This window comes from Culex quinquefasciatus, chromosome 3 (assembly GCF_015732765.1).
Source record: "Culex quinquefasciatus strain JHB chromosome 3, VPISU_Cqui_1.0_pri_paternal, whole genome shotgun sequence".
Lineage (NCBI taxonomy): Eukaryota > Metazoa > Arthropoda > Insecta > Diptera > Culicidae > Culex > Culex quinquefasciatus.
This window is the reverse complement of record NC_051863.1, coordinates 23,428,177-23,716,534: the sequence shown is the minus strand read 5'-3', so window position 1 is coordinate 23,716,534 and position 288,358 is coordinate 23,428,177. Positions and strand designations below refer to the sequence as shown.

At 36.0% G+C, this 288,358-nt stretch overlaps 5 protein-coding genes across 6 annotated transcripts; 3 read left to right on the top strand and 2 right to left on the bottom strand.

Moving 5' to 3' along the window:
* Positions 1 to 61,605: 61,605 nt before the first annotated feature.
* LOC6039333 lies at positions 61,606 to 234,099 on the top strand. Its single transcript, XM_038264862.1, has 6 exons — positions 61,606 to 62,256; positions 80,557 to 81,778; positions 206,164 to 206,244; positions 210,033 to 210,094; positions 229,568 to 229,797; positions 232,022 to 234,099. The coding sequence occupies exons 2-6, from the start codon at positions 80,861 to 80,863 to the stop codon at positions 232,249 to 232,251; spliced, it is 1,521 nt and encodes a 506-aa protein (XP_038120790.1). The 5' UTR covers positions 61,606 to 62,256; positions 80,557 to 80,860; the 3' UTR covers positions 232,252 to 234,099.
* LOC119770280 lies at positions 227,615 to 228,352 on the top strand. Of its 2 annotated transcripts, XM_038264864.1 has the most exons (3): positions 227,615 to 227,697; positions 227,752 to 228,063; positions 228,184 to 228,352. In XM_038264864.1, exons 1-3 carry the CDS (start codon positions 227,634 to 227,636, stop codon positions 228,294 to 228,296), a joined length of 489 nt encoding a protein of 162 aa, XP_038120792.1. In that variant the 5' UTR covers positions 227,615 to 227,633; the 3' UTR covers positions 228,297 to 228,352. The 2 variants fall into 2 exon arrangements, with proteins under 2 accessions (XP_038120792.1, XP_038120791.1); XM_038264863.1 differs by having other exon boundaries at positions 227,752 to 228,352.
* Positions 234,100 to 241,775: 7,676 nt separating the features above from the next.
* On the top strand, positions 241,776 to 244,742 carry LOC6039331 (pre-rRNA 2'-O-ribose RNA methyltransferase FTSJ3). The gene is made up of 3 exons (XM_001848905.2): positions 241,776 to 241,992; positions 242,057 to 244,268; positions 244,331 to 244,742. The coding sequence occupies exons 1-3, from the start codon at positions 241,926 to 241,928 to the stop codon at positions 244,611 to 244,613; spliced, it is 2,562 nt and encodes an 853-aa protein (XP_001848957.2). The 5' UTR covers positions 241,776 to 241,925; the 3' UTR covers positions 244,614 to 244,742.
* Positions 244,743 to 257,181: 12,439 nt separating this feature from the next.
* On the bottom strand, positions 257,182 to 263,838 carry LOC6039326 (elongation factor-like GTPase 1). Its single transcript, XM_001848902.2, has 2 exons — positions 262,276 to 263,838; positions 257,182 to 258,743 (listed from the first exon to the last, which is right to left on the bottom strand). Exons 1-2 carry the CDS (start codon positions 263,713 to 263,715, stop codon positions 257,235 to 257,237), a joined length of 2,949 nt encoding a protein of 982 aa, XP_001848954.2. The 5' UTR covers positions 263,716 to 263,838; the 3' UTR covers positions 257,182 to 257,234.
* A 6,839-nt stretch (positions 263,839 to 270,677) lies between these two features.
* On the bottom strand, positions 270,678 to 278,190 carry LOC6039325. The gene is made up of 8 exons (XM_038260689.1): positions 277,995 to 278,190; positions 277,742 to 277,934; positions 276,671 to 277,274; positions 276,506 to 276,562; positions 276,197 to 276,304; positions 271,653 to 271,815; positions 271,022 to 271,589; positions 270,678 to 270,959 (listed from the first exon to the last, which is right to left on the bottom strand). Exons 1-8 carry the CDS (start codon positions 278,164 to 278,166, stop codon positions 270,761 to 270,763), a joined length of 2,064 nt encoding a protein of 687 aa, XP_038116617.1. The 5' UTR covers positions 278,167 to 278,190; the 3' UTR covers positions 270,678 to 270,760.
* Positions 278,191 to 288,358: the final 10,168 nt, after the last annotated feature.

Here is a 288,358-nt window from a genome sequence, read left to right as displayed (position 1 = left end):
GTGTGAACGTTGGTCAAAATACAATATTTTGCTTATATTAAAAAAAAAACTCATGTTATTTCGAGAGTAAAACTATTTAACTAACAACACTCATATCTGAGCATTTAAAAATTTGCTTCTAGCAGTTTTTTTTAAATAGTAGTTAATGCAATAAGGTGCAAAAAGTGGATTCACGAGTCGCAGCATTTTTTGCAATTCCGAAAACTACATTTGAATAGGTTATTAAGAGAAAGAAACGTACTTTTACTAACTAAACGTACTCGGCAGAGCCTCGTTGGATAAATGAACGACTCGTGCAGAATAAATCTACTTTTTGCACCTAATTGCATTAACTACTATTTTCTGTCACAAGTTTTTGATGCGTCTTGATTTCAGCTCTCATAAAACGTTTGAAAAGTAAGGCGTTGGTTTTTACGTTGTAAAAACAAAACTGAAAAACCAACGCACATTTAGAGAACTTTTGCGCACTCTAGCTTTTTTGTTTTGAAAAGCAGGCCCTGTTGTCGTTCGAGAATGACAGAAAAAGTAAGTAGTTTCACGATGGATTAGCAAAAAGGCCTTCTTTTCCCTACCAAAAATAACAGAATGGAAAATTAATACCTTTCACTACCAGTACTGAAAAGTTCTACTTTTCAACATTTGTTTTGAAAAGTAACACTTTTCATTTTTTTTTGAATTTTATGTCAAACATTCATGTGTTAAGTAAATTCACCGTTCAAGAATTTACTTAACACATGAATGTTTGACATAAAATTCCATTCAAGCACTAGCGTGCACAGAGAACAACATGGGGCAACTGCCCACCATCCTCAGAAATTTGTTCTAAATTTGGTATTGGGATGTAATTTTCAAAACGTCCATATTATTGTACCACCTTCCTCAAAGAGCTCGGCACGCTAGTGGTTGTTAGCAATTCGTTGCAAAACTTGATTTTTATTAGCACTCGTCGTATTTATCCAACTCGGAAAACCTCGTTGGATAAATGTACGACTCGTGCTGAAAAAATCTTGTTTTTGCAACTTGTTACATTTATGAACTACAACTAGGTTTATAAACTACTATTTTATTTTTTACGTATTTTTTTTTATTTATTATATAGTCACATTTTTTCAGCTGGAACTTCAATATTTTGCAAATTCTTGCTTGATAAAAATAAATGCTTTGAAAGCAGGGTGTTCATATGAAAAATGCTATAAATGGTTTGAACTTATTAGATATAAAGTTGTGAAAAACAGTTTTCAAGATTTATTAACACTTGAATGTTATACCAGGTCTTCTAATTTTTAAATGACACAAAACTGTTACAAAAATGAATAATTAGAATAATTTAACTTTTTTTCATATTAAAATTGCTAAAAATACCAAAATTATGTGAGTTTAAAAATATAAAAAACCCATCGAAAACAAGGAGGGGGGGGGGGGCAAAATATAACGTACTTGTTGAGGGGGGGTTCAACCTTGTGTGACAAAGTGTGACATAGGGGGGAGGGGGTTAATTTTGGCCGATTTTTGCGTGACATACTTTATGGATGACGCCTTAAGCATGTTTTTTCTTCTGCTTTTTTGAATGAATTCACTGGGCTTTTGCAAATTAGAGAAAAAAATATTCTAATATTTTGGATTAGTGAACTTTCACGATTTCGCAGCTAGTTTAAAATTCGTGAAATTTCGTGAAATCCCAAATCAATACTAAAAATAACAACATTTAACAAATTTTTCATCCTTCCATGAAAATTGAACTTGTTTTCAATTGTAGAACAAAAGGATACTTCAGATATTTATTAGAAGGATTGAAAGCAAAACAACCATTATGACATAACTGAGTGATAACTGTTATTTTTGTAGCAAAAATACTTCCAATTTTTTTTTGTTTAATTTTTATGTTTTTATTGTAATTTTAAAGGCTTTAGAAGTTTATTTTTTTTAAAAGAAGATACTTTCGTACACTCTAAAATTTTGCTTTAGTTATATTGTTTTGATAATGTTGTATTAACAACAATCTTACTCGGATCAATCTTATCGGAAAGATTTTCTATTAAAACGCATCAGACTCGATTATCCGAATGCCTTGGAAATCGAATCTTTTATAACCAAATCACGAAAAAAATATTATTCTCGTTGTCTTAGTTTTTTTGACTAGCTTTAGCACGACCGCTTAATTACTCTAAAGTGATTTCGAATTTTTAAATTCAAGATGGTACCAAAAATGGCGTTGATGAAATAGTGAAAAATAATCTTCTAAATTAATGAGCATCTATTCAAATAGAACTCAAATAGGGTGGCTAAACTCAAACTTAATGTTAAGCGTAAGAAAATAAAATAAAAATCCCTTTTTTTAGTTCATGATTCGTTTATTCGGATAATCTAATTTTTCTGCATGAACAAGCATATTTTTTCATTTTTTTATAAATTCAACAATATTTTCAAATTATAATAAGGCACTTTGTGATTTTTTTGTTTCGATATCTTGAGAACCTTTTTTTTTGCTTGTTCATTTATTTTCCGTGGATTGCTTGTTTTGCCCCTTGATTTTTCGAGCTCATATTGGAGAGGAGAGGGTGGTGTGACATAAATAACGAAAAAAATGTAGCGGCCTGTCAAATACGTAATTTTGTTTATTTTTTTAGTATTTTCTATAAAAACAAACTCCTGTTACACTCGAAATGTATGAAAATATTTCAATCAGTTGAAACCCATATGATTCAAAAATTCAAAAATTCAAAACATTAAAAATTAAAAAAATTAAAAAAATAAAATTCATACAGTCAAAAATTCGAAAATTTTAAAATTCAAAGATACAAGAATTCAAAAATGTGTTTAAATATCATATTTTTTCAAAAATTAAAAAAATTAAAAATGTAAAATTTCGAAAATTTCAAAATTTTAATTTTTAATACAAAAATTCAAAAATAAAAAAAAATCAAAAATGCGATTAAATAGCTTAATTCTTGTTTTTTTTTTTAAATTTAAATAGCTATTTTTTGATATTTTTTGATTTTTTCAATTTCTGTTTGTTTTTTTTATCATTTTTTTTTTTCAATCTTCTTATTTTTTTTTATTTTTTTCAATTTTTAAAATATTTTTTTCCATTTTTTGGGAATTTTAATTTTTTTTTTTTTTTGAATATCCTTTAATTTGTTATTTTTTTTAATTTTAAAATTTTAAATTTTTTCTTGAATTTAAAAAAAAAAAGTTTTTTTTAAATGAAATGTTTTGTTTAATTTTTACTTTTTTATGTTTTTAATTTTTTAATTTTTTTAATTTTTTTAATATTTTTTTAAATCTTTTTATTTTTTTTTTATTTTATTTAAAAATTTTTAATCTTTTTTTTTGATTTTTTTGAATTCTATTGAATATTTAATTTTTTTAATTTTATTTTTTTCTAATTTTGTCATTTTTAATTTTTTTGTTTTTTTTTTAATTTTTTTTTATTTTCCTTTTTTTATTTTTTAATATTTTTATAAATTTTTTAAAAGTTTTTTTTATTTTTTTTTTATTTTTATGGTTTTTTTACTGTCTTTAATTTTTTTTTTAAATTTCGCCATTTTTTTATTTTTTTATACATAAAAATGATTCAGTTTTCCGTGCATCATTCCTTTTGCCGCAGTAGCAAACCAGCAGAATAGTGGGTAGCAAAGTGAAATCCCGAAGAACTGAGAGCAAATTTGCTACCGCGACAGGTACCGCGGTGGGGTTGACGTCGGGTGCAAATTTGATTTGCTTCGATGTTTGCTATCCGCGCTTAAAAAAAAAAAAAAAATGCTTTGCTATTTTTCCTACATCAGTAGTTTCCCTACCAATGACATACACCTATTACAAAGTATGATTTAACTTTTGGTTATTTTGTTGAGAGCTTTTAAAAAATCTTATTCAGGTGGGGCAAGTGTACCATGGGGATTTTTAGTACGGGAAAAAAAAAGAATTGCTGCATCAACATATTTTATGGCAAATAAATACATTAAAGTACTTAAAAATTGATAAACAGTTGTTTGAAAAAAAAATTGTCCATACATAATATAGTGATATTTTGAAAATTTACTATTTATCATCTGAGTAATATTTTTTTTCGAAAAAACGATCAATTTTGTAGTAAAATATTATCATTATTTCAAAAATAAAAGAAACGTTTCAAATACATTCTAATCTGATGTATCTAAGTGATAACAATTCAATTGTTAACAAATTAACATGCATTGTTCCTTTTGCCCCAACGGGTTGTTCGTCTTGCCCCACTAGTTGAGTAGAACGTACGGAAAATTAAAAATTTTAAAATCATTTTTTTACATTAAAAACCCACTTTCCCCTACAGCGGAAACTTGGAATTTGAGTAAAGTGAAGTTAGTCATACAAACATTTTCTATCAAATTTTATTCCAAACTCATTTGATTCCATATGGCAGAAACTTCAAATTTTAGTAGTTAACCAAAAATACGTAGTTTTTAAAAATCTTAGTTTGCTTTGAGTTGCTAGTTGCTATCGAAATTTATAAGGAATTTCAGATTGTTTGATTATGCAAAAACATGAAATCATGAACAGGATGATTAAAAAAAAATGTTAAAATATAAAAAAAAAACATTAAAACCCAATTAGTTCATTCACGATCTCATGACTACAGTTGATGAGAATTTGATTAGAAAAGAAGTTTAAGAAAATTAATAAACAAATAGTAAAGTACATTTTTTATACTCATTCATAAATCATCAAAAAATATGACATCACTGCCGATTTAATTGTCTTGGTTTTGTGTTGTAGCTCAAAAGATGACATTTTTGGTCACCTCACATTAAAACTAGTCAAAAATTAAATTACTTACAAAAAATAAGTTTTTACCGTAAACCTTTTCCAGAATTGATCAACGAGCTAAGAATCCGATTATTCCCTAGAATTTCACATTTTTTATCGAGATTTTTAACTTGGTGTCTTTTTTATCGGTTTGGATGAACTTAGTTCATACTTTTCATTTGTCAAAATAAGACATTCGAAATCATTTGTTTTCCCATATAAGGCTCCAAGCAAATTTGCGAATTTTTCATAAAATATGGCCATGTAAATATTTTAAAATAAAAAAAAGCTTCATGATGGCAAAACACCAGTACGAAAAATAATTCCGAAGGGGTTTGCAACGACTTTTTTGGTCGGACTGGTAATTAGAACAATAAGAAATAGCTTCTCAAAGTCTAAAGTGTGAAAAATTAGGTTTTCCTAAATAGCTCTCATTTTTCTACTCGCGATATTGATTCGATTTAAATTGTTAAAAAATAAATCTATGTGAATGTTTCTGCTCTTTTTAATAAACACTATTTTGGAAATAAAACGTTTTTTTTTTGTGTGTATCTATTCTTTCTGTAAAGTCCTTACCATAATCTCCAACTTTGCCGAAGACATCAAATCAAATCAAATTAAAAATTATTTATAAAAAAAGTTTATTTGCGGAAAAGTAGAAAATTACTCTGGTAGCATTTTTGTTTGGAAAGAAAACTCAGATTTTAAAATTTTAAATACACTAAATCCCCCATGTGCGCTCTTTTTGGGGGGGCGCACACCGGGGGAGAGCGCAATTCGGGGGAGCGTTATTGCGGGGTTTTGGCGTAAAATGGGGTTTTCTTTTTAAATGTACTTTATTTACATATAAATGAAATATGTGTATAAGGGGTCATCCACAAAACACGGATAAGGGGCCATCCACAAATCTTGGTATCCAAGAACTCCCGGAAGTCATGCCCTAGATATCTACTTGATCAACGGGGGTCTAAATGGGTTATTAACCATCGGTATAGCTTCCGGTAGCTTCAGTGAACCACGATGGATATTCTGGGTTACGTTAAATTGTTATGGGTCCTCCAGGAACTCCCGGGAGTTATGACCTGATGATCTACCTGATCAAAGCGGGTCTATATGGGTGTATTAATCATCGGTATAGCTTAAGGTAGCTTCACTGAACCACGATGGATGCTCTGGAGTTCGTTGGGTTGTTATGGGTCCTCCAGGAACTCCAGGGAGTTATGACCTGATCATCTACCTGATCAACGGGGGTCTATATGAGTGTATTAACCATCGGTATAGCTTCAGGTAGCTTCAGTGAACCACCAACCGTAACCCAGAATATCCATCGTGGTTCACTGAAGCTACCTGAAGCTATACCGATGATTAATATACCCATATAGAACCCCGTTGATCAGGCAGATCGTCAGGTCATAACTTCTGGGAGTTCCTGGAGGACCTATAACAATCCAACATGGCTAAGGGTATCCATTGTGGTTTACTAAAGCTACCTGAAGCTATACCGATGGTTAATACACCCATATAGACCCCCGTTGATCAGGTAGATCATCAAGTCATAACTTCCGGGAGTTCCTGTAGGGCCCATAACAATCCAACTTAACCCAGAATATCCATCGTGGTTCACTGAAGCTACCTGAAGCTATACCGATGGTTAATACACCCATATAGACCCCCGTTGATCAAGTAGATATCTAGGGCATGACGTCCGGGAGTTCTTGGATACCCAGATTTGTGGATGGCCCCTTATCCGTGTTTTGTGGATGACCCCTTATACAAATAATTCATTTATATGTAAATAAAGTACATTTAAAAGAAAACCCATTTTATAAAACCCCGCAATAACGCTCCCCCGATTTGCGCCACTTAGAGCGTTATTTGGGGGGAGCGTTATTTCGGGGTTTGAGCGCAATTCGGGGGGCGCAAAACGGGGGAGGCGCAATCGGGGGGAGCGTATTTAGGGGATTTAGTGTAAAGAACATTCAAACAAATTGGTAAGCAGAATTGTAACAGTAATGATGAAATGTAACTCCAATGAATTTGTCATTACTAATTCTAGCCTCTGACTCGCTCACTTTGCACAGACATGCAGTCCAAAATTGCGTCCGACCACGGTCACGGCCAGGGTCGTTGCCCGATAGTGGCCACGTCCGCGGCATCCTCGGCACGCGTCTTAACTCGGTGATCTTGAAAGGAAAAGTAATTAACAGATAGAAGAGATCGCCGGCCAAGGTATTCGCTTTTTATTGTTGTTTTATTATTTGTTCCGAAGACCAGCCTCAATTTCCATTCATCGGGGGCCCATCATTGTTTAGCTGCTTGCTTCTTTTAACTTCATTTTTACTTGACTTGTAATTTTGCTTTACACGCATCGCATCGGCGCTACCGTTTGTTTTAGCGTTTTTTTCGCGAGAAATTTGCTGTTTTAATTAGTTCGAATTAATTTTGGAAGCCAACGCCGGTGGACGGATCGGACGTAACACTTTTGTAGCTCTGGTACGCTCTGCGGAAAGGTTACGAAACCGTTTGAGTGAGCAGGTGAGCCTTTTCGGGATCGAACGAATTAATTTGGGTAATTGACCGTTTGACAAACGCCGTTGGAACACAAAAAGATGGGTTTCTAGTTTTTGAACTACCATTTGATTTTAACATTTTAACAACTTTCAAATCGCTTAAACGTTACCAGATTTTGGGACATTTTCGCCCATTGACTTAAAGTTATGAAAGCAATTAACTAACCAGTGGGCAATTAACCCACCCCGCCGTCAAACCCAGCGATCCGTCCAGCCAGGAGTCAGTCGGTCAGTGGTGGCGGTGCTCAGTCAGCCACGGCAGCTTGGCCAGCCGTCCATAAGAGGTGGCCCCCGTGCTGTGTCTTCCGTTAGGAATGCCCCGGTAGCGGACTGGCCCAACCGTTCAGCACGGCCAACCTGCGGACAGCTGTGGCCCGGCGCGAACACAAGAATATGTTATGTAATTTGTTCAACGAGGAAAAAGCACCTCCTCCTCTTCTGCTTCTTCTACGCTGTTCACGTATGCAATCGCGGATCCAGCCAGCCCCCGAAAAAGTTCTGATCGCCTCTTCGCGAGACTTTGATCGGTATCGCTGGTGCGATCCACATCTGATGGTGGCGCACAGATAAAGAGCGGTGATGCTGCAGAACTTGATGCCGGTACCGTAACGGCTTGAGATCTAGAGGGAGTGGCAGGCTCGACACCCGGAAGGCCATCTACCGACGTGATCGCGTAACGCAGGGATGCCACGGAAATGTTTTGAATCTTGGCAAATCACGATTCTAACCAAATTTTAAACATGTGAATTTTTTAAAAGTCTTTAGGCAAGGTAAATTAGAAAAATCAAACAATTATCCAGTTTTTGAAGGAATATTTTTTCGTCATCTAGAAAGTTGTTGTGCTTGCCAATCCAAAATTTTATCTCGCCATCTACGCCTTCTTCGTCCAAATTTAGAGGAAATTAGTTTTTTGAACGGAGCAATTCTCCACCAAACCCGGAAATGGATTTTATTTGTATTTTTTTATTTGGCTCAAACTTTGTGGGGGCCTTCCCTATGACCAAATAAACAATTTTGAGTGATTGGTTCACCCATACAAGTCTCCATACAATTTTGGCTGCTGTCCATACAAAAATGGTATGTAAATATTCAAACAGCTGTTACTTTTGAGTGAATTTTCTGATCAATTTGGTGTCTTCGGTAAAGTTGTAGGTATTGTTGAGGACTTTTGAGAAAATATAGGTAAACGTAAAAAAAATTGCAGATTTTTTATCAACTTTTTTTTCACTAAAATTCAATTTCCCAAAATAAGTATTTTTTTTATTTTCGGGATTTTTTGATATGTTTTAGGGGACCAAAATCCGCAACTTTTGAGCCATAGAGAAACATGGTCAAAAAATCTGCCGCCGAGTTATGAATTTTTGAAAAAAATAGTGATTTTTGGAAAAAATCGAAGTTTCTTGCAAAATTGAATTTGCAATCGAAAAGTACTTGACAGATTTTTTGATAAAGGGCTCCGTTTTCAAGATATAGCACCCAAAAATTTGATTTTAGCGAAATATTTGCAGTTTTTCAATTTTTTAAAATATTGACCATGAATGACCATTTCTATTATTTTTTTTAAATTAAGAAAATTTGCTATAAAATTGTCTAAAAGACATTGAAGATTGGACCTCGGGTTGCTGAGATAGAGCTGCTTTAAGAAAAAGAAACACGAAAATTGAAGTTTTCTTAATCTCACCAAAACAACCCACCATTTTCTAATGACCATATCTCAGCAAATAATGGTTCGGTTTTCAATGTTAATGCATGAAAAATTCGTAAAATTTTCCGATCTTTTCGAAAAAATATTTTTTTTTTTAATCAAGACTTGCAATATAAATGGGCGTAATATTTAACGTTTGACCCCAAATCAAAAAATCCAAAAAATCCAAAAATCACACTTCAAAAATTAACTCAACGGCAGATTTTTTGACCATGTTTCTCTATGGCTCAAAAGTTGCGGATTTTTGTCCCCTAAAACATAACAAAAAATCTCGAAAATAAAAAAATACGTAATTTGGGAAATTGAGTTTCAGTGAAAAAAAAATTGATAAAAAAAATCTGCAATTTTTTTCTGTGTACCTATTTTTGTCTCAAAAGTCCTCAACAATACCTAAAACTTTGCCAAAAACATCAAATTGATCAGAAAATTTACTCAAAAGTTACAGCTGTTTGAATATTTACATACCATTTTTGTATGGACAGCAGCCAAAATTGTATGGAGACTAGTATGAGTGAACCAATAACACAAAATAGCTTCTTCGGTCATTTTCGAAGCCAAATAAAAAAATACAAATAAAATCCATTTCCGGTTTTGGTAGAGAATTGCTCACTTAAAGAACAAAACACGCCACTTTTATGACATTTTTTTGATCCCACGATTTTCTTCTTTCAATTTTTTTGTGAAAAAAGCCTTAGAAGTTACAAAAAGACCCACGAAAAATGCAGGATGGAGCAACTCACCTGAAAAAGTATAAGAATCATTTACTGAAACTATTTTTTTTTAAGTTCTCTAAACGTCAAAATATTCAAAAAACGAATAAGGATACGATTTTCCAGATAATTTTACATTAAAGTCTCTATGAGTTTTTTGATCGTTTTTGACAATTTCAATGCGACAGACTTGGTTTTTCAGTCTCGAAATTTTTTTACTGCAAAGCTCGTCCAATTTCCCATAAGATTGTATCTGACCACTTTTCAAAATACCTCGTTTTTTGATGATTTAAGCTAATTTACTATCCAGGTTACTATACTACCATCCACTGAACTACACTGAAAAAAATATTCAGCTTTCAGCTATGAGCAATGCATATGCTTTTCGGTGAGCCCATATTTCAAATTGAAATGTGGTTAAAGACAAACTTATGGGAAATTGAACGAGCTTTCCGGTAAAAATAAATACGAGACTGAAAACTCAAGTCTGTCATATATAAATTGTCAAAAACCATCAAAAAACTTTTTTTTTCAACATTTTTATTTTTTAAACCGCTGTAAGTTCACGAGGATTGGACTTAAGGCAGTAGTCAATAAGGAAACTTTTATGTAAAATTGTCTGGAGAATAGATTCTCGTTTTCGGTTTTGAAAATTTTGACGTTGAGAGAACTTAAAAAAACGATTTCGAGCCTAAGATGAAGATGAAAATGATTTTTTTTCATCTTCATCTTAGGCTTAGGCTATCTTAGGCTATTTTCACAAAAAAATTAAACACAAAAAAAAATGATTTTTAAACTTAAAAATCAAAAACTTTCATTCAGTGTATTTTTTCGGAAAGCCTGTCAAATTTCCTACAAGTTTGCCTTTGACCTCTTTTTGATAAGATGCAACGGCTTCGAGATACAGAAATATTTAAATTACGAAATACAAAAATATTTAAAACTTTTTCGCCCATCTCAAATGTCATTATCGAAGAAAAACTGGCTCCATATACACAAAAATGGCTTACGTAAGCGAAGGATAACACGTCTACAAAGTTTCATTGAAATCGAATCAAAGGACTTTAAAAAATCCCCTCCACCCTCTTCTCCCCCAGGGGGAGGGGGCAAATTTTTTTTTTCTAAAAATTAAAAAAAAAATTAAAGAAATAGAAATCTAACCAACTGAAAACAATTAGAAATGCATTTTCCTGCGTTTAAAATCATTATTAGCATGTCTGGGATTGATCAAAAATATTTTCAATTTTCGTGAAGTCCAATGTACAGCACCGCAAAAAGTTTTTTTTTTTCGACGAAAAAAAAATCTCTTCAATACTTTGATATTTTGAAAACTAATGATTGCATAACAACTGGCCAGATGAAAAATTCACTTTAAATCACTTTTTCATTCAAATGTTGAGACCATGGCTTGTTATTTCAATTTTTATATTTTTTTTTATTTTTTTTGCCCCAAAAAAAAGGTCGACTTTTATAAAACAGTCGACTCTCTGGCTGTCGATCTTCTCGATATCAATATTGCTCCATCTATCGATGAATATTTCAGTCTTTTCAAACTGCATACATCGATTGGCTTTATTCCTCGATATTTTCCCTTGCTTGAAGGATCTCTTCCTCGACAGTCCCTTGGATTCTGTTTGCTTTTTTTTTTTTTTTTTTTTTAATTTATATTTATTCAAATTTCTTTTCCATGTACATTCATTCAGTTAAAATATTATTGAGTGTCCAATCACAAACGATGACTTTTCACCTCAATTTTAAATACTAGCAACTTTCATTTATTCATGAAATATTGTAGCTTTCGCTATTCAGTGATTTCAAATGTAGGAGGTCCTACATGTACAAAAGGAAAAGGGATACCTTAAAACTAACTTATAAACTATATAAAGAGCGGATCAATGCAGCTGAAGACTGCAATGATTTTTGTCGAAATGCATCAATTATCTTATTGGACATAACATCCAAAGTGTCAACTTCGGCTAATTGATGAAGTTCACTGGTGCTGAACCAGGGAGGAAGTTTCAGAATCATTTTCAGAATTTTGTTCTGAATCCTCTGAAGTTTTTTCTTCCTGGTTAAGCAACAGCTTGTCCAGATCGGCACAGCATAAAGCATGGCAGGTCTGAAAATTTGTTTATAAATTAACAGTTTATTCTTGAGACAAAGTCTAGAATTCCTGTTTATAAGTGGATACAAACATTTAATATATTTGTTAGATTCTGTTTGCTTTAAAAATCTCTTCCGGCAGTCAATATTGTCACTATCTCATGGCTTGCATAGACATTTTTCTTTGCGAAACGAAGCTTTGAAGGGTGTTTGACATTCGTTTGTTTTTGTTTGCTGGACGTTGCCATGATTCTCTCCCATAGCTGGGTACCAAGAAAAACATATTTTCAATCGAGTCTTCATTTTGCATCGTTCTGTAAACTGATGATTCTCTTCCTCGACGATCCCTTGGATATTGACAACCAGAGAGTAGACTGTATTTCTTAAGTTCTGAACCTTTTCTTGACTGTGACTGATCATTACGATTTTGTGATTCTTTCAAAAATTTGCGGTTCTTTTTTTAAATACTACTTCTTAAATATTTTGTAAGATTTCATTTTATTTATAAAAATCGTTGGAATATTTTAGAAAAATTAACATTCTTTCAAATTAAAACTTAAATACCTTCGAAAAATTCAAAAGTCTTGCGTTTTAAAAATTGTTTTCTATCCTTTTTCAATCTATCTTTCATGGTCACAACAGATCCTAAGAAAAATCTGACATGAAAAACATAGCAGTATATATAAAAAAACGCTTGTATTTATTTAAACCCCCTCTAACCCACCTCCCATCCTTTCAAAAAGTCTCCGACAATCCGGGAGCAAGTTTTTATCCGGAAGACTAGAGGTCTTCTTTTTAAAAATATAGATGTGAAATTAAAGAAAAACGCTCAGATCACCTTTTCATAGCTAATTATCAATATTTGTGTAGAGGCATCGATACAATTAAGTGAGATCTGGCTTCAAAAAAGTACAACAATGTCATCTAAGTGGTCATAACATGAGACAGAGTTGCCAGATCATCAATTTGTTGGACTCGTTGGAAAGGTCATTCGAATTGTGTGAATTTTGTTCTGAATCGTAATGAATTTTTCAATTGCCAAAATTTCTTTCTTTTTCCATTAGACAAGCGTTACTATATTTTTTTTTCAATAGAAAATTTAAAGTTATAAATTTCAAAAATCATTCGTAAAGTATGGAAAGTATGAAAATTGACAACTATGTGAATAATTTTAAAATACAATTTTTAAAATTAAAAATAACATTAAAATTTTATTCAAATTTAGGGAATAGAAATTGTAGTTTATCAGTCTTTCCAGAAATAAACGAAATTTCACACTATTTTTAAAGTTTGTTAAAATACATAATTTTAACTAATCAAAAATAAGTTATCAACATTTTTCAAAAGTGCTTTTCAAATATATAATCATTTTTTTTACAGCACAGCGCAGCGTAAAGATTAATTTTAAACATGGGCCGATGCAAATATTTTTAAGGACTTCATCTTTTAAAACAAACTTATATATTAAAGTTACTTTTTAATGTTTTTCAAGCAGTTCAAAAAACTACCTCTTAATGACCATGGCTAACTTGATTCCATAGGTTTTATACCAAAAATTACAATTTTATTTATTTGCAGAGAATTCACTAAATATCATTTCTGTTGATTGAAGCGTGTTCAGGGAGCTTAAATCCATCATACCTTGACGAAACTGAAGCGTTTACTGACATCAACTTCAAAAATATCGAGTTGTGTTATTACTGATGTTGGAGAAGTGATAAAAGTTCAATATTTTCAGTTTTAATTTGTCCTTGAATGAAAATTATTCAAACCAATTGGAATCCCCTAACCCTCTATCGACGACTGTTACCCATTACCGTGAGAATATGCCAAAAAAATGCAGCTAGGGGAACTATACCCTTTCTCAGCCTATTTCTATTATCGGCCTATCAGCACTTTGATCATGAATTACAGCTTAAATAAAGTGTTTTTGACTGTTACAAAGCGATAAATAGCCCAAAATAAAGTGAGCAAACAGCTTTTCATTGTTGATACATCTGAAAATGTTGATTTAATAGCGGAAAACGGCAAAAGTGATGAGAATTGGTCGAACGGCTTAGTGTGATTAAAATGGGTATATTTCCCCTATCTACTGAATCCACAACAATTTATTAAACAGAATCATTGTCTGCTATCGTAATGTAAAAAGTGCAAATAAAAAAATCAGTGGACTTTAGTTATTGTTTGCGTAATTTTAAATAAAGACAAACAAAGTTTCAGCCACATTAAAAGAAGGAGAAAACGTATTTTTATAGGAAAATACTTGACACAGAAATTTGTAACATACCTCAATATTGCTTTTCCGTTCATTTTCACACAAATAAAAAAAATCAAACAAAACAAGTGACGAGGGGCGGTAACAACAACCTTGGTGGTGGTGGTGGTTGTGGCAATGACGGCCGGGGAGGGGGGGGGGGGGGCTTCTATTCTTGGCCTCGCCTTCAGGTTCGGGCAGATTCTCCCGGCTGGAGTGTGTTCCGTTCTAATTTGCCTTGCGCCAACACCTCACACGCCCCTTTCGCCGAAAGACCCCGTTGTCCGCGCGTGTGGTGGTCCAGAACAAACCATCAGCCAGTCAATGTTTGGCGAAACGGTACCGGTTTTGAGCAACATTTGGCAGCAGCAGGTTGCTTTTCCCGCCTAATTTTGTGACTCATTGTGCTCCGCTGACAGATGAACATCAATCAACGGGTTTGGTTCGGCGCAGTTCAGTTCGATTCAGTATGGTTCGGGAACCTGGGTCGAAACTCAACGCCGATCGATTATTATCGGTAAAAAAATCGATTAAGTGATTTCTTCATTGGCAAAGTGGAAAAGAAACACAACACCTGATATTGCAAAATGGGCAAAACGTGTTGGGGAGTCGGCAAAAAAAAGAGTTGAACAAAAAAGCGTTTTACTTCATAATGGATGCACATATGCACGAGGAAATTGCTATTTTTCCATTGAAAGATCAATAAACTGAACCATTACCAGATTGGCACATTTGGGATGCCGGTTCGTTTCGAATGAGGGGCAATGTCTTTGTTCTTTGATTGTCTTAAGGACTTTGATAATTGAGTAGTTCCCTCCGTTTTTGCAAATCGACTTTTGATTGTATTTTTTATAATACTTCGTCCTTGAAATTCCCTTTGGCAAAAGAAGTATTTTTTATTTTTTTTCAGTTGAGCAATTCTCTGAGATTTCGGACATTAGAATTTTTTGTATTATTTAAATCCGGCTGAAACTTTGTTGTTGCCTTCAGTAAGCTCAAAGAAGCAATTTGGTATCATTAGTTTGTCCATTTAATTTTCCATACAAAAATGATAGTTGGAAATTAAAAAATTGCTAAAAAAACATCTTCATTTTTCGATGCAAAATCAAATTTGTAATCATAAAGTAAATTAGTAAATTTTTGATAATGTGCACAGTTTACAAGTTATAGCCATTTTTAGGGAACTTTTTTGAAAAAAAGTTGCAGTTGCCCACTCTTGAAAAAATATTTTAGAAAAAGCAGAGAAATTTTCCATATTTTGCTTTTTTGAACTTTGTTGATACAAACCTTAATTGCTGAGATATTGTCATGTAAAGATTTTAAAACAGGAAGATTGATGTTTTAAATCTCACTCAAACAACCCATCATTTTTTCTATTTGTCAATATCTCAGCAACTAATGGTCCGATTTCCAATGTTAAAATATGAAACATTCTTGAAAATTTTTGATCTTTTTGAAAAAAATGTTTCCAATTTTTTTCAATCAAGGCCATAATTTCAAAAGACCCAAACATTTAATACAACGCCCTTTTGAAATGTTTGTATTGATTTAAAAAAGGTATTTTTTGGAAAAGATCGGAAAATTTCACGAATGTTTCATATTTTAACATTGAAACCCGGACCATTAGTTGCTGAGATATTGACATTAGAAAATAGTGGGTTGTTTGGGTGACACTTAGAAAACATAAATTTACCTGTTTGTTAATCTTTACATGGCAATATCCTACCAACTAAGGATTGTCTAATCTAATCTAATCTAAACGAACACAAGCGCAGCCAGTCCGAAGAAACCATCGTGGAAGAGCTTGCGGTTAGATTACACCTCAAGCCCTCTCTTGTCTATATTAATAATTGCAGTACATCCGAGTAACCCCAAAAATGTACAGCAAAAATTAAAGCGGCCAGGTCTACTGCGTTGCATTAAACGCAGAGACAGATTCGGTGAACGGATCACATTTCACGGAATCAACGGGGTAGGAAGGATGCGTGGACATACCGTACCAAACGCTCCGAATCAATTAGGTGCGGTGTGTATGTGTAAATTGGACAATAATTATATTTTAAGGAGGGAAGTGGAATTGGGCAATTCAAGTTGGGGAAAATGGGAATTGGGAAAGGGATAATGGGGAAGGGATAGAAGGGTTATTTAATTTATAATATCATAATATAGGGGTGATTTAACAACTTATGGTGGAAAGCTCTCACCAAGAAACAGCAAATCTTTAACATAAAGCTCAAATCTTCAAAAGACGCCGCGAGCGCACGATCGTCGGATTCCAGGTTCTTCTCAGGAGACAGGCCGATCGTTTGACGTGAACACTTTCACTTTTGCACTAAGTATGTCCGCTCTCAACCAATATTTCCCCATGTTTCGGTGGTTCTAACAAAGAAGTTGCATTTAAAACTGTAGAAAATCTTATAACAAGAAAATGTGAAACGACAACTTTTAAATTCTCTAGAAGCATTTCGAGCCGTCAAAAATCGTGCTGCAATTTTTTACCCAACGGTTCGCGCGCGCGGCTTACTGCGATCCATTTAATATCCTCCCAACTAAGGATTGTATCAACAAAGTTCACAAACGCAGAATATGGAAAATTTTCTCAGCTTTTCAAAAATATATTTTCAAGAGTGGGCAAACATGGGCACTAATTTATAAAAAAAAAAACTGCGACTATTTTCAAATAAGTTACCTGAAAATGGTAATAAATTGAAAACGATGCACTTTTTCAAAATTTCACTGATGTACTTTTTGATTGCAAATTCGATATAACATCGTAAAATGAAGTTTAAAAAATTTTGCGACTCATACTTCCAATTTTTCAAAAATCCTGTACTGATTAAAAAATTCATATTGCTAGATTCAATTTTTAAAAGCTCCTATCTGCATAGAAAACCCATGACAGATAGGCTGTTTTGAAAATTTTATCTAGATTGATCCTTGCACTGTAACTTGGATTTGGCCCGCACTTTTCTCTCGCACTTTTGACAACAAAATTTCCAAAAACTAGGCAATAAGCAGTTGTTTATTTACATTTCCAGTCGCAGTTTCCGCCAAACTGGACAATCGCACTTTAAAATTGCGATTGACAGGTGAGCAACATCGGCTCGCTTTGATCATTTTTGGAGAAAATTAAAATTTCCCAAGCCAGTTTGCAAGTCGCAATAGTACGATCGATAGCCATAATTTAGTGCAAAGTCCAAGTTAGTGAGAATTGCGCAATAACTCGGTCAAAGATTTTTTGAACAACCTAGAGATTTCTAAAAGGTTGGCATTTGAGCAAAAGTGAAATAAAAATCACCAATTTTTTTTACCGTGTATCGTTTTTTCAGTGAAGTCCTTATCCATACCTCTTACTTAGCCGAAGACACCAAATCGATAAAAAAATCTTTCAAAAGATTCAGATTTTTGAATTTTCATGTATCATTTTTGTATGGACAGCTGCCAAATTTGTATGGAAAATTATATAGACAAACGAATGATGCAAAATGGCTTCTGTTGGCATACTGAAGACACCAAAAAAGTTTCAGCAGGATTAAAAAATGGAAAAAAAAACAAATGATCGCAGTCTGAGAGAATTGCTCCTATTGTTAAAACAACTCAAAGAGTAGAGAGAATGCACACAGAACACTGAGCAGAAATTTATTTCGGTAACATTTAGTAGTTCTACAGAATACATATTATCTGATTGATTTAGGACAAGTGAGATGAACATTTCAACATCTTTTTACATTAAAGGCTCTTGCTACTAATATGTATTACTATTTATTGCGATAACGATTACACAATTCAAACTCTCTTCCTACTCATCTTCGATAGAGTTGTTCAGCACCAACAAACCAACAACAATTGAAATCCCTAGAAATCCCACAGCAACAAGTGCCCAAAATGTAGTATCACAAACTGACTCGATCTCACCGTTATTTCCATGTAACTTTCTTATAACTGCGCATTTCTTCGTTAAATTCTGAGCTGCAGCCAAAATGTATCCTCGCAAAACCGATCCGTTTGCAAACGCCTGACAGCTTCCCAGCATAAAGATCCGTGGCTCCAAACCCAACGACCAGCTGGTATTGCCAAAATCTCGCTCCCACGCTGGCCTACCACTTCCGGATTTGCAGCAGTTGAGCTCTTCGATCCGCACCGTAGTCGCTGAACAGCGCACCCGAATCTTGGTGCATCGCCCGGCATAGTTATCAGGAGTTCCAACCACGTTCGTTCCCGGGTTACAGGCTCTGGCCAGAGTTTCATTGCTATCAAACTCACACGGTAAATTCTGGTCCTTTGCGCGATGCCAGTAGTCCGGATAGGTGAAAACTATGACCGCGGACAACAGTAAAATAGAAGAAATCGTCAGGGCTGCCATTGCAGCAGTAGGCGGTGCGATTAATGTGAAGAAATCCAAGTAGTTTTAATGTATAGCATCTTGAATAGTACAACAAGCAAATTACTTTCCATCTTGCAAAACATTTACGATGCAATTGTACAGCACAACCAAACCAACACCAATAACTACAATACCAGCCCAAAAGTATCTGCTACCTAAATTGTCCACTTTTGCTGACGTGTCCTGAGATTTTCGAGATATTCCACTCACTACTCCTATACCTTTGATAGAAGCTACCTGCTCAATATCCGTCTCCAGCGTGTTATTGGAATAAACCCTAGTCAAACTAGCTAATTCAAACACCGCACAACTTTCACTCTTTGGTTCAGCGGTTTTCGTTGCCACCGTTATCTTTCCATGCACCGGCGTTCCATTCGGCAGCGTGTGACAGCTTCTGAGGAAGAACGTCTCCAACCTCTGCTCAAGCTCCCAGGTTGCATTGATAAGGGAATAGTCCAATTCGTCAGATTGGGATCGGCTGTGGCAGCAGTTTAACTTTTGCAGCAATACTGTAGTCTGAGAACACTGCAACCGAATCCAGATACAGTTTCGACCGCCAAGTTCGGGAATCGCTGGCAAACGACTAACCGGAGTGATCTGGGGAGCACCGTAAAGATCCGTTCCTGGTTCACAACTCCATTCAAGGGTCCAGGGTTCCAGATTTCTACAGGATTCATTTACATTATCTAGTCTAGTCCAGTAATCCGGGTAGGCGACGACGAAGGCCGTCAGGGGCAGTAGTAGCGAAGTCACGATGTAGGCAGCCATTAACGTAGAAGGCGCTGGTGAATGTTGCCACTCTTTTTGTAGTGTAGTAAAGAATGAGGTTTGTCCTAATGGTTGATAACAGTTTCATTTAACTCCATTAAGATTACATTAGTATGGATGCTATTTTCAATCAAATTGTTAGGCCTGTTAACAACAGTCTTTCTACGAATTTTTAGAACGCATTCAACATTGAAAATGTTGAGCAACCCATACTCTTTGCAACGGCACAGCAAAATAACAATCGTAATTAAACCAATCAACCTTGTCAAAAAAAGCCTCTCTCCAATTCGCATCACTGGCCTCGAGAAACATATCTGGAGCAACACGAGAAAAGGGTGGATAAGCATCATGACAGTTTGAACTATTTTGCAAATTCTCAGGCTAGTTGTAACTTTTTCACAAAACTGAACGTGGTAATCAATAGCTGGCCTGCACAGCTACCTTTTGATATTTCGGGTTTTGTTAAATAGTTACCTATAGTCTAGTAATTTGCATAATAGTTCCAGCTGTCAAAATGCTTATGCGCCCTTTTCAAATGTTACTCCAGATATCATATTAATCCACCTACACTTACGCAAGAACTCCACGGAAACCAAATCATTCGAAGCTCAAGATAAAGCAGCCATCCGTTCAACTTGGTACAAATTGGTCACATAGTTTAAGGATGGCCACCCAGCAAATTTGTCGAAGACTTTAAAATTTGATCCGCGCCTTGTACGAGCAAATCTAACAAAAGCTGTAGACCCGACCATGGGTAAATAAGAAGGGAAATAATACCTTTCTCTGATGTCAATACCAAATGTTGGTATTGATTTTGCAAAATTGCAGAATTTGTGAATGATCGAACAACACATTTTGGTATTCAAACCTTCACACACACTTTTTTTATCGCAGCAATTTTAGGGGTAAGCGTGGTTGCCTCTCACCCAGTCGGCCTGGGTTCGAACCCAGACGGTCCCGGTGGCATTTTTCGAGGCGAGATTTGTCTGACCACGCCTTCCGTCGGACGGGGACATAAATGTTGGCCCCGGTCTAACCTAGAGGGTTAGGTCGATAGCTCAGTCCAGGTGTAGGCGTCGTCTCCCTGGGCCCTGCCTCGGTGGAGTCGCTGGTTGGCAGTTGGACTAACAATCCAAAGGTCATCAGTTCGAATCCCGGGGTGGATGGAAGCTAAGGTGTTAAAAGTGGTTTGCAGTTGCCTCAACAATCAAGCCTTCGGACACCTAGTTTTCGAGTAGGAATCTCGAAATCGAGAACGCCAAGGCAATGCTGTAGAGCAAATAATTTGATTTGATTTTTTGAATAAGTAAAATAATTTAAAGTTAGGGAATGTTCCCCTGTAAGGCGAAACGCTTTTTTTTTTGCAAATTTGTAAATGAAGCAGATACTTTAAGCTTAATCTCCCTATCTCAACTTTCGTAACATTTCGTAACAGATTCATATTTGTCTTCCAGAAAGTTGTTGGTCTTTTCAATCCAAGCAACTTTGTCGAAGACACCAACATTTTATCTCGCAATCTACGCCTTCATTCTCCCTTTTTAAGTTAGCGCTTCGGTGTCTTCAGAAAAATTGTAGGGAGTACCATGTTGAGCAACTTTGCTCAAAAGCACAAAGCTCTATCTTCAAACGGGAAGTTTTTAGAGCCATTTTTGTGATTAAGGTAAAGGTGTTGTGATAAAATTAGTTTTTTTTTTAATTCATCAACTCAGGCTTATGTCGCAGCGAGTTGATGTCTTCTAGACATTTGTAGAGCTTATCAAAACACACATTTATCTTGCAAGAGAGCGAAAATCGGACCTTTTAAACGAAAGTTATAGTCAAAATACAATGAAAAAGACGCCATTTTGAAATGTGACCTCGCACCACTCGAAAAGGTGGTAAAGTTTGACCTCGCTCTTGGAAGCATCTGAAAGTACACATTTTAGAGTATATTTTCTGAAAATAGCTCGGAGGTTTTTTTTGTTAAACTTATTTAATCTCAATTTGAAAATGAGCATTTTTAGATCGTTTTCTGCCCATAACTTTTGAATTGGCCAAAATTCGTTTTTCAAGCATAACAATGTTAATTTTGACAAGCTCTACAATTGTCTAGAATGGCTCAAAGATGAACAAAATTATCTAGTGGTTGTTGCTGGTAGATGGAATGTTTCAGCTAAAACTTGATTCTTCTTTTACAACTACTAGCTCATTTTGTACATGCTCTTCTATAACTTTCGTTTAAAAGGTCCACATCAAATCGCTACGACATAAGCCTGAGTTGATAAATTCAAGAAACCATTTTTTCATAAACACCTTAACTTAAATCACAAAAATGGCTCTTAAAACTTCCCGTTTGAAGATAGAGCTTTGTGCTCTTCAGCAAAGTTGCTCAAAATGGTGCTCACGCTAGATTTCGGTTTCGGTCCACTTTGGATGATGTGAAGAAATCTAGAGTTTTTTTTAATAGTTCCTATACTGTCCATGTCCGCATAAATGTCCCATATGAAAACAGCAAGCTGAGAAAAACGCATTTGAAGTTTGTCCCATACATAAGGCTACGTGTTAAGTTTTCGCGAAAAAACTGGATTTCCTCCTGATTTCTAGAACAAAGTACTGGATGTTATATGCTATTTTGAAAGAGCACACGATTTTGAACCAAACTGCATCAAAAACTCGAAATTGCTGAAAATGCATATGGGACATTTATGCGATCAGGGGCAGTATGAGCATATGAAAGACAGTAGCTTATAGGACCTTTTAAAAAAACTCTAGAAATCCAAGTAGTTTTAAATGCTATACATTACAATATACAACAAGAATACAACAAGCTAATTACTTTCAATCTTGCAAAACGTTTACGATGCAATTGTACAGCACAACCAAACCAACACCAATAACTACAATACCAGCCCAAATGTATCTACCACCAAAATTTTCCACTTTTTCTGGCTTGTCCTGAGATTTTTGAGATTTTCCACTCACTATTCCTATACCTTTAACAATGGCATCCCTAAAACCATTTTTTGAATAAACCCTGGTTAACCTGACTAATTCGAACACCCCACAACTTTCAATCTTTGGTTCAGCGGTTTTCGTTGCCACCGTTATCTTTCCGTGCACCAGCGATCCATTTGGCAGCGTTTGACAGCTTCTGAGGAAGAATGTTTCCAACTGCTGCTCAAGCTCCCAGGTTGCATTGATAAGGGCATAGTCCAATTCGTCAGGTTCGTTCCGGTTGTGGCAGCAGTTTAACTCTTGCAGCAGTACTGCAGTCTGAGAACACTGCAACCTAATCCGGATACAGTTTCGACCGCCAAGTTCGGGAATCGCTGGCCAATTCTTATCCGGATTGATCTGGGGATCACCGTAAAGATCCGTTCCTGGCTCACACCTCCGTTTCAGGATCTCGTATCTACAGGGATCACTCACATTATCTAGTCTAGTCCAGTAATCCGGATAGGCGACGACGAGGGCCGTCAGGAGCAGCAGTAGCGAAGTCACGATGTAGGTAGCCATGGTGAATGTTGTCACTCTTTTTGTAGTGTAGTAAAGAATGAAGTTTGCCCTAATGGTTGGTAACAGTTTTACTTTACTCCATTAGGATTACATTAGAATAAGAATTAGAATTAGAATAACCATTAGGCAGAAGGCTTGGCCGAATGGTCAAGCTGTCCGCTTAGTAAGCAGAAGTTCATGGGTTCAATTTCCATCTGCTCCAACCTTGCATTGGATGGGGAAGTAAATCGTCGGTCCCGGCCTTGGATGTTGTCAGGCCGTTAAGTCATTCCAGGTGTGGGAGTCGTATCCCTGCTATAAATACAAACAACACAACAAACCAAGCCTGCTCCGGTCGAATCGCTGGCGGCGGTTGGACTCGCAATCCAAAGGTCGTCAATTTGAACCCTGGGTGGAAGGTTCCATGGATTAGAAAGAAATTTGGGTGCTCTCCCCATTCAAGCCTTCGGACTCCTAGGCTCGAGTAGAAACTTGCAATAGAGACCACAAAAGAACTGGGGGTCGTTAATGTGGTTTGATTTTTTTTTTAAGATTACATTAGTATCGATGTTATTTTCAACCAAATTGTTAGGATTGTTAACAAAAGTCTTTCTACGAATTAATAGAACGCATTTAACATTGAAAACGTTGAGCCATTACTCAGCTGCCGGCGTTCCATGCAACCCATACTCTACGCAACGGCACAAGATAAAAGCAATCGTAATTAAACCATTCAGCCCTGTCAAAAAGAACCACCCATTATCTTTCCTCTGTCCAATTTGAATCACTGGCCTCGTGACATTTATCATACTAATCCACCTATACCTCCGTGACAAACTCACTCGATCAAAGCTTGGGTTATTAGTAGAATTGTGCAGCAAAGATTCGAACAATCGTGTCCCTCGGTTGACAGCTTCGCTCGGACGAGAATCGATCACAGGAGGCTGGTTTTTGCATTTGGTTCCTGTGGCCCCAGGAGGCGCAGTTTTCCGAGAAAAGTAAGCAGACGGTTGCAACTGTCATCGCGACTGTTGTCATTTTGGAACTAGCTTATAGTGCAAACAATAGCTTTCTGTACAAGTAAATGATGTGAAATTAGTAGAACGACTGATGGATTCGCAACATGAGAAAATAATTTTATTAATGCTTGTCTAGACATGTTTAAAAGCTCGGGTATTATGAAAAATAAAGAAATTAAAGAAAAAAGCGTTAAAGTTTTCGAAATGAAATATAAAAAGGTCCTATAAACATATGAAAAACAATAGCATATAGGAATTTAAAAAAATATGGTTATGTTTTTTCACGGTTATAATTAATATCGAAAAGTTATGTAAAAATTTAATTTTCCGAAAAAGAAATGTGCAGTAAAAATCCTTCAAATTAACCTTTATTTAATTTTAAAAAAAATGACGAGCTTACAATTTACCGAAAAAAAAACCTTTTAAAGTTCATTTTTACGATTAAGCTTTCTAGTCGTTCAAAGTTGTTATTGTGATTGAATCATTAGAAAGAAATCTGATCTTCTACAATGGAAAGAAAGCAAATTAGTGACTTGGTTTAGAAATTTTCAAAAAGTTTACACTACAAAAATACAAAAATACAAAAATACAAAAATACAAAAATACAAAAATACAAAAATACAAAAATACAAAAATACAAAAATACAAAAATACAAAAATACAAAAATACAAAAATACAAAAATACAAAAATACAAAAATACAAAAATACAAAAATACAAAAATACAAAAATACAAAAATACAAAAATACAAAAATACAAAATACAAAATACAAAATACAAAAATACAAAAATACAAAAATACAAAAATACAAAAATACAAAAATACAAAAATACAAAAATACAAAAATACAAAATACAAAAATACAAAAATACAAAAATACAAAAATACAAAAATACAAAATACAAAAATACAAAATACAAAATACAAAATACAAAAATACAAAAATACAAAATACAAAAATACAAAATACAAAATACAAAAATACAAAAATACAAAATACAAAATACAAAAATACAAAAATACAAAATACAAAAAAAATACAAAATACAAAATACAAAAATACAAAAATACAAAAATACAAAATACAAAAATACAAAAATACAAAATACAAAAATACAAAAATACAAAATACAAAAATACAAAAATACAAAAATACAAAAATACAAAAATACAAAAATACAAAAATACAAAAATACAAAAATACAAAAATACAAAAATACAAAAATACAAAAATACAAAAATACAAAATACAAAAATACAAAAATACAAAATACAAAAATACAAAAATACAAAATACAAAAATACAAAATACAAAATACAAAAATACAAAAATACAAAAATACAAAAATACAAAATACAAAAATACAAAAATACAAAATACAAAAATACAAAAATATAAAAATACAAAATACAAAAATACAAAATACAAAAATACAAAAATACAAAAATACAAAAATACAAAAATACAAAAATACAAAATACAAAAATACAAAAATACAAAAATACAAAATACAAAATACAAAAATACAAAAATACAAAAATACAAAAATAAAAATACAAAATACAAAAATACAAAAATACAAAAATACAAAAATACAAAAATACAAAAATACAAAAATACAAAAATACAAAAATACAAAAATACAAAAATACAAAAATACAAAAATACAAAAATACAAAAATACAAAAATACAAAAATACAAAAATACAAAAATACAAAAATACAAAAATACAAAAATACAAAAATACAAAAATACAAAAAATATATATATATATATAATATAACTTTTAATTTTCTTTAAGTCATGAAATTTCTCATAAAACCTGTACGTTTGTGCTCTACATATAACAAGTTTAGTATGTAAATAATTAAAAACTTAAAATATTCTTTCTTAGATCAAAATTGAGCATGTTTACAAAAGCTGGTAATTCATGTTTGCAAAACATTTGAAAAACTGTTCAAAATGCAGTAAGTTATGTACAACTATACCTCAAGGAACTATGAACGAAAACCCAGCCCAATTAATAAATTTTAAGGTTGATTCCAGTTACCGTAAACTGAGGTGACTTTGATAGGTATTTCAAATGCTCGTCAAATTAATATAAAAACATTTTTGAGAATTTTGAGTATGTAAGCATTAAGGGATAGCTTATTATCGAACATATATGCAAAATGAGACCGTTACATTGGTTGTATCAAAATTAGTAGCCAAATCAAATTTCTATCAATGTCACCCCGGGCTATCAAAGTCACCCCAGTTTACGGTACTTTTAAAATGCAGGGATCAAGTCTCTCCAAACGCACTTTTTTAAACAATTGATTGTAAAAATAGTATGACGATAAATTTAACGTCAAATGCGTAAGAGGTTTGGAGCTGATAAGTTTATCAAACAATTCATGTACTTTTGCCTTCCTCACTGAGGTAAGGCTATAATCCTGCTCTAAAAATGAACTTTTTATTAAAAGCTCGAAGACCCACCTTCATATATACATATCGACTCAGAATCGAAAACTGAACAAATGTCTGTGTGTGTGTATGTGTGTGTGTGTGTATGTATGTATGTGTTCAAAAATCTTGCCAAGTTTTCTCAGCACTGGCTGAACCGATTTTGATCGAACCAGTTGCATTCGACTTGGTTTAGGGTCCCATACATCGCTATTGAATTGTTTGAAGTTTCGATAACTAGTTCAAAAGTTATGTATAAAAATGTGTTTTCACAAATACCCGGATCTCAATTATATGCATGTAAACGATGTCCGGATCCATCATCCAACCCATCGTTGGTTAGGTAATCAAGAGACCTTTCCAACCAGTCCACAACATCGAAGATCTGGTAACCCTGTCTTGAGTTATGACCACTTAAGTGATATTTATGTACTTTTTTGAAGCCGGATCTCACTTAAATGCATGTAAACGATGTCCGAATCCATCATCCGACCCATTGTTGGTTAGGTAATCAAGATACCTTTCCAACGAGTCCACAACATCGAAGATCTGGCAACCCTGTCTCGAGTTATGGCCACTTAAGTGATATTTATGTACTTTTTTGAAGCCGGATCTCACTTAAATGTATGTAAACGATGTCCGGATCCATCATCCGACCCATCGTTGGTTAGGTAATCAAGAGACCTTTCCAACGAGTCCACAATATTGAAGATCTGGCAACCCTGTATCGAGTTATGACCACTCAAGTGATATTTATGTACTTTTTTGAAGCCGAATCTCACTTAAATGCATGTAAACGATGTCCGGATCCATCATCCAACCCATCGTTGGTTAGGTAATCAAGAGACCTTTCCAACGAGTCCACAACATCGAAGATCTGGTAACCCTGTCTTGAGTTATGACCACTTAAGTGATATTTATGTACTTTTTTGAAGCCGGATCTCACTTAAATGCATGTAAACGATGTCCGAATCCATCATCCGACCCATTGTTGGTTAGGTAATCAAGATACCTTTCCAACGAGTCCACAACATCGAAGATCTGGCAACCCTGTCTCGAGTTATGGCCACTTAAGTGATATTTATGTACTTTTTTGAAGCCGGATCTCACTTAAATGTATGTAAACGATGTCCGGAACCATCATCCAACCCATCGTTGGTTAGGTAATCAAGAGACCTTTCCAACGAGTCCACATAATTGAAAATCTGGCAACCCTGTCTCAAGTTATGACAACTTAAGTTATATCTGTGTACTTATTTTTCTGGACCTAAAAAAATAGCTGAAATATGTGTCCAAACCACTCATATTACCCATTGTTGGTAAAAAGTGAGGAAGGCATCAACTACATAGGTGGATTAAGTTAGTTTTTTGAGTTATTTTTGAGTGTTTCCTATATTCAACCTAATCATTTTTTTTATTTTTTTCTCCGTTTTCTACTACGAGTTTTGTTCCATTTCGCACAACAATTTCTAGGACAAAGCTAATTGTTTCACCCACATGCTGACGAGATACAGGCTTGAGATCAAGTGTCACGGGGATCAAGTCTCCCCACTGTCCCCTATACCTAATTGGTCCAAAATGCATGTACGTCAAGATATATGTCGTATTACGAAATGTCACGGGGTCAGTGATATGAATTAGATAGAGTATGGGTGGATCTTTTTGACTAAGTTAATTGATTTATTTACGATTGACATTTTGCTCAACGTTTACAGTGTTAAAAGAGTTCTATTAATTCGTAAAAAGACATTTGTTAACAATCCTAACAATATGATAGAAAATAACATCCATACTAATGTAATCCTAATGGAGTTCAATGAAACTGTTACCAATCATTAGGACAAACTTCATTCTTTACTACAGTATGATAAGAGTGACAACATTCACTTGGTAATGGCAGCCTACATCGTGACTTCGCTACTGCTGCTCCTGACGGCCTTCGTCGTCGCCTACCCGGACTACTGGACAAGAATAGATACTGTGGATACCGCCTGTAGCTACGAGATCCTGCAACGGAGTTGTGAGCCAGGAACGGATCTTTACGGTGATCCCCAGATCAATCCGGATAAGAATTTGCAAGCGGTTCCCGAACTTGGCGGTCGAAACTGTATCCGGATTCGGTTGCAGTGTTCTCAGACTACAGTATTGCTGCAAGAGTTAAACTGCTGCCACAGCCGACCCCTCCCTGACGAATTGGACTATGCCCTTATCAATGCAACCTGGGAGCTTGAGCAGCAGTTGGAGACATTCTTCCTTAGAAGCTGTCAAACGCTGCCAAATGGATCGCTGGTGCACGGAAAGATAACGGTGGCAACGAAAACCGCTGAACCAACGAGTGAAAGTTGTGGGGTGTTCGAATTAGTCAGTTTGACTAGGATGCCGGGAGATATTTGGGATGTAAGCACCTGTATGAAAGGTTTAGGAACAGCGCATGAAAAATCTCTCAAATCTCAGGACAGGTCAGCAAAAGTGGACAATCTTGGTGGCAGATACATTTGGGCTGGTATTGTAGTTATTGGTGTTGGTTTGATTGTGCTGTACAATTGCATCGTAAACGTTTTGCAAGATTGAAAGTAATTTGCTTGTTGTACCTTCTTTTCAAGATGCTATACATTAAAACTACATGGATTTGCTGCAATGGACTGCTGCAATGACAGCCCTGACGATTTCTTCTATTTTACTGTTGTCCGCGGCCATAGTTTTCACCTATCCGGACTACTAGCATCGTGCAAAGGACCAGGATTTGCCGTGTGAATTTGATAGCAATGAAACTCTGGCCATGAACACTAGGGTGGAATCTTGTTATATGGAAAAAAATAAAATGACAAAAATCCAATCAGCAACACATTTTTTGAGTCCCTCTGAGGATCCCAAACAACCTCCCAAAATTTGGGAGCGATTGGTTAAGCCCACGATTGGCGCAAAGCGAATGAAATTTGTATGGAAATTACTATGGGGAAACTTGAATTTTCACATTTTTGAATTTACAAAAATCATGTTTTATTATTTTATGAAAATAATACCGTAGAAGTATAGCCCTGGATGTCCTGAACAACTCTCCCGAAGACAGTATGGTGCTAAAGTGCGTCACAAAAAAGATACAGAGTTTTCAAAAGTAGCGTATTGAAATAATCAGTGAAACTCACATCTTCTGCCAACATTGCCGAAGGAACCATGACATACAAAATAAATACGATTGTTCTTATATTGATGAGCCTTACGTTAAATCGATATGAAGATATGTTCAGAAGACATTATTTAGTAAAAATTCACCCCAATTCCTCAAATATATTATAGTTTACGAAAGTTTCCACTTGACTTGGCAGTGTTGGCAAAAAGTATGATTTTTACCGAGTATTCCGAAATGACTCTCTTGAACGCTCTGTAACTTTTGTTAGAAGCAAGTTAGCACAATACTGTCTTCGAGAGAGTTGTTAAGGACATTGAGGGGTTTACTTCTACGGTGTTAGTTTCATAAAATAATAAAACATGAATTTTGTAATTTCAAAAATGTGAAAATGCAAGTTTCCCCATGGTAATTTCCATACAAATTTCAATCGCTTTGCGCCAATCGTGGGCTTAACCAATCGCTCCCAAATTTTGAGAGGTTGTTTGGGACCCTAAGAGGGACCCAGAAAATGTGTTGCTGAGGAAACCAATTTTCGATTCCACCCTATTGGAACACCCGATAACTATGCCGGGCGATGCACCAAGATTCGAGTGCGCTGTTCAGCGACTACGGTGCGGATCGAAGAGCTCAACTGCTGCAAAACCGGAAGTGGTAGGCCAGCGTGGGAGCGAGATTTTGGCAATACCAGCTGGTCGTTGGGTTTGGAGCCACGGATCTTTGTGCTGGGAAGCTGTCAGGTGTTTCCTAACGGATCGATCTTGCGAGGATACATTTTGGCTGCAGCTCAGAATTTAACGAAGAAATGCGCAGTTATAAGAAAGTTACATGGACATAACGGTGAGATCGAGTCAGTTTGTGATACTACATTTTGGGCACTTGTTGCTGTGGGATTTCTAGGGATTTCAATTGTTGTTGGTATGTTGGTGATGAACAACTCTATCGAAGATGAGTAGGAAGAGAGTTTGTGTAATCGTTATCACAATAATAAGTAATATTAGAAGTAAGAGCCTTTGATATATAATAACCCGATTTAATCCCACCAGGGGTGAGATAGAGCCTTTCTTACTAAAAAAAAACTTCTTTCAATTTATAACATCGGCTTTGTTTATTTATAACGGCAGCACAAAAGAAAGTGATATGATACATAAAATCGTATGATGAAAGCAAGGTATTATAAATTATGTATTTTCCAAATGAAATTGAAAACGCATTTTTTTTTAGAATCGATGCAGTGTGATTTTCAGAATATTTTTAATAGTACAAATTCTTAATCAAACAAGCGTTTATGACAAACGCGAGTATAGCAAGCTTCCCATGCGCCAGTGACGACGCTCACCACGGTTTTGGTGTTCTAGTTTTGGTACGAGCCCATAAACCGAACAAAGTAAGCGCAAAGCAAAACCGAGCTAACCGCACAGTGGGAAGCTTGCCATTCAGCATCTACGAAAGTGAGAGAGTCAGAGATAGCTATTTTTACAACCGCACCACTACACACTCAATCGCGATACCTTAGGTAGATAGCCATTGGCGTCGCGGGCATTGAAAACTTTGAAAACGATAAAAAGTTTAGAAGCCTATTGGAATCCAATGAACTCTGTTAAATAAACTTACGTAATCACGACAAAACTAAGCCTACTTAAAGGCGATTTTAAGAGCAAACGGGGAAAAAATTGTTTGTAGCCGGATGAATGTCCTATGTCACAAAGTTTTTGCATAAATATTGGACAGTTATGCAAAAATGGACAGGGCAAAAGAAACCGAAATGCTACGATATCTTACATGTTGTAGGAAACATCGGTAAACAAGCAACTACAAACGAGTATATCTCGAGCCATAAACTATATGCGCCAGCATTCTACTTGACAACTTGTCGACTTGCCGACGAAGCGTCGAAAATCGATGCAGTGTGATTTTTTAGCGATTTTTTCGATTGAAATTCATGCTGAATCGTCTGATGTCCAGCCATAAAGCAAAACCCTTACCTTTCTTTAGTAAGAAAGTAAAAAAGTAAATCGTTCTAAAAATTGATCGGGATTGCCGATAGATGTCAAATTTGTTTCAGATGCTTACTCATGGTCTGTATTATGAACGTAGAATGAAATTTCGTATAAAATTAGAAACGAAATATGCTGGCGAAGGTCACCAGGTGGACTTTCACCTTTTTTTAGGGATTTTTTTTCTTATGATAGGTTAATCAAACGGCTCTAACTCCAGAACCATATTATGAATCTTGATGAAAATTTGGGAGGTTGTAGAGCTCAACTAAAATTAATAAATTACCATACTTTCATTTGGAAACTTTGTAATTCGTTGGAACATCTTATCACATCCGAAAACAGATGGATATTTCGAAATTTGAGTGGCAACTCGACCAGGTTCAGCACACTAGCTTTCATCTGCATTCAGAAGAATCAAGATCGGATTCAGGGGAGCTGAGAACGATGTGACACAAAATTTGGCAAAATTTTACCACACACGAACATCACTCGATCTCCACGGAATTTATTTTCTCAAAATTCGAGGGTTGGAGATAGACGAGTTCTGTCAAGATGAATCGATAAAGCGTCGAAAATCAATGCCGTGTGATTTTTTGGCGATTTTTCCGATTAATATTCCTGCTGTATCGTCTTATTTATGAAGATGAAAATGACGTCCAGCCATAAAGTAAAACCTATATACCTATTGTTATCCGAGCATTCGTTGGTGAAGGTTGTCTGAATCAACATGACTCGTCGCGTCCCGGCGCAAAACGCCGGCAATATTGCCCTACCTGCGGCTCAAGCAGGCAAAAAAGTGGGAATTTCCAAAAGGAAGGTTGAGGCCTCAACTGATGGCCAAAACCGGGATTTCCAAAAGGAAGGTGCTTTTGGAAGTGACATCGAACAGCAAAAAGACGAAAAAGAGCGACGGTACTGTACCGATGGATGAGGAGGAGGAGAACTCTTCGTCGCACGAGGAGCAGCTATTGAAGAACAACAAGTTCGCTGGACTGCCTGACGAGGACCAGGTAGCGGAAGCAAAGGAGAATGAAGTGAAACAGCGAAAGGAGAAACTGCCTCCTTTTATGTGCGGCAATCAGCAGCAACGATCGACTTTCGAGCGGGGCTGGTTGAACTCATCAAGTCTGGGAAAGTCCTAGGCAACATTCGTCTGTGTCAGGACGGATTTAAGGTGCTGGTGCAATCCAGGCAGCACTATCAACTGGTCAAGGATTACTTGACCGAAAACGAGGCGGAGTACTTTACCCATGATGTCGCCATGGATAAGCCGTACAAAATCGTCGTCAGAGGTCTGTACGACATGCCAGTGGAGGAATTAGCTGCCGAGCTAAAAGTTTTGAAACTGGATGTGTTGGCCGTGCACAAAATGAGCCGACGCAACAAAGACATCAAGTACCGTGACCAGCTCTACCTGCTGCATTTGGCTAAGGGATCGACGACGCTTCCTGAGCTGAAGGCAATTCGAGCGGTTTTCAACATTATCGTGTCGTGGGAGCGATACCGACCAGTGCATCGTGACGTCACACAATGCTTCAACTGCCTGGGTTTCGGGCACGGAGGTAAGAACTGCCACCTGAAGCGTCGTTGCGCCAAATGTGGTACCGATGCGCACATCACATCCCAGTGCATCCAAGATTCGCTGGTGAAGTGCCTCAACTGCAACGGTGAGCACTCGTCAACCGACCGAAAGTGCCCCAAGAGAGCTGAGTTCGTGAAAATTCGGCAGCAAGCATCGACGAAGAATCAGCCTCAGCGTCGTAGAACTCCTCCAGCCCTGGTGGAGGAAAATTTTCCACCTCTTCAACCGCGACGCCAGGTCCCAAACTTGGCACCGTTGCCGTTGGATCCCAGGAAGAGAGCTGAGATGAATCATCCACGGCCGGGTTCCAGCCAGGAGCCGAGACCGCCACCACCGGGCTTCAGCCAGGAGCCAAGACCAACCCAAGAACCAGCAGTTGAGGAAAATGGTAATGATCTTTACACCTCAACCGAACTCCTCAATATTTTCAAACAGATGTCCGCTGCACTGCGTGGATGCAAAACCAAGACCCAGCAGATTGAAGTGCTGACCTCGTTCGTCATCCAGTATGGATCGTAGGTCCCTCAAGCTGCTGAATTGGAACGCTTGCTCCATTAGGAGGAAGAACTTAGAGCTGGTGGATTTTCTTCGCGAGAAGGAGATCGACGTAGCTGCCATCACGGAAACTCATCTGAAGCCCGGTGAAAAAGTTTATCTGCAAAACTACAAGATCGCGACGCAGCTCGACAGGACCACCTCTGGAGGAGGAGGTGTGCTTGTCGCTGTTCATCGTGATCTCAAGCCACGCCGGCTGCCACACTTTAAGCTGGACATCATCGAGGCCGTTGGAGTGGAAATTCCCACTTCGGTTGGCCCAGTACTCTTCATTGCTGCATACTGCCCACGTCAGGTGAATTCCAGAGATGGTTCAGCAGCAAAACTGAAGGGCGATATCCAGAAGCTGACACGGCGGAGCGCAAAGTACATCATCGCTGGTGACCTCAACGCGAAGCATGAAGTTTGGGGCAACAGCAGGAGGAATCGGAACGGAGTGATTCTGCACAACGATCTGCAAAACGGATACTACAACGTTGTGAGTCCGGATCGTCCAACGAGGGTGGCTCGGTCTGGGAATCACTCAATCATCGACTTCTTCATTACCAATATGGCTGAGAACGTGGCTCATCCTGAGGTGTTTGAAGAGTTGAGTTCTGATCACTATCCGGTGGTTGTGGAGGTTGGAGCTTCCGTTACTCCGCAGCGGCAACCAACCCGGAAAGATTACCACAACGTTGACTGGCAGCAGTTTCAGCAAGTGGTCGACAGCAACATCGACTATGATCAACACCCGGAAACTTCTGCCGATATTGATCGTTCGCTGGAGGTGATCCAGCAGGCTATCAACCAAGCAGAGGCTGCCAACGTTCGGGAGGTTCCTGTTAATTTTAAGGTAACTGATATTGACGTAGATACTAAACACTTGATTAGACTTAGGAATGTTTATAGGAGACAATATCAACGGACTGGGGACTATGACAAAAGATTTCAGTGAACAATTTGAACAAAATCATACAAGACCGACTTGACAATATCAGAAATCAAGAATTTTCAAAACATGTAAGCCAGCTTGGGAATTATTCAAAACCATTTTGGAAACTTTCAAAAGTTCTTAAAAACAAACCAAAGCCTATTCCTCCTCTTATTGTTGAGGATTCTCCTTTGATTACATCCGAGGAAAAGGCAAATGCACTTGGGCTTCATTTTGTTAGTTCACATAATCTTGGCGCTTCCATGACCAGCCGTAAAGAAACATCAGTTGCCAATAGTATTTCAACAATCAATGACTCTACCTTTGAATTTCCTGCAGATTCCCATGTTTCTGGTGAGGAAGTCAAAGTTGCAGTTAAACAAATGAAAAATATGAAAGCTCCAGGCTTTGATAACATTTTAATCTGGTGTTGAAAAAACAGAGTGATCAGTTCTTTCAACATCTAGCCAATATTTTCAATAAATGTTTGCAACTTGGTTACTTCCCCACCAATTGGAAGCTGGGCAAAGTCATACCAATTTTGAAGCCTCAAAAGATCCAACATCGCCAACAAGTTATCGTCCCATTAGTCTTTTGAGTAGTCTGTCCAAACTCTTTGAGAAGGTCATCTATTCAAGGCTTTTGGATTTTACCAACGATAATAATATAATTTTGAACGAGCAGTTTGGCTTCCGAAAGGGACATAATACTGCTCATCAGCTTACGAGAGTAACTAAAATCATCAAGCAGAACAAGCTTGAGTCTAAATCAACTGCTATGGCTTTGTTGGATGTTGAGAAGGCTTTTGACAATGTTTGGCATGATGGTTTGATACATAAACTGTATTTATACGGTTTTCCAATGTATCTTATCAAAATTATCCAGCACTATCTTTCGGAGAGATCGTTCAAGGTTTTTCTGAATGGGATTGCTTCTGGATTATTCAACATTGATGCTGGGGTTCCCCAAGGAAGTATTCTTGGCCCACTTCTGTACAATATTTTTACATCTGATTTGCCTACTCTTCCTGGTAATGGTGTGTTGTCACTTTTGCTGATGACACTGCCGTTATTTATAAGGGTAAAATAACCAGATATTTAGTTGGCCGTCTTCAGAAGGGTCTTGACGTTCTTTCCGAATACTTTGGCGACTGGAAAATTCGCATAAATGCAGCCAAAACTCAAACCATCATTTTTCCACTTTCCAAATCGGCCAGATTTGTCCCAAAGGATGATGTTTTGATTAAAATGAATGATGTTTCGATACCCTGGTCAAAGGAAGTTGTCTATTTAGGTCTCATACTTGACTCGAAACTTTTGTTTCGGCAGCATGTAGATAAAATATTGAACAAGTGCAGCATTCTCATCAGGTGTTTGTATCCTTTAATTAACAGAAAATCAAAGCTATCTTTGAAAAATAAGTTAGCAGTTTACAAACAAATAATTTACCCCGTTATTGAGTATGCAGTACCTGTTTGGGAGTGTTGCGCTAGAACTCATAAATTGAAGCTCCAGCGTGTCCAAAACAAGGTACTCAAAATGGTTTTGAATGTTCCTGGCTGGACAAGATCAAGTGAGGTTCATGAATTAGCAGAAGTTAAAATGTTGGATCAGAAGATTCAAGAAAAATGTTTGAAATTCAGGGAAAAATGTGCTATTTCTGAATACCCCTTGATTCAAGGATTGGTTTAGTTTATGGTAAGATTAAGTTAGTTTTAGGTTAGGTTATGTTTTCTTAACATTTTTTTTTTCCTCATTGTACCTAGTGTTACAAAAATGATAAATCATATACTTTTAAAGTTATAAAAATGAACAGTGTTTAAATCACGAAAAGCAAACTAAAGCTGAAGAGCCACAGCTGACCACTTATTATGTAAACCAAATGTAAGAAAGATTCAATAAAGTATATTTAATTCAAAAAAAAAAAAAAAAAAAACCTATATACCTTTCTTTAGAGAGAAAGGCAAAATGTTCAAATGTTCACCCCATTTGTCCTAAATCAATCAGATCATATGTTTACTGTAAAACTACCTTAAGTAAATGTAATCTAATGATATTGATTCGACAAATACATTGTTCAATACAATTCAATAGTGTTTTTATTAGAATTTAACTGTTCTGCTCCAGGATGTTACATTTGCAATTCAGAGATTTGGAGAACCTTTAAACTGAGATCAATTCATAAGCCTTTGCAGGGAGGATACATATTTCTACGTTTAGATTTTGCTAACTGGGTGTTCTTTTAGGGAAAATAATTTTTGAGAAAAAACCCTAGACAAATACATTAAATTGTCCATGAAATGAAAAATCTATAAATCTTTTTCAGTGCAGTAACGAAAATCAGCAAAGTGCGTATTCCCCGTATGAACGCACTTTGCGCTTAAACGGCACTTTTTGCGTTGTTTGGACTGTGCGCTCGCACCCCAAAGTGTCCATCGGCATGGAATAAAAAAAAGCACTGCTGGCAAGCTTTCATTATTTGCGCGCGCACTTTTCCTCTTGCGGGCGCGGGAAAGTCATCTTATTGGTTAAGGGGAGGAAGTTGCGAGGGGAGGTTTTGGGCAAATTGAGAACAAGTGGATTTTTTTTTACCATTTCTGTTTGGTGTTCGATTTGAAGTTGGCAAAAATTAATCCACTTTAAGCCAGGCACTCATAAATGGATCCATTTGAAGAGGGAGGGGGGGGGGGGTTCCCGATTATGGTGTGCAGGTTCATCTTTAGGTGCCAATTGGCGGGAATTGCGATCCTGTGATTGTGGATTTTTTTTGGGGCGGCAATTGATGAGTGTTAAAGAGGAAATTTGGAGTGAACGACTGTTAGCTGTGCATGGAAGTAATGCTGCCACTTTTGATTGCGTAAAAAATAACGAAAAAAATGATGTCATGTTCAAACTGTTTTGGTTTGAGATTTCGTACAAAAAAACAGTTAATTTGTAATGAATTTTACTCGAAATAGATCGTTCCTAACCTGTGCGAGCTTTCAGTTAGCAGGGGGCAGCAAACGAAACTTGTTAACGATTTTAAACCAGCAACAGTTTCACTTCCTGCGGTTTACGAGGTCTCTTCCCCCCCCCCCCCCCTTGCGGAAAGCGTTAAGGTTAATCGGTTGAGGCACGAAATCTGGAGCCCACGATGGTGGTGTCTTGTGGGTGCTCGCAAGCTCATTTTCTCACGCGCCCCTAATCGGGTGGAAAAACAAGCGAAATTTTCAACACGCCCGGCCTTCCGGTCCAACCCCGGCCCATACCTGTATTAGCTCTACAACCTTCCTGCAATGGATCCACCTTCTCGGAATACGCCCACCCATTTCCCGAACCAGTTGATTGAAATTGGTTCGATCATTTTTTTTTTTTTTTTTTTGCGTTTTATGATTATTTTCGAAAGTCAACCAAACTTTTCGTTTTCCCAGCCCAAAACTAGCCATTCTCCCCCTGAAGTGAGAGGGGTCACAATGCGCCGCGAAACGGTATCACCCGGCTGGCGAGTGCGCGGTCCAATCAAACCGGCCATCCTCCCTCGCGGGGGGAAAAATCGTGATTCGCGCACAACATATCAGTCATCATGACCCGCGTTCCCGGGGCCGGGATATCAACGGCGTGGAGACCGTACTTATCGCACTCTCACTTTCCGTTCCGCTTTTGTTTTCATAAATGTTGCTGGTGCAGCTTGAAGTCCCATTTTCCAACCCTTGTGACAAATTGTGGCGTTGCTGAGCTCAAACTAATGTGCACCTTCAGTAGGTAGTTCTAAGGAACTGGTTCCCATGACCGGTCAGGGAGAGATTTGCCAAAAAAAAACTGTTATTAAAGGAAATGTCATAAAACATGAAACATCCACGGTTACGACACGACTGTCATCCACGTACAAAGCGCGAGAAGTCAAAATCGAACCAAGATCGAACCAAGTTTTTAGCGCGTGGCATTTGAAAAGGTCGTATGCGCATCGGACATAAATTACAAAAATAAAAACTATTTTTAGTTTCTTTTTTCCTTCAGAAAGATTTATGTTTAATCTCAAATTTGAACTAGGGGAACAGCATCTAATTCCATCGATAACCTAATGTTGGCATACCAGCACTTTGAAATTCAGTTACAGCTACTTTGAAGCATTTTCGACAGAAATTTAGTTAGTATTCTGAAAGCGTAATTCATTTTAATACAACTGATAGGAAATATCAAACAAATTTTATTTTGTTTCAAGGAAACTGAAGCTATTCAGTTTTTAGTTCAGTTCAGTTCAGTTCAGTTCTTGAATGGCCAAGTAGAACTTTGTTTAATTGAAGTTACAGAATCATTTTCAGAATTTTGTTCTGCATCCTTTGAAGTTTTTTCTTCCTGGTTAAGCAACAGCTTGTCCAGATCGGCACAGCATAAAGCAGGGGTGCCCAACCTTTTGGCCCTGCGGGCCATATTTGATTTTTCTGAAGCAGTGGCGGGCCAGAACTAACATTTGATAAAAGTTTAAAAAAAGTAAAACTTGATTTTAAGAATAAAGCACAAAGATAACTGTGTTTATCTGACATATTTTAATTTTTGTTTGTTTAAAATTTCAAATTCAACCTCGATATAATTTAAAAAAAAAACACATTCAAATTTCAATGGTCGTTGCCATTTTTTAAGTTTTATTTCCTCAACACTACAATATAAAAAATCAGTGAGACATGATAAAATTTATTCCAAAGAAATTTGGATTCGAATATCTTTTACAAAAAAAACCTTGTTGTACACCTTTATTCAAATATTTCGAAAAAAATATTTTATGATTATTTCAATCACAGAAAATTTAAAAAAGTAAAAAATATATATTTAATCATTTTCAATTGATTTGCTCTCTAATTTCCTGACTCATTGTCTCAATGTTTCAATCATTTTTTTTTATATTTTTAAAATATTTGCAGCGATCAGTACGAATAATTTGCTTTTTGAAGCTTTTTTCAAAAAAACTTTATAACAGAAATGTTGGAAAAATACATTAATTTTGCTAAGTTATTTATAAAAAAATGAAGGTAGAAAAAACTTCAATGTGTTAAAACTGAATGAAATCTAAATTCAGAGTCATTTTGTACATTTTTTTTTGGCAGTGCGTGGCCGAATGGTTACGCTGTCCGCTTTGTAAGCGGATGATTCTGGGTTCGATTCCCATCTGCTGCAACCTTCCATCGGATGAGGAAGTAAAATGTCGGTCCCGGCCTTGGTTGTTAGGCCGTTAAGTCATTCCAGGTGTAGGAGTCGTCTCCATGCCATAAGTACAACCAGCACACCAAACCAAGCCTACTCCGGTGGAATCGCTGGCGGCGGTTGGACTCGCAATCCAAAGGTCGTCAGTTCAAACACTGGGGTGGAAGGTTCCTTGGAGTAGAAAGAGGTTTGGGTGCTCTCCCCATTCAAGCCTTTGGACTCCTAGGATCGAGCAGAAACTTGCAATAGAGACCACAAAAGACCCGGGGGTCGTTAATGTGGATGGGTTTTTTTTTTTTGATTTGTACATTTTTAAACAACAATTCATTTTTTTTCATAAATTTCACAATTTTACTAAATGGATAATTTTGTTTCCATGCACCATTTTTCAGTTTAAAAATATCAATATAGAAATTAGAAGAATTAAATTCAAGCATGAAGAATGTTGTTATATTATGTTAAAATTTAATCTCAAGCTTACTTTTTTAACTCAGACAATCAATTTTTTTATTTAATATTTCAAGAACAGCCTTAAGAACTATTTTGAAAATCCGTCGTGGGCCGGATAAAATGGCTTCACGGGCTGGATCCAGCCCGCGGGCCGGACGTTGGGCAAGCCTGGCATAAAGCATGACAGGTCTGAGGTGTTTTTCAATAGAGCAGTTCTCTATGGAATCGGTCTTTTTTCTTTAATTATAATTTTTGTATTTTTTTAATCCGGCTGGTGCCTTGGTATGCCCAAAGAAGCCATTTTGCATCATTAGTTCGTTAATATAATTTTCCATACAAATTTGGCAGCTGTCCATACAAAAAAGATATGTGAAAATTCAAAAATCTGTATCATTAAAAAAAAAGTTTCCATCGATTTGGTGTCTTCGGCAAAATGGTAGGTATGAATATGGACTACACTGAAAAAAATGATGCAAGGTAAAAAAAAATGTGATTTCTAATTTAACTTTTTGTCACTAAAATTTGTTTTTTAAAAAAAATACTATTTTTATTTTTTATATGTTTTAGCACTGGCGTGCACAGGGTAGGGCAATATGGGGCAACTGCCACACCATCCTTAGAATTTTTTCTAAATTTGGATAGGGGGTGTCCATTGATGACGTAATTTTCAAAATGCCCATATAATTGCCCCACCTTCCCCTTTGGGGCAAGGTAGCACGCTAGTTTGTTTTAGAGGACATTAAATGCCAACTTTTCAGAAATTTCCAGGTTGTGCAAAAAATCTTTGACCGAGTTATGAATTTTTTAATCAATACTGATATTTTCCGAAATTCTAAATATTGGTCGCAAATTTTTTCAACTTCATTTCACTTTAAAAAGTAAAAAACGAAACTATTGGCACTACGCCCCCCGGGGCATGGCCTTCCTCTAACGTGGGATTTCTGCTCCAGCGCCTCTGACGAGACAGGAGAAACCGGGACCGACGTTTTACTTCACCATCCGATAGAAGCTCAGTGGATAAGGCGGGAATCGAACCCGCGTCTCATAGCATCATCGGGATCGGCAGCCGAAGCCGCTACCCCTGCGCCACGAGACCCACTTTAAAAAGTACAGTAGTGAAATTTCGATGAAGTGCACCGTTGTCAAGTTATAGTCATTTTTAAGTGACTTTTTTGAAAATAGTCGCAGTTTTTCATATTTTTGAATTAGTGCACATGTTTGCCGACTTTAGAAAAAAATTTTTTTTTGAAAGGCTGAGAAAATTCTATATATTTTGATTTTTTGAACTTTGTTGAACCGATCCTTAGTTGCTGAGATATTGCCATGCAAGTGTTTCAAACAGGAAAATTGATGTTTTCTAAATCTCATCCAAACAACCCACCGTCTTCTAATGTCGATAACTCAGCAACTAATGGTCCGATTTACAATGTTAAAATATGAAACATTCGTGAAGTTTTTCGATCCTTTCGAAAAAAATATGTTCAAAATTTTTAAACAAAGACGAATATTTTAAAAGGGCGTTATGTTGAATATTTTGCTCTTAAAAAATGTTAGTCTTGATCTAAATTTTGAAAATATTTTTTTCGAAAAGATAGGAAAATTTCACGAATGTTTCATAGTTTAACATTGTAAATCGGACCATTAGTTGCTGAGATATCGACGTAAGAAAATGGTGAGTTTTTTGGGTGAGACTTAGAAAACATCAATTTTCATGTTTTTAAACCTTTCAGCAACTAAGGGCCGTATCAACAAAGTTCTAAAAAGCAAAATATAGAGAAATTTCTCAGCTTTTCAAAAAATTTATTTCAAAAGTGGTCAAACATGTGCACTAATTATAAAGAATTAAATACTGCGACTATTTTCAAAAAAGTTACCTAAAAATGGCCTTAACTTGAAAACGGTGCTCTCTTATCAAAATTTTACTATAGTACTTTTTGATTGCAAATTTGATTTTACGTCAAAAATTGAAGTTGACGAATTTTTGCGACCAATATTTCAATTTTTTTTTATATCTGTATTGATTAAAAAAAATCAATACACGGTCAAAGATTTTTTGCACAACATGGACATTTCTGAAAAGTTTAAATGCCAACTTTATCATCTAAAACATATCCAAAAATATTTTATTCAGATAAAACATTAAAAGAAATTTAGCCTTCATGATCGAATTTACACATAAATTCAATTTGTAGACTTTTAGGCTGAAACCGGGATGGTTGTGAAACAGACAATTTTCAACGTAGCTATTTTTTAAACTCTGTTGAATGTATTTTAAAATACGTATGTACGTAGACATTGTTAGATCAAGCCCCGTACATGTTTTAAAAATATAAATCAAGTAAAAATTCTTACCGGTTTAATAATATTTGAGACATAAATTGAAATTCTATCAATGTTAATCCCGATTTATTTATTTATTTTTTTATTTGTTCAACAATACTTTTTAAGGATCAACACTAGCCTGTCCCATTTTGAGGTCATGTCGAGAAATTTCAGGTGCTCACTTCTTAAATGATAGATTATGATGTTAGGAACAATGTTTTCTTAGACAAGAAAAAAATAATAAAATATTTTCTCGCACCCCCTACTAGGGAAAAAAACTTCAAACTTCAATGTCCGTTTTACCCCACTTCTCTTTGTCGTAGAGGGCTCATATTTGGCATGAGTTCATCTCATGTATAGACAAACAAACGCTGAAAGTTTCATCCAAATCGGAGCACCTCAATACGACCTCTAGAACAAACCGGGCAATATTTACAAAAACTGCCTCTTAAACACGCAAATAACATTCCAAAAGGGTGTAGCTCCACAACATCACTGTTTACACGAAATTTGATTTCAGATTCGGATTCAGCGGCCAAAATTACTGTATTAAAGCATACCCTGACCTTAGCCAAGCTCCTGTGGTCTAATGGTACAGGTTTCGCTTTATGAGCGGAAGGTCGTGGTTTCAAACCCACATGGCTCGGCACATCCTTTCCCCTGTACTCTTCACATGTATAAGGACCAACTGTTCTCTGTATAATGGCCCTGCAGAGCTCCACGGCCCGATCGCAAAAAGTGCTTTGAAGGGACGAGTTTTTCAGAAACCAGAATTTAAGGGCTAGCTGGGTATAAGTAAACGTAAAATGTGCACTTCGGTTCTAGCGATACATTTGGACAGTACAGAGTGGAAAGGCAGAGCCAAAGAGGATCGAAAAACATTCAAACCTCTTCGGCGGCGAAGTTACGGCAGTGGATCGCTCGACACACTCGCTCAACAATAGCGTGTGTGCGTGTCCCATCTGCCTAATAACAGAAGAAGCCTTTGTGATTCTATAAATAGAATTGCAAGTCCGCAATAGATCTAATTCCTGGTCGCAGTGGATAGTGGCATCGAACAAAAAAAAAAAAAAATACCCTGACCTTTGAGACATATGCTTGCTATATCGTGTAATTAGTAGGCCTTGCTTCTGAATTCTGAGAAATTTTGAAAATTGGCATTTTTTTCCTCACTAAAACTCAAATATCTCGGCTCTTGAGTGTCAAAATTGGATTTTCTCAGAAGGAAAAATATTCGCCATGAAATTTCCTACACGCTGCAAGCATTGGTTTTACTGGGAAAAATAGGCTACCCTAAATTAAATGAACATTTCTGAAAAAAGTTTCTAAAAAAAGCGATTTTTCGACACAGTCCGCCTGGGAGAGTCCAAAAACTTTAATTTTGGTTCAATATTGATAGTGCATCTTAATCTATGGACAAAAACCTATCGTTTGAAGATAATACACACCTGATCGAAACAGTTTTTGTATTGATTCCAAGCGATTTTAGAAAATTTGTTCAAAAAAGTAACTTTTTTCAGTAAATCGACTAGGGGGTGCGAGAAAGTATTTTATTATTTTTTTGTCTAAGAAAACATTGTTCCTAACATCATAATCTATCATTTAAGAAGTGAGCACCTAAAATTCCTCGACATGACCTCAAAATGGGACAGGCTAATCAACACATTCAGATATGTGTAGAGCAATTTGAGGTAATTTAGCTAATTGATTCATCCTATGCATTCAATGATTATTTCTAAATTAGTTATTTTTGATGTTTTTTTTTGTCAGTTTCAAATGTTGCAAATATTTTTCAAAGTTTATGTCAAAAAATATTTGCAACGGCCTAATAGATTGATATAAAAGTTGATAATTTGCGGGAAAGAGTTATACCGTTAATTTTACTTTTAATTTGGAAAATAAATGATCTACTTAAAACTTCCAAGACATTCGCCATCTTGCAAAGAGATGGCAAAAAGATTTTAATAAAATTTGATCAGATTAAAATTTAAAGAATACATATATGCAGGCCAAAAGAAGCAGTCATGAATCAATTGATTATTTTTAAATTTGTTGACTGCACAATTATTAAATATTTTATGCGTTATGACACTACAAACATCGATAAGAAACGATTATTAGATTTTCATTCGGTTATCCTTGTGAAATAAAACAATAAGAACTTTTCAACACAATAAAAATTCTTCAAAAACATAATGGCGTCTGATAAATATCTTAAACCACAAATTACTTTAAATGAAATTATGTAAACGCGAAAACGAAAAAATCGAAGTTTCATGCAAAAACAAGTTTGACATTATTTTTTAACGCAAAATTGTATTTGCAATCGAAAAGTACTTTACATTTTTTTTAAAAAAGGGCTCCGTTTTCAAGAAAAAACGAAACTATTGGCACTACGCCCCCCGGGGCATGGCCTTCCTCTAACGTGGGATTTCTGCTCCAGCGCCTCTGACGAGACAGGAGAAATCGGGACCGACGTTTTACTTCACCATCCGATAGAAGCTCAGTGGATAAGGCGGGAATCGAACCCGCGTCTCATAGCATCATCGGGATCGGCAGCCGAAGCCGCTACCCCTGCGCCACGAGACCCACACATGTAAATGTAAACGCAGTGCACGCGATTCAAAAAGTAAATTAAAAATATGTGAAAGTATTGGAAATTAACCTGCATTATAACAAACACAGAACAATAAATAAGTTCATAAATTGTGTTAAATTTTGGATGACTCCGACTCCAGCTTATAAAATTTAGCCGACTCCAACTCCGACTCCGACTCCAGCCATTCGATTTTTGACGACTCCGACTCCAGATCCCCAAAAAGACCCGTCTCCGCCGACTCCGACTCCACAGCCCTGGTGATGAGATGGAAATCTGGTGTCAAAGAGACTTTTATGTAAAATTGGACGATCGATTTGATGGCATGCTCAAAATTCTGAAAAGAAAACGAATTTTCATCAAAAAACACAAAAGTTAGTATCAAAATCTCATTTTTTGCAATTCCGTCTTGAAACTTCCTACTTTTCCTGTCATTCTCGCGTGACGAAACAGCCTAGGGGAACATCATCTAATTCCAGCGTGCCTCTAATGTTGGCAGGTCAGAACTTTGACATTCAATTAAAGCTAATTAAAAGCGTTTTCATCTGAAATCCAGTGATAAATAGCTCAATAAGAAGTGAGCAAGCAAGTTTCTATCAAAAGTTTTGCAAAATTATTTGTTTAAATAGTGAAAATCAGCAAATTGGATGGAGTTAGGAGCGAGTGCTTAACCTGCCAAACATACGAAAATTTCCCCTACTTTTATCTATTAAAAATAACAGAATCGAATAGAAACACATTTCAAAACAAATGCTGAAAAGTTCTACTTTTCAGCACTGAAATGGATGCTGAAAAGTTAAACTTTTCAACACTTGTTTTGCTTTTCTTATAATTTCACTCAAAGGGTTTTTTTCAGAAATGCAAAAAATGTTGTATGGAACTCGTTGCAAGCCTTGATTTTTTCAGCACTTGTCGTATTTATCCAATTCGGTGAACCTCGTTGGATAAATGTACGACACATGCTGAAAAAATCTTCTCTTTGCAAATTGTTGCATAAACTACTACTTTATTTCATTTTTTTTAGTAAAATGAAAGTTTTTTTTGGAACACGTCATTTTAGATGAATTTTTTATGTACTTTTCGGATCTACATTAACCCAGAAGTTTTTTTTTATTTTGACTATGTCCAGGCGCAGGCATCCGCGGCTGAGGGTTAAGGGTTAACGGATGAAGCGTAACTCTTCACCGGCCTCTGACCGTCAAGCTGTTGGTCAAGTTGCGTTTTTGTTGATGTTTTTTTGAGCTCCATCTGCCACGGTGCAGCCCGAAAAGTGCGAACGGTTCCGTTGCGAAATGAGGAGAAAAAAAAAGCTGCTGATGCTGCCGAGTAAAAATTTCAATTAGCTGGCGTGGGAGACCGGAAGTGAAGTCACTTTGGCGGGAAGAGCACCTTTGGCATTTAAAAAGCTCGGCCGCTGAAGATTTGGCGGATAAGTTCGGACTTCTTGCGAGACCTTTAACGCGAAAAGACACAAGAGGGTAAACCTCGCTTTTTCAAGTGTTGGCAAATATTTTTTGTGAAAATTAGAGTCTTTTTGGACAGCTGGGTGATTTTGACACCTTTTCCCGAAAATCTTGAAATTTGACACATTTGCATAAATTTTCCTAGAAAATAGGCTCTCTGATAACGGAGTGCCCAAATGGAGTCAATCGAACTCTCGAGAAAAAAAGTGGAGTTCGGAAGATCACTTCAAGGCCACCATCATCACACTATCGATTGCGCAGCAATTAGCATATTTCAATTGCGCACATTTTTTTTTCCTGGCACTTCATCATTACTCCACCTTTGATGCTGCGTAAATTGTAGGCCTTTGGCGTGCGGCTTGAGAGAAAGGAATCATCGGTGAGGGTACTTGCGCGAAATGAGTTAAAAATAAATCGGCAGCTTACGCAAATATTGATACTGGGCTGTTGACCCATTTTTGGCTCGCGCGATCGGATTTTTTAAGCCATTGCAATGCCATTGTAAGCCGCTCTATTAAACGCTAATTGATTGGAGAAATAATAAAAACAGCACAATTATGGTTTTGGTGCGATTGGGGTAGGTCTTTTTCTGTTTACAGGTATTCTATTATTAGCCAAGTTATAAGATTTCAAAACATCTCTGTAGGAAAAACACCATGAGGTTGCAAAAAAATCCTTCAATCCATTCAAAAGAAAACGCTGTTTGCTTTCAAGTAAGGCCATTGCAAAGTAAAGCTAGTAAATCACTCAACATATGAAATGTTTCTTCAAACATATGTAGTTTTCATTATTTTCCAGCAATGTATGCAAATTTCCAGAAAGAAAAAATCGAAGTTTGAAACAACATAAAAAACGATATTTTGTGATTTGAAAAAACTAATAAAGTGAAAAAGCATACGAAATTTCTCTTCATTTGACACCCATATCGCAAATTTTGAAAATTTGAGTATTTTATAAAAAATACGGTATTTTGTGCAAAATATATTATCTTCAAAACAAATTTAACAAGGTAAGAAAGCATACAGCATTTCGTTTCGTTTGATACCCATGTAGCAAATTTTGAAAATTTTAGTATTTTCTAAAAATTTGGGATTATGTGAAAAAAATATTATCTTCAATAAAATCTAATGAGGATAAAAAGCATACAACATTTCATTTCATTTTATACCCATACTGCAAATTTTGAAAATTTTAGTATTTTCGAAAAAAATACGATATTATGTGAAAATTGTATTATTTTACAAAAAAACTGTAATAAATCGAAAAAAGCATACCAAATTTCGCTTGTTTTGACGCCCATTTTGTAAACTTTGAAAATTTGAGTATGTTCGAAAAAAACGGTATTGTGTGAAAATTTTAGTATTATCCAATAATTCAATTCAATTCAATTAGTTTTTATTAGTAAATAATCAATTCACAATTTCGTAATTCTTATAACCTAATAGAGTTTTGGAGTACCTTTCAACTATGATTTGTACTATAGTTCATTTTGATGTAATTGGATATTCTAACAATGGATTTGCCAACAGAAGGAAAAATTATTTTAAAAAAACCTTCTAAATTTGCTAAGGAAAAGGATAGAGATAGAAAAGCTTAAAACTAGATCACAGTTTGTTTTGTCTTTTGACGTCGAAAAACTTCGCTGCACAAGACAGCTTATCCGTTGTAGATATACTTCATCATAAGCTCACTCAGAGCTTGGAATTGTTCTGCCTTGTTCCGGCAGGCACGAAAACGCGTGAGCATCTCTCCAGCAAGAGCGAAAAACTCGGGAAGCGTGAAGAGATCATCTCCGGTAACGTCTGCTTGTCCCGGTGAAGTACCGCTCCCAGAAGCGGCTACTCTAGCGTACGAACCTCCCCAACCGGGAGGGAACGCTGGGTTGGTCGATGGAACCACTCCGCCGCCAGCTGCTGCAGCGTTCGTGCTCGAAGTCTTTGGAGGTTGGCGGGACGCTGGCGCTTTCTTCTTCTTGTCCTGCTCCTCGAGGTACTTTTTCCGCGCGGCACAGCCACGGAAATTCGCCGTATGGTTTCCACCACAGTTCGCGCACTTGACGCGCGCTTTGTGCTGCTGGGCGTTTTCCCCCAGCTGGTCTTTCCGCGGAAGATTGCACCTTTCGGTGAAGTGGGTCTCACCGCACTTAACGCACCGGGGCGGAAGATTACAGTTTCTTGAACCGTGTCCGAATTTTTGACAGCGGTGGCATTGCGCTGCGTCGGTCGGATTCTTCGTGTAGAATCGCCACGTCACGAAGAAGCCGTCCAGTGCTTTGATCTGCCGTAGGTCCTGGATTTTGACCGACCCACGATCGAAGTACAGGAGGTACAATGTGTACGTACCTGTCACCGTTGTCAATTTCGAGAGCACCTTAACCTCTCGAGGCTTAACCTTGACGCCCGACAGGTGTTCTTCCAGGTCGGAGATCGGGCGGTCCGGATATCCCTGAAGGACGATCTTCACTGGGACCTTCTCTGCTGGGTCAAATGTGAAGAATTTGAAGTTTCGCAACTTCAACTTCTTCACTACCAAGTCGAAATTCTGTTTTTTTATGCGTAATCACTTGCACAGAAGTTTTGCTAATTTTGAGACAATATTGGAGTCCCTCAAGCAACTCGTCAACATCGTCCGCCAACGTATCCAAAACAAAAATTGGAGGTGGTCGTCGTTCCTTCGGAGAGTTACACTTTTTCTGCTTTCCTTGCTTGCGCGCAAGTTCATCATCGTCATCGTCGTCGCCAGCACTGCTGCTGTCACTGGCGGTGTTGTTTTCTTCTCCACTCAGCATCTCAAATTCGTTGCTGGTGGGAACGTTGGAAGTGGTTGCTGTCGTAGTGCTGGTGGACTGCTGCTGCTGGTCGGAGGTACTTCCGGATGCCCGGGTCGATTGTCTCGTCCGTACTGGGGACTCACGTGGACGGTATGACACGTGTAAAAAAGAAGGATCGGTGACGTCACCGGGCACGCTCCCGTGCGCGATGGCGGTCGATGCGGCGTTGGTATGTTTACCTTTCTGCACTCTGCCGGTAGATGAACTTCGCGGGTTTTTCGAGGCCGCACTCGAACTGCCACGGCCACGGCCGGCCCTTGGCATGCTGGAGCAGCAAACTCGCGGGTAAACACTGTTAATTACGGCGAAAAAATCGAAAAGTTTGAGGAGCTCCGAACAGTTGACTGTTGCTGGCTGGTGTTGCCAGTCCCGATGATTATCCAATAAAAAACCTTAAATAAAGGTAAAAAGCATAAAAAAAAATATTGTTTTGTTTGATGCCTATTATGCAAACATTGAAAACTACATATGTTTGAAGAAACAACATTTTGTAATTTCCTTCAATCCATTCAAAATAAAACGTTGTTTGCTTTCCCTCGCTAAAGTAAAGCTAGTAAATCACTCAACATATAATTTTTTTCTTCAAACATATGTAGTTTTCATTATTTTCCAGCAATGTATGCAAATTTTCAGAAAGAAAAAATCGAATTTTGAAACAACTCAGAAAACGATATTTTGTAATTTGAAAAAAAACTAATAAAGTGAAAAAGCATACAAAATTTCCCTTCATTTGACACTCATATCGCAAATTTTGAAAATTTGAGTATTTTCAAAAAATATGGTATTTTGTGAAAAATTTATTATCTTCATAAAAAATCTAATGAGGTTAAAAAACATACAACATTTCGTTTCGTTTGATACCCATATTGCAAATTTTGAAAATTTTAGTATTTTCTGAAAATTTGGTATTATGTGAAAAAAATATTATCTTCAAAAAATCCAATGAGGATAAAAAGCATACAACATTTCATTTCATTTTATACCCATACTGCAAATTTTGAAAATTTAAGTATTTTTGAAAAAATACGATATTATGTGAATTTTTTTTTATTTTGCAAAAAAAACTCTAATAAATCGAAAAAAAGCATACCAAATTTCGCTTGCTTTGGCGCCCATATTGTAAACTTTGAAAATTTGAGTATGTTCGAAAAAAACGGTTTTTTGTGAAAATTTTAGTATTACCCGGGCAGACGGTAATAACAAAATTAATAATATTTGAATAACAAATCCTGTTAAAATAACAAAAAGTGTTATTATTTTATCCTGAAGTTCAACTTCAAGAAGAAAAAATAATAACAGTTTCTGATAAAATAACAAAATTTGGTATTGAAGTGATATTATATTGAAAATGTTTAATAACACGCTAATAAGAGGAAATGTTATACATTTCAAAAACTCTCCTAATAACAAAATTTGTTATTCGTTCGGTATACTGACTTAAAAATAAAATTACCATAAATCGCACAAATGGAAAAGTTTCTAAGTGTCCATAACACAATCTGTTATTATTATTTCTTTTGTTAAATATGTTTAGATCTTTGGGATAATTTTGTCTTATTTCGTCGGGGTCATTATTTTGGCCATGAAATGGGGTCCTTAAGCTAAAATTATTCTAAAAAGTTGAAATTTTGAAAGTTGATTTTTTTTAATTATTTGATATACCTCCTAAAGGACTTTGTTCAAAATGGTTAGAACTATGGGATAATTTTGACCAATTTCGTCAGGGTCATTATTTTGGCCATGAAATGGGGTCCTTAAGCTAAAATTATTCTAAAAAGTTGAAATTTTGAAAGTTGATTTTTTAATTATTTGATATACCCCCTAAGGGACTTTGCTAAAATTGGCTAGAACTATGGGATAATTTTGACCAATTTCGTCGCGATCATTATTTTGGCCATGAAATGGGGTCCTTAAGCTAAAATTATTCTAAAAAGTTGAAATTTTGAAAGATGATTTTTTAAATTATTTGATATACCCCCTAAGGGACTTTGCTAAAATTGGCTAGAACTATGGGTTAATTTTGACCAATTTCGTCAGGGTCATTATTTTGGCTATGAAATGGGGTCCTTAAGCTAAAACTATTCTAGAAAGTTGAAATTTTGAAAGTTGATTTTTTTAATTATTTGATATACCGCCTAAGGGACTTTGCTAAAATTGGCTAGAACTATGGGATAATTTTGACCAATTTTGTCGGGATCATTATTTTGGCCATGAAATGGGGTCCTTAAGCTTAAATTATTCTAAAAAGTTGAAATTTTGAAAGTTGATTTTTTTAATTATTTGATATACCCCCTAAGGGACTTTGCTAAAATTGGCTAGAACTATGAAATAATTTTGACCAATTTCATCGGGGTCATTTATTTCACCATGAAATGGGTTTTCAAGCTAAAATTAATCCGATAAAATTAACTTTTGAGAGTTCTTTTTTTTAATTTTGTTATATTCCCTAACGGAATTGATTTATTTGAGAATTTTTGAAGTGTGAATAACAAAAACTGCTATTATTTTCACAGAGCCAGGAAGTCGGAGCTGACGTTGAAGTTCGAGCTGGAGTGAGACCTCGGAGACTGCATCGGATTCATCTAATTTTCAGCAACTTTTACTTAGAGTCGGAATCTGTGAAGTCGGGTATTTTTGGAGAGCTGAAGTCGTCGTTGACGTCATATCCTGCATCCAGAGTCGGAGTTGTCTTCAAAGTATGGATTCAAAGTCGCTTGGAGGTACCCGACTCTGCAGCCCTGACTAGTACAGAGGAGTTATGGCAAATGCAGGTTTATTTGCAAATTACAAGTAAACCAAAACAATAACTTTTTTTGTTATGGAGACATACCAGTTCAATAACATTTTTTGTTATTATACTGCTCCACCTCTCCGCACAAAATAACAAATCTTGTTATTCCTTCATGATTCCTTCTGTGTTATTGGTTTGTTATTGCAATAACAACATAATAACAGTTTAAGTTATTATTCGAACAAATCTTTGTTATTGATTTTTGTTATTTTAACAACTAATCCGATCATCCCAATAACATATTTCGATCTTCTCACAATATCAAAAACTGACCTTCCCAAGTTATTTCCGTCTGCTCGGGTATCCAATAAAAAAACATTAAATAAAGGAAAAAAGCATACAAATTTCGCTTTGTTCAATATCCACTATGCAAATATTGAAAATTTTGTATTTTCGAAAAAATAAGGTATTTTGTTAAAAATTTTGTAATTAAAAAAAAAAAATCTAATAGAGTGCGACAAATTAAGCAAATTATGATAATTTTAAGCAATATTGAAAAGATAATTTTTTTTTAGTATTTATATTTTGAAACATACTACATTTTCAAAATTCTTTTTCTTAGAGAAAGCATTGAAAGTTTAACAGGATAGATTATCGTTATCGTCCCGACAATAACGATAACCATTATCGTTGTCTTAAAACGATAATTTTATCGATTGACAACCTTGATAAATAGTTTTTCATTTTTCATGAAAAAAAAACAATTTAAATTGTCACCAAAACCACACATTTGGTATGAATAACAGAAAAAAACATATTTGCCTATAATCTGAAAATCTGCAGATAGTTTTGAATTCAATTTCAATATCAGTTTAATTAAAACGGGTAACTTTAAAACTATTTCAAACAATTGCTAGAGTAATTAGTGTCAACAGAATATGATAATGCAGTCCGTTTTCCAATTTATACTCATTTTCATCGAGAAAACATGATACTTTGAGAGTGTTCAAATAATGCCATTTATCAATGTTTACCAAAGCATAGTGTAGTTATCCAACCTTTTTTAAACTTTTTCAAAATTTGTTGAAATCTTTTTGGTACTTTAAACGCTTCTCTAAAAATGAGAAAAATATTTTGCAACTCTGGAAGACTCGTTAAACGTTAAATGTTAAACTTTAAACAAGGAGGAAAATAATCGTATACAGTCCAGAATCGAGTATCCCTAGTTTCAATCATCCGAAGTTCAATTATTCGTAGGTTTCTCAGGAACTTTGGATAATCAAAATCACGGGAAAAAAATATTTTTGTATTTTTTTTATGTTGATTATATTTGAAGGTAGATTGAATGTTACATAACCAAATGTATTTTCTCAACATTTCATCATTGCCATTTTGTCCGCCATCTTGGATTTATAATTTCGCAATCAGCTCAACGACTCAAATTAAGAATAATAGAAAAAGTAGTAGTTTGAAGTTTTAATTTACCACAACTGTAAAGATGGCATTTCGTGACGGGCTTGCTTTTTCGTTAATTTGAAATAAATATTGAAAATTTAAAATTTATTTTCTTACTTGTTTTGATTGTACTGTTACAGTAGAGGGTTAAAACTGATATCGCGGACTTCAAAATATTCAAGCAGTTCCGCAAGAACAAAGTCACAACTCAGTCTAGAATAACGGAGTACATCAGTTCTTGTAGTAGTAATCCATCAGCAAGAAAGGTGCATGGGGCACTTTGGTAACCGGTTTATTGGGCTAAGTGGCCTGTGAAATGTGTCAGTCAGATCAAGACGACACGGCGAGAGAGAGACAGGTGTGACGTCCACGCGAAGTGTTGGGCAATTAAAGTGGGAATTAAGAAGTGCTCTTTGACGCTACAATGTTTCTAGATTGAGGTGCTGTAGAAGAAAAGGCAAGAAAATGCAAAGTTCTCATTTCAAATAGGATAACAAAGTTTTAACTAATTCACTGATGATCAATTTTTTATGAGATTTTACATTTAAAAATTAAAAACTTATTATTGACGTCGTAACTTTTTTTTAGTATGTTGAATTCTGATTTGTCTATTCCAATAAAAAAAATGAACTCAAAATATTATCCTATTCCGTTTAACTCCCCTTTCCAAACCCCCCTTCAAAGCCACTTCTGCGCGTTGCGCTTCATTCTACCTTCACGGTTGTTAGTTATAATTGTCCATACTTGATCTAATCACAACAAAACACATACGCTCATTGAGAGGCACAAGAAGAGAGCATAAAAATAGCATAGATTCCGTTGAGCGGCAGCTGAGAATCAGCAACATAGCTCAAGGCACTTGGCACACTCGCCACAATGATGGTAACGATGACGATGATGTTCGTCATCAACTTACCTCTTGCTCTTTGGCAGCATAGATCATCGTCATTAGTGTTGCGATGATCGTGGCGGATGGTGAACATCAATGAACTTGCTGCTGCTGGGCTCTCTTTCCAGACTTGGTAGTGCTTTTACCATTTCTCCGCAGCTGTGCAGTGCTCCTCAACTTGGCAAAGCTTTTCAGGCAAAATTATCAATCAGCAGTAAATTTCTATTGGTCAAATTTGTTTGAAGTTTCTTATTGAAAACTGGAATTTTCACTAATTATTTCCACAAAAATTTCACCTTAATGCTGTATTAAATTACTAAACAACACTTTTCTAACCGTAAAATAGCATTTTTTTGTTACAATAAGAGCATTTCAGAAAAAAATGGTTAGGTACAATCTTTAAAACACTAACCACCAGTTCGCGAGGACTTCTTAAAGCCATTTATAGCCGTTTTTCAAATCTTGACTGTCAAAAGTGCATGAGTCAAATACTTGTTTACATTTGAAAATTAGCCTTAAGAACCGTTCAAAACTGGTACAGGTCTCGGTATAAGACTAATTTCTCAATTTACTTATTTTGTCTGAAAATACTAGATGAATAAACGTTTATTGTTTATTCGAAATCTTAGTTTCATGTTCCATTTCAAGTATTTTATTTTGCATTTCTCTTGTTTAGTTAATATTTGTTTTTGATAGCATTGGGCTTTTTCTACCTCCTCCTATCATTCCCTTTTGCCTTTTTTTGTATTTTTTCAGTCACTTTTTGAATATTTTTTTACACATTTTATTTGCGTATGGTCTTAGTCCAGTACAAAACAAAGATTACTATATACTTATTTCCACATATAGGAATTGTTGACAAAAGTTAACCAAAGAAAACAAACAAACAAACAGCAAGATTCGGACTTTTGAACAAAAATAGTTTGAAATCAAAAATAAAATTGCTGATTCGCAGGAGTGGTAAGTAAAATTGATGTATCACAATAATAGCACACTTTTTTCTAAAGTTAAGTATTAGTATTTTACAAATCAAAATTTTGAAACTAAAATTTGGTTTATAAATAGTATAAATAACACCTTTAAAAAAATAATTAAGTGTCATTTTTTTATTTTTCAATGATTTTGTTTTTCAAATTTGGAAAATTTAAAATATGGTTTTTGTGAATTAAATTTTATCAAATAAAAAAGGCAAGTTAAAGGTTGGGAGATCTGAAAGCCTTGAAGTTTTTTTTTAATTTATTGGAATGTTTTTGGTTTGGCTAAAACTTTTAAAATTTTTAATCCCCTTTATTTGAGAAGATCCAACTATTCAGTATTTTAGAAAAAGTGGCGGCAAAAAACATGTTTGATAAAATAAAAAAAATCAAATGTTAATAAATTAGATATGCAAATATTTTGATTAAAACAAAGAAAGATCAGTAAATCCTTCAAAAATGTGTCAGGATGATTTATTGTAATTTTGGATTGTTTAATAGTAGTTTATGCAACAAGTTGCAAAAAGAGGATTTTTTCAGCACGAGTCGTACATATATCCAACGAGGTTCACCGAGTTGGATAAATACGAAGAGTGCTGAAAAAATCAAGTTTTGCAACGAGTTCCATACAACATTTTTTGCAATTTCGAAAAACACCCATTGAGTGAAATTTTAAGTCGAATTTTCATGTATGTTGTCAATACATCGTTTAAATCAAAAAAATGTTGAAAAGTGTTACTATTCAAAATAAGTGCTGAAAAGTTCAACTTTTCAGCACCCATTTCAGTGCTGAAAAGTAGAACTTTTCAGCATTTATTTTGAAAAGGGTTGCTATTCGATTCTGTTATTTTTGGTACAGAAAAGTAGGCTATTTCATCGTTTAAGAATGACAGGAAAAGTAAGTAGTTTCACGACGGAATTGCAAAAAAATGATTTTTAAGTGTTTCTGTTAAAAGCATTGAAATTCCCTGCGAAACAGGTTAAATATTACCTCTTTTATGATGTAATTTTACCTCAATTTAGACTGCCATTACACCAGAAAAGAGGTAAAATTACACATTTCCAGAGGTAAAATTACACCTTTTTTCTGACATAAAAGATGAGCAATTCTCTACGAAATCGAACTTTTTTTTAGAATTGTAATTTTTGTATTTTTTAATCAGGCTGAAATTTTTTTTTGGTGCCATTTTGCATCATTACTTTGTCCATATAATTTTCCATACAAATTTGGCAGCTGTCCATACAAAAACGATTTATGAAAATTCAAAAAATCTATCTTTTGAAGGAATTTTTTGATCGATTTGGTGTCTTCGGTAGTAAAGTTGTAGGTATGGATATGGACTACACTGAAAAAAATGATACACGGGCATTTTTTTTTTTTTTTTTTTTGATTTTTATTTAACTATATGTCACTAAAACTTGATTTGCAAAAAAACACTATTTTTATTTATTTTTTTCATAAGTTTTAGGAGACATAAAATGCATACATTTCAGAAATTTCCAGGTTGTGCAAAAAATCTTTGACTGAGTTATGAATTTTCGAAAAAACACTATTTTTTTCAAAAAATCGAAATATTGGTCGCAAAAAATTTTCAACTGCATTTTTCGATGTAAAATCAAATTTGCAATCAAAAAGTACTCTAGTGAAATTTTCATAAAGTGCATCGTTTTCAAGTTATAGCTATTTTTAGGTAACTTTTTTGAAAATAGTCGCAGTTTTCATTTTTTTTAAATTAGTGCACATGTTTACCCACTTTTGAAAAAAAGATGTTTGAAAAGCTGAGAAAATTTTCTATATTTCGCTTTTTTGAACTTTGTTGATACGACCTTTAGTTGCAGAGATATTGCCATGTAAAGGTTTAAAAAGCAGGAAAATCCACCATTTTCTAATGTCAATAGCTCAGCAACTAATTGTCCGATTTTCCATGTTAAAATATGACACATTCGTGAAATTTTCCAATTGTAATATTGAGTGTTTGGCCCTTTTGAAATTTTAGTCTTGATTTAAAAAATTTAAAAGTATTGTTTTCGGAAAGATCGGAAAATTTCACGAATTTTTCATAAATTAACATTTAGAATCGGACCATTAGTTGCTGAGATATCGACGTTAGAAAATGGTGGGTTGTTTGGGTGAGACTTAGAAAACATCATTTTTTTCTGCTTTTTAAACCTTTGCATGGCAGTATCTCAGCAACTAAAAGTTGTATTAACAATGTTCACAAAAGCAAAATATAGAGAATTTTGTCAGCTTTTAAAAAATATTTTTTTCAAAAGTGGGCAAATATGTGCACTTATTTAAAAAAAATTGAAAACTGCGAATATTTTCAAAAAAGTTATCTTAAAATGGATATAACTTGAAAACGATGCACTTTATGAAAATTTCACTAGAGTACTTTTTGATTGCAAATTTGATTTTACATCAAAAAAAGAAGTTGAAAAATTTTTGCGACCAATATTTCGATTTTTTGAAAAAAATAGTGTTTTTTCGAAAATTCATAACTCGGTCAAAGATTTTTTGCATAACATGGAAATTTCTGAAAAGTTAGCATTTTATGTCCCCTAAAACATTTTTTAGTGACAAAAAGTTAAATTAAAAATCAAAAACAAAATTTACCATGTTTCATTTTTTCAGTGTAGTCCTTATCCATACCTACAACTTCCACGAAGACACCAAATCGATCAAAAAATTCCTTCAAAAGATACAGATTTTTGAATTTTCATACATCATTTTTGAATGGACAGCTGCTAAATTTGTATGGAAAATTATATGGACAAACTAATGATGCAAAATGGCTTCTTTGGGCATACCGACGGTACCAAAAAAGTTTCAGCCGGATTAAAAAATACAAAAATTAAATTTCAAAAAAAAAGATCGCTTTCGTTGCTCATTGCAGAGAACAGTTATCTTAAAAATTTCAATTAAAAAGTTGCAATTTTGGTTCAATATAAGCAGAGATATAAACAAAAAAAAAAAAAAAATAAAAAGTGACTTTCTCTAAAATTTCTAGACTTAATTCCTAAGTTTTATGATTCTAACAAAATAATTTCAATAAATTTCATCAAAATTTATAGAAGTTTTATGTTTCAGCAAAATTATTTCATCCTTAAAAATAACATAGTAGGCAGTGTTCATCGTTTGAATGGGAATTAAACCCAGAAATTTTGGAGAAAGTCACTTTTTATTTTACGAAATTGGGTATATCTCTGCTTATATTGATCCAAAATTGAAACTTTTTTAGGGAAATTGTTCTGAAAATTGTTCTCTACAATGTGATTGATTCGAAATGTATTAAATCACTTTATGTATTGTATGGCAGAGGATTGAAAAAATATTTTTGGGAACCTTTTGGGTAATAAATAGCTTTTAAATAAAATACTCAAAGTTTAGCAATGGTTTAAGCTCGAATTTGTATCCGGTCAATCTGTTGCTGTATTTTTATGACAAATTGTATAAAAAAAAATTATTTGGTCGTATTGAGGTTTCCAGCTTGGATGTTGGGGTTATTTCAAAGAAAACTAGAAATCTGGAAAATTTGGGTTGGATACTTTTGATTTGAGGTCAAATTTGTAATTTAGAGTCTCTTGAGGCACATTCATAAGAAATTTTATGGATATAAACATGGACCCATCGATTTCTATCGACTTTTCTGAAGAAAAATCCTATAAAATCGAAAAAAAATCTTCAACAAAAAAATGTTGCTCTAGACCCCGCGACGAAATATTTCACCGGACCCCGCAAAATGTCGGGAAAGAGCCCTTCTTTTATGGTGCCAAATATCAGACATGCCAAATTTTTTATCTTAAGTTTGTTCTAGGAAACACACCGTGAAATACCTTCAAACGAACCAATGCACGGTGTGTTTTCTGGGCAACCTTAAGGAGAAACAATAGTCATCGCTACTATCAAGTGTGTCTTATAGGAAATTTTCTCAGCTTTCCAATGCTTCTAAGAGCGAAATGTTTCATCCCGAAATTTCTGAGATAACTATATTTTAAGTTTTTTGTTTTAAAATCCTTGATCATTTATTGGAAACTTTTAAATAACAGTTCAGGAAACTTGTCAAATGATGTGTTTCATGAGTCATTTACTCATTAAGATGTGCAAAATTAGACAAGATACATCTTTGTAGAAGGATGCAATTCGCTAAACATTTAAAAAATGATTTTTTGAAGATATGGGATTTATTCAGAAATTAAAATCATAAAACCTTTTTTAAAAACGATTTTACACGATTACGATTTTGTTGTGTACAAATAACACCGGTCTGCTCTGATTCCGCTTGGAATTAGTTGATACTACCGATTTTTTGCAGGTTTGAGATTGATAGGGTATTACTAGATTTTTATGAATAAGTCTAATATTTACATAACCAAACATTAACCAGTTGCAAGGATACAAAACATTATTAATACTCGAAATTGAACTGCAAACTACTGTTGAAAGTTTTAGAAGAAAATCTTTTCATTAGTATGAAATTATTGTTTTAGTTTTTTTGAATTAAATTATCAAGGAAGTTTAGAAGTCTTATAAAACTCATATTTTTTTTTAAATATATACCTTGATTTTTGTTCAAATAGTTTCGAATGAAAGTTCTTATTTGATTTTTTTTAAATATTTAATTTTTGATCAAACAAAATAAGTACTTTGTGACAATGTTTTCATTTTTCCTAGTTGAAAGACTCGAGTTTTATTGCTTCTTTTATGTGCATTTTCAACAGTATAAACAGAAAAAAAAATTATGGTAATATTACATCTGGGAAGGAGTACATCTTTTATGTCAGAGAAAAGGTGTAATTTTACCTCTGGAAATGTGCAATTTTACCACATTTCTGGTGTAATGACGTCTGCCTGTGTGGATCAATCGGACCGCGCGCTGGACTCACAATCCAGAGGTCGCTGGTTCGAATCCCGAGGTGGACGCAAAAAAATTCTAAGTGTAAAATATAGGTATTCGGTGCCCTCTCCCCGTGCCATACCTTCACACTTAGGAGACCCGGGAGGCGGAGTCTTGTCGCAAAAAGAACGATGCACACCTGTGGATCCGTTGACGAAACCGCAAGGTTTAAGAGGGCCACATTATAAGGTGTTACGTCGATTCCGTTTTCCGTTTGGTGTAATGTCACTTTTTTAGTCTAAATTGCGGTAAAATTACATCATAAAAGAGGTAATATTCAACCTTCAAAAATTAAAGCTTCCAAATTTACATTATTTTTTCCTGAGTACATTTTATAAATTTTTATCTTTAATTTATACTCATGAAAATAAGACTTTTGAAGTTTGCAACTGTAATATACAGCACATTTTCGATTTTTAAATCATATTTTTTTAATGTTTTTGGTTAATGTTTGCTTAAGAAAATATCAAATTTATTCATTAAAATTTCAATAATACAATTAACAATCACAAACCTGCCAAAGTTTCGGTTGAACAAGCTAAATCAGAACAGACACATGATATTTGTACACAAAAAATATGTAATAATCTAATAATTCTTGTAAAAATTGATTTTCAGACTGTTTCATGATTTTAAATTCTGAATACATCCCATATCTTCAAAAACTCATGCAAAACATATTTTTCAAAATGTTTAGCGGTTTGCAACCTTCTAAAAAATTGTTTTTGTCTTATTTTACACATTTTAATGAGTAAATAACACATGAAACAAATCGTTTGATACGTTTTCTGAACTGTTAGTATTAAGTTTCATTTTTTGTTTCATTATTTTTAAGAAACATTTTGCTCTTAGAAGCATTGGAAAGCTGAGAAAATTTCCTATAAGACACATTTGGAAGTAGCGATGACTATTTTTTCCTGAAAAGTTTGTTCCAGAAAACACGCCGTGAATGATTTCAAAACTTTTTGAAACGTGAGCAAGTTTCCAAAATTGATGCATTCTAATTAAATATATTTATACGATACGAATAAGAAATCCATAAATTATATTTTTCCCTGCAAGAGAAACAAATTTTGACTTCAAAAGGTTTGCCAAATCTGATCACCACTGACAGCCACCAGAGAATCAACCTCCCGTTCAATTTGCTCTTTCACCGCTCCATGGCTACCGCGATGAAGCTCATTTCCCGCAGCTCGTGTACTTTCTTTCCCTCTTTCTCCATTTCCCAATCGCGAGAGAGAGAGAGTTCATTTCTCCCATCAGTTCGTCGTCGTCGGCGGCGGTTCACTCTTCCTAAGCCTACTACTGCTTGCTACTGTTAGACCCGCTTTACTTCTCCTGCTCTATGATCATCCGCGAGCGCGCACACAAATCCGCTAGATTCGAGGTTCGTTTTGCAGATCTTCTGTAGCGTTCAACCGTTTGTCGGTGCAGCGGCCGTGATCAGTTTTCCGCCTGTTGTCGACCTGTGAGCATGCGCGTTTGACCAGCCCACACCCTCGGGGGAAACATTATTGCGTACGGAACTACCTTGTGTGCCCAGTGTGTTGTGCGAGTCGTCGGGAAAAGCTTGCGGTGCTGGAAGTTTGGTGATTTTTATTTTTTTGAGGAAAAATTTTAAATCGAGTTTTTTGCAAGGAAAAAAATTGAAAAGTGACACAACCAAAAAGGCTACAATGAGCTAACGGCGTCTGGCGTAGATTCCCGGTGAAAAGTTCAGAAGAAATTACGGAAAAGTGTACGAAAAAAACGTTCGCGAATCACGTCCCGTCCGAACAATCGGTGTGTTCTATGCTAATTGGGATTTCTGCTAAAACATAGCGCATAAAAAAAAACAGAACAACTCACTGTTCTGCTAGTACAAGCCATTACAACGAGTGCACGTTGAAGTTGAGCCGCAATTAGTTCCCACCTCCCACTACCCTCTCCACCAGAGAAGAAACCAACAATAGGGTGAAAAAATAACAATTTTCTACGGACCTGCAAGCTTCTTGAAGCAGAAGGAAAAACCAGTTGGCAACATTCTGGAAGAGGAGGACACCGGCAACAGCAGCAGCATCAGAACCAGAGTTGGAAAATGTGAGTCTTCGTCTTCTTGGGCTCTTGAACACTTGAAGATCATCGGTTTAATTGGAAACCTGTTGTAGAACAATTCTTCGGTGGGTTGGCGCCGCCAACGGCTTGGTGGTTCATGACGTTCTTGAGAACAGACCCCCCCTCCCGGGCAGTACGTGCGAAAGTGCGAAGAAAACGGTTCTAAGGGGGAGGGGGGAAGAAATGGGAACAGGATTGTTGGTGGTAATTATCCGCATCAGGCTGGTGTGGAACTGATTGAAAATGGCAAAGGTCGGCGAGCATCACAGCGCTGCGCGATTGGAACTGTATCGGAGAAATTGAAAAAAGCGGGTTGTCTTTGGGTTGGAGGAAAATTGTTATTTTTTATATTGTTGCAAGTTGAATGTCATAATATTGCTATCGAGAAAATGGGTCCACAACTTATTTCTTGTTGTACTATTGCTGTGTAATTAAGTTTTTGCAACATATTTTTTTTAGTTACCAAAATTGGCTATCATGTCAAAATGAGATCCAGAAAATATTACATCTTTGATGATCTTTCATTTTTATTCTTCTTTATTCTTCTTTATTTTCCTTTTTGGGTATGCCAAAATTTAAATATGCTAAAAACAGAACCGTACTGACTTGAGAAATTTTAATCATCTCTTCATCCCAAACTCATAAAAAATAGATAGTATTATTGTTTGAAATACTTTTTACATTGTTTTTAGGCACACTTGATCATATAATAATAAAAATTCTTTTATTCCATCATTTAATTTTTTTTATTTCAATCATATGTCAATAAAACTGAACAGACTAATATTTTCTTTACACTTTAGTGTCAAATTTAACTCAAAATTTCAGTGAAGTTTGTCCAAACATAAGTTTGAAATTCCCTAAAATTATTAAGATGGAAATTTAGAAAACTTGTTTTCCAATGGGTTTACCTAAATTTATCATCAAATTGAACTAAAACAACTCTTTTCATTAGCATAAAATTATATTTTAAATGGTGCAATGCAATGTAGGAAGCATTAGATAATCATCAAAAAAATTTTTTTTTGATTGTTATACAATTTTTGAATATCAGAGGCTTGAATTTTAAAATTTCTGTAGATCTTCTTTTTTAATCTGATCTGAAACAAAAAAAGACAAGACCAAGACATTTTTGATTTTGTCAGCGTTGTAATTTCAGTGGAAATATTTTGTTTTTACTAAATAGAAATTGTTTGGTTTTTTGACAATTGCAAAATGTATTTCAAGTTTTAGTTGAAAATATTTTGTTTTGTTTTGGAATAAAAACATTTTTTTAACAAAGCTTCGATTTTTATGCAGCATTTGATTTTTTCTGGTAATTTAAATTTCCATTAGTACTTTGCTACATATTTTTTACAACTAAAAAAAAATCTAACATGCCTTTTTCTGCATTGATGATCATATTTAGCACGTTTGGGGTGGTTTTAAAATATTTTGAAATTTTAGGAACTTCCGATATACAGAACCGCAATTTTCTTTTTCCGCAAAAAAATAAAATTTTCGACAATACTTAGATATTTTGGAAACTTTGAAAAAAAAATGCATCGGCCTTATTAAGAATACATTGCACATTTTTTTGTATATCTGCATTTTAAATCATATGAAAACTTAAAATCATTTTTACAAATTTAGAATGTAACGACCAAAAAATTTAGTTTTTTTAATGAGGTTTGAAATTCGAATTTTTTACCTCGATCAGAGCTCAGGAACGAAAACTCAAAGAAAAAAGTTGTACTGGCCATACTCCAACAAGAAAAACTCTTCAGTTTAGAATGATGCACCGGCATCAAAACCTGTAACAAGTTGAATTCTTCTTTAAATTTTTGGTAATCATAAATTTTCACACCTTTTTAATAATGTTTTCTAAAAGCAACTGATTTACAAGGAAACTCAACTCAAACAAATCATTTCTAGTCATTGGAGCTAATGATGACTCGTATTTTAGCAGAATTGTTGTTCAATATTTTTAATAGTTTTTGAATTGCCCAACCCAAAACTGCAAAATTATGTATCTTCAATAATAAAAACATGAAAATCTAAGTAGCAGTCGATAATTCGAAGTCGATGCTCTCTTATGCTAACTGGATAGGAATCCCAGCAAGCTCAGTACAAGAGAGCAAAAGGCATTGAAGTCCTGCCAATTGCAACATAATTGAAAAAAATATCTTTATGACAAATTTAGTCCGATTTGCAAAAACTTTATCAAAGATTCAACAATTACCTGAATGATTTTTTTATTTCTATTTTTTTTCTTCTTCAATGCAGCTGCAGCGTATCATTTATAATGCAACGTATCTCCAAAAGATTGATATAATTTTACGTACATAAATCTAAATAGATCTTGCATGGCAATGAAATTTACTAAGCAACATTCAATGCAAAATGTCATGGTAAAAATGAAACAAAATTTATTCTTAAATATGGGCAACTTGCAATTATTTCGGATCCACCATAATGAAGATAATTGCTGAAATAATTTCGAATCAATTGTAGACGAAAACCATCAAATTTGAGCAATATTTGACTGAGATATACACAGAAAAAAATAATGTAAATTTGGAAGCTTTAATTTTGGAAGGTTGAATATTACCTCTTTTATGATGTAATTTTACCTCAATTTAGACTGAAAAAGTGACATTACACCAGAAAAGTGGTAAAATTACACATTTCCAGAGGTAAAATTACACCTTTTTTCTGACATAAAAGATGTACCCCTTCCCAGATGTAATATTACCATGATTTTTTTTTCTGTGTAGATGATAAAAGTTAACATCGAGTGTTTACAAAAATTCGATATAATCATTTCATTATTTTTTTTAAGTTCGTACACGGAGAAAAAAGAGTTCCTAAAATCGTGAACAAGCGTTCATGAAAATGGGAACCTCGAGCAAAATGTTCAAATCCCATGGTACGATTTTGAAAAACGTGGATACGTGGTTCCCATTTTCATGAGCGCTAGTTCACGATTTTAGGAACTCTTTTTTCTCCTTGTATGAAACGTGAGCAAATTAACATCTTGAACTCATCCAAAAGTACAACAAAATGAGATACCTCAGCTGTTGATGAAACTCGAGAAAAATCACTTCTTCCGACGGATTTCCTCTTAGATCTCCAAGGGTTCACTTGTAACTCGCGTACGGTAGTGCAGGAAAATTGCCTCATTTTTTGATGCCAATTATCGATTGAGGATTTAAAAACACTCTATGAATGCTGATTGCTAAGAGATTTTTCTTAGTCGAAGAAATGTGCCAACTCAATCTGTTCGTTTGGGTTAGCAAAAAAAAGCGGGAATTTTCGTACGCCGCACGACGGGGGTCGTAAAAAAGTTGCGTCAAAGACGGAGCGCCGCCGTCCAACAACAGGTTGAAGACATCAGCTTTTTGCTACTAGGTGTTGTTAACGATTTGCATAATCCTTGCCATCAACCATCGCCCCGAGCGAGAGGTTATTTGGTGCGAAATATGGAATAATTTTTGACAAATGGCAAGGCCATAAATTACTTTCACTTGCCAAAAATTATCATTTTTCGGGGTGATTTGGTTTGAATGATGAGAGAAATTTGAATTTCATTATGGACTTGATAATTCATAATATATTTGGTATTTTATAGTTTTTTGAACAACAGTGAAAGATGCCTACCCATCAATTCAAGATAAATTGTAATAGTTCAGAAGAACTCACGCTCCCAGAAAAAAAAACCATCACGTCGGTGCAACTTTTAAAACGAAGAAATTATGCCCAAAAGCGGCACACAAAAGCTTTTAACGGGAAGAAAGCTCTCCCGCGCTCACCGCGGTTCAATTTTCCACCAAATTAAGTCACTCGCGCGAGCGCGCGCTGCGGTTGTCGGAAGCGATTTCACGATCAGTGTTTTACCATATTAGTTCTTGTGTCCTACGTAGAGAGTACTTGGGGTACTTTCTGTGAACTAGCGTAGGTGGTGGATCGAAGGGGGGGGGGGGGTTCGAAAGGTGCAGCAGCGAGAAATAGAAGCAAAAACAAAACAAATAGCTTAAGTAAAAAGTACGAACGACTTAAGTGACTTGAAAGCTCAAGATCAAAGCCACAGAAGAGAAAATCGAACCCCCCTCCCTTTTTGTGGGTTTTGTGTGGCCTTTTGCTCGAGTTGCGAGAGATCTCTCGGAAAAGGGTCTTTTGTTCAACATAACCTACAACCGGGGGTCCGAAAGGGCTCCTCCGACGGCGAGATCGCGCGCAGATCGCCAGAGTTGAAGTTATTCACGGTTGGTTCAAGTTCAGCATATTTTTTTTTTGCTTTCTGAAGGGCTTGGTCGAAGCTGGTTGGTGTAGGAGGGCGGCGACAAGCGAGACACGCTGCGATATTCAGCCGGATTGTGCTGTTTGTAAAGCTATTTGAACCTTGACATTGGCAAGTCGCGGGACGAAGCAGGGATTGTCTCGATTTTGATCGGGTGGATCAGGTCATCCGGGATCATGTAAATTATGGGTTTGAGATGGAAGGCAGACAGTTTAAGACACGATTTGGACGTTTTTATTGAATGGAGTTTTACAATCAAATATTTGCTCAGATTTTATTCGAGACAGAAATCCATTGGGCACTTCCGGTAACTCTATAGCCTCACCTCGTATTAGGCTTAAGTTTCCCATAATACTGTATGCCAATGTTGATTAATTTCAACATTTTAAAAAATTCAATATTCTCTCTTCACAAAAACTTGAAAATCTCAGCTCAGAGCTGATGAAACTTCAAAGTCCCTTAGACGAAAATCTTCGGCGGAAAAAACACCCTAATGTTGACGGTTGTCCCGGGCAGACGGTAATAACAAAATTCATGCCATTTCAATAACAAATACCGTTAAAATAACAAAAAGTGTTATGGAATATTCTTGCAAAATCCATTTTTGCATACGATTTTAATAACAGTTTATGTTATCATAACAAAATTTGTTATTGGTCTGATATTGTTTGAAATCCAAAACAACTTTGGAATAACATTTTTTGTCATGGAAGAATACCTCAAACTGTTATTAGAATGATCGAATAGTTGTTAAAATAACGAAAAATAATACCAAAGATTTGTTCGGAAAAAAACTAAAAATGTTATTAGTCTGTTATTACAATAACAATCCAATAACAAAAAAATCATAACGACGAATAATAAATGTTGTTATAAATAACATAAAATGTTATTGGCCTAGCATTTTCAAATATCAAAAAACGTTATTCTCAAGTTATTTCCGTCTGCTCGGGGTGGAACATTGCAATGTTTATTGTTAACGAATTTTCTTACAAGATTTCTATCCATGTTTTACATTTATTTATCAGTTTTTGTCATTTTCGATTTGTGGTCTTAATTTTGAAATTTATTTAAACCTCAAAGCCTTATTCGATTATGAATACTTAAAACAGGCTATGCAATGTACTTTAAATTATATTTTCAACCAAAATTTCAAGCGAACGAAATTTTTGAAGGAGCAATAACTTTTTGCATTTTTTTGATGGATCATGTGAGATTTATACAAATAGACTAAAGTAATAATAACTGAGGCAATTTAACAAACAATTATCAAATTCCTGCCTTATTCCTGCTGATAACTTTCGGAGATTAGTGACGCGAGTTTTTGTTCTCTACAACCTGGCAATCATTTTCTACAAAGTGTTCAAGAATAGTACAGTCCCTTTAACAGTCAACCGTTCAAATATGACTTAATTGGGCTCGCAAAACTCAAATTTGATGTTAAAAGAAGAAAATAAATAAAAAATAAGATTTTCTTACCGATTTTCATGATTTCGACCCGTACAACTCTACACAGCTCTGAAGTAGTGATCCGGCTGCGTGTAAATCCCGAGCAGACGGTAATAACTTTGGAATAACATTTTTTGATATTTGAAAATACTAGGCCAATAACATTTTTTGTTATTCGCCGTTATGATTTTTTTGTTATTGGAATGTTATTGTAATAACAGACTTATAACAGTTTAAGTTATTCTTCGAACAAATCTTTGTTATGAATTTTTGTTATTTTAACAACTAATCCGATCATCCCAATAACATTTGGAGTTATTCTTCAATAACAAAAAATGTTATTCCCAAGTTGTTTTTGCTTTCAATCAATATCAGATCAATAACAAATTTTGTTATGATAACATGAACTGTTATCCAACTCTTATGCAAAAATGATTTTTTCAAGAAGAATCCATAACACTTTTTGTTATTTTAACAGAATTTGTTATTGAAATGGCATGAATTTTGTTATTACCGTCTGCCCGGGAAAGGCTTGAGTGTAAAAAAAATTGCATTATTTTATGAAATTCTGTGTATTATTACACCCTGAAATATGTAGCCCATTAGTATGGAAAACCTACTTGACCGAAATGTAAACCCGATCAGACGGTAATAACAAAATTCATGCCATTTCAATAACAAATACTGTTAAAATAACAGAAATTGTTATGGATTCTTCTTGAACAATCCATTTTTGCATAAGGGTTAAATAACAGATTATGTTATCATAACAAAATTTGTTATTGGTCTGATGTTGGTTGAAAGCCAAAACAACATTGGAATAACATATTTTGTTATGGAAGAATACCGCCAACTGATATTGGGATGATTGGATTAGTTGTTAAAATAACAAAAAATAATAACAAAGATTTGTTCGAAGAATAACTTAAAATGTTATTAGTCTGTTATTACAATAACAATCCAATAACAAAAAAATCATAACGACGAATAACAAATCTTGTTATTAATATCATAAAATGTTATTGACTTAATATTTTTAAATATCAAAAAATGTTATTCCCAAGTTATTACCGTCTGCACGGGAAGCTCACATATACGTTTATCCTTTCCATTTCTAATCGTTCTGATGACCGAGCGGGCTAAGGCGTCAGTCCTTTCTGTAGGTGCTGGGTTTGAGTCCCGTCGGTTGCATCTTTTTTTTGTTTTTACAAAAATGGTGCATGCAGCAAGTAATAAATTAGCAACAAAGGCGATTTTTTATGGAGCGTGGACAATCGCCACAACCGATTCCCCTTCTTGATTTCTAGAACAAAGTACAGCCATCCCTCATATTCGGAACAGTTTACAGATCGGCCAATGTTCAAAAAATCATAGAAAATCTATAATTGAACTTAATAATTCGCTTTTACCTTCATTTGAAAGCTTTTCTTGCGATCTTTCGAATGCTGTATCAAACAACTGCAAATTTTAACTTTTATATCAAGTTTTTGAAGAAAAACTTTGACCCTTGAAATCCACAAATTTGGAACTCTTTTTTTCTTACGGATGTAAACAAACTTTGATCCTCTCCAGGAGTACATGTTTTCTACAAAATAATGACTTCACACACTGGAAACAATGAAACCAAAGCTTAATAATGTTTTATAAATGGTCTGATAATTTTTGTGTGAAAATATCTGTTTAATTCAGGTGTTCCACAATTGTGGGAGGCACAATAACATCCCACAGTTATGGAACAGGCAATTTGGAGTGTTTTGCAGCTTTGAACTAAACAGTCTGAAATGCAGTTTTTTATTCAAAAAGAACTCCTTTTGCTAGTAAAATAGCAAGAGAATGTTCAAATAAAGGTCCTAAAAATAGAAGGGTCGCCAGAAAAGATTCATTGGGCATGCTTTTGAGAAATTATCACAAAAGTGTTCCGAATTTGTGGGTGTTCCGAATATGTGGGATGATTGTACTAGATGTTATAGGCTTTTCGGAAAGAGCACACGATGTTGAACCAAACTGCATCAATAACTCAAAAACGATGAAAATGCATATGGGACATTTATGCGGTCAGGGGCAGCAAAGTCATTCAAGTTTAAGGTTGAAAAACTAGTAGTTTTTCTTTGGTGTTGTCACTTTTCTTGTACCGAACAAGCACAAACATAACAAAAACTACCAGATTATTATCAACAACAGTTTCACAATACTTGTTATTGTTTTAAGTCTCGTTTTTTGCCAACATTAATTTAAATTGATTCCAACCTTGTTCTTGCATGATCTTGTTGCTCGATTTCAACCCCGATTTGACAGTTCGATTGGAACCCTCAGAGTGACATTTCGCCTCTCCGTATAGGCTCTCTTATTTTGATTTCTTTTAGAATTATTTGCTTATATTGGCAATTTGCGGCGAGAAATATTAGACTAACCTAGGACAGAAAGAGGAGAGACAGAATTGAAGATCGCGACAACAGTTTTTGATTTCTTTTAGAAAAACTCATTCAGCGATTACTTTTCAGAATTGTAAAAAAATGTTGTATGGAACTCGTTGCAAAACTTGTTTTTTCAACACTCGTCGTATTTGTTCTACTCGGTAAACCTCGTTGGATAAATGTACGACTCGTGCTGAAAAAAATCTTTTTGCTGTTAGTTGCATAAACTACTATTATTGAATATTTACTATTATTTGTGATTATTTCTGAATTATTATAATTATAAATCAAACCACCAAAAACACATTCGAATTGCATGTTTACAAGATTTTCATAGCAGGCTCGACCACCAGGGGGAGTCCACCAAAATTACGGTTCATAATTGGTTCAAATTGCACCGTAAAATCTCACAACATACCACAGTCTGGCTTCTGGGTGATGGTACCATACCACACGTGAAGCACCAGCAGCAGACAGAACACGTTTGCTCTGAATCATTCAGCAAATTGCCTTTTTAGCACCTGTCTGAAATTTTTCGCCGGTACGGAATTCGATGGCCCACAAGCAGAAGAAAAACCGTTGCACTCCAACAGGTTAGAAGCAAGCGGAACTTCGACCACACCTGGTCAAACCGAGGGGCCACCCGGCAAAACCCTTTCCAGATTAGCCCCCCCCCCCCCCCCAACTTTTGCTCGGTTGCTTACCTACCATAGATTGGCGTAAAACGATTCGATTTAATTCTGGAGCAGTTTTCCCCCTCCTCTGAAAAGAAAGAAAGAGACAGGGGGGTCGAACCTTTAAATCGCAAAAGATTATCATTACTTCCACTTTCGGTTTACTCGCTTGATTAAGCTGCGCGCCAGCGTTTTGTTTCTAGCTTGGAAATTGGCCCACTTTTGGGAGTAGAAACTCTACGATGAAGGTGAAAATACTTAAGGCGCATTAAACCGTGTTAATATGTCAGGTTGAAAAGTTCATACATCACTCCTCATCATCATCAGCATCAACGCCGCTGATTGAGAGGTTCGGGAAAATGATATGATCGATTTACACCTTTTTTCCCCGACACACCGACAAACTCTGACCGAGTGAAATCTATGGCGTTTGAGATAAAAAAATAGCTTTACTACCTCATTAACCTGCTTCGAAATTGAGCCAAACTGTGGGAAATTGAGATCCCATATGGGTGAGTAATGCACTCAAGCAGCCAAACTCCGGGTAGGGTTCGTCACTTGTTAGCCCGTAGTGCACTCGTTTAAGTCTCCCGTTCCTCTCTTTGCGCCGCACGGTGAAATGAACCTGCAGCAGCTTTCTGGCGAACGGTCCAAGTTCAAGTGGCAAGTCTGGACTGCTAATGAGGTTGGGAACTCGAGGTTTTAGGGGGGAAAACGAAAGTCAAAGGTTTTTGTAAGTGGTTATTAAAAGCTCAGTGTCCGCATGTCGGAAATCAAAGAGTTTTAAAGGAATATTACTACTTAATTTTCCAGTCACAGAATAGTTGTCCCTCCACCCTGAAAAAGAAAGAGATTGAGCAGTCAACGGCCAATCGGTCACGCCCAGAACACCCAATCGGGCTTCTGGAACCTCCCACCCACAGTCCTTAACGTCCCATGAAATCGAGTGTAGGAGAGTACCGTATACGGAGTTCGCCAACCGATTTCGGTAGCCCCCAAAAATTGGTCACACCCAATTATCCGTGTACCGTCAAGCGTCGCCGGAATGTCTCACCGCGGAGGTTGTAAAAATCGTACACGTACTTTGCCACACACGTGACGAATTGCTCCATACGTCAACTTGAAAAGACGGACTTTTTAACGGTTACCTTTCTGACGTTTACATACATTATTTAGCACTCGCGACTGAGTGATTGCAAGTTTTCCAACGAACGAGTGTCGTTAAACTTTCATCCTCGGTGAACGGCGCGGAATGTGTTCCTTGTCTTGGGTTTTTATTGGCAATAAGATATGGTTTAGTTACAAAAAAAAAACTGCTTGCTCGTGAAATTCCGATACGGTTTAACACGCCCCTGCACTGGTATGCAAAATCGGACAAGGTTATGGCCGTGTTAAGCGGAAAATAATACTTTTATTTTTTTTTTTTGCTGATTTGTTTACCAAACCATTCTTGTTATCTTGTTGCTCGGTTTATATATTTATACAGCAATTCCCCACGAAAACAGCATGGAAAAAAACAAAAGTGCTCGGATCGGGATCAAAATTTTTTTGGGGGTTCCCTGGCCGAAATAATTAGACCCGTATTTTTTTGTTTGGCCATTAGGGTGATCTATGCCGTGTTAGGGTGGTCTGAAAAATGGCAATTTTCGTCGATTTTCGCAAAAACCACTCTTTTCGAAAAATCATAACTCCTCGCCATTTCAACCGATTTCAACTGTCTTACACGCAAATGAAAGGTGATAAGTTGGCCTTTCAATGAAAAATAGTAAAAAGTTTGGAAATCTAGCCTAACATATGAAAAGTGCGTATGAAACTTTAAAATGCCGTTTTGACGGTGTCTGGACCAAAGAGCCTATGTCTGGAAATATTTTTATCGGATTCTCCGGACATTTTTACATAACATTCTAAAAAATGGGAGGAGTTCATTAACAGGATTCCGAGATATGATTTTTTGAAAACAAAATCCGTGTTTTTCGACGCGCCACGCGCAAAAACCGGAAAATGACGAAATCGGCAAAATATCAACTTTTTTTATATATATTTAACACTGGAACGCCCAACGCATGTCCAACTTACACGGACGCCCAAGCCTCCCAAAAAAGGTGGAACGGTAAGTTCAACTCGCTGGTTCTCGGGCATTACTCAACCAATCGGGACGATTTTTGTTTCCAGTGATTTGTATGAATGTCTAGATGATCCTAAAATTTTGCAGAACTTGATTTGAACAAATCTGTAATTTGTGCGACCGAAAACATCGTTCCACCTTTTTTTAAAACGACTGCCTCCGCGGCATTTTTGGCGAAATTTTTTTACACGCGAAAAAAAAGTTGGAACGATGTTTTTGATTGCAAAAATTACAGATTTGATGAAATTAAATTCTGCAAAGTTCCAGAATCATCTAGACATCCTAACAAATCACTGGAAAGAAGAATCTTCTTGATTGGTTGAGTTATGCTCAAGAACCACTGAGTTGAAGTTACCGTTCCAACTTTTTTGGAGCCTTGGGCGTTGGAATGTTAAATTAGCAAGCTGTCATAGTTTCGAATACAAAATCCTGATTAAGTAGTAAATTGTGAATGATTGATTTAGGTTTAGAAGATACAATTATTATGAAAAATCTAGCATTGAAACGGAGATATGAAGAGTGATTTAAGAGGCAGTATTTGTAAATTCTGCTCGGTTTGTTCTAGAGGTCGTATCGAGGTGCTCCGATTTGGATGAAACTTTCAGCGTTTGTTTGTTTGTGCTCGCATTTCAGTAAAACTTCAGCATTTCCAAATCTCTTAAATGCATTCGAAAGGTCTTTTGAAGCACTTCAAAATGAGCCATAGACCTCCAGGATTGGTTTGACTTTTTCTCATAGCTTTTGCAAATTACTGTTAAAAATGGATATTTTTAAAACCTTAATATCTTTTTGCAACAGCCTCCAACACTCATACTTTTATAGGTCAAAAATTAAGGAATTTCATGGACTATAAGCCTATGGTATTACCTTTTTGCCCAATCTCAGTTTTCCTCATAGTTTTTCGATTTTTCTATAGCAAACATTTTACAACGTTAGGTTTTGCCCTGTAGGGTCCCATAGTGGAACTTTTTGGTCTCAATTTTGTCATATTCGGAATCCTCGGAAAGTTTCACGATAGTTAGAAGTATTGAAGTTGTAAATTTGATTTAAAAAATAATTAAGTAAAAATTTTTTGAAAAAACAAATAGATCTTATTTACCCTGTGGTCAATACGTCAAATGCTGTATCAAGTAGGCGAAAATCTGTTCAACCCCTAATCCAACAAATTGTAAAAAAATATTTTAATTCATTCTAAATGGCAATTTTTCCAATCAAATTGACCACTCCTATACTTCTGACTAACGTGAAATTTTCCGAGGATTTCGAATATGACAAAATTGAGACCAAAAAGTGCCGCTATGGACGCCTACAGGGCAAAAACTAAAGTTGTAAAATGTTTGTTGTAGAAAAATCGAATAACTATGAGAAAAACTGCGATTGGCCAAAAAGTTAATACCGTAGGCTTATAGTCCATGAAATTACCTATCTTTTGATCTATGGAAGTATGGGTGTTGGAGGCTGTTGCAAAAAGATATTACGGTTTAAAAAAATCAATTTTTAACAGTAATTTGCAAAAGCTATGTGAAAAAGTCAAACCAATCCTGGATGTCTATAGCACATTTTGAAGGGCTTCAAAAGACCTTTCGAATGCATCTAAGAGAGTTGGAATTGATGAAGTTTTACGGAAATGCGAGCAATTTTAAGATTTTTTAGGTTTTTTGGACCTCAAACTTCGAATCCCGTTTTACCCCACTTCCCTTTGTCGTAGAGGGCTCATATTTGGCATGAGTTCATCTCATGCATAGACAAACAAACGCTGAAAGTTTCATCCAAATCGGAGCACCTCGATACGACCTGTTACACATTGGTGAAAAACTCGCTCTTAAGAGAATATAGGGTATTTTAACCATTAGTGGACCCCCTAGTAGAGCCGAAGAACATTTTTCTCAAATTTTCAATATTTTAAGCACTTTTTTATAACCCTTTGTATTAACAAAACAATGAAATTTGAAGTCTTTTGAACAATTTTGACTATTTGTTTCATCAGTTATTTGTTTTTGAGCAGAAAAATATCCATTTGAAAAAAAGTTTTTTTTTGCCCGTTATGGACCCCCTTTTCCTATAGTGGACCCGAGTCCATAATCCGATTGTGGACCCGGGTCCACTATAGGCAAACTGTTATTTTTGTACCAAATTTAACCGATTTTTTGATGTTTTGATGCATGGCGTAAGTCTAATGATAGATGGGTAATTCTCTACCAACTCACACAGCAGTTGCCCCGACCCCTCTTCGATTTGCGTGAAACTTTGTCCTAAGGGGTAACTTTTGTCCCTGATCACGAATCCGAGGTCCGTTTTTTGATATCTCGTGACGGAGGGGCGGTACGACCCCTTCCATTTTTGAACATGTGAAAAAAGAGGTGTTTTTCAATAATTTGCAGCCTGAAACGGTGATGAGATAGAAATTTGGTGTCAAAGGGACTTTTGTGTAAAATTAGACGCCCGATTTGATGGCGTACTCAGAATTCCAAATAAACGTATTTTTCATCGAAAAAAACACTAAAAAAGTTTTAAAAATTCTCCCATTTTCCGTTACTCGACTGTAAAAATTTTTGGAACATGTCATTTTATGGGAAATTTAATGTACTTTTCGAATCTACATTGTCCCAGAAGGGTCATTTTTTCATTTAGAACAAAATTTTTCATTTTAAAATTTCGTGTTTTTTCTAACTTTGCAGGGTTATTTTTTAGAGTGTAACAATGTTCTACAAAGTTGTAGAGCAGACAATTACAAAAATTTTGATATATAGACATAAGGGGTTTGCTTATAAACATCACGAGTTATCGCGATTTTACGAAAAAAAGTTTTGAAAAAGTTGGTCGTCATCGATCATGGCCATTCATGGTCACCCGCGACAGACACGGACGACGAAACAAAGAGAAACGCAAAAAGTAACTTTTTCAAAACTTTTTTTCGTAAAATCGCGATAACTCGTGATGTTTATAAGCAAACCCCTTATGTCTATATATCAAAATTTTTGTAATTGTCTGCTCTACAACTTTGTAGAACATTGTTACACTCTAAAAAATAACCCTGCAAAGTTAGAAAAAACACGAAATTTTAAAATGAAAAATTTTGTTCTAAATGAAAAAATGACCCTTCTGGGACAATGTAGATTCGAAAAGTACATTAAATTTTCCATAAAATGACATGTTCCAAAAATTTTTACAGTCGAGTAACGGAAAATGGGAGAATTTTTAAAACTTTTTTAGTGTTTTTTTCGATGAAAAATACGTTTATTCGGAATTCTGAGTACGCCATCAAATCGGGCGTCTAATTTTACATAAAAGTCCCTTTGACACCAAATTTCTATCTCATCACCGTTTCAGGCTGCAAATTGTTGAAAAACACCTCTTTTTTCGCATGTTCAAAAATGGAAGGGGTCGTACCGCCCCTCCGTCACGAGATATCAAAAAACGGACCTCGGATTCGTGATCAGGGACAAAAGTTACCCCTTAAGACAAAGTTTCACGCAAATCGAAGAGGGGTCGGGGCAACTTTTCCCGATTTCGTGTGAGTTGGTAGAGAATTACCCAGATATAATGAATAAAAGATGGATTTTGCTCACTTTTCATCATATGCAAACCTGTTTTGTTAACAAATTTGGCTATGAACAACGAAAACACCTAACAGACATTTAAACACATTTATTTCCGAAAAAGATCAGAGAAAACGTTTCAAAAACTACTGAAAAATAAAAATAATTAAAAAAAGTAATTTTGATGCAATTTTTCCATATTAATTACATAAATGGTTGACCGAAACTAAACAATAGATTTGTTTACAGTTGCTGATAAAACCACGCACGTGTATTAAAAAAAATGTTTTGTTATTGATTTATTATTATAAAATATCATTTCAAACTGAAATTCTGATTCTTCAGTTAAGTACAATTAAATATAGTTTTGATTAATTTTAAATTCTTACGGCTTCAGCATTTTTCGTACTTTTAACATGAAACAGCTATATTTATACTCATAATTGAAAAAAATATGCGTTAAGGTTGATAACAACAAGCATTTATTGTATGTTTAAGAGAAACTTTTGCTTAAATACACAGTTTTCTTCATTTTTGAAGGTTTAATTAACAGGGGTACACTTTTGGAAAAGTTTGGATTTTCGTTGTCCTATATTGGACCCCCCTAATTTTGCTCGAAAATAGGCAGTTCTTCACTTTATTTAAGGAAAGTTCCATGAACTTACATTATTTCGACTTGCTGAAGTTAAATAATCAGTCAAAAAATGATTGGATATAGTTAATTCAATCATAAAATATAAATGCTGTTTTGTTGTGAAAATGCTAGAGGCCATGGCTGATTTCAGATGTCGAACTCAAAACACTTATTTTGGTGAAAAGGACGATTCAATGTCAGTCAAAATTGTTTTAAATGATGCTGAACATGCCAAATAAAAGATTTGTAGACAACAACACGCTTGTAATTGTGATTTTATTGAATTTTTCATCAAAAACCCTTCAGAGGATCCACTATAGGAAAGGGATTCACTAATGGATAACGTACCCTACTTGTTTTTATTTAGATGAATCTTTCGGCAAAACCCTCCGATTAAAGCTAGTCCAACGTCTTCCCCGTCAAGCTGCAACAAAATCAAGCTCATCACAATTGCTCGCTCCAAATTCAGCATAATTTCCCCGTTAGCTTAGCTTTTCTCTTTTTACCCTGCCGTACTCTCCATGTTTGTTGTCTTTTCGGGCAACAACTGACTCGAACGAGAGAAAAAAATCGCAACCCTGAAAAATAAAATAATCACCGAACGAAGTCTACAATACTTGCGCTTTTACCTCCGAGATCAGGCAGCAGCAGCGGCAGCTGCTGCCGTAGCTTCCAGGTTGAAAATGTTCAAGTATTTTAATGGCTTGGCACTTGGCTGGGATGGATGGATCATTAAAATTTTAACACACTCTCTACTCTACACCGACGACGACCGGGGTTTGGCGCAAAACGAGATGATGAGCATTATGGAATTTTTTTAAACTTCTTTTCGAGAGAAAAAAAAAAGTGGGGAAGTGGAGGAAATTGTCGGAAATTTATGACATGACGATAGGACGGTTTCGAGATAATGAGTTTTGGTCTATCTTTTCGTAACTACACCGTGACGACGAGGTTCTGGCGGAAAGTTGAAGGCCGAGGTTTATGGGATCACCCGAGGGTGACCCAGATTCTCGGCCAAAGTGTTGTCGTCTGGGAGGAAGAAGAGACCATACGTACTGCATTTTGTGCAGTTCTGAGAGTTACCGTGTCCAAGCGATGGTCACGGTCACACACATGGTCTTTGTGGGGTCTTCCAAAGGGGGGGGGGAGGTTAATGCAACACCGTTAAACCCGGATTTTATGGTTCAATGGAAAAGACAACACAAACAGTTTATTTTTCGTTCTAGCTGTTCGTTTTGCAATGTCATGGGAAGTTACTGCCCTGAGAAGGAGGGTTGAACGGAGGGAATATCTTTGAGGAATGCTACATTTTGTGGGGTCATGGGAAATTAAAGAGAACTGGAAATGTATTGTAGGCTACACAATATGTTGGAATAGAATCGAAACTTTAATAATTCAAAACAAAGTTATTTGAAAAATATATAAACCAAGATCAATGCATGCAAGTGTAATGTTACGATAGTATGTACAAAAATTTATCTAAAATTGTAACTTACAACTATTTTATAAATATTCACAAAACAAAGTTAGATCAACTAAAATGTTGCCAAGGTTTAAACAGAATTCAGTGAGTAAAAAATTATATTTTTCAGTTATTCGAATTGTTGGTTATAATTAGGAGTTTTCAGAAAAATATACACGAAAAAAACCCGATATTTTATTTGACGTTTTATTACTGAGGATTGATTTTCCAAAAATAGAAATTTCCTTTTTTGACTTAAATGTGTGGGCTGTAATATGCTGAGGTATAGTTTTGTCAACTTAAATTGTTCTCGGCGACAACATCTTGAGGGCAGTGTTGTTAAAATATCAAAATGTGAGTTCTAAACGACTACAACCACCATGTCCGAAATTTCATCTCCCAAATTTCTCTGTCATCGCGAGATTCTTAGCACCAAGAATGACCGCGGGTTTTCACAATCCCTTGTGACGCATTCTTTTTCTCTCTCTTCCACACATCCACAATCATTACCCCCTCAACAACACGTAGCCACAAAAGCTGCCACGGTCGGTTCCCAATCTCGCGTTCTTTCATTGCTGTGTTCTGAGAAAACAAAAGAATATTCGGCGAGAGTGCGTAAACCAGGAACAGAGAAGAAGCACGAGTTAAAAGAAGAGAACTCACTACCTACAGTGAGGGTCGCTAAAGCTTCGATTTTTTGGTGCAGGAATCATCAAATGATAGTTTTTTTTCTATCACTCATTTACAACACTGCTTGTGTAATCAGACGTTTTTTTTTGCATTCATTGTACTGGCAGTATGCTTTGGAATGTTCCCTTAAATGTTATTAACTTTGTTGAGGTCCTGTAAACAAATGTAAACAATGAATGAGCGGGATACACTCGATGTTTACATTTGTTAATAGAACCTAATAAAATAGTATAGAATTGTTTTTGATGCACTTAAAAAAATTGTTTTTAGACTACCTCCATAAAGTTTTATCACTTTCATAAAAAAAAACTAACAGAACAATCATCTTAAGAAACCATTCTGCCCCCAGTGCATTTTTATTAAACAGTTCCAAAGCATTCAATGATTGTAACGTTCCGTATTTATTTGTTAGCTACCGGATTATTTCAAAGCATCGAACGATTTTTTAAAATCTTGTTTTGACAATCAAAATAAACATCATTTGCATGGTTATGTCAATAAATTTCCAATTTTGTAAACATTTTGAAGAATACAAAGGGCACATAAGCATTTTGATAGTTAGAACTATTTTGCAAATTCTGAGCCAACAGGTAACTATTTGACAAACCCCGCAGTATTAAAAGGTGGCTGGGAAGGCCAGCTATTGATTTACATTTCGGAACTATGAAATATTATCGTTGGCTCAATCACAAAACCTTGTAAACCTATCAAAAATACCCTAAAAAACAATGATTCATGCCTTCCCCGTTACCCGGGAACCATTTAAGACCGTTTCACACCCATCCGTTCCAAGTCGCACCACAAACAGTAATTACCATTCGTCGACTTTTCACTGTCCAAAACTCATCCCCAAACAATCCCCGAAAAAAAAAACAATAATCTTCGCACTTGCCCATCAACACGGGGCGCCCAGCTAATTAATTCCGTGGGAACCTGTTAAAAGAACCACCACCCTCCTCCTCCTCACCATTCCATCACCCAATTCATTAATTGTTGTTTCACTTTCTTCTCACTTTCAGAGTACCGTTGACGGCTGCGAAAATGATCTGACCAACAGGGTTTTATCTGTGACCTTCCCGGCCCCCTCCGTAACCAAATCTAACCGACCACCAAGTCTTTCATTTTTAAAAGCTCTATTTTTAAAATCTCCAAGACTTTAAGACTTTTCTTCCCCACCTTCGGACGGAGGAGTTTCTGTTGAAAAAGAAAACACAAGACAAAGCCAATTGTTCTGCAAGCGCAGCTGGACAGCCGGGAAACAAAAGTGAGTGAAAGAGTTTGCAATTTGCAATTCCAACGAGGCGCAGTCCGGAACTGGCGGCGATGACCAGCAGCAGAATGCGGTTTTTAGCGCTTTTAGCGTTGCTCTGCGCACAGCAGGCGTTTGCCCATCCGGACGCAGAAGGGCAGAAGCCGGAAGAGGACGGCGACCGGGAGCTGAAAACGAACGAAGAAGGCTACGACTTCTTTTCGATCGATCAGCTGTTCATGAACAACCCGCAGTACGCGAAACTGCTGAGCGATCTGCAGGCCCACTCGTTCGGCAGCAACTGGCGGCGGAAGCGAGACGCCGACGAGGACGTGGTGGACGTTCAGGAGCTGCGCGAGGAGCAGCCGAACCGGGAGGACGACATTGAAGAGACGGCGCCGGAAGTGGCGGCGGAATCGCGCGAGGAAACCGCCACGACTGCTGCGATCGCCGAGATCACCGAGGTGATGCGCGATACGAAGGAGCAATCGCAGGAAACTCAGGAGTCGGAAGGTCGCACGACACCGCTCAAGACCGCCAGCCCGTCGTCCACGACGGCAGCCGTCGCGTCGTCCAGTTCGCTTCCGTCCAGCACCACCGCGTCCGCGTCGTTCGGCTTCTCCGGCTCGACGGAAGCGACCCGTGGCCGGCCCGAGGAACCCACCACCAGTGCGTCACCCATCCGGAGCAGTACCCCGCGCCGGCTCCTCCACAAGGGGGGCAACAAAAACAAGAACAAGCAAGGCGGCGGCGGCAACAAGAACAAACAGGACAGCGTGACCGCCCAGAACGTCAACAAGTTCACCGTGACCAACACGCCGACCATTAGCGCGGCGTCGACCCCGTCGCAAGTGACCGCGTCCGTCAGCCCAAACTCGCAGGCCACCAGCAGCAGCAGCAATGTCAGCACCAGTTCCAACATGGCGGACGCAGCCGCTGCCGTCGCAGCCAGTACGGCCGGTAACGCGACAGCCGCTGGTAACAAAGATAAGGTAAGTAGGCTGTGGGTGTGCGTTTGGGAGGGTTACTAGATCGGACAAAGAACCCGCCTGCGGCGGCCGCTCTCCTGACTGCGAGAAAGTGTGGCCAGCAGCAGGCCATGACAAGACGGTGGGTCGGTGGGATTAAACTGACTTGGGGATTATTTTTTTGGGTAGCATAGTTGAAACCAACGCGAGCAATGAGCAAATTTCACTTTGGCTCGTGGCTCGTAAAAGTTAATTAATTTGGGAAAAAGGTTACGGGTTTCACAAAGACGGACCTGTTGCGTTTCTTTCTGTACGAGCGTGCAAAGTTTGTAGGGAAATTGGTTGAGGTACTGCTCAATTACCAACCAGCAGACTTACTGCTTCCAATGTAATACCCGCTAGCCGGCAGTGAAATTATGTGGAAGTATAGTTTGAAAAAGTATTAGTTTGTTATTGTCATTTAGGTCCAGAATACATCCAAAAAACTACGATATCAACGCAGATTATAAACAGTTTACAGTTACTTTGTGACCTAGCGTTTAATGAACTTTTCTTTATAAACACTCGAAATAAGTGAGAAGAACAAAATTAGGTAAATCTGCTGCCATTTGAAAACTGTTTTAGAGCTACTTTCGCACTGATTGATGCATAACATAATCAACCTTTAACGAATCCCGGAAGCTCCGCGTTGCCACCGGGACACCTTTGACCCTTGGGCAGTAACAGTACCGCATAATGCCACCACACACAATCCAGCGAACGATCTAATCAGGCTCTTGGCCGCGATAACCGGCCACAGACCGTACGGTAATTTTCGCCAACCAACTCTATCAGCGGTGCCTAATCTTAACCAGCAGCGGTGGGCACCCCAGTTGGTCGTGGTCGCTGGAGAACACCGTTACGCCGCGACCTTTGTGAAGTCGATCAAATTATCACTTCTTCGTGGGTACAGTCTCCCAGCTTGGACGAGAGTTGCGAGCGGGGCAAACTAAGAAATGAAAATTTCTCGCTACAAATTATAGATATTAGGAAGGAAGGGTGTCGATGGGCCAGGTCGCCAGCGCACTGATTGGGGGTCCTCCCAGCCCTTGAACCAAATTCCATAAGGTATTGGACTCTACGCAAGTGCCCACCGGATTCCGTCGAGGGGGTCCAGAGCGCGCGCGGTCGCGCAGGACAGGTGAAACCCCCATTGAAAAGTCATTCTCGACTCGGGAAGAGAGATATAAATGGGTTTGCCGGGACCCTTTAAAAGGAGGCTATTAGTGTGACCCAGATATGGTCGGGAGGGGAGTGTGCCCTTCATTGAACTTCGGCTTTCAATGGAATCCCGCGCGAGAATGGTCGTCGGGATTGTGCGCTGGAATGTGCACCACGCGCTCGAGTGGACAATTTTTCCTCCCTGTTCATTAGCTGACTTCTGAATGATGAAGAATGTATTTGCAAGCGATCTTGCGGATTTAGTGCAATCTTCAGGAATGTGCTCGCGATGATACCGTCAATGTCAGCTGAGTTCTGCAACTTTTGCCTACAAACACTGGATTGGCGAAACGCTCAACTTTTCTTCGCCAAATAAACACTATTTAAAAGTACTTTTTGCTAATGGCCTATCTACAATCACTTAGCTTAGAACATCTAAGTAAAGTAGTTACTTACACGGAGAAAAAAGAGAGGCCAAAATCGTGAACAAGCGTTCATGAAAATAGGAACCACGAACAAAGTGTTCAAATTTCATGGTACGTTTTTCAAAATCGTACCATGGGATTTGAACACTTTGTTCTAGGTTCCCATTTTCATGAACGCTTGTTCACGATTTTGGGAACTCTTTTTTCTCCGTGTAGGAAAGTCTGCAACTTACGTTCGTCATCCACAATCAACTTAGAAAACTTGCTGGGCTGATATACGTTGCTATGCAGTTGTTTGTTTACCTTTGATATGGAAACGTCAACTTACCGTAGATTTTGAAATTTTCCAAACCAAACGTCAGTTTCTAATTTGATTACTTTTCCATTGTAGAAACTCAGATTCATTTCCATTGATTCAAATTCCTAAGCTAAGTGAAATTTTCTAAGCTAAGTGATTGTAGATAGGCCATAATCCGTCGTGAAACTACTTACTTTTCCTGTCATTCTTGAACGACGAAACAGCCTACTTTGCTGTACCAAAAATAACAGAATCGAATAGTAACCCTTTTCAAAACAAACTCAATGCATGGACATTTGTCCTATAATTCTGTCTTACTGGTGTTTTTCGGAATTGCAAAAAAACGTTGTATGGAATTCGTTGCAAAACTTGATTTTTCATCACTCGTCGTATTTATCTAACTTGGTGAACCTCGTTGTGGGTCTCGTGGCGCAGGGGTAGCGGCTTCGGCTGCCGATCCCGATGATGCTATGAGACGCGGGTTCGATTCCCGCCTTATCCACTGAGCTTCTATCGGATGGTGAAGTAAAACGTCGGTCCCGGTTTCTCCTGTCTCGTCAGAGGCGCTGGAGCAGAAATCCCACGTTAGAGGAAGGCCATGCCCCGGGGGGCGTAGTGCCAATAGTTTCGTTTCGTTTTTCGTGAACCTCGTTAGATAAATGTACGACTCGTGCTGAAAAAATCCTCTTTTTGCAACTTGTTGCATAAACTACTATTTCAGCACCCATTTGAGTGCAGAAAAGTTTAAGTTTTCAGCATTTTTGGTACTTTTGGGGAAACAAACGTTTCAATGGATAAATCCAATTAAAAGGTCGTTTTTCAGAGTTGCAAAATATGTTGAATTTAACTCGTTGCAAGACATGATTTTTGTTTTTTCAGTCGTCGTTTTTATCCAACTCGACAAACCTGGGTGAATTGAACTTGTGTTAATATTATGTTCACAGCAAAAAATCCGATGTTAAAATCGCATGCAAATGCATGCACATCACCTTTGTGAGAAAAGGCATGTAATATTGTATGAGAAAACGAGATAGTCGAGAGGGTTGGGGCGCGGACTTGGTAATCTGGAAACGACTTTCGCCAGATGGATGTTATTTTTGGGGAGTGCGAAATCTTTTTTTTTTTTCTTCCGTACACGTTTTCTCATACAATATTACATGATTTTTCTCACAAAGGTGATGTGCATGATTTTGCTTGCGATTTTACACGGATTTTGTTTACTTTGTTCTGTCAGAACGACATGGAATAGGTCCAATGAACCCCGTGAATGTTGGAATATTATTTTGAATTAAATATTCGAATTATTGGTAGAGAACTGTTCAAAATACCAAATGAAGAAGATTTCAATTTAAAAATGTTTAAGAAAAAAGTTTGTCATAACAACGGACATTAAAATAACAAGCAATTTTGAAATTTTCTCATTTTCTGTCATTGCTATCTCAAGCAACATAAGCTCAAATTTCTGTTTAAAAAACAGATTTCAAGCTGATAAATGCGTTTATCCTTTCCATTCTTCATCGGTCTGATGGTCGAGCGGGCTTAGATGCCAGTCCTAACTGTTGGTGCTGTGTTTGAATCCCATCGGTTGCAATTTTTTTTGTGTTTACAAAAATTGAACATGCAATGTGTACATGCTATTGCATGCGATTTTACCATAAGATTTTTCGCTGCAAATATTTACAATTTATGATAATTTTCAGAAAAATCATTTATGTATCATTTTTTAAAAGATATTTTTTTTTAAGATAAAACATTTTTTTTACAAAATGGATTATTTTTTAACACTGAAATTTGGATCATTAGTTGTTGAAATTTTTGCATAAAAATTGAGGGGCTCTATAAATTTCCGGATTTTTTGTCCAAAAATCATGTAAAAAATTACAAAAATAAAAAAAATTATTTAAATGTAAAATTTAATTTTTCTAATAACAAATAATTCAAAAACCTAATCATGTTTCTGTGTGCTTATTTTTTCAGAATAATGCCCATCAATACCTACAACTTTGATCAGAAAATTCCATCAAAAAATTGTAGAATTTTTACGTATAGAGACTTGTGTGGATAAACCAATGACTAAAAAGTCAACCAATGACAAAGTTTGAGCCAAATAAAAAAATACAAAAAAGAAATTGGTCGAAATCGGCCAATTTCGTTGAGAAGTTAAGTTTAGAAGCATTTTGTTCACTTCACCTCATATATTTATGCGGATTTTATTAAAAGTTAATCCGCTTTTTGTTGAATAAACATTCGATAAAACTATTTTATTCAAAAAATAATGGCAACCTTTCTAAAAATCTTCTTGACGTAATTTATTACATTTGCAGATTTCAATTGAAAAATTGTAAGACCCTCACACACAAATATTTTTCGAAAAGATCAAAGATTTTTTAAAATTGGAGCATTAGTTGTTGAGATATTTGCATAAGAAAATGCGGTGTTTTTTGGCTCAAAAAATTAAAAAAACATGTTTAAAAAATTAAAAATTAAAAATTTCTTAATCCGTGATTTTTTATTGTAATAAAATATAAAAAAAGTCAGCCCAATTTTGTTTCTGTGTACTTATTTTTCCCAGAATAGTGCTCATTAAAACCGACAACTTTGTCGAAGACACCAATACGGATTTTATATTGAGATTCTCTAAACCGTGAAAATTTGTACATTTACAGGGAAAATTCACCTAATTTTGATGGGTACTAGGAAAACCTTCCGGATGAGTTATCATTTTTTTTTATTATCTGATAACGTCTGATGATTCGTAATCCGGACACTTAGTAGCATATCATTTTTGTTTTAGCTGGCAAAAAATCATGTAATAAGTTGGAAATGTAGAAATTTCATCAGAATGTAGTACAAACAGCAAATTTTAGGAGAATGCATGCAAAATGTATGTTTTCTAACCATTTTTCATCCGAATTTCTAAATTAAAATGACTTGTTATGCTTCGAATCCCGGACACTGATGAAAGCTGATTCGAAATCCGGACACTTTTGATTCGAATTCCGGACATTTGATTTTACTAATGAATCGCACTAATTTGTACTGAAACTTAATTGAATGGAATTCTTTAGGTCATAAATAAGCTGTTAACTTCAAAACAATCGATAATTTGTATTAAAAAAATTGCTAGAGTTTAAGGAAATCAGAACCATAAATTTCTACTTTGCCTCCTCGGTGCATCGAACGCTGAATTTGAAATTGTCTTATTTTCATGGGACCACTCTAACCAATTCAATTATTCAAATAAATGTTGCATTATAAAAAAGTATAGACAATTCAACATTTTTTTCAATAATTTAACGATGATTATCACCGTTAAACGGCCAACTTCTTAATTTTCAGAATTTCTAAAGAACTGATTAATCCACCATTTCCACCAACCGTACAAAGCACCTGCCTGTACAAAAAACTTGACCCAATTATATTACGACTCACCCCATTGAATTACATTCTATATTTCTTCCGCTCGACGAAGCCAGAAATTAACTGCTTACTGCACACCATACCACACCGCTCACACTCACATACCTCTACCCATCCTCACACATGTTAAAATCAAATCAAACAATTAAAGATCTACAATCTCTGCTGGAGACTGCCGGCTCTGCCTGCTCTGCTGCTCGCCGAAAAAAAAGAGCTTATCATACATTATGGCTCTTATTATTGCCCGTTTCTCCCCATTTCCCACCACATCGCCTTCTCCTTTTACCCCTCCCCCCCTACCCCGGAAAACCCTACCTGGTCAAAAGTGGGTCAGTCGATCTTCGCCGGCCGTCCGTTCATTCTTCGCCGCAACGTAACTTCTTCACCGATTTTCAGCCCGAAATAAAAAATCATCATCATCATCAAGATCAAGAGTACACCCTACAATGAAACCCGTTATCGCGATATCATCGTTTATGGTTTCAGGAAGAGGAAGCAAGGTGTTGTGTTTAAAGTGAGCTAAACTACACTAATAAACAGCACTATCGCATACACGTACAATACGAGGCTTGATGTATGGCAAATTCTTGATTATTTTGATGCAGTGGGATCTGGATTTGAGCTGCTATTTGTAGAAAACCGTGTGAAATTTAGCAACTTCTTTTCGACTGGCTGAGAAGGTTGAAACGATCGATGAATCGTCCTAAAAAGGTAGACACAACTTAAGTGATATTTCGTCAATAGCATTAAATCTATATGAACTCGTGAACGACAAGTGATTTTAAATGGAGAAAATCCAAACTCAGTTAAAATGCATCTAAAGCTGCATTGTTATGAAATAAATGTTTATGCACCATGTTGCAAAAAGAAGATTTTTTCAGCACCGAGTCGTACATTTATCCAACGAGTTTCACCGAGTTGAATTCTCTTCCTCGACGGTCCCTTGGATTCTGTTTGCTTTAAAAATCTCTTCCGGTCGTCAATATTGTCACTATCTCATGGCATGCAAAGACATTTTTCTTTGCGAAACGAAGCTTTGAAGGGTGTTTGACATTAGTTTGTTTTTGTTTGCTGGACGTTGCCATGATTCTCTCCCATAGCTGGGTACCAAGAAAAACATATTTTTGCAATTCCGTCGTGAAACTGCTTACTTTTCCTGTCATTCTTGAACGACGAAATAGCCTACTTTTCTGTACCAAAAATAACAGAATCGAATAGCAACACTTTTCAAAATAAATGCTGAAAAGTTCTACTTTTCAGCACTCAAATGGGTGCTGAAAAGTTGAACTTTTCAGCACTTGTTTCGAAAAGTAACACTTTTCAACATTTTTTTGATTTAAACGATTTATTGACAAAATACATGAAAATTTGACATAAAATTTCACTCCGTGTGTGTTTTTTGGAATTGCAAAAAATGTTGTATGTAGAGGGTGACGACTCTCGAAATTTTCAATTTCCCGGGAATCGAGAGTTGAGTTTTGCTATTTCCCGGGAATTCCCGGGACCCGGGATTTTTTTTAACTAGCCAATAGTGTCAATAACTTAAAAAGAAAAGTAAAAAAACGTTTCTTTTAATGAATTCAGATACAATTAATTCATATTAATCCAATGAAATGTAAATTTAAGTAACCATTGTTTTAAGGAACTTTTTCTTCATTTAAATTTTTTACCTCAATCTACAAACACAAAATCGTTTCTTGAGCCTTTTTGGGACTCGAAAATGTAGTTTAAAATGTTTACGAATCTTCATTTGCACTGAGTGATTTTTCAAAAGTTGGACAAACTTATTATTAGAGTTTTTGAAAGTAAACATATAACTAATACATAATTTTCCATTTATGCAATATGGCATTTTTGCAATATGATAAATAACGACACAAAGTAAAAACTTTAAGTTGATTTTTTCCTTCTTAAGATCAACTGTAAATGTTCACAATTAGCGGACACTAACTTTACAAATTATGCCTGATTTTGATTCCCAACATAAATATAATTTAATATGCAAAACACAAAATTACTTATTGACATAAAAAAAGGAAATTACCTCGATACAGCGAGAATAAAAAAAACAAGATTATGAGTTTGTCTATGCTTGATAGAGGATATAGAAATCAAACTTATCTTGAAAAGGTTTTCCTTCTTAAAAATAATAAATATTTCATTACTGGTGTGTTACTGCTTTTACGGTAAATTTTGGGGTCCACATTTTTTGGTTACTCTCAATTATAGTTATTGGAATTTTTTAAACGTTTAAATTTACACTTTTAGAATAAGAAGATTAGAGAAGCATTGGTTTATTCAAATTTGAGAATCGAACATTGAACATCCAATATTCTAAACAATTTTGAATTTTTCAAATGTTTTTCTGATTAAATTTTTAATTTTGGGTCGATATTTGTAAGTATAAAATTTCCCGGGAGTCTCGACCAAATTTCCCGGGAATCGAGAGGTCCAAAATTGGTCGATTTCCCGGGAAATTTTTCCCGGGAATTCCCGCTCGTCACCCTCTAGTTGTATGGAACTCGTTGCAAAACTTGATTTTTTCAGCACTCTTCGTATTTATCCAACTCGGTGAACCTCGTTGGATAAATGTACGACTCGTGCTGAAAAAATCCTCTTTTTGCAACTTGTTGCTTAAACTACTATTTCAATCGAGTCTTCATTTTGCATCGTTCTGTAAACTGATGATTCTCTTCCTCGACGGTCCCTTGGATATTGACAACCAGAGAGTCGACTATGTATGTCAAATGTCCACTTTTCAAAAAATGTATTATTTTTCAAAACAAGTGCTGAAAAGTTCAACTTTTCAGGATCCATTTCCAAGTAGATCTTTTCAGCATTTATTTTGAAAAGTGTTGCCATTTCATTCTGTTATTTTTGGTGCAGAAAAGTAGGCTTTTTCATCGTTCAAGAATGACAGGAAAAGTAATAAGTTTCACGACGGATTTGCAAAAAAAAATTCGATTTAATTTTTTTTAATGATTTAAAATCACAGTAAAGCTTCTCGAACCACTTTGTTTTTGCATTTTAATTTAGTTGAGGCTTTTGGAGTACTTTTTCTATCACCAATGGGGAAATTTCGTTCGTTCATACTAAGCTTCACACATTGTTGACAGCTGGACTGGACTGTTCAGGAACATTTTTTTTAGCTTTGGTGTGTTCGACTAAGTTGTAGAGCATTAAAATTTTAAGGAAAATTTCACTTTGGGATGCTGCTGAAAAATCCATAAGAAAATTGGGTTTTTAATACATTTTTTTTTGTTTTTCCCATACAAACATCACCTTCGAGTATCAACAGGTAAATATTGACGGATTTTGGTAATATTTGGCCCAGAGTCCTAAAATAGCCTTGAAAAAGTGCTTTACACTCATTAAAAAATGCTATCAAAATAAATATTCAAAAATCGGTATCTTTTGTACTGTTTTCCTGATAGATAACTCGACATCAAACCAATTGAAAATATTTTACAAAATAAAGCGGCCAGCCCTACTGCGTTGGGTTTACCGCAGAAAGGTTTCTGTGAATGGATCATATTTAACAGAGTTTAAAAGAGAGGAAAGATGCGAGGGAATATCGTTTTCTATTTTAACCCACTGAAAAGTGATTTTTTTTTTTGCATAAAAAAATTCTGCTGTAGTCATGACCAAGCCAACCATATCTTGAAATTTGTGTTTCAAAAAATTGTCGTCAACACCTTTTCAATACTTCCAATATTTGGATGAAGATTTCTCACGAAAAGTTGGTCCGAATTCCAATGTTAAAAAAAATGTGTTGGACAGATAAAAATGTATATGAAGTTCAAAATTTCTCTAAACAGATCGAAGGGAATAAATAAGTATTACTTAAAAAATAAATTTCCAATGCTAAAACTTTTTTGCTAAAAACATACTAGCCACAATAGACATGAGAACAATCCAGGTCATATTAATTATAACTACTTTATGTGGTAACATTTCTTAGTTTAATAAATGTATTGTTCCAATTTTCAGCAAATAAAAATATTTAAAAATTATATATTGAATTTTTCGATAATTTCTAACACTCGATTTGTATTTTTTTTTTCGAATTTTTAACATTCAGCAATTCTTTCAACAGTATTTATACTTTTGCTCATATGATAGAAGTAAGGCCTGCAAGACTCAGCCAAATTCAATTTCCAGCATCTATCCACAATATATACAACGATTTTTCTTCAATTATTGGTTAAAAACCAACTCATTACTGCGATTAACATTCTGTAATTAGGTACATTGCGCCAAAGGTCATTTTGCCGGACGGGAAGCTTCGATGAATAGATATTTCAATGAAAGTTTTTTTTATATAATAAATAAACGAAAATTATTCTTATTTAATGTAGATGCGACCTTTTCCAAATAATGCAGAAAACAAACATTTTCAGAAAAAATAACTTCTAACATGTTTTTCAAGATCTGGTCATGTTTTATAGAACTGAACAAAAAAATATTTTAACCCTCTACTGCCCAAACTTTTTTTTCGAAAATATTTATTTTTCCCGTGTTTAGGAGGTCATTTTGAGCAACTTTTGTTCTACGAAAAACTTTACTTCTCTTGTTTTATGTTTTTCTTGTTTCATTTTTAGTATTTTAATTTGCATTTATCTTGTTTAGTTTATGTTTGTTTTTGGTGTTATTTGGCCTACTCTACCACATAATATAGTTACATTTCGCCTATCTAATTTTTTCATGTTTTTACAGTCACCTTTTCAATTTTTTGCATGTTTTTCACATTTTCTGCTATAAAATCGCACCATCATCATTTAAATTGCAAAAAAATGCGTAGAGACATAGTCTGGGACACTACAAAAATTACTGCATACTTCTTTTTACTGAAAATATTGGAAATGTTAGTGAAAAACACAGCCTAAGTTGACCCCTAAAAAAATGACATTTTTAAAAACATTGGCAAAGTCACATAAAACAAGTTAAGAGGCAGTATTTGTAGATTCTGCTCGGTTTGTTCTAGAGGTCGTATCGAGTTGCTCCGATTTGGATGAAACTTTCAGCGTTTGTTTGTCTATGCATGAGATGAACTCATGCCAAATATGAGCCCTCTACGACAAAGGGAAGTGGGGTAAAACGGGCATTGAAGTTTGAGGTCCAAAACACATGAAAAATCTTAAAATTGCTCGCATTTCCGTAAAACTTCATCAATTCCAACTCTCTTAGATGCATTCGAAAGGTCTTTTGAAGCCCTTCAAAATGTGCTATAGACATCCAGGATTGGTTTGACTTTTTCACATAGCTTTTGCAAATTACTGTTAAAAATTGATTTTTTTAAAACCTTAATAACTTTTGGCAACAGCCTCCAACACCCATACTCCCATAGGTCAAAAGTAAGGGAATTTCATGGACTATAAGCCTACGGTATTAACTTTTAGGCCAATCGCAGTTTTTCTCATAGTTTTTCGATTTTTCTAGAACAAACATTTTACAACGTTAGTTTTTGCTCTGTAGGCCTCCATAGCGGCATTTTTTGGTCTCAATTTTGACATATTCGGAATCCTCAGAAAATTTTACATTAGATTGAGGTGTTGGAATTTTGAATTTGATTGAAAAAAATGCCATTTAGAAATAATTAAAATATTATTTAGAATTTTGTCGGATTAGGGGTAAACAAGTTTTCGCCTACTTGATACAGCATTTGACGTATTGATCATAGGGTAAATAAGATCTATTTCTTTTTTCGAAAATGTTTTATTTAATTATTTTTTAAATCAAAATTACAACTCCTATACTTCTAACTTACGTGAAATTGACCGAGGATTCCGAATATGACAAAATTGAGACCAAAAAGTGCCGTCTTCTTGGCCTACAGGGCAAAAATTAACGTTGTAAAATGTTTGTTCTAGAAAAATCAAAAAACTATGAGAAAAACTGCGATTGGCCAAAAAGTTAATACCGCAGGCTTATAGTCCATGAAATTCCCTAACTTTTGACCTATGGGAGTATGGGTGTTGGAGGCTGTTGCCAAAAGTTATTAAGGTTTTAAAAAAATCAATTTTTAACAGTAATTTGCAAAAGCTAAAAAGTCAAACCAATCCTGGATGTCTATAGCACATTTTGAAGGGCTTCAAAAGACCTTTCGAATGCATCTAAGAGAGTTGGAATTGATGAAGTTTTACGGAAATGCGAGCAATTTTAAGATTTTTCATGTGTTTTGGACCTCAAACTTCAATGCCCGTTTTACCCCACTTCCTTTGTCGTAGAGGGCTCATATTTGGCATGAGTTCATCTCATGCATAGACAAACAAACGCTGAAAGTTTCATCCAAATCGGAGCACCTCGATACGACCTGTTTCCCTGAAATTTTCTAAAATTTTAAGAGATCTTCTTTCCAGTGCTTTTTAAAGATCAAAAATTGGTTGAAAAATTGATTTTTGGCGATTTTTCAAATCGAAGCCCGTCTAGAGGCGGGGTTAGGTTGTAGAGGGTTAATAACTCATGGATTTGTTTAACAGTTAGTTTTCTAAACCTGGCTCATGTTTGAAAGAAGTTAAAACTCATAGAAATATTCTTTCCAACACATTTTTTTTAAATGCTGATCATGTTCGAAAAAAAATAAAAAAAACTGACAGAAATATTTTGAAAGATGTGATTTTTTTTATACACTTTCAGAATTGAAAAAAAAATCAATCCACACTACAAAATAAAGTGGAATGTTCTAATGTTGAAAATTTGGTAGATTGAATATTACCTCTTTTTTTGAGGAATATAGCTGGATCTTGAAGACCGTGTTGGTTGTATTAAAAAGAATGCAAAAAAATCCTAGAAATGAATAAAATCATCTTTTGAATCGTCCAATGGTTTCGTAATATTTAAATAAGAGCAAAAATCAAGTTATAATTTTTTTAACTAAATTATTTTCAAGGAACTGATTAGGTTAGGTTGAAAAGACAACAAAAACTCAAAAAAATGAATAATATTATCTAGTCTGGTAATGTTTGAAAAAATGTTAAAATTCACTCAAGTGACTTTTTTAATTTGATGATTATAGGAAATACACTGCACCACGTTCTGTGTAATTTCAGTATTTTTTGCATGTGGAGTATATTTTTTTTCATTTTCATTGATATCAAAGTAGTAATTTGATTTGCAATTTGCGAAAATAATTGCCATTTTGGCATGATTTTTATTCAACACATAAATGATTGTCATGTTTAAAAAGGATAAAATCACTAACATTTTGTTAGTATGAGCAATTCTCTACGAAATCGGTCTTTTTTCTTCAATTTTAATTTTTGTATTTTTTAATCCGGCTGAAACTTTTTTGGTGCCTTCGGTATGCCCAAAGAAGCCATTTTGCATCATTAGTTTGTCCATATAATTTTCCATACAAATTCGGCAGCTGTCCATACAAAAATGATGTATGAAAATTCAAAAATCTGTATCTTTTGAAGGAATTTTTGATCGATTTGGTGTCTTCGGCAAAGTTGTAGGTATGGATACGGACTACACTGGAAAAATAATACACGGTAAAAAAATTTGGTGATTTTTTATTTAACTTTTATCACTAAAACTTGATTTACAAAAACACTATTTTTATTTTTTTATTTTTGATATGTTTTAGAAGACATAAAATGCCAACTTTTCAGAAATTTCCAGGTTGTGCAAAAATCACTGACCGAGTTATGAATTTTTAATCAATACTGATTTTTTCAAAAATCGAAATTTTGGTCGTAAATTTTTCAACTTCATTTTTCGATGTAAAATCAAATTTGCAATCAAAAAGTACTTTACTAAAATTTTGATAAAGTGCACCGTTTTCAAGTTATAGCCATATTTAAGTGACTTTTTGAAAATAGTCGCAGTTTTCATTTTTAAATTAGTGCACATGTTTGCCCAGTTTTGAAAAAATATTTTTGAAAAGCTGAGAAAATTCTCTATATTTTGCTTATTCGGACTATGTTGATACGACCTTTAGTTGCTGAGATATTGCAATGCAAAGGTTTAAAAACAGGAAAATTGATGTTTTCTAAGTTTCACCCAAACAACCCACCATTTTCTATCGTCAATATCTCAGCAACTAATGGTCCGATTTTCAATGTTAATATATGAAACAATTGTGAAATTTTCCGATCTTTTCGAAAAAATATTTTGGAATTTTCAAATCAAGACAAACATTTTAAAAGGGCGTAATATTGAATGTTTGGCCTTTGTGAAATGTTAGTCTTGATTTGAAAATTCCAAAAATATTTTTTCGAAGAGATCGGAAAATTTCACAAATGTTTCATATATTAACATTGAAAATCGGACCATTAGTTGCTGAGATATTGACGATAGAAAATGGTGGGTTGTTTGGGTGAAACTTAGAAAACAAATTTTCCTGTTTTTAAACCTTTGCATTGCAATATCTCAGCAACTAAAGGTCGTATCAACAAAGTCCAACAAAAAAGAGTCATCAAAAAATTTTTTCTGGGCAAACATGTGCACTAATTAAAAAATGAAAACTGCGACTATTTTCAAAAAAGTCACTTAAATATGGCTATAACTTGAAAACGGTGCACTTTATCAAAATTTCAGTAAAGTACTTTTTGATTGCAAATTTGATTTTACATCGAAAAATGAAGTTGAAAATTTTTTAAAAAAATCAGTATTGATTAAAAAAATCATAACTCGGTCAGTGATTTTTTGCACAACCTGGAAATTTCTGAAAAGTTGGCATTTTATGCCTTCTAAAACATATCAAAAAATAAAAAAATTAAAATAGTGTTTTTTGTAAATCAAGTTTTAGTGATAAAAGTTAAATAAAAATCACCAAATTTTTTTTGTATTATTTTTTCCAGTGTAGTCCGTATCCATACCTACAACTTTGCCGAAGACACCAAATCGATCAAAAATTCCTTCAAAAGATACAGATTTTTGAATTTTCATACATCATTTTTGTATGGACAGCTGCCGAATTTGTATGGAAAATTATATGGACAAACTAATGATGCAAAATGGCTTCTTTGGGCATACCGAAGGCACCAAAAAAGTTTCAGTCGGATTAAAAAATACAAAAAAAATCGAATGACCGAAATCCTAGAGAACTGCTCAGTATTGAATTTGAAAACATTATGGTATTCAATTTGAAAATGATTATTGTTTTTAGATCAATACAGACAAATTTTTACTCGAATTTGCTTCAACGAAAAAAAAAACATTTTATTAGAAAAGTTAACCCAAAACTTTTCAAATAGAATGAATTTTAGTCGAAATAAAAGTTGTAAAATTGAGACAGGAACGCCAACTGTGAAACAGACCTTAAAATTTTTAACTGAAGAGAAACTGCAATCATAGACAAATAGATTATTTATTATTAGATTTGAAATATTTATATTCTTTTAACATATGGGTAATTCTCTACCAACTCACACGAAATCGGGAAAAGTTGCCCTGACCCCTCTTTGATTTGCGTGAAACTTTGTCCTAAGGGGTAACTTTTGTCCATGATCACAAATCCGAGGTCCGTTTTTTGATATCTCGTGACGGAGGGGCGGTACGACCCCTTCAATTTTTGAACATGCGAAAAAAGAGGTGTTTTTCAATAATTTGCAGCCTGAAACGGTGATGAGATAGAAATTTGGTGTCAAAGGGACTTTTATTTTAAATTAGACGCCCAACTTGATGGCGTACTCAGAATTCCGAAAAAAACGTATTTTTCATCGAAAAAAACACTAAAAACGTTTTAAAAATTTTCCCATTTTCCGTTTCTCGACTGTAAAATTTTTTGGAACATGTCATTTTATGGGAAATTTAATGTACTTTTCGAATCTACATTGATCCAGAAGGGTCATTTTTTCATTTAGAACAAAATTTTTCATTTTAAAGTTTCGTGTTTTTTCTAACTTTGCAGGGTTATTTTTTAGATATATAGACATAAGGGGTTTGCTTATAAGCATCACGAGTTATCGCGATTTTACGAAAAAAAGTTTTGAAAAAGTTGGTCGTCATCGATCATGGCCGTTCATGGTCACCCGCGACAGTCACGGACGACGAAACAAAAAGAAACGCAAAAAGTAACTTTTTCAAAACTTTTTTTTCGTAAAATCGCAATAACTCGTGATGTTTATAAGCAAACCCCTTATGTCTATATATCAAAATTTTTGTAATTGTCTGCTCTACAACTTTGTAGAACATTGTTACACTCTAAAAAATAACCCTGCAAAGTTAGAAAAAACACGAAATTTTAAAATGAAAAATTTTGTTCTAAATGAAAAAATTACCCTTCTGGGTCAATGTAGATTCAAAAAGACATGTTCCAAAAAATTTTACAGTCGAGTAACGGAAATTGGGAGAATTTTTAAAACTTTTTTAGTGTTTTTTTCGATGAAAAATACGTTTTTTTGGAATTCTGAGTACGCCATCAAATCGGGCGTCTAATTTTACATAAAAGTCCCTTTGACACCAAATTTCTATCTCATCACCGTTTCAGGCTGCAAATTATTGAAAAACACCTCTTTTTTCGCATGTTCAAAAATGGAAGGGGTCGTACCGCCCCTCCACCACAAGATATCAAAAAACGGACCTCGGATTCGTGATCAGGGACAAAAGTTACCCCTTAGGACAAAATTTCACGCAAATCAAAGAGGGGTCGGGGCAACTTTTCCCGATTTTGTGTGAGTTGGTTGAGAATTACCCAAATAGATTATTTATTATTAGATTTGAAATATTTATATTCTTTTAACATATATAATACCCATGACCGGAAAACATTGTATAAAAGCCCACGCCGACACATAATTTTTAACCGTTTCAAATGACCATCATTTCCGGTTCCTGCCCGTCAAAGAGACACAAACACTCTAGCTCTGCTACACCAGCTTCCCCGTTCCTCCCTGCCCTTTGCACACGAAACCGATATTCAATTAGCATAAATTAATAAACTGATTGGAACGTAATTACTCAATGCCACGCCACTGACTGTGCAGTGTCCAGGTCCCCCACAAACGAACGACCTTCCCTGTGCCAAAGTCCCTCGCGCCTCCCCCTTGTGTTACACAACAACTTTCGCAACATCGCTACTGGACGTCGTCGTCGTCGTCGTTCTGGCCATTCATCATCATCTGGGTGCCAGCCCCAGCCAAGCGTAACGTAACGGGTAAAGACGACTCGTAAACAACTTCTGGGCAGGTCGAGTTCTCAAGACTTGAAGATTTCTTTTTTTCTTGGAACTTCTCCAAGAACAACCGGGAACTTCCTAGCACGCGTCGTCTTCCTCAACCTCAAGTTGAGGGAAAGTCTACCTTCTCCGAGACCTATAATAAACGGTTCGTAATTAGCGATTCTCCATTACTCGGGAAGAACAACTATAGAATGTGGGTAGTGGCCCCTGTAATGAATGTGTATGTTTAGACTGAGACAGCTTATAAGCTTTAAGGTAGCATTACAAATGGATATTGAGCTGTAAAACTTAAAACATCTTATCAATGCACATGCTCAGTGCTAAATTTAGGAGGATTATGAAATTTCAGCACTAAATTGGCTCTTTATGCGTATATAGTACTGAGCTCAAGATGAATTAGTGCCAAGTTATTGCTACAACCCGTTTGAGGTCTGCTAACTGGATGGCTTCTGTTTTCCCAAGTAGGCTGATTATTCCAGCGCACAATTACGCTGTCCAGATGGATTAGTTCTGCACTGGTTAATTTCTTTGCCAAGGCAGAGATCTGTAACTGTCTTGTCACTTTGTAGGATTAGCCGTTTATGATTAGTGAACGCGCCCCGATAACTGGCAATGATTGATTGTACTTGTTAACGTTTTACTAATTTTGTTAAAGCTGATTAATTTCAGCTTTTGTAACAAGTTTATTTTTTTTAAAACGAAGCCATTTCCTTTCTAAATAACTCATATAATTTAATGACGTATTATTACGTAGGCTTCTAGATCTTATAACGGTCTTCCATTAGTTTCCAAACTACGTAATGGAAACACTTCAAATTACTATAATTTAACTTCATATTGAAATATTATAAATCCATCGACAATCACCCTCCTCCCTTTAGAATCCACTTCTCGGAACAGCGTCATCGTCACACACGTATCTGTCTTTAATCGGGCTGGCATATCTGGTCCCGATCCCGTTGAACGTTCTGGAGTTCCGAGCCCTATATCTGCACTGCACTCTGCTGCGGTTACATGCTCTGGAATGCAAACAAGCTCCGCTTCTTCCTCGCAGCTACGAGAGGTGGCTCGCGAAAATTGTCACGGGCTGAACCAATAAATTTGTTGCTACCGGTGAAGGGTTAACCTTCACTGCACCTTGAAAAAAATCATTTTTTCAATTTATCGTGTTTTAAAACTTTAGTAAACTTTATTAGAAATTCAACTTGAAGACTTTGAAGTTTCAAGTCACTCGAGGGTTAACCCTAACCAACCGCAGAACCGTACGTACGACATGTCGAATGTGGCTGGGCGCGCGAAAAGATTGATGTCGCGGTCGCGGCGATAATGATTATGCGCCCTCCTCATGAGTCCTCCCAGGAAGATGACCACGACGACGATGATGGGTGGGATGATGTGTCGTCCCGTGACTAAAATGGATTTATGATGGGTCGGTGTTCTGCATCTTCTTAAGTGAAAAGGGCCGTCCTGTGTGTCCCGAGGGGAATTGGAAATGTAGATCATTGGGGTTTTAAGAGTGTGACCACCTGAAAACATTAAATTTCCCGTTGATATTATTTTTTTCAATGTAAAAATTACTTGAAACAATAAAAAACAAAATTTTTCATAAAATTGTACAATATTGTCGTTTCCTCACACTCAGATCATTTTAGCACTCTTGAGCAATTTTCCCCGAATTCTGGACATGGATTAAATTTGTATTATTTTTTAATTGGCTCAAGCTAAGAGGGTGCCTTCCCAAAGATCAAAGAAGCACTTGTTTGTCATTGGTACGCAAGTATTTGGAATTCTGAAGGAATTTTCTAATCGATTTGGTGTCTACGGTAAAGTTGTACATATTAAATTTTATTTTTTTCATATTATTTTTCTATTAAAAAAAACTATTATTTATATTTTTTTTCAAACTTGTCGATAATGCGTACAAAAATGTTGCGTCAAGTTTACAATTTAAAAAAATATATTGAAAAATAGAAATAACAGGCAAGAAAAAATATTCAGTATTTGTAGTAAAGTCGCATCTGCAAATAAAAAAAAACTTAAAATTGTTTGCCTTATTTTAAAGGTTGTTAGCGATAAAATTATCGAGGTTTGATAACGATAACGATAGTACTATCGTTATCGTCGGGACGATAACGATAATCTTTCTATATATTTAATATATTTCCTAAATTGACTGAAACCAACCAAATTATGTTGAATTTTCAAGCTTCCTCTTGGGAAATATTTTTTTGATAATATGTTAAATTTCAACGTATAAATACTAAAAAAAATCATAAAATACGGTTTTTTCAGTACTCATTTTTTTATAATTCGAACGATTCGAAATTTCGCATGCATTTTTACTGTTTAAGAGTTTTTTTTAAGAAATACTAAAAATTTCACAAAATACCGTATTTTCTCGAAAATATTTAATTATTCTTATTCGCAATATGGGTATCAAACCATTTGAAATTTTGCATGCATTTACTGTTTTAGAGATCTTTTGATGAAATACTAAAATTTTCTCAAAATACCGTATTTTCTCGAAAATACTCGGATTTTTATAGTTCGAAATATTGGTATCAAACGATTCGAAATTTTGCATGCATTTTCACTGTTTTAGAGTTTTTTGAATAAAATACTAAAAATTTCACAAAATACCGTATTTTCTCGAAAATATTTAAATTTTTAAGATTCGGTATTAAACGTTTCGAAATTTTATATGTTTTTAAACTCTTTTAGAGATTTTTGTATTAAATACTCAAATTATCACAAAATTCCTGTTGTTTCGAAAAAACTCCAATTTTTATTAATCGCAAAATAGTTTTCAAACGATTCGAAATTTTGCGTGTATTTTAACTGTTTTAGAAATTTTTTGATAGAAAAAGCAGGTAAAATGTCGTTTTGCAGTACTTTCAAAAAAAAAACGGTATTTTGTGAACATTTGAGTATTGCATTTAAAAAACTCTAAAACTGTGAATATACATGCAAAATTTTTAATCGATAAACCCATATTGCGAATATTTAAAAAAATGAGTATTTTCGAGAAAATACGGTATTTTGTGAAAATTTTAGTATTTCATTCAAAAAACTCTAAAACAGTGAAAATGCATGCAAAATTTCGAATCGTTTGATACCCATATTGCGAACTATAAAAATATCGAGAAAATACCGTATTTTGTGAAAATCTTAGAATTTCATTCAAAAAAATATATATTGCACATTATTAAAAACTAAGTATTTTCAATAAAATACTGTATATTGTGATTTTTTTGTATTTCTAAGTTGAACCTTACCATATTTTCAAAAAATATTTTTAGGAGGAAGCTTGAAAATTCAACATAATTTGGCTGTTTTAAGTCGATTTAGAAATATATTAATTATAAGTTATTGTCCGTTATCGTTGCTACAATTATCGCCGATAGAATTATCGGAAAACGATAACGATAGATTATCGTTATCGTCCCGACGATAACGATAACCATTATCGTTATTGTTAGACGATAATATTATCGACGATAATTCTATCCATTAACAACCTTGATTATTCCCAAGTTATAGCCAATATAAGCCTAATTTTTGACAAAAAATTTTTTTTGAATTTGTTTTTGATAATCGAACAAATTTTCAATACTTCCGAAAAAATATATTTTTTAAATTTTGCCTAATATTTAAATAAGTTGACTGTAAAAAGAAAGTTAAATTAAAAAATTCAGAAGTTAGTTTTTCAGAATTATTGTAGAATTTTAACAAATAATTCGTTTTTATTTATTGAAGTGTTTTAAAATTACTAGAAGAACCTTTTAACTGAGATCAAATCATAAAACATTTTCAGGGAACGTTCATGAAATACAAAATAAAAAAGTAAAACACTAGGATGAAGTTGAAAGTTGTAAGGTATAAATGTAGCTTTTTTGAAATTTTGTATGATTTTTTGTGTAAAAAAAAGTAAATGACAGAAGCATATTAAAAATTTACCTCACTTCTGTAGTTTCACCCAAGTTCTGATGTAAAATCACATACTTTTTCTAGCTTGAAATCTTTCTGTAATAAAATATGATAAAAAACTAACTCAATCCACCTACATGGGTGATGCCTTCCTCACTATTTTCCAACAATTAGTAATGTGATGGCTTTGGACACAAATTTATCTATAAAAAAAAAACACAAAAATCACTTAAGTGGTCAGAACATGGGACAGGGTTGCCAGATCTTCAATGTTTTGATAACACATTTTTATACATAACTTTTGAACTACTTATCGATACTTCAAACAGTTCAATGGGGGACCACACACTAAGTCGAACGAGACCGGTTTGATCAAAATCGGTACACACAGACAGACATTTGTTCAGTTTTCGAGTTCTGAGCAGGGTTGCCACAAATACAGTGTGTGATCATTTCTTTTGACCGTCCTGGAGTCATTTGGATGACACACAGGGATGATTTGTCTGTGTACACTTACTGAGGTTGCGACTCAGAACTTGTACACAGCCAAATTAGAAGGTTTAAAGACTTGATCACACACGTACGCTTTCTCATATGGCCCTTTCGCTGACTTAGTTTCCGTCCTTTTCACTCTTCTTCTAAGACACTAGTCACCTATCCACCTATCAGTTTCATTCCTTTCTTCTAATTTTGAGAGTTTAATTTCACCGTAAAATACCGACAAAAGCCCGTAATTCCAAATACAGATTTATCTGTATTTTACAGATTTTTGAGGTGATTAGGTCATACAGAATCTGTATATAAAGAAATACAGATTTTAAGAAAAACATACAGATGTACAGATTTTCCCGGGTTTTAAATAAATAATTTAAATAATTTTAATTCTTTAAATATATTTTTTAATTGCTGAATGAACCCAAACATAAAATTTTAGATTGTATGGCATTTTAATGCATTAAAAAACTAATTATTTTTGAAAAATTGTTTAAAAATGTCAATACAGATGCCAAATACAGATTTTCGTCCCCCTGATACAGATATACAGATTTTTGACCCTCAAAAATACAGAATCAAATGTGGCAACCCTGGTTCTGAGTCGATATGTACACATAAATGTGGGTCTCCGAGCTTTTTATTAAAAGTTCATTTTCCGAGCAGGATTATAGGCTTACCTCAGTGAGGAAGGCAAAAATCAAGGTTGTTAACGATAAAATTATCGAGGTTCGATAACGATAGTTCTATTGTTATCGTCGGGACGATAACGATAATCTATCATTATCGTTATTACGATGATTGTATCGGCGATAATTTTATCGACGATGAAGTACTCATTTTTTTTGATAATTCGCAATATGGGTATCAAACGATTCAAAATTTTGCATGTATTTTCACTGTTTTAGAGTTTTTTGAATGAAATGCTCAAATTTTCACAAAATACCGTATTTTCTCGAAAAAAAATAAATTTTAATAATTCGCAATATGGGTATCAAATGATACGAAATTTTGCATGTATTTGAGCTGTGATAGAGTTTATTGAATGAAATACTTAAATTCTCACAAAATACCGTATTTTCTCTAAAATACTATTTTTAATAATTTGCAATATAAGTATCTAACGATTCGAAATTTTAAATGTATTTTAAATGTTTTAGAGATTTTTGAATGAAATACTATTTTTTTACAAAATACTGTAATGGCTCAAAAAAAAACTAAAAAATTTATAATTCGCAACATAGTAAACGATTCGAAATTTTGCATGTAAAGAAATTTTGCATGAAAAAGCAGTTAAAATTTCGCTTTGTTTGACACCCATATTGCAAACTATACAAAAAAAACTCTAAAACAGTGAAAATGCATGCAAAATTTCGAACCGTTTGATACCCATATTGCAAATTGTTAAAATTGGAGTATTTTTTGAAAAATATGGTATTTCGTGATTTTTTTTTTTTGTATTTAAACTTTGAAGCTAACAAATATATTGATTATACGTTATTGTCCATTATCGTCGAAAAAATTATCGCCGATAGAATTATCGGAATAACGACATCGATAACGATAGACTATAGTTGTCGTCCCGACGATAACGATAACCATTATCGTTATCGTTAGACGATAATATTATCGACGATAATTCTATCGATAAGCAACCTTGGCAAAAATGTTTAAAACTTCAAAAGCGAGGTGAAATTTTCTCCTTTTTCTGTATGATTTTATTGTTTACACATTGATTTAGGTATTATTACATAAAAGAGTTAAATTATGAACTGGACCCATCAGGGCTGAAAGGGTTAAATTATCAAGAAAGCTTTGCATATTTCATACAAATTCTGGCTCTGTCTGGCAGTTTTCGTGTTTCGATTGGTACTTTTGGTTTGAGATGGCCGTTCTCTAATAAGCTCCAGGTTCTCTAGGAAACAGTATCTGAACAAAAACATAACTCCCATGTTGCACTTTCAAAATCCCGATTGTTCTCCTTTCCAGCCACTTGAACTTCATTTGACATTTATTTTTATTTGGTTCAATCTACTTTCCCCAGAAGAACTGCTTAACAATAACAATAACAACCACAATAACTCCAGCTAGAATAAGAATGGCAATTTTTAAAACTGGGAATCTGTTTCCCCTTTTCAAGACAATTTTGTTAATCACATAGCAGTGTGCCGGTTTGGAACGTGCGACAGTATTAATGATCATTGAGCCAACATTTCTCCAACCATGGCCACGATCAACAACTCCCACAATGATGGTCTCCATTTCATCCTGTCTGTACAGAAAATTATCAATACTCCACGTAGTGTTTGATTCCACAATCTCACTTGATCCAAACTGATGGTTGATGCAGCAATTACTAACTTCAACGCTGATATCTTCCGTCATGCAAACCAACTCAAAATAGCGACACGTAAAAAAGTCTATTTCTAATAATTCCAAGTGTTCAATATTAAACGGATTGTGGCCGCTGTTGTCCGGTGTCCAGTGGTTTATTGTGCCTCGGATGACGGTGTCTGGACGGCAGGTGGACAGTTTCTGGAACGTTCTCTTTTCTGTGAATACTTCCAGGGAGTCGTTGGTTAATATTGTCCACACCGCTGGCGGCAAAAGTAGTGGCCAAATGATTTGAATCAGACGAGCCATGGCGAATGTCGGCGCTAGAGACTGACTGTGGTCGAATATTCAATGGATGTCTAATTTGTAGGGATATCTTCATTATGTGTAGGTGTTATGATCACTTTTCTGGTCATTAACATTGATTGATGCATAAACCTGTAAAGTGAAATCGCTTGTTTTGTGTTCATTCCATTATTTTTGATAGTTTGTGTCGCTGTTTAGATTCGATTGCGAGTAATGGGACCTCGTACATACATTAAAGGAAATTATTGAAGTTTCAAAATTGGGTCGTAAAATCAGGGACCTAAAAAACCATACTTTCAAAAAAATACTTCAAAATTTCCATGGAAATACATATATTGTACTGTACCGTTTTTTCTTAATTTGTGAAATCATGCGAAAAAATCTGTCAAAACTAAACTGTAACCATTAGAATCAGCTTCGAACCACATTTCTTGGTGTCGCGGATGACTTCCTGTACCACCACAGTATCCAACATCCAACAAAGCAGGCCGGTAACGGTAGATAATTTGATAAGACTGAGGTGAGAACGAATTCTACACCGTATAATAGTGATGTCTACTCTCAGCTGTGGTAGAGCGACGAGAGAGAAAGTCACTATCGGAGAAATGATCACATTTGAGAAACTGGTTCATCTCGCATGAGACTTATTGAACAGAGCACCAGCATTAGCGACCATTTGTTCGCTCTTATCGCGATAACTTGCTCTCGGTAGGAAATGACAGTTTGCGACGGGGGATTATCGTACAATTTCCAGTTCATTTGATGATTTTGGTTGGAGCTAGTTGTTGTCCTATTGAGATTTATTTATGACACATGGATTCTGTTAAAAGCTTTTTTGATTTTTTTTACAATCTAACAAAAATCTCATAAAACAATTGAAAATGCTTGTTCGGCCAGGGGGTGACTCAGAGAAGACCGGATCCACCGGCGACCAACCAACAACGATGCGGACGAGCGGCCCAGAGTTCGGAGGGAGTAAAAGCAACTGAGTTTTGGTGACTCCTCCAGACGACTTGTCTGGACGGAGGCTGGATGTAAAACAGGTCGTTTTGTTGGTCTTAACTTAACACGTAACATTTCACAATATTCAAACAACACTCTAACTATCACAGATCGAAAGGTAAATAATAACAAAGACTCCTACGTTGTGTTCTAAATTGACGTCAGGTGACGTTTTCCTATATTCACCACACCGCTGTCGGGGGGCATTTGTTTACGCTAATTTACACCATGGAACACTAGAGATGTTAGGGTTCCAAAAAACGATAAAAACGATAACAAAAACTAACACATAAATGCCCTCCACTTAAAATTATCGCTATCAGCAAAATACATCATTAAAATTTCCTCCAGTCTAGCTCTCCAAACCGGTAGTTAGCAAATTGCCCCACCCCGGCAAATCTTATCTTTGCCACCTTTTTTATTCCAATTCTTTGTTGTTGTTATTTAATTAAGCATAAGCATAAGCATAAGCATAGGTGCCCACCCGCAGTTGCTACTCCGTTATTGACCAGGACCTCCAGAAGTTACATCCACGAGCCGTGGAAGATAAGTGGGTGCTATCTTTCCTCGCTTCGCAACTTCTCAAAGGCCCCTATCATGCTGATCAATACCGGCGCCGGCCACGACCAGTGGTAGGGTCACGGGGAAGTGGATGGGAATGTTAGTCCGATACTTGAGTGATAGAGACCGCCCAATCGACTGCTTCTCCGACAAAGTATCACATGAGTTTTGAGGGGTTAGTAGATGGGTATGAGGTCAGGATTCACGAGTGGCAGTGATGTGACCATGAGCATTTTGTTTATCGGTTGAAATTTTAAATCTTAGGCAGCCGGCTGCGGAAAGATAAATAATTGATTATTTAAAAAGTTTGTTTTAATCGAACGCGTGCCAACCGAGCGGTAGTGCTATGGGCTGGACTTATCAGTATATTTTTACTGTTGGTACAATTAAGATAACGCGAGCAAATGTCAAAAATAGTAAATGAGTTAATACTAAAACTGCCAGTTGGAATAAATTATTACGATCAACGAATATAAACGAAAAGAAAACAGGACACCACGTAACCGATTGTAATGAAATTAAAACAATAACTTAAACGAACTCAACCGGCGGCGTGCCTTCCTATCAACGATGATAAAAGAAGGACTTATAAATTTAAAATATAAAAAGACTCCAAAAAACACGTTGCATAGTAACCGCGAAGTCCCGCTTCTCACAATCGAATCCGAAAGATAGCTATCTAGAATTTTAAATATAGTATTAATTCGACCGCGATCCTCCAGAAATTCTTCGTCGGCGTGCCTTCCGATCAACGGTGATGTAAGAAGGGCTTTATTCATTAAAATGATTTTATATCATAAGCCTTAAAACATATTCGATCATCGATGATATAGAAAGGACTTAATCCAGCAATACGACTTGCTTGTCTCGAAAAAAAAAAAAATTCGGATCGTTTCTATCGAAAACTATGTAAAGAGGACAAAAATAAACTCATTGGCCAACGAACGCGCGAACTAAAAATAAAAAAAAGAAGAAGAAGAAGACCAATCACCCCATGCACACAAACAACGACACAAAAGAGATGAAAACAACACGAATCAGAAGAAATCCAATCACCCCATGTACACAAATAGTGACACAAAAGAGATGGAAAATAACACGAAAAAACAGGACTGCACGTCCACACAGGCACCGCACTACTGATGCCATTATTTAATTATAATGACCAATCACCCCATGCACTCGAACAGCGCCACAAAAGAGACGGAAAATAACACGAAAAAAACAGGACTGAGCGTCCACACAGGCACCGCACTACTGATGCCATTATTTAATTATAATGACCAATCACCCCATGCACTCGAACAGCGACATAAAAGAGACGGAAAATAACACGAAAAAACAGGACTGAGCGTCCACACAGGCAACGCACTACTGATCTCTTTGTTGTTGTTATTTAATTTCACGCAAACCAAACAACAACACAACAGAACGCAATAATTAAAAATTATTTGTTCTTTTCACCCACCCCGCCAACGCGTTTAGAACGTGGTGCTAATTACTGTAATTGCACGTGTAATTTTAATTTCTCCTTTCCTTTTTTTACACATTTCGTTTTGCATTCAAACCCGTCCCCCGTTAATGTTCCTCTCCTTTTTTATGTTTCGAACAAAAAAAAACAACGAGCCCGATGAATAGTGAACAAAAATCGCCAAATGAATCTAACAGTAGGCGGTCACCCGCTCAGATCCATCTGCCCCACAGCCTGGACGGAAATCCGTTGCATGACGGTAACGTGCACCGGTTGTTCTTTTTTTCATTTTTTCGAAGCTGTTAGGTTTCAATTTCATAAATATGGAAGATTTTCGCGATTGGAAAAACAACGCCATGTCCCAGCAATTTGCCACCGAATAGAAAAAAAACTTTTTTGCACTGGCACCTTAACGTTAAGGTGCCACTGTAGTGGACACCGCGCAAATGACTGAGAGAGATCAATGTCGACTGATTGTGTGGCGCTGTCAAAACAGTAGTTTGTACCTGGTGCGGTCCGAGTAACCGGGTGGTGAACGCGGCTTGAGCAATGTTTTGGGTCGAGCGATTAGCGGAATTGTTGAGAGTTGTTTTTTATCTTCTTTTTGATTGCTGATGAGGTCTCCTCCGCTAGGTTATGTTGATCGTCACCTCTGGGACAGGTGATCAGCGATCAGCAGTGGGACAGAAATAAGAAAACTGTTGAAAAATGTGAAAAATCTATTTTTTAATTGAGACATTCTTTAGATTTATGAATAATTTAAAAAATATAAATTATGCTTAAAACGACAGAAATCTTACACAGTATAACATTGTGTAAATTTGGAAGGTGCAATTCTGAAAGGTTGAATATTACCTCTTTTATTTGAAAAAAAAGTGAATTTCCATTAGAAATTTGGTTTAAAATACACATTATCAAAGGTAATACATTTTTTCTAACATAAAAGATGTACCCAATCCATATGTAATATTACCTTGTTTTTATACTGTGGTACCAAAGTAAGTAAAGTTACACAAAGAGGTAATTTCCAACCAATCAAATTTTCACCTGAGCAATTCTCTGAGATTTCGGTCATTCGATCGGCACCAAAAAAGTTTCAGCTTGATTAAAAAATACAAAAAATAAAATCAATAAAAAAAAGACCGACCTCGTAAAGAACTATTCACCTACCAAAATTCAACTTTTTTTTTGCGAAATTTTATGAAATCTTTGATTATTTTAAGAACTTTTTTAACAAATACTATGCTATGGAATTAAAGCTAAAGACAAAAACGCATTTTAAAAGAAAAAAAAAATCATATTCGCCTTAATTTAAAAAAAAAATCGTTCAAATACGAAGATTGCTTTCAAATGTTTTCAAAATTCAGACTAAAAAGTACACAGTAAAAAATTATTGTGATATTACATCTGAGAATGGGTCCATCTTTTATGCCAGAAAGTTTTTTCTCCTTTTTAAGTTCAAATTGAGATAATATATTTTTTTTTTTAGTGTGTCACAAAATGCTCAACACATTATTACAGTTGAGCTTTTGTCAATTGATTGTAATATGAGACTAGAACAAATTTTTTTTTTTGTTTTTTTTTCTCGACCCTAGTTATGGTTGAGAGGGTGTACATTTTTTCATATTTCAAGAATTATCTTATTTAAAATAACGAAACTATCTCATAAATTAGGCTTAGTGATTTTTCACGCAAGAAAATTGCAAATTTCACGGGAACTTCAATTTCAAAACACCAAATTTCACGCAAATTTCGCGGAACTTTGAAAATGTTTAAATGACTCTGAAAATCCTATGTTTAAATCACAGAAACTACTTTTTATGCTTCAATAAACTAAAAAAATCTTCACTTAATTTTTATGCGACACAAAATAAATCTTCTAATTAAAAAAAAATCCTCCTGGTTTCTGAATGGGCTCTATACATATTTTGAAAATAAAATAAATAAATTAAGTTTTCTGCGACATTCAGCTCTTTATACAATTTTTTAAGGGTTTTAGCTCACTTTTCAAAAACTAAATTAAACAATTTGCAAAAATATTATAATTTTTAATAAAATTGAAATTTTTATTCTGAATGAGAAAAGAAAACAAAAAGAGTAATATTGTTTGACTTTCACTGAAATAATCATCTCAAATAAACAAATATTGTTAAAATTAAACAGGCCCAAAATGAAAATTTGATATGGTTTCAAAATATGATTCCAAAGATAAAAAAAATACTCCTAATTTTATTTTCAATAAAACAAAGCTTATTTTTTTAAATTTCTTCCAAAACTAAAATAGCAAATAAAATAGCAGTAAAATTTTTAATACAGCGAATGACAATATTACTGAATTAAGTTAGTTTCTAAAAAAACTCAATTACTAAACATTTCTTCAAATGGTTCGTATAAACTTGACATGCATATATATTCAAGCTTTTTAATTGAAAACAAATAATATTTAATGAAATTGTCCTTTTGAATGAAATATTTATTCAGTTATTCTTGTTAATTAAAAAAAATGATTTCACGCCGTCCACGAAATCGTCAAAAATCACTGACGACGGGTCTTCACTCGCTTAATTCTACAGTAGTTCATAGAGTTTTTTTTATTCCTTTTTGAATTTGATAAAATATTTTAAGAAAAATCGTTACATTTTCACACAAACACAAAACTTGACGGGATTTCGCAGAAAAAGCCAAATTTCACGGATTTCACGCTGTCCGCGAAATCGTGAAATTTCACTAACCCTGCTCATAATGCTATCCAGGTTTTTAAACGAAGATGGTGTTCGAATGGTGAACGTCCGAAATGTCAAAATCGCGTAGCAACAACACTTTTTTCGTAATGTTGGTATCACTGTGTGATTTTGACCTTTCGGGCGTTCATCATTCGAACGCCATTTTCGTTTAAAAATCTGGATATGCATTATAAAATATAATGCTTCTACCAAAGATTTGCAAAATTTCTTTGATTTTTTGAAAATATTCTCCTTTCTAAAATTTAAAAAAAGTTATATATTTTAAAAATTGTTGATGAGAAGTTTTACTAGTGTTTTCCACGAGAAAATTTCAGTTTCAGGAAAAAAATGTGTTGCCCTTTCAATGTTAGTGGAAAAATCTTCAATAAAAAATGCACTGGCCTAATTAACAATTGAGAATGAATGTTTTGTGCTTGTTTTTTTAAGCCAATGAAATAAAAAAGATATGAACTGCCAACTCAACTTGATTACTTATTATTAAAATATATGTTTTATATAAACCAATTTATTTGATCCTTAGTTCACTATTGAAAAAAAAAAACAAGTCAGAGATTTGAGATTTTTTAATAGAAAGCGGGGAAAACAAGTTTTAACAGGTCATTGTACTCAAATCCTAGTTAGATACATTTATTTCATTATCTATTCATATGCATTGAAATCCGTACAGTAGAATCACGAATATAAGGAGATTCAAATCTACACCTTATTTCAACACGCAGAAAAATAAGGCATATTTGAATCAACAAAACGTTTTGTTGATTTGAAAATCAAATTTTTTGTTGAATCAACGCTAAACGTCAAAGCAAATCTCTGTTCCTGTGGAGTATAAACAATTTTTTTTTTCGAAAAAATGGAAATCTAAGTGAATCAAATTTTCTTAACTTTTTCAAATCTTTGTTTAGTTTGCAGTCGCTTTTTTAGTACTAGAATCCGATGGTAAAATCGCATGCAAAAACATGCGCATCATCATTGTGAGAAAAGTTACCTAATATTACTCAATGCAAGTACAGTTTTGCCGCACACACAAAAAAAGAACACGATCGACGGGATTCAAACACACCATCTACAGGAAGGATTGGCGCCTTATCCCGCTCGACTATCAGGACGATTAAATGATGTAATGAGCCTGACAATTCGGTCAAGCCAAATCGTTTTTTTTTTACTTTTTTATGACATATTTGTCCAATTACTGATCAAATTTTCGAAAAAAAATCAATTTGAATTAAAATTTAAGAGGATGTTGAGCTCAAAGTATGCGTTCTTTTGCAAGTTAATATGATTTGAAAATATGAATTTTTCAAGAGATTATCATCAGATTTATAAATTGAAAATTCTGAAATTGTTCTGTCAAAAAAACTACAAAAATGTCATTCAACCAATATCTGAAATACATTTCAATAAATGCCAGCCATTTTACATAAAAATCTCGAAAAACTCTGACGTTATTACAAACATTTGTAATATAACTAATTCTGATTCTCTTTCTTTGTTGCAGGTATGTCTCACGAACCTTTCATCAAGACTGTAAGTTTATTACTTCCAACATTTCCTCAAATCCTTAGGCTAATGCTCTTAAGAAAAAAAAGCCCTTTCCCGGATACCTTTCCCATTTGGGATATCCCCCGAACAACCCTTTCAGGAACCGATAGCAATCTTCCCACCAACCCACATGCGCCACTGACACCTCCGGTGACAGTTCCCCTGCAACGGTGGTGTCATTTTCCCCCTTCAACTTTGGTGGTTGTCTTCGGTGTAATCGATTTCCCATGGTTTTTGTATCCATCTCTAACCTAACCCCCTTGACAACAAGGGGGGAAACCTTAAACGCAGCCCTAATGAGCTTTTCACGCAGCAAAGGGTCCCATCCAAGTGAGCCGTCAATTAAACGGTTCATATAATCTCCACACGGCGGTGGTGGTGTGTGCGTCAGTCAAGGCCTACTTGATGCGCAAGCTGGGAACCGAGGGAAATTGAAGCCGTCATTATGCAACGCCAACCCCTTCGGGTTCATCGATGGTTGGGGACAATGCAAAAAAAAAAAAGACAAGAAACGGGAGGGCGCCACCCGTAAGGTGATGTCATCAGCCTTATTTGACGTTTATTATTCGCCGTTTGCGACGTCAATTTCGCTCGCAATATCCAGACGATTTCCTGCGAAGAATAGAACAAAATCATCAACCATTGTGGTATATCCATTAGGCACAATAGGGTAATGACAGCTGCAGAGCCTCGGGGTTCAACGAAGTACGGAACTTATATGGCACTCCAAAGGTGACGACGGTACACCGGTAATTGATTTGTCACTCGTTGAGCAGAACACCGCCCGACGAAATAACTGTGTCGAGGGAAAAGCGCGGTTCATCTTCATTCTCGGCGGCAATTTCTGAGTGCGGTTCTGTGCGGTTTCTTTTGAGTCAGCTTTGCGCGATCTGTGGTGGATCAAATTGTGATGCTGGCAGATTGCAGCGGAGTTACAGTCGGGATATGTCAGTAATTGTGATTGTGGTTATGAGTGCGGAAATGAGAATTTGGTACCCCGGGAGGAATTAACTGCACTGATCAAGCAAAGTTGACCCCATCAGACCATGACATTTCTGACATGAGTTCCAACCACTCCTGAAAGCTTCATAGAGCAATTCCAGCTCAAATCGAGAATTTTTCTGGTACTTTTGTACCCGACCCCCTCCGATTTCAATGAAACTTTTTAGACATGTTATCCAAGGCCTAAATAAGCAATTTTTGTGTGTATAAAGCAATTGTACTCAAAAATGACATTTAAGAATGGCGTAAGTTATTTAAATATTTTTGTATTTTGTAATTTAAAAATTACTGTATCTCGAAGCCGTTGCATCGTATCAAAAAGTGATCAAACTGGGCTTTCTGAAAAAAATACACTGAAACAAAAATACACGCCAATTTGATGAGAATTTTCAATTTTTATGTTTAAAAGTTAAATTTTAAAGTGATATCACAATTTTTTTTCGTTCAATTTTTTGTGAAAATAGCCTAAAATGTGACAAAAAGACTCACAAAAAATGCAGGATGGTAACGTCATGATTCGAATTCCCGGACGCTCCGAAACCCGGACACCTCATCTTGTCTTATCAATTATTTGGATATAAGTTCGCATTATAAATGTCAAAAATAGGTTATTTGATGAATTCTAACATCAACTTTCATTTAAAGTTTGCTTGAACGCTGTAGTTAATGTCATAACAATTAAATAAAATAAAATTATAAGATTACCAAAAATGCGAAACATTTCACGTGAAATATTTCATAGGCGTCCGAAGCACCGGGAAGGCAAAGCAGAAATTCATGGTTTTGATTTCCTTGAATTCAAGCAAATTTTTATATTAAATATCGATTGTTTTGATGTTAACAGCTTATTTGAGACCTAAAGAATGCCATTCACTAACATTTCAGTCCAAATTTGTGCGATTCATTAGCAAAAACGAGTGTCCGGAATTCGAAGCAAAAGTGTCCGGATTTCGAATCAGCTTTTATCAGTGTCCGGGATTCAAAGCACAACAAGTCATTTTAATTTTCAAATTCTGATGAAAAATTGTTAGAAAAGACATATTTTGCATGCATTCTCTTAAAACTGACTGTTAATACTACATCCTGATGATATTTCTTCATTTCCAACTTATTACATGATTTTTTGTCAACTATAACAAAAAAGGTATGCTACTAAGTGTCCGGATTTCGAATCATGACGTTATGTCTCTCCTAAAAACATACAAAAATCATTTACTAAAACTGTTTTTTTTTTTAAAGTGGTCAAAACGTCAAAATTTTCAAAAACTGGTGGTGAGAATCGATTCCCCAGACAATTTTACATAAAATTATTAAAATATTTTTTTGTGTGGTTTTTGACGATTTCTATATGACAGACTTAATTTTTCAGTCTCGTGAATATTTTTACCAGAAAGCTCGTCCAATTTCCCAGAAGTTTACCTTTGACAGCTTTTCAATTTGACTCGTTTTAATTTTTTTATAAGCTTATTTACTATCAAGATTTTTACCACACTGAAAAAAATATTCTATTTTCAGTAATGAGCAATGTAATAAAGCTTATATCTGTAAGCCCATACATCCAATAGAAAAGCTGTTAAAGGCAAACTTATGGAAAATTGGACGAGCTTTCTGGTAAAAATATTCACGAGAAGTCTGTCACATAGAAATCGCCAAAAACCACCAAAAAACCTATTTTTTCAACCGAAAAAAATGGTTCAGCCGTTCCGGAGACATGATTTTTTTGAAAAATGTGCTTTTTGCGAAAATCAACGAAAAATGCCCTTTTTTGGACCACCCTATTTCGGAGAGGAGCACCCTAATCCCCAAACAAAAATATACGGGTCTAATTATTTGGGTAAAAAAACCCCCACTCCAAATTTGAGCCAAATCGGATTTGGATTAGGATTTGCTGGCATCTTTTCACTGGAGCAAACACTGATTTCGACGCCAACATTTCAAAAGGCGTTATGTACATTTTGACACTTTCTGGATTTTTACATCCTGTGAAAGTACTTATTATAAGCTTAAAAAAATAGTAAAAACTACTTCAGTAAAGTTTAGAAAATAATTCTTAAGGTAGATGGTAATTTTGTAAAATGTCGCACATTTTTTCGAGATTTTTAAGTTCGCATTTTTTGTTTTATTTGATGAACTTTTTCCAATAATTGCTCCAATAAAAGCCATTTTGTATCATTAGTTTCTTCTGCTAATAATAAATAGGCATGTGGATATTCGAAAAAAAAATATCTAGAAGGGGATTTTCTGATCGTTTTGGTGTCTTCGGCAAACTTGTCGGAAATGATAACGACTTTTCAGATGAAAAAAGTACACTGAAAAAATAACGACTGATCGATCTGTCAATTTTTCAGTCAAGCTAATTTTCAAAAATCATTTTAAGATGCAAAATTTGCAATCGAAAATTAGTCGTCTTCAAGTGATAGGCAATTTTAAGCATTTTTTTGAAAAATGTTAATTTTTCTGTGGTTTCTAAAATATCATGATGAAAATGCACCATTACATTATATATTTTTTAAACGCTGAGAAAAATTCCTGACATTTAACCCTCTACTGCCCAAATTTTTGTTCAAATTTTCACATCAGCTTGAACTGTCCAAATTCTACCAGAGCAACTCTCTACGAAATCGGCCGATTTCGACCATTTTTATTTTTTGTATTTTTTGATTTGGCTCAAACTTTGTGGGGGCCTTCCCTATGACCAAATAAGCTATTTTGTGTCATTGGTTCACCCATACAAGTCTCCAAACATGAAACGGTCGTGAAATTTTCCGATCTTTTCGAAAAAAATATTTTGAAATTTTTTAAATCAAGACTAACATTTTAAAAGGGCCAAACATTGAATATTACGCACATTTAAAATGCTAGTCTTGATTTAATTTTTTACAAAATATTTTTTTCGAAAAGATCGGAAAATTTCACAAATGTTTCATGTATTAACATTGAAAATCGGACCATTAGTTAATGAGATATCGACATTACAAAATGGTGGGTTGTTTTGGTGAGACTAAGAAAACTTCAATTTTCGTGTTTCTTTTTCTTGAAGCGGCTGTGTCTCAGCAACCCGAGGTCCTATCTTCAATGTCTCTTAGACAGTTTTATAGCAAATTTTCTGAACTTTTCAAAAAAAATATTTTTAGAAATGGTCGCTCATGGTCACTATTTTTAAAATTCAAAAAACTGCAAATATTTTGCTAAAATCAAACTTTTGGTGACTATATCTTGAAAACGGAGCTCTTTATTAAAAAAATTGTAAAATAGTTTTCGATTGCAAATTCAATTTTGCATTAAAAAATAACTTCAGATTTGTTTTTGCATGAAATTTCGATTTTTTCCAAAAATCACTATTTTTTCAAAAATTCATAACTCGGCGGCAGATTTTTTGACCATTTTTTTCTATAGCTCAAAAGTTGCGGATTTTCGTCCCCTAAAACATATAAAAAAAATCTCGAAAATCAAAAAACACGTATTTTGGGAAATTGAGTTTTAGTGAAAAAAAAGTTTAATTTTTTTTTCCGTGTACCTATTTTTTTCTCAATTGTCCTCAACAATACCTACAACTTTGCTGAAGACACCAAATTGATCAGAAAATTCACTCAAAAGTTACAGCTGTTTGAATATTTACATACCATTTTTGTATGGACAGCAGCCAAAATTGTATGGAGACTTGTATGGGTAAACCAATGACACAAAATAGCTAATTTGGTCATAGGGAAGGCCCCCACAAAGTTTGAGCCAAATCAAAAAATACAAATAAAATCCATTTCCGGTTTTGGTAGTGAATTGCTCACCAGTGTTTCAAGGCTCTAGTAACTCTTGATATGCCAGATTATTGAAAATAAAATTGTAAAGATTTCAGACATCGAAAAATGCATTTTTAAATAAATAAATTGATAAAAATATCAATTTGTCCACATTTATGAAGTAATTTCAAACTAATAATGTAATAAAACATTAGAAATGTAGCATTCCAGAATTTTCTAAGAACCTTGACAGATTTCAAAACAAAACTGATGAGTTTTTTCTCAATATCTAATTAGCGCTCATTTTTCAACTAGTCATATATCAGAACAATTGGTTCGATTTTAAATATTTACAATAAAGCTTTGTTATATTTTTTTTAGTTTAAATTTTTTTAAATTAAAAACTCAAGCCCAACATTTCAAAGTGTCCAAAATAAGTGTTTTTAGCCCTTTTCACAAAACTCTTCTTGAGCCTAAAATTTCATATTTTTTTGTCTTTAATTTAACCAGAGTTTGAATTTTTATCATTGTAAAACGAATCAATAGTTTCCGAGATATCGCGATTTAAAAATAAAAAAATGCTTTAATATGACTACATGATGATGTAAATTTCAAAAGAATTATGTTTATTTTCCCAAATAAAATGATGTAAAAAAAATTTTATCGTATACGAACGATAAAAGAGATTTTATTATGAAAAGATCAATTTTTTAATTTTAGTTTATGTTTGTTTTTAAATAGCCATAAGAAAGAGGTTTTTCAAAAATTCCCAAAAAAAAACCCACCCAAAAAATTGATTATTGGATCTCTTGAAAAAAATACAACATGGATTAAAATACCATTTGTTATCAAAAATGATTGTTTGAAAAAACAGTTGAAAAAAAGCTTCGTCAACAAAGCTCCATCTGGATGAGCTCATTAGACCCTCCAACTGTTCAGAGGGTATTAGACTATGACAAACTCGCACTTTGTCGTGTTTGACAGTTTGGCAGCAATGGACGACGGAGCTTCTGTCAGAAGTTGTTTATGGGTGTACGAAAGTTATCAGAGAACGATCAGACATGGAAGCCCTTTTGGAAAAAAAAATATTGCTGAAATGCCCAATAAAAACAAACTTCCGTCGGAAGTCTCCCAGCACATTTAATCTCCAAATCCCCATCGGACAGGGTGAGATGAAAAATTCATACCAATTATGGAGAAGTGCAGGGTTGGAATGACTTCCCACAGCATCTGTCAGACGGGCGACAGGCCCGGCTGGAATTTCGGTCCGAGTGGAAATGGAAATGTTATCGAAATTAATTGGCCTGCTTAAGATTCCGCCGCAGGGCCACACCATAAATTATTTCTGCGCGTCCGGATAGGGGTTACCTCACGGTGGTGAGGTTAGGTTTAAGGGCTGTGAAATGTTTGTTTATTTTTGCATAGAATCGAGTCATTCGTACAATTTGAATTTTATTTGTCAGCAAGTTGTTTCGACCTCCTGCAACGTCAGACCCCAATTTGTACCCCCATAAATCTTGCTGATACCATCGATTTTCGGTCATTTCCCCCTTGTAGGCTCACTTCGCAGCCAACTCATTGAACCCAATTTCCTACCCGTGTGGATAACGGAATTGAGGCTGAGTCGAGTTGCGGTCAAGATTTATTTCAGACGCAATCGCTCTGCTCGCTGAAAAACAAACCCCACAGAAAAGGAGGAATGCTCGAAAAAGAAAACAAACAGCTTGAGAGACTTGCCGAAAAGCCTTCGAAACTGGTTTCAAGGTCGTCCAAATTTACGAGACTCGGCCCGGACGTAGTACGAGAAACCGATCTTATCGTAGTCCCATGAATGGGCATTTTTTTATGGGCGTCCAATCGACGGCGTTGGCGTTGTCATCGGGGGGGATGAAAGTGATCATCTCGCGGGGACACGGTGGGTTTGATTGTGAAATTTTGTATTGGTTGAGTGAGTCGATGAGTGAGTTTGTGAATGAGAGAAAGAGTGAGTGAATGAGTGAGTAAATGAGTGAGTAAGTGAGTGAGTAAGTGAAAGAGTGAGTGAGTGAGTGAGTGAGTGAGTGAGTGAGTGAGTGAATGAGTCAGTGGGTCAGGGAGTGTGTGTGTGTGTGTGAGTGAGTGAATTGATGAGTCAATGAGTGAGTTAGTGAGTGGATGAGTGAATGACTGGGTGGGTGAGTGATTGAGCAAGTGAATTTTGTAAACTGACAAAAAATGATGTCGCACAAACCCACCGTGAGAACCTCCCGCAGCGTCCAACCATCAAAATGGTCATATTGGGCTCAGTTTGCCGCGACAAAGGCCACTCTGAATGGGATAAAGACCGCTTGGAAGCCGTTTTCGTCGGTGAACGTTTTAATCAACAGATCGTTTTGGGCAAGGTTTTTGGGGATACCTCATTTGGGATTACGATCTCTAACCAAACGGTTCTTCTGGGTTTTAACGATGCTCATTTCGCATTTCGAGTGACGATTAGTGGCGGAAGCTGGAGATTGGTAATTTGTAGATTTAAAACGATTTCTTACTTCCGAAGTTAACCGTCTTTGATTAGCTCGTGAAAACAAAGTATCTCGCCAAACAAACCATATGATTCCACCAACTGAAACCATTTAAACTCACTTAAACTCAATTAATAGCATTCCACTGCTTGAAATCGTCGTTGGAGTGTGCCAAACTACCGCACGAGACCGTCCACCCTACACTGTTAGCCCCTCTTAATTGGAATCTGATGACAGGGCGACCGTAAAATTAATTTTATTTGCCTTGCTAAACGCGATCGTTATCACCATGACCAGCCACAGAAGACGCACCTCAAGTTTGAGCGCGTGTGCCGGCCATAAACTTGAAGTGAAACCTGGCCACTTTCAACCAACTTGTTGCATGTAAATTTCGCACTAGAGTTGTGGCACCTCTTTTTTTGCCTTCCTCACTGAGGTAAGGCTATAATCCTGCTCTAAAAATGAACTTCGTATAAAAACGTCGTAGACCCACCTTCATGTATACATATCGACTCAGAATCGAAAACTGAACAAATGTCTGTGTGTATGTGTGTGTGTATGTATGTATGTGACCAACAAACTAGCTCATGTTTCTCGGCACTGGCTGAACCGATTTGACCCGAACTTGTTGCATTCAACTTGGTTTTGGGTCCCATAGATCGAGTTTTATACAGATTGAAGATTCGATAAGTAGTTCAAAAGTTATGTATAAAAATGTTTTTTCACATATATTTGGATCTCATTTAACTGTATTTAAACTATGTCCGGGTCCATCATCCAACCCATCGTTGGTTAGGTTATCAAAAGACCTTTCCAACGAGTCCAAAACATTGAAGATCTGGCAACCCTGTCTCGAGATATGGCCCCTTAAGTGATTTTGATGTACTTTTTTGAAGCCGGAGCTCACTTAAATGTATGTAAACTATGTCCGGATCCACCATCCGACCTATTGTTGGTTAACATATCAAAAGACCTTTCCAATAAGTCCAAAACATTGAAGATCTGGCAACCCTGTCTCGAGATATGGCCACTTAAGTGATATTGATGTACTTTTTTGAAGCCGGATCTCACTTAAATGTATGTAAACTTTGTACGGATCCATCATCCGACCCAACGTTGATTAGGTTATCAAAAGACCTTTCCAACGAGTCCATACATTGAAGATTTGGCAACCCTGTCTCGAGATATGGCCACTTAAGTGACATTTATGTACTTTTCTGAAGCCGGATCTCGCTTAAATGTATGTAAACTATGTCCGGGTCCATCATCTGACCCAACGTTGGTTAGGTTATCAAAAGACCTTTCCAACGAGTCCAAAACATTGAAGATCTGGCAACCCTGTCTCGAGATATGGCCACTTAAGTGATATTGATGTACTTTTTTGAAGCCGGAGCTCACTTAAATGTATGTAAACTATGTCCGGATCCACCATCCGACCTATTGTTGGTTAGGTTATCAAAAAACCTTTCCAACGAGTCTAAAACATTGAAGATCTGGCAACCCTGTCTCGAGATATGGCCTCTTAAGTGATATTGATGTACTTTTTTGAAGCCGGATCTCACTTAAATGTATGTAAACTTTGTACGGATCCATCATCCGACCCAACGTTGGTTAGGTTATCAAAAGACCTTTCCAACGAGTCCATACATTGAAGATCTGGCAACCCTGTCTCGAGATATGGCCACTTAAGTGACATTTATGTACTTTTCTGAAGCCGGATCTCACTTAAATGTATGTAAACTATGTCCGGGTCCATCATCTGACCCAACGTTGGTTAGGTTATCAAAAGACCTTTCCAACGAGTCCAAAACATTGAAGATCTGGCAACCCTGTCTCGAGATATGGCCACTTAAGTGATATTGATGTACTTTTTTGAAGCCGGATCTCACTTAAATGTATGTAAACTATGTCCGGATCCACCATCCGACCTATTGTTGGTTATGTTATCAAAAGACCTTTCCAACGAGTGCAAAACATCGAAGATCTGGCAACCCTGTCTCGAGATATGGCCTCTTAAGTGATATTGATGTACTTTTTTGAAGCCGGATCTCACTTAAAAGTATGTAAACTTTGTACGGATCCATCATCCGACCCAACGTTGGTTAGGTTATCAAAAGACCTTTCCAACGAGTCCATACATTGAAGATCTGGCAACCCTGTCTCGAGATATGGCCACTTAAGTGACATTTATGTACTTTTCTGAAGCCGGATCTCACTTAAATGTATGTAAACTATGTCCGGGTCCATCATCTGACCCAACGTTGGTTAGGTTATCAAAAGACCTTTCCAACGAGTCCAAAACATTGAAGATCTGGCAACCCTGTCTCGAGATATGGCCTCTTAAGTGATATTGATGTACTTTTTTGAAGCCGGATCTCATTTAAATGTATGTAAACTTTGTACGGATCCATCATCCGACCCAACGTTGGTTAGGTTATCAAAAGACCTTTCCAACGAGTTCAAAACATTGAAGACCCTGTCTCGAGATATGGCCTCTTAAGTGATATCGATGTACTTTTTGGAAGCCGGATCTAAAAAATAGATGAAACTTATGTTCAGCCATTGTTGTGAGGAAGGCTCCAACCACATAGGTGGATTAAGTTAGTTTTTCATTTTTATTTCGAGATGTTCACAAGTTGATGGAGTCGCCGCGCGAAGGGGAAAGGTGACCTGGTGGAACCAGATCTTGATCTGGTCGCGTGACCAGCAACCCGTCGGTCTGGAGGCGATTTGGGTAACCTGGATATTCTTCAATTTTCAAACGGCCTCAGGTATGCCCTTATTACACCAGAACATCTCATTTTGTTCAAGAATCTTGTTGATTCTCGAAATTCCCAGAACGCGACCATTCCAGCTCGTTCACCGTGTAATCAAGGTGTCGTCCTGTCATCAGCTACACCGTGAAGAAATGCGACTGTAGGATTCAGAAGTGTTGAAGTCGCTGTACATTGGCGCGTTGACGTGAGGATCAGCCCGACAAACTGATCGTTTTCATTACCCGTTGATGATTTTGATTTCTCCGCGTTGATAAGAGAGAAACGGGCGTCTTCTTCGCCAGCTGTGCGTTGAGAAGCGTAATTGTGGTGTTTTACAGCGAGCTCTGATATATACGACAGGTGTCGTTTAATAAGCAGCTATTTTGTACGGGGTATGGGCAAGGTCGTTTGCGCGGTGATGATGTAGTATTTCGTAGTTTGAGTGCATCTTCACCATGGTTCTTTTTTCTATAAAGGAGGGTTTTTAGCAAAAAAAATCTCTTTTAGAAAATTGCATTTGTCCACATAAGGGGAGAGGGGGAGGTCTAGAATCCCAAAAAAAAACCGTTCAATTGATAATTTAACAACACACGAAATCTTGAAGCCACAATTGCGGATCGAAGCAATCTGTGCCCGTGGTCGGACGCGTTTTTTTATTGCTGGCATTTTCTACCCTTTAATTGTCTTTAAAAGGGCAATGTTTCTTAAAATATGGAGATCTTATTCCTTTTTCGGTTCCGGTTCCGGTTTGTAGTAAAAGTGGTGGAAGTGACAGCAAGATTTTTTTGGAATTTTTGAAACACGACTTCCACGGCAGGGTTGTTTCACTAAGAGGAGATGTCAGCAGCAACAAAAACAGGAGTTGATTAACTTTCGTTTCGTGGTTTTGGAATTAGCAGTGGCGTCGCTGATGTAGTGGATTGTTGATTCAAGAATTGTCGAAGCAGATGTGGGTGACGATCACCATCCAGCCTCTTTGGGTCGCTTGCAGCCAATCGTGCTGTACCAGGACTGCTGCCGGAGGTTCTGCTGACCAAGGCAAGAATTCAAGAATTGTGATTATTTGTGGATTGCCTGCTTCTCTTCTGATGGTTTGGCTAAGGGGACATGCTAATTAATTTCTTGTCGCTCTATACCTTTAGTGACGTGATGGGAGCAATGGCGTCTATACGAAGTGTTCCGTTAACTCAGGAATCATAGGTACAGTAGGGTGCCCAGAATATGGAACTTTTTTCAAAACCTCGCTCCACAAGCTGAATATTGTTCCTTGACCTATTTTAGGACGCTGGGCCAAATATGAGCAAAATCGGTCATCATTTACCCATTGACACTCGGCGGTGAAGTTTGTATGGGAAAAATCGAAAAAAATGGATGGAAAACCCAAGTATCTTACGGTTTGGTCTGCACGGTGCGCTACTTCCATCCAAACATTCCCAAAAGTGAGATTCTTATTGAAAATTTAATGCTCTACAACTTTGTAGAACATACCAAAGCTGTATAACTCGATCCTGAAAAGTTATTAGCGATTTAAAAAAGTCATTTTTGTATGAAAAATATTTTTTTCGCCAACTTTAGGCTCGGGTATCAATGGGTTAATCCAGGGGTGACCAAAGTATGGCCCGCGGGCCAAACGTGGCCCGCTAGACGATTTTCTGTGGCCCCACGGATCCATTTTGAAAGATCATGTAAAATGGCTCTTTGATCCATCTGTAAATTGAGTTTATAATTCTTATAAATTAGGTTTAGTTTAAGCTTTTTACATGCATTGACCCAAAAGTTTGAATGTGATTGAAAATTGTTATTTCGTTAAAAAATTCAGCAAAGATTTTCAGAAATGAGTTACAAAACATTCAAATTTGACCAAAGTACGAAAATGTAAAAATATTAGGAACAGGTATTCCATAACAATTTTAAACTTTAAACGCACCAATCTCTTAGGGGCTGGGCCTCAAAATTATTTTGCGCTTAGAACATTTTCGCCTCAGGATTCAAACTTTTTAAATTTTGATTATGAATCTAATTGACTAAAATCTTATTCAGGCATACAAAAATTAATTAATATTTTATTGAAATCAGAAGAATACCTGTTGATTTCTTTTTGCAGTGATTCATCGTAATAGTTGCAGTAAAATAATAAATTTTTACAAAGTTAGTGTCACCCTTTCATAAAATATTTTTTTATTGAACATTATAATTTCATGGAAAATATAAGTGCATTAAGTTAAACACCTTTTTAAAGTTCATTTTATTTGTGAAATTACGTCATCAGCCACAATATGTTCATCCATCAACATTAACCGTGTTAGTTAAACTTCTTACACAATTCTTACAAAAATATTTGCAGTTGTTTCAGATTTTTAATAAATTTGAACCAATTGATTCGAAGCTTTTTTGAACAAACCTGCCTAAACAATATAATTTTTTGCTTTCAAAAATATTGAAAATACATGTACTTTAGCTGATGAATCTCGGGTTAGTTTTCAAAAGGTCCTAAACGCCAAGTGTAAACAAAGCCTTTTTTCGATCGATTCTCGATCTATTAAGAAATTTTCAAATTCAAAAATGTTTTGAATTGTTCATCTGCACGTCCTTTTTGTGCTCTTTACAGAGAAATGGGAAATTTTGATTTGTTTCAGACAAAAAAAGCAATTAAGTGTCGTAGGCCACGATAGTTGTTAAGACGTATAGCAAACAAACTAGAGAAATGTAATTTTCAGTGTCATAGATTGTAAAAACGTAATTTAATTATTCAAAGAATCAATTTTTCAAATAAACATTTTTCACATTTGGCCCGCTCGATCATGTGAGTTCTAAATTTGGCCCGCTATTCAAAAACTTTGAGCACCCCTGGGTTAATCTCATCCAATTTCGCTCAAAATTTACACAGATGCTTAAAATAACCCAAAAAACCGTTTTCCGCTTGTGGAGCAGGGGGTTATTTTTTCTGGGCACCCTAAGGTACAGCTTTCAAACTTATTAATGCAATAGAATTTAATTATTTTCAACCTTTTCGAACCAAAATGTCTAAGAAATTATCAAGAATGTTCAAATCTCTTCAGCAGCACAAGTCGTACATTTATCCAACGATGCTTGTCGAGTCTGAACGATTTGGTGTCTTCGGAAAAGTAGATGAATTTCAGAAGTCTCGACAATTTGACATAAGTTTTACTTTCTAGTCCTGAAAATCTAGTCAATAGTTTCCAAAATCCAAGATAAAATTGAGGGTCAAATTAAAAACTCATTTTTGGTCATTTTCATTCTTTTCAAAGGTCGGATCAACAATGTCCAAAAAGCAAATTGTAGAGAATTTTCACAGTCTTCATTTTTTTTTTTTTTTTTTTTTCAAAGATGGATACCGACAGACGACCGACAAAATAGGGGGGCATAAAAATGTCAAAACCTCTCCCCCTCACTTCGTCTCGCAAACGATCTGCAGCTTTGTTGACAAACAAACGAAGTACGCGGTTGCATGATGGCGGCATCGCGCCAGAATGAGGGGTGATTATATAATTAAAAATTAAACTTTTTTCAAGAAAAATAATATTTTTCCGACAGAATAACAAAAAAGCAAACTTGTTTTAACAATTATTGCTGATGTCGTAGAAGTGATTTTAAATCAAAATTTTAATTCATAATTTTTCCATAAATTTATTTTTTTCACACCTATTGGGAACCCCTAGTGTCCACGACCGTTTCCAATCACCGTGAGAAAATGCCAGAAAAACAAGCTACCAACAAATCCACAATAATTAGGCCATTTTGTCGTTCAAGAACAATGCTTGAAAAGGGATCTATCACTGAATGGGACTGCTCGATATTCGATAAAACATTCTGTCAGCGATCATTTCCCAAAACGATATTTGATCGCTGACACACAACGCCTATCATGACCTTCGTTGCTTGGCGACGGTCAGTGAACGTAAACACGAAGACGAAACGAACGAAAAATGCCTCAAGCTCAAGCAGCCGCCCGAACGAGACAACGTGCTCTTTCTCTTTCTCTCGTTTTTGTCTCTCACTTCCTAATGTATGCTGCGTTTTGACAGGAGTCATATGATTGCTATCATTGGAGAAATGATCGGAATCTCGGTAGAATGTCAAACGAACGCTCTCCAAGCGATTTTTCTCCTGGAGGGAAGTCAATGATTGTGTGAGTGACTTTGCGTAGCACTCATTCCATTGTGTGTGAAACGAACGAAAGTAGAATGTAAAAATCAGGTTGTCGTGGTGAAGACGATTGGAGTGTTCTGTCAGCTATCACCAAAAAAGTCGAAATTTCGCAAGCCCTGTTCAAGAATGACAGATAAAGTAGGGGAAATATACCCTTCCTTGGCCCATTTCTATTATCAGCCTATCAGCAACTTGGATCAAGAAATACAGCTCTCATAAAGTAATAAATAGCTCTAATAAAAGTGAGCAAGCAACTCTCTATTTTTCATGTATCCCAACATGTCTAATGAATAGCGGAAAAACTTCAAAAGTGAAAATGGGTATATTTCCCCTTAGAAGTTTCACGAGGAAATTGCAAAAATATATTTTACTTTTTTCTCATAAATTTGACGTGATTCCATGTTGATATCGTTAACTTGATCAATGTTTTATAAATTTTGAAATACTCAGGATAAGTTCGCAACAATTCCGAACCACCACTGGCAAAAAACCTCAAACACAATCGAAACGAGCAAGGCAGTTTGCTACCACGATACCTTGACTAGATGATGGACCAAGTTTACGCAAAATCACTCAAGATTTGTGGGATGAGAAACAAATCAGAAACTGATAGACCACACACAAAAAAAACCCGACTCCAAATTGGAGCAGATGGACTAATTTTGGGCCTAAACAATCGCAGGCATTAAGTTTTTTTTCAGTTGCACGGAAGAAAGTCTACCAAACTGGAAAATGAAAACAAGATGAGAAAAAAAAAACACAGGAAATACCAATTTGAACTAGCTAATTGATTCACGCCTGCGTATCAATGGTGAGGCCAACAGCTTTGTGTTGCTTCGAAAAGCCAACAACCTAACCTATAAATCTAATCTAGAAGAAGAATGCAAAGGCGGCAGCACAAAAAAAAACAGAAAAGTATCAATTCTACCCTGATTGATCGGATTAGCCGACGATGATACTCCTCTCCTCAGTTTTCTTTCTGCTTCTTGGATTTAGAACTGGGCGGTTTTTCTTCACGGGGTTTTCCATTACTGCCGTTGAACTTTTCCGCGGCTAATCGGTTCGTAGAACGTGCAAGGGTTGGGAAGATAAAAAGCTTAAATAGATTAAATCAACAGTGGTAAATCGATTAATACTTGTGTCTGGAAGTGGTCCTTTGATGTTTTTCCGAGGGGGTTCACTTCAAGTGATGGACAAAGCGATAACAATGTGGTAACATCTGTAGGAAAAATGAGAATAGACGGTTTGAAGTCAGTGTCTGGTAATTCAGAGGATAACGCCCTCTTGAACTCAACATAAAGTGTGTGACAAACTTAACCCTCTCACGCCCATGGTTACTCCAGAGCACCACTAATTTTTGTCTTCAAAATTAAATTTATCTACAACCATGCATTTTTTCAACCTGGTTCAACCGGTATTAGTTTGTACAGAATGTTAACTTATCACCATTAAAATTTCATCCAATTTGGCCCAATCAGTTACGAGTAATGAAGAAAAACGTAATAAATCTCGATTATGCTCTGGGCGGGAAGGGGTTAAGGGTTAAGGGTTCAGAGTAGATTTTATTTGAAAACCACACTTAAAAAACTAAATACCTTGGGTGAATCTGAAGAAGTTGCTAATTACGAAACCCAAAATTAATCTGATGTGCTCATAACAACTGACAAATGATCGATTCCATCCGTGATTGGAAATTAGTTCCCAATCGACCTGGTTCATCTCTCGACAATTATTACCCAATTCAAGCCCGCAACGGCCCACAGTGGCACAGATTCCAATCACTCCCAACTCCAAGGGACGACAAAATTGGCCACTTTGTCGTCGCGTCAGTCCAATTAAAAAGTCCCATTCAGGGAACGAATAAAATCTGACGAGCCCATCATCATCTCGTGCAGAAGGGTTCGAGGCCTGGGAACACACGGTTAGGTCCAATTTTGTGGTGGTGGCCCCGAAAAAAAAAATGACAACTCGATTTCGGGGACAGTCTCGCTCGCGTGGAATCCGCTACTTTGCATACAGCCAACACGAGCCAAGTCAGACAATTTCGCATTAATTCAGCAATGTATGAAAATCAGTTTTCCCAGACTGACAGGGTGGTGGGCTTCGTTAGCTCTTCTGACACACTTCACACGGCGATGCGCCGAGCGTGAAATTTGTTGTTATTTTAATTTCTGACGATCGTCGTTTTTTTAAAGGCTCACCCGCCTGGTTATAATTGTAACCCGTTTTTTTTATTTTTCTTATTCATATCGCTCAATTACACGTGTGCGAAAACGAGACCTCGATGTAAGCTGTAATTGTCGTTTTGAGCCGCAGGGTTATTAGCTGGGTTTAACCTTATTTAGCTTGCAACATTTATTTTTGGTTTGGTTCCCCAGCCCAGACACGATTATACGGAAAAAAATCACTACGGATAATCGAATCACGAAAAAAGTAAAGATAATAATTTAGAATTTATAAACTCATGATGGCGTTCAAAATGGCGGTGATGAATTATTGAAAAAAATCATTTGTTGATTTAATAGGCAATAAACTATTAAAATTTGACCAAAATGGGTCGCAGAACTCAAATTTTGTGTTAAAAACAAGAAAATAAATTGAAAGATTTTTTTTTGTTCATGACTCCATTTTCCGAATTCCCATACAAGAAATCGAAAATTTTCACCTTAAAATGGTTACCCGGGCATACGGTAATAACAAAATTCATGCCATTTCAATAACAAATACTGTTAAAATAACAGAAAGTGTTATGGAATCTTCTTGAAAAATCTATTTTTGCATAAGGATTTAATAACAGTTTATGTTATCATACTAAAATTTGTTATTGGTCTGATATAGGTTGAACGCCAAAACAACTCGGGAATAACATTTTTTGTTATGGAAGAATAACTCAAACTGTTATTGGAATGATCGGATTAGTTGTTAAAATGACAAAAAATAATAACAAAGATTTGTTCGTAGAATCACTAAAAATGTTATAAGTCTGTTATTACAATAACAATCCAATAACAAAAAAAAACTTAACAACGAATAACAAATCTTATTATAAATAACGTAATATGTTATTGGCCTAGTATTTTCAAATATCAAAACATGTTAATCCCAAGTTATTTCCGTCTGCTCGGGTAAGCCCCTACCAAAATAATATGAAAAGTAATTTTCAAATGTTTTCCAAAAATCATTTTTTTCTTTTCAACAATGCAAGACTTCGATAACAGATTTTGCACCATTAAACAAACAAAACAAATAAAGTGCTCAAAAGTTGAATGAAAATCGGGAGCTTTTCCCGTGAAATGCAAATGAATGATAGAAAAAACTATCATTTGATGATTACTGCACCAAAAAAATCAGAAAGTAGCGTGACCGCCACGATAGCTTGAGAGATCTCTTGCTGTGTCCCGGTGTTTCTCAGCGAAAGCATTCCCTTCCGACCATTCCTCCCCTTTCTTCGACTACGCGCTCTCACCGCTGAGTTTTTCGTTCTCTCCGAAAATCTCCAGAATGGTTTTGTGATGGCTTTTAAGGGTGAACTCTGTTTAGCGGGGATTATTGTAAAATGGGAATAGGCGAGGAAAGGAAAATGTCAAAAAAATGTTAAAATATCCTTGAAAATGTTATATTTAAATTACCGAAAACACTATTTTTGCTTCATTTTATATTATTTTTCAAAAAAAACTTGAAATTGTTGTCCAATTTTGTAAGTGACACTTAAAGAATTTTTTTTAAAATTCTTTACTCTTTTTAGAATTAACCTAATGATTTAGAGTGAACTATGTTAAAACTGGGCATTGCAAATCAAATTTGATATTATTTATAGATAATGATAACATATTTAAGAAGGCAATGTAAGGAAAAGGCATGTTGAATTGTTGCTTTCTTATTTTATTTTATTGTTTTAGACTAATAAAGCTCAATATTTGGCCCTAATCTGCTTCAATCTAATCTATTTTACATATTTTTTGTAATTTCACATCAAAACTCGATAAAACGGTCTTATCTAGACAAAACTTGAATCTCCTCTACGAAATCGGTCTTTTTTTAATTTTAATTTTTGTCTCTTTTAATCCAGCTTAAACTTTTTTCGGTATGCTCAAAGAAGCCATTTTGCATCATTAGTTTGTCCATATAATTTCCCATACAAATTTGGCAGATGTCCATACAAAAATGATATGTGAAAATTCAAAAATCTGTATCTTTTGAAGGAATTTTTTGATCGATTTGGTGTCTTCGGCAAAGTTGTAGGTATGGATACGGACTACACTGAAAAAAATGATAAACAGTAAAAAAAAATTTGTGATTTTTTATTTAACTTTTTATAACTACAACTTGATTTGCAAAAAAACACTATTTTTGATTTTTTTTATTTTTTGATATGTTTTAGAGGACATAAAATGCCAACTTTTCAGAAATTTCTAGGTTGTGCAAAAAATCTTTGAGCGAGTTATGAATTTTTGAATCAATACGGATTTTTTCAAAAAATCGAAATATTGGTAGCAAAAATGTTTCAACTTCATTTTTTGATGAAAAATCAAATTTGCAATCAAAAAGTACTCTAGTGAAATTTTGATAAACTGCACCGTTTTCAAGTTAAATCCATATTTAGGTGACTTTTTTGAAAAAAGTCGCAGTTTTTAATTTTTTTAAATTAGTGCACATGTTTTCTAAGTCTCACCCAAACAACTCACAATTTTTTAATGTCAATATCTCAGCAACTAATGGTCCGATTTTCAATATTAAAAAATGAAACATCCGTGAAATTTTGCAATCTATACGAAATAATGTTTTTAGAATTTTCAAGTCTAGACTAACATTTAAATAGGGCCAAAAAATCAATATTACGCCCTTTTAAATTGTTAGTCTTGGTTTAAAAATTCTGAAAATATTTTTTTCGAAAAGATTGGAAAATTTCACAAATGTTTCATATTTTAACATTGAAAATCTTGGGCAAAATTTTAGGTATGGATAAGGACTTCACTGAAAAAAATTATACACCTTAAAAAAATTTAGTGATTTTTTATTTAACTTTTTGTGACTAAAACATGATTTGCAAAAAAAAAACATTTTTTTTTATTTGTTTAAGTGGACATAAAATTTTCAGAAATTTCCAGGTTGTGCAAAAATCATTGTCCGAGTTATGAATTTTTGAATCAATACAGATTTTTTTCAAAAAATCGAAATATGAGTCGCAAATTTTTTTCAAAAATTTTTCGATGTAAAATCAAATTTGCAATCAAAAAGTACTTAAGTTAAATTTTGAGAAGGTGCACCGTTTTCAAGTTATAGCTATTTTAGGCAACTCTTTTGGAAATAGTAGCAGTTTTTCATTTTTTTAAATAAGTGCACATGTATTCCCACTTAAAAAATTTCTCTACATTTTGCTTTTTTGAACTTTGTTGATACGACCCCCAAATACTAAAATATTGCCATGAAAAGGTTGAAAAACAGGAAAAATCAGGAAATCTTAAACATGCTAAAGCGGTCTGATTTCAAAGATAAAAAATATTATAAGTATACAGAAAAGAAAGATTCATTTTGGAAGGTTGAAATTTTGGTAGGTTGAATATAACCTCTTTTTGAGTAATTTTACCTAAAAAAATGTTTAAAAATATGAACCTTATGAAAATTCATCAGAACCTGATAAATATTCCTAAAAATCCTGATGTAACATTTTTTGACACAAAATCTGTCACCATTTCCTGATGAATATTACCATTTTTTCTATATAAGAATATTTCAATCTTCAATAAACCAAGTATAATTCTTATGAAATGTTTTGAAATTATATCTCTAAAAAATATGGTAGGCAAATTTTACGTACAGGTAACGAAAATATGGTTTAGTTGTCTATTCAATTAAAGCTAATTAAAATCGTTTTCAACTTAAATCGAATGATAAATAGCTCAATAAGAAAAGAGCCTGCAAGTTTCTATCAAAAGTTTTGCAAAATTTGTTGTTTAAATGGTGAAAAGCCGCAAATTGGATGAAGTTAGGAGCGAGTGCTTAACCTGCCAAACATACGATAATTTTCCCTACGTCTTCTGAAATAAATTCAAAAAAGTTTAAAAAGTAGTTACTTTGAAAATTGTTTATTTCAAAACAAGGGTATCTTTGATAGTTACTGCACACCAATTTCTCATTAATGAATTCAGTTAAATTTACTGAAATCTGCACTAATAAAATTTTCAAAAAAAAACCTGCATAAAAAAATAATTGAAAATTAGTGTAGCTAGCTTATTTACTAAAAAAAATGAATGTGAATTAAAAGTTGTTAAATAAAATGTTCCAATTTTTCAAACAACAAAATTCAAATTAACTCAGAAAATTGCTATGCTGAAAATGCGTTTTTTTATGTTTAAAATACAGATTAGGTGTAGGTGTCGGAGTCGGAGCCGGAGTCAACAAATTTAGGAAAGCTGGAGTCGGAGGCGGAGTCGGAGTCGGAGTCGGAGTCGGAGTCGGAGTCGGAGTCGGAGTCGGAGTCGGCTAGAGTTGGTAGACCGGAGTCGGTGTTGGGGCCGGAGTTAAAAATTTGTGGAAAGCCGGAGCCGGAGTCGTAGTCGGCTTAACTCAGAAAGCCGGAGTCGGAGTAGGAGTCGGAGTCGCATGAAATATGACCTGACTCCGCAGCCCTGATTCTAATAATCTGCTTAACATTGTTATCTTGAAACATTGATTTAAAAAATTGCAGAATTTCATGGGATTTAAAAAAATACAAATTGGATGAATTTCTCATGAAAACCAAGGTATGACGTTTGAGTTTAGTTAAACATCAAATTTGAGATTATAAATTTTTTTTTTTAATTTAGCAAAAATGTGCTTCTACGAAAACACGGAATTTCATTCCGGAAAATTATCATATCTCCGGGGAAAGGAATATTGAAAAAAAAAAACTTGTTTTGGTTTTATTTTGGATCGTGAAGCTCGATTATAACTAGAAATAATGTTTTAAGGTGAGGTGGCGGAAGTAAAATTTATTAGAAAAATGGTTTCGGAATGTTGAAGGCATTGTACCTCTTGAATTTAACTGGCGTTGCTGGACTCAAATTGATCCAAGATTTACACATTTTTAATCACCTTTTTGATATTGTAAAAAAAATCCTGTTTTTAGACTGAAAAAAGTCAACCATAATAAAAGTTTATGCAAAGAATACGACGAATGTTGAAATAAAAACAAATTTCGTACTAGTTCAAGAAAATGTCATTTTTTTTTTTACTTAAATGTTTTTGTCAAACTGCAACTTGAACTTTTCCGCACTCAAATAAATGCCCGCACCGACACATCAATCAATCGAATCCCCCATGTTTACTCCCACACCCGAACGCACGCTCTACCTTTTCCCCCAGGTTTCACTTTCAATTTCTGCGCCAAGTCACGCAACAACAAGTCGTCGTACTTGCTGCAGAACCCCAAACCCATCGATCGCAGCACCCTATGGGAGCTACCAATGCGTCGATGTTGTGTCTTCCAAGGTGCAGAGAAAGCCTACTGCGATGGTGCCCGACGACGATGATGGGGGTGTATTTAATTTCCAGCCAGTTTCGTGTTCCCAGGCCTGGAGGAGGAAGGAAGCTCGTCGTTGTAATAGGCGCCACTCTCACCCAGGTGAGAACTCGATGCCACTGTGGATTCGACGTCGTCGTGAACTAGATCATTTCACGCACGATCAGCGAAAGTGCGTTGTCGATTGGAGGGGGCACTTTTTGTACGTCGTGTTGAATTGAAAGGGGAAGTTACGGTACAGCCTGGGTTGATGAACGTTATCGATGCGGATCATGCTACGTGTGTGTGTGTGTATTTGAATCAGCTGCAGCCTGCAGCCGATGCAACTGAACTCTGCATTGCGGTTGAGCGAGGCTTGCTGTTCCGGACTGGCCAGTTTGGCTGGTGGTCGATCTTTCGAGGTTGGTTGAACTAAGGCGCATGGGCGTAACGTAGATTCAAAAACGATAAAAACTAAAGCTATACTAGACCTATCAACCTCATATTCGGACAGAAGATGCGTAGGAATATTGGCTGCAAGATGTCATGTCGGTTTTCCGAGAAAATGTACCGTTGTTGAGAATTTTCAATTTTACTGAACAAACTCAAATTCTTTCCCTTAGCCCTTAATGTTATATGCCAATGACTTTCCAAGAGCCACGCCGTGGCTCGTCGAACCGCCCCGATAGTTAGTTATTGTAGTTGTTACTATTTCTATATTCATGTTTTTCCCATTGTCGGGGGAGGGGCGCTTGCAATTGTGCCTCTTTATTTTTCCATCATCGCGCCCCCCGGAACAAACCAACTAGTCAGAGATAAAAAAAAATATAAATAACACGAGTTATCCGTGGCTGGTTTTCTCTTCGAGAAATGGCTCGATTTGTATCTTCGCGGCGGCAACGATCTTTTCTAATGAAGACGATCGAACAAAACACAACACAACTCGGAGTTTGAAATTGATGCCTATAATTCAACTAGGAAGGGGGGTTGAGGAAGGGTTCAGTCATAAACAACTGTTCCGATTGTTGGGCGGCGGCAGGCGTTGTGGCTCATTGGATTTTACTGCTGCTCGAGCCGTACAATGTAAGAACATGTGCTCTACATTAGACCTGCTTCTTCTCGTTTTGCCCCTCTCGGGGCATACCGGAATATTAATGGAAACAAATGTATTTATGGGAAGAACGGGACCATTTCGCACTTGGCGAAAGTTTATGCGATTGTTGGGATTTTTTAGCGAAAAAGTTTCTTTTGCATGGTTTTGAAAAAACTGATATAACAATTTAAACAGTACCGTCATCACGAGTCCAATTTCCCGGGAAACGGAATTTTTTTAACCAATTTCTCGGGAAATCCTTGGAATTCCCAGGAAATTTTAAATTTATTGTGAATTCTTGTGATGTTGATTCTGATACACATTTTGCAACAAATTCGTACAAGGCAGCGTTTTCATTGGTCAAAGTGTTAGGATTAATTAATAACTTGACTGCATGTAAAAAAAACTTACAACTTCAAGAAAATATTTTTTTTTTAATTTTGATGATAAGTTTTTTTTATCAAAGTATTTGAACAGTGTACGACCCAATCTCACTCGCCAGACCCGGTGACGTGATGACAGTTTTTTTTCTTGCGTGCATGCTTCCTTTAGCATTACATATTTGGTTTGAAATGATGAACAATTAAGGTATACTAGGGAAAATATAACACAAAAAAGTTACTTAATCCACCTTTAGGTGATTGGTGCCTTCCTCACATTCAGATAGTAAATACATTCAGTCAGAATTGCATCATTTCCCCCCAAAATCAAATTTGTATTTGAAAATATTTTTTTTAATTTAAATGCTATGTTTCACATATTTTCGATGTTTTTATAATTTCGCAATTCAATAGTATTTCCTACACAATTTTCTTTGTTTTTATTTTGTTGGTGGGACAGCTGGTTGTTGAGATACAGACTCTAAAAAATTAAATTTGGTGAAAAAAAAGCTTTTCTCTAGGAAACATTCTTAGCATATATTTTTAATTAATTTGTGTAATAGTACAAATTATTTTTCCTCAATGAAGTATTTTTAAAATTATTTTTCCTCAATGAAGTATTTAAAATTGCAAATAAAAAACCTTTTTTCAGACAAAAAATCCTCGAATGGAAAACAAGATGGAAATCTTAATTGTACAAATTGACTTCTTTTGACACAGGGAATGCATGGACAAAAATGCATCCCGATCAAAAACTTAAAATCTCGAAAAAAATTAATTCAACATTATTCAAATCTTTTATTCACTATAGGAATGTGAAAATAATAATTCCTTGAAAAATGTATGCTGTGATTAACCTAAATTTAAATATTTAATTTTTAATTTGAATAAAAGTTTGATCATTTCTTTGAGATTACGACAAATTCAACAGATCAAACATTCCTTGATAATACAGATTTTTGTTTTAATAAATTAACAACAAAGCTTAAGTTTCAAAGTTATTTTTTTTATCAGTTCTTTATTGATTTATTTGTCCAAATTTGTTAATTTATTGTCTATTTATCCTGTCATTAAAAAATGTCATGAGCTGAAGTTGCTAAAACCTTAAAAATATTTAAAAAAAATGCTTAGCTTAAACCAGTTTTTGATATATGTCTAGGGTGTTTCCGATCTTTCGTTAACTTATTCTTATTTAACCGAATCTGAAAACTTTTAAAATAATTTAATCAGTCTCTTTCATTATTGTTACGGGGTAACATACATTTGAATATATCATTTTTTTTATAATGTAGTTTTTCACAAGATTATGTCCCTCGACATAGATCAAAAAATGCGATAAGCAAATCATCACGGGTCTGTACAACGCTGTTTGAAAAATGCGCTTGGCTTTTTGCAAAAAAAAAAAAGTTTACAAAATAAGTCATTTGGGGGTAAGACGACCACCCGTAATTTGTAAATTTAATTTGATATACCTAGGTTATGTTTTTGAAGATTTTTGACTGATTATTTGTAGCTAAATAATAGCTAAATAATGGCACTCTCAATAAAACTATCCAATTTTATTCAAAGTGCGGTTAACTATTGGTTCGATAATATTCCTTATTGTGATATAGCAAAAATCATTGAATAGTATGAAAACCTTTCAACTTTTCATAAAAATCGCTGATTTAATATTTTTTTACTTAATTTTGATTTACTGTTTCTAATCGAAATACACAAATTAGTTAATTTGCATCAAATTGTGTTTGTTTTGTTGTTGAAAGTCACAGATTTTCATGAAATATGGTCGCAATAATATGAAAATATTTGCAGCCAAAATAAGACATTTGAGCAACTCTCTACAAAATCGGCCGATTCCAACCATTTTTAATTTTTTTGATTTGGCTCAAACTTTGTGAGAGACTTCCCTATGACCAAAGAAGCTATTTTGTGTTATTGGTTCACCCATACAAGTTTCCATAAAATTTTGGCAGCTGTCCATACAAAAATGCTACGTAAATATTGTAATATCTGTAACTTTTGAATGAATTTTCTAATCAATTTGGTGCCTTGGGCAAAGTTGTAGGTATTGTTGAGGACTATTGAGAAAAAAATAGGTACACGGAAAAAAAATGCCGATTTTTTAATAAACATTTTTTTCACAAAAACTCAATTTCCCAAAATATGTATTTTTTTGATTTTCGAGATTTTTTGATATGTTTTAGAGGACAAAAACCCGCAACTTTTGAGCCATAGAGAAACATGGTCAAAAAATCTGCTGCCGAGTTATGAATTTTTGAAAAAATAGTGATTTTTTGAAAAAATCGAAGTTTCATGCAAAAACAAGTTTGACATTATTTTTTAATGTAAAATGCAATTGAAAAGTACTTTACAGATTTTTTGATAAAGGGCTCCGTTTTCAAGATATAGCCTCCGAAAGTTTGATTTTAGCGAAATATTTGCAGTTTTTCAATTTTAAAAAATAGTGACCTTTTCTAAAAATATTTTTTTTGAAAAGTTCAGGAAATTTGCTATAAAATTTTCTAAGAGACATTGAAGATTGGACCTCGGGTTGCTGAGATAGAGCCGCTTTAAGAAAAAGAAACACGAAAATTGACGTTTTCTAAATCTCACCAATTTTCTAATGGCCATATCTCAGCAAATAATGGTCAGATTTTCAATGTTTCGTGAAATTTTCCGATCTTTTCGAAAAAAATATTTTGAAATTTTTTAAATCAAGACTATTCATTCATGTTTGGCCCTTTTAAAATGTTAGTCTTGATTTCAAAAATTTCAAAATATTTTTTTCAAAAAGATCGGAAAATTTCACGAATGTTTCATGTATTAACATTGAAAATCGGACCATTTCTTTTTCTTGAAGCGGCTCTCTCTCAGCAACCCGAGGTCCAATCTTCAGTGTCTATTAGACAATTTTATAGCAAATTTTCGGAACTTTTAATTTTTTTTTTAAATGGTCACTTATGGTCACTATTATTAAAAATTGAAAAGCTGCAAATATTTCGCTAAAATCAAACTTTCGGTGGCAATATCTTGAAAACGGAGCCCTTTATCAAAAAATCTGTAAAGAACTTTTCGATTGCAAATCCAATTTTGCATTAAAAAATAATGTCAAACTTGTTTTTGCATGAAACATGAAACTCGGTGGTAGATTTTTTGACCATGTTTCTCTATGGCTCAAAAGTTGCGGATTTTTGTCCCCTAAAACATATCAAAAAATCTCGAAAATCAAAAAATACATATATTTGGGAAATTGAGTTTTAGTGGAAAAAAAGTTGATTAAAAAATCTGCAATTTTTTTCCGTGTACCTATTTTTTCTCAAAAGTCCTCAACAATACCTACAACTTTGTCGAAGACACCAAATTGATCAGAAAATTCCCTCAAAAGTTACAGCTATTTGAATATTTACATACCATTTTTGTATGGACAGCAGCCAAAATTGTATGGAGACTTGTATGGGTGAACCAATGATGCAAAATAGCTTATTTGGTTATAGGGAAGGACCCCACAAAGTTTAAGTCAAATCAAAAAATACAAAAATAAAAATGGTCGAAATCGGCCGATTTCGTAGAGAGTTGCTCATTTGTTAAACATTATTGTTGAAAATTATTGAAAATTGTTTCCAAGACCAAAAATTTAAGACCACAATTTATGAATGAACGATTTATGGCCGTCTTACCCCATCCAATCCCAATCCAAAATCTTGCCGATGATGCCAAGAAAATTAAATTTTGAGTAGTTGAAAATGTATATTTCAGCAGTTTAGGAGATTTAAAAATTATTAAAATGTAAGCTCATACCAACATTTAGCAATTTTACTGAATTACATGTAAGTCAGCCCTTGAGGTAGTTACGAATATTTGTAGTAATTTTCATAAAAAACCCGCATTTTAAGATGCTAGTTTTAACGGTCAGTCTATACATCAATCGATAGAACACAAGAAACGCTTCAACATGTAGATGAAAGCAAATAATTATGTTTGACTATTGATTTTCTATGATTTTTTGAACATTGGCCGATGTGTCAACGGTTTCATTAATCAAACAAAATTCAACGGACATTTTTTTTTATGATTCGGTGTCATTCTTTAGACCTTTTAACGCAAGCAAGCCTCGAAGGTCTGTCAATTGTTTCTAATCCCGTTGGCAAACTTAGAAAGTCGACACACTAATGACATCGCACCGTGCCCTTCACGATGCAGCCCCAACGTCCGCAACCCGTTCAACTGCAATAAAATATCGCGGCTCGCGAATATGCACATTCAATTATGACAATCATTTGCGAAAACCAAATCCCAACCCAAGCCCTCGCCAGCTCGTAATTCACAGCTCATTACAAATCGACCTCACGATCGACCCCCCTCGCCCCGGCACTTATTTCCGACTTCCCTTGGCCCTTTCGGCAATAAAAAGGGCCCTCCTTCTCATTTTATTTTTTTTTTTTTGTTAATGCTGCTGCCACTTTCATCAATTGAATGATCCGGCGGCGATTCGATCGATATGGGCGAAATCTCAGCGGGAGATGATCGCCGGAAAAAGCTCACTTTTCTTCGTCGTCGTCTTCTTCTGCTTACGAAGTCGCCAACGCAAATTGATGCATGCAAAAGTGAGAGTCGAGGATGAACCTCGTCCGTCCGACAAAGTGGTCCAACGACCCACAACCTGACGCGGTTGGTTGCAAATGTGGCAAAAAGTATGTTCGCGGGGAGGGGGAGTTGATGTCGATTTGCTGTGTTGCGGCACGATGATCATGATCGGTGCACGAGGAAAAGCTGATGACCGGCGGCGGCGTTGGCCGGTGCCCCATCGGAAGGAGGTTGTTGGCTTCGATTCGGTGATAGTGGCCGAAAAAACGGTATCAGCTAGAGGAGGGGGGAGGGGGCGATATGTTGTGTTTCCCGGTACTAGACTTGTGGATGAAAAAATTCAATTGTAAATTTCACTTCAAGTCGTAAAACTCATGTTCGATATTCAAAAGCATTCAATTCAATTTTGTGTGAAATCTCGAGATTTTTTTTTAAGCAACAACACTTAACAATTATCTCATCCACAAAGCATTTAAATAAAAATAATAGAATATGTGTTTCAATTCAAAAGCTTGATTTAAGCTTTTTGAAGAATTGAAAAAAAATCAAATTTAAATATAGAATTGGTACAAAAAAATATCTAATCAAATAGTTCGCTAATCAGCATTGCCTTGGCCTTCTCGATTGCGAGATTCCAACTCGAAACTAGGTGTGCGAAGGTTTGATTGTTGAGGCAATTGCAAACCTCTTTTCCGAAGTAACCTTTTTTCAACCAAATAACCAGTATAGTTTTATTGAGGTTTTATGGTAGCATCTTGATTGCTATATAGTTTTATTTGGGCATTCACCGCAATCAATAAGCAATTGTAAGTTCTAACAAGGTTTTATGCCTCGTACATAAAAAAAGTTTTAAGAGAGTTTTGAAAACCAATTAGGCATGCAAAAAGCCTTTCTTAAAACCATAAGCTCCTGAAAAGGCTAATATTAGCAAATAATGTGATTAACCGCCATCTTGGTTGAAAAAATAGATCCAAATCGACCTTCACCGATTTGGACCAAACTTGGAGGGAACGTTTATAAATCGAAAGACAACAGAAATTACAATTTTGGTGCCAAATAGACCATCCCTCTATTTTTGGCATCGCCTTCTTTTTTGACGATTTTCTATAAAACTTTTTTTTAATCATAGCTTTGCAAATATTTGAGTAAAAGATTTACTACAGGTTACATTTTATAGAAAATTGTCCATGGAATTCCATAAAAATAAAATTTTAACCCTTAAATGCCCCCTAATATTAAAATTTAACATTTTTAGTGTTAAAATTCAGTTTTGACCAATTTCTTATATTTTTATTTGTTTTATTATATCACCATCGTGTTCCCCAGAGAAGTTTACATAATAATCAATGTAAACCTCAAACTAAAATGAACTATTGGCGAGAAACAGCGATTTTACAGCACTCTGTCTTGGGAATTCCAATTAGAAACAAGTTTCTCACATGGGTAATTCTCCGCCAACTCACACAGCAGTTGCCCCGATCCCTCTTTGATTTTCGTGAAACTTTGTCCTGAGGGGTAACTTTTGTCCCTGATCACGAATCCAAGGTCCGTTTTTTAATATCTCGTGGCGGAGGGGCGGTACGACCCCTTCCATTTTTGAACATGCGAAAAAAGAGGTGTTTTTCAATAATTTGCAGCCTGAAACGGTGATGAGATAGAAATTTGGTGTCAAAGGGACTTTTACACGCCCGATTTGATGGCGTACTCAGAATTCCGAAAAAACGTATTTTTCATCGAAAAAAAACACTAAAAAAGTTTTAAAAATTCTCCCATTTTCCGTTACACGACTGTAAATTTTTTTGGGACATGTCATTTTATGGGAAATTCAATGTACTTTTCGAATCTAAATTGACCCAGAAGGGTAATTTTTCCATTTAGAGCAAAATTTTTAATTTTAAAATTTCGTGTTTTTTCTAACTTTGCAGGGTAATTTTTTAGAGTGTAACAGTGTTCTACAAAGTTGTTGAGCAGACAATAAAAAAAAAATAATACATAGACATAAGGGGTATGCTTATGAACATCACGAGTTATCGCGATTTTACAAAAAAAAAGTTTTGAAAAAGTTGGTCGTCATCGATCATGACACGGACGACGAAACAAAGAAAAACGCAAAAAGTAACTTTTTCAAAACTTTTTTTCGTAAAATCGCGATAACTCGTGATGTTTATAAGCAAACCCCTTATGTCTATATATCAAAATTTTTGTAATTGTCTGCTCTACAACTTTGTAGAACATTGTTACACTCTAAAAAACCCTGCAAAATTCAAAAAAACACGAAACTTAAAAATAAAAAAAATTGCTCTAAATGAAAAAATGACCCTTCTGGGTCAATAACGATTCGAAAAGTACATTAAATTTCCCATAAAATGATATGTTCCAAAAAAATTTAAAGTTCGATTCGTGATCAGGGACAAAAGTTACCCCGAAAGTAACTTAGTTTGAGGTTTACATTGATTATTATGTGAAATTGTCCGGGGAACACGATGATGATAAAATAAAACAAATGAAAATATAAGGTATAAATAAAAACTGAATTTTTTATACTTAAGGGTGCACAGCAACCAACGAAATTGTTGTCTTCTTATTCCAAATTTGACCAACTTAAAAGCCCAATTCAGAAATAATCTGATTGTAAAAATAGTCAAACTTTGTTGTAAATAACTTTGAAGATATTACTTAAGGGGATGAATAAAAAATTATATCGATAGTTCCCGTAGTTTTGAAAATACTAAACTGTCTGTAACAAAAATCTTGGCAAAAGATCTAGTTAATTTTAAAACGTTTAAATGTAATATTAGGATCGATTTGAAATTTTATTTTCATCAAATTCCTTGAATAATTTTCTCTGAAATGCAACCTGTAGAAAGTCTTTTGCTCAAATATTTGCAAAGTTATAATTAAAAGACAAAAAGTAGGGCGTCCAATTTTCCCGGGTTTAAAATTTCCCGGGAAACGGAAAAAATATTTTTCAAATCCCGGGAATTCCCGGGATCCCGGGAAATTTTTTAAACAAGCTTACAATCATAGCATTAGCTCAGAGCAATTCTCTACGAAATCGGTCTTTTTTCTTCAATTTTAATTTTTGTATTTTTTAATCCGACTGAAACTTTTTTGGTGCCTTCGGTATGCCCAAAGAAGCCATTTTGCATCATTAGTTTATCCATATAATTTTCCATACAAATTTGGCAGATGTCCATACAAAAAAGATGTATGAAAATTCAAAAATCTGTATCTTTTGAATGAATTTTTTGATCGATTTGGTGTCTTCGGCAAAGTTGTAGGCATGGATACGGACTACACTGGAAAAAATGTTAACTTTTTATCACTAAAACTTGATTTACAAAAAAACACTATTTTAATTTTTTTTATTTTTTGATATGTTTTAGAGGACATAAAATGCCAACTTTTCAGAAATTTCCAGGTTGTGCAAAAAATCATTGACCGAGTTATGAATTTTTTAAACTTCATTTTTCGATGTAAAATCAAATTTGCAATCAAAAAGTACTTTACTGAAATTTTGATAAAGTGCACCGTTTTCAAGTTATAGCCATATTTAAGTGACTTTTTTGAAAATAGTCGCAGTTTTTCATTTTTTTAAATTAGTGCACATGTTTGCCCAGTTTTGAAAAAAGTATTTTTGAAAAGCTGAGAAAATTCTCTATATTTTGCTTCTTCGGATTTTGTTGATACGACCTTTAGTTGCTGAGATATTGCAATGCAAAGGTTTAAAAACAGGTAAATTAATGTTTTCTAAGTCTCACCCAAACAACCCACCATTTTCTATCGTCAATATCTCAGCAATTAATGATCTGATTTTCAATGTTAATATATGAAACATTTGTGAAATTTTCCGATCTTTTCGAAAAAAACATTTTCAAAATTTTCAAATCAAGACTAACATTTCAAAAAGACCAAACATTCAATATTATGCCCTTTTGATTTGTTAGTCTTGATTTAAAAATTTTGAAACATTTTTTTCGAAAAGATCGGAAAATTTCACGAATGTTTCATATTTTAACATTGTAAATCGGACCATTAGTTGCTGAGATATCGACATTAGAAAATGGTGGTTTGTTTGGGTGAGACTTAGAAATCATTAATTTTCCTGTTTTTAAACCTTTGCATGGCAATATCACAGCAACTAAGGGTCGTATCAACAAAGTCCGAAGAAGCAAAATATAGAGAATTTTCTCAGCTTTTCAAAAATACTTTTTTCAAAACTGGGCAAACATGTGCACTAATTTTAAAAAATGAAAAACTGCGACTATTTTCAAAAAAGTCACTTAAATATGGCTATAACTTGAAAACGGTGCGCTTTATCAAAATTTCAGTACTGTACTTTTTGATTGCAAATTTGATTTTACATCGAAAAATGAAGTTTAAAAATTTTAACGACCAAAATTTCGATTTTTTGAAAAAATCAGTATTGATTAAAAAATTCATAACTCGGTCAATGATTTTTTGCACAACCTGGAAATTTCTGAAAAGTTGGCATTTTATGTCCTCTAAAACATATCAAAAAATAAAAAAAATTAAAAATAGTGTTTTTTTGTAAATCAAGTTTTAGTGATAAAAAGTTAAATAAAAAAATCACCTAATTTTTTCTACCGTGTAACATTTTTTTCCAGTGTAGTCCGTATCCATACCTACAACTTTGCCGTAGACACCAAATCGATCAAAAAATTCATTCAAAAGATACAGATTTTTGAATTTTCATATATCATTTTTGTATGGACAGCTGCCAAATTTGTATGGAAAATGATATGGACAAACTAATGATGCAAAATGGCTTCTTTGGGCATACCGAAGGCACCAAAAAAGTTTCAGTCGGATTAAAAATTACAAAAAAAATCGAATGACCGAAATCCTAGAGAACTGCTCCTCAATACTGTTCATTGATAATAATCTTTACTTCAATCTGAACAAGAACAGCAACTTTTAGTGAGTTAAAAAAAATTAAAAATTGTTGTTTTTTGTTCTTTGTTATGCTTTGGATTTTTAATGAATCTTAATTTCAAATCCAATGTGATTCAAAATATTTCATGTTAATAATCGTACAATTATTATAAATATCTTCTTTTATATTTTTTTATGAAATGAATACAAAAGCTAAAATATTTCATTGAAACTGTAAAAAAAAACAAAAAACGAAAACAGATAGAATGAAACAATTAAATGTAAAAATTTTGAAAAGTTTAGAATTTCATGTTTTATATAAAACATATTTTACAAACTATCTTCAAGTCACTACCGCCAACTGGGGGCAATCGGGACTGCAGTCTGTTAGGTACAGGATAGTTTTGAGCAATAAATTTGAAAATTGGTGCACTAATTGTTTTGTTAATTAGGAAAATATCAGAACATTTTTCTGTCTTAATTCGTTACTATTGTCCCAATTTGCCCCAGATGCCGATGTCTGATGAAAAATAATTGAATATGTTTTTTTTCAAGTTTAAAATCATCATTAAACTTAAATTTAAAAAAAAATAATGGAAAATATTCAAAGCGCTAGGCATTTTGCGGATCCGTAAACTAATTTTTTTTTCAGCTTTTCATCTATTTCCACAACCAAATCTGAGTTTTCAGACCAAAAAATGTTTTTTTTCAATTTCGGAAATTCCCGGGACAAAATCCCGGGATTCGGGAATTCCCGGTTTAGGGAAAATCCCTGGATTTTTTCCCGGGAGGTCGCACTAACAAAAAAAATTTTTTTTTTAAATCTTCAAAAAAGAGGGCGGTGCCAAAAATAGGTCCAATCAGCACCAAACTTGGGATTTCTGTTAACTATCGATAGATGAACGTCCCCTCCAAGTTTGGTCCAAATCGGTGAAGGTCGAGTCCAAAAGTGTACCCAGTTGGCCTGGAATGACCCACATTTGATATAATTAATAAAGCGATAAATAATTGTTTTAAAATAATTTGAACATTTTTTCAAAAATTGCAATAAGTCATTTTTTAGTATAAAAACTATGATTACAAAAAAAAAGATTATTATAAATGCGACCCTATATTAATAAAGTTTCAACCGCAGCTGAATTTGAACCACCAATTGCGAGAAATAAGCTTTCAAATTATTTTGATTAGCTCCAATATCTATTATTTATCATCGCCGTTTTTGCAAACCATCTCCGTTTTACCATTTGGCAAGACAAAGACTTATTTTTTGCCAAAATAAAATCTATTTGGCATAAGACGTTTGAAGACGTATGACTTCCATAACTCTTGACAAGGTTTCAACAAAGATTTTATCAAGGCTTTGAGGATGTTGTTAGGATTCAGTTGTAAAGCCCTGAACTACCATGTAGGTTTTATTAATAAGCCGTGGCAACCTTCTGCGGAGGTCCTTTTGAGTTTAAGGAGAGGTTTACCAGGGTTCTGGAGAGGCTGTAACGACTGAGTGGTTTTAATGTTGGTTTTGGCTGATAGGTTGACAGCTTTGGTAAAGCCTTAAATGTTACTTGGGTTACACCCAAGCTTCCATCCACCCCGGGATTCGAACGGACGACCTTTTTAAAGTTGCAAATCGAAATTCGAATCGAATCGATTTTTTTTCAATGAAAATAGGGTTATTCGCCTCGGGATTTGCGTTCGGACAAAACCGTCGAAATTTTTTATATACAGTCGACTCTCTGGCTGTCGATCTTCTCGATATCAATAATTCTCCATCTATCGATGAATTCTTCAGTCCCTTCAATCTGCATACTTGAATTATCTTCATTCTTCGATATTTTCCCTTGCTTGAAGGATCTCTTCCTCGACGGTTCCTTGGATATTGACAATCAGAGAGTCGACTGTACATAGATTAACATAAGGTTAAGGTTAAAGGTCGTAACACATTTACAAAGCAAATTTAGTGACTTTCTACTTAGCTAATGTCATCTGTTAATAAGGATTAATAGTCTATGCATCAATCAATGTTCATATCCATCAATAATGACATGAAACCTCTATCTAAAACGACAACTACCCTATAAACGAGCCAACAATGGAATACCAGATGCCAGTCAGTCATTAGAATCGGAACCCACCATGACTCTTCTAGTCCTACTCATTTGGCCAATACTCTGCTCGCCTGTATTGACAATATTTACGAACGAGTCTTTTGAAAACATTCCGGATCCTCTCTATCGCAAACTATCGACATGCCGCCCAGGAACGATCGTTAGTGGCCATATTAACCGCTTGATGGAGGACGACAGCGGCCACAATCCGTTTAACCTTAGGAACTCAAAATGTTCAGTGCAGCCTGCATGCAAATGTCGATTTTTGGAAATGTACTGCAAGCTGGATGTTATAACTTTTAAAGTTAGAGAATGCTGTCCCGAGAAAATGCTGAAATCGAATGATACAGCATTTAACGAAACTGGTGTTTCGAAAACTACGTGGAGAATTGATGATTTCTTGTACTATCAGGATGTGATTTGTACAATAATTTGGGGTGCTATCGATCGCGGAAATGGATGGAAACATGTTGGATTTATGACCGTTCTTCATGATATGGATAGTCGCTATGAGGGAATGGAAAACTGTAGTGCTTATAACCGATTTGACGTGAAAAGATTTTCTAACCCAATAATTTCTACTAGTGTGATAATTGATTGGTGGTTAGGTGGTTTTATGGCATTGTTGATTGCAGGTATGATTTTCGTTAAATTTTTCTGGCTGGTGTGTAACGATATTGATCTCACCTCATAAAAAATATGTTACTGTAACAAGTACTATTATTGAAGTTCCAAGTCCACCCGAGCAGAACTTAGAAACAGATTAACAACAGTATAAAGTGACGATAAATGCAAAACAGAAATAATGCAGAAGAAACGAAAAAAATATACACCAGATTTGCAGCAGAACAAATAGCAACTTAAAAACATGTATAAAACTGACATTTTCAAACATGATTAATAAATTGCTGCTGCCTCTTTTTCGTGATTTCAAAAGTCACAGCTGAATTTCAATCTGAAAACTTAGAAATTTAAACAAAGTGTATGGTATCGTCTACGGATCCACAGGCGTGTATCGTCATTGTTATATAAAAGTTCTGATATTTTTTTGTGAAAATATCAGTCAAATTCAGGTGTTCCACAATTGTGGGAGGTACAAAAATAACCCACCATTTTTGAATTGCCTCGTGTTTGGCTGCTTTGGATTAAATAGTTTTGAAATGCAGTTTTTTGTCCAAAAACTAACCTAATTCTCCTATGTGGTTGATGCCTTCCTTACTCTTTACCAACAATGGGTAATATGATGAACTTGGGCTCAAATTTCATAACTTTTATTTGATCCGGAATAACAAAGTACATAAATAACACTTAAGTGGTCATAACTCGAGACAGAGTTGCCAGATTTTCAATGTTTTGGACTCTTTGGAAAGGTCTTTTGACTATCTAATCAACGATGGGTCGAATGATGGATCCAGACATCGTTTACATATATTTAAGTGAGATCTGGCTACAAAAAAGTACATGAATGTCACTTAACTGTGCACATCAACTAGAACTTTTGCACCAAGATTTTTGTTACATACATTTTAGCATCTTCTAAGCTTAGAGAACTATCGTCATGAATTGTTATTCATCCCCTTAAGTACAGTCAGGTTTTTGCCTCGGTTAAGCACGGCCCAGTGTTTAACTGAAGCACAGAGCTTATGGGATTTTGGCTATATGGGAGACATTGGCTATAATCGTATAAAAATCATACTAACATAAAAAAATTATAGTGTTTTAAAATCGGGATGATGTCAGCTATCGATTGCACTTATAACTACATGAAAATTTTCACAAAAATACGTATTTTTCCTGTATTGTGAAAATGCAATGTTTCTCGAAAAAAAATTTGTTATTGCAATATGGGTATCAAATGATCGGTATTTTTCATACATTTTGAATGTAATAGGTATTTATTTTTTCGAATGTACAATAAAATTTTACAAAACTGCGTATTTTTTAAAACAAATAACCCAAATTTCAGTGTTTTTACAATACGGAATTTTTTCAAACAATTCGATAATTAAACACATTTTTTGAAAATACTCAAATCTTCCACAAAACTAAATATTTTTGAAAAAATACTAATTTTTTATCCAAAATGGGTATTGAATAATCGGATTTTTTTTATACATTTCGAATGTAATTACATTTTGTTTTAAATACTACAACAATAAACAAAACAACGTATTTTTGAAAAAAAAAATCTCAAAGTTTCAGTTTTTTATCAATATGGGTATCAAATGGTTGAGATTTTTTCAAACATCTCGAATGAAGTTTCATTTTATTGAAAATACTCTAATTTTTCACAAAATTACGTAATTTCGAAAAATTCTCAAAATTTTACGACAGGGATTTTTTCATGCATTTCGAAAATTGTAGTACAGCTTTTTGAAAATACTCAAATTTTTCAAATGATCCAGATATTGTAATAAATTTCGAAAGCTATAACATTTTTTTAATTACTCGAAATTTTCACAATGCTTCCTTTTTTAAATACTCAAAATTTTAAAGTTTCAAAATTTATTGCATTCGAAATTTACGAAAAAAAATCCGGCCATTTGTAACCCAACTGAAATTTTGAATGATTTTTTCGAAAATACGTAGTTTTGTGAAAATTTTCAGTATTTTCAACAAAATGTATGGCATTCAAAATGTATGGCATTCAAAATGTATGACAAAAACACGATCATTTAATATCCATATTGCAATAACAAATATTTTGTGGTAGCTGCCATCATCCCGATTCCAAAACACTAAAATTATTTTGATGTTTGCTTGATTTTCATTCGATTATAGCTAAAGCTTGTGACTTTTCGCGGAAGCCGCGTTGTGTGTGTGTGTGTGTGTGCAACCAAACAAACGGGACCACGGGATCGCTTCTTACAAATTGAGTTGTTTCCATGTATTTTTTTTAGATCTGCATTCTATACATGCAAATAACTCGCATAGGCATTTGGAAGGTGTTAGCTCTGCCGAGCTTCGGTGACCCATTTCTACGCTGGCTAGCCGAGCGCGAGGTACTTCAGCTTTATCGACAAGCCCCGCCCTGAAGAACGTTTGGACCAATCGGATTCAAACGTTATTTAGAATTTCTGAACCCTTGTCAAATGGACAAGGACCCAGCGCGTATATAGAGTTGATAGTAACAGTATTCCTAATTCCAGTCATAGCTCACCAAGTCGCGATGGCCAATTGGTTAGCATTTTTGCTTACCAATCCAAAGGACGGGGGATCGAACCCCGACTCGAGCGACTTTGATTTTTCGTTCATGTTCAGAGTTTCAAGATTTATATTTCCTATACTTTCTATGTGGGAACAGATGGGAATCGAACCCAGAACCATTCGCTTACAAAGCGAACACCGTAACCAGTCAGCCACGGCCGCTCCCATTTTTCGCGAAAGCCGCGTTATCCGTGAAATTTGCCCTTGGCCGTGAAATTCAGTAAATACCGTGAAATGCCGCGAAATTTGAAATAGTTATTAAAAAAATTACTATTCAGACCAATAAAGCATTGATTTTTTTATTCGTAGGCTTTACAAGTTCCCAAATTAAACAAAAATGTGAGGCAAATTTAGAGTTTTTTTGAAAATATTGTTTGTTACAATATTTTTCGATGTACACATAATTAAAAGAATGTAAAATAACGTTATTGAAAACTACAGTAGAAGATAAAAATAAAAAAGCTATAATTGGTTTTAAATGAAGTTTTTTATTCAATTGGTATAAAATACAAAACAGATTGAACTAAAATTTACTTTGCATTTTGTATGGTATCATATTTTTTTGGAATTATCAATAAATGTAAATGAATGCTACAATTGAATTAACTTCATTGATTTATTTTACATTTATTTTGCTGACTCTACTTTTAGGTTTTGCTAAGTGGTCATAAATCGAGGCAGGGTTGCCAGATTTTTTGGACTCGTTGGAGATCGGGTCATACAAATTTCAGCATTTTTGTATGCCTCTATCTCACCCCTGATTACGTTACTACAAATTGTAGGGTCGACAGAAAAATGCATTTGGCATATTATTGTTAAATTATCAGAAAAGTGTTCTGAGTTTGTGGGTGTTACGAATAAGTGGGTTGACTGTACCAACCGAGTATTTACGTCATTTTTTCTTTCAACATTGTTTCATTCTCGAATCAGTAACTTATACACCCAAAACTGGCAGCGCTAGTCCGAGAGAATGATTGTTTCGAGTCGAGAGAATAGTGGTACCATTAACGGACGCAGAGAACACAGCTCGAGATGAGCAATAGAACTATTCTCTCGAGGTTCATTTGCAAAAAAAGTTCATCCGTCAAACAAAAAACCAAAAGTGTCGACATCGGGAATCGAACCAGAGACCTTTGACAAACCAATCCAATGACTTAGCTGCCTCGGCCACCACAGTTTGGTGACCAAGGAGAAGTCAGAAGTCGATGTATGACACTTGTTGGAGATTTATTGATTCAACTAACGAATGAACTTATTTGTTATGATGGTGTGAGTTGGTACCATTATTCTATCGATTTTGGCACTGAGCCCTCAATAAATTTTGAGAGAACGATTATCTCGACTCTGAATTTTGGGTGTAAGGTTAAAGGTCGTAACACATTTACAAAGCAAATTTAGTGACTTTCTACTTAGCTAATGTCATCTTTTAATAAGGTGCATCCTTCAATAATGACATGAAACCATTATCTAAAACGACAACTACCCTATAAATAAGCCATCAGTGGATTACCCGATGCCAGTCAGTCATTAAAATCGGAAACCACCATGACTCTTCTAGTCCTACTCATTTGGCCAATACTCTGCTCGCCTGTATTGACAATATTTACGAACGAGTCTTTTGGAAACATTCCGGACTCGTCGTATAGCAAACTATCGACATGCCGCCCAGGAACGATCATTCAGGGCCGTATTTACCGCTGGACACCGGACGACAGTAGCCACAATCCGTTTAACCTGAGGAACTTAAAATTGCTAGAGCAGCCTGCATACACATGTCGATTTTTGGAAATGTACTGCAAGCTGGATGTTATAACTTTTAAGGTTAGAGAATGCTGTCTCGAGAGTGTTCTGAAATCTTATGTTGCACAATATAATGCAAGTGACGATTGGAAAACTACGTGGGGAATTGATAATTTCTTGTACTATCAGGACCCATATTATACAATAATTTGGGGGGCTATCGATCGCGGAAATGGATGGAAACATATTGGATTTATGATCGTTCTTAATGATATTGAAAAGCACTTTGAGAAAATGCAAAACTGTACAGCTTTTAACAGATTTGTCGTGAAAAGATTTGTTAATTCTATGAGTTTTATTAGTGTGATAATTATGCTAAGTGGATTTATGGCATTGGTGATTGCAGGTATGATTTTCGGTAGATTTTTCTTGCTAGTAAGCAACGATATTAATGACATCGCAAAAACAAAATATGTTACTGTGACAAGTACTGTAATTGAAGTTTCACCTCTAAGTCTACCCGAGCAGAACTTAGAAACAGATAAACAACAGAATTATTTGACGATAAATGTAATACAAAATTATCCAGAAGAAACGAAATAAATTACACCAGATTTGCAGCAGAACGATAAAATACCAAAACATGTATTAAACTGTCGTTATAAAAATCTGTACTTTTAAAGATAATTAATAAATTGCTGCTGCCTGTTTTTCTGTCTCTGACGACCTCAACATCGTGCTGTCAAAAGCTATTATCAACGTTTCCCATACTGATGGGCTGCACCTAAATTAAATAACTGTCTTTCTGTCCGGACTTTCCGCAAACTAGGTCATGCATTAAAAAGCCCCAAATAGCATTGCGAAATTGTTTTACGACCCGAAGAGACCATTTAAGTGCGTTCGCGAAAAGTGCCATAAAAGTCAACTCCGCCGCGTTGAAGTCCACCAGCGTCTTCGCCCGGTAGCACTTACCCCTAGCTCAAATGTATGACCACTAAAACGGTTTAGAGCCTCGTCTCCTCACATTTTTATTCTCCTTCAAATTTCAACAAATCAGTTCCGGAGGCAGCTCCCTTTCGGTTTCAGCTAAATTCCATTATTAATTTATTTCCATTTTGCTTTATTTTTTTTTGCTCCTCTCTCTCCCCCACTAACTGCCGTTTTGTTGTCTTTCCGCTCTTCTCTCTTGGGCTTTTAAACAGCCAGTCAGTCAGTCAGTCAACCGTTCAACCCAGCGCGAGTGAGTTATGAATGTGCTTAACCTAATTTTAACGCCTTCCTGAGCCGGGACCCTCTCATCCACCTGTTGCTGCTGCTGTTTTCCCATGGCTCTTCGCCGTGATGTTTGTTCTAAGCCGGTAGACCGGTTTTTGATCACGAGAGGGAGGCCCCGTTAAAAGGTGAGAAAAGCTCCCACTCGCCGTCATCAGCACACGTTAAGTGAGTGAACCTTAACTGGTGCCGACATTTTTTTTTTAAAGGCTTGAGCACGCATGTGAGGTTTCGTCTGCAGAATTTCAATTAGGGAAAAGCAAAACAAACTACAAATCATTTGTTGAGTCAACATTCTTGGAAGCGTGAGTGTGGGGAAAGAAGATTTTTTACTCACGAATAATACGATTTCGATTAAAATTATCAACTACTCTTTTTGAGTTTCCAAATTTTTTTTCATGATTTTATGTTTTCCAAACATAGTTCAAAAAAAATTTACCTAAAAAAATCATAAGATGATCACAATTCCTCACTTCATATGCAAATTAGACTTGTTAAACACCCAAGTACCTGCTTCAACTTTTATACTCCTTCTTTACTCATCCAAACAGTTCGAATGAAGAACGAGAGGAGCTTCTCTCAAGTGAATATGAAAGTCTTGGCCACTCGATTGATTGACCGTCCGTTTTCGTGTTATTACAGTAATAATAATCAACAGCGCCTCTCTCAACTGAGCAGGCAGAGCAGAGCCAACAACAATTGTTCGATAGGCAAATTGCGTGACGAACAGCTGTCAAGAGTGATGGTAAAAGTGGTCAAAGTTATTGACCATTTTATTTATATTTTTTTCTAGATTTTTTTTCGATTCTTTCTGATCTGCAAATTTTAAAATATTTCGAATAAGGGCCAATGTTTTTTTTCGTGAGAAATATTTGTCTAAAAAATACACTTTTTAAAAATGAATTATGAGAAAGCAATAATTATCTTCTAAATTAAAATGTAAAACAATGGTTTCAAATTTTAGTTTAAATTGCTAAAAAGAGAGCAATAAAAAATTTCCTTATTGTTTCAAAGCTATAGATCAGGTTTCCTTATCAGATATATTCAAAATAAATCAAAATATTTTTGAAAAAAATTAGGCAAATAAATCTTAAAATATTTACCAACCTTTTGAGCAACTCTACCAGAAATCAGCCATTATTATGCAATTTTATTTATTAGGTAAAATATTTGGCAGTGCTGCCAGTTTACTAAAAATATCAAATATTTTTAAATACAGTCCAGACTTCAACTATTCGAATTTTCGATTAACCGAAGTTCGATTATCCGCAAGGTTTGTATTGGACTTCGGATAACCGAATAAAAATTAATCTTTTTTTATTTTTTTACTATGTAGGGGGAGAGAGGGTATTATGCACCCCGAAGCAAAATGCACCCACAGTATTTATCGGTATTGAGGTTTTGCAGCGCGACTGTGTTTCAAATGAAGGTGGCGCCAAAATGAGGTTACTTGCCTAAAATCGTATGCCTTTCTACCGGATAGAAGAACAAAATCGATTATTTCTCATGATTCCATTTTTGGGCCCGCAAAAATTTGTGAACTTTTTCTTAAAAAAAAATATTTTGGAACACGAAAAAATGAGTTTCCCCATTTATATCAATGAAATAACCAGTTATATAGTTGATAACAGATGTGTTAAAGTATAACCATTTTTATTGATTTTTGACAGACTTTCTTGCCAAATAGTCCAAATTACTATCTTTTTCTAAATTTACAGGGGAAAAAACATAGAAATTGGAAGCTTAACATTGTAAATTATGCTGGAAAAGTTTGAGTATAGTAGGATAAAAACAGCCAAAGTTATTTGCAAAAATGTTGTGTTTTGATCTAATTTTTATTGAACTTTTTGAATATGATTTTTGGACAATATAAAAATCATTTATTGATATTGCAAGTGTTGATTTATATAGTTTTTGCCATTATCTTCATTATTCTATAGATAGATGAGTCCAAAATCATTAAAAATGTATTTTTTAATGAATTTTATGTAATAAGCGTGGTCGGGGCAAAATGCACCGCTGTGATGCTCCTTTGTGAAAACAGCGGTGTCATCTAGTGGTGACTAGTGAAAACTGCTTTTATCCGGTGCATTTTGCCCCATTGTTGTGGTGCATTTCGCCCCCTTGTTGTAGTGCATTTAAACTCAATGTTGTGGTGCATATTGCCCCGCATTATAGTATGGAATGGATCATTTTTTTTTTTAGAAATTTCCATTTTAAACAATTTTGAGTTTTGTAAAGACTTTTTTCACATGGATGACGAAGAATAATAGTTGTTTTAAAACATCTAACAAAATTCTTCCACAGAATTGATGTTATGGTTGAGAAATCACAGTTTTTATACATTGCTCATTCCAAATGTTTGTCTTGAATTTTAAATTTAGATTTCTTTTTTTTCACATGGTTTAAAAACTTTACTTTTGTTTCATTTTTTACATTGGACATCGCAGAAATAGTTGCTGCGATATATTTCCATACATGAGCAACCATAAGCCTCTTTAAAAAAGAAAAAAATGCTCAAGTTTCTCAAAAATCAAAGTTTATGTGGCTTTACCTCAAAAACTGTGCACTTTATCAAATGTTCTGTACTTTTTGATATTAAAATAATTAAATGATTTTTTCCGACCGTTTTTGTAAAGCTATCCAAAATAAATGTTTTTTTTTTTTTTTTCAAAAAAATTACAACGCTTTCTAATATTTTGTCCTTGCCGGATTATAACTCAAAAAAATCATTTTTTTTTTATTCTTCAATATTCATCATAGAGAAGGCCCCTGCAAAGGTTAAGGAAAATATAAAAAAATGCAAACAGTCGACGGCCGAAATTTTAAGAAATTCTCTTGAAAAAAAATAGCTAGAAAACTCAAATCTAATGATATTTTTTTCAATTTTTTTTAACGAAACATATGAGATTGATAAGAAAAAATAGATGTACAGTTTTTATAATATGTAAAAAATGTCTAATTTTACATCAGAACCGGATGAAACTTTCATCATTAAATTACTCAAATAAGAAATAGGGGAAGGTGAGGCAAGTGTATCAAGCTAAGGAAAAGCTCTATCAAATCCATTAAAAACTTAAAAATCTGTTGGATTTTTTGATAATCATTCCATCCCAGGTCTTGACTATGAATTTGTTATAATTTTTTTTAAAAAGATCCAGTTTTGCCACAATTCAATCTTGTGTCCCGTAGTGAAACATCGTTTTGTCGATTATTTAAGGAAAAAATCCTCATTTTGGAAAGTTTAAATTGAAAGAATAATGGTCGTCCGAGCGATTGTTCTTCTTGCCCGCTACGGTCGTCTTGCCCCACTTTTCCATACAATGTTTTTTAACATTCCAACATAAAACTTATTTTTCTTTATATTAATAATTCAGTAATAAAAGAACTGGAAAACGGATGATGAAATAAAACCATAAAATTTTGAATTTCAGTTTAAAAAACAAATTATGCAATAAATCAAAACAGTTTGCAAATCCAGCTTCAAAAAAAAGATCATAAATATCACTCAGGTCATAACATGAGACAGGGTCGCCAGACCATCAAACTTGTATACTTAAAGTAAACCATTTATTTAAAACAAAAATTGCACCATTTTTTTATAATTCCCCATAAATAATAACTCTCATTATTTATTGATTTTTTTCAAGAATCAGAGCATAATTTTCATTCAAATAATTCAATAAAGTGTGTTTGCGCAGGTTTAAATATAATGGAACCATTGTTTATGCAGCAACATCAACTGCATGAAAATTCTTTTAGTTTTTTACAAAGAAAAATACAAAAATAGTTAAACTTGTTTGAAAGAAGAGCGATTTTCTGAGATTTCGGTCACTTGTTTTTTTTTTCTTTTTTATCCGTCTTAAACTTTTTTGATGCCTTTGGTATGCCTAAAGACCCCATCTTGCATCATTATTTTGCCCATATAATTTTCCATACAATGTTCAAAAAAAAGCAAAATATAGAGAATTGTCTCAGCTTTTCAAAAATGTGTTTTTCAAAAGTGGGCAAACATGTGCGCTAATTTTTAAAAATGAATAACTGCGACTATTTTCAAAAACTTAACCTTAAAATTGCTGAAATTTGAAAACGGTGCACTTTATCAAAAGTACTTTTTTCTTGCAAATTCGATTTTCCATGGATGAATAAGGATGAAAAATTTTTGCAACCAGTATTTCGATTTCAAAAACTCATAACTCAGTCAAAGTTTTTTTTTTTTTTGCACAATACGAAAATTTCTGAAAAGTTGGCATTTGATAAAAATATAAAAACATATAAAAAATAAAATAGTATTTTTTTTTTTGACAAATCAAGTTTTAGTAACAAAAAGTAAAATTAAAAATCACCATTTTTTTCGTGTATCATTTTTTTTCACTGTTGTCCTTATCCATATTTACAACTTTGTCGAAGTCAACAAATCGATCAAAAAATTCCTTCAAAGGTACAGATTTTTGAATTTTTCATAAATCAAATTTGTATGGAAAATTATTTGGACAAACTAATTATGGATTCTTTGGGCATACCGAAGGCACCAAAAAAGTTTCAGCCGGATTAAATTTACAAAAATTAAATTAAAAAAAAGACTTATTTCGTTGAGAACTGCTCGGAAGCAATATTTGAAAACGTTCATCTAAACTTAATCAAATGCAATTGGGCTTATTTCAATAAAATTTTAACAATAATTTGAAAATACGCAATCTCCCACTGTAATCGTCGAAAACCTCAGGCAAAAATCTTCGTCTTTTAAACTACCCAAACGAGTACTTCACGGCAACACTTCTCCGGCGTGCCTCCGTTTCGACCACTTGAGCGAGTGAGCGTCAATGGTGAAGCTGAAGCTGAATACTGTTAGAGGCTTCATTGTTGCTGGATTTCCCGGTCTGGCCACTTGGCCAGCCGAGCCTCCGCCATAAATATCGGTGGGCGGTTTCGATTCCGAACTGGAGGCGGAGGAGGCCTCATTGAAATTCGAACTATTAGCAGGTTGTAATTCTGTAACGAGATCTTCATTAAATCCGAAGCTGATTTCCATTTTACTTCAGCTCGCGCGCCGATAATGACTATGCGCACACAAACTATGCGAGTTAATACAGGCTTTTTTTCGGAAACCGCAGACTGACTTTCAGGCTGGAGTTTGGAGGCTTTATTTTAGCTCATGCTCGAACTTTTTTTTTTGCTCTGAAATTTCCAAGCTCTCTGATGATGATGGTCGGCAATTTGGAGCGGCCGGCTTTTCCTCGCGCGCCAAGACGAATCGACCTCCATTGACGGGATGATCCACTCGTGCCAAATTCCACCCCAAGAGAGGTCATTTTTCGGAACGGGTCGGCTCGGCACCTTTCTCTTTCATTGTGTAAGGTGCACAGAAAAAAAGGATGCCGGAAGAATACCTGCAATTATGTTGAAATTCCCCGAGCGTTACCCGCCATCTGTCGTTCAAGACTTTCCACGTCGTTATTTTTAAAGCAAAAAATTAAACATGAAATCACCACTCAATACCTTAACAAAAACAGGCTGATGGCCTTGGGTAATGAGGGGTTAAACGTTGCCCATCACTTGCACGGGGAAATCGGGGTTAATTTGAGAGCGTGATCCAGCCATCACTTGCTAATGTTCGAGTTCAAGCCGATTCTTTGCAGAAAAAGGGAAGTCACGATTTGCGCGATAAAAGTTGTCAAACGATTTAATCTGACACTTTGGCGATGGGCTATACCCAGCCACGATGAAAAAGTTTATATGACGTTTTTTTTAATAAACTAATATCCCTTGACAGTGTTCCCAGATTTCCAGAATGTCTTTAAAAATACAATCTTCTCATAGATTTGTAACTCTTGCTGTAATTTCTATAAAATATCATTTTTTTCTGGTCGTATTTAAATTTAATAAAATGAGCTAATGTGAAGATATCTTACGGCAGGACTGCCATATCTTCAATTTATGGAAATCATTTATTACGTTTTTCAAACCTGTATAAAACAAAACAAATACAAATGTTTCAAACGTTACCTCTATCAAAAAAAAATGACTTTTCTACAGGATTTTTCAAGCAAGGTTGCCAGATTCTACAAGTTTATGAATCATTGATTAAATCTTCCAAAATACCTTTCAATCGATGATCAGTTTAGTGAACTCTGGAGTAATGTGCAACATAGATTTTTTCAGTGATGGAACATTTATGTAATTTTCATTTGAGTATTTTTAACATTACACAGGGTTGCCAAATCATCAAAAAACCATGATTTAAATAGATTAAAATCCAAAGTAATGACAAAAATGGCACACGCACACCTTTGTTTCTTATTTTTTATCTTGAATCAATATGACAACGAGAAGAAAAATCAATGAGGACTAATAAAAACATCAAATGAGTCATGGCCATTTTCAGCTAGAGATGGTTTTTTTTTTCGATAAATGCAATTGTTTTCCAGATTTACCCAAAAAATAATTAGCAAAAATTTTAAATATTGATAAAAATTAAACGAAATTATTCATCCACTTTAACCATAGACTGGAACCAACTCACATACATTGTGAAACTTTTTATTTTGCATTTTTCAATAAGTTGGGCACTTTTCAGCTTTTAACGAATATTACATTTTTGAATGGGCTCGTACTCTAGCCGATTCGACTCGATTTTTCTCACAATGAGAAATAAAAATATGAAAAATGGAAAATTTTAAAATTATAAAATGTTTTAATACATTTATTGACATTTGAACTGAAACAATGCATAAAACTTTTTTTTCTTATTTTTTTCTAATAGGCTTAAAATTTGAAGCCAAAAATCATTAACCCTCTACCGTCCAATTTTTTTTCGAAAATTTTTATTTTTTCCGTGTTCAGAAAGTCATATTGAGCAACTTTTGTTCGACGAAAAACTTTACTACTCTTGGGAGTCTGAGAGTGTACGTTGAGCTGTGCGGTTCGTTTTGTTCGGTGGGCTTGTTTCGGTTTCGTTTTTATAGTTTTTTGGACGTTCTGGTTCGGAAATTTCCCTAAAAGTGTCCGCGTAGTGGCAGCAATGTTTAGTTTGTCGTTCGCATTGGAAATTTTCGCGGTGATTTCGATGCTTTTCGAAAGTTTTCGCGTTTGTAATTGAAATGAAAGACTGGCTTCGCCATGTTTTTTCACATTTCGGGCCAAGACATGCCGCAGCGAGACTTATCACACTAATACCAAAGCATTGGTACTGTACTGTGAGAGAGTTTCTGAAAAGGAAGAGAATGGAACAAGGAGAGAGAAGAAAATAAGAGGGACTTTGCAAGCAAGCCACGTTTTGCTCTTGGTTAGCTTCTGAGGTGTGCGTGGTGTGTGTGAAAGCTGCTCGTGTTGAAGTGAGCGAGTGTGTATCGAGCGAGAGGCAGTCTACGCTGATGACAACGGTCATCATCACTGCTCCGCCATCATCGATGACGCTCTCTTTGAATACGCTCTCATGTGCTGATTAGAGAGCGAGAAGATTGATTGTCGAACGGTGGCGCATGCTGTGGGGTGGGAGTGATGGTTTCGGGGGGTTTGTCATCATCGGAAGTTGGCTGCTTTGATCGGAGGTGTGTGCCTGTCAGCTGACTGTTGCACCAACGTTGCCAGGTGTGAGAGCGACGGAAGTTTCTGTTGCTGCGTTCGCGATTCGCTCGCGGACTAAACAGTTGGTGCTTTCTGGGACTGCAGAGGGGTTGGATAGCCCGTCCCTTTTACATCGGAAACTGGAACGGTAGGGGAACTAGAGAGTGGTGTTGCACCTCAGGTATGCTTCTCTTTTTCAGATGTTAAAAGTCTGCAATGTTAAAGGTGAGTCTGCATTTTATTTTATTTTATTTTTTTTTGCATTGTATAATTACTACATGTGCACACATGTAAAAAACATATAAAAATAAATAGTTATTTTTAAAATTTCATTAAATTTTTGAAATCATCAGAATTGGTGATCTATGTTATTACTATTTAATAAATTTCACTTTCTCTACCAACAGAGAGCGAGTTGTGGCGCTATAACCACGGCAAATAGTGTCCAGGGCATTTGTGGAAATACGATGTCCCATCCTCGAGGGTCCCGGAGCACCAAAACTTCTTAGCATGGTGGCTCCCAACGATTAATTGCCTAAATAAACAGGAACGTGAGCGGGGATCCCCACGTTTCTTCCTCCCTGTAGATTCAGAAATGTATTGCTGTTTGAACATTCGTGTTCAAACTCAATCCAATTCAACGAATCATCTTTGCGGTTAACTTTACGCAGTTGGCCTGGCCGTTTCGACGTTTGTGATGTTTCAATGCATGTTAATGCAATGGCGCACTGCAAATGTTGATAATGACAAGAAGATGCTAGGCGTCAATCAACCTAAGGCATTCTCCAGGATGCCCTCGAAAGACTGGCTGCGCTAGAGTTAGATTAGATTAGATTAGATTAGAAAAACTTTACTACTCTTGTTTTATGTTTTTCTTGTTTCGTTTTTTGTATTTTAATTTGCATTTTTCTTGTTTAGTTTATTTTTGTTTTTGGTAGTATTTGGCCTATTCTACCACCTCCTATCATTATATTTTGCCTATCTAATTTTTTCATGTTTTTACAGTCACTTTTTCAATTTTTTGCTTGATTTTCACATTTTTGCTGTAAAATGGCACCATTATCATTTCAATTATTCAAAAATTCGTAGAGACATAATCTGGGATACTAGAAAAATTACTGCATACTTCTTTTTACTGAAAATATAGGAAATGTTAGTAAAAAAACACAACCAAAGTTGACCCTTAAATAAATGACATTTTTTAAACATTGGCAAAGTCACATAAAACAAGAAAAACTTCCAACCTATACATTTTCTTAAATTTTAAGAGTTCTTCTTTCCAATGCTGTTGATAGATAAAAAATTGGTTGAAAAATGGATTTTTGGACAAAGTTCAAATTAAATAAATTTAAAAAAATATTAAAAAGCGATATCTGAGCCTTGGTCCATTGACCAATTGAAAATTGAAAATGAAAAAAAAAAACAAATAGAAAAAAAACAAATTGACACATTGATAAATTGACAAATTGACAAATTGACAAATTGACAAATTGACAAATTGACAAATTGACAAATTGACAAATTGACAAATTGACAAATTGACAAATTGACAAATTGACAAATTGACAAATTGACAAATTGACAAATTGACAAATTGACAAATTGACAAATTGACAAATTGACAAATTAACAAATTGACAAATTGACAAATTGACAAATTGACAAATTGACAAATTGACAAATTGACAAATTGACAAATTGACAAATTGACAAATTGACAAATTGACAAATTGACAAATTGACAAATTGACAAATTGACAAATTGACAAATTGACAAATTGACAAATTGACAAATTGACAAATTGACAAATTGACAAATTGACAAATTGACAAATTGACAAATTGACAAATTGAAAAATTGACAAATTGACAAATTGACAAATTGACAAATTGACAAATTGACAAATTGACAAATTGACAAATTGACAAATTGACAAATTGACAAATTGACAAATTGACAAATTGACAAATTGACAAATTGACAAATTGACAAATTGACAAATTGACAAATTGACAAATTGACAAATTGACAAAATAACTAATTGACCATTTGACAAATTGGCAAATTGGCAAATTGACAAATTGGCAAATTGACAAATCGACAAATTGACTAATTGACAAATTGACTAATTGACAAATTGACAAATTGACAAATTGACAAATTGACAAATTGACAAATTGACAAATTGACAAATTGACAAATTGACAAATTGACAAATTGACAAATTGACAAATTGACAAATTGACAAATTGACAAATTGACAAATTGACAAATTGACAAATTGACAAATTGACAAATTGACAAATTGACAAATTGACAAATTGACAAATTGACAAATTGACAAATTGACAAATTGACAAATTGACAAATTGACAAATTGACAAATTGACAAATTGACAAATTGACAAATTGACAAATTGACAAATTGACAAAATGAGAAGTTGAAAAGTTGAAAAGTTGAAAAGTTGAAAAGTTGAAAGGTTGAAAAGTTGAGAGGTTGAGAGGTTGAAAATATGAAAAGTTGAAAAGTTGAAAAGTTGAAAAGTTGAAAAGTTGAAAAGTTTAAAATTTGAAAAGTTGAAAATTTGAAAAGTTGAAAAGTTGAAAAGTTGAGAGGTTGAAAAGTTGAAAAGTTGAAAAGTTGAAAAGTTGAAAAGTTGAAAAGTTGAAAAGTTGAAAAGTTGAAAAGTTGAAAAGTTGAAAAGTTGAAAAGTTGAAAAGTTGAAAAGTTGAAAAGTTGAAAAGTTTAAAATTTGAAAAGTTGAAAATTTGAAAAGTTGAAAAGTTGAAAAGTTGAGAGGTTGAAAAGTTGAAAAGTTGAAAAGTTGAAAAGTTGAAAAGTTGAAAAGTTGAAAAGTTGAAAAGTTGAAAAGTTGAAAAGTTGAAAAGTTGAAAAGTTGAAAAGTTGAAAAGTTGAAAAGTTGAAAAGTTGAAAAGTTGAAAAGTTGAAAAGTTGAAAAGTTGAAAAGTTGAAAAGTTGAAAAGTTGAAAAGTTGAAAAGTTGAAAAGTTGAAAAGTTGAAAAGTTGAAAAGTTGAAAAGTTGAAAAGTTGAAAAGTTGAAGAGTTGAAAAGTTGAAAAGTTGAAAAGTTGAAAAGTTAAAAAGTTGAAAAGTTGAAAAGTTGAAAAGTTGAAAAGTTGAAAAATGGACAAATTGACAGTTTGTCAAATTCACTTTTTTTCTCTTTTTTTTAATTTTTCTAAAACACAACAAAGCTTGCTCTTGTTTACACAGCCCCCGAGATTCGCTCCGAAACGCACTAAATCCGCACTTTGCTTTCTCTTTCATTTCAGGTAATGATCTCCAGCCACAACAGATTGACCTGGAACCGGTATAATGCGCCGAGTAAGCCTCCTTTCAATTTCTTCCTTCCTTCCGTGTACTCCCGGTGGCCAGCCAGGCAAATTAGGCGCCACAGGTGAAACGAAAACCGAAATTAAACTCCTATTAAAATCGTATTAACTAAAACACTCGCAATTACCGAGCTAAGAGTGCGCGCGCGCGGTCTGAATCGAAAGCCATCATCCCACCAATTAAGGGCACTCGGTGTTTAAGGAATCTATGCAAAGCACACTCACACACTTGCGACTGTAACTGTAGTAGGGCATTGAAACCACTACACACAGCCAAAAATTTCGCGCGCACGAGCACTCCAGCGGTCAACGCCTACTACGTCTCCTCCTCCGGCCGAAAAAAGGGCCCTTCTCCAGTGTATAATTGTCATAAAGCGGCCTTAAACGTGCACTTCCGCCATTGTTGCATTCGACACAAAAGAAAAAGAAAAACAAAAGTAAAACTAACACACTTAAGGAGCGCTCTCTTTATTTCTGTGCCAACTTTCGTTCAGAGCTCCGCTCGGACTCGGTTGACCGTAATTATACAATAAAAATAATTAAAACCCAGCCGGCAGACAAGTTGGGCACACTTTTCGATTGTGTCTGTGCGAGGAATGTTAAGTACTTGTGCACGCGTTCTTTTTTTTATTGCATTAAATACCTAACTTTCTTTTCTCGTAAATTACACCGACCGCGAGACGCAAGAGTGCGAAAGAGACATTCCGCAGGGCGCATAATTCATCAAAAGGGTGCCCAAAATCGGGATTTAACCTAAAAAAAAGGGTGGCCACTTTGACAGTTGGCGCGCCGCACTGTCAGAGCGCGGGATTAATGGGGAGATCGCGCGCACCAGGGGGGTGACCAGGGTCATAAATTGTGGTTGGCGTGTAAAACAGCCGGAGTTTGACACCCGCCGCGCGCAAGATGAATGTGGACGGCGGGCATGAATCGCATTCAATTGCAACGAGCGATGAATATGCATTAGAGGGTTGGGAAGAGGTGGGGACAATTTTCAATTCAATTTGCTGCACAGATTGCGGTCGAATGGGGAACAGTGTTGCAAATGAGAGATGGCAGAAGGAATCAGGGAACATGTACCTATTTTGGGCCTATTTTCGACCTAAGCAGCAGAATTACGCTGATAACGTCAATTTTCAAACTTGTTTAGTTTAGGAACCATTCACCTTTAATCAAATAGGAAACTTCATGCTCTTAAAAAAAACTAAGACACACGTATCGGAATAATGTATGTCTTCTTCTCATTTGTGATCCAAAAATTCTTTTTTTTTTTAGATTAAAATTGACCAAATTGATTTTATATGTGAAATTGAAGCTGAAATCCAAAAAACCTTAACATTTTTTTAACTATCAATGTATTCATGTTAAATCAACCTATTGTTCGATTTGTTATTAAAAAAAAGTGAGATTTTTCAACATTCCGTTTTTTCCTATCATTCTTGAGCGAAGAAATGGCCTACTTTTCTCTGGCAAAAATAACAGAATGGAAAATTAATACCTTTCAAATCAAGTGTTGAACTTTTCAGGGCTGAGCAAGGTGCTGAAAAGTTGAACTATTCAGCACTAGTATCGAGAAGTAAAATTGTTCAATATTTCTAGTTTTGAACAGTGAATTAATGGATGTTTGACAAAAAATTTCATATAAAAAGCATTTTTCGTTGCAAAACATTATCATTTCAGCACTCGTCGAACGACTGCGACTCGTACAAAAAAATCTTCTTTTTGCAACTTGTTGCAATAACTACTTTATTCAAAAGGTTCAGTCAATTTTCTGAAATTTGCTTAAGATTTGTGTAAAAAAGTGCAATATTGCATCAGGTGAATTTTCATCAGTTTTTGGTATTTTTTCATCAGGTTAACATTTTCACAAATTTTGTATGTTATATTACTCAAAAAAGGGGTAATTTTCAACCAACCAAATTTTCATCCTTCCAAAATTCAACTTTTTTCTGTAAACTTTGAAAATTGGAAAAATATCGGTTTCATAAGGTAAAAAAAACAAAGTGTCTAAAATGGATAAAATATTTTATTGTAATATTCTTGTAAGTTCTTTTCAACCCTGACCCGTTTTTTTTTCTTCAATGTTTTAAGTTGAAATAGTATGCTTTTAAGATTTTCCATTCTTAAAACAATGCTTAAAAAGTGATGAAATTTGTTCAACCTTTTAAAAAACATATTTACAGAAATGGGCTCATGTGGGCACTATTTTCAAAAATAGAAAATTTGATTTTTATTTTTTTTTCGGAAAACCGATCTTAATTTAATTATAACTCTAATCTAAAAAATAAAATAACCTTTCATGAAAAAAGTTGATGTTTCTTCAAAAAAAGTTACAGAAAAAAATGCTATTTAAAAAAATATCTATATTTACAAATTTTTGAATCTGGTCCCCCAACATAAAAAATAAATTCCGAAACAAAAATTTTAGGTAATGGACTTTCAGTAATAGAAAAGGCATTAACAAAATTGGAAAATTAGGCACGCGATAAAAGATATACCCGTTTTTCAGTTTACATTTTAGTTCTAAAATCTTATTATCAAAAAGCATTATTTTGAATTTATTTCCAAATTTTTTTGATATTTTTCGTGGATAAAAAATTACAGTTTTTGCACCTGAGTTTAGTATGGTCCACAATCCAGTACTGGTGACGCGTTTTTTTTTTTTTTGAAAAAGTAGATTTTTAGGAAAAAGAATAAAAAAGTGATTTTTAAATTTAATTTTTGTGGCAAGATCAAATTTGCAATAAAAAAAAAGAAATTGATTTTTGATTTTGTGTACCGTTTACAAATTGCAAAAATGATAAATTTTTTGAGCTTAAAAAATATTTAATGAAGGAAAAATTCAGCCTTGCTAAATATATTCAACATTTGACAGGTCCAATTTTTTCAACTTGCAATTTCTCGGAATCTTTTGCTTCGATTTTAAGGGTTCCAAAATTATGCTTTTGTACAATTTTTAGCTCTTTAATGGATAGAAGATTCATCATTAAAAGAAATTCTTTCGACCCTCATCAAGAGAAAAAAAATCGAAAGAGATCGTGGCTCTCCTCTCTCGCTCACGAAAGATCGGCAATAAGAATCTCACCAAATCATCATCTTGATTATTCGGTGGAACATCTATTTCACGACTACACTTGCAGGTGTAACGTCACACGCTGAAAAACGGCCTCTCGTTTTTTTGTAGATGGGCAATATGTGTGAACAAAATGAAATAAATTAATATAAGTGATGCTTTCAATGAAAATTACCAAAAATCTTCAACTGATTGATTTTCTTCGAGAAGTTTGAGAACGTTTTTCTTTTGCGAGTTTCGCCTCCTCTCTCTTATGCGGGTGAAGAAAGTTCGCATTTTTTTTTTCATGATTGTTTCATCCCTGGTACAAGGGAAACCTTTTAAAAGAACTGTAAATACTCATTTCGGACATTTTACATATTCAGAAATGTTTGTCTTTATGAAAAACATAAAGTTTTAATTAAGTTTCATTTTAAACATGGAAAATCAAATCAAAAGTTTCCAAAAATCAGTACATGATTACGCATTCAGCGGACTTATAATTGGTTGAGAATTTGCATTGAAGAAAACAAAATGAAAAACGTCTGACAATTCCATCCTGATGCTGGATACTCCTCATTTCCAACGATCCCCTCACGATTACTCTCGCATCGTAATCATCATAAACATACGATTCGCACCGGCTGCCTAATGGGCACCGCGAGAAAACGCAGCCTTTTTATGACCCTAAGGGATCGTTCTATTCATAGGGCCCTTCCATCACAAGTCACAAATTACGACTTTATGTCTTTATAATCTTGACTTTGCGCTCGGGGAGGAAAGTTTTGTTTGCACTCTCAATAGCGCAACCAACGGGTAATGGGGTAATTTGCCGTTTATTGTCGTGGCAAATGTTGCACACGCATTTTGCGCGCAAAATAAGTGTGTTTGGGTTGAGCCCTCCGGGCCTTCAAGCGCTACAAATTGCAAATGTCAAAACAGGGAAACCTCAATAGTTTGACGTTTCAATTTTTGTTTTCATTTTATGAAATCAGTTCAAAGTGACAGTTGCGATTTGTTTTGATTTGGTTCAAAGTGACGTTTCAATTTCTGTCAAACTAACAGGATGTTTCTGTATTAAAAAAAAACCGTGATCGGGATCGTTACCGGCCTCCTTCAATCGGAACCAATTGTCCCGTTCCGTATCGACACCCACGCCGCCAGGCGGCGCGTTCGGGTACTTGATTTATCTGTTTACATTATGCATGCGCAGTTAATCGAGAAACATTAACATAAACAACGTAGCCGACGCCACATGCCGACACGATGTTGGCGGTACCTGCAGCAGTTACCAATAGGGTACTAATTTTCGTACCAAATCGCGCACACCAACCCGGAAGATTTATCGTCGCAGACGATTCCCACCTTTTCTTGCGGAACCTTGTCGCGCCATTTAAGGTCGTTGCACCCCCCCTGCGGGACTCAATCGAGCGCAACTTTCGCGCACCTTTTGAATGTTAGGTCCACCTCCGCAATCGAGCGGTCTCGCAAGGCCTCCCCCCCTGCGGTGATAACCTCAAACTGAAAGCGAAATGTCGCCGAGAAAAACGGGAAATTCCCATCCGCGCTGTTCCCACCTTTTTGCCGACGATGGCATTCGCTAATTAGAATCAACTTGACTTTCGCTTTTCGCCAAGACGACGTCAGCGACATCTCAGTAGGCCACAGAGGCGAAGAAGCCAGCATTGAGTTGTCACTCGGTGCGTGCGTGTGCGGGGGAGATCTTCCGGAACCCGGCCACTAATTTATGCGGAAGACATGGCCGCCGAGACGTCACGTGCTCATGTGAAGTCGCTTAGTTTAACCCTTTGGAGATAACGAGCATGGAAAAGCATGTCATGATTTCGCTTGACTTTGTGCTTGACACGGTGGCATTAGGGGAGGGAGGGGGGGGGGGGGTTTGACACTTGCATTAATGTGATCTTCATCTCTACCGCCGTGTCGAGACATTGTAATGATGAGTACATTGCTTGAAATTACCTGGAGAAATTTCATTTTCATTTGTCATGTAAATAATTCGTTTCTTTAAAGCTTGATTAAATTGCACAAGGTTGTGCTACAAATGATATATTTACAAATTGTCAAATTGACAGATTGAAAGATTGACAGATTGACAGATTGACAGATTGACAGATTGACAGATTGACAGATTGACAGATTGACAGATTGACAGATTGACAGATTGACAGTTTGACAGATTGACAGATTGACAGATTGACAGATTGACAGATTGACAGATTGACAGATTGACAGATTGACAGATTGACAGATTGACAGATTGACAAGTTGACAAATTGGCAGACTGACAGATTGACAAATTTTCAAATTGACAGATTGACAAATACACATTTCCAAATTATCTCTCGGTTATTGTTCTGTTTAGTTCAAACCGATCCGATACAGATCTCTTTCCACAGCAGCTTGGTCATGCACTAGAAAGTCATTAAAACCGAATAAAAATGCAAAACAGCCCGAAATAATCGCTCACATCAACCCACTTTACGACCACACCTGTCACTCGCTCGGCCTACTGCCTGACCATCTTTTGTCACAATCTCATTTTTAATTAAATTAGCAACAAATTGTCATCGCTCACTCGCGCCTCCTTCGCGCCACCATGACACTTATCAGATTCGATACAAAGCCACAAAAGCCGACGATAAAAAAAAATAATAATAACACGAAAAACGCTAATAACCGAAACCGTAACTTAAATAACTGTGTTTTTGTCTTGTTTTGAGAGCATTTTGCACTCATTTGCGTCTGCCACAGATATGCCAATCAGCAAAACAATACACGCGCAAAAAAGAGAAGCAAACACAATGGTCACGCCTGCCGAAAGTTTTTTTAAGAGCAGTGTGACTGTGAATTTGAATGGCCGAAAAAGGTCTGTCTGACAGTAGTGACGAATAGAAGAACGGAAGAAGAGATAAAACGCAGCTTGCTGTGACGTTTTGGAGCGCGGTTTCCTCCTCCTCCTCATTCTGTCAGATCTCCATAGAGTTATTTACGTGCGCATGTATTGCGTGTACGTACACGAAAAAAAGTGAGGTTAAATTTTGTCCGGCCAGCAAAATCAAATGGTGCGCTAGTGTGTGTACGCGAAACGTCATAAAGCTCTATGGCAATTAAGGTGACAGCTGGGGCCATTCTGCGATTGCTTTTATTTTTTTTCGACTGATGATCAGTATGGAATCACTGTAATTAGAACAAACATTCAAATTATTGCAGGGGTAATTGTTGTTGTTATTGGGGCTGGACTGACAGGTGTCAGTTAGGTTTTGTTTTTGTATGTTCACTAATTCAAGCAAAACAATAAGGCTATCTAAGCGCGGGTCTAGCTCATTTCCCCGAATGACATTTCCCCGAATGCCATTTTCCCGAAAATCATTTCCCCTAATTGGCCACATCCCCGAATACCACTTCCCCTCATCGGCCACATCCCCGAATGCCATTTCCCCGAATATCATTTCCCCTAATCGGCTTTATCCCCGAATGCCATTTCCCCGAATGCCATTTCCCCGATGTGACACTTACGCTAATTGCCGTTTATTTAAATTTAAATTTTCCCGAATTTCATATTCCCTAATCTTTATTTTCGCTAAAGCCTTTTTCCATGACTAACAGTTATTTTCTCTCTCAATTTTACCGAACAAACAGCTTTTTCGGGTATTCTGTTGATTAAATGTTGTAAATTGGGTAGTAAAGCCCTTTGTAAATATTTTTGAGCAACGGTAAGAAACACGATTAAAAACCATTTCTGATGACGTTTTTTTATTTATGCAAAAAAAAAGTTATTAACAAGACAGCATTTTTTCGATGGATCAACTATGGTCCCCTTGAAACGATCTGTCAAGTAGGAGCTTTTCTGCCAAGAAGGGCCGGGAAGTGAATTTTTAAAAATTGAATTAAAAATCCATGTTAAATCTTTTGTGGTCGTTAAAAGGGTCATTGTACTTTAAAATAAGCTTTATCATTGTGAACACTAATATCAGCTTAATTTTAGGACCCAATTACAGTCCAGACTCGATTATCCGAAGCCTCGATTATCCGAAGTTTCGATTATCCGAAGTTCGATTATCCGAAGTGAAATTTTTCCGAGGCCTTCGGATAATCGAGTTGTTGTGTGTTCAAGAACCCAAAAATCGAACAAATAGGTTCAGGCTGGTACAAATTTTATTTAAAGTTTTTGTTGATTATACTTTTCGCCAAATCCAAAACTAGCAATGTGAATAAAATGATCAGTGTGAACGGGGTTCTGTACTACGAAAATCGCACGTTATGTTTTCTGAATCATAAAAAATAACAAAACTTCTATTGCATTATTATTATCATGTCTAAGGCTACCAACTCTTGCTGAGCAAAAATCCGTACACTTTGCCGATATGACACCATGGTGTAACAAAAACTGTCAATGAAATTATTTAGATAAATTAATTTTAATAAATTTGAGAATTAAAAATATAAAACTGTGTCGTTTTTAAAGCTAACAAATTTCACAAAATGCTATCAGAATGCTTATGACTTGCAAGTTTAAAAGTATTCATAAAATAAACCGTGATTTGAATCAAATCATTATGTTCTTAATTTTTTTTTTGTTAAACGTTTAAAAGTTTACGAAATGTCAAATTTGCTTTTACGAATTATATCGTTCATAGTGTTTTCACGAACACTTTTCCAGAGTTTTTTTTTTATTGAAAAGGTCCTATAACATGTGAAACACAACAGTTTATAGGACCTTAAAAAAACACTAGATTTGTTAATTCAAATGCTCAAATGTTTTCACAAGTTTTAGAAAGCCTTTGGAAATGGATAAATATATTTAGTGAGGAATTTCTAGAAAAACAATTCTTAAGTTTTTTTTTCAAAAGGTCCTATCAACATATGAAAGACAATAGTTAAAAAACTCTAGAATTATTGATAATCAAGTTTGAATTGAGAAAACCCCGGAAAACTCTCCCTTTTTAAATCAAACCCACTGTAAAATAGAAATTTATAGTTAACAAAAGCTTAGACCAAATCAAAGCTTGATTAAAAAGTTGTTAAAATTCCGTACAAATCCGTATTATGCGTAAAATTCCCTACCAAAATTCCGGCCTGTTCAAAATCCGCTAAGAGGTTCGAAAATCCGTGTGGTAAGGAAAAAATCCTTACAGTTGGTAGCCTTAATCATGTCTATAAGTAAAAAGTATCTGGTTTGAGAATATATAACAAAAAGTCTGTAACAATATTCATTGTATATAAATGAATAGTACCAATCCTTTCAACAATCTTTCCCCCCTAAAATGCTACGTCTGTTCTGAGTGCATTCAAAAAGAAAGTTGATCATTCAAGGCCAATACGAACCTTTCAAGAAATATTGTATGTGGTTTGATGTGATAAAAATTGCCATCATTTTTTTTTTCTTATAATATGCTATTTCCCCGAACGCGGTCAAGCGGAAATGCCCGGTGCCCAGGAGCGCGCGCGCTCCGGGGCACCGGGCATTTCCGCTTGACCGCGTTCGGGGAAATGGCATTCAGGGAAATGACTATTCAGGGATATGACTAATCGGGTAAGTGGCATTCGAGATTGTGGCCTATTCGGGAAAATGACTTTCGGGGATGTGGACGATTAGGGGAAATGGGAAATTCGGGTAAATGGAATTCGGGGAAATGACTATTAGGGGAAGTGTCTTTTCGGGGAAGTGGCATTCGGGGAAATGTCCCTTCGGTAATATGGGTTTCGGGGAAATGTCATAGATTCCTAAGCGCGGTGAAAAAATATAATTTAACCCAAAAATTACGAACTTCTCGTCACAGTGTCCTGATGCAAACAATGAGCAACGAGCTCGAGCTGTCACAGCCCTGCGAAATATGTTGGCAGACATATCGGGCGGTCAGTAAAAAACAGCTGGAAGCCGCCTGACCAAAAAAATCGCTCGAAAGAGATAACAGATCTGATGCAGACAAACCCCCAGCTGCCATGTAAACAAACTTTGAATGTTTTGGTAAAGGAGCTATTAGACTATGGAAAACAAACAAACTCGTACTTTTTCTGTTTGCAAACTTGTTGGTGGCAAACCCGCAAACAAAGCCAAATGTATGTAGGCTGACGTTTCTGCAAACAAGCTGTCAAACTGTCAAAAAGTTCGTTTGTTTGTCGTAGTCTAATACTTCCTTTATTGTACACTTTCAAACGTTAGTTTTAATAGTGTGAGTGAAGTCCGTGTAAAAAATGACAGTTTAGGTGACAGTAATCTATTTGTTTACATCTAATATTAGGTCCTTATGAAATTATAGTTTTGAACTAGTATGAACCGGAAACACGCTTAATTTACAAAACCACTACAGCCCTTCTGCATTGTTTTGCTCGAATTAATAAACATTTTCACAGGAGAAATCACAATGAAGAAAGACGTAACCTCAACATTTGTTCGTTTGTAACTTTTCACGCAAACAAGCAACAATACGTTCAAAACAATGCAACGCTTGCTTGTATAAACAAACCAGACAAGTCTTCGGGCAATGTTTACATGGGCATCTTTAATTACCGCTTCCCGGTTTGCATTCTTCTCCGGACCTCACATCCAGGAGAAGGTACTGTATCATTATGCGTCATAAAAAATCGTGCAAAAAAAACGGCAACAAACCTCCCGGTAGATTAATGAATACTAAACATAGACCCGCGTGACTTCCCCCTTTTGAGATGTTGTTGCTTCCAGCAGAGTAAATCACCCAGTTTTGCTCCTTTTAATTAGGCGTGCACGCGTGTGTGAGTGCCAACTTGTGTTCATATATTTAAATTTGTAGGTAATGAGATCATGCAATTATTGTTTTTTTCCTGATTTGTTTTGTTGTTGTAATTCTGAATGAGAAATTATGATTGCTTTGAGGTTTCTCCCAATGACTTTCTCCGCACAGATGTCATCACTTTTTGTGGCGCTCACTCAAAAGATTTATCATTTTGACAGTTGGTCACCTTCAGCGCAAAACCACCTTGCCTTGCTAACGTCAAACTGACACTAACGCACCAAGGTCAACAAACGCTAAAGGTAAGCTTCTTAAACTTGCTGGTCCAGCCAGATTTTTAAGCGTCAAATTCACTTTCATTCGACAACCGTCGTCACCGAGAGCTTGTTTTGAAAAATGCTGTGAAATGAGATTAAGACTAGGCGGTTCGGAAAGAAACCTGAACAAACCGGAGAGGAAACGCTAAATAAGCTATCTCGAGCGCGCGTCAATGGAAAAGTAAGCCAAAGACAAGAAGGCAGTAGGAAAAAAAACTTGACTTAATACAAGCACTTTAACTCGAGGTGCACTTGGTCGCCGATGTTTTGCTGTCATTTCTTGGCCCCGGCGGTATGAAAGCGAAACTTAATAGAGCATGTTAATTTCACTATTCTGTGGCGGCTTTTGCCGAGTGGTTGTAGGAAGAAAAAGTAAAAACTCACTTGGGACTCGGTGGCTTGTTGACATAATTTCTATGCCCCTTTGGTGGAAAATCTATTGAGTTGTGACGATATGGAGCCGGGGTGAGCAAACATTTCTCGACAAAAGGTTGAAGAGGGAGAAATGGGTTTGTTGCCACAGTTTGGCAACACTGTTGTAAGGTTTTGATGGAATCTTCAATGAGACTTGGAAGGAATTAAGAGACGAACTTGAATAATTTCTCTTTTAAAACGAGTCAATCAGAAGATGCATCAAATGATTTTCACTGAGCACTCACTGAGAGATAATTCGAAGGAGGCCGAGTTTTCTTTCGCTTTTGAAAAAATATCAATAAAAAGGAAGTTCAATGGTTGAATTTTGTGGTTATTAGGAGTACTTTAGATCTCACCTATACAAGCACAAGTTAAACGTCGGGCGTGACAAATTATTAATATTTCCGAGCACTTTGACAGCTGTCATACATTTTTATTATCGAATTTGAATGCAAAAATCAAAATTTGCCACGGACTATGTTTACGTTTTAAATTTTTCTGGCACAGTTCATTGCTCTTTTGTTATTGTTTTGGTTTTGATTGCACTCTCTAAAGGAAATTACTACACAAATATTGTTTACTCTTTATTTTTGACAGTTCAAGAGTGATTTTTTCAGTGTACTACTAAAAGTTACCGCAGAACGTAATCAAACTTTTCGAAAGCCTCAGCAAACGTCAAATCAATACAAGTTGCTGCCGGATCTTTTTCCAGATCTCTCCCAGAAAAGATCCGGAAGCAATTTTGTATGGATTGACGTTTGCGGAGGGTACTAAAAAGGTAAACAAATCACTTCGTGCACCAGCCAATACTGTCACTTTTCAAATGATCAATGTTTGTAAACAATGTAGGAGAAAACAACCAGCCTGGGGGTACTAACGAAAATAACTTACAGATTTATATTGTTTATTCATGAAAGATCTTATGATATTTCCTTAAAATTTACGTGAACCATTCAAGCTGCCTGATTTATTTGAATTTTCAAACTAAGATAATGATTTTTTTTTCACGGAAATTTCAATCTGGTGCTGATTTCTTTTATTTAAGAGAAGAATAAATGTTGGATGGACGAACCAACTTCGTGACTCGTCAATTTCACCGGAACATTGTTACACTGACACAATTTCACATGTGAAAACTCTTAGCAAGTGTTTCCAGCAGCCAAATCAGAACATGTAGGAGTGTCCACAAAAAACACGGGGTCCTAACCCTGAAAAAGAATCGCTTTAAAATACAATAACCACGACGCCCATTAAAATCCGAAACTAGTTTTCTAGGTCATCAAAGTTTTTACCCTCCTTTTCGAGGACCGGAATCTGGATGCACTCACGACTTGTTGCATAACACACACCCTGAACCGGCTCCAAGCATCGCGGTTCCCTTGTTAGCGCAGACAACTCCTCTTCTTTACCCGCTTTTATCTCGCATGCAAGATCAGTGTCATCTGCCATTATTTCCAGCCCGGCGAGCCCCCCTCGGCTCATCTTGACGTTTAAAAGCTTTTAGGTTAGGGTTTTGCGAAATGGGACCATCTTCACCACCACCGGCGGCTTCGCCGCGGCCCATTCCCACGAGCTTCAGAGTGTGACTCTTCGTTACCTAATTGAATTGATTGGACATGACCAACATTGCACGGGAAGTGCTGCCAGAGCGAACCAGTTTTAACAAGCCTGCTGCGATCATCATTTTGGCCTTCTTTTCACACTTTCCCTTGGAGCGAGGCGCCATCAGCGCCACCGCCGACTTCGACCACTAATGGGCTGTCAAAATTTGTTCCAAAGTGGACCCTTAAACCTGACCAATCATCAAGATCGTTGCGTGCGTCTTAATCATGACTGACGGACCCGCCAGTGATGGCAGCGCTAATCGTACCGCCGTCATCATCATCTGGACGACGACGACGACGAGCTGACAGGTCCATTCCTCATGCGGTTTATAGGAGTGTGGCCATAAACTGGCGGTTGTCTGACCAAGACGGCGTGCGCCTAATAATAACTGACCAATAAACAAACATGGCTTTTGACAGGCGCGATGGCAACACCCGATTGGGGCGCTTGGTGAATGGGCAGTTCTTGGGGACCACCTTAACGGTTTATGGCGGCACCGGGAAATCCATAAAATTGTGTAATTGAGCGTCGTAGCGGACATCCTTGCAGGAAACTGAGATTTGTTACGCAAGTTGATTGGCTATTGTCATGTTTGAATGTCATTTTTGAAGTATTGATTAGCGTGCAACACTTGCGACTTGAACTGTCAAAATTTGTGTTTTTCAAACAAGCAGCCCAAATCTCATCACAACTTTCGCTAGAACAAGTAGGATTTACTATTTGTTTACATTCAAAATTAAGCCCTTTTTGAATGGTATCACGGCATTAAAATTGGAATGTTTTGTTTACATCTGGAGTTACGTCCTTTTGCTATTTTTTAATTTGAAGTGTTCCACTTACAATCTGGACTGTCAAAATGTTGTGATAACAACCACAATTGAAAACTAAAAGTTTGTTTACATCTGAAGTTACGCCCTTTTGCAATCAAAACAAAGCATTCCTCGCCGCAATTCCACCCCAATACAAAAAAAGCCGGGATTTCCGCAAATGCCGTGCCAAAATGACGGACCCTCCGGGTTTGAGGCCACACCGAGTGAGTTATGACCACCGCCAAATGGGTCCGTCCGTCGGGCCGCGAGGGGTCCCCTAATTAATTTTGCCGACGCGCAGGTGTCCGCGGATTCGATAATTAGCACCGTTTTTGTCTTGGCGGACCCCGCGGGATAGCCGCCGGGACGAAGATCGCTATGATAAATGGCGGATAATAAGGCAAAATGAGTGACAGTCATAGCAGGCCGCCGCCGAGGGGCCTTTTTTGCATATATTTTCCGCGGCGTGAAAGGGCCTAAGTTATTGGAAATGCATTGGCGGCTTGTCGGTTTAGAAAAAGGTGGAAGGATCCCCGGAGAAATTGCCCCAGGGTCGAACGGGGTTAATTGTAAGGTGACCGAGCGGTTCAGCGATCGATAGCAATATTGTGGCAAGTTGTAGAAGGTGAAGATTTGACAATGTGTTCACAAAGAAGTGTTTAGTTAACACTTAGTTATTCATTGTTGCTGGCAGCACTGCCAACTTTGAAGACATTTTTAGTTCAAATCATAGTTTCTTGTAATTTCGTAGCCGGCCTCAAAAAGATTCATGGACTCTAATAGAAAAATTTATTAGGATGCGCCCTAGACAAGTGCAATGACCATTTTTCCATTACCAATATTTCAACTCTTTTTCATCAATCAATTAATGCACAATTACCGTCACTTTTCCCTCTTCCCATCCCAAACTATTCATCACAGTTTTGTGTTGCCATCTTTCAATCGATCGATCAATCTCGGCCTGGCTTGAATTGGTGACGCTTGAGTGATACCCTCTCCTCGCCCCCACCTGGCATTTGCTGGAAAGACTTCCGATGTCTTCTACTGTTTCACAAAACCTTTTTCAAAGCAAAACACCAGCACAATTATGCTATTATTTGCCTTCCGTGGAACGTTTTTTTCTTTTTTTTCTTTTTGGAGTGCGGGGGTGAAAGACGAGTAGTGGAAAAAAACCGGGCCTTTTCAGACTTTCTTTCATTCATGTTTTCCCCGTGAATCGCTGTCGGCGTAGTCGTCGACGGTGCGATCGATTGTTGATGACAATATTGAACGGATCGAGCGATCGATGTGGAACCCTCTAGAGAGGTCTCGGCAGAAGCGTGATGCGATTGATTTATTGATGCTGTTATGGGAATAAGTGGACAACGAAAAAAGTGGCTAAGGGTTTTTTTTCTAGAAAGAAGGTGAAATTTTTTTTCTGCACGCTTTCAGAATGTTAATTGGTATTGTGTGGTATGAATGAATGCCTGGGCAAATTTTGTAAACGAAGTTTCAAATATGCTAATTTTTTACATTTTAGAATATTGGGCTAGATTTTAATTTCTTACTAATTCTAACTTCAAAATAATTTTAGCTTTAGTCAATATGGAGAATTTTATGTAAAATTGTCTGGGAAATCTATTCCCAATATCGATTCTGAAAAATTCTGACGTTACGACCACTTAAAAAAAAATAGTTGTAGTTAATGATTTTTGTATTTTTTTTTAGAAAAGACATACCATCCTGCATTTTTCGTGAGTCTTTTTGTAACATTTTAGGCTAAAAAAAAAACGAAACTATTGGCACTACGCCCCCCGGGGCATGGCCTTCCTCTAACGTGGGATTTCTGCTCCAGCGCCTCTGACGAGACAGGAGAAACCGGGACCGACGTTTTACTTCACCATCCGATAGAAGCTCAGTGGATAAGGCGGGAATCGAACCCGCGTCTCATAGCATCATCGGGATCGGCAGCCGAAGCCGCTACCCCTGCGCCACGAGACCCACAACATTTTAGGCTATTTCCTCAAAAATTTTGATCGAAAAAAAATCGTGACATCACCATCAAATTTAACTTTTATCTAATCTAATCTAATCTAATCTAATCAGACCCTAGCGCAGCCAATCTTTCGAAGGGATCCTGGAGAGTGCCTTAGGTTAGATGACGCCTAGCACTCTTCTTGTCATTTATTAACATTTGTAGTGCGCCATTGCATCGGAATGCATTGAAACATCACAAGCGTTAAAGCGGCCAGGCCTACTGCGTAAAGCCGTATCGCAGAGAGGACTCGTAATTGGGTTGAGTTTGAGCACGGAGTGTTCGAACAACAACACAATTCTGAATCGACAGGAGGAAGAAGCGTGGGGACACACCACCATACGCTCCGAGATTTTGGTTGTATTCGTTGGGAGCACCATGCTAAGAAGGTTTGGTACTCCGGGACCCTCTGGGATGGGACATTGTATTTCCACGAATGCCCTGGACACTATTTGCCGTGGTTAAAGCGCCACAACTCGCTCTCTGTAACAGTATTCCTAATTCCAGTCCAAGTTCACCAAGTCGTCATGGCCTAGTGGTTAACATTTTTGCTTACCAATTCAAAGGACGGGGGATCGAACCCCGCCTCGAACGACTTTGATTTTTCGTTTATATTTATCATTTCTAATTTCTGTGTTCTAATCTTTCTCGTTGGGAGCAGATGGGCATCGAACCCAGAACCATTCGCTTATAAAGCGAACACCGTAACCAGTCAGCCACGGCCGCTCCTCATCACCATCAAATTTAACTTTTAAGCTTAAAAACTGAAAAATCTCATAGAAGTGGCGTGTATTTGTGTTTAAGTGTATTTTCTTCAAGAAGTCCGTCCAAGTTCCTACAAGTTTGTTTTTGACCACTTTTTGATACGATGCAACGGCTTCGAGATATAGTAATTTTCAAATTGCAAAATACAAGAATATGTAAATAACTTACGCCCTTCTCAAATGTTATTTTCGAGTACTGATGGCTCCATATACACCAAAATGGCTTATATAGGCAAAGGATAACATGTCTAAAAAGTTTCATTGAAATCGGAGAGGATCGGGTACAAAAATACCAGAAAAATTACTGATTTGAGCTGGAATTGCTCAATAAAGTACAGTCATGCCCCGGTTTTGTACGCCTCGGTTTTGCACTGCCCCGGTTTTGCACCGTTCAGCTGCCTCGGTTAAGCACGGCCCAGTGCTTAACTGAAGCACAGAGCTTATGGGTTTTTGGCTTTATGGGAGACATTGGCTTTAATCGTATGAAAAATCATGCAAACTTAAAAAAATTATAGTGTTTTGGAATCGGGATGATGTCAGCTATCCATTAAAATTATAATTTCATAAAAAAAATTCACAAAAAACGTATTTTCCCTGTATTTTGAAAATGCAATGTTTCTCGAAAAAATACTCAAAATTATTGTTATTGCAGTATGGATATCAAAAGATTGGAATCTTTTCATACATTTCGAATGTAAAATCATTTTTTGAAAACACTCAAAATTTTCACAAAAATACATATTTTCGAAAAAAAAACTCAAAATTTAAGTTTTTACAATATGGGTATCAAACGATCGGGATTTTTTTCATACATTTCGAATGTTATAACAACATATTTGAAAAACACTCAAAATTTTCACAAAACTACGTATTTTCGAAAAAAATACTCAAAATTTCAGACAATTCGTATTTTTCTTAAATACGTTGTTTTGTGAAAATTTTGAGTATTTTCAAAAACTGTTGTTATTACATTCGAAATGTATGAAAAAAATTCTGATCGTTTGATACCCATATTGTAAAAAACGGAAATTAGGAGTCTTTTTCGAAAATACGTTGTTTTGTGAAAATTTTGAGTATTTCCAAAAAAAAATGTTATTGCATTCGAAATGTTTGAAAACATTCTGATCGTTTGATACCCATATTGTAATTACTGAAATTTTTAATTTTTTTTTTCAAAAATACGTTGTTTTGTGAAAATTTTGAGTACTATCAAAAAATGTTGTTATTATATTCGAAATGTATAAAAAAAATCCCAATCGTCCCAACCCATATTGTAAAAACTGAAATTTTGAGTATTTTTTTTCAAAAACACGTAGTTTTGTGAAAATTTTGAGCATGTTAAAAAAAATGATTTAACATTCGATTTGTATGAAGAAAATCTGATCATTTGATACCCATAATGTAATAACAATATACTTTTTTTTTGTTGCTTTAGAGAAGAAAATGCTTTTTCAAAATACAGGAAAAATACGTACTTTTGTGAAAATTTTCATGAAATTTTAATTTTAATGGATAGCTGACATCATCCCGATTCCAAAACACTAGAATTTTTTTAATGTTTGCATGATTTTTCATACGATATTAACCAATGTCTCCCATATAGCCAAAATCCCATAAGCTCTGTGCTTCAGTTATGCACGCCTCGGTTTTGCATCCCCCATATGCGGTGCTAAACCAAGGCACGACTGTATTTGTAATTATACTAATTTTTAAACGCAAGTTGTACGAAAAACAAAAAAATGCATATCATCAAGTTATCAACTCAAGTTGTACGAAAAACAAAAAAAATGCATATCAATTATGTAACCAATCAAACATGTGCTTAAAAATGATTATTTATTCTTTAAAAAAGGCTTTAAATAAGTCCGTATGAAGTTTAATTGGATTCATAAACACCTTGGTCTTTTGATCAGACCATTTTGTATAAAATTTCCTCAAATTAAAATGTCAAAAATGTATTAATTAAAAGTTAAACAAATACTAAAACGAATCTAAATATTTCGGCCAAACCAGTTTTTTGTCAAATCAGAGGTTTTTGGGTGGAATTATTTTTGGTTGCCGTGAATCATTTGCGTTTATTTGATAATTGATATTAAAAAAAACCCTATACACTTTCATTCTCTCAAGTAGTTTTTTAGAATTTTGCCAGGTTTTTTGAGATGCTATTTTTTTTATTATTTTGATGTTATTTCATCCATGTAACTATGTCAATTATGATGGGGACTGTTAAAAAAATGTAACGCAAAACAAACCAGATTTTTGTTTTATTTTTATATTATTTAAGATGCAAAATAAAATCAGCTATAGAAAAAATGTCACATATTGTGTCATAAAGTGCCTTGCCTATCCTATCCAGCCCTAATTTTTCAAATAATGATGAAGTCTTTGCAAAAATTTAAAGTTAAAAAAAAATAAACATTTATATTTAAAATTTAAAACTCTTTTTATTCAAAATATAATATTTTTAGAACTTTTAAATCACGTTTAACACTTAAAATGGTTTAAAACACTCAATTTATTATTTCTCAAAACACAGTCTCGCGCTTTGGTTGCCATGTTGGTCCCCTGAAACATATTAATTTATCACGGAACGTTTATCCATAAAAATCAAATAAGAAACGAGATTTTTGTTTCCGTGTTTTTATTTATATTTAAACAGTTAAAATCATAACCTAAAATTTTACCGAAGATACCAAAATCGTTCAGCAAATCCTACATAAGATACATATTTTCGAATATTCACATACCGATTTTGTATGACAAGACCGCAAATTTGAATGGAGACTTGTATGAAAAATTTATACAAAATGGGTTCTACTGACATAGTCCTTATGTCAAATTGTATCCAAATAAAAAAAAGTCAATTTGCGAAATGGTGAGAAATTACTGTCGGGTACTCCAAATGAGATTAAACATCCACACTTACATTCAAAGTGGCTTACTATCTGATTTTCTGATGAATCGTATGAAATGAAAACTGGTCCAAGTCATGTGCTGAACCCCTTAGAATAGGAAAAAAATTATATTACATTTATTATTTCAAGTTAACCCAACAAACTTCCTTAGCACAAATTGATCAAATGCAACTGACAATGTTTATTAGATCATGCGATTTCCCAGCCGTAAAATCTGGTCAATTCCAGAACTGGCCAACTTTATTCCCCACCGCCGGAACACATCAAAGCTCAAACCCCTCGTGATGTGTCTGGATATTAGTTCATAAAATGTGTATCTGCTGCTGCTGCCACTGATGTTCCATCAGATACAAACCCACGGGGCAATTCAGTCCACAACAAAACGGACTTCAACTGCAACTGCAGAGATCCCAATCTCTCCTCGTGCCATAAATCGCCTTCGTCAAATTGAGCAATTATTCACCGTGTGTGTGTACCACAGACACTTGGATCTGCCAATCCACAGTGCTCTGTTTTTTTTTCTAAGTTGCAAAGATAAAGCCTTAATCTTAATCTACCATGAGCTCGAATGGGCGGGAAGGCCGCGGCGGCGGATCTTTAAAAGCCCAAGCCATAAAGCTTTCCGTTATCGCGTAACTACATCTCGTCCGAGGCCGCGGAAGCGCAATAACCACTTATGCTAATTCGCGTCCAACTATTCAGAGAAAACAAGATCATATCGCGAGTGAGAAGCGAGTTGCCGTGGCATTACCCTGTGAGTATTCACTTGCATACAGTTAGTGTAGTAAATTTTAAACATTTGAAAGCGTTTTGCTTTATTAACCCTGATCTGAGATCTGCTGATGAGGAATTGCACTTTTGTAAAAAATAACAAACTACTTTTATCCAAAAGAAAAAACAATCTTAAATATGACAACTAAAGGGTTCACCCCAAAACTGAATGACGCGAACTTGAGAGAAATCTCTTCAAAGAGAAAGAGAGTAAAGCGAATGAATGAAACATAAAATGTCTACAAAAAATAAAAATAAAACTCGGCGCGTAGAAGTGCATTGACTTGGTTGCATACATATTTATGCTGATGAGGTACGTCGTTCAAATTTGCATTTCGAGGTTGTGGTTGGTCCGCAGTCCAGCCGTCGGTCATGTACGGAAAGCGAAAATCGCGATGCGATGCCATCTCCGGACCTATCACTTGCATCTAATGGCATCGCTGAAGGGCTTCAAATATATGAGCATCAGATTACTAATGGTGGCGCGTAGTTTTTGATGGATGTTTGGAGTTATTGCAATAAATTATAAGTTTGTTATGCATACAATTGTACAGAAGTAGAAACAAAGCAACTTTCCATAAGATTTAAAATTTATTAAATAAATCAGTACAGTCCAGACTCGAGTATCCGAAGGCCTCGGAAAAATTTCACTTGGGAGAAACAAAACTTCGGATAATCGAATCACGAAAAAAAAATAGTTTCGCTGTCTTATTTTTGACCGTTGAGTTTATGTATGACCCCTAAACTACGCTAAAGTGATTTAGAATTTGTAAATCGCAAAACTCGAAACTCATAAAAAAAAACAAAAAATGTAAAAAACGAAAAAGGATTATTGAAAGTTCTGATAATCGAGGCTTCAATATTACGCCTTTTTCAAATGTAAGTCCTGGTTTGAAAATTTTGAAAATATTTTTTTTCGAAAAGATTGGAAAATTTCACGAATGTTTCATATTTTAACATTGAAAATCGGACCATTAGTTGCTGAGATAACGACATTAGAAAATGGTGTGTTGTTTGGGTGGGACTTAGAAAACATCAATTTTCCTGTTTTTAAACCTTTGAGATCTAGGGTTTTTTCTCAAAAATTATTTTCCCTAAAAGAACACCCAGTTAGCAAAATCTAAACGTAGAAATATGTATCCTCCCTGCAAAGGCTTATGAATTGATCTCAGTTGAAAGGTTCTCCAAATCTCTGAATTGCAAATGTAACATCCTGGAGCAGAACAGTTAAATTCTAATAAAAACACTATTGAATTGAATTGAATTAAACCTTTGCATGGCAATATCACAGCAACTAAGGGTCGTATCAACAAAGTTCAAAAATGCAAAATATAGAGAGTTTTCTCAGCGTTTCAAAAATATTTTTTTCAAAGGTGGGCAAACATGTGCACTAATTTTAAAAAATGAAAAACTTCGACTATTTTCAAAAAAGTCACCTAAAAATAGATTTAACTTGAAAACGGTGAAGTTTATCAAAATTTCACCTAAGTACTTTTTGATTGCAAATTTGATTTTACATCGAAAAATGAAGTTGATAAATTTTTGCGACCGATTTTTCGATTTTTTGAAAAAAAATCAGTATTGATTCAAAAATTCATAACTTGCTCAAAGATTTTTTGCACAACCTGGAAGTTCCTGGCAAGTTGGCATTTGATGTCCCCTAAAACATATCAAAAAATAAAAAAAATTAAAAATAGTGTTTTTTTGCAAATCAACTTTTAGAAACAAAAAGTTAAATAAAAAATCACCAATTTTTTTTTACCGTGTATCATTTTTTTTCAGTGTAGTCCATATCAATACCTACAACTTTGCCGAAGACACCAAATCGATGAAAAAATTCCTTCATAAGGTACAGATTTTTGAATTTTCATACATCATTTTTGTATGGCCAGCTGCCAAATTTGTATGGAAAATTATATGGACAAACTAATGATGCAAAATGGCTTCTTTGGGCATACCGAAGGCACCAAAAAAGTTTCAGACGGATTAAAAAATACAAAAAAAAATCGAATGACCGAAATCTGAGAGAACTGCTCGTATGAAAAATCATGCAAACATCAAACAATTATAGTGTTTTGAAATCGGGATGATGTCAGCTATCCATTAAAATTATTATTTCATGAAAAATTTTACAAAAATACGTATTTTTCCTGTATTTTAAAAATGCATTTTTTTCTCTAAAGTAACTAAAACTATATTGTTTTTGCAATATGGGTATCAAATGATCAGGTTTTTTCATGCATTTTGGATGTAATAACAACATTTTAAAAAAATACTCAAAATTTTTACAAAACTACGTCTTTTCGAAAAAAATATTCAAAATTTCCATTTTTAAAATATGGGTGTCAAACGATCGGGATTTTTCAATACATTTCGAATGTAATAACAACATTTTTAGAAAATACTCATTTTTTTCACAAAACTACGGCTTTTCGAAAAAAAATACTCAAAATTTAAATTTTTACAATATGGGTATCAAACGATCGGAGTCTTTTCATACATTTCAAATGTAATAACAACTTTTTTGGAAAATACTAAAAAAATCACAAAACTACGTATTTTCGAATAAAATACTCAAAATTTTCGTTTTTACAAAGTGGGTATCGAACGATCGGGATTTTTTCATACATTTCGAATGTTATAACAATATTTTTTGAAAATACTCAAAATTTTCACAAAACTACGTATTTCCGAAAAAATACTCAAAATTTCCGTTTTAACAATGTTGGTATCAAACGATTAGGATTTTTTCATACATTTCGAATGTGATAACAACATTTTTTGAAATTACTCCGAATTTTCACAAAAATACATATATTTTTGAATAAAATTACTCAAAATTTCCGTTTTTACAATGTGGGTATCAAACGATCGGGATTTTTTCATACATTTCGAATGTAATAACAACATTTTTAGAAAATACTCAAAATTTTCACAAAACTACGTATTTTTGAAAACAATTGATTTGATTATTTGATACCCATATTGTAAAAACTAAAATTTTGAAAAGTTTTACGAAAATACGAAAATAGATTTGTGAAAATTTTGAGTATTTTCAAAAAAAATATTGTTATTACATTCGAAATGTATGAAAAAATCCCGATCGTTTGATACCCACATTGTTAAAACTGAAATTTTGAGAAGTTTTTCAAAAATACGTAGTTTTGTAACAAAAATTGAGTATTTTCAAAAAATGTTGTTATTACATTCGAAATGTATGAAAAAATCCCGATCGTTTGATACCCACATTGTAAACACGGAAATTTTGAGTATTTTATTCGAAAATACAAAGTTTTGTGAAAATTTGGAGTATTTTCTTAAAATGTTGTTATTTTATACGAAATGTATGAAAAAACCTGATCATTTGATACCCATATTGCAATAAATATATTTTTGGTTTCTTTAGAGAAAAAAATGCATTTCCGAAATACAGGAAAAATACGTATTTTTGTGAAGATTTTCATGAAATAATAATTTTAATAGATAACTGACATCATCCCGATTCCAAAACACTACAATTTTTTGATGTTTGCATGATTTTTCATACGATTAAAGCCAATGTCTCCCATAAAGCCAAAAACCCATAAGCTCTGTGCTTCAGTTAAGCACTGGGCCGTGCTTAACCGAGGCAGCTGAACGGTGCAAAACCGGGGCAGTGCAAAACCGAGGCGTGCAAAACCGAGGCATGACTGTATTACCATCGAATAATTGCCAAAATATTAGCACTTGGACATTGGATGGTCAGCAAACCTATATATTACCCTGTTTTTTTCTAACTAATGCTTTTCTCTGAATTTTCATCTGAAAATGAAGGAATTCTGAGTACATTTCAAATATTTGAGGATTTTTTTTAATTAAAAACACTGCTAAATAAACATTGGTCGTCTTATTTGATAGCACATCAAATCACAATTTCATTAATATCATCGGAAACATATTTAAAAAAAAAAACTTTTATAATTTCTGGAATAAGGTGCTTAAAAAAATAATATTTCTAGTCACAATGATACTCAAAAATATCGCAATCTGAAGTCTCAAAAAAGCTCGAAATGTTTTTTTTTCCATGGTTTTTATTTAATTTATTGTAAAATTTAAAGATCAACCTGAAATCTTATCAAAATATTATAGAAATGATTTCATACGAAGCGTTATGGTAAAAAATAGAATTGAAATCTAGCTTACTGTTTCAAATTGTGATAACTAAAGTAATCTAGAAACACAAAATGGTCACTGCAAACATTTCTAACCAGTATTTTGTTTATTTTCCTTTTCAGGTGCGTACAAATAAAATTCCCCGTTGACTCTTCTGTCCTCGATTCCCTTCATGAAAAAGGTAGTTGATGCAAAATATTCTTCATTAAAAAAACAAACACAAACTGCATGCCAATCCCGGCGCATCCACAAATTAGCATTAAAATAGCTAATAAATATAAGTGTTTAAAAAACCCCTTCCCGTTGCATCGCCTTTCTAGAGGCAATAATAATTAGTGTTCTGGATAAAACAAACAGTCGAAGTGCCATAACTAGACAGCAATTCCGCACACTCACATCCTCAATCGCAGCCACAACAACCAGGTGAATGAAGCGGCAGCAGAGATGCCACTTGAGCAGCGCCAATTAAATCATTCATTAAATACCACCTCGAGGCGGCAACGGCGTCGGCGCACTTCGGAAAGGGCAATAAACTGATTTTTTTCCTCCTCCTCCTCCTCCTCCTGACCACGGTCCAACTGTCAGAACTCGTTTACTGGGGCGATGACGACTGCAGTCGAACGCTGGTTGAGCAATAATGCACGATTAATTATGAGTCACTTTTGCGCGTGAGTTGACGTTGGGAGGAGGGCGGGACAAACCTGATCAATCGATCTTCCGCCACAACCTTGGCAAAGAAAGGTTCAGAGCAGGTTTGACTGCTTTTTTTTCTAATGCAGAAAAGACTAAGAAGAAATAGTTGATGGCAACATACCGGTCATTTTCCGATCGCTAATCGCATTAGTTTTCAATTTATGTATAACAAACTAATAATAACTCACTCTTTGCTACGGACTCTTTGGACTCGAGTTGAGTGGAGTGGAGTGGAAAAACTGGTCCAAAGAAGATACGAGGGAAGGCTTTGAGCATAAATCATAACGTTCATTGACTGGTGGCGATAGCTCATGCTCGCTGACCGGAAATTGGATTAATACTAATAACGCGCGCGATGAAAGATGATACTCGGCGCCCCTGGAAAAAAAGAGGAGAAATGTTGGGACAAGTGGGTGATCAAAACTTGTTTGAAATTATTGGGTTATCTTATCTCTGTAAATGTAAGAGAAGTTAAATTTCAAGTAGGTACCTAACAAATTTTTAGCTAAGACTTTTGATGTTGATTTGTTTATGCAGATTTTTACTGTTTATTTAATATTTTTATTTTTGGATAAAAAATCTGCTTTACCCAATTCTTACTTATTTGTAACATTAAAAAAATATCTGTGAAGTTCGATTTTTTAAATGGGTAATTCTTCGCCAACTCATACAGCTGTTGCTCCGACCCCTCTTCGATTTGCATGAAACTTTGTCCTAGGGGATTACCTTTGTCCCTGATCACGAATCCAAGGTCCATTTTTTAATATTTCTTGACGGAGGGCCAGTACGACCCCTTTCATTTTTGAACATGCGTTTTTTGATGATTTACAGCCTGAAACGGCGATAAGATGGAAATTTGGTGTCTAAAGAACTTTTATGTAAAATCGGACGCCTGATTTAATGGTGTACTCAGAATTTCGAAAAAACGTATTTTTCATCAAAAAAACACTAAACAAGTTATGAAAACTCTGCCATTTTCCGTAACTTAAATGTAAAAGATTTGGAACATTGCATTTTGAGGGAAATTTAATGTTCTTTTTGAATATACATTAACCCAGAAGGGTAATTTTTGATTAAGAACAAAGTTTTCTCATTAAAATTTCGTGTTTTTTTCTAACTTTGCAGGGTTATTTTTTAGAGTGAAACAATGTTCTACAAAGTTGTAGAGCAAACAATTACAAAAATGTTGATACATAAACATAAGGAGTTTTCTTGTATCGTGATTTTACAAAAAAAAAGTTTTGAAATAGTTGGTCGTCGTTGATCATGACCGTCACCCGCGACAATTACCCAAATATATCTTCCAATCTCTTTTTTATTCATTTTTAGTATCTTTCTTATTTTATGCTTTAATTTTCAATAAAGTGCGTTTAGACAATGTCTGGGACATTTGAAAACTGCCTTCTTAGTTTTTTGTTGTTGGGTACAACAAAATGAAAATGAGATTTTAACCAGAAATTTATGCTTTACAATTATTATATTTTAACTTAAGAAACTGCACTAAAAATTAAATGTTTAGATGTTAAAAATTAAATGATTATACTATAATCAATTTATTTTCCATTTTTCAAAATACAGGTCATGATTTTTTCTAAGAGATTCAGGTTTTTTTTTCATTTTTTAACATAATAAATACATTAATAAAAATTCCCAAGATATCATTAATTGGAATCCCGCGGCGGGCGCTCTAAAATTCTTTGTGTAAATATGGCGCCGTTACTCCGTGCCATACTCTCATACACTTAAGAGCCCAGGGCGGTGAAGTCCTTGTAGCTAAAAGGAAGACACTAGTGGTTGGTACTAGTAATAGTGGCCTACAGCTATAAAGTCAACTTCGTTTTTGTAAATTGGAAATAGCACTAGAAAAAAGTAAATTTTCGATTTTTTTTTTCAAGGCCAAACCTGAATCTAGCGAGAATTGTAAAGAATTTTATCTGCGGGTTTTAAGAGATGGACGAGGGCACTACTTAATAGAAATTAAAATAAAGACAGCTGCTGAAGAGTATAGTGCGAGCAGCAGTGCCGGGATGATGGATTTTTGTGGTGTTCTTTTTGTGCTGTAATTGGCAAAGGGAGCGCGTGCTCATGCTCATGCTCATGCTCATGCTCATGCTCATGCTCATGCTCATAAAAATTAAGAGCTGCTGAAAATGTTTGCCAAAATATCTTTGCTAAAATTTTAAATCGCACAATATCTCACACCATGAATATGTTTATTGCGATATTTGAAATGTTAGCGACGAAAAAGGTTTTACTTGAAAACGGTGCATTTCATTAGAAAATCTCAAAGGTGCTTTTTGATTCAAATTAAATTTTAAATACACAACTGATTTTTTATCCTTTTTCGGGTATAAAAATAATTACTTGCTTGTAAAATCAGATTTGGCATCAAAACTACATTACAGAAATTTTGATTAAGTGAACCATTTTTGAGATAAATCTATCTTTAGTGAGATTTTCGAGAAGAATTTATTTTTTCGTTTTTTTCAACATCGTCTGGAATGTTTTTTTTTTCAGGAGGACCAGAAAATTTCATATAAATTTTCCTAAGAACTTTGACGATTGAACCTCTTTTGCAACCCAAAAGGAAAAGAAACCTTTTTTTTTTTTTTGAAAATCACTCAAAGCAAAGTCGATATCTCTGCAACTTATTATCCAATTTTAAATGTCAGAAAATGTAACAAACGTAAAATTTTCTGATATTTCAGGACTGACATTCATGAAAAGGTTGCTTTTGTCCGGTCGGACTCATATTCGGAGTTAAACCTCTAACGGAAAAATATTTTTTCGGAGGTTTTTATTTTTCCCATTTCGAGCTACTTTTGTTCTCTAACAAAATGATTATGTTTTTCTTGATTCATTTCTGGTATATTAATTTGCATTTATCTTGTTTAGTTAATGTTTGTTTCTGAATGTATTTGCCACCTCTTATCTTTTTTTCCTTCCTTTTTCGTGTTTTCATATTTCAACAGTCACAATCGTTAAAAATGCGTAAAGATTTAGTCTTGGACTCTGCCAAAATTACTACATACTTATTTTTAACTTAAAATTAGGGTTAGTGATTTTTCACGATTTCGCGGACAGCGTGAAATTTGAAAATTTCCGTGAAATCCCGTGAAATTTATCAATTTTCTCAAATCAATTCATTGAAATAACAACATGATAAATATTTCATCCACTAAGACATTTTACGAAAATTTTATTAGATTTAATTAAATAACTTTAAATTGTTACAATAATTATTGAGAAGTGAATGCTGGGAATACTTAAATGATGTTAACAAAAATCAGTTAAATTAAAACACATATTTTTGGAAGCATCAAGTTATTACAAAGATAGTTTTTTTAGTTTTTAGTTTTTTTTTTTTTTTTTCAAGGAAATAACTAAATTTAGACCCGAGCAGGGGTAAATAACACGGGAATACCAAATTTTGGTATTACTTGGGCAAATAACAGGGACCAAAATGTGCCCTTGGTTGCCCAGTAATAGATGGTAAAATACCATGAAATCATACCAAAATCTTGTATGTGTAAGGGCACAACAATACCAAACCATGTTATTCCAAGGGTAAAATAATACCTCAAAATAAAACCATTTCAATACCAAGTTGAGGTCTTCTGGATTTTTGAACATTGCTTGAATACCAAAACTTGGTATTGCCATGATTTTATTTTTAGGTATTCCCGCGCCCTTGGAAAATCATATTTTTGTATTTCTGTGGTCTTTCACATACATGATTTTGGTATAATTTCATGGTATTTTACCATCTATTACTGGGCAACCAAGGGCACATTTTGGTCGCTGGTATTTGCACAAGTAATACCAAAATTTGGTATTTTCATACCATTTTTAGTGCAGCAGTTGCAGTTAGTGAAAAAACGGAAATTATTCATATGCAACAGCCAAATCTACTCACCTGATGATTCCATGTTGTCATTAGTGATATTCTTCACCACACCGAATGCATTTGTCATTGATGAACGGCCTGTGCTTGAAGTTCTTGAAGCTTCTGAAAAATAACAAGATTGAAAAATAAGTATTATTAAAATGAAACTGAATTGAAATTCACCAAAATTCATTAATCTGTCGATTGACTCGTTTTTCAAAGTATTTGGTTATCCCAACTTAGAGATATTTCAACGTTTTTGAAAAAAATATTAGTGGGTATATCACACTAATTTTTAAAATCATCTTTAACATTTTTGGGTTTCAAGTCATTTTAGCGCAAATTTAATTAACTCGTAAAATTTTTTTAACAAATTTACCATAGTTTCAGAGAAAATTGATGAAACCTTTCAATATTCAAATAATACCAAAATGTGCCATCCTGACTTAGAAAATTTTTCACAATTTCAAGTCATTTCTGTAGGGGGTATATCAAAAATGTTTAAAATCAAGTTTGAAATTTCCGGTTTTGAATGAAAGCATTCGCTTTGAGACATGATTTTAGCGCAAAATTAATTATTTTGTCAAAATTGGTCAAAATTTTCCCATAGTTTCAGAGGAATTTGATAAAACACTTAAATACCAAAATATTACCAAAATGTGTCATCCTGACTTAGAAAATTTTCCACAATTTCAAGTCATTTCTATAGGGGGTATATCAAAAATGTTTCAAATCAAGTTTGAAATTTCCGGATTTGAATGAAAGCATTCGCTTTGAGACATAATTTTAGCGCAAAATTAATTATTTTGTCAAAATTAGTCAAAATTTTCCCATAGTTGCAGAGGAATTTGATAAAATACTGTAATACCAAAAGAATACCAAAATGTGGTGTTCGATCATTGACAAATTCTGCAATTTTGCAATATCAAAACAATACCTTAAATTGGTATGATAGCACATTTTGCTCTTGCATAATCCTTAAGACAATTTTTAAAGGGTCCAGGAATCCCAAAATTTGGTATTGATACCAGAGAAAGGTATTATTACGCATTTCCCTTGTTATTTACCAATGCTCGGGGAAAGATTTTTATTCGCATAACAATTTTATACCTTTTTTATCTGAAAGGAATATTTTAAAGAAAATTAAAAAAAATCAAGCTTGATTTATTCAAGATTTAATAAAAAGTTTTTTTGATCTTTAACACCTGAAACTCCCAAGCTCGAGAATAAGGGTGAATTTCCATATAAATTCCCTCTTTTTCTCAAGCTTGGTAGTTTAGGTGTTGGCAGTGCGTCCATCCCGGGAATTCCCGGGACAAAATTCCAGGGATTTTCCAAAAACCGGGAATTCCCGAATCCCGGGATTTTTCATAATTTGTCCCGGAAATCTCGAAATTGGAATCAAACTTAGGTCTGGAAATTGAGACTTGGTTGTGGAAATAGATGTACAGAAATCGATAAGAATTTTTAAGAATTAAGATTTGTATTCGGCACATTTGGCTTTAATTTGACTTATTAGGGAAAATTGTTAAAATTTAGGGAACAGATGCGCAAAATGCCTAGCGCTTTAAATATTTTTAATTTTATTTTATATATATTTGAAAAAAGACTGGATAATACATTAACATATATTCATGATTTTAAATTTGGAAAAAAATATCATTTTAAATTATTTTTAATCAAGCAACGGCAACTGGGGCAAATCAGGACAAATGTAACGAATTAAGACAGCTATTTAAGCAAAAAAAAATATATTTTTTTCAATGACTTTGTTTAAAACAGTAGCAGAACAAAACAATTAGTATACCGATTTCCAAATGTATTATGTACTCCAAAATTTCTTGTATCTATTTAGACTGTAGTCCTGATCCTCCCCAGTTGAGTAACTTAAAGATAATTTGTAAAATATGATTTATATAAAACATGGAATTCAAAACATACCTTAAATTTCACATTAACAGTTCTCATTTTATTTGTTGTCGCTTCTGTTTTTCAGACATTTTCAAAGAAATTTTTGAAGGTTTTCTAGTCATGTCATTAAGAGCAATTCCAGCTCAAATCAAGAATTTTTCTGGTACTTTTGTACCCGACCCTCTCCGATTTCAATGAAACTTTTTAGACATGTTATCCTAGACCATTGTCCTATGTCCAATCCTTGGGAAGATACAGCGGTTTTAAAAATAAAAATGATGAAAAATGGGTTTTTTATGGTTTTTTGGCAATTTCTATATGACAGACTTGGGTTTTCAGTCTCGTAAATATTTTTACCGGAAAGCTCGTCCAATTTCCCATAAGTTTGCATCTGACAGCATTTCGATTGGATGTAAGGGCTTACAGATATAAGCTAAATTACATTGTTTGTAACTGAAAAGGGAATATTTTTTCCAGTGTGGTAGAAGCTTACGTAAATATCAAAACGAGTCAAATCAAAAAGCTGTCACAGGCAAACTAATGGACGAGCTTTCCGGTAAAAATATTTACGAGACTGAAAAACCAAGTCTGTCATATAGAAATCGCCAAAAACCATCAAAAAACCCATTTTTCAACATTTTTATTTTCAAAACCGCTGTATCTTCCCAAGGATTGGACATAGGACAATGGTCAATATAGAGACTTTTATGTAAAATTGTCTGGGAAATCGATTCCCAATATGGGTTTTTGAAAATTTTGACGTTTAGATTACTTTTCAAAAAAACCAGTTTTAGTAAATGATTTTTGTATTTTTTTAGGAGGGACATACCATCCTGCATTTTTCGTCAGACTTTTGACAACATCTTAGGATATTTCCTCAAAAATTTTGAACGAAAAAAAATCGTGACAACACCTTTAAAATTAAGTTTTAGACTTTAAAATCGAAAAATCTCATAGAAGTGGCGTGTATTTTTGTTTCAGTGTTTTTTTTTTTTCAGAAAGCCCGTCCAATTTCCTACAAGTTTGTGTTTGACCACTTTTTTATACGACGCAACGGCTTCGAGATACAGTAATTTTTAAATTGCAAAATACAAAAAAAAATAAATACCTTACGCCCTTCTCAAATGTTATTTTCGAGTACTATTGGCTCCATATACACGAAAATGGCTTATATAGGCCTAGGATAACATGTCTAAAAAGTTTCATTGAAATCGGAGAGGGTCGGGTACAAAAGTACCAGGAAAATTCCTGATTTGAGCTGGAATTGCTCTTAAACAAACAAAAAATATATTTTTATATAACTTTGGAATTAGAAATTGTCGTACATTTAAAATCCAAAGCACAACTAAGAACAAAAAAAAATCCGTGTTTAATTTTTTTAAGCTATTCAAAAACTGTCTTTTTTGTTCAGATTGATGTGTAGATTATCAGAAATGAATATTATTGGGCCAATCTATGATGTAAAGCTTGAAAACATATCAAATATAATGAAAACATTTATTTTAAAAATTTCCCGGGATCCCGGGATCTTCAATTTTTACAGAATTTTGTAGAAAAAGTTATTTTTGACGAATTTTTAAATCAGGCCCGCCAGTTGGGTTGTAGAGGGTTAAGGCTGTTTTTCTAAAAAAAAAAATACAATCCCAAATTTTTATGTTAGCATTTCACCAAATAATTGTATTGAGAAACCCTGGCCATTAAAATTTACCAAATTTCTTTCAAATCGAAAATCTATCCTTAACGAACGTCCATTGAACATATTTTTTTTACTAGCTAATTTTAATTGAAAAATTAAAAAAAACACCATTTTTCTTTTCTTAAAAAAAGCTTTAAGAAAAAATGGAGAAAGGTAAAAAACATAATTTCGCTTTTCCGAAAGAATATTTACGATTTTTATGCAGATTTTATGGCTTTTTTCAAACAAAAATAATAATGCACATTCACATAAACTAACACTTCTTTAACCTTTATTGAAATATTTTTTATTTAAGAAAGAGTTATACTTGAAAAACGAAACTAATAAAAATGCAATAAAAACATATGCAAATAGAACACTAAATCTAAGCCATAACATGGTTTTACGAATTCTCGTCATGTTCCCGCGAGAGTTGCGTTCTATTCTCCTGGCGGCGTCCCGCGGTCAACAATTAAAACCCATAATTTCTCCCTAATTAGCCAGTGGCAGGGGGCGCTCCACGTAATACGTCGTACAATTGCGCCCTCTCAATGGAATTACAGTTTGTTCTTCCCATTCTGAAGCAGGTCCATCCTCGAGGCTCGTCGTGTGTGTGTGTGTTTGAGTGCACCTTGTAGCTACACCATGTCCGGGGGGGGGGTGTGTTGAAATTAGAATTACAAATTGCACTTTTTCCCATAATAGAGTGCAACGAGATGGTGGTGTAACTGTGTGCGACGTCGAAAGAAGAAAGCACAAGTGAAAAAAAAAAACAAAAGGTTGAAGATCAACAAGTGCCATCACTGTATGTGTGTGTGTGTGGTTCGTTGAAAAGAAAGCACTTTTTCCTCACCCAGCGCTAAGAAGAGATGCTGTGCGGTAAGGTCGTCATGTCATGTCATGTGTGTGCTTCCTCCTTCCTCTCTTGAACCTTGCCGCGAAAAACATGCACATTAGTTTCATTGCCGCGGCGTCGTTCTTCGGGTGCTCGATGGATCGTTAGTTCAGGTTCGCGTTCACACATCGTTAAGAGGAGAGATGTCTTCGAGGTTTTGTCAGCGGTTGGCACTACAGCAGACATGAAGCATGCACTATGGAAGTGACCCTAATTTTGCATATATAGGAAAAAGAAAGATGCTAATTAGCAGCGACTGATTTTTCATATTATAAGTACAATTAATGCAAAACAGAGAAAAGCTTGATGAAACCGTGAGAAAAAATTGGTGCAACAGGGTGCAGACGCGAGCTATCATTAGCAATTTGTCTCGTTACATTTTATTGTGTCTCAATTAACTGTTTCCCTATGTCGGACAACTTAATTGAGGAAGTATCATTTAAACGATTATTTCTGGTACAGTTTTGAGAAAATTGGTCTCTTTTAGGCTCACTACTCCGAAATACAACCTTCAAAGGTCTTAAAATCCTTGAATTCTGCATTTTTTGGGCAGAGACTTAAACGATGGTTAAGTGACGAACCTTCAAATTTCAATCAAAGCTTGACCTTAAGCGCTGCGATTGCTACCAATTCATGATTTTATGTTAGAGACTTAAACGGTGAAGAAGTGACGAACCTTCAAATTTCACTGAAATCTCAACAGTTCAATTTCGGCGAACTCAATCGGTTACGTGACCTCTCCGGTCAGATCCGTTACGAGAAAGCAACCACTTCGCAGGCCGGTCCCATCTAGTGCGTGTTCTCACATTTCATTTTCAATTACCCTTAGCCCGGTACTCTAATGGTGCATTTCCCATGACCGTTTTCCTGAGTGGGCTCGAATGACCACAAAGTACCTACTCGATCCCGCGCTTCACCCATAAAGGTGCGTAGAGACTTTCTTCCAGAGGGTCTCGGGAAGACTGAACTGACCACGGTCGCGGCCGCAGTGAGAGAGTTCACATAAGATGTGTGGTGCGGTGTGTTCTCTGCGGCTAAATCGTTTCACCTTAACGAGACACGTCCTCACATAATCCGTCCGATAATTCGTTTCACTTTCCATTTTGTTGCTCTTGTCCCTTTTTTTTGTCGACGACGTTTGTTTGGGTCGTGTTTTTTTGCCACTTTTTACCTTATTTGACTGAGACTTTCGACGTTTTTATTTTTTTTAATTACAAAGGTTCACTTTACCTAAACCTGTTGCGTTAAAAAAAGCAATTCTCTTAAGTATTTTCTCACTTTGTTTACACAATTATAAAATTCCACAATAGTGCCACCACTAACAAGCCAACATAACTCGAATCAATAAATCTCAACCACTTATCTCATTCCTTGGCGCTGAGTCTCTGAAATAACAGCCGCGACTGCTACAGCATCCCTTCCCAGGCATCAAAACACGTGTTCGTGCACTATGGCCCCGTGACCCACACAAACACCGCGCAAAAGTCAAATTCTCCCAGCAAATTACAGATAAGAGAGAAGAAAAATGTAAAATCATGCTCATAAAAGCCGTTTCCCTTTCCTGCGACGTCTTCTGTTTTTTTTCCCAACCTGCGTGCCTGCGAGGGGTCCGACCGTAAATTACTGACTGAACAGACCTAGCTATTTTCTTTACCGTAGATGCAAGATAAAGTTGCACATTTTATCGCACATGTGCATCTCCACTGGGGATGGGGGAAAACCCTCCTCGAAGAAAGTGAAACAGAGGGAAAACAAACGCATGGGGAAAAGCTCGTCTTTATGGGGAGTCTTTCGTGGGTCGACCTCGGAATTTTTTATCTCAGCTTTGTGAAATGTCGATAATTGTGGACCCTTTTTGACAGAGGAGCTAACAAGAATGATTGTGAAATTTAACATTTTGGTCATTTCATCCTTTTTATTATTTAAGCTAAACAAATCTTAATTTAAATTTTTAGGCTTTTTCTCTAAAATTTAAATTTAGAATGAAGTAATTTCGAAACGATGCCTACCTTTTAACGTTCATAACTTATTTTATTTTTTTTTTAAATGTATATATAAAAAGTTAAATTTAATTTTAAAAAATATAACAATCGTCGGAGAACTTACTTGAAAAGGTTTACAAAAGATTGACCATATTTTTGCAATAATATGGTTAAGTTAATAATTTTGCTCCTGATTTGTTTTGAAAAAAGGGCACATGGAGAGACAAACTAAAAGAAAAATGAGTCAAACTGACAAAAGGTCAATTGAAAACAAAATCGAAAGACTAAACAGTTTGATAAACTAATTGAAACAAGAGTAGTTCTTATATTTAATAATAAAAAATAATTTGGTGAAACCTTTTTTTTTTTTTTCATCAAACTTGCTCAATCCTTGAAAAAAAGAAACAAAAAAAATATCAGAAGTATCTGGTGCATTTTTTTTATTTTTGTTATTTTTACGTGTTTTGTTTTTCATTTCTTTTTTTTCTTGAAATTTTATTTTTATGATGTTTCGAAATTTTAAATTTATCAAAAAATTGAATGGTCAATTCGATATCTGTCATTTAAGATCTCTTTCAACCCATATCGGATTCACAAATATTTTTGTTAAGTTCTGGAAAATAAAATTCAGTGATTTAAAATAACTGACGATAACCGACAAAAATATAGTTCGTTAAAAAGTACTCAAAAAAATTTCACAAAAACCATATTTTTAACATACTAAAAGATTTATACTATTTATATTTATACTTTTATATTGCAAACATTTGAAACCCAAAAAAATATTGAAGCCAAAATATTTTATAATTTTTCATTAAATTAGAGTTTCCTATCTAAAAGACTCATATTTTCAAAAAAAATACCAGATATTATAATACCCAAATTTGAGAAAAAAAAATTTGTTTGGATTTTTTAAAAACTAATGTTTTTAGTGTAAAATATTCAGATTATCACAATACATTTCATAACATACTCAGATATTCGAATGTAAAAAATTTACTATAACAGATTTTTTAACATAAAATTCTCAAATTTTCATAAAATACCGCACTATATTTTACAACAAAAAAAGTACTAAGGTTTTTTTAAACTACCGGTCTTTGAAATACCCAAATTTTCGAAATTAAATTTTGTTTAGATTTTTATTAAATAAGTGTTTTAGTGTAAACTGCTCAAATTATCACAGAATACATTTATTAAAATACTCAGATTTTTATTATTTACATAAACGTACCAAATTTTGTTAAAAAAAAAATCACTATAACAGATTTCTGTAACATAAATTCTGATATTTTCACAAAACAGCAATAAAAGTACTAAAGCTGTCTCAAAATACGTTTGTTAAATTAGTTTAATTTTACTGATTTGAAATATGCGTCGTTTTCAGCCCATATTTCAAACAATGAAAATTTTAAAACTTTCTAAAAATACGGTATTTTAAGAAAATTTGAAAACTTTAGACTAAAATTCTGTTATAGTGAAAATCATTACAGAACTTTGCATCGTTTGATACCCATGTGGTAAAATATGAAAATTTGAGTATTTTTATGAATACGTTTTTTTTTATTTATTTTTTTTTATTTTTTTTTAATCTGTTCATTTGTACCACGATTGAAAATTATTTAAAAATGTAATTAAAATAATTCTATTAAAATTTAAGAATATTTAATCTCAAATTCTGATTTATTAAAATCTGAACAAAAATTTGCGTCGTTTGATACCCATTTTTTTACCCGTAATGCAAATTGTAAAAAACTGAGTAATTTAATAATTACAGTATATTGTAATAATTTGAGAATCTGTGCACACATAGATTTTTGTACCGAATTCGTTAAATTTAACAGTTCGGTAAATCGCAATTCAGCAAATTCGGTAAAAAATTACCGAAATTCGACAATGAAATTCATTATTGTTCATCGTACAACCATAATTCGGTAAAATTTTGTTCATTTTGAAAGATGGTTTACCGATCTAAAGTATACCGATTTCGAAAATTTCATTTCATAACTATCGAATTCGGTAAAAAAAATCTAAGTGTGTAGTAAAACTCTAAATTCGTTAAAATCGTAAGAAAAAAAACCATTTGACGTTGTATCGAAAACAATAGTTTTTTTTTAAATATTTTCAAAAATACGATATTTTGTGAAAATTAAAAAAAGCACCAGAAATCTTGCCTAAATAAAATCTATTTAAAAAGTTGCGCCGTTTGAGGATTCAAAATAAGATTGCAAAGTTCTAACGTTTTAAAAAAAATACGTATTTTTTAAATTTGTTTGAGTACGCACACTGTTTTAACATACTACATTTCAAAAAAAAATGTTTTTGGTGAAAGGCTGAGAAGATTTTTTTTTACATTAAATTAGTTATTATCGGATAGAATAATCAAATTTTGATAAAGATTATAATAGTTCTTTCGTCATTATTTTTGGATTTTGAAAAGGTCAAATTTCAATATTTCTTGTTTAAATATTGAGGTTGAATGTATTTCAAAATAGTTCAACGTGTCTGTTGAATCCTCGTATTTAATTTCAAAAATTGTATTTCTAGTGGGTTTTCTTCCGATTGCTTTTGTTTTTTAATGTTTAGTTTTAATTACATTAATTTTATTGGTCCCAATCTCTTGTGAAAATTTTATAGGTTTTTAAATGTTTTAAAATCGAATATAATTGAATTTATTTGAAAGGCTCCAAGCAAGACTTTCAAAAACAATCAACTGTTTTCAGAATTTAATAAAAGTTAAGTAAAGAATTTCCCTGCCGAAGTTCTTTCTATTTGAAGCATTTTTCTTAATAAGTTTGAATCTATTCCACTGTTCTGAGCTAATAACCTTTTCCAAAGCATGCAAATCGCTCCAGGCCAGAAGGCCAAGGGTCAACGCACACACGTGTGGCGATTGGCCACGAAGATCTGGCAGTATTTATTGTTTTCCGGTCATTTTGTGCATGTGCTGTGTTGGATCTTGGCGTCGACCACCAGTTACCATCATCACCATCGATTATTCGCGCCGTGATTAAAATTCGCAACGGCTCTGGCAAACTCGCAGGAAGTGAAAACTTTTCAATTATAGAGCCCTCTGGGCTCAAAACGCGCTGGATATGAAGACAGCAGTGCGTGGAGTAGGATTTATTTCTCGCGCCGTAATCGTTTGACCCTGGAACTTGGCCGTTACACAGAAATCAACCACTAATTGCCGATTATTAATTGTTCAGGAAGTAGTATCTATAATCAAAAACTAGGACAAAGAGTTCACTTTGCAGCAAAGAAATAAACAAGTACAAGCTCGAAATTGGCATCTTCCAAGCTTCATGCAAAACAGTTTACCCACAACATGCACAAACCCCCGTACTTGACTCTTTCCTTTATTTTCGCAAGCTCACCGAACACTCGACTATTAGCAAAACAAAAACCAACCCATCCCAGTAACCCATTTCCCGCGCCAGGAACCGCCAGCCCGCCTACTTGTCGGTACTTGCGACCAGCACGCCATCTGTCATTCCGCGTGTTTTGTACAAAGTGATGATCCGCGTGGTGTAACTAACGCTGGCCGCGCAACACGCGAAACTTGCACGCAAACACGCTAACGCTCGGCGCCCGTCTTTGATGCGAACTAATGAAACGGTCCGAGCGATCAATCGCTCCAGCGCTGGTAGATAAGCGCAAGCCATGCCAAAGTCCCGAAGGGCAACCCAGTTCTCCAGAACTCTGACATTCAAAAGACGGGCAAAAAGGGGGCGTGGCTGTTTCTTTTTTGCAGCCAACCTTTCAAAGTGTTTGCGGAACGCTTTTCACTTTTCATACACTCAATAATCAATAGCCTACTCCTCTGGCAGTAGGTGGTCATGGTGGTCAAAAGATGTGAATCATCTCCGGCACCGTCGTATTGGACCCGCCGGGGACCGGGTTGATTGATTCTGCGTTGACCACCGTTGAAGATCTGTGCAAGTGGTCGGGGTGGTGCTCGCTTGTCGCAGTTGAGGCTTGTGGACATATTTTTGGTTATGAAAACGTTTAAGTACAAACCCAACGGATGGCTCTGCCTCTTAAAGAGTTGGCCATCTTGATATCTTGTAATCTTTGAATCAAATACGCCAAGAGAGCACGAACCTGCGACCAAGTGTCGGCGCCATCGTAGGAGGCGACGACCGACTGGACATAATTGAAGGTCTTCCGCGCCAGAAGACACGTCGGTGGGGATCGATCGAAGGTTGATGACTTTGACACGTTCTTATTGTCGATCCGGTCCGGACCAAGACGATACTACCTCGGGTGAAAGGAGGTTACTGGGTAAGCCGCGAGGTCGCCGCTTTCCATCTGTGCGGGTGATCCGGATCGGATAATTGCGGGTGTACAGCGATGTGGGTGGACCACGGTAGCCCGGTTATGTCGATCTTGCGTGACCTGATCCGCAATCTCTCTCTCTCTGCAAGGTCAACCACGTGCCGCGGTTATTGAGTAATCTGCGGGGTAATTGTTGGTGATCACCCGCGAAGTAGGCCACGATGATTGCAGTCATCCTTTTTCGCACATTTGCATGATTGAGGCAAAACACGGTGTAACCACGTGGTCATTAGCCGCCTCCTGGCGGAGCCCGGTGAAAGCATAAAACTGACACGTGCGCGACTAATTGCTCATTAGCGATCGATGTTCATGATGATTAGCGGTATCATGCTAATGCGATTATACCGTACCATAGGATCTTCGAAGGTTTTCCAAGTCTTTTTCATCGCACAAAAAGTGCAAAGTGGTGAAAAAATGTTTCATGGTTTTGCCTCTATTCTGTACATAAATATGCTTTGCCGACTACGACTTCAGCTCTACAAAAAGATTCGACTCCTCCAATTCCCACTCCAACTTTGGATCTCCAAAAGTTTTGACATCATCGACTACGACTCCTTAGCCCTTCACGGAAGCGAATCTTCTTCGTTAAAATTAAAAAATTAAACATCTCCAGCAACATCAAATACACAAAAATACAAAAATACAAAAATACAAAAATACAAAAATACAAAAATACAAAAATCAAAAATACAAAAATACAAAAATACAAAAATACAAAAATACAAAAATACAAAAATACAAAAATACAAAAATACAAAAATACAAAAATACAAAAATACAAAAATACAAAAACACAAAAATACAAAAATACAAAAATACAAAAATACAAAAATACAAAAATACAAAAATACAAAAATACAAAAATACAAAAATACAAAAATACAAAAATACAAAATACAAAAATACAAAATACAAAAATACAAAAATACAAAAATACAAAAATACAAAATACAAAATACAAAATACAAAAATACAAAAATACAAAATACAAAAATACAAAATACAAAAATACAAAAATACAAAAATACAAAATACAAAATACAAAATACAAAAATACAAAAATACAAAAATACAAAAATACAAAAATACAAAAATACAAAATACAAAAATACAAAATACAAAATACAAAAATACAAAAATACAAAAATACAAAAATACAAAAATACAAAAATACAAAAATACAAAATACAAAAATACAAAAATACAAAAATACAAAATACAAAATACAAAAATACAAAATACAAAATACAAAATACAAAATACAAAAATACAAAAATACAAAAATACAAAATACAAAATACAAAATACAAAAATACAAAAATACAAAATACAAAAATACAAAATACAAAAATACAAAATACAAAAATACAAAAATACAAAAATACAAAATACAAAAATACAAAATACAAAATACAAAAATACAAAATACAAAATACAAAATACAAAAATACAAAATACAAAAATACAAAAATACAAAAATACAAAAATACAAAAATACAAAAATACAAAAATACAAAAATACAAAAATACAAAAATACAAAAATACAAAAATACAAAAATACAAAAATACAAAAATACAAAAATACAAAAATACAAAAATACAAAATACAAAAATACACCATCTTGGATTCAAAAATTCTAAATCACTTAAGCGTAGTCCATTTTTTGTGATTCGATTATTCGAACTGAAATTTTTCCGATGCCTTCGTATAATCGAGTCTAGACTGTAACTGTCAAATCATTCAAATACTGATCCAGCTAGTCTTTCAGTAAAAAAAAAAAAAAACAAAAAACAAAAAATCAGTTGAAATATTTTGTTGCCAGTACTTATTGCTGTCATTTTGATTTGGGCTGTCAGTTTCGGTTGGCATATAAGCATTGGTAAATTAAACTTAAATGTTAGTAAATTTAACCAAAGAATACTCGTTTCTCCAACATTCTGGGTTTGAAAATCCTAGATGAAACTCTTTTCCATATAAAATCACTGGCAAAGTCGATCAAGTTGGGTCATTTTGAAGAGCAGAAGTCGAAGTCTTACGCCGCTCTACGGTAGCCTAGCACGCGCCCCTCCTAACAGGTTATCATCACGCACCAGGTGAAAACCAAAACACCCCCTTCTGATCTGCTTCTACCCCGTCTAATATCTATGTTTACCATCACTCATTAATTAATTATCTCGCTGAACTGCCCCCCGTGTTAAGCCCCCTCACGCGAGAAATCAGCTCGGGCTCCTTGGATCATCCGGCCAGTTCCATCAATCAACCAGCGCAGCTGTCAATCGCCGCGCCGGGTTGCTTTGTTTCGCTGATATTCGCAACCCTTCTTCGTCATTGGTGGTCGGACCGCTCCCCGCGGGGTCAACACAGATTAGTGTCGGCGTTGTAGTTTTTGTTGATGATCGCGCCCGGCTTCCGGAACTCAAAGTGACAGCTTGGGCGCCTAACCCGACCTCACCTCCTAGCGTAGTTCGATGAACTCATAATGCGAATTTCGTAACTGTTTTCGACTAACGTATCTAATGGCTTGAGCAGACCGGTGCTTCCGAATTTTTAAGTCATGTAATTTTTCTGTTAAGCCAAGCAAATATTTCGCACCTTTTGCAGCTAGACGGTCGGGAGTACAATGACCACCGGGGAAGAATCGAAATGTAAATAAACACTGCGGGCAACAAAATTACGATATTTAAACTCCCATTGGCGGTTTCGCCCCGTAATTTTCACAGAAAAAATAGATTATACCTAAAACATAGTTTAACCAACAAAATCTAACCTTTGCGTGTTTTTTTTTTTCTTTTTCCACAGGTCGGCCTGGCTCCCACCAAGTACCACTACTATCCCCACAATCAGCACATCTACTTCCTGCCGGAGTGCGCGATTCAGCAGGTGAGTCCGAAAATTCCGCCACATTTGCGAGTGGTTTTAACTAGCGGTGCGCGATAGAGTGTGAAGAACGAAGGTGCCCATTACCCGGGGATCTGCTAATAACTGGTTCACGAAGCCGCGCGCCAAGGTTGCAATTTCGGAACCGCGCGAAAAAAATTAGCCACAGTGGCTTACTGGCGTAGATCCCCCAGCCGCCAGCACGTGTTTGAAATTGGCCCCAACACGCCAAACCGCAGCCTACTATTACAGCTCCGACGGATTTTAAGACGCTGCTGTAATTAAGGGTTCATTGACATACACCATCTTGCGGCGGATCTTCGCGCGATAAGCGGAAGATTTTCAGAAAAAAAAACCATTCCGAATCAAAACACGATCACCAGAGTTTGTGCGAAATTAGTTCGAAAAAAGTAGGCTATTGCGGTGGCGGCGGAGGCCGATCTGACCTACGCCAAAGTTTTTGCCCGGCCATGGCTTGCTGCGCAAGCGATCGCGGAAAATTGCCGGCTTTAAAAGTAGGTTAGAAGTGATCCCGAAAACATTGGCCGCCAACGCGGGCGAGGCAGGCAAGAAATGGGAGGAAATGATTTGTTTGAATTTTTGCTTCAACTCGGGATCGAGCGCGTAATTGCATGCAATTGGAACCGAGCCAACATGCCAAATTGAACAGGAAGACGGGGAAGATGGAGAAATGCCGGGGAGGAGGGTTTGCTTTGGGGGGTAACTAGAGGGTGACGAGCGGGAATTCCCGGGAAAAATTTCCCGGGAAATCGACCATTTTGGATCTCTCGATTCCCGGGAAATTCGGTCGAGACTCCCGGGAATTTTTTAACTAATAAATATTGAAGCATACATAGATAAACTAATAAGAAAAACATTTTGAAAAAAATGTTTTGAACATTTAATGTTCAATGTTCGATGTTCGATGTTCAATTTCGAAAAAACCAATGCTTCTCTAATCTTCTTATCCAGAAAGTTTAAACTTTAACTTGTCAAAAATTCCAAACGCTAGAATTGAGAAAAATTTGGACCCCAAAATTGACCTTTAAAAATATTTACCAGTTACACCCCAGACATGAAATCAAATGTTTTATTTTCAAATATTTTTTTTTTAATTATTTCTAAGAGGGAAAAGATTTTTCAAGTTAAGTTTATTTCCATAATCTTCTCTTGAGCATAGCAATCCTCATAATCTAGTTTTTTGTGAACATATGAATTTTCCTGATAACTCTAATATTTCTTCAATTAAACTTTAGAGTTGACCTCAAAAATAACAAAAAAAAAGTTGAATTTGTTGTTTTCAGTCGATGTTTATCATATTGCAAAATTCCCGATACTGGAAAATTATATATTAGTTATATTAGTTATTTTTTTTACAAAAATCTAATAACAACTTTGTGAAACTTTTGAAAAATGACTCAGTGCGAATTAAGATTCGTAAACATTTTAAACTATAATTTTGAGTCTTAAAAAACTCAGGAAACGATTTTGTATTTCAGAAAAAAATCAAAAAGTTTCATATAGTTCCTTAAAATTATGAGGCTGCTTAAGTTATCGTCTCATAGAATTAGTATGAATCAATTGTAACTGAATTTATTAAAAAAACAAAAACAAATTTATTACTTTTCATTTTATTAAATTTTAGCACTATTGGCATAGTAAAAAACCTCCCGGGTCCCGGGAATTCCCGGGAAATGGCCAAATTCAACTCTCGATTCCCGGGAAATTGAAAATCTCGAGAATCGTCACCCTCTAGGGGTAACCCTCGGCTGGCGAATTATAAATTCAATCAATTCGTGTAAAAAAAGGAAATTAAAATCTTTTAATTATATGGCGGTATTACAAATATTTAAAAATTTCCAAATCCGGATTCCAAAAACCTGTCCACGTGGTTGATGGATTGTCCTTTAGGCTATTCGCGATAAAAAGCTCAAAATTCCAACAGATGGCGCAAAGCATCGAAGAATGACGATTCAAATTTTCGCTGTTCGGTTACATAGGGATGCAAACTTAAAATTGAATTTACAGCTCTTTGAACAACTTTTGAGAAAAAATGCAAGTAGTACGAGTGTAAACTTTTTGCCCTCTATAAATTAACGCAATAAAAAAAAATCAAAAAAAAAACGATCATTTGATATCCATATTACAAAATCGTAAAATTTCAGTTTTTTTAGTAAACCAGCAAATTTTAGTTTTTTTTAAAATAAAAAGCTTAGCACAATTTTTGAGTATTTTCAAAAATAAATGAACTGACTATCAAAATCTTTCAGAAATTCCCGATCATGGATCTCGATCAAATATTGCAAAAACATTAAATAAAAGTATTTTTTTTCATAAAAACGTAGATCTAAAATCTTTTCAGAAATATTGCTTTTACTATCTATATCTGAAATCAATTATTTAATTATACCCATATTACAAACACATCATTTTTTTAAGTAAACAGTTTTGTGAATCCTTAAGGTATTTCAAAAAATGCTCTAGCTATCGATATCTATCAGGAATTTCCAATCCGAAAATGCGTAGTTAATTGAATATTTGGAATATTAAAAAAAGACAGTTTCTGTTGATATCTATGAGATATTTCTGATATTTTTTTAACCATAATTGAAAAAAAGGAGTAGGAGTTGTTTTTTCAGAAACGCAATTTTGTGAAAAATCATGTTTTTTTATTATTTTAATTGCAGAGAACAACTGAGTCATTTAATAGTCATAATGCTCAGGGAATGTTTAGGTTTAAGCAATTTAAATGCTAATAATTCCATTTAAAATGAAAAAAATAAATCACTCAAAAGTCGAGAAAGTGGCTTGAAAAATTTTAAAAAAATCAAATAGACAAAAAATAATGATTGATTGTGGTAGAACAGGCCTTTTACATCCAATAAACAAAACTAAGCATAATACATTTATTTAAAAATATGTAAAATTAATGAAAAAAATCATATACCAAGAGAATAAAGTTTTCGCTGAACAAACGTTAATCGAAATGATCCTCTGAACAAGGGAAATCGGGCTCAAAATTCTGGGGGTTCCTTGGCCGAAATAATTAGACCCGTATTTTTTTTGTTTGGCCATTAGGGTGACCTACACCGTGTTAAGGTGGCCCAAAAAATGGTAATTATCGTCGATTTTTGCAAAAAACATATCAAACAATGGTGAAGTTATGTCTTTAATATTCTTAAATACGATTTTTGAAAATAAAAAGAGGGTTTTTCGACGCGCTGCGCGCAAACACGGAAGAATGACGAAAACGGCAAAAATCGACTTTTTTCACTAAAACTGCGATAACTTGAAAATTTCAGCGACCTATACATGTTAGGATACCAAAAGTTGCATATTGCAATTACGAAAATTTTGATACCCTAACGATTTTTTCCCGTTTTCGTTTTCGTGATTTTTGCGAAAATCTACGAAAATTGCCATTTTTCGGACCACCCTAACATGGCGTAGGTCACCCTAATGGCAAAAAAAAAATATGGGTCTAATTATTTCGGCTGTTTTCGTGGGGAATTGCTGAATATAAGCTCCAGAGGAAGAGAAGGGTTAGACAGCAAAAATAAATTCACCAAGATTACTCCGAATGCTAATGAGTCAATTTTCGACCCGCGGTCGCAAAATCCATCCAAAACCGTTACTGAACCAACTCTCGTCCGGGGGGGCACCCGACCAAATTGTCCAGAATTTCCGCGTTTCTTGATCTCCAAACCCGGACGCACGTGTCGATCGTAGAACCTAACCTCAAAAACCGATTAACTTTTTGTGTGCATCGCTTTCTTTTTTCTCTCTCGCAGGTCTGCAACGCTGTCTACGTCCGGCTCAACTACACCCAACCCCTGTGCGCCTGCCCTCCACGGTAAGTTTTGTGAACTTGATTTTCCTGTACGATTTTTGTCAGAACTTGTGAAAACTGACCGCGAATCAATGAGCCCAAATAATAAGAACAAAGCGTTTTTTCCCTTACCAAACCAAACCCAATCATCGATCGTGACTTGCGCGAGTTGATCGTGGTCGTATAACCTCGAACAAAAAATTATCAGCGGACCGTTCCCTGGCTCGGTCCGTCACGGGGCCGCCGGGAAATGTTCTAAGTTCTAACGGCTGTTGCGATACAGTTTGTGAAAAGATTTGTTTAAAAATTAAAACTCAATTTAAACACCCGCCAGACCGTGTACGGTGGGAAAGAAAGAACCATGCGGCGAGGTCTGTCCAAGTGGTTCCGTTACGTCATCACGTCATGCAGCGCATCTGTCCGGTTCAGCTTGGCTCGGGGGAGGTCACGGTGGTCATTTTAGTGGGGTCGCGGCCGGTACAGGTCGTAAGGTTGGGAATACCGCTAGATTAGCCGGAGAGTGCAACCACGACGAGGTGTGAATTGGGCATTGCTACAAATTTAAATAATTCTGGAGTAAATTTTCAAAACAACATATCAGTCATAGGTTTCCTTTTGAAAATTTAATATAGAATTCTGCATATTATAATACAGTCCAGACCGGAGTATCAGAAGTTCTGGATAATCTAATCACTAATAAAAATTATCTCTGTCTAATTTTGAGTAGTTTAACTGAAATATGGCCCAAAAATTCTCTCACATCACTAGGAATATGTAATCCAAGATGGCGACTAAAATGGCGTTTCGACTAATTTTGACTATTAATGGGCCAAATTTTCTTTATAAATTATTGCACTGCTCTTTTTTGTTCATATTGTCGTTATAAAAATAATTCAATAAAGTTTATATATTTTTTTAATAATGATAAATTGAGTAAACGTTTATAATTTTTTAAACTATGATTTTTATTAAAGTTTTTCTTGATTAACTTTGAACAACTTTTCTTTGAACTTTTTAAAAAGAATAGAATTTTCTACAAATCAAATAATTCCCCTAAAAAACTGTGACACAAATCTCACCTCTCACTCTCATTTAATAGTTAGGGACTATCCATAAACTACGTGGACACTTTTTTGGGAATCTCCCCCTCCCCCTTCTTTCTGTAGTTTCCACGTGGTTGGATGACCTTATTATTAACATTTCTTTGTACCATAAAAAAATGCCTGGTTATTTTCAATATGTTGAACAAAACATACTTTTCTCAAAATATTTTAAAATGTTTGTTTGTACGATACTTTAGACTTTGCAAATTTTTATATTCGTCAATTTAAAAACGGTCACTCGAATTCGATTTTGTAAGGATTTTCTGGCATCAATTAAATTTACTTTTACTTTTTTTCATGGTTTGCTAAAATGGTTTTCAGAAATCGATTTTTCTTTGTATTTTTTTTTTTTACTTTTTCTAAAAAAACATTTTGCATCATTAGTTACATACATTTTTTTCGAACCGATCATAAAAAAATGGGCATTTGAGAAGCGATTTGCTGATCGATTTGGTGACTTCGGCAAAGTCATGACACTTTTTCTTGTTTTTACAATTTTCGATTTCTTTATATGTTTCACGGGACTGTAAAAAGCATATTTGCGCAAAAGTTTAAGATGATACAAACTCTGGTACTGTTTGATAAAAAATATTTTTTGGGAAAATGTAACATATTTTCAGACAAATTTTCAAACATCAAATTACTTATTTCAATCCGTCGTGAAGCATCTTACTTTTCCCGTCATTCTCTACTTCTACTCTCGATGCGGTCTACATTTCTCTGCCAAAAATAACATTAGAATGAAAAATGAATACCAGTGCTAAACAGTTCTACTTTTCAGCACTGAAATGAGTGCAGAAAAATTGAACTGTTCAGCTATAGTATCGAAAACTAATTTTCACAAAAATACGTAGTTTTTCTGTATTTTGAAAATGGAATGTTTCTCGAAAAAATACTCAAAATTATTGTTATTGCAATGTGAGTATCAAATGATCGGGATTTTTCATACATTTCGAATGATATATTTTTTTAATACTCAAAAAAATCACAAAACTACGCATTTTTGAAAAAAATACTCAAAATTTTAGTTTTTTTACAATATGGGTATCAAACGATCGGGATTTTTTCATGCATTTTAAACGTTATAACATATTTTTTTGAAAATACTCAATTTTTTCACAAAACTACGTATTTTCGAAAAAATGCTCGAAATTTCAGTTTTTCAATATAGGTATTAAATGATCGAGATATTTTAATAAATTTCGAAAGATATGACATTTTTTCATAGTAATCAAAATTTTCACAAAACAACGTATTTTTTAAAACTTACTGAAAATTTCAAGGTTTCAAGATTTATTACATTCTAAAAGTTTGAAAAAATTCCGATCATTAGTTACCCAACTGAAATTATGAATGTTTTTGTTTTCGAAAAAACGTAGTTTTGTGATTATTTTTAGTATTTTCAGAAAAAATTGTCATTACATTTGAAATGTATGAAAAAATTCAACAATTTCATACCCATATTGTGAAAAACTGATATTTTGAGTATTTTATCAAAAATAAGGTGTTTTGTGAAAATTTTGAGTATTTTCAAAAAAAAATGTTGTTACATTCGAAATGTATGAAGAAATCTCAGTCATTTAATACCAATATTCCAAAAAACTGAAATTTTATGTCTTTTTTGAAAATCATAGTTTTGTGAAAATTTTCAGTATTTAAAAAAAATATTTCATTTGAAATGTATGACAAAAACATGATCATTTGATACCCATATTGCAATAACAAATATTTTGAGGATTTTTTAGAGTAAACCAATTGCATTTTCAAAATCTTTGTGATAATTTTCATGTAACTATGTATAATACCATCATACCGTTTCCAAAATACTATAATTGTTGGATGTTTGCATGATTCTTCATTCGGTTATAGCAAATGTCTCTCATATTGCCAAAATCCCATAAGCTCTGTGCTTCAGTTATGCACGCCTCGGTTTTGCATCCCCCATATGCGGTGCTAAATCGAGGCATGACTGTAAACGTTTTGGGGTGAAAAAAACTGAACATTTAAGTTTTGAAAGAATTTCGAGAAAAATCCTAATTTGAGTTTAATTTGTTTATCGGACTGCAGTCACTGCTTTTTGAAATATTTTTTGCAGGGTTGCTTTTCCTTCATAGAGTATATGACCCTATTTTGGACCTACTATGCAAATCAACAACATATTTCGCCTCGTTCTCAGGAACGGTTTAACTAATTTGGCTCGTTCCAGGATTGTTTTGTAGCCTAATTTATGCCTGACAAGGAATACAATTGAAAATTGAAAAATATTTAGCCAATTTTCTGTAAAAAAAATACGATGCATTTTGAACGTATTGAATGTATTTTAGAGCCATCAATGTACCTAATTTGGATCAGAGTTTGGTGATTGGTTGAATTTTTGACAACTCGAATTGCGGCGTGCGGCGGCAATTCGCACACATAAAAAAAAACTTGGTTTGATAAACCAAAGGGCCTATCCAAGATTATAAATCGGAAAATATTAATTTCAGAAATTATATTATTTCGATAAAACAATATTTAGAGGTAAGATACAAAACAAAACCGTCTGGTCGTTGAATTCAGTAAAATCCTACTTTAAAAGACTGAGATAACTCTATTGATGGGAATAGGTCCAAAATAGGTATTAGGTCCAAAATAGGGTCATATACCCTAAAATATTTGTAGATTGCAAAAAATAAATATTTTTCGAAAAAAATATCAAAAAATTCCGATTTTGAATTTAAAAAAATGTTTGTTTGAACGATAAGATGAAAAAATGTATAACAAATTCTTAAACCAATCTTATATCAACAAATTACCAAGAAGATTGATTCTATTATCTCACCATAATGTTCTTGATGGCTCATTAAGCCCTGGAAACCTTCAACATTATAATAACACAAATCCATCATCCTCAATCAAGCGCCGTAATCTAGGTAATTTCGTTAGCTCATCCAGCCATCCTAATGCCCAACCTATTAAGCTGACCGGGTACATGCATTGAACATGATGAAAACATGGTTCACACCACTGACTGCTGGCTACGCCACTCACAGCTTGCTAATAATTTACATCAAATTGAGCACGCATTAGGTGCTTTCACTCTGTGCTGCTGCCCACCAAAGGGTTCGAAGCCTGGCCACAAATTACGAAACACGTGCGCTCGTACAGGCTGCTTATCGTCGATCAAGATACAAAAATTCAATCACAATAATCAATATTCATCAGCCTACTAAGAGCCTGCTGAGCATGCAAGCTAATACAGGCTAATGTTTACAACTCGGCAGACGTGCAGACTTCCGATCGGAGCAGGCTTTGCCTCCACGATCTTTGTTTTCCTTCTGACCAACATCTCTCTGAGACTCGACTTACATAATCACGATTCGCTGTTACAACGTCTCGTACACGTACAGTGAAGACCCCGGCAGCAACTACTTTATCAGCCGGGTAGGGCCTTGCCCCGAGAGGGGGAAATAACCTCAAACTACGTTACTACGCTGATGATGATGATGATGATATGCACAATAAACCCTTCGCTTGCTGTTCCTGTAGGGCCGTTCAACGCCATGATCTAGTTGTTTACACTCTGTACCCGAGGGATGGTCACCGCGACCACAGAGATCTGGACAAGATTCAAGTTTCACTGCTTAATTTGACAGCTGACATGGGTGCTTACATGTCCGGAAAATGTCAGGTTACAAATTATCACTTTTAGCGGTTTACCACGTTCCACTTTCGCTTTATGAGGATTTTGGAAGAAGGAACTAGAAAATCAAAACACTTGAGGACAAGGTTTTCCATTCCCATCTTTCTACCGTGATCTTGATACTCGATTGATACAAGCTCCTCACTCAATCCCAAAGTTTCTACCAAAACGGACCATCCCTAAAACCTTCCACGAAGAGGGGGTAGGACACCCCTTCCCATAGCAGAGACACATCCCCCAGGCTAATGTCTCCCCCCTCGGGCTTCCTATAAGGGGACCTGTGCACACCACCGCCTGCTTGGATCGCGGCTGACCACCTACCAAGAACATCAGCCCACGATCGAACGGCAGGGCCTTCTGCGATCACGATCGTGCAAAAATTACTCGATTTTTTCTTCGCTGTTCACTGCCGAGTGCAATGCAAAACGCCCAATGTGATGTTTACAGAGGAGAAAAGTCGTAAAATGTCTTTTTCTCTTCGGTTTGTAATGCCCTGTTGTTGTCTGTGCTGGTCTGTGGATAGGGAAAATGGGCCCACCCAGCCGGGAAGAAATGGGAGAAGCTATTGGAATGGAACCCCCTCCCTACTTCTCTGTCTGACTTGGCTTAGGTAGGTAAGTCAGGCAACATTAAGCAGGGTAAAATATTGTAATTAGATTTTTAATTGAAAAGCGTTGTTGCAGTTGTTGTTGTCGTCGTGGCGGTGGAGTTTGTTTATGGGCCCTCTGTAGATGGACCAAGCGAACGTGCCCGCCAGGAATGTGGGCCATCAGGTCGCTGGGTCTTGTGCGTGACGGGTTGCCGCGGGTGGACAGCGATCCGATTCCGTGGCCCGCAAGGGCTTGTGCCATTGGTGGTATATTCGGAATGACCCTTGGATCGGCTGAGAACATCAATGTAGGCAGTGACTCTGACTCCGGTTTCTGCTTTTTTCAAAAACACCCGACTCCACCGACTGCTCAAACAACTGCCATGCAAAATTGTTAAAAATTTGCTAGATCCGAATCGGACTCTAGTTTTCAAAGATTCAGCAACTCTGACCCCAAGCAAAACAAACCAAAAAGTGTCAATAAAGCTCTTCCAGAGATACTTGACAGTCATATGAAGCAAAATCCATCATTATCTCAAAATGCACAATCTTAAAAGTGTCGAAATTGTTTTGATTTTATAGATTTTCATGATTTCATGATTCTATGCATAGAAAAATCGGGAATAACATTTTAAAATGGCTGTATCTCGAGAACTACATCAGGAAAACCTTCTGAAACTTGACCCAGAAATACTTGATAGTCAGATGAAGCAAAATTCATCATTATCTCGAAATGCTTAAATTGTATAGATTGTTTTGGTTTTCTTATTGAAAATCGGATGTAACATCTTAAAAGGGCTGTATCTCGAAAACTGTTTCAGCGAATGTTTTCATTTTTTGCTCAGAGGTGCGTTATGGTGTAAGGAATCAATAGACGCCAAAATCTCGGATTGTTTTTTTTTTTCATTTTAACGGTATTTTGAGCACTTTGAGTTGATTTCACTCTTGTTTTATTTTTTTGTATTTTTTTATTTGGCTCAAACTTTGTGGGGCCTTCCCTATTGACAGGGGAGTTATAAAATTAGATTATTTCAAAAAAAATAAAAAAAATCGCACGAGCTCAACTTCCCAAAATTTATATTTTATTATTTTCGATTTTTTTTTATGTTTTAGGGGACCAACACCCACCACTTTTGAGCCATGGAGAAGTATGGTAAAAACATTTTGCCGACGAGTATAATTTTTGATTTTTGGAAAAAAAATAAATTTCGTACATAAATTTTTGTTGACCTCATTTTTTATGTAAATTTGAATTTGCTATCAAAAGTTCTTAACAGATTTTTTAAATTAAGTGTCTTGTTTTCAAAATATGGCCACCAGAAGTTTGATTTCAGCGAAATATTTGCAGTTTTCGTATTTCGCAGTTTTTTTTTTTTTTTTTCAAAAAATCAAAGCTGGGCGACAAAATTTGTGGCCATACTTCCATGTCCATGTCAGCTATCTATTAAAATTATAATTTCATGAAAAGTTTCACAAAAATACGTATATTTCCTGTATTTTGAAAATGCATGTTTCTCGAAAAAATACTCATAATTATTGTTATTGCAACATGGGTTTCAAATAATTGGAATTTTTTCATACATTTTGAATGTATTTTTTTTTTAACACTCAAAATTTCCACAAAGCTCGTACACTCAACCCCCCTGGTGGTTGGTCACTTTTTCGTTCGACACTTTTTTAGTTTGTACCCCGTTGGCTGGTCAAAGACAAACTAAAAAGTAACGAACTGTCACTCAAAACAAACGTTTTCTAGTGTGCATGAACTCCGTGTAAAAGGCGTGTCAAACTAAAAAGTGACCCCGTTCGTTTGACAACAGTTGGTGTCAAACCATCGGGGTTTGAGTGTATTTTCTAAAAAAAAATACTCAAGATTTCAGTTTTTACAATATGGGTACCAAATGATCGGGATTTTTTCATACATTTCATATAACATATTTTGAAAACACTCAATTTTTTACAAAACTACGTATTTTCGAAAAAATACTTAAAATTTCGGTTTATACAATATGGGTTTCAAACGATCAGGATTTTTTCATACATTTCGAATGTAATAACAACATTTTTTGAAAATACTCAAAATTTTCACAAAACTACATATTTTCGAAAAAATACTCAAAATTTCAGTTTTTTACGATAGAAGTATCAAACGATCAGGATTTTTTCATACATTTCGAATGTAATAACAACATTTTTTGAAAATACTCAAAATTTTCACAAAACTACGTATTTGCGAAAAAAATACTTAAAATTTCAGTTTTTAGAATATAAGTATCAAACAATCGGGTTTTTTTCAAACATTTCCAATAAAATAACAAAATTTTTTGAAAATTGCTCAAAATTTTCACAAAACTACGTATTTTCGAAAAAATACTCAAAATTTCAGTTTTTACTATATGGGTATCAAACGATCGGTAGTTTTTCATACATTTCGAATATGAAAATACTTCAAATTTTCACAAAACTACGTGTTTTCGAAAAACTACTCAAAATTTATGTTTTTACAATATGTGCATTAAATAATCGGGATTTTTTTTCTAAATTCGAACGTTTTTTTTTTTTTGTTTTGAAAACTCTCAAAATTTTCTCAAAGTTGGTATCACACGATCAAGAATTTTGTATATGTTTTGATAGCGACCAAAGATAGTTTTTTTTTCAAAATTCATTGAATTTCCATTTTTTAAATGTTTTACACGAAAGATTTTTTCTCATTAAATAAAATTGATTCTTAATATTTTAGTTAAGCTTTATTCAACAAACTGTTGTTATTATATTCAAAATGTTTGAACAAATCCCGATCGTTTGATACCCATATTGTAAAAAATAAAATTTTGAGTCAAAAAAAATCAAATTATTCGCTCTACAGCATTGCCTTGGCGTTCTCGATTGCGAGATTCCTACTCGAAACTAGGTGTTCAAAGGCTTGATTGTTGAGGCAATTGCAAACCTCTTTTTACACCTTAGCTTCCATCCACTCCGGGATTCGAACTGACGACCTTTGGATTGTTAATCCAACTGCCTACCACCGACTCCACCGAGGCAGGAACCAGGGAGACGACTCCTACACCTGGACTGAGCTAACGACCTAACCTTTTTTAGGTTAGTCCGGGACCAACATTTACTTCCCTTCCGACGGAAGGCGTGATCAGACAAATCTCGTCTCGAAAAATGCCACCGGGACCGTCTGGGATCGAACCCAGGCCGACTGGGTGAGAGGCAATCACGCTTACCCCTACACCACGGTCCCGGCTAAAATTTTGAGTATTTTCCCAAAAATACGTAGTTTTGTGAAAGTTTTGAGTATTTTCAAAAAAAAATTGTAATAACATTCGAAATTAATGAAAAAATCCCGATCGTTTGATACCCACATTGTAAAATCGGAAATTTTGAGTATTTTTTCGAAAATACGTAGTTTTGTGAAAATTTTGAGTATTTAAAAAAATGTTGTTATTACATTCCAAATGTATGAAAAAACATATTGTAAAAACTGAAATTTTGAGTATTTTTTTCGAAAATACGTAGTTTTTTGAAAATCTTGAGTGTTTTCAAAAAAATGATTTAACATTCGAAATGTATGAAAAAATTCCAATCATTTGATACCCATATTGCAATAGCAATAGTTTTGAGTATTTTTTCAAGAAATATTGCATTTTCAAAATACAGGAAAAATACGAATTTTTGAAAAAAATTTCAAGTAATTATAATTCTAGATTTTACATAGGGACCATCCATAAACCACGTGGACACTTTGGGGGGGGGGAAGGCGATTGTCCACGATCCATACAAAAAAGTTTTTTTTTGTATGGACAATTGTCCACGAAGGGGGGGGGGGGGGGTAACAGATTCCCATAAACGTGTCCACGTGGTTTATGGATGGTCCCATAGGATTATAGCCAATATCTTCCATACAGCCCAAATCCCATAAGCTATGTGCTTCAGTTATGCACGCCTCGATTTTGCATCCCCCTCATGCGGTGCTAAACCGAGGCATGACTGTACACGGAAAAAACGTTTTTTTTTCAAGATCTCAACTTCCTAGAATTTATATTTTATTTTTTTGAAATTTTTTATTTGTTTTAGGGGACCTTTTGAGCCATGGAGAAGTATAGTAAACAAAAATTGCCACCAAGTATATTTTTTTGAAAAAAGTGATTTTTAAGAACAAAATTAAATTTTGTACATACATTTTTTATTTAATTTTTTATGTAAATTTGAAATTGCAATCAAAAAGTTCTTTGCAGATTTTTTTTTAAATAAAGTTTCTCGTTTTCTAGATATAGCAACCGAATGTTTGATGCCAGCGAAATATTTGCAGTTTTTCGATTTCACTGTTTTTTTTTTTTTTTCAAAAATTTTTGGCCACTTTTATATAGCTCAAAAGTTACGGATTTGGTTTTCTTAACAACATCAAAAAATCTCAAAAATAAAAAAATACAAATTTTTAGAAATTGAGTATCTGTGAAAAAAAACTTAAAAATTTGGATTTTATCAAAAATTATAAAGAAAATTTTAACATCAAAAAATAGTAGTTTATGCAACAAGCAGAACTTTTCAGCAATTGTTTTGAAAGGTATTAATTTTCCATTTTGTTATTTTTGTTAGTGAAAAGTAAGCCGTTGCGTCTCTCGAAAATGACAACAAAAGTAAGCAATTTTCAGACGGAATGGCAAAAGTAACTACTTTCTGGTAACACCAATTATCGCACTTGTTGTCCAAATTTCTTTGTTTTGATGTAAAATAACAGGCAAACATTTTTTAACACCACGATGATTGAGCTGTAAACAAGTCCATTAAACGGACGCAAGCAACGCCCTCGTAACGGCTCACAGGTACAACCCTTCCAATTCGCGTCCATTTCCCATCACAGTTCAAGACAGTTTAGCTCGCGACTCCCTCCAATAGTAACGTCTAATAAATCTTTTTTATAGCCCCACTGCCTTTCTTTTGATTGACCACGGCGCGCGCTGCACGCCGATTGAATCCACTAATCGTCGTACCCCAAAAGCTAACCACCTGAAAACACACCTGACGAGTCGTCGCCGCCACCACCCTCTGGTGATAAATGAGCCATTCCATCTTGGGAAGCCGACGCCTCATTAATCGACTTAATTATAACGTTTAAATTTGATGAGTGCGCGCGCGTGTTAAACTCCGTGTCCGGCTGGACATGTTCCGTTCCGTTCCATGATTTGGACGCTTCTAGCGCACGAGACTTTTGGGGTCCACGACCAATTCAAGTCACGCAAACACGCAGAAAAATGTTTTGTAGAATCAGCCCGTACGAGGTTTGTTTCAACAAAAATTTTGTTGAATATAATCAACGCCGATTTTGCGTTGAAACAAACCTTGATTTTCTCAATTCCACAAAAATCTTTTGTTGTTTTGAAAAAGTTGCTTTGACGTTTAGCGTTGATTCAACAAAAATCTTGATTTTCAAATCAACAAAATGTTTTGTTGATTCAAATATGCCTTATTTTTCTGCGTGAACGAAGTAGGCGAGCGTTACCGTAGAACGCCGATAGTTTGATAACTGTCACTTTTGACGCTTGTACCCCTACGAAAAAATAATAAATGCACGTCAACCTTGTCAACCCACCAAAGTGTCACTGTAGTCAGGCGCCACCACCGCCTAGGTGTCACCACTGTTCCGACAATTTCCAAACAATGAAGCGTGGGAAAACCACGTCAAACTTGTTTTCGTTTTGCGTCGCGTCGTTTGTTTTGACTCTGGTTGTTTGATCGCGTTTTTCAGAGCCCTCGGCAAGACCCCAGGGGGAAATGTTTCGTTTTTCCTTCACACTTTCACAGCTGATTTGCGCACCTGATAGTGACGAAGGAGGGGGTGGGTGAATAGATGGCGCACAGGTAGCTTAGTAGAAACGGCGCACGCAATCGTCGTAGCAGGCGGCCGTGTTGACGTATGAACGCGCGTGGGTCTCTAGTTTTCACCTTTCCGGATACCTGTCCAACCTGGGTTGAACCAATAATTGGCGGGAATGGGGAGCAAAGTGGAGTGTAATTTTACGCGTCTATCGCCATTAGGGGGAAGCCGAAGTCGCGGGAGTCGTGATCGGTCGATTTGGTTCGGTTAGCGTAGGGTCGAATCTGCCGGGGATCAGGATCAGCGGGACTGAGGTGAAGAGGAGTGCTAAACGATCCGATTTTAGCGTGTAGCTAGTTGATGCTGGTGTTCGTTAGTGCGCGCAGGCAAGGGCACCTAATTAACGGTTAAAAGGGTCGGGCTCTGATCCAAGCAGGCGGGGGGTGATTAACATTAAAAGGAACTATGCAGGTTTATCTTCAGTGAGAGCGGAGTTAAACGTTATCGAGAAGTGCAGCGAGAGATGATTAACCTGGATTATAGCTTCAGGATGGGGTTCCTTCTCAATTAATTACTGCGCTCAAATATTAACAAAACATAATTTTGGGTTATAAAAACTATTTATTTTATGGTGGCAGATAAGAATATCTCCAACAATAATATCTGAAATTTCAATAAAGTTAGAAAATATTGACGTTTGAGAATTTTTTGATGATTTAGTGACAGGAAAATATTTCATTTGGATATTTGTGATATTTCAAGAAAAACAATGTATTTGAACCAATGTCGAAGTGTGAATAAAGAGTTTAGATTTCATTAATGTTTCTGAGTTATCTGAAGTAACTCCGTCGTAAAACAACATACTTTTTATGTCATTCTTGAACGACGAAACGGCCTTCTTTTTCATTTTCTTAAGTCAAAATACAGTTCTGGCTCGAATATACGAAGTTTCGATTATCCGATGGTTTGTATGGGACTTCGGATAATCAAATAATGAACAAAAAAATCGTAACTTTTATTTTCTTACTTCAAAAATTAAATTCGAGTTCTGTGACCTCATTTTAGTCAAATTTGAGTTGTTGATTGCCTTTTAGCATTCCAAAGACAGTATTTCAACACCGCTATTTTGGCCGCCATCTTGGATTTAAACATTCGAAATCACTGTTTGGGGTCACAATCAACAATTAAAAACTACAACAACAAAAATTGTGATTCGATTATCCGGAGATTTGATTGTCCGAAGTAAAATTTTTGACTGTGACTGTATAATACAAATAACTAAAACTAAATTTCAAGCCTAATTTCCTTTATTTATTTTTAAAGCTAAAGTCTCACAAAATGCTTTATACATTGTAACAGTCGTTATTTTGTTAAAATAACCTTAATTGGGTTTCGTTGTGAATCTACTTACTTTTTCTGTCATTTTCGTATGATGAATTGGCCTACTTTACATCGCTGAAATATCAGTATTGAAAAGTATTCTTCAGCAATCATTTTGGTACTGAAAAGTTCTAGCACGACGAACTGGCATGACACGGGGTTTCAAAAGGTGAAGCAGGTTTTCTTTTACTTCTTCTTGGCGAAAACCTGCGCAAGCGAGATCGCTTATGTCAAAATCTTCGCGCCACGTGGTCTTAAACGTAAACAAAGCCAGCTGATGGTGCAAACTCATGGGCACTTTTTGAAATGGTCGTAATTTTTCGGCAATTCTAGTATCCATGATATATTACATAGAATCATAAAGACAAACTTAATGCCAAAAAAAAAAACTTTTTCTAGCAGAATACTAATGCTAAATGTTTTAATTAATTATTGCATAAGACATTTTGAGAAATCACGCGTAATCGCGCGATGCTACTTCGACAACTTGGATGTAGATGGCGTAAGTGATAGTTTGCTTCAGAAATTTGAGGAAAATTTGTTCCTGGTGTCATGTCCGTTCGTCCGTGGTCCTAATTCACAGCACTCTAATGGATGCTGTTTTGGAGTTCCACTCTTATATTAACGGCTAAAGAAATAAGCACTTTGTTATTTAAAATATGAATTTGAATTTTAAATTTTAATTTAGTAGTTTAGTTTCACTTATTAAACGTGATTAGAGCCGGAGGCGAAAACTAAAAAAACCTTATCAGGAAAACTTCATCAGACTAAACAAATAAATTTACTTAAATTATTTTAAGCTCACCATCGTTTTGCTTGAGCATCATACATCCATTTGAAATGTGGTCAAAGACAAACTTATGGGAAATTGGACGAGCTTTCGGGTAAAAATATTATGAATATGAAAATTGCCAAAAACCATCAAAAAACCTATTTTTTCAACATTTTTATTTTTAAAACCGCTGTAACTTCACAAGGATTGGACTTAGGACCATGGTCAATAAGGAGACTTTTATGTAAAATTGTCTAGAGAATCGACTCTCGAGTTCGGTTTTTGAAAATTTTGACGTTTAGAGCACTTTTCAAAAAACAGTTTCAGTAAATGATTTTTGTAATTTTTTAGGTGAGTTGCTCCATCCTGCATTTTTCGTGAGTCTTTTTGTAACATCCAAGGATATTTTCACAAAAATTTTGAACGAAAAAAAATCGTGGGCTCACCTTCAAATTTGACTTTTAAACTTGAAAATTAAAAAATCTCATAAAAGTGGCGTGTATTTTTCTTTCAGTGTATTTTTTTCGGAAAGCCCGTCAAATTTCCTACAAGTTTGTGTTTGACCACATTTTGATACGATGCAACGGCTTCGAGATACAAAAATATTTAAATTACGAAATACAAAAATATTTAAAACACTTACGCCCTTCTCAAATGTCATTATCGAGTGTAACTGGCTCCATATTCACAAAAATGGCTTATATATGCCTAGGATAACATGTCTACAAAGTTTCATTGAAATCGGAGAGGGTCAAGAAAAAAGTACCTAAAAAAATCCTGTTTTGACCTGGAGTTGCTCTATAACCCTTTCAGGCCTGATGGTTCATATTTGACCCAAAAATGAAAATTTTCAATAGTAGCCTATAATTTTCGCATGGTCATTAGAATCATTTCCCATAATTAATTCGATTTTTTTTTTTCAAAAATCTGGCTTGAAAGGGATAAAGCAATGCTCTGAGAAATCAGGTGATTTTATGAAAAATCAATTTCAATAGCAAAATTGAATTTCCAACTGAACAGTGCTGTACATTTTTCATGTTATCGTCAATTGAGGGTTAATTCAGGTAAAAAAATGTAATTATATTTAAATTACGTTTAAAATATGAAAATATGTTTTTTTTTTTTTCAGAAGCTTGCAAAATTCTCTGCAATATTCATTTTTTGGGCTTCGGAAAATAGTAGCTGAGACATAAAATTTCAAATAATTAAAACCAGGGTTGTCCTCACAAGAGGAATTAAAATAAGAAATTTCGGCTTGGTGTCGCAATTTTGAAAATATTTTCATTCAAAAGATTGTAAAATCTCATAAAGATTGGAAAAATTCACAGATATTAAATAATATTTCCAAGATAACGTCAATTAAAAAATATAACCAATCTTTTTTTTATATTTTGCAACACTATTAGTGATCAACTCTTTGTTCGATTTTCACAGCACGAAAATCAAAATTTAAATGGACAAACCCATGGTGCAAAATGGGTTTTTGGTCACAGGGGGAAACCCCGATAAGTTCCAAAAAAATTAAACAACAAATGAAATCCATTTCCGAACATCATGAAGGAATCCGTATTCTCAATAATTTCTTTTTGTACAATTTAATATGAGTTCAAAACAAAATTATTTCTTTATCGTTTTATTTTTCAAAATTTATGTAGTTGTTCTAACATATTTTCACAACAAACTGTGCCAATTTTGAGCCAAATCGGTTAAGGGTCCCTTTTTATCGTTGAAGTTTGTATGGGAAAATTTAAAATAAAATTATGGAGAAAAGCTAAAAAATCCAAATTTCAAAAGGTGGCGTTGGTGGTGGATTTTTGTCAAGTGTGAAAATCTTATGTAAAGTTTTATGAAAAACAGCTTTGTTGAAGACAGCAAAACGATTCGAGTTAACGCTGACGAGTTATTAACGGTTTAAAAAAAAAAAAAGATTTTGTATGAAAAGATTTTTTTCGCCAGCTTCAATATTAAAAAACGTCTAAGAAATCGAATGAGGGGTTATCCCTGAGGCCCTTTTTTATTATTGATGGGCGAACGACTGTTTGCATTGATTTTGGTTTTTTTGTTTCGGCTGATCAGATTTTGTTATTGTCGCCCTAATATACAGCGATTCCACGTCAAACAGGAAGTATCCGAATTATGGGAAATTATGGGATTTGCATGACAAAAATAATAAGATCCGTATTTTTTGTTTAGCGATTAGGGTGCTCCTTTTCGAAATAGGGTGGTTAAAAAAATTGCGTTTTTCGTCGATTTTCACAAAAAACATTTCAAACTTTTTCCAAAAATTATATCATTGAATGGATTGAATCATCACCCTAGTCGCAAATAAAAAAATGAGGATCTTTTTATTTTGGCCAAGGAACTTTTCTGTAAAAACTTAAAATGCTTTAAAGCAAATATGACTATGAATTTTACGAGAAGTTTAAATTTTCAAGTTTTATGTCTGCTAGAAAAATATTTTTTTTGTTTTTGTTTCTGTACTTAATTTATTTAAAAAAGGTATTTTATTATTTGAAGAGATATTTTTGTTTGATAAATGTGTGAAGCTAATCCATAAATTCAACACACTTCAAACTACATCCAATGATTGAAACACTACCTCTGCTGTAACAATCATTTCCAGTTAAGGTGCGCGGTCATGACCTGGTACAAACAAGCACCGTATGCCTTAACACAACATAACCTCCACACAGAACCGGTGTGCTACTCAATCCCGTGCTACTGCAATCCCGCTAGTTTCACCGACCGCGGACAATTGTCTCATCCCGAGAACCAACAACGACACAAAACACCGCGGTGAAGGTACTTGTTATGCAAGCCAGTAAATCTTTCCTGATTGTTTCACCAACGCCGTAGGGGCGCCCCACCGCGCTCAGAATATCTGAGAGGTCGTTCTAGATGGCCATGTTTGAAAGCGCGCTGTTGACAGCTCGTGACTCATGACTCTTGTAGGGGTTCACCCCGAAGGGGCAAGTAACTCGGAAGCTGATCCCCTACTGATTCCATAGTAACAGTTCAATAGGGCGAATCTGCGTTTGTAAACAAGCAGTCTATCCCCCTCTTACTTGACGTGAACTGTCACTTGAGCGAAAGGGATAGACTGCTTGTTTCCAAATGCAGATTCGCCCTATTGAAATGTTACTACGGGATTCTTGTCGTCATTAGCATATGATCTTTGCCGAGGGTCGTTTGACGCGCAGGAATGTCGGTGGGAGAATTTCACTGGGGGTTCCTCGGACGACCCTTAAGGTTGCTCTACTGCAATCGTGAATAAGACGAAAAATTTTGCGAAAAAGTTCTACCAAAACCAACGGGTCGTTAAGTGACACCAACGATGTTCTACAACGTGGAAAGCTGCGAATCCTCCTCGTAGAACATGGTTCAGAACAAGGTTTACAATCCCGCTACTCATGGTCATTCAGTTTTACCATGATGGATGCATGACCACTATGGTAATGAGAGAGAACATCAAGCAGGCCATGGCTTCCGTAATGTTCTAGTTTGCATAAACAGCGAAGAAGAGCAACATGAGAACATGGAGTTCTTGGATCGATATTAATTGTGCGTTAAGGTGGTACACCACTGCGGCAAGCTTTGTTTGCAAACTTTTCAAAACAAAGTTTTGACAGTTTCCCTTTAAATTGTTCTCACAAACAACTCTATCAATTGAGTCCTAAAATGAAGCTTAGATTGCTGATAGTATTGTTCACAGCGATAAAGCTTATTTTTCTGAGTACAATGACCCTTTGTACGACCATAAAGAGCTTAAAATTGATTTTTAAATCAATTTTGAAAAATTAACCTCGCGGTCCTTCTTGACAGAAAAGCTCCTACTTGACAGCTCGTTCCAAGGGGACCATAGTTAATCCATCGAAAAAATGTTGTCTTGTCAAAAAAAAATTGCATTAAAATGAAAAAAGTGGTCAGAAATGGTTTTAAATCGTGTTTTTTAACGTTGTACATAAAAATTGACATAGGGCTTTAGTACCCAATTATCCCGAGCAGTTTGAAACACTTTCGACAAACTTTGTTTTTCTACCGCTTATCAAAACAAAGAAACGTTTTCATCTGCGGCTAACGAGCGCATTTCGGCACAAAAACCCCAAAACAATTTCGATTCGTCATCGAGTCAACAATGTTTTGGGATGTTTGCACAGCCTGAAAATGCTTGTACGCGATGGATGGCCGTTCGAAAAGACCTGCATTAGTCAGTCCCAAAATGTCGTTCAAAACACAGGTGATTACGTTCGCGATCATCGTCGCAGCCTCCTTGGTTGAGTGTGGTACGATTTTCTTTTTTCTTTTTTTTTTGATTGATATTTTAACGTTGTGTTCAGCCCTAGGCCTCTACTGTAGCGCTTGCTTCTCCGGCCAGAGCTATGCCGACTGCGCCAGAACGTCCAGCCACGTGGCCTGCACGCCCTCGCTGGTGGTCCAAACCCACACCAACCTGCTGCAGTACAACCCGACGCTGAAGGCGCCGGGACCGATGCCGAACAACTTCTACTGCTTCCAGCTGAACTTTACCTACCCACTGAACGGCGCCCGTCACTTCCAGATGGGCTGCACCAACAATACGCACTTTTGTGACAGCTGGTCAACCCGGCGCAACTGCACGGTGCTGGGCGTGACGCTCGGCCCGCACGGAGGTAAAGTGGTGACCATAAATCCGGCCGGTCCAGCGCCGATCGGCGTTACGCCGATCAACCCGATCGGCGGTGGTCCGGCCGTCGTCGTTACAGCTCCGACCTTTACCACCACTACAACAGGTTCGGTGCGGAAGGGCTCCCGACGGAACGGCGCCAGCCACGTCGCAGTAGGCGGTGTCTTGGTGGCGGTAGCACTCTCGCTGCACTTCCTGACCCGGCGAAGCCTGCTGTGATGGCACAGCTCTACCGAAAACGTGAAACCGTAGTGTTTACCTTAAAAAAAATCTAGTTGTAATTACGAAAAAAATGTGTTTCCATTCAACAATCACGTTCCCTTTAATCAAATGTTTACTATGAAAAGGGCGACGTGACTCCACGCTGTGGCAAATCTTTGATTATCCACGTAACCTGCCAAATTGCACCCGTCGAAAGTCCCAACAAATTTGACAGCTGCCCACCTTCAACGTCGCACACCTTGACGCAAGGCCAACCATCCCAGAGGTATCGATCTGTCAAAACGCTCCCGTTTGACAGGTGCGCGACCCTCCGCAATTGCGGCGAATCAAACCTACGAAAGAAAACGACCGCACTAATTTCAAACTTTCTCTCCCGCTCAAATTGATCTTCTCCAGAAGCGCTCGCAAGTGTCCCGGCACGTCAAACCATTACGGTAATCATCTCTGCGCGCTTACCAGCTGACTAGCCCTAATGACAGTGTAGTTGCGGTCGGCGCCGCAGCCTAATCCAATTTCAAGGTTATGTCGGGCAGACGACATGATCACACTTTCTCCCGCTCGTGATCACGATCGCTCAATTCAGCGGTGATCGCGCTGGCCTGCGGCCACGATCGATACCGTTTTGAACCGGTGGTTCCGTATTTTACACCTTCCGAAGTCTCATTACGGTGATCCCAGATCTTGTTTTGCTTCATTAGCATATGGAAGCGGTGGGGCTTGTTGCCTTCCCTTTAACGCGATCGTACCCAAATGATTAAATCATAAAGATTGCGACTTGCGGGATCGACGACAAGAGAACAAGCCAATTGCAGCAGCTGTCAAATTGGAGCCCGCTAGGCGGCGCTCCGTCGCTGGAGAGAATGGTAATTAATTTTGAAGCATGATCGTCAGATTTCCGAACTGGGTCAGAGCAGTTTTCGAAGATCACCCTCTCGCTCCCGCGAGATGTGAGCGCAGTTTATATGGTTTATTGTGCGGGTACATGTGGCCACCGGATAGTTGGATATACTTTTTTTGTGGGATGAGCCGTTAGCCTCAAATTAAGCCTTGTTTATTTTATTGGGCGATCCGTGAGAGCGTTCGCCGGTGCCGGTTTGGGACCTACTTTCAGAACTCTTTTGTTTGCGAAATTGATATCGAAGCCATCGCTACCTCTAGCATTGCTGACCTTGATGCGTCAAAGATGTTGACCGCTCAAGGTGGTCAACGGTGAAGGTAACAAACTGTCAACCAAAACTCAACCTTGACTCCTTCCTTTCTCTTTCCAGTTACCGCGACCCGTGTTCGGCCAGCCTGAACGAGGACGACAACCACACGATCAAGCTGGTCGGCAACGCCCAGCGCAAGGCCATCACGCTGGCCAAGACGTGCGAGAGCACGAACGAGCTGCGCGAGTGCCGCGCCCCCAAGGACTGGTCCATCCTGGCGCTGCAGAACTCGCGAACCGGCAAGTCCCACTACCTGGTGATCTGCAAGTGCCCGCCGCACTTCCGGCTTGGTGAGTTTGAGCCCTGATGGCTGATCAATTGATAGTTTACGGACCTTTTTTTCATCGGAAGACTTTGTAGTGTTCCATTTTTGACATCCACCAAATGAGTTACCTTTTAATGTTGATTTGCCTTGATCCCGATCCCTCTTTTTGACAGCTGTGGAGTCGGTGGAGTCGGGTCTTTTTGGAGAGCTGAAGTCAGAGCCGGAGTCGGAGTCAGCTAATTCTGAGAAGCCGGGATGCCTGGCATCGGCTAACTTTTTCAGAAGATTTAGCGAATGCAACTCAGACTTGAATATCGGAAGATTTAGCAATTCCGAATCCGAATCCAGCTCAACATAGAGACTCGACTCCGAAAACAACTCGTCATCAAGGTTGCTAGTCGATAAAATTATTGACATTCGTTAACGATAATTTATCGTTATCGTTATTTCGATAATTCTATCGGCGATAATCTTATCGATGATAACTCTTTTTTTTATTTTAAAATTGGCTCATTCCCCAAATCATGATAAATTTTTAAAGCTTTCATGTAGACATATTTTTTTTAATAACATAGTTAATTTCAAAGTACAGATACTCTAAAAAATAACAAAATACCGAGTTTGTTCGAAAATACTCAATTTTTTTTATTTTGCAATATCGGTATCAAACGAAGCGAAATTTTGTATGCTTTATCGGAGTTTTTTAAATATTCAAATTTTCACAAAATATCGTGTTTATTTTAACTATTCAAATTTTCATAATTTGCAATATGGGTATCAAACGAAACGAGATTTTGCATGCATTTTTACTTTGTTAGAGTTTGTTTTTGTATACACTCAAATTTTCACAAAATGCCATATTTTTAAGGAAAATACTCGAAATTTCATTATTTGCAATATGGGTACCAAACGAGGTGAAATTTTGTATAAATAATCATTAGAGTTTGGTTGTGAAGTAATTAAATTTTCACAAAATATCATAATTTTTAAAAAATATTGAAATTTTAATGAAAAAGCGAATATGAAATATTGCATTTTGAAAAAAATAGTATCTTATAAAGAAAATATAATTAAGTGAAAATACATGCAAAATTTCACTTCGTTTGATACCCATATTGCAAATTATTAAAAAAAACTACGAATGTGTGACGAACGAAATTTTCATAATTTGTAACTTGAGTATCAAACAAATTAAATGTTTTTTAGGGTTTTGTTTGTAAAAAAATAAAATTTTCAAAAATTACCGTATTTTTTTTAAATATTCAGTTTTTTTTATAAAAAAAATACGATATTTAATAAATATAGCATTTTGTGAAAATTTTAGTATTTCACAAGAAAAAACCACAATTAAGTTTAAAATACATGTAAAATTTCGCTTTGGTTAATTTAATATTTTAAAAAATCACAATGTAGTGTAATTATTTGAAAATACAAGAAATTTCATAATGTTTACAAAGTGAAATTTTGTTTAGGGTTTTGTTTGTAAAATACTAAAATTTCCTTAATTTACCATATTTTTCAAAACTATTAATTTTAATTTTTTTCATGATAAATACGGTGTTTTAAAATTATTGTATTTTGTGCAAATATTATAATTAAAAAAAATAAGTGAAAATACAGCGTTTGCAAATTATGAAAATTTGAGTGTTTTACAAAAATACAGTTATTTGTGCATTTGAGTATTTTTCAAAATAACACATAAATAAATCAAAAAAGCATTCAAATTCTGCTTCGTTTGATACCCATTTTGCTAAAATTTGAGTATTTTCGCAAAACGCGGTATTTTATGAAAAATGTGGTGTTTTATCGATTAACAACCATGTAACCCGATCATAATATTTACCTTTTGTGACAGGAGTGATGGTGTGGTAACCTTACCGAACTTTTTGACACCCTCAGTAAACGTCAAATCAGTTCAAATTGCTGCCGGATCCTTATTATTATTTTTGGATCCCTTCTGGAAAAGATCCGTCAACAGTTTTGTATGATTTGACGTTTGCGGGGAGCTTCAAAAAAAAACATTTTTATTCGTGCATCAGCCAATCGATCGCTACACCACCATAACTGTCAAAAATTGTCAATATTATGTTCAGATTACTAGACAAAGCTCTGATATAAAAATTCAACGTAATCAACAACTAAAGTAACAATGGTTCTGTCAAAATTAGAACCCTACAAAGTCAACAAACTAGAGCAAAGTAGCCGCCCGTGGAACCCTACAAATGTTTTTTTCTTGTCTTCTTATTCAGAGGGTCCGCTCGCCCACGACCAGCCCACGTACGCCGGCCTGCCCGGCATCAACGTGTACGGCATGCTGTGCGTCCCGCAGGAGTCGTACGCGCCCAAGCCCGCCAAGACGCCCGCCCAGCACCCCCAGCAGCACATCTACAACAAGTGGAAGGTCCGGCCGTCGACGGTTTCCTCGTACCGGTCGTTCCAGAACGTCACCACCGAGGCCGCCGCCGCCGACTACGAGTAGAGATTGTCGTCCCACCACACCAGCAGAACATAACCTAGAAAAAGAGAGAAACTCGTCCTACTGATAGAGAGAGAGGGAAAGAATCCGTAAGAAAAAAAAAAGAAACAAGAATACTTTTAGAGCTGAGTTAGCTTCATTCTCGACAGCCAAACCGATTAGTCTTCGCGAGTAGTATTTATTTTTGTGTATTTAGATAAATATTTATTTTTTATTTAATTAAACAAACGCCGGAACGAGGTTTGGCGTCGGCGCGAAACAAAAGGAAGGCTTCGTTCTTCACCCAAGAGATGGCGCCCCAAACACAATGGCCACACCTTTGTTTTAATTCAAAAACCTTAATTAGTCATCCCCTTCGTCGGGGCTTCGCAGCCGGATCCGAAGCGCAAGGCGATGATTAATTAACAAAAAAATACATACATATATTTTAAATAGAGAAAAGAGAATAAAAAAAATTAACCTAGAGGAAAACATTGTTACTAGACTAGTTTTAGCACGCACGCACGAAACAAACAAAAAATCAAACGCAAATGTGTGTGTGTGTGATCGTGTTGCACCACAACAGTAATAACAAACATAATTGCTCGCATCTTCTTTCCATTTCCACCGGTACACGTCGAAGACGCAGCAGGCGCTCGTAATTTCCCACGCCCATTGTTCTCATCTGACAGTTCCTGCTTCCGATCGCGGCGGCGCCATCTCCGATGGTGCGCGCCGAGATAACGAAGATGTCAATGAAAGTGAAAATCACACCACACGCCTACTCGGTTCCTGTGTGTATCGCTAACACAACACGTTTAGGCTGCCTGTTTAAAGAGGTGGAGGTGGAAAGAAAACAGCGCGCGTAAATAACAATGAAGAAAATGAGAGTCACTTACGCAAACTAGCAGAAACTCGCACTAACAAATGGTTTGAAAGCAAGAGTTTTTTTATTGAATGCGCGCGCACTCACAGCAAATTATTACTTTATTATGGAAGGGCAAAAGAGTTTAGTTTCGTTTTAAACTATTTCCACTTTATTGTAATGGAGGCCTCCTCCGGTGGGGTGAGGCCAAACCGCCCTCGAGAAAGGAGATGAAAATTGAGATATGATTGTAAAACTGGGGAGAGAAAATGAAGCAGTGAAAGCGCGCGCGCAGTTCAGAGTGCAGAGAGCTGTCATTGGCTGCCGGCAGAGTGCAGCACCGGAGGTTTAAGGGGATCGCAGCAGGCCAGATAACGAACTGGCTTTTTGGATGTTGCGTCAAACATAACCTCCAAAAGGCTCCGAAAAAACGCGTGGAATTGGATAATTGTACACTTCGATTGCATTTCGATCGATTTCTAATAAAGAGGAGGGAAAAATTCAAGTCAAGAGCAGCAATTCACTGTTTCCATCTCTTTCAGACAAATTAAATTTATGGAAAAATGCGCAACCTGTTCAAAACACACAACTCTATTGTAAATATTTTTTTCTGTTGACTTTCTAATAATTGTGCTCGAGTAGCATTTTATCTCTTTTTTTCGACTCTCTCAAAAACTGCCTTCTTCATAGCTCCCATCTCCAAATATTCGTACTTTTAAAGCAACTTTTAATTGATATGAACAATAGCGAAGCGATATTAACATATTACACACTAAAGCGCGTAGCAATTATTATCCTATCGAAAGCAAGTAAAGATTAGACGATCGATGATTGTGACGGTCGAAGAGAGAAAAAAAAAACTATTTAAACAAACACAAAAAAAGACAGCTACAATCGTAACAATTAATTAAAACCGATGCATTAACATAATGAAGCCACGCAGAAGAGGAGAAAATAAAAGGAAGAAAAAACACACAAATGGAAAATTACCAAAAAAACAACAACCAGTAAGTGCATTTCACTTTCAATATCACCAGCCCCAACCCCCCCACGCAAAAAAAGCACTTCCGACTTTTTTTTCTGCAGCTAATGGCCTTTGATCTCCGGTTCCGTCATCGCGCTCGGTAGCCTTTTAATTACGCGAGTTCAATTAAAACGTGACTGGAGAAAAGGTCGTTCGCACATCGTCATCCTCCTCACCTGTCTCAATTTCGGTTGATGACCAGAGCAAAACCGCGCGCGGTCATTGTTTCTGAGAAAATTAGCCGAGGAAAATCAATTTGGTTTTGAAAAGGTTCGTCGCCTGAAGGGGCAAGGTGAGTCGTTGAAGTCACTCTCGAAAAAAACTCGATGACCTCAAAAAAGCTTCTCTCTTTGCTATCCGTAATCGATTTCAAAAAAAGAATATCTCACTATTGACTCAGAGATTGCGGAATAGCAAATGATTTTGATAGATTTGGTCAAGGATTTGGTTGTATTTTCATTAAATTTTCGATTTTGTAAAAAAACGGTAAGAGCTGATTTCTTGATTTCTGTTTCAATCACTAGAGCAGAAAATTCCACAAAATTCTTTTTTTTTTTTCAAATTAGCAAGTCAAAAATGCGACTAGAAATAGAAAACTGATTGTTTCAAAAATTTCAAGCTTTAAGAGGCTGTGCACTTTAGAAAAAAATGATAAATGAAATAATTAAGGGGTTACAAACATGTAAATCGACAAAAAAGTCAGAGGTTGGTGTGAGCACATACTTCATTTTATTTGAAATCTTTTATCAGGGCATTAAAATATACATTTTCATTTATTATCAAAACAAATTTGAAGATATTCGGTTGTAGCATTGCCGAGATATAGCTATTTGAAGTTAGCAGTTTAAAAAAACGGGTGCCACGATATCTTAACACTTCCTTGACCAAATCGGCTCAAAATTTTGATGAAGACTCGTTAAACCGGTCCCGTGTGCATGACGGAGGCCGATTTTCAAAAAGATTGTAAAAAAAAGGTAAAAATATTGATCTGTTTTTCATATAAAAAATCGCCAGTTTTTGATTTTTGTAATTTTTGAAAATTCAAAATTATAAAATCGGGCTTCGTCATGCACACGGGACATATCTTGGGAGTCTTCACCCAAAATTTCAGCCAATTTGGTCCGTCCCATCTCGAGATATCGTGGCACCCGTAAATCAACTTGGTGTTCAGAGAAAAACGCTCTCAAAGTTTGACAGCTCGCTTTGCGCATGGCAAAATTCTGAGCTTAAATCGTCTCTAATTCAGTTAAATCATGAAATATCTTCATGAAACTTTCAGGAGTGATTGAAAATCATCTTTTAAGTTGATTTAATAAATTTTCTGTAATATGAAATTTTGTGATTTTCTACACGCAGAAAAATATTTTGTAGAATCAGCCTGTACGAGGTTTGATTCAACAAAATTTTTGTTGAATATAATCAACGCCGATTTTGCGTTGAAACAAACCTTGATTTTCTCAATTCCACAAAAATCTTTTGTTGTTCTGAAAAAGTTGCTTTGACGTCTTGCGTTGATTCAACAAAAATCTTGATTTTCAAATCAACAAAACGTTTTGTTGAATCAAATATGCCTTATTATTCTGCGTGTACATGTATGTAACCTCTTAAAAGGGTATGTCAAATTCAGTACATTTTCGATACCTTTTTAAAGGGTGACGACGGGTGAACTTGAATAAAGGATACTTTTTACTTTGAGTGTACAAGAATCTCACACTTGGAAAATTTTGGGCGAGACCTGCGCCACCTGCTGCCAAAATCCTGAAGCTATGTTTTTCCCCATACATTTTTGCGATTTTCCCGATTTAAACTTCAACGATAAAAAGCGACCTTAACCTTGACCTTAACCGATTTGGCTCATAATTGGTACAGTTACCGAGGGGGATGACACTCCCGAGATGAGCTCGCGATTCAACTGCGATGACCTTCGATGAACGCGATCTGCTACGATTGCCAAGAATGAGCGCGATCTAGCACGATTTTAATGATTCTATTAAAAAAGTTAAAAATAAATAAATAAATTAAATGTAAATTTGAGGTTAAGTAAATAAATCCAAATTCACTTGCAAAATTGGGCTTCTAAAAATGCTTTCTAAACTGTAAATATTTTTTTCATTTATGTTTCAATAACGTAGAAACAGAAACCGTGAAACCTAGAAACTTTTATTCCGTTTTGTGATTCGAACTTATTTTTCTTGAGAAAAACGTAGAGCGTCCAACTTCCCGGGGTTACAAAATGCCCGAGAAACGGAAAATTTTCCGGGAATTCCCGGTAAATTTGAAATTTATCAAAAATTGTTCTAACCCTGGTTCTTATTAATAATTACAACAAAATTGAATACAATAGCAACTTAAATGGTCAAATTATGTATGAAGATCGATTACACTCAACCCCCTGTGGTTGGTCACTTTTTCGTTTGACACTTTTTTAGTTTGTACCCCGTTGGTTGGTCAAAGTCAAACTAAAAAGTGACGAACTGTCACTTTTTACACGGCCCTCACGCACACTATCAAAACAAACGTTTGGTAGTGTGTGTGAAATCCGTGTAAAAGGGGTGTCAAACTAAAAAGTGACCCCGTTCGTTTGACAACAGTTGGTGTCAAACCATCGGGGTTTTAGTGTAATTTTCAGACAAACTGATAACTTCAATAAGAGTAGTAAATTGAATTTAATTAAACAAATATTGAGTTCTTTCATTATTTTTTTATAAATTCAAAAAAATGTACCGAAAAGTATAGAAAATGTATACTACCGCTTGAATTTCGGGAATTCCGGGAAACGGGAATTATATTTTTTCGGGAATTCCCAGAAAATTTTTTTTTTTGGACGTTCTAGATAAACGTGACTCTTAGAGAGTATTTTGATAATCCTATTTATCAATGTTTTCAAAACAATACTTTTGAAATATTTAAAAATATTTGGAGTCGGAGCCAACAATTTTTTGAAAGCTGGAATCGGAGTCGGAGTCGGCTAGAGTTGGTAGGCCGGAGTTGGAGTCGGAGTCGTAGTCGGTTGGAGCTGAAAGCCAGAGCCGAAGTCGGAGTAGGAGTCGGCTAAACTCAGAAAGCTGGAGTCGGAGTTGGAGTCACTTGAAATATTACCCGACTCCGCAGGCTTGGCTTTAGAACCCTATTCACTTCAATCTTCTGGCGGGAGTCTAAGTCAGTTTGTACAATACCAGAGTTTTTTTAAAGGTCCTATAAGCTATTGTCTTCCATATGTTTATAGGACATAATAAAAAAAAAGTCGAGAATCTAATCTAATCTAATCTAATCAGACCCTAGCGCAGCCAATCTTTCGAAGGGATCCTGGAGAGTGCCTTAGGTTAGATGACGCCTAGCACTCTTCTTGTCATTTATTAACATTTGCAGTGTGCCATTGCATTAGAATGCACTGAGACATCACAAGCGTTAAAGCGGCCAGGCCTACTGCGTAAAGCCGTATCGCAGAGATGACTCGTAATTGGGTTGAGTTTGAGCACGGAGTGTTCGAACAACAACACAATTCTGAATCGACAGGGGAGGAAGAAGCGTGGGGACACACCACCATACGCTCCGAGATTTTGGTTGTATTCGTTGGGAGCACCATGCTAAGAAGGTTTGGTACTCCGGGACCCTCTGGGATGGGACATTGTATTTCCACGAATGCCCTGGACACTATTTGCCGTGGTTATAGCGCCACAACTCGCTCTAATCAAAAAAAAGTCGAGAATAGTAAAAAAACGTTACTTAAGGGGTTACATACATGTAGAAAATCTCAAAATTTCATATTACAGAAAATTATTAAATTTACTTAAAAGATGATTTTCAAACACTCCAAAAAGTTTCATAAAGATATTTCATAATTTAAGTGAATTATAGACAATTTAAGCTCAAAATTTTGCCATGCGCAAAGCGAACTGTCAAACTTTGTGAGCGTTTATCTCTGAATACCAAGTTAAATTACGGGTGCCACGATATCACGAGATGGGATGGACCAAATTGGCTGAAATTTTGGTTGAAGACTCCCAAGACATATCCCATGTGCATGACGAAGCCCGATTTTTAAATTTTGCATTTTTAAAAAATACAAAAATCAAAAACTGGCGATATTTTATATGAAAAACTTTAAAATATTTTTATCTTTTTTTAAATAAAACTTTGAAAAAATCGGCCTTCGTCATGCAGGCGGGACCGATTTAATGAGGCTTCACCAAAATTTTGAGCCGATTTGATCAAAGCAGTGTTAAGATATCGTGGCACCCTTTTTTGAAACTGCTAACTTCAAATAGCTATATCTCGGCAAGGATACAACCAAATGTCTTCAAATTTGTTATGTTGATTGATGAAAATGTATATTTTAATGTCCTGAAAACAGATTTATAAAAAAATAAAGTGTGTGCTCATAACAACCTCTGACATTTTTGGCGATTTACATGTATGTAACCCCTTAATCCACCCTTAGGTGGTTGGCGCCTTCCTCGCATTTAAAGGGTGCTATCCAAATTGCAAAAAGTGCGTAAATAACACTTAAGTGCTTATAACTTTGGTAGGGTTGTCAGAACTTTAATGTTTTGGACGCGTTAGAAAGGTCTTTATTAGCGTGTCCCAAAAAAACACGAATTCGAGGAATTCAATGTGCTCAGTTCTCAAATGATAGAAAATCATGTTAGAAACAACTCTCTCATACATAAAAACTTTCGGAAAAATTGTTTACCACGTTCCCTGGGCATTTTTTTGAAAAAAGTCAGTTTTTTCGACAATTTCACAAAATCTGCTTAGAAAAATGGAAAATTTTAAAATTTCAAATAGCCTATACCATTAAATGATGGTCTGTGGTCCAATAAACAAGTTATTGTATCGATTTGGCCTTTTAAAACCTTGTTTTCACTTTCCCGGTAGCTTTTATGTCGAAAAATACGAGTTTTTGCTTTACTTTTTTTCAATCTTTTCCCTCGGTATTGAACACAAAAATTTCCTCATATGTGAAAATACATGCATCTTGTAGGAAATTTTCCGCCGAAGATTTTCGTCTAAGCAACTTTGAAGTTTCATCAACTCTGAGCTGAGATATTCCAGTTTTGTGATGAAAGAATATTGAATATTTGAAAATGTTGATATTAATCATCATTGGCATACAATATTAAGGATAATTTAAGCCTAATTTGAAGTGAGGCTGTATCGCATCTGTTTTTAAACATGATTGGTTCATCCTTCAATACTAAGGTCCACCTGGTTTTGTTTTCTCATGGCACACTACGTGCTAAATGAATGAATTACTTTTAGCAAATAACTCATATTTAGAGCATTTGGCATTTAAACCAATCGATGCACGTTTCCTGTGTTTCCATGGATACAAATAAACAAATAACAAATATAAGGTTCAATTGTACGCATTTCCGTGATCTGAACCACAACGTAACGTTTACACTCCCCTTCTTATAACTCCTGTTGATAAATCCGATGTTCAGGTAAATTAAAAATATCACTAATATTTGGAATTTATTCTATAGGGATCCATCCATTAATCACGTAGACATTTTTTTTAAATCTCAGCTCCCTCCCCTTCTCATGGTCAATTGTCCATAAAAAAAACTTTTTTTGGTTGGAGCGTGGACAATTGCCAACCCCGTACAATCGAACCATATATTTCGATGCCTCTGTGCTCTTGTACTAAGCTTACTGGTTTTCCTATCTAGATAGCATAAGAGAGCACAGATGCATCGATTTGTTATTTGTTTATTTGTATCCATGGAAACACAGCAAACGTGCATCGATTGGTTTAAATGCAAAATGCTCTAAATATGAGTTATTTGCTAAAAGTAATTCATTCATTTAGCACGTAGTGTGCCATGAGAAAACAACACCAGGTGGCCCTTAGTATTGAAGGATGAACCAATCATGTTTAAAAACAGATGCGATACAGCCGCACTTCAAATTAGGCTTAAATTATCCCTAATATTGTATGCCAATGATGATTAATATCAACATTTTCAAATATTCAATATTCTTTCTTCACAAAAACTGGAATATCTCAGCTCAGAGTTGATGAAACTTCAAAGTTGCTTAGACGAAAATCTTCGGCGGAAAATTTCCTACAAGATGCATGTATTTTCACATATGAGGAAATTTTTGTGTTCAATACCGAGGAAAAGATTGAAAAAGTAAAGCAAAAACTCGTATTTTTCGACATAAAAGCTACCGGGAAAGTGAAAAAAAGGTTTTAAAAGGCCAAATCGATACAATAACTTGTTTATTGGACCACAGACCATCATTTAATGGTATAGGCTATTTGAAGTTTTAAAATTTTCCATTTTTCTAAGCAGATTTTGTGAAATTGTCGAAAAACTGACTTTTTCAAAAAATGCCCAGGGAACGTGGTAAACGATTTTTCCGAAAGTTTTCATGTATGAGAGAGTTGTTTCTAACATGATTTTCTATCATTTGAGAACTGAGCACATTGAATTCCTCGACTTCGTGTTTTTTTGGGACACGCTAGTCTTTATCCATCCTACGATAGGTCGCATGAGAGATCCGGACAACGTTTTCATCTAAATATCTGAGATCCGGCCTCCAAAAAGTGCGTAAATAACAATTAAGTGCTTATAACTTTTGATAGGGTTGTCAGATCTTCAATGTTGTCAATGTTGGAAAGGTTTTTTAAATACCTTTCTGAAAATGTATAGCTTGACGGGTTTTCTTACAAAACCACCCTTTTTACAATCTTCCGGACTTTTGTTAAAATCGTTTTTTTTTTGCATAACTTTTGAAGTACTTAACTAAACTGCATAATTTTTAATAGCGACTTATGGAACCCCAAGACGGATCAAATGACGCAAAAACGGACAAAATCGGTTCAGCCAATGTCGAGATAATCGAGTGACAATTTTTTGATCAACATCCCACCACACACACAGACATTTGCTCAGAATTTGATTCTGAGTCGATAGGTATACATGAAGGTGGGTCTAGAAGGTCTAATTGAGAAGTTCATTTTTCGAGTGATTTTATAGCCTTTCCTCAGTAACGTGAGGAAGGCAAAACATGATTGAAGTTGAAGATTGAGCATTGAAAAAGAGCGCGGACTCGGAACAAATTTCCAACAAATTCATTCCTAAAGGCTAATATGGAGATCGGAAGGAAAGGGATCAAGAAACAGCTCTACGAACAGCAGAACAAAGGAGAGGGAGCGTTTTCTTGGGGCTTTTCTTCACCCTCTCTGGCTTGCTCTCGCTGCCGCTGCTGCCCATTTGAAATTTATCTTGACCGGTTCCTTCCGATGTGCATACACCGCTTAAAATATGAAACAATCGTGAAAATTTGCGATCATTTCGCAATTCTAGGCTGTATCTCAGCAACCAGTGGTCCAATCTTCAATGTTCCTTATACGAAATTGTAGGACATTTTCTGAACTTTTAAAAAAAATACTTGTATGAATGATCAATCATGAACACTATTTCAAAAAAGTAAAAAAAAAACGGAATAATTTTATTTAAATTATGGCTTTAGGACCCAATTGCAATTTTGTTCAAAATCGCCCTCAAGTATGCAACTTCCAATTTGGTGTGGTGTGTGTCTTCACTAACCCCCATTTTCATCCCGTTCACCAAACGCGTTCCATTTTCCACCATTCCGTCTTTACCACTTTTCTGAAGGGCTCCAAACTTGACAGCTCCGCGCATCGTTCGGCAGCACGTTTGTTTTCGTTCGCTACCCGTCGCTCTCGTCAGAAAAGCACATGTTTCCGCGGTTCGCTCTGTGAAATCTCGGAAAATTTTGCTGAAAAAAGTGTAATTTCGTGCGTAACTCGGTGCCTTCACACTCCTCGTCACCATGGGCAAGAAGGGCAAAGTTGGAAAGGACCGGAAGGATAAGTTCTACAAGTTAGCTAAAGAGACCGGTAGGTAAACAGAAGGTTTGTTGACCGGGGTGGAGTTTGATGGGGTTTTTTTTTTGCTTCGCAGGTTACCGGTCCCGTGCCGCGTTCAAGCTGATCCAGCTGAACAGGAAGTTTGGCTTTCTGCAGCAGTCGCAGGTGTGCATCGATCTGTGTGCGGCGCCGGGAGGATGGATGCAGGTGGCCAAGCAGAACATGCCCGTGTCGAGTATCGTGATCGGGGTGGATTTGTACGCGATCAAGAACGTGCCGGGGTGCATCTCGCTGGTGGGGGACATTACGAGCGACAAGACCAAGTCGGACCTGACGAAGGAGCTGAAGACGTGGAAGGCGGATGTGGTGCTGAACGATGGGGCGCCGAACGTGGGCCGGAACTGGTTGTTTGATGCGTATCAGCAGGTTTGCCTGACGCTGAGTGCGACGAAGTTGGCGACGCAGTTTTTGAGGCCTGGCGGGTGGTTTATTACGAAGGTGTTCCGGTCGAAGGATTACAATGCGCTGATTTGGGTGCTGAAGCAGCTGTTTAAGAAGGTGCACGCGACGAAGCCGTCGGCGTCGCGTAACGAGTCGGCGGAAATCTTTGTGGTTTGTCAGCACTATCGGGCTCCGGATAAGATCGATCCGAGGTTCTTGGATGCGAAGTATGTGTTTGAGGAGCTGGATATTGAGCCGCAGGTGAAGATTAACTTGCTGAAGGATGTGGAGAAGACGAAGAAGGCGAAGGTGGAGGGTTACGAGGGGACCGATGTGAGGAAGATCATTAGCGTGACGGAGTTTTTGCGGGATGATAAGCCGTTGGCGTTGTTGGGGCGGCTTACGGAGATTCGGTTCGACGATCCGGCGATTGAGAAACATCCGAGGACGACGGCGGAGATTCGGGAGTGCTGCAAGGATATCAAGGTGTTGGGACGGAAGGATTTGCGCGACTTGCTCAAGTGGCACAAGCTGTTGAACGGGGAGTTGTTCCCGAAGGTTGAGGGTGAAGAGGAGGAGGGCAAGGGGAAGAGCTTGGCCCAGCGGATGCAGCAGGAGCAGGATGGGGAGAGTGCAGATGAGGAAACGGTCGAGCTGAGGAACATGGAGAAGGAGATTGCGGCGTTGAAGAAGGAGGAGGAACAGGACGCCAAGAGGAAGCGCAAGAAGGCCAACAAGGAGCGCACCAAGCTGAACGAGAAGCTCAGCTTGAAGATGGTCATCAAGGGCGACGCCGGGCCGACGGAGCAGGAAGATGGAATGATATTCAGCTTGAACACGTTGAAGAGTAGAAAGGAGGTAGACGTGCTGCTGGACGCGCCGCCGGATGTGCTGGCCGAGCCCGGGTTCGACGACGACGATGGACCGCGCAAGAAGCAAAAGTACGTCAAGTACGATCGCGAGACCAAGGGCGATCTGTTTGAGGATGATCAGATTTTGGCCAAGACCGACCAGGATCCGGACAGCGATAGCGAAGCCGAGATGCCGAAGCTTGAGTTTGAAGACGACGACGACGATCAACAACCCGACGAAGTTGACAGTGACGATCCGGACGCGAAGAACCCGCTGATCACCGACCTCGACTACCGAGACAAGGACGTGAAGCGAGTCCAGAAGGCCCAGCTCTGGTTCGAGAACCCGTCCTTCAAGGGTGTGATGGACACGGCCGACGCCACCGTCGACTACGACCTGGACAACATGACCGAAATGTACCGCAAGGCAGGCGTCAAGATCATCGGCCGCGAAGACAAACCGATCGGCGAGCAATCGCTCGGCAGAAAAGCCCAACGCCGCTCCCGCCACGACACCGCCAAGGAGTCCGACAGCTCGGACGACTCCGACTCGGACGCCGACGACGACACCGTCGAGCACAAAACCATCGAAAAGGTCGGCGGCAAGGACGGCTTCGAAGTGGTCTCCTCCGAACCCAAACCCAAAAAGGTCAAACTCAACGAAGAGGAACTCGCCCTCGGCCAAATCCTCGTCAGCGGCAAGAAAGCCAAACGCGACCTCATCGACGCCGCCTGGAACCGGTACATGTTCAACGACGCCAACCTGCCCGAGTGGTTCGTCAAGGACGAGGAGAAAACCATGAAGCGCGAGGCGCCCGTCCCCCACGAGACCGTCGCCTCCTACCGGAACAACCTCGAGGACATCAACGTGCGCTCGCTCAAGAAGGTCATGGAGGCGAAGGCCCGCAAGAAGCGGCACGCCGCCAAGCGCCTCGACAAGATCAAGAAAAAGGCGGAAACCATCATGGAGAACGTGGACAACACGAACCAGGAGAAGATCCGGATGTTGAAGAAGTGAGTCCCGCCAAAAATCAAAACCTCTTAAAAAAACTAACATCAATTTTCAAAACTTTCAGATTGTACAAAAAGACGGACGCCAAGAAGAAGGAGATTACGTACGTGGTGGCGAAAAAGTCCGGCACGAGTGGGAAGAAGGTGCGCCGGCCGAAGGGGGTTGAGGGCCGGTTCAAGGTGGTGGATCCGCGCATGAAGAAGGATAGGCGCGGGGAGGAGAAGAAGGCGCGCAAGGCGGCCAAGAAGGGTGGCAAGAAGGGGGCCGGAGGCGGTGGTAAGGGGAAGGGAGGTGGTGGCAAAGCGAGGGGTGGAAAGGCCGGAGGTGGTGGAGGCAAGCGGAAGTAGAGGGGGAGTGTTTGCTAGGTAAGTTCTTTTGATTTTATGTCAGTCTGTGGAAAAAGTGCGAGTTTTCGAGAGGGAAACGTCGTAATGCAGTTCAATTTATATACATTTAATTATATATTACAACTTCAATTGGTTTGTGAAATCTGTCTAGAACGTATCCATCAATTCCATCAAAATGTAAAAATTAAAAAAAAATAAATTAAAAAGTTCCTAACTTTAGAAATTTTAGGTTATCAAAAAATTATCCAGAAATCCAAAAACAACTTTTAAAAATAAAAAAAAATCCAAAATTCAAAAAGTAAAACATAAAACAGTTAAAAAAATTATTTCAGAATTTTAAAATTCTTAAAAGAGCAATTTCAGCTCAAATCAGGAATTTTTCTGGTACTTTTGTACCCGACCCTCTCCGATTTCAATGAAACTTTTTAGACATGTTATCCTAGGCCTATACAAGCCATTGTTGTGTACATGGAGCCAGTTGCACTCGATAATAATGACATTTGAGAAGGGCGTAAGGGTTTTAATTATTTTTGTATTTTGAAAATTAAATATTGCTGTATCTCTAAGCCGTTACATCGTATCAAAAAGTGGTCAAAGACAAAATTGTAGGAAATAAGACGGCCTTTTAAAAAAAATACACTAGAAGAAAAATACACGTCAATTCTATGAGATTTTTCAATTTTTAAGTTTAAAAGTTAAATTTTAAGGTGATGTCACGATTTTTTTCGCTCAAATTTTTTGTGAAAATAACCTAAAATGTGACGAAAAGACTCACGAAAAATGCAGGATGGTATGTCTCTCCTAAAAAAATACAACAATCATTTACTAAAAATGTTTTTTTGATAAGTGGTCTAAACGTCAAAATTTTCAAAAACCGGTAGTGGGAATCGATTTTCAAGACAATTTTGCATTAAAGTCTTCATATTGACCATTGTCCTAAGTCCAATCCTTGTAGAGATACAGCGGTTTTAAAAATAAAAATTTTGAAAAAATAGATTTTTTTTTTGTGGTTTTTGGCAATTTCTATATGACAAACATGATTTTTCAGTCTCGTAAATATTTTTACCAGAAAGCTCGTCCAATTTCCCATAAGTTTGCCATTAACAACTTTTCAATTTGACTCGTTTTAATATTTATATAAGCTTATTTACTATCCAGGTTTCTACTACACTGAAAAAAATATTAAATTTTCAGTTATGAGTAGTATAATTAACCCTCTCCCGCCCATGGTTACTCCAGAGCACCAAAACTTTGAACTCAAATATCTCGGAACTGACACAACTTTTCATGGTGTTTTAAGTTGCAGGTGTTCATGTAGAATGTATACTAACATCTCCCCAAATTTCATCAAATTTGGTTAAGCACAAGCAAAGTTACAGTGTGAAATGTAAACAAAAATGGGCCAATTTTAGGGAAATAAATAAGAACTGTTTTCGAAAGCCCGTAAAAATTACCAAACACAAAATTTTATGAAACAAAAAATGTTTTGATATCATTTGAACCTTGGACAAGAACCCCTGTGAATAACATTGTGAGTTTGGACCGGTTTTAAGTGTTTTTCAACCTTTTTCATTTGGTGCACCAGAGCACCACCTAGGCATATGAGCAACTAAATATTCAGGAGCACTTTTTTCTAAATTACAGAAAAAGCTTATTTTTATCAAAACAAAAGTTTATAAACGTTTTGACTATTCATAAACAAGACAAAACATTATTATTAGACTGACAGTTTTATTATTTTCCTCATTTTCATGAAAATGGTTGTTTGTGGGTTTTGAATGAGTCAATCAAAGAAACCTGAAAATGCAGAGATTTTAGAATTTGTAGTTAATACTTCAGAAATATGGTCTTACACTAAATAATAAGTAGTTTTTAACACATTTCGAAGCGTTTTCAAACAAATGAACCAATAGATATGAAGAAAACGAGATTTTGTGGTTTAAAAAAAAGTTGCTCATCTTCCTGATGGTGCTCTGGTGCACCACTTCAAATTCTACTTTTTGCCATAATTCGATGTTTGTGGGTCAAAGTAAAGTATTTCCTGCATTATTGTACCAAAATTAAGCCATTTACTATTTTTACGATAAGCAAACAGCTCTGGGCGTTAGAGGGTTAAACTTATATCTGTAAGCCCATACACCCAATTCAAATACTGTCAAAGGCAAACTTATGGGAAATTGGACGAGCTTTCCGGTAAAAATATGTTCGAGACTGAAAAATCAAGTCTGTCATATATAAATTGCCAAAAACCATCAAAAAACCTATTTTCTCAACATTTTTTTTTATTTAAAACCGCTGTAACTTCACAAGGATTGGACTTAGGACAATGGTCAATATGAAGACTTTTATGTGAAATTGTCCGGGAAATCGATTCCCACTACCGATTTTTGAAAATTTTGACGTTAAGGCTATTTTCACAAAAATTTTGAGCGAAAATCAAGCATTCAAAAAAAAAAGCATTTCAAGCATTCAAAAATTTTAAAATTTAAGAATTTACAGGGTTGTTACGGACGGCGCGGATGGCGCGAATCGCGCGGATCTGGCGCGGATTTGCTGGCTAATTTTGCTCAGGCGCGGATTTCGCGCGGATAGCAGTTTTGATAAACAAAATAATTGCGAACGAGAGAATTTCTTTCAATTCACAAAGGAAAATATAATAAGGAATTAAATAATTTCAATCTTTTTCGTTGTGTGCAAAAACATCAATTTCTAAAAAGTTTTTAATGAAGAAAATCTTCTTCTGAAAATAATTGATTTTATTTGTTAATACGAAACATCGAAATAATCTTCAAGGAGCGATTTTTTTGAATGTATTGAGATTTGTTTTATAAATTTAACATAACATTACAACTCATTATTTTTTAAACATCTGCTGAATAATTCATATTAATAACAATTTTATAAAAATCAAAATAAAAAAATTCGAAAAATACAGAATTTCAAAAATTTGAAGCTATGAAACTTTTTAGATTTTCTAAGTTTTATATTGAAAAAGCTGAAAAAAATTGAAAATTTTAATTTTTGGCTTATTGAAAAAACGAAAAATTCTGTTGCCACCCAGATTCAGGTAGAATTTATTCTACTCCCAATTATCACAATATTACGAAATTCACTTAGCAATCTGATAAAATCTCCTTCAAAAAGCGAAATGTAACGTCAACATAAAAAAATATGAAATCTGGAATTCAATAATTTGAAATTTCAGAATTTACATATTCAAATAATAAAAAAAAATAGAATTCATAATATGAAAAAACGTAAAAAATACGAATTATTAAATTGAAAAATTACGAAAATTAAGGGCCTCGTGGCGCGATGGTTAGCGGCTTCGGCTGCCGATCCTTAAGTTGCTATGGGGCTGCGGGTTTGATTCCCGCCTTATCCTTCTGTAGCTTTTCGTTCAATGTTTGTCTCGTTTAATATTAGTGTTCAGTCTGCAAAGACGGTGTGATTGTCTTTAAATTAAATTAAATTAAATTATGAAATTATTAAATTATTAAATTATTTAATTATTTAATTATTTAATTATTTAATTATTAAATTATTCAATTATAAAATTATTTAATTATTCAATTATTTTATTTTTAAATAAATTATTACAGTATTTAATTATTAAATTGTTAAATTATAAATTTGATCAATTATAAAATTATTGAATTTTATTTTTTTGGCATTTTCTTAGTTCGGATTATTTTCAGAGTTATATTTTAGTTTGGAGAAATTTAGAGAAGAAAATAATAGTAATTTTGTGTTTCATTTTTCCAGATTAAAATTTTGGCGAGAATTATCAAGCACAAAATTGCTAGATTTTATAATTTGGTGATTTATCTAATCTTTTTCAATTTTTGAATTTTTTTTTTCTTGAATTTGTTTTCAAGGCTACGATATTTTAAATGCTACAAAAAATGCTAATATTGTTTCAGAAATGCCAAAAAAGGTTCAACTTGGTGCAGGTGGGATATGAATCCACATCTGATCAACGGTACTGATCCAAATGCTTTCTGTATTATTCTTTTTTCGTTTGAAATTTCATTCATTATATTACTCTTTTTTATGTTTGTCACGATTTTTTATATATGGCGCGGATTTCGCGCGGATTGGGTTTTGGGGTCGGCGCGGATCTGACGCGGATTTTTTTTCGACTTTTCCGTAACAAGCCTGAATTTAAGAATTTAAGAATTTAATAATTTGAGAATTTAAGAATTTAAGATCTGACCTCAAAAACTAAACTGCATCATTTTTCATGCGTAAACTTGCTGCACAGGAGGGAAAATATCTCCAAACTCGAAGAATTGAAATCGAAAAATCAATCATCACTCCTAATGTAAACATTTACTGACGTGAGCAGGATAAACTCTTTGTTTACAAACTCACATTCACCTAATTACATTGTTTTGCTTGAAAAAACCATCCGTCAGACGATTTGCTCCCTGTAGATCCCGGAGCTAACCTGAGTTTTGTTTAGGGCATCTCCACCGCAGAGATCTAATTGCGTGGCAAACCTATCGGTTGGATCCCAAGTTTTAGCTTTGCTACGTAGCTAATACACGTTTCCGCACCGCTGGGAGCTAATTTGGCTACTGAATCAAGCCCACCGCGGGGATCTAATTTATACATTTTCCAATTTTAGCCGTTTTGTTGACCAAAATCAATGAAACTATGTTCTAGTATGATAGAACATGCTTCCAATTGCATTATATGTCCTAATTGTTTGCTTACATCTATAAAATATCATTTTCAAATTTTAAAAAGAGTTCATCCGACATGTTTGCACCCCAACTTTCGCACCGCGGGTAGCAAAGCTAAAGCTAAATTAGCCTTCGAGTTCATTCAGCGAAGAAAAAGTTCATCGGGGATCCGTCGAGTAGCCAAGATAGGTGCTCGAGAAGTCCCCGAGCTGCCGGTGGCTAATTTTTCAGAGATTTTTAGAGTTATTTGTATTTGTTTTGGTTGAAGATGCATTTATTTTGATAATCAAATTTTCATGAATATTAAAGAAATGAGTAATTTGGTTCAAAACGACTTTATTTAATTGAAAAATTGTGGAGTTAATCATTTTTTGTATTTTTAAATAATATAAGTTAATAATATAAGTTTAATATAAGCAAACCATCACAGAAAATTTAAACATGAATGTTCAAAATTTAAAAATAACATCACTTGAATATTTTTAAAAGAAAAAAGAAGACAAGAAAAAAAACAAATGGGCAGCAGCGGCAGCACAAACAAGTCAGAGAGGGTGAAGAAAAGCCCCAACAAATCGCTCCCTCTCCTTTGTTCTGCTGTTCGTAAAGCTGTTTCTTGACCCCTTTCCTTCCGATCTGCATACTAGCCTTAAGTGAGTACGTAACTAAAAAGTTACAAAAACGAAAAGTGGCGTTTGACGTTTCTTCGCGCGATGCTTGTTTGCAATATGTTCTGATGATAAAATCGAAGAATTGGAATTTTCCTTTTTGAATAGGGGAAATTCTCGTATGTTTGGCAGGTTAAGCACTCGCTCCTAACTCCATCCAATTTGCTGATTTTCACTATTTCAACAACTAATTTTGCAAAACTTTTGATACAAAGTTGCTTGCTCACTCCTTATTGAGCTATTTATCACTCGATTTCAGTTGAAAACGCTTTTCATTAGCTTTAATTGAATGTCAAATTTCTGACCTGCCAACATTAGAGGCACGCTGGAATTAGATGCTGTTCCCCTACGACTGAAAATCACAAACGTTTTAGTAATCTTGTATTCGATATAATAATATTGAAAATCCCCACCGAATCTCAAAATGCAGAATTTTGAAATTAAAAGGACAGATATAGTTTTTTGGTCTTAATGGAGTAAAAAAAACTTGTCCTTATAGCTGTCGGCCAACCAGTAACCTCTGGATTGTGAGTCCAGCGCATTTAAGAATTTAAGTATTAAAGAATTAAAGAATTAAAGAACTAAAGAATTAAAGGATTAATGAATTAACGAATTAAAGAATTAAAGAATTAAAGAATTAAAGAATCAAAGAATTAAAGAATTAAACAGTCAAAGAATTAAAGAATTAAAGAATTATTGAATTAAAGAATTATTGAATTAAAGAATTATTGAATTAAAGAATTAAAGAATTAAACAGTCAAAGAATTAAAGAATTAAAGAATTGAAGAATTAAAGAATTAAAGAATTAAAGAATTAAAGAATTAAAGAATTAAAGAATTAAAAAATTAAAGAATTAAAGAATTAAAGAATTAAAGAATTAAAGAATTAAAGAATTAAAGAATTAAAGAATTAAAGAATTAAAGAATTAAAGAATTAAAGAATTAAAGAATTAAAGAATTAAAGAATTAAAGAATTAAAGAATTAAAGAATTAAAGAATTGAAGAATTAAAGAATTAAAGAATTTAAGAATTTAAGAATTTAAGAATTAAAGAATTAAAGAATTAAAGAATTAAAGAATTAAAGAATTAAAGAATGAAAGAATTTAAGAATTTAAGAATTTAAGAATTTAAGAATTTAAGAATTTAAGAATTTAAGAATTTAAGGATTTAAGAATTTAAGAATTTAAGAATTTAAGAATTTAAGAATTCAAGAATTTAAGAATTTTAGAATTTTAGAATTTTAGAATTTAAGAATTTTAGAATTTAAGATCAGGATTGCACCCCACATTGTCAAAAGTAATTTTTCATGCGTAACTTGCAGCACAGGAGGGAAAATATCTCCAAACTCGAAGAATTGAAACCGAAAAATTAATCATCACTCCTAATGTAAACATTTACTGACGTGAGCAGGATAAACTCTTTGTTTACAAACTCACATTCGCCTAATAACATTGTTTTGCTTGAAAAAACCATCCGTCAGACGATTTGCTCCCGGTAGATCCCGGAGCTAACCTGAGTTTTGTTTAGATTCGGATGAACACGGATGAACTCGAACCTAAATTAGCTCTCGCACAAGTACCGCGGTGGGCTTGACGCGGGTGCCAAATTAGCTTTGCAACGCAATTAGGTCTATGCTGTGGAGATGCCCTTAGAACGTCGTGACTGACTTAACTTGAATTTTACTATTTTATGAATAAATTCGGACTTCTACAATTATTTTATTAGCAGTTGATTTTTTAATAAATTATTCTTTATTTTGATCTCTCATAAAATACCACTATAAAATGAATGATTCCGATAAAATTTTGTCACTATCCTTTTGAAAATTAACGTAAAATTATTATGCAATCAAGCAATTCGGATTAAGAATATTTGTATCCTTAAATTTATGGTGCCACTAGACGTTATGCTTTGCTTGCATTCTTGTTCGCTTGTCCATATCTATTGATTCAAGAACGACTTTGATTTAAATTTGACGTTGATTTACTTTAATCATAAAACATAAAACATGTAATGCATTACATCGATGCAATTTTTGCTGATAAATTATAAAAAGATGCACTCTCGTTCAAACTCTGCCTTTCGCGACCTCCTGAATTCATAGGTTTCCTTAAATGCTACTTTCAATCCGAGCTGATTCCAGGCTGGCTCCGGCCACGAGATCGTTCGCTCCGTCCCATTAGCTTTCGTTCCGCGCGTACGGCAGTCCGTGCAGCTGACCAACCCCAATCGAACCCAGCATCGTCGCCGCCGAATCCATCGAGGGGGAGGGGGAGGAGGACGCTTTCTGTTTGGCCGCCTCCAGGGCGCGCCTCTTCCGCTGCCGTTCGGCGTTCTGGGCCAGCCGCAGCTTGTACTCCTCGTACGTTTCGGCGGCCCGCTTCTGGCGCATCCGTTCGGCGTTTTTGGCCAGCCGCTTGAGTCGGGCTGCTTCGCTTTCACCGCGGAGTCGTCGCTGGGCCTGGGTCAGGTCCGGACTGGTGCTTCCACTTTGATGGTTGGCGTTGTTACTGCTGCTGCTGCTGGTGGTGCCGTTGGTTGTGACCGCGGAGGAGGAGTTTGAGTTTGATAGGGAGGGAGCAGGGACGGTCGTTACGGTCACCCCGGGTGGGATCAACGAGCCCGGATGTGGCAGATGATGGTGCTGGTGGTGATGTTGGAGGTGGTTCGGGAGATGCGACTGGAGGGTTGACTGCGCCAGCTGGGGCGGTAGCATGTTGTACAGGTTCGGGTGGTGCATCGGGAATGGCGGATTCATCGTTGCCGTTGTCGATGTCGGAGCCGGAGGTTCGGAAAAGAAGCGATGGACTGGCACAAAACAAACTTTGGAGGACTTTGTATACAAAACTTTCCTGAAAATTGACGTTTGTTTCTTTTTGGTTGACAGCGCCAGAGTGACAGAACTATGTTTTATACTGTGATTTAGTGTTACTCAAAACAGTCTAAATTAAGGCCAGTGTTAACATTTCCAAATTTTTGCTGCTGAAACTGAGTATTTTTTACGCATTTTGTATGATTGAACACAGTTTATTGAATAACTCCATAATATGTCTCTCAGGTCTCTTTTTATGTAATATAAAAAAAAACGCCCAAGAAACGGTCAAAGAAAGGGTCACCAAAAGATTTTTCTTAAGCGAAGTTTCTTCATACGAGGTGCTTGTTTGCAATTGGGTCCTAAAATGAAGCTTAGATTGCTGATATTATTGTTTACAGCGATTCAGCTTATTTTTCGAAGTAGGGGAAATTCTCGTATGTTTGGCAGGTTAAGCACTCGCTCCTAACTCCATCCAATTTGTTGATTTTCGCTATTAAACAACTAATTTTGCAAAACTTTTGATAGAAACTTGCTTGCTCACTTCTTATTGAGCTATTTATCACTCGAGTTCAGTTGAAAACGCTTTTAATTAGCTTTAATTGAATGTCAAAGTTCTGACCTGCCAACATTTGAGGCACGCTGGAATTAGATGCTGTTCCCCTACAATGACCCTTTGTACGACCACAAAGAGTTTAAAATGGATTTTTAAATCAATTTGGAAAAATTAACCTCGCGGTCATTCTTGACAGAAAAGTTCCTACTTGACAGCTCGTTCGAAGGGGACCATATTTGATCCATAGACAAAATGTTGTCTTGTCATTGTTTTTTTTTTTTTTTGTTTTTCATTAAGCGGTATACGCACTTCGGAAGGAACCGGTCAAGAAAAAAATCAAATGGGCAGCAGCGGCAGCGCAAGCAAGTCAGAGAGGGTGAAGAAAAGCCCCAAGAAATCGCTCCCTCTCCTTTGTTCTACTGTTCGTAAAGCTGTTTCTTGACCCCTTTACTTCCGATCTGCATACTAGCCTTTAAAATGAAAAAAGTGATCAGAAATGGTTTTTAATCGTGTTTTTTACCGTTGTAAGGCTAGTATGCAGATCGGAAGGAAAGGGGTCAAGAAACAGCTTTACGAACAGCAGAACAAAGGAGAGCGAGCGATTTCTTGGGGCTTTTCTTCACCCTCTCTGACTTGCTTGCGCTGCCGCTGCTGTCCATTTGATTTTTCTTGACCGGTTCCTTGAATGCGTATACCGCTTAAAAAAAAAAAAAAAAAAAAAAACAATGACAAGACAACATTTTGTCTATGGATCAAATATGGTCCCCTTCGAACGAGCTGTCAAGTAGGAACTTTTCTGTCAAGAAGGACCGCGAGGTTAATTTTTCCAAATTGATTTAAAAATCCATTTTAAACTCTTTGTGGTCGTACAAAGGGTCATTGTACTTCGAAAAATAAGCTGAATCGCTGTAAACAATAATATCAGCAATCTAAGCTTCATTTTAGGACCCAATTGCAAACAAGCACCTCGTATGAAGAAACTTCGCTTAAGAAAAATCTTGACCGGTTCCTTCCGAAGTGCGTATACCGCTGTACATAAAAATTGACATGGGGCTTTAGTACCCAATTAGGTTTTACGTCGACTCGATTTGGAGGTTAGAAGAAGTGCACTGTTTAGGCTAGTATGGAGATCGAAAGGAAAGAAGTCAAGAAACAACTTTACAAACAGCAGAGCAAAGGAGAGGGAGCGTTTTCTTGGGGCTTTTCTTCACCCTCTCTGGCTTGCTTCCACTGCCGCTGCTGCCCATTTGAAATTTTTCTTGACCGATTCTTTCCGAAGTGCATACACCGCTTTTACATATACTTAGCACAGTTCGATGCGGTCGTCGATTTTGTTCGGGGAAATTCGTCGACAATCGACGAAGACCACACTGATAATCAACATTACACACTGTTCAGTTCACTTTTACACACTTGTATGGGATTTTTCAGTTCAAGTATGATTACACGAAAGTGTGTAATCATACTTGAACTGCAAAATCCCATACAAGTGTGTAAAAGTGAACTGAAAAAAGTGTAATGCTGTTTACCAGTGCATGTAAACAGTGCACACGAGAGCTGTCAAATGACGTCACGGTGTAAAACCTAATATGTTTCGATGAAAAAACGTATCCAGATTTTTAAGCGAAGATAGCGTTACGAATGGTGCACGCCCGAAATGTCAAAATCGCGCAGTTGTACCAACTAGACAGGCGAAATATCACTCTCGAAATATCACAAACTGTCAAATCGGGGTTCCAATCGTTCCAATCGAGCAACAAGACCGTGGAAACTGGTGGGAAAACAAGGTCGGAATAAATTTTAAAATTTTTTGGCCAAATATCGAGATGTATAACAATCACATGCATTGTAAAACTGTTGCGCTTGTTCGGTGCAAGAAACGTGCAAGCATTAAAGAAAAACTACAAATTTTTCATCCTTAAATTCGAATGAGTGTTCGAAATTTCACCCAGAACATTTAATTTCCCTATATAGGTCCCTAGTATCAAAATCAGAAAAAAATGAGGCTGTGGCACACGGTTTTTATAATGTTGGTACCACTGTGTGACTTTGAAATTTCGGGCGTGCACCATCTTCGCTTAAAAATCTGGAAAATTCGGATTTGCTTACTTGAATGCGATTGAAAATTACAAATATTTCAATAATTTTAAAAAATCCTAAATTCCTTATATTTCTGCAGAAACTTAATATTAAAAGGACGGATTCTGATAAGTGGCCCAACAACAATCATTAAATTGTCTGGCAGAAAAAAATAAGAAATCAAAAACTTAAAAAATTGAAACAGAAATTTAGAAATCCAGAATTTTTTACATACACACACCCCCGGTGGTTGGTCACTTTTTCGTTTGACACTTTTTTAGTTTGTACTCCGCTGGTTGGTCAAAGGCAAACTAAAAAGTGACGAACTGTCACTTTTTACACGGCGCCCACGCACACTATCAAAACAAACATTCGGTAGTGTGTGTGAACTCTGTGTAAAAGGGGTGTCAAACTAAAAAGTGACTCCGTTCGTTTGACAACAGTTGGTGTCGTACCATCGGGGTTTGAGTGTTTAAAAAAAATACAAACATATTAAAAAAAATTGTAGAATTCAAAGTGAAAAAAAATGATTATTTAAAATATTTAAAATTTTAAAAAATCTATTTTTTTTAAACTCTAAAGTAGAAAATTTAATAAAATCTAAAATTCAAAATTTGGAAAGTTGAGAACATGAAAATTTTAATATTTATTAATGGTATAACTGAATTTATTAAAGTAATTATAATTCCATATTTAAAAATGATTTTTTTTAAATTGAAAAATCAAGGAATATATTTTGACCCAAAATTACTCCAGAATGTCTGACTTTCTGTCAGCATTTTCAAATTTAACAATTAAAAATTTCAAAATTAAATAATTTAAGTCAATTTAAGTACATAAGCACTGGAAAGTGCGGATGCTTCCGAGTCGAAATTGGAGAGAAGCAGCCCAGAACCGAGTTAGATGGCAACGCATCTGGAGACAGCTCATGACCCGTTGTTCGAGCAGTACAGAAAAGTAAAAGTAATTAAGGAAGTAGGTAATTGAAAATTTAAAAATTCAGGAATTTTGTTTTTTATTTTACTTTTTTTTTCTTGAAGTTTTTTTTTTAATTCTTTAATTTTTGGGCTCTTTTTGAACATTTTAATTGTGTTTTTACCGTTATAAGTAACAATTAGATAGGACTTTAGGACCCTATTAGGGAACAGAAAATATAAAGCTTTCACGTTAGAAATGAGAACACACGTAGAATACGAACAGCAATGCAAACGGTCTTCACACAGCAAATTATGATGTTCGTTTTGAGTTAATAATAAATATTATTATTGGACCTTCTCAAAAAAAAAATCCAGATTTACTGAAAACTGCACTACTGAAATTTTCAGTTAATTTTACGCTGAACATCAGTTAAACTTCGTATGGAGCTGTCAAAGTTTGCTGAAATTTCAGCAAATTTTCATTTACTGAAAATTTCAGTAGTGCAGATTTCAGTAAATTTAACTGAATTCAGTAATGAAAACGGGCCTAACTTGAGGATACCGTGGAGAATTTCCCTTATCCCCTTAAAAAAATGGATCATACAAAATACCCGTCTTCTACATCCCGTATCCCTGTCCCCTTGTAAGCGGTGGAGATGAGAGCGACCGACAATGGGGACAGTTGTTATGGTTCTGAGGATCTGGTTCAGGTGTGGGATTGGTACTATGCCCAATAAACAAACAAATAGTAATGCCAAAAACAATGGTGTTATAATGACAATCATTTAATGGATAATGTTTTAAATTATTTTTTTAGATTTTTCTTCACGTCAAATTTAAAAATGACACCAATAACTTATAACATCCGATTTATTTGCTAAATTAACCCTCGTCAAGCAACCGCCCTACTTATTCCTCGACAGCGTCCGCTGCTTCTCCGCGTGCTCAACCGTCTTCCGCTCCACGGCCAATCCCTTCCGCTCCCGTATCGAGTCCATGTACACCTTGGCCACGTTCGTAAAGTCCGCCTTCTCGCCGTACTGCTCGTACTCTTCCTCCGTCGTCGGCACCCAGTGCGGATCAATGTCCACAATCTCCCAGTGACTAAACACCAGCTGGGGCATCGCCAGGCCCGACGTTTGCTTGCGGATCTCGGTGCTAAAGTTGAACGACTCGATGACCGGGATGACTGCGCTCACGTCGAACTGACCACTGCCCTCGATGAGATCCGCCGAGAGGATGCGACCGTGGCGGCGGCCGAGGACCGCGTACAGTTTGCCGAGGACGTCCGAGTTGACGGTGATGTTGCAGCTGTACATGGGGTGGACCAGGCGCTGGGGTTGGTTCTGGAAGGCGCGCTTGCAACCTTCCTTGACGGCGGACATGATCTGACCGGAGAGCGGGCCGTGGGATACGACGGTGGTTGTGGTTTGGTCTTCTTCTTGGATCGCTGGGAGGGCGGTCCATTCGAGCACGACGAAGCAAACTCCCTGCATCGGTTCGTCGCAGAGCGGACCGGCCAAACTGGCCAGCTGGAAGCCGTTCACGAAGGACGACTCGTAATTGCTGCGGAAGTCGTTGGAGGTTCGTTCCGATTTCTTCAGGTTCCAAATTGAGGAATGCTGAAAGTCGGAGTGGTTCAGCAGAATGTTCGTTCCGCACTTTTTCGGTCCAAAACTCCAAATCTTGTCAACCGTTGATTCGTTAAACTCCTCAAGCTCAGCTTCGCTGAACAACTTGCTCAGCTTGCCCTTCAACTCCTCCAGCGAATCCTGCAGAACCTGCGACACCTCACTGGAATCCTGCGCGGCAGCATGCGCCTTCAAGATCGGTTCACTACCCTCAAGCAGCTCAATCACCTCTTGTGGCAACGGAATCGCCACCAGCTTGACACTGCTCTGCCTGCTCGGCACGTGAATCGTAACGGTTTTCTCCCTCTCCCTCTCCTTCGCCAACTCTTCCTCCGGGTTCTCCTCGGACGTCCCGACAAACTTGACGATCGTCTCCTTGAACGGCACAATCGGCTTGGACACGTTCAGCTCCACCTTGGCGTACGATTCCACCAGGTCCTTAATACACCGCTCCAGATGAACCTCACCAAGCGTCAACAGCACGTGTTCGCCACTCTCCTGGATCCTAACCTGGACGCAAGCATCCGCCTGGTTCAGCAGTTTAAGGCCGCGCACCAGCCGAGGCATGTTCTGGATGTCCCGAGGTTCAACCGCGACGCGCAGGATCGGAGTCGCAATTTGGGGCAGGTCTACGAACGGTGGGCAGTACGGCGTGCTGGACAGGGTGGCCGTTTTGAGCACGTGGTTCTGGAGGCCGGCGATGCCGACGATGTTGCCTGCAGGGACGGATTCTACCGGTTCCAGCTGGCGGCCCATCAGTACGAAGAGGTGGTCGATTTGGACCTGTTGGGAGGAAATTAAAGATATTTTTTTTTAAATCTGACTCATTTCGGAAGACAGAACAATTTTCGAAAATGTTGAAAACCATTCAAAAAGATCTTGAAAAAAAAACCTCCACTTCATGGTAAACAAAAATGAAAATGTTCTCCTAAATACGAAATACAGTGGTTGTTCGGTAACTGGGCCGCAGCCCAGTTAAAAAGCAGGCAAACGTCAAAAAACCAAAACAAAACAAAATGACCGAGGGGTTAATGGATGCATAAGTCGTTTTCAAAAAATACAAAAACTTGTTCGATTTTTTTTAAGTTTCAAGTCACAATTATAGAAATATGAACAGTATTGTAAATTAATTTGAGTAACTTTAATTTTAATGTTTTATCAGGAAAATATAATGCATCGGTGGTCCCCTCGAAATGTTCCGTTCAGCCCAGTTAGCGAGCAACATTCGGTGAATGGGCTAATTTCTCAGCCCAGTTACCGAACAACTACTGTATTTAGGAAATTTTACATTTGCAATAACTAGAAATAAAAATTAAAAACGAGCATGAAAGATAATAATTCTTGAAAAGTTATCATAACATGCTTGTCTGCATGTATGGATAGGTATGGATCCATTGGACCGCGCATTAGGTTAACAATCCAGAGGTTGTCGGTTCGAATCTTATGACGGACGCATTAAGTTTTACTAAAGCCTCAACACAAGCCCAATATAAAAAAGAATAATCAATCAAAACCCGTAAATTGTAACATGTTTGGCATTGTTTTCAACAAGGTCCTGAGTGACAGGTTTAAACAAAGCTGAATTAATAAACTTTGGATACTAGCAATTTAAAATATTTAAAAAAAAAAAACAATAAAATTCTATAATTTAAAATTCCAGAGAATCAAATGATATTTTTTTGAAAATTTATTAAATTAAAGAGAAATTTTTATTCAGTCTAGTACAGTAGTTGTTTGGTAACTGGGCGTTGTATAACTGGGCGCTCGATAACTGCGCCGTAGCCCAGTTAAAAAGCAGACAAACGTCAAAAAACCAAAACAAACCAAAATGACCGAGGGGTTAATGGATGCCAAAATCATATTCAATAAATAAAAAAACTTTTTTCAAACTTTTGTTTGATTTCAAGTTACAATTTGAGAAATATGAAAAGTAAGCATTGTAAATAAATTTGAGTAACTTTTATTTTTATATTTCATCTGGAAAATATTGTGCATCGGTGGTCCCCTCGTAATTTTTTGTTCAGCCCAGTTAACGAGCAACATTCGGTTACTGGGCTAGGTTCAAACCTCAAGAATTTTAAGATCAGAAATTCAAACGCGTAAATATTTAAAACTTAAAAAAATGTGTAAATTTTTCATGTTCAAAACATTAAGACTTTTTTGATTTTAATATTTTTTAACAATAAACAAAAACTAATTTAAAAAAATAAATCAAGAAATTATTTGGAAATTGAGTGATGAAGCTTCATGATTATAAAAATAATACAACTATAGAAGACACGTCTTATTCTTTATTCTTAGAGCTTTTTCTAACTGACATTTTACGATTAATAATTGAAATTTATAAATTCAAAAATTTAAGAACAAAAAAAACAAAAAAAAAATAATTAACTAAAATTTAAAAAAAGCAAAAAAAATCTCAAAGTTAAACATTTTAAAATAACAAAAAAAAACTTTAAAAAATTAAGAATTAAAAAATTCTATTGGTTAACATTTCAGAAAAATCTAATGAAAGCAAGAATGAAAACTTATTAAATTATTTATATCGAATTTGAAAGTAACAAAATTAAAAATAATCAAAATAAAAAAAATAAAAGATAAGGATTTGCATAAAACATGAATGAAAAATATTGATAATCAAAATTAAACGCAAAAATTTAGAAAATCTTGGTTCTCTCAAAATTAGAGATTTGAGAATAAATATAGAAACATTGATAATAAGTATTAATACATTCAAATAAAAAAAACTATGTTGTTTTATCAAAAATATTAAAATGAGAAAAAAAAAAACAACTGAAAATAAGAAAAGTCAAAGTTAACCTCTAAAATGCTTCGTTTAGAAATTCAAACGTTTGAAAATAAAAAAAAAATATTTAAATGTTTAAAGCTCAAAAATTTTGGAATTTTACAATTTTAAAATTGCAAAAAAAGAAAAAAAAATCAAATTAAAAAAAAGAAAAAATATCAAAACAATATATGTTGTTTTTGCCTTCCTCACCTCACTGAGGCAAGGCTATAAAATCACTCAAAAATTGAACTTTTTAAATAAGCCTTCTAGATATACCTTTACGTATACATATCGGCTCAGAATCAAATTCTGAGCAAATGTCTGTGCGTGTGGATGGACGTAGAATTTTTTTTCTCACTCACTTTTCTCGGAACTGGCCCTACCGATTTTGTCCGGATCTATGTTTTTAGATTCGCCTTCAGGTCCTTTAAGTCTTTTTTTAATTTCATCCGGTTTGGTGCAGTACTTCAAAAGTTATGTTAGAAAAACTGTTTTGGTTGATACTAAAAAGGGTCATTATTTACATAATTTGAAAGCTCCGGCGGATAGCTGTCGGAACTTTCCGCTCAGTGCACGCCGTTCACGCACACAAATACTGCAGTGCTTTCAAATGAATAATAAAAATGTATCATAGATGGCAGCACTCAGATGTATAGTGTCTTTACTAAGTAAGCGTTAGCCAAAGCTTTCAGGAGGAAGGCAGCAACCACCTTCTGGTGGATTAAGTAACGTTTTTTTATTTATGATTGTTAAAATAATAACTATAGAAGACAAATCTTATTATTTTTTCCTGAAGCTTTTTATTTTGAAATTGACATTTTATGATAAATAAGCAAAATTTATAAATTTATGAATTTAAAAAGTAAAAACAAAACCAAAAAAAAACTTAAATTTTAAAACCTTAAAATAAAATCTAAAATTTTCTCCAAATTTTAAATTTTAAAATGCATTCGAATTCAAAATAAAATTTCAGAAATTCACTTAAAAATTAATAATAAAAAAGATTACTAAAACTAAAAAAAATAATGCTTAGAAATAGAAAAAAAATAAAAAATTTTAGAACATGTTTAAAATAATTTAAAAATATAAATATTTAAATAAAAAGCCATAGTCTCAACATTTGAATGCAAAAAGTGTTTTAAAGTACATTTTACACTAGCACAGTTGTATTGCAATCATTTGTTTTCAAAAAATGTTAGATTTGACGAAAACAAAAAAAAATTGAGAAAAAAAACTTTTTGCCATCATAAACATCAAAATTTTTCACGAATTCCAAAGATATTTAAATCAACCCAAACATGCTAAATATGAATCTAATCGCAGGGGAGTGCATTTTGAATTAATTTCGCTTAAATTTCCATTGAAATTTCGAAGTTTCTAAAAAAAAAAATTTTCCCCCGAATTATAAAAATAATCATAAAAAATATAATATTTTGAAAATCAAAAATTTAAAAAATGTTAATAATTACAAAAAAATGTAAGCGCCTAAAATATAAAAAAAAAATATTTTTCAATTTTAAATCTTACCTGCGCAATGTGCGGCGATTCCTCCAGCTTGAACCCCTCGTCCACCGCCAAACTCTTCGGATCGTGCTTGGGCCCAATCACGTACACCTTGTCCCCGCGCCGCAACGTCCCACTGTAGACGCGAGCAAACGCCAGGAACGCTTCCTCCGCGGCGTCCTCGTCATTTCCATCCGCCGAATCGAGCAGCGCCATCCGCGAGAAGCACTCGGCCACCGCACCCGGGAAGGCACTCCGATCGGCGGGGAACATCTTCGAGATGAACACGATGAGGTTGGGGGCGGTGGAGTCACACTGCAGGATGTCCTGCTTGAGGGCTTGGGACTGGGCGGGGAAGGTTCGGAAGTCTTCCATGCGGGAGCAGAGGAGCTTTTCCGCTTTTGATTCCAGGATTTGGCGGGGGTTTGGGACGATTTGGAGGATGAGTGCGAGCAGGGAGGATTCGATGGGGAGCCACTGGGAGAGCAGGTTCCGGATGGGGATTCGGATGTCCGCGTGCTTGAGGTCACGTGCCGTTTGTGGGATTCCGAGCTTTTCGGAAATTGATTTGAGCTTGTCGGGATCTCGATTGTCTACGAGGTCGTAAATATTCCACAGATTGTCCAGAACCAGCTGGACGAAGAGTGGCTTTCGACCCTTCTCGTAGGCGCCCTTTTCGATGGTCTTCTTTTTCGGACTGTAGAAGTAATCGCCCCACATGCCTTGCTCCAGCTGATCCAGCGGAACGCCCAGCTTGTCCTGGTACATTTTGGCAAAGGTCTTCAGCGTAAATCCCCAACCGTCCAGCGCGGATCCAAACACAACATTCCCATTGGCCGGAGTGTAATAAATCCTCGAATCATCCGTGTCTTCAAGCGCCGATATCTGATCTTTCGTACTAATGACTTCCTTGGCCAGCACATCCGACGCAAAAATATTCCCCACCACGGCATTGACCTGCTCCAGAACCTGCGTCAAATGCCGATAAGCCTCCGCCGCATCCATCCGCTTCTCCAGCACCAACCGGTCCAACTTGTTCAGCAACAGCACCGTCTCCAGCTTCTCCTGGTACGCCTGCCTCAAACATATCCTCGTCTGCGGACAAACGCCCTCAACAACATCAACCACAATAATCGCCCCGTCGCAAAGCCGAATCGCCGTCGAAACCTCACTCGAAAAGTCCACGTGCCCCGGCGAATCAATCAAATTCACCAAACACCCCCCATACTGCAACGCGATGCTGCTGCTCTTCATCGTAATCTGCCGCTCCTGCTCGTCCGGCCGGCTGTCCAGATAGCGCAGCTTGCCGGCCAACCGTTGCGAAATGATCCCATTGCTCGCAATCAACGAATCCGCCAGCGTCGTCTTGCCGTGGTCCACGTGCGCCAGGATGCAAAAGTTCCGGATGTGGTCCGGTTGCCGTTGCAGCTCCACCAGCTGGGACAGTTCGACGCGGCGGGACATGGTCACTTTTTCACCTCACGCGTTAATCTCCGGTGCCACCGATCCGATGCACCAAAATACGCGAATCAACACGTGCGACTGTTTTTGTTTACGTCGGGAGGTGGCTGGTGGCGTGCTCCTCCTTTTGGCTCGGTTTTTGGGGGTGGTGGGAACGGATTGAAAACGAAACATCATGAAAAGGCCTTTTTGTCATGCTCTGTCAAGGGGTCCGTCATTCTAGATGGTTTTGCTTTCTCATTATTATTTTTTTTTTTTTATGAAATATTTCTTGGTACCTGTTCCCCAATCTCTGGACTAAATATCTTTTTTTGTTTGAATTTTGTCAATCTCTCAAATTAAGATTTTACTTTAAAAAATATATTTTTTCGGAATATTTTTTTTAATTTTCTGAAGTTTTGAATTTTACCTTGAATTTTACTATTTTTACGTGTCAAACTAAAAAGTTCGTTTGACAACAGTTGGTGTCAAACCATCGGGGTTTAAATGTATTCAAAAGATTAAAAAGTTTAAAAAATTTCAAAAATTTCATTGGATTCAAGAATGTTCCGATTTTTATTTTTTAATAAAAATTATAGAAATTTAAGAAATTTATGCATTTTTAGCAATTTAATTTGAGTAATTCAACTCATTTTCGATTTCGAGATCGGCAGAATTCTGCCAAAAAACTTTTTTTTCGACAAAATTCTAATAATAGGGTCCTAGGTCCCATTACTGGCGGTTTCTGGTTCTGCTTCGATTTCTGATCACTATAGTAAATATTTTTCATTTCACAGCAATAAAATAAATTGACAAGATTAAATTTTCAAAAGGTCCTATCTGTATAGGAAACCCATGATTCATAGGACCTTTTGAAAATTTAAATCTAGAAGACAGCATTTCACGATCGATCAACTACGGTCCGTCAAGTAGGATGCTTTCTGTCAAGCAGGGCAGCGAAGTTGTTTTTTTTTAATTGAATCAAAAATCCATTTTACAAAGTGTCGTTGTATTGTCCGTTTCACTCGAAGGTACACGCCGCGCGACATTTCAGAATGTGCCGTAGACTTTGTTGCCAGCAATTTTCAGCACTTTGGATGCAAGAAATTAAAAATAAAACAAGAAACTTATGCTAAAAAGAAGAGTTAAAAAAATTCAGTTAAGCATATTTTTACAAACATCAAAATAAATCGACGCCAACATTTCAAAAAGCATCTTGTACAAACCTGGGTGCAGAATAGTGGTCTGCAAAGCGGCTTCAATTTAGAACTGTCAAAGCGGAACCAATTTACTGTTTGAAAAATGATGCCAAGAAGTGGCAAGTATTGCAATCGATCTATAGTTTATTTTATCAAAAAAGTCGAGGGCATCAAAGATCCATAATCTCGTAACTTCCATCCGGTTGCTCTTCTGATTCACAAAATTCCCCCACTTCTGACGCAATTTTTCATCACGTTGAAATCAAAAAAGGACTATTTTGGCCACCCATTGTTTAGTCTACGAACAAAAAAAAATCACGAAGAACTAAATTTTTCAGCGTAAACTTCAATATCATCAGATCCAAAATGTTTCAAAACGAGTCACTTCAGCAGCAAAAAATATGTCACGCTTGAGCTTGAACAAAGCCTTCTACTTTGTTTATGTTTACAGCTGTAGTGCAGTTGTATTAGTGAGGAGCAGTGGGGATCATTCGGAAATCACGTTACGCATTCTGTCTTTTCAGCACCCAGGTACAAACCATGCGTTTTGAGAAAACCGCATTTCTAGCAAAACATTGTAAAAGAGCCGAAGTCGAAGTGTAAACAAAAAGTCTATCCTGCTCGTTCCTAAGGTAAATATCAACTGACGTGAGCAGGATGGACTCTTTGTTTACACTTGGGCATCGGCCCTTTTACATTGTTTTGCTTGATTTGAATGTTGAGCATCCATTTTCAATTCCCATTTTAATATTAAAGCAAAATAAGATGTTCTACTAATAACAAACGATGAAAAACGTTTCTTTTATTGATACTTAATCATCCAAATTCAATAAAACATCATTTCCGTAATTTTATTTGAAAAAACAAACATAACTCCTTTTGAAATCACCAACGTCTATATCACCCTGCTGTCATTGAGGGGGGCGCTTTGTTATGATTCGTTTTTCTTCGCCGAATGTACATGGCGCTTTGTTCATGTTGCTTTTTTTTCGTCACGAGGTTCATGTAGTCTTTTGTTTGACAGGTTGACAGGGCTATATAAACAGGGACTGCTGATGGCAGAGATTTTGTTTATGTTACTTTATTTAAAATCATGATTAAACAGACTTAACTGAAGTAACTTTTGCTCATTTTTGGTGGTGAGATAGCTTTTTAGGAGTACTTTCAGAATATGCAATAACCCAGAAAGTGTCAAAATGTACATGATGTTTTTTGAAATGTTACCGTCGAAATATCTGGAAAAAATATCAAGAAAACCTAAAAAATCACAAAATATCTTAAATTTTACCATGCAATTGAATTAGTAAGCTTGTTGTCTCGAACCCCGATGGTTTGACACCAACTGTTGTCAAACGAACGGGGTCACTTTTTAGTTTGACACCCCTTTTACATGGAGTTCACCCAAACTACCAAACGCTTGTTTTGATAATGTGCGTGAGCACCGTGTAAAATGTGACAGTTCGTTCCTTTTTAGTTTGACTTTGACCAACCAACGGGGTACAAACTAAAAAAGTGTCAAACCAAAAAGTGACCAACGACCAGGGGTTGAGTGTATGCACTTCGGAAGGAACCGGTCAAGAAAAAAATCAAATGGGCAGCAGCGGCGGCGAGAGCACGCCAGAGAGGGTGAAGAAATGCCCCAAGAAATCGCTCCCTCTCCTTTGTTCTGCTGTTTGTAAAGCTGTTTCTTGACCTCTCTCCTTCCGAACTCCGTACTAGCCTTAAGAAAACAGATTATATAATTTCAAACTAATCAGAAAATTTAAGTTTTTTCAGAAGTGTATGATATTAATTACATTCAAGAAAATCAAGAAAATGTAGAATGTAAAGAAATAAAAGATAGCTATAAGAGAACTAACCAATTCAAGAATTAATGCTTAAAAAATAACAAATTCAGGTAATATAAAAACAGGAATATTTCTGACACGAATCCCAAAAAAATGGTAAAGTGTCAATAATAAATAATACACTCAACCCTCGGTGGTTGGTCACTTATTCGTTTGACACTTTTTTAGTTTGTACCCCGTTGGTTGGTCAAAGTCAAACCAAAAAGTGACGAACTGTCATTTTTTACACGGCGCTCACGCACAATATCAAAACAAACGTTCCCACTTTAACTCAGTGCGGACGTTACGCATCGGCGGCCGTTACTGATCGTGTGGTCCGCCCTAGAACCGCCCTGGCGGACCGAGGGCGGGCCGCCTGGGCGGTTGAGATTTGACATTTGAAATTTTTCAATTTCGTCCGCCCTCCATCCGCCTTGGCGTGCCATGAGCGCATCGCCTGGGCGGTTCAAACTGATCGCTGAAATGTTTCAATATCGTTCGCCTTTCAATCGCCGCGGCGAGCCAAAGGCTGATTGCCGTGGCGGTTTGCATCTGAAGGAATTTATTTCGAATTTGACATTTCAGTCAGTGTTCAACGAGCTTCGGTGGGTGTTGTTATTTAATCGGCGGCTACTGATTTTCGTTGTTAAGTTTGTGTTGGGAGAAGTGTTGTGTTGTTTAGATTGTTTACTTATGTAAACAAACAGTTGAAAGTGCGTTTGAAATAGTGATTGAAGGTTGTTTTGCAAGAATAATCGTTATTGTTGGTGTAATTTATGTGACACCCTTATAAATATTGTTGGCAGATGTGCAATCATTTGGAATACTTAGAATTTGATATGTTTCATTGTTGTTATGATTTGATTTATTCTTTTTGTATGTTTGTATGGAAATTTGGCGTACATTTTGGTAAAAGTATATCTTTCCCAGGAAACCTCTTGAAGAGTATCGAGGTGGCATTTACAAAGCGGATTTTGTGCCAATGTTTACTCAATTAATGTTAATGTTTTTGTGTGAATGTTAACACTCCAAAGGTTGCGGGTTCAGTGCCAGCAGTGGAGGCAATTAGTGGTGCAGAAGCGATTTTTGTCTTTGTTTTGTTTGACGTTTTTAGGTGTGCATGATGCAGGACGTGGGTAGGAAGTAATTTCAATTATTTTCAATTATCAGTTCAGCGGCAACAATATCATTTAAAATGTGTTTAATTTTTACAGCTTCCTGGATCATTTATAAATGAACTGCTTATATGTATTTATCTATTCTTCATTTGATTTATTTGAATGTTTATATCATTCCTATTCCTTGTCCTTTTTTCTACCATTCCTCCATACCATATATGATTAAATTTCATGAACTAACGACGATTACTGAAATAGCAATGGAACCATCTGAAATTTTTTTCTTTAAAATATAATTATCTTGTTCCAGCTTCCGGGAATCTTCTTCAATTATAATGCCTACATTTATCTATTCACTAGATGATTTATTTAAATGTTTATATCCTTCCTTATCCTATTCCTTTTCTTTCAGCAATGGAACCATCTGAAGCATTTGTCTGTTTAATTATAGTTGTTTTTTTGCAGCTTCCTGGAATCATCTTTAAAATTACTGCTTATTTGTATTTATCTTTTCACTGTAAGATTTATTTTTATATTCATATCTACCATTCCCCCATACAATATATGATCAAATTGAATGACAAGAAAGGGCATGGGGTGTAATCTACTAGGATACTTTCTTCGGATTAGCTGCGCTTGTGTTTGATTAGATTAGAGTATGAATTGTTAACATTCAATACGTTGACTGTTTATATGTAAGTACCAATAATACATGAACATTTTAAATAATTTAGTTTTTAAGAATTAGTTAAAGAATTATTTTTATTTGCAGGAAATGGAAAATCTTCGCAACAAGTTTGCTTATCAATATATTATTTTGTTTCTTTATTTTTTTCATCATTTCACCTCAGTGAACTAACAACGCACGTAAGATGTATTGAGAACAACATTATGTTGAAAATTATGTTTTTTTTTCATATTTTTTGTTTTATTTCTAAATTTCAGCACACAAGAATCTACAAAGATCTGCATTTCTATATAAGGCACTATGTGTTTTTTTCAGTTTTAGATGAACTTAAAAAAACACTATCAGAATCCTGAAGGAACCTGAACGGGTATTCTGCTTGGGCTGATGAAATATGTATGAATGGCGAATCGAGGGCGGGCCAAGGCGGTTGGGGCATTTTGGGCGGATGAACTTTATATAGGGGGCGGATCGGGGGCGAGCCGCTGACGGACCAACCTATAGGGGCGGCTGAACCGTATATGAGAGGCGCATCAAGGGCGAGCCAAGGCGGTTGGGGCTTTTTGGGCGGATGAATTTTATATGGGGGGCGTATCAAGGGCGACTCGCTGGCGAACCAACCTACAGGGGCGGCTGAACCGTATATGAAAGGCGCATCAAGGGCGAGTCAAGGCGGTTGGGGCTTTTGGGCGGATGAATTTTATATGGGGGCGTATCAGGGCGACCCGCTGGCGAACCAACCTACAGGGGCGGCTGAACCGTATATGAGAGCGCATCAAGGGCGAGCCAAAGCGGTTGGGGCTTTTGGGCGGATGAACTTTATAGGGGGCGGATCAGGGGCGACCCGCTGGCGGACCAACCTACAGGGGCGGCTGAACCGTATATGAGAGGCGCATCAAGGGCGAGCCAAGGCGGTTGGGGCTTTTTGGGCGGATGAATTTTATATGGGGGGCGTATCAAGGGCGACTCGCTTGCGAACCAACCTACAGGGGCGGCTGAACCGTATATGAAAGGCGCATCAAGGGCGAGTCAAGGCGGTTGGGGCTTTTTGGGCGGATGAATTTTATATGGGGGGCGTATCAAGGGCGACCCGCTGGCGAACCAACCTACAGGGGCGGCTGAACCGTATATGAGAGGCGCATCAAGGGCGAGCCAAGCGGTTGGGGCTTTTGGGCGGATGAATTTTATATGGGAGGCGTATCGAGGGCGACCCGCTGGCGGACCAACCTACAAGGGCGGCTGAACCGTATATGAAAGGCGCATCAAGGGCGAGCCAAGGCGGTTGGGGCTTTTGGGCGGATGAACTTTATATAGGGGGTGGATCGGGGCGAGCCACTGGCGGACCATCTTACAGGGGCGGACGAACCGTATATGAAAGGCGGGTCGAGGGCGAGCCACGGCGGTTGGGGCTTTTTAGGCGGATGAACTTTCTATGGAAGGCGTATCGAGGGCGACCCGCTGGCGGACCATCCTATAGGGGCGGTTGAACCATACAAAACGGCGTATGTAGGGCGGATGAACGGCGGGTGAAACATTTCAAGGCAAACCTGGGCGACCCCGGGGCGAGTCGCTGGCGGACCAACGTCACGATAAAAAAACTGATCGTGCGCCAAATTGTTGCAAATTTTATCCGCCTGCGGGTCGCCCGTGGTCCGCCAAATCAAACGCTGGCGGATCGCCAGAGCGGTTTGGCGGTCCGCCAGCGAACCGCCGGCGGGCTGCCCAGTCAATGTGGGTTTGGCAGTGTATGATGTGAGCTCCGTGTAAAAGGGGTGTCAAACTAAAAAGTGACCCCGTTCGTTTGACAACAGTTGGTGTCAAACCATCGGGGCTTGAGTGTAATAATAAAAACATTTCATTAAATTCTAAGAAATTAATAAATTTGAAAAGGAACTGCGAAAAAAAAATTCAGAAAAGATGATAATAAATTACAGACGAGATGACAATTAGAAAACCATTTGTTTTCTCTTAATTTATCTTGCATGCAAAACACAGCTTTTTTTCTTTGCAAAGTAGGATTTTTAGATGATTTTTGAGCGAGAATTTGAAAGTATGAATTTGGCTTATTTATTTTTTCTTAAAATTTATAAATTTTAAAACATTTATGTGAGAATTGTTGATCTAAGAGAAACATTACTAGCAATAATAAATTATTAAATCAAATATTGATACAAAGAACTTTATTAAATATCCCAGTAAATTATACCAAAAATGTGCAATTTTAAAAAATAATTGAGTTTTTCAATCCTTCAGCACCATTTTGTACATTTCTTTGCCCTTAACGCCCAGTCCGGTCACTTTGAACAGCGCTCCGGCCGGTGCGTCCTGGTTGTTGGTGTGCGCCGTGGTCACGTAAAGTTCGTCCAGTTGCGGCCCGCCAAACGAGGCCGATGTCACCTGTTTCGCCGGAATCGGGATTTCCTGGACGAGCTGCTTCGTTCTGAAAAGAGTTGATTTTTGCTCGATCGTGATTTTAAGGATATTTTTGATTGAGCAACTCACTTTGGATTGATCTTCAACAGTTTCGAGCCTCCCCACGTGGCCACGTACAGATTCCCCTCGGCGTCGCTCGTCATTCCGTCGCACACGAATCCCGGGTTCTTGCCGTCAACCCGGATGTCATACAGTACGGTTTCATTCTGCAGATTACCGCCCTCGTCCACATCGAACTGCTTCACGTCCAGAGCGGCCGAATCGATGTAGTAAAACTTGCCCGTCTGCTCGTCCCACGTGAGACCGTTCGAAACGCTAATGTCGCGCTTCTGCTCGTAAAATTCTCCCCCAACTTTGCCCTCGAAGCGGTAGAACTTGCCCTCCTTCTGGTCAAAGATATCTCCGAGCGTCTCCAAACGCATCGTTCCGGCGTACAGACGGCCCTGCGGGTCGACCTTGCCATCGTTGAAGCGCACGTGCTTCTGCGACTCGCCCAGATCACCGGCGGTTTTCACAAAGCTGGCCTTCTCCGTACGGCCGTCCCAGCTGACCAGCGACAGGGTGTTTCGCGTTCCCAGCACAAACTGGTCCGACTTGTTGCGGACTTGAATGATCATGGAGATGTCCGAGAGGCCGTCTGGAAGGTCGTAATTTTAAAAGTTCACGAAAAAATCTTTCAAATTTAAGCTTATTTTAGTACCGATTGTAGCACGATAGGTTTTGTTCTCCGCACGATCGTACCGCAGGATAGCGGAACCCATGATGTCAACGTAGTACAGGCTCTGGGTGTCCGCGTCCCACGTGGGACCCTCGCCGAGCACGGCCAGAGGGCCAGGAAGCTGTTCGACTTTAAGATCAGCCATCTAGGGGGAAAAATGAGCCTCATTTATTGATTCAGTCAGTTGACTTGACCTATAGGTCTGTAAGTCAACATAGCTACTTTTTAAGATTTAAACTTAACTAAAAACTGAACACTTAAACCTGAAACTGAATTTTTGTGTTTTTTGTATTTTTGTACTTTTGTATTTTTGTATTTTTGTATTTTTGTATTTTTGTATTTTTGTATTTTTGTATTTTTGTATTTTTGTATTTTTGTATTTTTGTATTTTTGTATTTTTGTATTTTTGTATTTTTGTATTTTTGTATTTTTGTTTTTTTATATTTTTGTATTTTGTATTTTGTATTTTGTATTTTTGTATTTTGTATTTTTGTATTTTTGTATTTTTGTATTTTTGTATTTTTGTATTTTTGTATTTTTGAATTTTGTATTTTGTATTTTTATATTTTGTATTTTTGTATTTTGTATTTTGTATTTTGTATTTTGTATTTTTGTATTTTGTATTTTGTATTTTGTATTTTGTATTTTGTATTTTTGTATTTTTGTATTTTTGTATTTTTGTATTTTTGTATTTTTGTATTTTGTATTTTGTATTTTTGTATTTTTGTATTTTTATATTTTGTATTTTGTACTTTTGTATTTTTGTATTTTGTATTTTGTATTTTTATTTTGTATTTTTGTATTTTTGTATTTTGTATTTTATATTTTGTATTTTTGTATTTTTGTATTTTTGTATTTTGTATTTTGTACTTTGTATTTTTGTATTTTTATTTTTTGTATTTTGTATTTTGTATTTTTGTATTTTGTATTTTTGTATTTTGTATTTTTGTATTTTGTATTTTTGTATTTTTGTATTTTTGTATTTTGTATTTTTGTATTTTTGTATTTTGTATTTTTGTATTTTGTATTTTTTGTATTTTTTTATTTTTTTGTATTTTTGTATTTTTGTATTTTTGTATTTTTGTATTTTTGTATTTTTGTATTTTTGTATTTTTGTATTTTTGTATTTTTTGTATTTTTGTATTTTTATATTTTTGTATTTTTGTACTTTTTGTACTTTTTGTATTTTTGTATTTTTGTATTTTTGTAATTTTGTATTTTTGTTTTTTGTATTTTTGTATTTTTGTATTTTTGTATTTTGTATTTTGTATTTTGTAGTTTGTATTTTTGTATTTGTATTTTTGTATTTTGTATTTTTGTATTTTTGTATTTTGTATTTTTGTATCTTTGTATTTTTGTATTTTGTATTTTTCATTTTTATTTTGTATTTTGTATTTTTGTATTTTGTATTTTTGTACTTTTGTATTTTGTATTTTTGTATTTTTGTATTTTGTACTTTGGATTTTGGATTTTGTATTTTGTACTTTTGTATTTTGTATTTTTGTATTTTGTATTTTGTATTTTTGTATTTTGAATTTTTGTATTTTTGTATTTTTGTATTTTGAATTTTTGTATTTGTATTTTGGTATTTTGGTATTTTTGTATTTTGTTTTGTTTTGTATTTTGTATTTTTGTATTTTTGTATTTTTGTATTTTGTATTTTGTATTTTGTATTTTTGTATTTTTTATTTTTGTATTTTGTATTTTGTATTTTTGTATTTTTGTATTTTTGTATTTTTGTATTTTGTATTTTGTATTTTTGTATTTTGTATTTTTGTATTTTTGTATTTTTGTATTTTGTATTTTTGTATTTTGTATTTTTGAATTTTGTATTTTGTATTTTTGTATTTTTGTATTTTTGTATTTTATATTTTTGTATTTTGTACTTTTTGTACTTTTGTATTTTGTATTTTGTATTTTGTATTTTGTATTTTTGTATTTTTGTATTTTGTTATTTTGTATTTTTGTATTTTTGTATTTTTGTATTTTGTATTTCTGTATTTTTGTATTTTTGTATCTTTGTATTTTTTTTTGTATTTTTGTATTTTTGTATTTTTTCATTTTTTTATTTTTGTATTTTTGTATTTTTGTATTTTTGTACTTTTGTATTTTTGAATTTTTGTATTTTTGTATTTTGGTATTTTGGTATTTTTTTATTTTTGTATTTTTTTATTTTTGTATTTTTGTAGTTTTGTATTTTTGAATATTTGTGTTTTTGTATTTTTGAATTTTTTATTTTTGTATTTTTGTTTTTAGTATTTTAGTATTTTAGTATTTTTGTATTTGCCAAATCATCGGGACTGGCAACACCAGCCAGCAACAGTCAAGTGTTCGGAGCTCTTCAGACTTTTCGATTTTTTCGCCGTAATTTACCGTGATTACCCGCGAGTTTGCTCCTCCAGCATGCCAAGGGCCAGCCGTGGCCGAGGCAGTTCGAGTGCGGCCTCGAAAAACCCGCGAAGTTCATCTACCGGCAGAGTGCAGAAGGTAAACACAACAATGCCGCATCGACCGCCATCGCGCACGGGAGCGTGCCCGGTGACGTCACCGATCCTTCATTTTTACACGTGTCATACCGTCCACGTGAGTCCCCGGTACGGACGAGACAATCGACCCGGGCATCCGGAAGCACTTCCGGCCAGCAGCAGCAGCAGCAGCAGTCCACCAGCACTACGACGACAACCACTTCCAACGTTCCCACCAGCAACGAATTTGAGATGCTGGTGGAGAAGAAAACAACACCGCCAGTGACTGCAGCAGTGCTAGCGACGACGATGACGATGATGAACTTGCGCGCAAGCAAGAAAGCAGAAAATGGTAACTCTCCGAAGGAACGACGACCACCTCAATTTTTGTTTTGGATACGTTGGCTGACGATGTTGACGAGTTGCTTGAGGGACTCCAATATTGTCTCAAAATTAGCAAAACTTCTGTGCAAGTCATTACACACAAGAAGCTGCATTTCGACTTGGTGGTGAAGAAGTTGAAGTTGCGAAACTTCAAATTCTTCACATTTGATCCTGCAGAGAAGGTCCCAGTGAAGATCGTCCTTCAGGGATATCCGGACCGCCCGATCTCCGACCTGGAAGAACACCTGACGGGCGTCAAGGTTAAGCCTCGAGAGATAAAGGTGCTCTCAAAATCGTCTACGGTGACAGGTACGTACACCTTGTACCTCCTGTACGATCGCGGGTCCGTCAAAATCCAGGACCTACGGCGGATCAAAGCACTGGACGGCTTCTTTGTGACGTGGCGATTCTACACGAAGAATCCGGCCGACGCAGCCCAATGCCACCGCTGTCAGAAATTCGGACACGGCTCAAGAAACTGCAATCTCCACCCCGGTGTGTAAAGTGCGGTGAGACCCACTTCACCGAAAGGTGCAGTCTTCCGCGGAAAGACCAACTGGGAAAACGCCCAGCAGCACAAAGCACGTGTCAAGTGCGCCAATTGTGGTGGAAACCACACGGCGAATTTCCGTGGCTGTGCCGCGCGGAAAAAGTTCATCGAGGAGCAGGACAAGAAGAAGCGCCAGCGTCCCGCCAACCTCCGAAGACTTCGAGCTCGACCGCTGCAGCAGCTGGCGGCGGAGCGGCTCCATCGACCAACTTAGCGTTCCCTCCCGGTTGGGGAGGTTCGTACGCTAGAGTAGCCGCTACTGGGGCGGTTCTCCCCGGGACAAGCTGATGTTACCGGTGATGATCTCTTCACGCTTCCTGAGTTTTTCGCCCTTGCTGGAGAGATGCTCACGCGCTTTCGTGCCTGTCGAAACAAGGCAGAACAATTCCAAGCTCTCAGTGAGCTGATGATGAAGTACATCTACAACGGATAAGCTGCCTTGTGCAGCGAAGTTTTTCGACGTCAATAGACAAAACATACTGTGATTTAGTTTTAAGCTTTTCTATTTCTATCCTTTTCCTTAGCAAATCTAGAAGGTTTTTTTTTTAAATTTTTCCTTCTCTTGCCAAATCCATTGTTAGAATATCCAATTACATCAAAATGAATTATAGTGTAAACCATAGTTGAAAGGAACTCCAAAACTCTATTAGGTTATAAGAAATACGGAATTGCAAATTGATTATTTACTGACAAAATAAATTGAATTGAATTGAATGTATTTGCCAATATTTATTTTTAAGTACAGTGATTTTTGAAACAATTTACAGGTCAAATCCAATATTTTTATTCTTATCAAATAATCCTAGCACAAACAATTGTATCAGTTCATCAAAATGATTGGAGCGAGCAGTCTCATATATAACCGTCTGTCGCGTACATCAACAACGTCTGAATGTTATTTAGATTGTACCTATTATTCAATTTCTTTTCCTCTTCGGCATGCACTCATACACTAGTCTCTTTTCTCATTAATGTTCCAGCTGACCTCTAAAACGATGCACTTTTTTACCTGTTTTTAAGCAATTATCTCAGTTCAAAGTGAACTTTTGCTCGAAGGGCTTATCTCTAAAAGATTGAAACAACAGTGCAATAACAACACAAAGCAAAACGAGACAAGCTCAACCTACACTTAAATTCACCGCCACGGCCAGCAGACACGATACGACTAATATCAGCATCGTCGTTTTTTTCGTGACTTCCACTGTTTCAGCTCCAAAGAGAAGAACGCGCGACTCTCACCGAATACGACGATGATTAATAGCACCAACACTGGCAAAACGTTGCACCGTTTTGAACAGCACAAATTTAAAACACAGCTGTTAGTCGATGCGACTTGGTGGCCGGCTAGAGCTAGACTGATCAGCATGCGTCCGATCGATCGATCGTCTAGTTAATTGATTCAGCCTTAACAGCTCTGGTAAAGATCAGCTTGTGACCTTGGCCGTGTTGTGGTGGTGGCTTGCATACAGGTTCAGCGAGTTCATGCGCGGTGTCTGCAGATCGTGTGGTTTAGTTAGTAGAACGGAAGAGAATGGACTGATTAAGCTAGAAAGAAGTACTGTCAAGTGGAATTGAGCTGTAACTCTTTATTTGGATCAATCTTTCAGTACAAATTTGGGTGATCCTCTACCTTTAACACCCAAACCAGTCACTCTGAATAGCGCACCCGATCCCGGAGGCTGCTTATGATCAAGTCCCTCGATCTTGGAACTGCTGTACATGTTCGTCGCAGCAGTCGTTACAAACAGTTCGTCTAGCTGAGGTCCTCCAAACGCTACCGAAGTGATTTGCGGCACCGGAAGCCAAATTTCCTTCACAATTCTCGCAGCTCGCACGTCGATCTTCAAAACGCGCGATCCACACCAGCAAGCCACGTACAGATTCCCATCCAAATCGCTGGTCATCCCGTCCCCAACGTATCCAGGATTGCGTCCACCTTGAACGCTAAAATCGATCAACACCCGCTCATCAGCCAAATTTCCCTCCCCGTCCACGTTGAACTCCTTCACGTCCAGGGCGCTGGAATCAACATAGTAAAACTTCCCCCCGGACGCATCCCACGTGATTCCGTTGGAAATGGCGATGCCATGCTTCTGCTCGTAAAACGATCCACCGATCCGGCCCTCAAACCGGTACAGCGTACCCTTGGCTTGCCGGAACACGTCGCCAAGTTCTTCGCGCAGCATTGTTCCCGTGTACAGGCGAGAGCGAGTTGTGGCGCTATAACCATGGCAAATAGTGTCCAGGGCATTTGTGGAAATACTATGTCCCATCCACGAGGGTCCCGGAGCACCAAAACTTCTTAGCATGGTGCTCCCAACGATAAATTGCCAAAACAAACAGGAACGTGAGCGGGGGATCCCCACGTTTCTTCCTCCCCTGTAGATTCAGAAATGTATTGCTGTTTGAACACTCGTGCTCAAACTCAATCCAATTCAACGAATCATCTTTGCGGTAAACTTTACGCAGTTGGCCTGGCCGCTTTAACGTTTGTGTTGTTTCAATGCATTCTAATGCAATGACGCACTGCAAATGTTGATAATGACAAGAAGATGCTAGGCGTCAATCAACCTAAGGCATTCTCCAGGATGCCCTCGAAAGACTGGCTGCGCTAGGGTTAGATTAGATTAGATTAGATTAGATTAGATTAGATTGTTCCCGTGTACAGGCGACCCCGCTGGTCAACTTTGCCGTCGTTAAACCGCACGGAACGTTGACCCAGGGCGGCGACTTTCTGCACGAACGTGCCCTTTGCCGAACGACCATCCCAGCTGATCAACGAAAGGGAATCTCCAGTTCCCAGAACGAATTGATCGGGACGTCCTTCAACCAGGAAGACGAAGGAAATTGGTGGTGGAAGATGGTCTGTTAAAGGAATCAAAACAAATCCTTAGGTTCTTCAATCAAATCCCTCAAACGCCGTACCAATGGTAGCGCTGAACGTTTTCCCCTGCTGATAATCATACCGGTGAATCGATCCTTCGTGGATGTCCACGTAGTACAGACTTTGCGTCCCTTCGTCCCAGATTGGACCTTCGCCCAGCTGACTGATAGGGCTGCTGGCCAGTGCTTCTACCGTGTAGTCAACGCTTTGCATGATGGCGATCGCAACTGGGCTTGAATGTGTACTGATCGCTTAATTTATAGCAACAGCTCTCGTTATCTGAGTCGGTTGTTTAAGGTTTTCTGAATTCAAAGAAGCCAATGTTATCACCTTATTGCAAATTTTATAAATACTTGACTAAAACACGGTAGTGACACATGATTATTTTGTATAATTTTTTTAAATATGAAACATATTTTTACAATACCGGTTATATGGCATTAGCCGATATCTCAAACCTCACTCAAAGTTGAATTGGATGATGGCGTTCGCTCGGTTTCAAACCAAATTTCTTGCAGTTTTCAGCATATCTTTAACACTTAAACTCCCAAGTTTGAGATTTTTTATGGGAATTCCCCCTTTTTCTTAAGCTTGGGAGTTTAGGTGTTAAAACGTTACTTAATCCGTCTTCAATTTTCCAAATTTGAATACAGTCTGGACCAAGGTCTGGACTCGATTATCCGAATGACTCGGAAAAATTGAAGTCGGATAATCGATAAAAAAAATCGTTGTCTTATTTTTTATGCTCGAGCGTAAGTATGATTCATAAACTACTCTTAAATGGCTTAGAATTTTTAAATCCAAGATGGCGGCCAAAATGACGGTGAAAACGTATAAAAAAATGCATTTATTTTATAAAGGCCTGAAATATGACTAAAATGCGGTTGCAATACTCAAATTTGATGTTTAAAATATGAAAATAAAAATACACGAAAATTTGTTCGGTCATGATTCGATTATCGGAAGTCCGATACAAACCTTCGGAAAGTTGAACTTTGGATACTCGAGACTTATTCAAATAATCAAGTTTGGCTGTATTTGAAAAATATATTTTTCATATTTAATGTTTATCTACAAATTCGTAGATTTTAATTTTAATATTTTTTTATTTTTGGTTTTTTTGTTTAAATATTTGTATTTTTCAATGGAACCATCCTTCGTGGACAATTTGGTCCTAAAATGATGCTTAAGGGGTTACATACATGTAGAAAATCACAAAATTTCATATTACAGAAAATTTATTAAATCCACTTAAAAGATGATTTTCAATCACTCCTGAAAGTTTCATGAAGATATTTCATGATTTAAATGAGTTAGAGACGATATAAGCTCAGAATTTTGCCATGCGCAAAGCCAACTGTCTAACGTGGTCTAACTTTCTGAGCGTTGTTCTCTGAACACCAAGTTGATTTACGGGTGCCACGATATCTCGAGATGGGATTGACCAAATTGGCTGAAATTCTGGGTGAAGACTCCCAAGACATGTCCCGTTTGCATGACGAAACCCGATTTTTAAATTTTGAATTTTCAAAAATAAAAAAATCAAAAACTGGTGATTTTTTATATGAAAAACTGAAAAATATTTTTATCTTTTTTAAAATAAACTTTTTGAAAATCGGCCTTCGTCATGCACACGAGACCGGTTTAACGAGTCTTTACCAAAATTTTGAGCCGATTTGGTCGAAGCAATGTTGAGATATCGTGGTACCCGTTGTCTGAAACTGCTAACTTCAAATAGCTATATTTCAGCAATGATACAACCAAATGTCTTCAAATTTGTTTTGTTAAAAGATAAAAATGTATATTTTAATGCCCTGAAAACAGATTTTGAAAAAGTTTACTTGTGTGCTCAAACCGACCTCTGACATTTTTGCCGATTTACATGTATGTAACCCCTTAAACTTGATATATTATTGTTCACAACGATAAAGCTTATTTTTTCTGAGTACAATGACCGCAAAGGGTTTAAAATTGATTTTGAATCGATTTCGAAAAATTCACTTCGTGATCCATCGAAAAATTGTTGTCTTGTAATTTATTTTGTTTTGCATTATATTTATTCTACACTCAAACTCCGATAGTTTGACACCAACTGTTGTCAAACGAACGGGGTCACTTTTTAGTTTGACACCCCTTTTACACGGAGTTCACACACACACACACTATCAAACGTTTGTTTGTCACGCACACTATAGCGCCGTATAAAAAGTGACAGTTCGTCACTTTTTAAATAGTTTGACTTTGACCAACCAACGGGGTATCGTAAACCGGGGTGACTTTGATAGGATTTCAATTTGTTTTTAGAATATTTTCCAACAGGTAAGGTTTTTCTCAAGATTATTATTTTTAAAACATGTACTGGGGTAGGCCACACAAAGTCCATGCACTATTTTGGAAAAAAGTTTTTTCAATAGTGTTTAGAAAAATAGTTACGTTAAAAATTCTTGGTTTTAATTCCGGGGTGACTTTGATAGTCATAGTTTTTCTTGTTAAAATCATATTTAAGATGTTCAAACTTTATTTGTACGTTAAATGTACCATCACTAAAGTAGCTGATATAGTTTGTAAGAAAAAAAAATCAATGTTTATATTTAGTTAACTAAGTTTATAAGGTTTTTAACAAAATACATATAAATTTTAGGTAAAATTCGAGGGGCGCGACAATAGTAAGAAATTAAATTATTTAATTAATTAACGGCAGGAATTAAATACATTAACGATTGTTTACGGTCAAAACAACGCCACCTCTCCTTACATTACATTTGATTTGACAGTTTGACACTGCGCGTGTTTGTTGTTGTGGTTGGCGCAAAAATTTGCGTCCTCGAAAAGCAGGTCGAGCAGATAAGTGCCAGCGCGGGACTAGGGACGATATCGAAGCTGGCCCAGCCGGAAGCGGCGCATTGAGACACACCTGGATGCTGCGTTTGCTGAAACGTATCCTCGATTCCAATTCTTCCCACGGGCCACATATTTCGGCAAAAATTGTCCTATTTATTTGGTCTGGTTTCTTCGTCACCACTGCCGCCAAACAGCTGGGCATGTTCAACGAGACCCATCAGAAGTGGATTCCCCCGATGTTGTCCTTACCGTTGCCACCCTCATCACCGGTCAGTCTTTGACCTCCGTTAGTCCCGTGACGACCTCCATCACCGGTACTACCATGAGCCCGGTGGAAATTCAATCGCCGGTTGACGGTGATGAGGACTCTTCCCGGGAACGGAATGTTGTGTATTTGTTCACGTGTTCGTCAAAGTCCTTAGCGATCGGCAACTTGGCATCTTTATTCCAGACACTTCAAGAAATTACCAACTCAACACGGTTCCACCGACGACCGTCGTCGGTTTCACAATTGATACGATTCTTGTTGAAATAAATGAAACAACAGAGTTGAGTTATTTTATTTGTCTATATTCAATAAAATCTACAAAAAAAGGTGCAGGTGGTTATGTTCTACATGACCAATAGGACAAAGAACTTTGTACAAAACTCCTAAAAAATATTCTATTTTATTTTATATTTTTTAAACATTGCCTATGTATTTAATCCTAAATAATTTATTCCTATAAAATGTTTTCAATCTTTGGCACCTCTGTGGAAATAAATTGCCAAAACAAGTATGGTTCGGAAAATGTCCAATCAAAATGGTAATTTTCATGTCCAGTATCAAAAACCATGAATTTTGGTACCCATATTGCCCCAAGTCGAATAGTTCGATTAATGTCCCCCCGGTAGAACCTTCCAGAGGGCAATTGCCACTCCGGGTGTGGCCAATCCGGTCAAAATGGCCATTTTCATTAACAGTTTCAAAAATCATGAATTTTGATACCCATATTGCCCCAAGTCGTATGGTACGATTAATGTCCCCCCGGTAGAACCTTCCCGAGGGCACTGGCCACTCCGGGTGTGGCCAATCCGGTCAAAATGGCCATTTTCATTACCAGTTTCAAAAACCATGAATTTTGATACCCATATTGCCCCAAGTCGTATGGTACGATTAATGTCCCCCCGGTAGAACCTTCCCGAGGGCACTGGCCACTCCGGGTGTGGCCAATCCGGTCAAAATGGCCATTTTCATTACCAGTTTAAAAAACCATGAATTTTGATACCCATATTGGCCCAAGTCGTATGGTTCGATTAATGTCCCCCTGGTAGAACCTTTCCCAGGGCACTGACCACTCCGGGTGTGGCCAATCCGGTTAAAATGGCCATTTGCATTACCAGTTTAAAAAACCATGAATTTTGATACCCATATTGCCCCAAGTCGTATGGTTCGATTAATGTCCCCCCCGGTAGAACCTTCCCCAGGGCAATTGCCACTCCGGGTGTGGCCAATATTCTATAAATGTGTTCCCAAGCCCATTGCCCCAAATCATTCTGGTCCGGTGACTGTCCTTGCATCTTTAACAGAATTCCTCCCAATTTAGTGCACAAACTGTGTCTTTCAATGTGTGCGTGTGTGTGTGTGAGCAATAAAATTACCACCGTGGATCCGCTTTTGTCGAAACCTCTTAAGGCACTGAATTTTCTGAGGCTATCTGTTAGCTTAAATAGTTCGCATGAAATGTGGCAACATGGTGCAAATTTTGCCTCCTCTCCTGTTTACGTGGAACTGTCACGCGAGAATGTTGCACCACTGTTGCCACATTTCATGCGAACTATTTAAGCTAACAGATAGCCTCAGAAAAATTCAGTGCCTTAAGAGGTTTCGACAAAAGCGGATCCACGGTGGTAATTTTATTGCTCACACACACGCACATTGAAAGACACAGTTTGTGCACAAATGGGAGGAATTCTTCTTATGAAGATGTAGGACAGTCACCGGACCAGATTTGGGGCAATGGGCTGGGACCACATTTATAGGATATTGGCCACACCCGGGTGGCAGTGCCCATTCACCGAAGACATGTCGAACCATATAGTATCAAAATCTGTAGTTTCAACTGGTAATGGAAATGGGCATTTTGACTGGATTGGCCACACAGAGTCCAGTGCCCTCGAAAAACTACCGGGGATTAATCAACCATGACTGGGGCAATATGAATCGATTAATGTCCCCCTGGTAGAACCTTCCCGAGGGCACTGACCACTCCAGGTGTGGCCAATCCGGTCAAAATGGCCATTTTCAATACAAGTTTCAAAAACCATGAATTTTGATACGCATATTGCCCCAAGACGTATGGTTTCGTAAATGTCCTCCCGGTAGAACCTTCCCTGAGGGCAATGGCCACTCCGGGTGTGGCCAATCCAGTCAAATGGCCATTTTCATTACCAGTTTCAAAAACCATGAATTTTGATACCTATATTGCCCCAAGTCGTATGGTTCAATTAATGTCCCCGATTAATGTGTGGCCAATTCTGCCAAAATGGTCATTTTCATCACCAGTATCAAAAACCATGAATTTTGATACGCATATTGCCCCAAGACGTATGGTTCCGTAAATGTCCTCCCGGTAGAACCTTCCCTGAGGGCAATGGCCACTCCGGGTGTGGCCAATCCTGCCAAAATGGCCATTTTTATCACCAGTATCAAAAACCATGAATTTTGATACCCATATTGGCCAAATTTGTATGGTTCCGTAAATGTCCTCCCGGTAGAACCTTCCCTCAGGGCAATGGCCACTCCGGGTGTGGCCAATCCTGCCAAAATGGTCATTTTCATTACCAGTATCAAAAACCATGAATTTTGATACCCATATTGGCCAAATTTGTATGGTTCCGTAAATGTCCTCCCGGTAGAACCTTCCCTCAGGGCACTGGCCACTCCGGGTGTGGCCAATTCTGCCAAAATGGCCATTTTCATCACCAGTATCAAAAACCATGAATTTTGTTACGCATATTGCCCCAAGACGTATGGTTCCGTAAATGTCCTCCCGGTAGAACCTTCCCTGAGGGCAATGGCCACTCCGGGTGTGGCCAATCCTGCCAAAATGGCCATTTTGATTACCAGTATCAAAAACCATGAATTTTGATACCCATATTGCCCAAATGTGTATGGTTCCGTAAATGTCCTCCCGGTAGAACCTTCCCTGAGGGCAATGGCCTCCGGGTGTGCCAATCCTGCCAAAATGGCCATTTTATCACCAGTATCAAAAACCATGAATTTTGATACCCATATTGGCAAATTTGTATGGTTCCGTAAATGTCCTCCCGGTAGAACCTTCCCTCAGGGCACTGGCCATTCCGGGTGTGGCCAATCCTGCCAAAATGGCCATTTTCATCACCAGTATCAAAAACCATGAATTTTGATACGCATATTGCCCAAATTTGTATGGTTCCGTAAATGTCCTCCCGGTAGAACCTTCCCTCAGGGCAATGGCCACTCCGGGTGTGGCCAATCCTGCCAAAGTGGCCATTTTCATCACCAGTATCAAAAACCATGAATTTTGATACGCATATTGCCCAAATTTGTATGGTTCCGTAAATGTCCTCCCGGTAGAACCTTCCCTCAGGGCAATGGCCACTCCGGGTGTGGCCAATCCTGCCAAAGTGGCCATTTTCATCACCAGTATCAAAAACCATGAATTTTGATACGCATATTGCCCCAAGTCGTATGGTTCCGTAAATGTCCTCCCGGTAGAACCTTCCCTCAGGGCACTGGCCATTCCGGGTGTGGCCAATCCTGCCAAAATGGCCATTTTCATCACCAGTATCAAAAACCATGAATTTTGATACGCATATTGCCCAAATTTGTATGGTTCCGTAAATGTCCTCCCGGTAGAACCTTCCCTCAGGGCACTGGCCACTCCGGGTGTGGCCAATCCTGCCAAAATGGCCATTTTCATCACCAGTATCAAAAACCATGAATTTTGATACCCATATTGCCCCAAGTCGTATGGTACGATTAATGTCCCCCCGGTAGAACCTTCCCGAGGGCACTGGCCACTCCGGGTGTGGCCAATCCGGTCAAAATGGCCATTTTCATTACCAGTTTAAAAAACCATGAATTTTGATACCCATATTGCCCCAAGTCGTATGGTTCGATTAATGTCCCCCCCCGGTAGAACCTTCCCCAGGGCAATTGCCACTCCGGGTGTGGCCAATATTCTATAAATGTGTTCCCAAGCCCATTGCCCCAAATCATTCTGGTCCGGTGACTGTCCTTGCAATCTTCATAAGAACAGAATTCCTCCCAATTTAGTGCACAAACTGTGTCTTTCAATGTGTGCGTGTGTGTGTGTGAGCAATAAAATTACCACCGTGGATCCGCTTTTGTCGAAACCTCTTAAGGCACTGAATTTTTCTGAGGCTATCTGTTAGCTTAAATAGTTCGCATGAAATCGAACCATACGACTTGGGGCAATATGGGTATCAAAATTCATGGTTTTTTAAACTGGTAATGGAAATGGGCATTTTGACTGGATTGGCCACACCCGGAGTGGCCAGTGCCCTCGGGAAGATTAATCGAACCATACGACTTGGGGCAATATGGGAATCGATTAATGTCCCCCTGGTAGAACCTTCCCGAGGGCACTGACCACTCCAGGTGTGGCCAATCCGGTCAAAATGGCCATTTTCAATACAAGTTTCAAAAACCATGAATTTTGATACGCATATTGCCCCAAGACGTATGGTTTCGTAAATGTCCTCCCGGTAGAACCTTCCCTGAGGGCAATGGCCACTCCGGGTGTGGCCAATCCAGTCAAATGGCCATTTTCATTACCAGTTTCAAAAACCATGAATTTTGATACCTATATTGCCCCAAGTCGTATGGTTCAATTAATGTCCCCGATTAATAGTCAGGACCCGGTGCCTGCAATCCCCTTTACAGTTTATATGGAATTCCAATAAGAATGTAACAGAAAAATCAGGCTTCGGGTCCAGACTGTTAATGTGTGGCCAATTCTGCCAAAATGGCCATTTTCATCACCAGTATCAAAAACCATGAATTTTGTTACGCATATTGCCCCAAGACGTATGGTTCCGTAAATGTCCTCCCGGTAGAACCTTCCCTGAGGGCAATGGCCACTCCGGGTGTGGCCAATCCTGCCAAAATGGCCATTTTTATCACCAGTATCAAAAACCATGAATTTTGATACCCATATTGGCCAAATTTGTATGGTTCCGTAAATGTCCTCCCGGTAGAACCTTCCCTCAGGGCAATGGCCACTCCGGGTGTGGCCAATCCTGCCAAAATGGTCATTTTCATTACCAGTATCAAAAACCATGAATTTTGATACCCATATTGGCCAAATTTGTATGGTTCCGTAAATGTCCTCCCGGTAGAACCTTCCCTCAGGGCACTGGCCACTCCGGGTGTGGCCAATTCTGCCAAAATGGCCATTTTCATCACCAGTATCAAAAACCATGAATTTTGTTACGCATATTGCCCCAAGACGTATGGTTCCGTAAATGTCCTCCCGGTAGAACCTTCCCTGAGGGCAATGGCCACTCCGGGTGTGGCCAATCCTGCCAAAATGGCCATTTTGATTACCAGTATCAAAAACCATGAATTTTGATACCCATATTGCCCAAATGTGTATGGTTCCGTAAATGTCCTCCCGGTAGAACCTTCCCTGAGGGCAATGGCCACTCCGGGTGTGGCCAATCCTGCCAAAATGGCCATTTTTATCACCAGTATCAAAAACCATGAATTTTGATACCCATATTGGCCAAATTTGTATGGTTCCGTAAATGTCCTCCCGGTAGAACCTTCCCTCAGGGCACTGGCCATTCCGGGTGTGGCCAATCCTGCCAAAATGGCCATTTTCATCACCAGTATCAAAAACCATGAATTTTGATACGCATATTGCCCAAATTTGTATGGTTCCGTAAATGTCCTCCCGGTAGAACCTTCCCTCAGGGCAATGGCCACTCCGGGTGTGGCCAATCCTGCCAAAGTGGCCATTTTCATCACCAGTATCAAAAACCATGAATTTTGATACGCATATTGCCCCAAGTCGTATGGTTCCGTAAATGTCCTCCCGGTAGAACCTTCCCTCAGGGCACTGGCCATTCCGGGTGTGGCCAATCCTGCCAAAATGGCCATTTTCATCACCAGTATCAAAAACCATGAATTTTGATACGCATATTGCCCAAATTTGTATGGTTCCGTAAATGTCCTCCCGGTAGAACCTTCCCTCAGAGCACTGGCCACTCCGGGTGTGGCCAATCCTGCCAAAATGGCCATTTTCATCACCAGTATCAAAAACCATGAATTTTGATACGCATATTGGCCAAATTTGTATGGTTCCGTAAATGTCTTCCCGGTAGAACCTTCCCTCAGGGCACTGGCCATTCCGGGTGTGGCCAATCCTGCCAAAATGGCCATTTTCATCACCAGTATCAAAAACCATGAATTTTGATACGCATATTGCCCAAATTTGTATGGTTCCGTAAATGTCCTCCCGGTAGAACCTTCCCTCAGGGCACTGGCCACTCCGGGTGTGGCCAATCCTGCCAAAATGGCCATTTTCATCACCAGTATCAAAAACCATGAATTTTGATACGCATATTGCCCAAATTTGTATGGTTCCGTAAATGTCCTCCCGGTAGAACCTTCCCTCAGGGCACTGGCCACTCCGGGTGTGGCCAATCCTGCCAAAATGGCCATTTTCATCACCAGTATCAAAAACCATGAATTTTGATACGCATATTGCCCCAAGTCGTATGGTTCCGTAAATGTCCTCCCGGTAGAGCCTTCCCTCAGGGCACGGGCCACTCCGGGTGTGCCCAATTCTGCCAAAATGGCCATTTTCATCACCAGTATCAAAAACCATGAATTTTGATACCTATATTGCCCAAATTTGTATGGTTCCGTAAATGTCCTCCCGGTAGAACCTTCCCTCAGGGCACTGGCCACTCCGGGTGTGGCCAATTCTGCCAAAATGGCCATTTTCATCACCAGTATCAAAAACCATGAATTTTGATACCCATATTGCCCAAATTTGTATGGTTCCGTAAATGTCCTCCCGGTAGAACCTTCCCACAGGGCACTGGCCACTCCGGGTGTGGCCGATATCCTACCAAATTGTTCTCAATAATTTTGGTATTCCGGTGACCGTTCTGGCTACCGTCAATAATTTCTTGGACCTCCTCTCAAGTTCATGCACCACCTGCGTGTGTGTGTGTGAGCAATAAAATTCCCAACGTAAGGTCCGTCTTTGATGAAAGTCTGATGAACACTAAATCCTCCAGAGGCTAACTTTTAGCTTAAATAGTTTTCACGGCATCTACGCAACAGAAACAGAATGTCACGCCGAGGGCTTGCGACGGTAACGCTACATTTTCGAAAAATTTTGCATTGACACCGCAGATAGAGCTTTAAGACAAAGTCCTTTGTCAAAAGTCACCACCTAACGGAACTGAAGGCCATTTCAAGTAACCAACCCTGATGGTCTCATAATTATAATGGTCCACTCCCTCCTGGTTGCTCTTCCTTGACCCCTGATCCTGAACCAGCGAG

Bases quoted from the DNA above. Each gene is read 5' to 3' on its own strand.
- LOC6039333 (XM_038264862.1), top strand. From the start codon at position 80,861: ATGACCAGCAGCAGAATGCGGTTTTTAGCGCTTTTAGCGTTGCTCTGC. The intron at 206,245-210,032 runs GTGAGTCCGAAA...TCTCTCTCGCAG, and splicing joins CGGAGTGCGCGATTCAGCAG to GTCTGCAACGCTGTCTACGT. The intron at 229,798-232,021 runs GTGAGTTTGAGC...CTTCTTATTCAG, and splicing joins CCCGCCGCACTTCCGGCTTG to AGGGTCCGCTCGCCCACGAC.
- LOC119770280 (XM_038264863.1), top strand. From the start codon at position 227,634: ATGTCGTTCAAAACACAGGTGATTACGTTCGCGATCATCGTCGCAGCC. The intron at 227,698-227,751 runs GTACGATTTTCT...CGTTGTGTTCAG, and splicing joins AGCCTCCTTGGTTGAGTGTG to CCCTAGGCCTCTACTGTAGC.
- LOC6039331 (XM_001848905.2), top strand. From the start codon at position 241,926: ATGGGCAAGAAGGGCAAAGTTGGAAAGGACCGGAAGGATAAGTTCTAC. The intron at 241,993-242,056 runs GTAGGTAAACAG...TTTGCTTCGCAG, and splicing joins CAAGTTAGCTAAAGAGACCG to GTTACCGGTCCCGTGCCGCG. The intron at 244,269-244,330 runs GTGAGTCCCGCC...CAAAACTTTCAG, and splicing joins AAGATCCGGATGTTGAAGAA to ATTGTACAAAAAGACGGACG.
- LOC6039326 (XM_001848902.2), bottom strand. From the start codon at position 263,715: ATGTCCCGCCGCGTCGAACTGTCCCAGCTGGTGGAGCTGCAACGGCAA. The intron at 258,744-262,275 runs GTAAGATTTAAA...TCCTCCCAACAG, and splicing joins AATCGCCGCACATTGCGCAG to GTCCAAATCGACCACCTCTT.
- LOC6039325 (XM_038260689.1), bottom strand. From the start codon at position 278,166: ATGCAAAGCGTTGACTACACGGTAGAAGCACTGGCCAGCAGCCCTATC. The intron at 276,563-276,670 runs GATTGATCCAAA...CACGATCTGCAG, and splicing joins CACCCAAATTTGTACTGAAA to ACACCGCGCATGAACTCGCT. The intron at 276,305-276,505 runs GTCACAAGCTGA...CGTATTCGGTGA, and splicing joins ACCACCACAACACGGCCAAG to GAGTCGCGCGTTCTTCTCTT.